The sequence below is a fragment of the Carettochelys insculpta genome, chromosome 9 (genome assembly GCF_033958435.1).
Source record: "Carettochelys insculpta isolate YL-2023 chromosome 9, ASM3395843v1, whole genome shotgun sequence".
Classification (NCBI taxonomy): domain Eukaryota; kingdom Metazoa; phylum Chordata; order Testudines; family Carettochelyidae; genus Carettochelys; species Carettochelys insculpta.
In genome coordinates, this window is record NC_134145.1 from 64,218,695 (window position 1) to 64,474,599 (window position 255,905).

General features: G+C 48.5%; 3 protein-coding genes across 16 annotated transcripts; 1 reads left to right on the plus strand and 2 right to left on the minus strand.

The window, feature by feature from the left end:
• Positions 1-7,334: 7,334 nt before the first annotated feature.
• NOTCH2 (notch receptor 2) lies at positions 7,335-105,164 on the minus strand. 7 transcript variants are annotated; one of them, XM_075002166.1, is made up of 33 exons: positions 105,024-105,164; positions 87,147-87,228; positions 76,225-76,361; positions 74,901-75,236; positions 70,807-70,929; positions 58,892-59,125; positions 57,865-58,020; positions 53,796-53,984; positions 51,734-51,847; positions 50,564-50,677; positions 47,022-47,255; positions 45,014-45,124; positions 42,971-43,163; positions 41,703-41,848; positions 38,535-38,654; positions 38,269-38,421; positions 34,209-34,437; positions 31,458-31,659; positions 28,279-28,432; positions 27,374-27,558; positions 25,896-26,028; positions 23,104-23,349; positions 20,515-20,627; positions 18,540-19,069; positions 17,414-17,761; positions 17,025-17,167; positions 15,890-16,100; positions 14,445-14,541; positions 13,879-14,047; positions 12,685-12,986; positions 12,166-12,313; positions 11,569-11,666; positions 7,335-10,971 (listed from the first exon to the last, which is right to left on the minus strand). In XM_075002166.1, the coding sequence occupies exons 1-33, from the start codon at positions 105,097-105,099 to the stop codon at positions 9,625-9,627; spliced, it is 7,173 nt and encodes a 2,390-aa protein (XP_074858267.1). In that variant the 5' UTR covers positions 105,100-105,164; the 3' UTR covers positions 7,335-9,624. The 7 variants fall into 7 exon arrangements, with proteins under 7 accessions (XP_074858267.1, XP_074858266.1, XP_074858268.1 ...); XM_075002165.1 differs by having other exon boundaries at positions 76,102-76,361; XM_075002167.1 differs by lacking the exons at positions 7,335-10,971; positions 11,569-11,666; positions 12,166-12,313; ... (23 more) ...; positions 57,865-58,020; positions 58,892-59,125 and adding exons at positions 63,856-64,644; positions 64,752-64,850 and having other exon boundaries at positions 76,102-76,361.
• Positions 105,165-122,350: 17,186 nt separating this feature from the next.
• SEC22B (SEC22 homolog B, vesicle trafficking protein) lies at positions 122,351-138,797 on the minus strand. 3 transcript variants are annotated; one of them, XM_075003081.1, is made up of 6 exons: positions 138,633-138,722; positions 134,908-135,017; positions 129,959-130,119; positions 124,673-124,819; positions 123,898-124,095; positions 122,351-122,624 (listed from the first exon to the last, which is right to left on the minus strand). In XM_075003081.1, exons 1-5 carry the CDS (start codon positions 138,705-138,707, stop codon positions 123,941-123,943), a joined length of 648 nt encoding a protein of 215 aa, XP_074859182.1. In that variant the 5' UTR covers positions 138,708-138,722; the 3' UTR covers positions 122,351-122,624; positions 123,898-123,940. The 3 variants fall into 3 exon arrangements, with proteins under 3 accessions (XP_074859182.1, XP_074859183.1, XP_074859181.1); XM_075003082.1 differs by lacking the exon at positions 129,959-130,119 and adding an exon at positions 129,833-129,900 and having other exon boundaries at positions 122,351-124,095; positions 138,633-138,797; XM_075003080.1 differs by having other exon boundaries at positions 122,351-124,095.
• A 1,336-nt stretch (positions 138,798-140,133) lies between these two features.
• On the plus strand, positions 140,134-237,709 carry PACS2 (phosphofurin acidic cluster sorting protein 2). 6 transcript variants are annotated; one of them, XM_075003566.1, is made up of 24 exons: positions 140,134-140,279; positions 172,313-172,400; positions 181,383-181,472; positions 186,724-186,849; positions 189,766-189,928; positions 192,247-192,320; positions 194,469-194,549; positions 197,965-198,024; positions 199,706-199,863; positions 200,685-200,775; positions 204,449-204,523; positions 204,800-204,918; positions 206,087-206,222; positions 207,257-207,361; positions 209,608-209,714; positions 210,968-211,122; positions 212,166-212,273; positions 216,290-216,398; positions 223,761-223,803; positions 224,565-224,607; positions 228,523-228,658; positions 231,323-231,549; positions 232,277-232,390; positions 233,165-237,709. In XM_075003566.1, exons 1-24 carry the CDS (start codon positions 140,158-140,160, stop codon positions 233,281-233,283), a joined length of 2,649 nt encoding a protein of 882 aa, XP_074859667.1. In that variant the 5' UTR covers positions 140,134-140,157; the 3' UTR covers positions 233,284-237,709. The 6 variants fall into 6 exon arrangements, with proteins under 6 accessions (XP_074859667.1, XP_074859668.1, XP_074859669.1 ...); XM_075003567.1 differs by having other exon boundaries at positions 206,090-206,222; XM_075003568.1 differs by having other exon boundaries at positions 194,469-194,525.
• The last annotated feature ends 18,196 nt before the right edge of the window (positions 237,710-255,905 follow it).

The following is a 255,905-nucleotide window of genomic DNA, read 5'->3' on the forward strand; positions in this document are numbered from 1 at the left end:
GGATTTTCCAGCCCCCTCTGCTTGTTACATGCAGCTGAAGACAGTTCTGTGTCTGTTACACAGGCACCAGGCCTGTGATTCACCAGCCAGGCAGGTGCGCTAACACAGAATCATAGAATTATAGAATCCCAGGGCGGGAAGGGACCTCAGGAGGTCGAGTCCAGCCCCCTGCCCAAAGTAGGATCAACCCCCAACTGAATCATCCCAGCCAGGGCTTTGTCAAGCTGGGATTTAGAAATCTCTAGGGATGGAGATTCCACCACCTGTCTCAGTAACACATCCCAGTGCTTCACCACCCTCCTGGGGAAACAGTTTTTCCTAATATCCAACCTACACCTCCCCCTCTGTAACTTCAGACCCTTGTTCCTTGTTCTGCCATCTGTCACCACTGAGAACTGCCTCTCTCCACCCTCTTTAGAGCCCCCCTTCAGGAAGTTGAAGGCTGCTATCAAATCGCCCCTCACTCTTTTCTTCTGCAAACTAAATAAGCCCAAATCGCTCAGCCTCTCCTCATAGGCCATGTGCTCCAGCCCCTTCGTCATTTTAGTTGCCCTCCGCTGGATCTGCTCCAAACTGGGCGCAATACTCTAGATGTGGCCTCACCAGTGCCGAGTAGAGGGGAATAGTAACAACATCCATCTGAGAGAGAAATATTTTGTCTTTGCTCCTGTTCTGAGCTTCCACATTCCAGCACGCTGACCTCAGCTGGCCAGATCTACAGTTCTCCAGTAATTAAAACTATGTACCCTGGAATTTTACCCCGATGGGGTGGACTTTCAGAGACACTTAAGACTCGGGGTAGAACACTGCTGGCTGCGTTACTGTAACTGATGTATGTAAAATGCCGCGTTCACCATTTTTCTCTCTGCCCAGCTCTTTCTCGCTTTGTAAATAAACCTTTTGCTTCAGAGCCGAAGGGCTGGCGTGTGTGGGGATGTGGCTAAGATCCAGGCGTATGTTTACCACACGCTGTGGGATGGATGTCTGGGCATCTGATTTCAGCCCCGGTCACCTGACTGGTGGGCTGCGGTCCACTGACGAGTCGCACATTTCTGAGCTGTGGATTTGAATGTCGGAGCCTTTGTTAAGCCAGTGACCCCGGCTGGGGCTCAGCTCACACCACCTATTGCGAATCTTGGCTTTGAATATTCCTAACACAACTACAGAACTACAATCTAGAGCTTTACCTACCAGCCTGCGGTGGGCATAGAAGCAGCACACACAGATTCAGGGCATCCTCCACTTCCATTAGGCACCTCACATAGCCCCCCCAGCACATTGTTTGGGGCCAATAAACCAGGTTCCATATCCAATATAAACAACCAGTCACAACAGCCCCCCCCAGCCACCTGAGCACCACACCCCACCCCAGACCCAAAGCAATGTGCCCCCAGGACAGCCTGATACTGACTGACCCACAGATCCTCCCAGGCCCTGATCCTCACCCACCAGAGGGGGTCTCCCCAGCTGCGCGCGTGCGCACACACACACACACACACGAGTCTCTTCTGCAGTATGTCCAGGCCTGCCCAGCCCCCAGCTAACCCCCAGATGCAGAAAGCGTCCCCGCCGTCCAGCCACAGCCCAGCACGCAGGGGACTCGGCTGGCTCTCACACACACCCTGCTGCCTCCCCAGCTCCTCAGGGCTCTCTCTGCGTGGAGCTCAGCCTCCTGCTAGCCTCAGCTGCCCAGCTCCTGCTGGGCCCAGGCACCTGCCCCGTGTGGAAGGGAGGCTGCTGCCACCTTGTGGGCACAGGCCAGGTCTCATGGGATGTTACTTCTGTCTAGGGACAGACAGGTCGAGGGACAGGGCCTCTAAGCAAGAGCCTGCAAAGAAGCCAGACCCACAGACTACGCCTTTCAGATTCCGGCCAGCCCTGCAAAGTGCAGTGTCTCCCCCGGTCTGCTCAGAGCATTCCCCCCGGGAGTGGCTTGCTCCCTGCTGGCCCCAGAACTGTCCATACAAGTTCAGCCAAAGGTGCAGGCCACAAGCTAGTCAAAAAACACAGGGGTTTATGGTGGGAAGTGCCAGGCCACCTCCGTAACAGGCCTTTCTACGAGCACAGCCCCTCCTTCAGCAGAATAATTCTCTCCCCAAGCGTATCCAAAGCCAGGGAAGCTTGTGCAAATTTAAGAGACATCCCCCCCACCTCCCCGCACCAAGTAGATAACCTCCACTTATTAACAATCACCCCCACAGACTACACGTGCTACACACGAGGCTCCCTGCTCCCAGTGAGACAGCTGAATTTCTCTACGTGGCCGGTCAGGTTCTGACCTGCCTGGGGGACGCCAGTCTCTCCACGGTGTTACTGGCACAGGGTTGAGGTCTGGCAGCTCTGATCTTGGGCTGTTTCTCAGAGTTGGTTTCCCAAAGAACTTCCTTTTGGACTCCTCTTTATATAGTGAAGCTAAACTCCAACTGATCCATGCACTAACATTTCCCTAACCGATCCTTACGTGCCCTAACGAAATCATCTAACCAGTCACACCCCTGCCAGCTAACATTTACACCTAACCAAGTTAGTTATGCAACAAACCAAATCATGGAACTGGACAGATGGAGGAGAGGGGACTATAAAGACATAACCATAAAGAAACAAGGATTTCACAACCCCAGCTACTGACGGCACTTTCCTGCCAGACAGAATGCTGCCATTCTTTGACCATCTCACCATCCGTTTCCTCATCTGGTGATGTTGGGTGCCCTTAGAACGAACCTCCTTCCGAACAACCTGTGATTTTGTTTTAACGTAATTTAGAGCACTCGTGAGCATGTGACTTTCTGCTTCTCAGCTAATGGCTGCTGCTCTTTTAATCTGGCTGCAGAAAAAGGCCTTCTCCCCACAGCCTGGGGATGGGAGAGGTGTCCGAACACGAGCTCCACACTGCCAGTCTGCTGTGGTTTCGGTGTCACATGTTGCTGTGACAGGCGCCGGATATGTGCAATGACCAATCTGATGGCCTGAACTCTCATTGCCTGTAACTATGAATGTTCTCCCCTGCACCCTGTTTGACGGAGGTACTCCATGAATTTTGCTTAACTTATTTTCCAGGAATTACAGAGCTGTGTGATAACTCCATCACTCATTAACTCTAAGCTTTGGAGCAGATCTCCAAATATTTTTATATTAACTCAGTGTCATGTTATTCTGCTTCCCCTCCAGAAGTACTGCCGTTTTCCCACACAGCACTGTTTGCTTTCACTCACGGTGCTCCGTAGGGTTCTCACCATTTGAGCAGCCACCCTTATGCTCAATGTGATCCATTCTGTAACCCACCCATGAGAGAGTTTGGAGAAGCTAGGGACCTTCTCCTGAGAGAATACACTGCAGGCCCACAAGGAGCCAGACCACACCTCACACATGCTCCCAGAAAAAGACCCCAGGCCAATTCCCCTGGGAGAAGACCTCCAGCCAGAGAAATAACACCAGCTGCAGCTGCTAGCAGAAGCCGGCCCTTCGGCGTCTGCCACGCTACCAGGTTGTACTCGCCTGGCACAGCATTAGGTAAGACACCACACTGGGGAAAAATGCCATGAAGAACCCCAGACCACACTGCGGAAGAGGTGCAGTGGTCCGCCAGGAACTGCAGACCATGTTGCAGTTGGGAGGGGGAGTAGTCAAGGAGCCCATCTGATGCAGGGGGAGCCCCACTGTGCTGCTACTGAAGGCAGACAGGTCAAAGCACTGATTTCCAGAGAGCGTACACTATCGCAGCACGATGCGACGCTCGAGGGCCCAGGCCTATGAGCTAAGAGACAGGTGCGTGTGGGGGAGGGGTCTCCAAGAGTACATCGAGCCTGGCGGAAGGGTGACTGGCAGATTCACCCCCCTGAAAAGTTGGAAGAAAAGTCTGTTTTCCCCACACCGTTTGGGGAGGCCAGCTTAAGGCCACGTTCTTTGGCGCACACGGGGCTATGGCCACCTTTCGGCAGCTGATAGGTGAGGCGTTCCACTTGTGGGGGCAGGACGCTGTGGCCGGCATTGATGATACTGTGTTCTACTACTGCGACTCGAGTGACCATGTAAAGCACAGAGCGGTGATACTGCAGGCTGGCCATGAGCTGACAGCACCGGGGCCACTGAGTTCGGGTGCCCATTGAAGGCAAAGTGTATGTCCCTAAAGCAACACCTTGTACGAGCCCCTAGAAAGCAGGCCCATCACCTCCTGCCCTCTCCAAGTACTGCAGGTCCTTTCCACCCCGTTCTGCCAGAATCACAACACTCAGCTCACCTAACGCAGGCAGAAGCTGCTCAGGTGGGCCACAGACTGCGAAAAGACATTCCAAGAGCTAAAAGCAGCTGGGCTGAGCGCCAGGGCTCATGCATCTCACCTTCACCAACAGGTTCACACCACAAATGGGGGCCGCTGAGGTAGGGCTGGGAGTGGTGCTCTCCCAGGACATTGCTGGAGAGGAGCGTCCCATGCGGCACCCAGCCCCCAGGAAACATCCGACGTGGTCACTGAGGCGGCGGCCCTGGCCTGTGGATGCCATAAGGTGTTATTTGTAGGGGCACCCCTTTCTCTTAGTGACAGGCGACGCAGGGCACAGGCTTAAAGAGGGTTTGCTTGCTCAGTCGACCCCGCGTTTGGCCTCGCGCTCTGGGAATTCCCATTCAGATGGCCCCTTCCCGCGGGAGGCTTTGGAGAGCTAGGACTGGAGCACTGGTCTCCCGAGACAGCAGCCCGCTAAGGACACGACCAACACCTGACTCTGCTGAACGTCCCTGTTCCAAACTGCGCCGGACAAACACTGCTGGCTGGCTGCGGCTCCACACTGGCCAGGGAGGGCTCTCGGCACAGCCCCTCTGACGCCCTCGTTTCCCAACACTTGTTTAGAAAGGGCTCTGGGAGACGTTGCAGCTCCGCAGCCCAGTGCTGGCTGTGCCTAGAGCGCCCGCACTCCTCTGCCCCCAAGGCAGCCACGGGGCACCTCTAGCGGAGTGCGGTGACCCCAGCCAGGCCATTCATGTCCAGCTCAGTGGGGTGAGTTACCAGCTGCACCTTGGAAGACTGCGGAGCGGAGAAAACTCGGCAGATGGAGCTGCCCTCTCCCGCGCCCGCAGCTGCTCTCCCGCTGCAAGGATTCGCTGCTCTGCCCCGAGAGCCTATCAGCCTATCCTCACAGGTCTTGTGCTCCAGACCCTTAACACCTGAAGGAACAAAGGAATCAAGCAGGGGAAAGGGAAGGGCTGAGGCCAGGTTGAGACAGGGGTCCAGTCTGCATAGAGAAGTTCCTGGAACTCTGAGGTACAGAAAACTCCATAAACATTTAGCCTGAGAAATTACATTTTGTAACATTTCTTGTTGTTTGTGTGTTTTGTTCTAGTTTCTCAGTAACCTGCTTTGTTCTCTTAACTATCCCTGAGGGTTACTTACAATTTACCTTTTGAAGTTAATAGACATTTCTAATTTATTACAAGCCCCAGTCTGTACATGTCTTATCTGAGTGGGTGGGGCTGGGCCGCTCCCTCCACACCCAGGGGGATTCTTATGGGCTTGCATTGTGCAGATCCCTCCGTACAGCACAAGACAATGTTAGTTTGGGTTCACGCCTTGGCAGGGGCTGTGCACAGATGTGCTGAGTCCTTGAGCTGAAAAACTCTCCTGGAGAGCTGACTGTAGCTGGTTACCGCCCCGCCCGGGAGCATGCTGGAAAGGTACTTAAGAGCCTGACTCAGCAATGCAAGGGTAATCCAGGCTGGCATGACTGGCTGGCTCCGGACAGGGTGGAGAGGGAGAAGAAAGGGTCCCTTTCACAGATCCATCACTGTCTGTGATTCTACTCAGGATAAGGCCTTACCCAGTAGGAGTAACGGCAGCAAAACCAGGCCTCAAATATCAATATATCCTTCAATATTCAGGTCTTCCCTTCAGCTTTCTTGAGCACAAGTGGCAAAGAACACACATTTTCTGAAGAGCACAAGGCGCACTGGGAAAAAACACAATCCCGGCGGTGGACAGGATGGCCCTGGGAAGGCAGATGGCAGCTGGTGACGGCACCGCCATGGGTAGCACAGCACTCCTGGTGCCCCTACGCCCTGAACTACCAACGGAACATCAAGTGACAGCCGCTATTGTGCGTAAATGGCAGCACAGTACCCTTCTCCTGCCCCATCCTGTCTGCTGGAGACCTCTGCTAGTTCCTTCTCCACTCGCCGCCTCCCTTGCAAGGGGGGGAAGGATAATTCTTGCTTCTCTGCTTTGATATTCTCAGACAGGAGCTCTCCAAAGTGCAAAGCCTTATTGGCCCAGACGTCCCTCCTCCATCCAGACGTCGTCACCACCCAGCCATTGTCACATCGGCACAACACTGAGCACAGGGCTGGGGCTGGCTGGTGGGTGCACATTGTCACTTCGCCACCCCCACTTTGTGTGTGGCGTCTGAGCGGTGCCAAGCACAGTGGGCTCTGGGCCCACAACTGGTAATGCAAAGCACTACTGTGACCACCTGACCGAAACGCCTTTGGACGCCCCGGCAGAGGGCGTGGGATGTGCAGATCCCCTGGCTTCACCAGAACACCATGTAAGGTCTCTCATGAATGCCTGTGGCACACCTGTCATTGAGAGCATGGCGAGATGCAGGGAGGGGAAATGTCAGGGATGGGTGTAGAGAAAGTTACGTTCTCTAGGCCCTGTTGTTAAGGGTGGGTCACTCAAAGGTCATATGCCTGATGACCAACTTCAGACACGAAGTGGCCCACGGTTATTCCCTGGTGGACCATTGTGTTTTATGGCCTGCTGAGTTTTATGCTCATGAAGAGCTGGCAGAAGAGACAGACAGCAGCAGAGGGCACCCTCTTTTCAGCTGAGGCTCAAAGGTGCAGAGAGATGCCCTGGCATCCTTCTGTCTGGGAACGGGGCCTTAGGAAAATGAGGCTGGATGAAAGTGCTGGGAAAAGGAGTTGGCGTAAATGGCCCGGCCGGAGATGGGGGATGTTGGGAGCATTAAAGCTCTAGAAAGCACATTATATTCTTGTTTTGTTTATAACCATTTCCAATATTCTGCTTGACTCCCGCTTGGCGCGCTGTCCTTTGATGATAAATGGATCCCTGTTTTCACTTGCACACTGCTGTTCCTTTAGGAGCCAGGAATCAGAGCTCAGCAAATGTCCAGCGAGGCCAGGTCTGGGTGCGGCAGAGATGTTCAGGGGCTGGCACATGCCTACTGCTGACCCGTACAGAGAGTGAGGCCTACCTGGTGAGAGTGGTTACACCACCAGAGAATGGCAGTTTCAGGGAGCTAGTCCACAAGATGCCCTCACACCAAGGACTGGTGGTGGTGAGGTGCCTCAGTGTGGCAGAGAGTGAGAACACGGGCACGCAGACATTGGTTGTGTGTTCTTTATTTTGGGGATAAAAACGCTGGTACATTTTGTAGCAACTATTTTCATGACAGACTTTCTTTAAAAAAAAAGAATGTAAAAATAAGCACATAGTGATTGTCCTGTTCTTGCCATCGGAAAATGCTGCTGTGTGAACGGTTCCACCGTGAGCAGCTCTCAGCCTTACCAGAAGTAGGAAAGAGGCACAAAGGGACATCGTTGCCACGCACAAAGAGCGTATTTGCCTTGCAGCAGCTGCCAAAGACTAAAAGGCACTTGGGATTATTTAGGACTAAAGGGCACAAGCCCTTGGTTTCTTTGGCATTTTTTGAAGCAACTCTTGATAATTTCAGTCCCAGGTCCCCAAAAGGCTGAGGCTCCTGCCTGGAGAGCTGAGTCAGCTGTATCTCTCGCACTGGACACACCTCAGTATGAGTGGGGAAGAGAGGCAGTGTGTGTCCAAAGCATTACACAAAAGAACTGGCAGCGTCAGCCCAGAAAGGTGGCCTATGGAATGATTCCTGCCAAGGTCCTGCCTTCACGTACCTTCGAGTCAAACATAAAAAGAAAATGCGTTTTGCTCCTAACTTGACAAGGATAAAAGCATCACTCGAAATACTGTACCTGGTACAATGTGCGGTAACTGCTGCTCAGAGAGGGGCAGACGCCCTGTCTCCTGGTGGCAGCAAAATAGTGCTCCAAAGTCTCCTTGGAATGTTCCTTTGCAGGGCTCTCTGGAAGAGGTAGAATTAACAACGTCTGGGAATGGACACTTCTACCCTTGGCTTGTCCTGAGCCCTTCAGGGAAGAGTTCTTAGGGGCAGTGCAGACACCTGGACAATGCGACAAGCAGCTCTGTTGTCCAGTGAAGGCTCAAATGAGGGATGGACTCTGTAAACCCAGTAACAATTTAGAGGAAGTTGCAGTGTATCTCCTACAGCTCTGGTAGGATCACATGGGCGACCGCCCCACAGTTGTGCAGGGTAGGTATGGGCTGAAGCAAAGAGCAGAACAACAGAATGCATCTGCTCAGACGTTTCAGGTTATCGTTCCTGAAATATTTGGTCTGCAACTTCATTTTAGGTGAGGTGCACCTACCTAAAGCCTATCCGGGGACTGGCATTTGCACCTTCAGTAGGAATGGCTAGCATTGCGTTAGGCTGTTCCCATCACTGCCACAGGGCATAAAAGGGGCAACAGACCCTAGCTGAAGACCGAGGGTCACAGTAATGCAGGTGGATGGTACACACGGACAAAAAGGTGGCATGCGCATGATTACAACCTAGCCGCCTCGCGCCAAGAGCGCAGGGAGACAGAACACTGAGGCTGCAGGACGAGAGAACACAGCAGTTAAACCCTTTTGGTTCCGAGCTGTGGCACGGCCCAGTGGGATCAGGGGTTTGCGGCATGAGGTCAGGGAAATGCCTCATGTGAAAGCCGAGGGTCTCCAGGGCTCCTCTTCTGTTCCCAGGCTGTCTCCTCTGGGAGGCAGGGTGCCTCTGTGGGCCAGCTCCATGCCTTGGCATTCACTGCAGAGTAGTGTGAAGGCGGGGTCGGCCTGGCCATGGAAGACAGGAGAGTGGGCGGGGGCTCACAACTGAGGTAGAAGTCTGACTGGGGAGTCCCAGGCGGACAATAACGTGGAGACTTGTCTGAGGATGACTTGGAGGCCGGCAGCTGGAAGACTGACGGCTGCGTGTGCACTCATGCAGGGACGGGGTCAGGTGGGTGTAGGCACTGCGAGAGGGAAGGTGGTGCGAGACACTCGTCCTCGTGTCAACACGGACGTTTCCATTACTGACGGGGGAACTCAGGACGTGGGTCCGGGGGAGGGCATCAGTGACCGCTCAGATCACAGCCAGGACCAGACACCTACACGGGCGGTGGTGGATTAAGGCCGCTGTGGAGAATAGAGAGTTTAGGATGGTAATGTGGGGGTGAGCAGCACACTGGGATGGAACAGTTGGTTCAGGCTGAACAGGAGGAAGCTCTAGCCAGAAGCAGCAGTAAGCTGAGCAAGAGTCCCCCTGAGGGAGAGGCAGCACATGGTTACAAGCCGACTGGGCTAAGCCCAGAGAATCGCACATGGAGCGTGATCATGTGCCAGTCCCCAGGGAACTGGCCCCACAGGGCTTCCCCAGCTTCTTGGATTCAGGAGGCGAACAAGGAGCAAAGCGCTTCCCCTGGAAGGAAGACAGTGAGCGGGCTGGACTGGGAAATGGTTCTTCAGCGCTCCCCCGAGCAACCGTCGTCAGAACTGCAGGCAGGTTGGCTTCTGCCGTCACTGGGCACTCTTCAGGCATAGACCTTCATGTTGCCCCGCTGCTGCTCCGACAGGTGAGCTGCAGGCCCTCGCTGGTTACTGCCCAGGCTGGGGCTGGTGGCCACATCGGACCAATCTGAGGCAGAGTGCGGGGAGGAGCTTGACCACTGATCAGGCGACTCAGGTGATGGCGTTAGATACGGGTGTTCCCCTTGCAAGTGCCTGGCCTGGCTGGGAGTCCTCTCTGTGGCGGAAGAAGCGTAGCTGTGCTGAGAGGGGGGAGTGGGGTACTTCCCCACTGAGCTCTGGAACTGGTGGTAGGCTGGAAGGGAGGTCTGAGCTACTGGTCCATCCTGCTGAGGGAGGACTGCCAGGGGGAGGGGGGCACTGGGCAGCTGAGCCAGGTCTGGGACCTGGTACATGGAACTCAGGGGCCCGGTGATGTTCGGAGCACAGTTTGCTTGCGCCGGCTGGGGCATGGCCGGCTGGTTTACACCGCCCTTGGGAACCAGCTGGAAAGTCATAATGGGTGGCAACGGCACTCGGGAGACTGGCCCATGCTTGACGTCGGGCTGACCCCCGCCACTCGGCTGAGGCATGCCGGGGTGAGAGGGCAGGACCTGGGGGACCACGCCAAACATCTCGTTGTACTGGGACTCATTCATCTCCATGCGGCTCAGCCACTCCGCAGAAACATTCACCGGCCGGAGCCGCTCCAGCCCACAGTTTGGAGGGGCGATTCTGTGCTGCGAGAGCAGCTGGCTGACAGAGGGGAGCACCGTGCTGGAGCCACAGCCCAGGGCCTGCAGCTCGTGAAGGTTGGGGAAGGACAAGGCATGTGCAGCCTGGACCGAGGTGGCAGGGAGCTGAGAGTGTGGGGAAGAAGGTAACGCCCCTGGGGACGGCATCACGGGGGACGAGGTCGGTTCGGACACAAAGGCATGGGGGGACTCCAGGGAATCGACGGGCGAGAGGGTCACAGAGCTCTCGGAAAATTGGCCCTTGCTGTCACTCATCGATTTCTTGCCCTTCCTCTTGGCATCCTTGGGGAGGTTTGTGGGCAGCGGGCCCTTGGCGCTCGGTTTCCGTGGTTTCTTGCTTAAGGAGGCGTGCTTCAGGCTGAGGAAGGCTCTGTTGGGGCCGCAGATGGCTGGAGAAAGGGCTGAGGTCAGCCTGGCGCCAGGGTGCCCAGCAGGGCTGTGGGTCAGGTTGTACTCATTCAGCAGGTGCACGATGTCGTGGTGCATCCTGTCCTGGGCCACATCTCGGGGCAGGCGATCCATGTGGTCTGTGATGTCGCGATTGGCGAAATGGTCCAGCAGGATCTTAGCTGCTTCAAAACTGCCTTCCCGCGCTGCCAGGAAGAGCGGGGTCTCCTCCTGAAAGCACACAGAGGGGACGTCACAACAACTTCGCAGCTACAGGGGCTCTAGCAGAAGCGACATCGGCTGAGCAAGGGGCAATCAGAGGAGCTGCAAGCTGCGAGTCTGGTACAGCTGGAATACAGCACAGCCCCAACTTTCACCCCAAGAGGCAGGAACAAGCCAGCGTGGCTGCAGGAGGGACTGCTCAGAGGGCTATGGGAGAAATGAGCTCTGGCACTGGAAAGAAAAGGGTGGGGAGGGAGCCGAACAAGGAGATGCCAGCAAAGGGGAAGGAACAGAGCCCCCAAACCAAAGAATGGCTGGTAGTCAAGACGCTGGGCTGGGGGAGATGGGGGTTCACCCGCGAACCAGTCTGAGCCCTGGCCGAGAGGGAGTGTGACTGGGACATGAGGTCAGTAGGAGAGGCTGAGTAAGACTCAGGTCACTTACTTCCTGAAATGCAGGCAGGGAAGCCTAGCTTCAGGCACCTAGCCGTGAAAATCTTGGCCAGCAACGTATGCCACTGCCCACTGGCACAGGCTGGAGCCAGCAGGAGAGAGAGAGGGCCGAGTGACTGGCAGGGCAGCCCTGCGGAGCATACGCAAACCTCACCTTGTTGTCCTGCATGTCTCTGTTGGCTCCGTTTTTCAGCAGCACCAGCGTTGCCTCCACATTGTTAACAGCAGCAGCCCAGTGAAGAGCAGATTTACCTGTGGGGAAACCCGGTCCTATCAGCACCAAACCAGCAAGCAGAGAGGGAGATATGTTACACAGCATCCTCGGGGGAATAGCTGAGCCTGGCGACCGATAACTCGGCCCTGCAGCTTCTGCGATGTGCTGTCCCTTGGAATTACCACCGGCTGCCTGTCCCTGTGAAGCTGAGAAAGCCCTGGCAGGCTCCTCCATGGCACCCAGAACCATGTTCTGTGCACTCATGAGATGCTGCAGAACGTCTCAGTACAACCCTCACCCCGACCGTGTCACCCCAACTCCAGCCCACACGCCAGGCACCGCCGAACAACCCACTTCACCATGGCCAGTCATGCCACAGTTCCTCACCACGGAACCCCTCCTCTCTAGGATTCCCTCTTCACTCGGTAGCTCCAGTGCTATTAACAGCTCATGTTACAGTCTAGATTTCAGCTCTTCCTTCCCTTCCCACTCTATGCATTGGGAACGATGCTGAATACAGCCCAGGCCCCACTGTACCATGATCATCCACTGCATTGACGTCAGCCTGACAGTTGATCAGCTCGGCCACCATTCCTTCCACTGCCAGCCGGGCAGCCAGGATCAGCGGGGTTGTGCCGTCATTCATCCGCGCGTCCAGGTCTGTCACTCTGTTACGGATCAGGATCTGGGGACGGGGGGATTTTTCAATTCCATTAAGAAACAAGCCGAGAGTTAACGAGAAACGTCAGAGAAATTTTATATTCGTGCAGCCATATCAGGGCTGAAATACGATGCTGAAGAGTAACAAAAAAGCTGCACGGTCTCACCCAGCACAGGATGTGTACAGACCCCATCAAGCCGCCAATACCAGGACAAACTAGACCTACAAAGACCCGTTGCCCATTACCCCTGGGGTGATGCATTGCTCGCAGTCTGATAGCAGGGTCTCACCTAGCGATGCCCTACTGAGCAGTCCAGCTGATGGGCTAGGTGGTACAGCTGCTTAACACTGCTGTTTCAGGGAGCGCCCTAACAGGGGTTCCCGAGAGCGCTCACCTGGAAGACGCCCTGTGCATCTGCTGCCACAGCTGCGTGGAGGGGAGACCGTCCCATGTTGTCTCGCGCATTGGCGTCCGCGCCCGCATCTAGCAAGCGCTTTGCTGCATCCGCTCTCGAGTAGCGAGCAGCCAAGTGCAGGGCCATCTCTCCAGTGCGGTCTGTCTGGGCCTGCAGGTTGGCCCCTTGATAAATCAAGTCTGTTATTATATTGGCTGAGGAATCATCCGTCTCTTCCTCTTCGTCACTGATCTCGGTGCTGCCCACCCGCAGAGATGCCAGCATCAGTGGGGTGCACCCGTCTGCAAGAGACGAGATGTCAGAATGGCAGCAAAGGAAAGCCAACAGGGCTCATTCCCAGCACCACATATCCTCTGCCTTTGTGCACCTGCACGGGGCCAGCCATAATCCCTTCTGCCCTGTCATGCACGCAGCTCTAGCACACCTGCTCACACTGCGTTACACTGGTCGCATTTGGAAGGCGCTCTTCCCAGCCCCAGAGACAGGAGCTCAGTTCACATGACGGCTCACAGCCCCCAGAAGCTGGCTGTTCAGGCTCCTGCTCCCCATGGGCACTTTCCTGCTGATTACCGTTTCCCACTTTGTGGTAATAATAGCGGTCAGAAAGCCAATAGCATGTGGTTACCAAGGTAACAAGGAGATCCAGTTATCACTAACACTGATGGAAAGACTCCCATACATTCTGATGGGAAAGGGACCAGGCCCAGAATAACAACATCCCAGAATATGCCCCAGTTATTACAGTAGGTGAATGAAAACCACCTTTGCTGCTGTGGTAGCCAGGATAAAAGTCACACCCTATTCTCATGCTCCCAGGAATCCCTTCGGCTCAGAAGAGATCACATAGGGCCATGCAATCCGATGAGCAACCTGCAACTAACTACTTCAAAGGCCAGCAAAAGACTCTCAATGCATTTAATTTACTAGACCACAGGACAAGTTCTTCCTAAACAGGAGGTGTTAAAAAAAAGTCACAGTACTCAAAGGGAGGATGTGAGTCTGTCTCCCCAGAGTCTTTCTTCTAGACTGCAGTAGGGCTCTCTCTCACAAACATGTAACATCGCTGCTGCCTCCGCACAAGGGCGACAAGCACACCCTGGTTTGGGTGCAGTTGTTCTAACCCTGGGAGCTGTACCTAGGCCAATGGCCCATCCTAGCTGCACGTGCACTGACCTGGCCCTCTCACATTGACATCCAGCCCATCTGTCTCCTGAGCCTCCTGCGGGGGGGTAAGGGCTAGAGATTGGGTCCCACAGATGTCAGCCGCTTCTAGGTGTTGCTGCGTCCACTGGCGCTGATCTACCTGCTCCTCGCCTGCTGACAGCAGAGCTTGATCTTCAGCCTGGGCAGGGAACATGACGGTTCACTTGCACAACGAGCCAACAGCAGCAGGCGCTTTCCCAGCTGGGTTTTGAACCAAGCAGCTCCAGCTACTCAGCGGGGCATTCTTGGAATTTCAGCTCCCACTGTGCAAGAGCTGAGCAGGACTTACAAACAGCTTAGCACTAGCCACTCTTCTCCTTCCCCCTCGGGGTCTGGAAGCTGCACAGTGAGGGGCTCCTGCATGGACCACAGGCATTGGCCTCAATTGAAGATGTGCAGTTTCAACATTGTTACTGTGTAGGAAGTGTTTTGAGGTGCAGGACCAAGGGAACACCGGGCCCGGGGGGCACATGACACGTAGAACCAGAAGAGCCTCAGACGTTAGAAGGCAGCATTCAGTGCCTAGCACCACTTACCTTTGCTCTCTTAGCTGCAGGGGCTGCATTCCTTGTCCAGCGCTCGGTAGGACTGCAATCTGCCAGATTACCCTCTGGAGCTTGAACAGACAGATTCCTAAATAAAGGGGAGGGGGCAAGTCATACTGCACCCGGACACAGTGAGGGCAGAATCACCGGCACTCTGCCTCTCACTCGCTGTGTGCCTGTATGCTCTGACTGTTATGTGTGAATCCCACGCCCTCACCGATCGCAGCCAATGAGAATAGGAGCCATGCCACGCTGGGGATGAGGCCAGAGAAGCACCAGAGAGATGATACCAGCAGAGAAGGATGACTTACTAGCTGTGATTCTCATTGGAAATGTGCTACCTTTCCAGACCCCTGCCGCAGGAGTCCTGCAGAGACTCACGTGGCCACAGAAACACCTGAGTACATGCGGGCCTAGGTGGCTCTGCTCCACTGGCTGAGGACAGTCCATGTGGAGACCGTATGCTCTGGAACAGTTACTGTGGGTAGGCACTCCCTTTCTCGCCCTTCACGGCTGCCACCGCAGAGCTTGCCCCCACACCCAGCCGGAAGCAGGCAAGCTAAGGAGCCCCACAAGTCAGCCAGTGAGCCAGGTTCTGTCCCTCAGACCAGCAGCACAGCGGGGACAGTGTTTGGTGAAGGAGTGAACTGACTGCCATGTAACTTTGTCCCAGAGCTCAGCAGCCACGTGAAAGGAGCAGAGTCCAGACCCAGCCGTACGTCATGCTGCTGGGACACGGAGAAAGCCAAGAGATGACCTTGGGGCATGGCCAGAAGTGCTGACAGGAAGGTCTGTCCTACTAAGGGGGGATACTGGCAAAAGGCAACCTTAGGGAGGCTGTGCAGAGAGGCAACCAGTCAGGGGCAGCTTAGACCCTGTATCTAGAAGCTGCAGTTGGCCGGGGGTGGGTGCAGATGGATTGCTGATGAGCCCCCTGCAAGAGGGGAGAACAGAGTGGTACGCGCTGCCCTCTGGCAATGGCCGGAATAGGACACCACAGTCCAGGAAGCAACACACACCCAGGTGATGGAGAAAGCAGAGTGCAGTGATGGCAGGTGAGATGCCCCTCACAGGACTGGAAGTGAGCTAATTCCCAGGGTGACAAGTCAGATACCAACTCTGGTAGGTCACATCCAGTCTGGCCCCTAGAGGGCAGTGCAAGGCTGTTACTCGGGCTTTATGCAACCTAGCTTTAAAGTTAGCATGGCCAGGCTTCCATCTTCAACATCAGAGGAGTTATCAGATGAAAGCCACCTTAAGTGACCACCTGGGCAGAGAAAATGGCATGAGACGTCCAGCCCAAAGCGTCCATTTCTCCTCACAAAGTGGCAAGGACCCCGAATTCGGGATTTGTGCCCTATTCGGTGGTTGGGGGGGCTCCCACAAACCTAGCATGTGTTAGCACAACGGCGATCGACGACCCAGCGCAGACTTACTTCAGCCCGACTGCGTCTTCCCCCACTGGCTCTCTGCGCTTGTGGTTGCTGGGCTCCCGGCGCAGAACAAAGCCCTCAGGGAGCCAGAGGGAGCCGTGCTTACGTTTTCGCTTGGCCACAAGCACACCCAGCAACAGGATGAAGAGGACGATCACGGCTGCCACAGCAAGTAGGTAAAGCAACTGGGTCTTCTTCGGTAGCCAGGGCTCACCTGGAAATCCCAATCAAAACACAGCAAAGTAAGTGCTCTCGGGGCAGCAGCCTCCAATCCTCCTCCGCTCTTTTTTGTACATAGGGCTTTTTTCTTCAGGAAGGCAGTGGGTTTTCTTTACTTTCAGGTGGTTTAGAACAAGGGACTCCAGGGCCTCAGGAAGTTTAGGCTTTGGACAGGCACAGTTAGCTCTGACAAGCCAGTGTAACTGTACGTGAACAAGCATGGTCACTCTACCATCTAGCCTTGTGTACACGATTTTCAGAGTGCGCAATTTAAAAGGCTGCAGGACTGCAGAAAGCAAACGTGGAAGAAATGCCCAGGTTGCTCGCATGACAACAGTAGTAAAGCTACCACTACATGGAGATCCTGAACAAGCTGCACCCAGCTTCACAAACATAGTTGTTAATGGTGTACTCAGCCGCACTGATGCAGATCCTGTTCTTTGCTCTTTTGGCTCAAGATACCCGTTCCCAAATCAGCTGTGAGAGCTCAGGCTTTTAAGTCACAGCACTACCAGATATCAAGCAGTTTCTGGTCCAGTGCCCAGTCTTGCAACTAGGGCTCAGGGCTGGGTGGAATCTAAAGAAATTTTGTATTGGAGAGGAGGAGACATCTGGCAGGTAGAATTTTTTTTTTTTTTTTAAATCCAGGTGCCTGTGTAAATCTGCCGAATGGGTCTGGAGTGTCTGAAGGAGTTCTACTGGAGAGATGAGATGGTGGGAGGTGTGTGATAAGTCTCTCTCATGGTTCTGCATCTTATCCCCACATAGGGTTTTGAGAACTCATTTTATACTCCACACTACAAAAGGTAAAAGACTGTCTGCTCAATAATTAAATCCTGCCGTTACATATGTTAAATCAAGCATTTACTTCATACATAGGCCAGGCATGTCCCAGCCCCTCCATGCCAACATTACTTACTTTGGACAGAGACGAAGGGGTAGGGCAGCATCTTCTTGATGGCTTGAGCAGCTAAGAGAGCTGCAGCAGTTTCTGTGCTCTTAAAGCACTGGTCTGAATCGTCTGCACACTGACGGTTGTCAATTTCCAGGAACACCTTTGTGCTGCAGGAAGAGAATTAGACCGTACAGGCGTAAGCAAAGGGGGAGAAGAATCTGTCCTCCTCTGTCCCTAAGGTAAAATGTAGTCTTCCAGGGCAATTCTTACCACCTAGCATTGGACTCTGCCATCTCCCATAGGAAACACTTTTCCTGGCAGAATATAAGACATATTTTGGGCACAAACACACCTCACACCCCCAGGACTTATCGATACAGCCTCGCTAGCGACATACCAAGAAATTCACTCACCCAATGACCTCTTGTTCAAGCTCTCTGGGCTGGCGAATGACTGAGAGCGAACGCCGACTGCGGGAGGCCTGCCCCTCCCCATAGTATGGGAACACCATGGGCTTTCCTTGGGAGTCCAGTTTAATTCTGAGGTTGGTATGAAGAAGGGATCCTAACGTCCGCAGGAAGCTGCGGGCATCACTCAGCAACTCCTCAGGCGGCATCAGGACCACAATAATGAGGGTCCCTTCAGCCAGTTTCTCTGCTTTGTCACTGGCACAGTCCAGGCCGTCCCAGCCGCACTCCGCACTGTTACAGCCCTGGTCACAGCGCCCATCTGCATAGTGATCTGCACAGTACTTGTTGTACCTAAGAGAGGGGCATGGAGTTACAAAGAACAGCTCCCTGGCACCTGGGGGCCGCAGAATATGGCACGCACTGCTCCCTGCTAGCTAACCGGCTCCCATCTACGGTCAGCTGGAGGAGGACACTGAAGGGGCTGTGGACTGTCAGGTGAGGTGTTTCGCCACCCGGTACTGCTTGCGAGTCTGGATCTAAGTAGGGTAGGAGACCTAATACCTACAGACCCCCTGGTCTTCTTAAAGGGAGAAAATGGCTCAGTTCAGTAAATGGTCCTGCCCCCAGCACTGGGATCAAGAGACTGGCTACCCTGGTGAAGCCAAAGCACTCCCAGCCAGCTAGCGATTGGAAAAGAGCACCCCAGGTGCGCTGCAGCAGGTCTCAGACATTACACCTGTGCCAGGGATGTGCCAGGGTTTGTGTGGGGTAGGATCTAGGACATGACGTTCATTTTCCCCAGGAATTCAAGGAAGGCTCTCTGCAGCTGGGTTCCTTTGGGAAGCAGGACAGACATGCAGACTTTGCATGTGTCCTGTCAGCAGCTCAGCATGCAGTGCTGCTGAACAGTCTACGCCCCTTTGCCCGAAGCACTCATCTTCCAAAAGCTATTTCCAAAACAGGTGCAAGAGTTCCTTCCTGCATGGGCCCAGCGAGAGAAGGCTGAGAGCACGCGCCTTGCCCATGGCTGTGGGGAGAACGACGCAAGCCAAGCATTTCAGCTGTTAGCAGCGCTGGCGAGAGCGGGGTGTTAGTGACAGCCGTCCCTGTAGCCGGGAGCAGGCCTTACTTGCACAGCTTGCCACTCAGCTGGCACTCGAAGTTGTCGAAGAGGCACTCGGGCGTGTTGCAGAGCTCATCACACTGGCCGTTGAAGAGCTGCCAGCAGCGGAGCGAGGACGAGCAGTTGGCCCAGGGATCCTCCATCGTCAGGGAGCAGTCGCCGCCATCCCAGTGGCAGGCGTGCGTGTTGCAGTCCTCATCGCAGTAGCCATCCTTTGCTCTCTCCGCGCAGTGCTGGCCCAGACACCCAAGCGGCTGTTGGGTGGGGTGCAGGGAGCGTTCACACTGGCTGCCTTCAGACTGGTCAGGACACCGGCAGTAGTAGTAGGGTGGCTGAGTCTGGGGATGGCAGCTGCCGCCATTCTGACACGGAGCACTGGCACAGCCGGGACTCAGCCGGCAGCCCTCGCCAGCGGGGAGCTGTGGGCAGTAACACCGGGGCCCAGAGGGAGCCTGGAGGCACTGCTCCCCCTTCTTGCATTTCACTTGCCCACAGGTTCTGCGGCTGCCAAACTCGCACTGAAACCCCGAGTAACCCTGCGAGGAAAGTGGGGAGGTCAGGGCCAGGAGTGCACGTGGGGCTGGAGAAGAGACTTCGGGGGTGGTATGCACAGAGTACAGGCACGAGTCTGTCTGTTTCACAGACCCAGCTGCCGGGGCAGCTGCTGTATCCCCACCCCTGGCGCCTGTGGGGCATTCCTAGACCAAAACCACAGACATGCTGGGTGCTGGAACCAACAGGACCTTGAGCTACGACAGGCAGAACCAGGCAGCAAGCCCACCAAAGAAGCTGGTCTGTCTGGCCTGGCCTGGCGAGCCCCTGGGGCGTGTGCTGCAGTTCGGGCAGCAAGGCAGTCTCCACCACAACCTCATTTTCTCATGAGACGGCAAGGGCGGAGCTCTCAGATGGTGGGGGCTGACCTCCCCCACGCCCAGCACTGCACCACGTGGGATGGGTGCCTGGCTCTGGCACCTCTCCTTCAGTCTGCACCCCTGCAAAGGGCTCTGGAGTTCTGTGCAAGCAAGCGCTCAGTGGAGTGGCAAAACCCCTAGCCCAAAGTAGCCTGCAGCTACACCCAGGCTGGGAGAGCAGGCCGTGCTCTCTCTCAAGTGCGCTGCTGGCGTAGGGACGGCAAAGCGTACTCCCGACGATGCTCAGAAGGAGCTGACTACGGATGGGGCTGCACTCGTGCCCTGCTGGGAGGCGCACGGGCACAAGCGCAGCTCCAGCGGACCTAGGTTTGCACGAGGTTCAGCAGCGCACACTTCCCCTCCAGCAGGGATCAGTGTGGGAGGCACGCAGGGAATACAGTAAACCCTCGAGAGACGCATAATCAAGTTGTGTATGTGGTGGGTTAATGCGACAGCCGCCCCCAACAGGAGCAGGGAAGCAGCTCCTAGTGCGGCAGCAGCCATGCGTCACACTGCCGTCCCTGACGGACGGCGGCTTGCAGCACTGAGTCTCCCAGCTGGGGAGCCCAGCAGGCAGACAGAAGCTTGCAGCATGGCTCTAAGAAACTGTGCTGCAAGCAGCCGTCTGGGTGCCGAGCTCCCCAGCTGGGAGAACCAGGGCCGTGAGCAGCCGTCTGGGTGCCGGGCTCCCCAGCTGGGAGAACCGGGGCCGTGAGCAGCCGTCTGGGTGCCGGGCTCCCCAGCTGGGAGAACCGGGGCCGCGAGCAGCCATCTGGGTGCCGGGCTCCCCAGCTGGGAGAAGCTGGGGGCTGCGTGGCTGCCCCCCTCACTTCCCCCAGCTGCTGGCTCCCCACACCCCCACCCAATTTACGCGAAATTCGATGCACGCGGGGGTTGCCCAGAATGCGACCCGGCGTACATCGAGGGATTGCTGTACACAGTTTGATGGAGGTTTTGAGGATCTTTGCTCTGCTCCCGAGCAGACGCTAACTGACGCGATGTGCTACCTGCTGCCACCAGAGCAGGGGGAAGCCTGGGCAACACGGGTGATGTAAGGGCATGGCACTTACTGGAGGACACTGGCAGAGGAACCCATTGGGCACATGGCTGGCAACAGCACAAGTACCTCCATTCTGACAAGGGTGCTGGGCACAGACATCTAGGACGGTCTCACAGTGACGACCTGAGAGGCAAACACACCGGGGAAGAGAAGGGGTGCACACAACATTAAAATCAAGCCTCATCTGCTTGAGCACTGAGTGTACTGAACCCTGGCAGGCAGGCAGGGAGCTGGGGAATGCCCTTCGGAAGGTCTCTCACGGTGGCAGGGCTCTGGTATCGCATGGAAAACAGCCAAAGTGAGGACTGCTGCATTACCCTCTGCAGCCAGAGCAGCCAGCGGGAGAGCCGAGTGCCGACTTCTGACACAGGGTCTGGAGGGTTAGCAGCCAGTGCCTGGACGGAACCAAGGCGTGAGACCACCCTAGGAGGCTGACTGGTCGGTGTGGGGGAGAGCATGCTGTACCCCAGCTCTGAGTCAGCGCCGGAGGCAGGACACAGCAGCCTGCTGTCTCTCGAGCTAGCAAACATCAACAGCACCTCGCCCTCTGGTTAACAGGAAGGGGAGCAGGACCCTGTGAGCCTGGCCCCAGGGGCACGAGTACCCTCACTACACAGTGCAAGGAGCATGGGGCGAGGGCTGCATGGCACAGGAGAGGAGAGGAGAGGAGAGGAGAAGGTGAGGGACAGATAGTGTTGCAAACCAGGAAAGGCTGGTTAAGCAGTGTTGACCCCTCTAAGCCTACTGGCAGCTGACGCCCCAGGGAGCCTGCTCCTCGCTGGGTGCGGGAGAGGACCTCCGAGTGTCACTGGAGAGTGCCGTCCCAACCCATACACAGCCGGGGCGGGGGGAGACGATCTGCTCCCTTTGGAACCCAGCCGACTGGGCAAGAGGAATGGGGCCTGGCTCGCTGCAGCGCCACAGGCGTGAGGCGAAGGGCTCACAGAGCAGCTGAAAGATCAAACCCTTTGGAAGGCCAACATGTTCACTGCTCTGCCCTGCAGTGCACATGGGCAGCACAGTCCAGGTATGCCCCTGCTACTCCACCAGCCAGGCACTGTGCGGACGCCAGCTTGGGTACCTACGGGGAGGGTTTGCCAGCTACCACAGCTGGGTGTGAGAAAACAAAACACAGTGACATGCAACCAGGGAGGCGCCCAAGGACTGGAGAGAAGCAGCCGCACTGCTGATCTTCAAAGTGGCACCAGTTACAAAATCCCGAGTCTACCCTGGACTATTAACACACATGCTCCTAAATACTGCAGGCCAAGAACAGGTGCACTGAAGAGGCAGGGGCAGGGAGTGGGAGTCATTGCTGCCGTCCCTTCACAGCTCCCTGAAAGTCACAGGCCACACTGACTGCGCTAGAGGCAATGTGACCACGGCTTCCCATAGCTGAGCCAATGCAAGGGACAGGAGCGGCAGCGCTGCTCTATTCTAAGTGATGGACGGCAGGCATCTCCCCATGGGCCGGGGATGTCCCCCGAGGCTTGGTGACTCCCAGAATGCCCCACGTTGCACTCTCCCTCTCACTGAGCTCTTAGATGGTAACTGAACCTCCAGCAACAGGCAGCAGCAGTGTCCAAAGGCAATGTCAGCAGCCCAGCTTTTAGCAGCAGAGCACTGAGGCCTACAGGAATTGCTACAGATAATCTGGCTGGATTTCAAGGAAGAATCTGGTTGCTGTGTGTCACCCTTCCCTGGACTGGTAACTGGCTATCTGAATACGACATGGCCCCGGGGTGAGTAGGGAATGGAGGTTGTTCAGAATTAAATAAAGCCAATCTCAGCACCCTGGGCTCTCCAGAAGAAGGGACGTAACACATGAGGGTTGCCGTGGTAACACATTGGGAAGAGTTGCCAACATCAATGAGGTAAGAGAAATAAAGGGAGATCAAAAAGAGGTGAACATGAAAGCGAGACGCAACCTGGAAAAGCGTAAGCCAGTACACCTGGGCAATACTACCCCAAACGTAAACCCAGCCGGCAGGGAAAAGCCGGGGAAGCAGGAATGTGGAAAGACAGACAAGTTCGGCGGTAAACCACATGTGGTTACACAGCGTGGTACTTCTGCCACCACGGGCAGCACAGCTGTGGGTTGTGTACAAGCCATCACACTGAAGCTATGAGGTTCAATGCCTATACCACATGGCTGTTGTGTTCCACATTCAGTTCTGGGCATATCACCGAAATGGTATCAAAGAAGTAGCAACAGGTAAGAAAACAACAAAAAATTTGATCCTGGATTTGGAAGGAGCGATCTATGGAGCACAATAAACACGTGTGGCAGTGTGCAGGGAAGTAGAAATGAGAAAGGATTCGAGGTGAAAAACTGGAAAAAACTATCAACATGCGACAGGGTAGACGAGTTGAAAAAAAATCAGCCGAGAACTCTCTGGCAGTGAAACATATCACGCTGTGGAATAGTCTCTGGGGGTACTTAGGGAAGTCCCATGGCACTAGGATTTGAAAACTAGACGTCCATGTGGGGAACCGCCCAGGCTGCCCAGGAAATGGGCTAGATAACCTAGCCGCCCCGGGGGAAGGGCAGTGTGATCTCAGTGCTGAGGGAACGGGGTGAGTGCTCCCAGGTACTCACCGGTGAAGGCACTGCGACAGATACAGGAGTAATCGTTGATCAGCTGAATGCAATCAAGGCTGCCCTGAGCGCTACAGGGGTTGGAAAGGCACTCGTTAATATCCCCCTCACAGCGCTCGCCGGCAAAGCCTGGGAGGCAGCGGCAGCTGTAGCCCCCAATTTGGTCAACGCACTGTCCGCCATTGAAGCAATGGGGTCCCCCCACATCTGAAGCACAGTCGTCAATGTTCTCATCGCAGTGAGGGCCTGTTAAAACAAGTGAGCAGAACCTGTGTCTCAGGCGGCACAGCCTTGTTTCTTATCACTCCTCAAGTTACCAGGGCGACCTTCTGTTTAATCCCAGGCCCACCTAAGTTTGATCCCAGTTCAGGCAGATCACTGCCAGACAAATTGAATTCATCTCAGACTGTCCCCAAGTGAGTGTGTTAGGGATGTAAAATCCTGGTTAATCAATTAAAGGGCAGGGAGCAGCCTGGGTCCCCAGCCATTGCCCCCAGTCCCACCTGTGGTGCGCTGGGGACCTGGGCTGCTCCAGCCCAGTTGGCACTTCCCTGCCCATGGAGCTGCCATGGGAGGGGGCACTCCACAGCAGCTGGAGCAGCCCTGGTTCCTGGTGCACTGTGGGTGGGGGTGCTCAGGCACACCACACCCACAAAACGAGGCTAGCAAGCTGCTGGCATCCACACACACGTTGTGCCAGTAACTCGGAGTGAAAGCTGAGCGCTGGGGAAGAAGGGTAGGTCTGTGCTACAGGATCACTTCAGGATAAGAAAGCTGGGAGATGCTCCTCCACTGACATAGCACTGTGGGCAGCAGCGCTTCTGTCACTCAAGGAGGGTGTTTTTTTCACACCTGAGTGACAAAAAGTTTTGCCGACATAATTGCTAGTGTAGACATGGGCTGAGTACCCTTCCCAGACCCGAAGAGGGTCTCAGTAATAGCTCGGTTATCCACCACTTGGACAACCAGCACTTTTGGTTACATGGCATGCTTGGCCAGGGCCGCCAGCTGTGGGGCCAGTGTCCTGGATGGGGTCAGCTGCCCATTACCTGGCTCAGAGGACAGAGCAGGGCCAGCTACCAGCCCCAACTTGTATAACTGGCAAATTTTATTATCTGGCATCCCCAGCTCCCTGGATAATAAAGCTTCTACTGTACATAGGTAGGCAGACAAAAGCCATGCCTACCCATAGAGAGCGGCAGGTATGAGAGCACCACACACATGACGAAGAAGCTCTGTCCCAATGGGAGAAAGCTCTCCCATCAGCATAATAAAACCACCTCCTCAAATAGCAAAAGCTCTTCTCATGACAGTGATGTGCACACCAGTGCTCATGCCTAGAGCCCTGCAAATTCAAGGATGTCCGCTGTATATCCACATCTGAGCGCATACGCACAGATCTGGATGCAGATACCAGGATATCATTTTTGCAGATGCAGATAAATTTTGTATCCCCACAGGGCTGGTATCGTCGGTGTCACTCAAGGTGGTGTTTTTTCATGCACCTGAGCAACATAAGTTATGCTAACATAGGCTGTATCTACACTACAGCCTAACACTTAGTTGTTTAGGACTCCAGAGCAAACCGTCTTTGAACTGGAGTAATTTGTTGTTTTCAGCCCATGAAATTCAATAAAAATACCAAGTGGTTCACCTAGGACTAAGTCTGGGTACCAAGGTCTGACCTACCCTCTTCTCCCATAGCCTGGAGTCCTTGCTGAGCACTCACAGGTGTGTGTGATCCAAGAGCTGGGTAGAGTTTAACACTACACAGCAAGTGGCTACTGCAGCTGTATAGCCTATTCCAGGTATAAGTTGCTTATTCAGCTCTACTTGGCATAGATATGGCCTGAGCTGGAGAATTCTGCTCCAGCAGAGGCGTTACATTTCAGAAAAGAAATGGAAGCTTATAACTGGTTAGGGAACAAAATCTTTACAGAAAAGCTGAATGAACTGGGCGTGTTTAGTCTGGAAAATGACAAAGGGGAGGTAAGTGTCAGCTGACGAGTGAAAATATTTGACCTCTGTGCAGTCTCTCTTGATCCGCAATGACAAAACCAACAGTAGCAGCTAAACAAAAAAGCAGTCAAGTGGCACTTTAAAGACTAACAAAATAATTTATTAAGTGATGAGCTTTCGTGGGATCTGAAGTGGGTCTGTCCCACGAAAGCTCATCACCTAATAAATTATTTTGTTAGTCTTTAAAGTGCTACTGGACTGCTTTTTTGTTTTGATAGAATACAGACTAACATAGCTACGTCTCTGTCACTGTTCAATAGTAGCTAAAGGTACAGCAGGGAAAATGGAGGTTAGATCCGAGCAAAGATTACATCAGACAAGCTGTCAGTGGAGGTTACAGAATCACCACCACTAAAACAGACAAGGCTGCCAACTGTTAGATGACTCTGGGGTAATGAAAGTCCTTCTGGGTGCAGTGCAACAGGTTAGACCAGATTCATTCAAACTTCCTTCCTGCACAAGGATTCTGTGACTGAGGTTAAGCGGAGGCTGAAATCTTAATATTCAAAGACTAAAGGACACTGGAGTTATGCAAGCACTAAAGGCACCTTTTACATAACTAAAACAATCACGCTGGCTAAAACAATTCTTGACATAATTTACCAGTTCCTTTTTAAAGGAAGATGTGGGTGTCCCATGCACTCAGAGAGCTTGACTCAACAGCCCTCTTCACATGGATGTATGACAAGGTGTGGGACTTTATGGAATAAAGACCAGTCCACCAGAATATAAAGTGTCTCTCGTAGCATTCATGTAATTACTGAATTTCTTACCCCGAGTTCCTGGCGGACAGGAGCACATGAATTGATTGACAAGATCAATGCAGGTTCCTCCATTCTGGCAGGGCTGTAACTGGCATTCATCCACTTTGTACTCACAGTTGACACCTTGGTACCCGGGCACACACTATTGGCATAAAACACAAACCAGGGTAAATAAGCTTCACTCTGCATGCCCTCATTCACACACCCTAGGTGAAAACAGGACAAAATACTTTGTGGACCCCATGCTGCCTTTGTTTAATGCTGTGCAACCACAGTAATTTCAATGGGACAGCACAGATTATGAAGCACAGGATTTGACTAAGTAACTAGGGAGCTCCCGACTGAATATCAGAAGGTGAACAGCCCTGTTCCTGCGGACAGCAGACAGAAGGTCATATGAAAGAGCCAAGCCTGGGCAGGAGATCTCTCTCATTGGACCTACTTTTGTTGGAGAGAGAGAGACAGACAAGCTTTTGAGCTTAACAGAGCTCTTCCGCAGGCCCAGTAAAAGATGTTACCTTCCCATCCTTGTCCCTCTAATGTCCTGTGTCTGGCAAAGTTACAAGTACCCGGCATACAAGAGTCTCGCTTGCCACCCTCGGAACTCTGGTCAGATTTAGCTGCTGAAGAAGTCGATTTGCATTTTAAGTGTTATGTGAATTCCGCTGACTCAGAAAACGTGCCTCCTACATTCCATCTTTTCCAAAGGCTTGGGAACGAAGGCTAGACACTAACTTCTGGAGTCACTCCACACAGCACTGTACTTCCACCAGGGGAGCCAGGGGACTAGGAGGCACTTCCCAGCCTGGGAGCTGAGCAGACCCCACTTCACCACCAAGATGAGTAAAGGGATTTTTTTTTTAACATGTTCTAATTTATCCTCATGTAACCACAGAAGTTAGGGGGATGATTTCTTCACCTCTCCCACACCTACCAGCTACCATATTTCCTTATAGTGAATGCTTTCCTCTATCAGCTGTAAGGTCCTTCAGGAATGCAGCTTCCCCCCCTGCAAGTATCTGCATTTCAACTCAACTCTCAGATGCATTAGCTGCATTTTTCACCCAGACTGAACCTCGTTTTACTGTTGGCCGACACCGCTAAGAGTTTTAGAGCTCTCTGTATTATGGCCAGCGGGTACACAGAGCTCTTCCTATTAGACAGAATCAGCAACTGTCATTAAAGTGGCATATATTCTCTTCTAGAAGGAGATAGGATCCACCCTAGCCAGGGATGCACACTGCACTTTACTCATCACTCTTGGCTTATGTTCAGGTAATTGTCTTGTGCAGACGCACAACAACGTGAGTAAGCCTCAGTTCTGTTTGGAAGACAATTAGATACACCTGCAAAGGACCTGGGAACCACTAAAGGACACAGATCACAAGAGAAAGGGTAGAACAGGAGTGAAGACTTGAACAATGCAAATGGAGGTCAGTGATGGCTAAGTGCTTTCCTTGTGTCCCTCGTGTACCATCCATCTTTACCTCACACCGATATCCCCCGAGATAATCACTGCAGGTGGCACCATTCTGGCAGGGGTTGGAGGCGCATTCGTCCAATTGCTCTTCACAGTAGCTACCAGTGTAGCCCGTGTGGCATTGGCAGAAGTGACTGTTCCCCACATCAAAGCAGGTGCCGGAGTGCTGACACAGCTGGTCCACAGTGACTCCTAGAAGAAGAATTAAGCAATGGCAGCAGCTCCGCCCCACCCTCATCACCTACAGGACAAGCCCTTCCCACCTCCTGGGCTGACCATGCGTCTTCCCGACATTCTTGGAGCCAGCCTTGGATTTGTTCCAAGAAGACTTCTTGGACGAGTCTGGGGCACGCTACCGTAGCACCAGTTTTTTTTCCCATCTGCCTCATTTGAATTAATTAACTGAGCCTGGGCCCAAAAGTTGTAGGCAGATGAAGCCTCCATTGACCTATTTCCCTTAACCACATACTTAAGGCATCAGACATGTAACAGACCCTCCTTCACCTACATGAACACAACGATTCTATCCTGGTTTTGGGCAAGCCATCAGAAGGGCACAAAAACCAAATAAGCCCAAAAGCATTCAGAAGGTCAGCCCTATGGAGCAGGTTACAGACTTTGGACAGCATGAGCTTTGAGTAATTTTCACGAAGAATTACTCCATAACTAGGGACAAGAAAAATGTTCAGTGAACAAATTGAAGGAATCAGAGGGAGTTTGGTCACAATGCCTCAGGGGGTGGAAGGCACAAAGGGTGTGTGGGGGACATTTCTCTTGGTACCCCCTCACCTACATCTTAATACCACTTCTGGCTGGTCCAAGAGGGGCCAAGATGCATCTCAGGGAAGTGGGGATCCACCATGACAACACTCTGGGAATGACCGTTTACTGCAAGGCCAGAACACTACTTACCCCTCCGTGCAGCAGCAACCTGACAGGAGACTTTGGGCACGTCACAGTAGGCGCCAGTCCAACCAGGTGGACAGGTGCATAGCGTCTGGGCACTCTTCTGGATGCATGTGCCTTTGTTCTTACAGGGAGACCTGCTGCACAGATCCATGAGTGTCTGAAAAAGCAGACCGAACAACTGAGATGAAGAAAGACTGTATTCAGAGCAACAGGTTGGAGAAGGTTCTGCACAGGAAATTCCCCAGCCACCTGGCCAGCTCCCTGATAGCACCTGCCTTTACTCCCCGAATCCGTATGACATGTGCAATGTCACCTGCCTTAGTCTTCCTGTCAATGAGCCCTGAGCAACACCCAGCCTCAGGAGGGCATTTGATCTCAGCTACTTGCTTCCTTTGTCCAGGCACAATTAGCAGACCTGAGGCTCCAGGACCTTAGAAGGTGGGCAGCATGCTTCAAGCTGTCAACCGTGTCTCTCCCTAACAGACCCAAGGTGATATGCCAGCCAAGTGAGCAGGAGGACAGAGAAGTATTGTTCCCAAAGGAAGCAGGAAGATTTCATTCCAATAATAATGTGTTTAAATCTCTCTTGTCTCTAATCCCTGCGAGGGACTTGCATCTCACTGATTCAGAGAGAATCATTTTTGCTTCTTTGCAGGCTCCCATCTTCACACCATCAGGAAGTCAACAATCCCAGAATCTACATTTTCCACTGAATGCTCCCACTTTCCTCCATTTCTGAGGGAGGGCACTGAGACCTCCAAGTCATTTATGCTCGTTACCTCCACAACATGCCCCATTAGCTAACCAGTCTGAATTCTCCTGCTTTCCTGCAGCTTTACTGAGATTCCCCAACACCTCTCACTCGTGGTAAAGGGTCTGGAGGACAGTGGGCATACTGAGTTATTAAACATCACCCAGGAAAGCATAGTGCATAGTAAATTTGCAATTCTGGAGTCTGGCTTATCCCTCCAAGCCAGCCCACCAAGCAGTGGAAGGGTTGGTAATGTGCTAGACAATATTGACCTCCCATTGTCCAGCAAATTCTCTCATCTGGCACCAGTCAGGTCCCAAGGGTGCCAGACTAGAGAAGTTCAACCTGTAGTGAAAGAGATGAGCTCTGGAGCTACACAGACCTCTGCTAGGACCAATCTGGCTACCGCACCATGGCACACGACATTCGCAGCCAGGTGCTAAGAAAGCAAGCAAGCTGGTAGAGGCATAGTGTCCTCTCAGATTCTCCAGTATTCTTCCACCCAAACACGTGGCTGCAGCAGAGGAACTACCAAACATCACAGTACTTTGGGACTATCTTTAATCAGAGGCTTCTTCGTTGGGTTTTCTGTGGCAGGTAGAGGATCCATACAGCAGGTGTTCAGACTGAAAGCTCTTGTCCTTTACATTGTATTTTCATTGTCTCTGTAAATGGCAAAGGCTTTACTGTCATGTTCTCCGCATTCCTGGGCACCACGCTGTATTCTCTTTTTCAGATGTACAAACAACGGAATTGAGTAGGAACAGATTTCCTGCAGGGGACTCCTAGCCATCACAGAGTTATTGCTCACATTTGACTAAATATTTTGCTTTAGTCAGTTGTTGTAGGGATTTCGTATTAGATTGGCAGCATTTAGCAGCCAAACTGTTGGTTAAAGTGGCAGGTAAAACACCTAAGATACAGTGCTCCATAACCTACTCATGGTGTCTCAAACCCTATGAGCGTACAGGAAAGTTGCAACCTTCTCATGACATTCCAGTGTTTGCCTGGCAGTTTTTATGACACTCTCAGATCGTCTTTAAATGGCAGAGCCCCCTCAGCTTACACTTGAATGAAGCCAATGCTGAAGCGCACTGTTGCAAGGCTGGAACCTCCTGCGTATGTATCAATCACAGTAGCATCACAAGTGTCTTACTGGAAGAACAAAACTCCATGCTCCATCTCCACATCAACAAGCCAGGTTTTGTTCCACGACACATTTGACTATGTGCACTTAAAAGAACCGAGCAGCAAGACGAGGGAGAGTATGAACCCCTTCTGAAGTACCATTCCAACACTGATCATCAGTTACCATATTTGATTAATTCAGTTCAGTTGCTTGCTTCCTACCACTTCCTTAAACTTCAGACACATTGAGTCAAATTCATGCAGAGATGTCGGATAATCACTGCTGAATTTTTTACAGACTGAGCAGCTGCTTTGACCTTTATTACAGCTTCTGTAGAATCAGAAACACCACATGCTGAATTCAAACCAATTACACTGTGCTGTTTTAGTTTCACTGGACAATCGTGGCAGTTCCTCTCGTACAAGAATTCCTCTCATTGTCTGTAGTCCAGACAAGGGTTTTTGTTTCAGTTACTTTGACTGGCTCTTCATGGAAAAATCTGGATTTTTGAGAACACAGAACTGTATCCATTATAGAGTTTGTCTCCACTTACAGTGCTGCCGCAGAGCAGCTGCCAGTGAAAATGATACTGATGGGGACTGGAGAGTATCTCTTGTGAGTACAGGTAATCCACCTTGCTGAAAGGCAGCAGCTGCATTAAAATGGGAAGCCTTTCGGTCGACACAGTGCTGTCTATACTAGAGATTAGGCTGGTGGATTGGAAAATCCACAACCCTGAGCAGCACAGTTCTACTAATATAAATTTACAGTGTAAACTGGGGAATAATTACCAGGAAAGGGCAGTAAATTGTGGGCCTCATTACCCAGATCTGTGTTTCCATATGAGTGTGACCCTCCCTCATTTAAACACAGGCTCTGACCTCAAGCCAGGCAAGTTTACACAAAGAATGAAGTCCAGCCACCACTATATTCAGAGTTAATACCCCTTCTGGTTTGTGCTGAGAACTAACCCAAAAAAGTCATGACGCGGTTCTTCCCTGCAGAGAATGTGCCCCCCAGCTGACAGATGTGTCTTGCTTCCTCTCAAACTTTGGCTGAACATGGTGTGCCTCCTGGAGGGGACAGACCCAAGCTATGTGGAACAGCCAGTGTTGGAGGCATAACAGGCCCTGTTAAAATAAGGGGTTTAGCAAGGCTGGAGCCTTTGTTACAGAAACTAGTGGCCACAAGAAGACAGGTCTACACCAACTGTAAGCTGTTTCTCCGTGCCCCAGTTCAGACGCCAATGCTGCGGGAGAACAAAAATGACCACTGTAGCAGCTGGAAGTCGGCACCACTTACTTGACAGTCTTTCCCCATGTAACCCAGGGGACAGGCACACTGGTAGGTCCCCAGGCTATCCACACAAGTCCCTTTGTTCAGACAAGGGTGGGAATCGCATTCATTGATCTCCATCTGGCAGAAGGCCCCGGTGAACCCTGCGGGGCACTGGCAGGAAAAGGAGTCGATGCCATCCACACAAGTAGCTCCATTGAAACAAGAACTGAAAAACAAATAAGCATGAAAACAAATGCAGCCCTGACAAAAGGCAAGTTACCGGACAGCTAAAGATTTGGTGTAGCACATAGAGCAAAGAGGCAGAAAGAGCTCTATTGAGTCACCTGCTCCATCCCTTGGTGGGCAGACAGCTTGGCTTTTACTATGGCTTTGTCAGTCCGCTCCACTGTTTGTTATCGTGTGAATTCTGTGCTGTGATAGAGCTGGGCTGGAAACCCTGGAGATGCTAACCCATTTCTCTGGGGAATAGAGGACAGCATGGGCAGAGGCATTCCATGTCACCAAGAAGTGGAAGAAATAGAGTTACTTGGGCAGAGGGAGCCCTCATGGGGGTGGGGTTAGCGATAGTGAAATTCTGTGGCCTGTCTTACACACCAGCTGACTAGATAATTATAATTTTCTCTTCTGCTCATGTTCTCTGCATCTCTGACCAAGTGATTACTGCATCAGGCCTGTAACTTCTGGTTGAGCGAGAGGCATTTCTCCAGAGGGACACCCAGGCTCAGTGGAAAGACAATATGGTGGAGAATGTGCCACACCCCCAAGTAAATTGCTCGTGGTTATTCATCCTCCTTTAAAAGGTGCATCTTTTTCAGATTGACTTTATCTGGGGTATGCTTCCAGCACCTGGCTCTTGTTTCCCTTAGTTCAAATTCTACTCTCCAGGAAGTTTACACTTTATAAGTGCCAAGTTACTCTGGACTGAAGCTCAATCTATTTGTCCAATTCGTTAGGCAGGTCTCTAAGACCAGAGAGGACCATCAGTGCTTTGGGGAACAGACACACACAACCACTTTTTACTCCCCGATTCCAAAACACCCCACAGGTCAGATGTGCAGAACAAAGCCGTGGCCTCTGATGCTGCAAATAACCCAAGCAATGAGGAGCCCATTGCTTATCTGGAGAAGCCATTCAAGAAGCTTAAATCCCTTATTAGTCTTAATTTTCCTTGTCTATTTTTCATTCTATTATTCCTCAGTAGTCTCTCTGCTTCCCTTGTTACACAGCTTTTGGCTGCGTTTTGTAGACGTTTCGTTGTCACTTAGCCAAGCCATGCATGTGTAATTTCTTTCCATTTTCCTCAAATCAATCCCTTTTGCCTGTCTATTCTATTATCAGTGTTGTTGCGTTTCTCTAAATTCCCTCAATCAGATGTGAATCAGAAGCACCAATTTCAGAAGAACGTTGGCTCCGCGCACGTCTGCCAAGAGGTTTGATGCTAGACAAAACTGAACAAACGGAGTGAGTACCAGAGCAACCACTGGGGGGTGGCAAAATTCCATGTGTGGGCATCGACAGACCTTGAACAGGGCCTGGAAAGTTGGGCAGTGGTTTGCCAAAAATTCAACTGGCACCTACTGCTCTGTTCCTTTGCTGCTGTATCCCTGGGGGAGGCCACACGCAAAAAACATCTGACAATCTGATAGCTGTTCTCTGGGGCTGACAGTCTCCACTGCCCTCCACTGGACCCCGTGAAAGCTGGGTGGGGTGGGGGTCAGTGACTCCTCACCCCCAGAAGGGGTGAAAGGTCAGGCAGAAGGGGTGAAGCTGAGGGCACCGCTGGAGTTGACCTTTCCCTTTAGTGTAGGCCTGGTCTCAATAGTGGTGATCTCGCGCGTCAAACACTCACAAATATGTTAAATAATATCCAGCCCACGCCCAATGAGCAGAGTATTCAATGTGTAATCTCCTCCAGCCCATCCACCCCCGCAGCTTGGTACATGATTAATCAATCCCATTTATTTAGTCGAAACTTTTCAGCCCAGGTAACCGTGTTCCTATCCACAACAGTTTGAATGAATTTTTCAGGTTACACTGACTCAGTGTCAAATGCATTATTTTACATCTATGACATTCCTTTTACCCACTCACTTAGTAATTCTACCCCATAAAGCAATCACATTTGACACTCTTATGGAGGAAGATCCATTATGAAAGTAAATTAATTTGTTTTTTAGACTCCTGGTCCCATCCCAACAGCCTATGTCATTTCAAAAATATGACTCAAGTTTTAGCCAATGCCCTTAATATACAAGGGAGCATAATGCCTTACTGAGTATGAGAGAGACAAGGTCAACTAAGTGCCAACAGCACTGGAAATGCGTCCCCCTGTGGAATGGAGTCAACAAGAGGCATTTCTTTGGGGAATCCAAGAGGCACTCCTTTGGGAAACATAGTCCAGGAGGAACTGATCACAAAATGGAAGACGACAATATTCACCCCCACATACACAAGGCACGCAACTTACTGGAAACAGTGAGCCAGAACTTCTGAACTAAGGGGGCTGCCACCTGGACTTGCACTCTGAATGCAGACCCAGATGTGTACTTCTATCTGAGCTGGTACCTTGGAGAGCACAGTTTTCCCCCAAGCCACAAGGTAGGCAAGTGTCTGGTCTCTGAGACTGAAGCATGTCCCATGTCACCAGACAGGAAAACAGGGAGCCCCTGGACTGCTCCAGAACAAGACTGCCTCCAAGCCTGTGGGCAGCACTCAGCCACTGTTCTCTCCTTCCATCTTTAAATGGATACTTACGTCTCAGTACATTCATCAATGTTGTTCTCGCAATGGGTCCCCTCAAACCCTGCTGGACACTTGCAGGTGTAGCTGTTGACGTAGTCTGTGCAGGTGCCTCCATTCTTGCATGGTTCACTCAGACACTCATTGATGTCTGTCTGACACTTCTCGCCTTGGAAGCCAGGCAGACAGGTGCACAAGAAAGAGTTCACCCCATCCGCACACAAAGCTCCATTCTGGCAGGGATCTACAACAGCAGCACAATACACATTATAATGGCTACACAGATGCCAGGGCAGGGCCAGGTTCTGTGCAGCAGTGCTTATGAAGAAGGGCTATATGATTTTGAAAATCAGGGCCTTTTTACACATTTTTAGGCCCAATTTGTATCAGGAGTATAATATGAATGCTACAGTATTATCTCAGAAAGGGAAAAAGCTTCACGTGAGCCTCTGATCAAGAAAATATTTCTGGGAACTGGTGTTTTTACTCATTTCTCATTCACCCAACCCAAAACCAACTTCTAAAGCATGGTCCCATTCCCTTCTTGAACCCTCATTCTCAGCCATTCCTCCACATTGCCCAACCCTCTCTAAAAGACAATGCAACTAAGGGTAGCACCTTTGTCCTGAGGACATCCTCTCCAGGCTCCTAGACAACAAAAGCCCTTCCCCAGAGGCTGTTTAAGGCACACAGTAAAGAGAAGCACATACACCTAGGCTGGTGAACTTTCCTGAAGCCAGCTGACACTTTGCGAGGAAAGCTCAGCTGCACATCACCAAAAACTCAAAAAGCAATACCAAAATGTTAAGTACATCAGTAACAAGAAACCTGCTAAACAACCGGTGGGGCCCCTACATGATCAAGATGCAAAAGGGGCACTCAGAAATGACAAAGTCATTGTGGAGAAACTCAATGAATTCTTTGCTTCAGTCTTCACAACCAAGGATGTTAGGGAGATTCCAAACCTGAGCCATCCTTTTAGGTGACAAATCTGAGGAAGCGTCCAAGACTGAGAAGTCATCAGGGGACGTTTTGGAACTGATTGATAAACTTAACAGTAACAAGCCACCAGGACTAGATGGCATCTGAAAGAACTGAGATGTGAAATTGCAGAACTGTAAACTGTGGTTTGTAACCTATCATTTAAATCAGCTTCTGTACCCACTGACTGGAAGATAGCTAACATAATGGCAATATTTAAAAAGGGCTGTAGAGATGATCCTGGCAATTACAGACCAGTAGGTCTAACATCGATACTGGGCAAATGAGTTGAAACCATAGTAAGGAATAAAATTGTCAGACACAGAGGAATATAGTTTGTTGGGTAAAAGTCAGCATGGCATCTGTAACAGGAAAGCATGTCTTACTAATCTAAGTTCTTTGAAGAGGGTCAACAAACATGTAGACAAGGGGAATCCAGTAGATACAGTGTACTTAGATTTCCAGAAAACCTTTGACAAGGTCCCTCACAATTAAGATGTCGCAGGATAAGAGTAGGGTGACCATCCATCCTGGATTTGGCAGGATGATCCCATAATTGGGACACCAAAAAGGTATCCCTAATTAGTTTTTTTAAAAGGATCTAATTGTTCTGTATTTGGGCCCCTCCACCCATTGACCTTTTCCGCTAGCGGCTGCTGGCCCGATAGCACTTAGTTGCCATGTCTGTGCCGCTTCCCTGGAGGTGAGGGGTGGTGGTGCGGCAGCTGTTTCTTCCCTGGGGCTGGGGAGCACTGTTAGCTGCCACCTCCTTCCCAGCTCCCTGTGGCTTGGCAGAGCCAGGAGGAGCTACCCCTTCCCCCTATATCACCCTGTCCTGTATTTGGGACAGGGTGATATGGTCACCCTAGATAAGAGGGAAGATCCTTTCGTGGATTGAGAACTGGTTAAAAGACTGGAAAAAAAGAGGGTAGGAATAAATGGTAAATTTTCATAATGGAGAGGGGTAACTAGTGGTGTTCCCCAAGGGTCAGTCCTAGGACCAATCCTATTCAACTTTATTCATAAATGATCTGGAGAAAGGGGTAACTGTGAGGTGGCAAAGTTTGCAGACAGTTAAGACCAAAGCAGACTGTGAAGAACTTCAACAGGAGCTCACAAAACTGAGTGATTGGGCAACAAAATGGCAAATGAAATGTAATGTGGATAAATGTAAAGTAATGTACATTGGAAAAAAATAACCCCAACTACACATACAGTGCGATGGGGGCTAATTTAGCTACAACTTGTCAGGAAAGGGATCTTGGAGTCCTCATGGATCGTTCTCTGAAAACATCCATGCAGTGGGTACCAAACAGGATGTTAGGAATCATTAAAAAAGGGATTGAGAATAAGAGGAAGAATGTCTTATTGCCCTCATATAAAACCACAGTATGCCCACATCTGGAATACCGCATATAGATGTGGTCACCTCATTTCAAAAAAGATATATTGGCATTAGGAAACATTCAGAAAGGGAAAACTAAAATGATGAGGGGTTTAGAACAGGTCCCATATGAAGAGAGATTGAAGAGATTGGGACTTTTCAGCTTGGAAAAGAGGAGACTAAGGGGGAATATGACAGAGGTGTATAACATCAAGAGTGCTGTGGAGAAAGCGAACAAGGAAAAATTCTTTACTTGTTCCCATAATGTCAGAACTAGAGGACACCAGAGGAAATTAATGGGCAGCTGGTTTAAAACAAATAAACGAAAGCTCTTCACACAGCGCACAGGCAGCCTGTGGAGCTGGTTGCCGGAGGAGAGATGAGGGCAAGGACTGGAACAGGATTTTAAAAAGAGCTAGGTAAATTCATGGAGATTAGATCCATTAATGGCTATTCGCCAGGGTGAGTAAGGAATTGTCTCCCTTGCCTCTGTTTTTCAGAAGCTGGAGGTGGATGGCAGGAGAGAGATGGCTTGATCATTACCTGTTCAGTTCACTCCCGCTGGGGCACCAGGTATCGGCCATTGTCAGAAGACAGGATACTGGGCTGGATGGACGTTTGGTCTGACCCAGTGTGGCCGTTCTTATGCTCTTCCCAGGTGTGATTTGGAATGTACCTCTGCTGGGATGTGACCCGGCATCACCCGTGCTGCTGTTGAGTTTGGTAGGGTTGCCCTCAGGGGCACCACTGAGGAAAGATGCTCCCCGCAGGGGCACTAGATCCACACATCTTTCCACCATCCTCTCTGTCACTCAGACCCACACACCTAGGTGTCACCTTCAACTCAATCCTTTCCTATCCAAATCAAAATGCCATTTGTTTATTAATAATCACTTGCTTCTCTACCTCTGTAATCAGAAGAGCACATTCAAGAAAAAAGGCTGAACCAGAGATGCCATATCTTTTCTTCGCAGCAGCGTTTGAGAGAGAAAGCTGGGCAATCACCAGTCTATGTTGGGTGGATATTACTACCACACATGCTTAGAACAATATCTGCAAATTTAATAAATTTAGGTTGTTTCCCCCAAAACTCAGATGAACTGTAAATTCATGCCAGCACTTTGGTATTTGTCTGAGCTACTCCTGCAAAAAGTTGAAACTTTCTTAAAAGGAAACTGTAATTTTTTTTTCAAATTCTCTAACTTACGAAAAATCAATTTATGATGCAAGGTTGTATGAGCTTAGCTTTTGAACGCAACCCCCCTAAAATACGTTGTTCTGTTCCTCTGACATTTATAAAGGATGGGTTCAATAAGGAAAAAAATCTGCTGGGATTGCTTTTTTCACTTCTGGCAATTTAAGATGTTACTTTCACTTCAGCAGGTCCAGCATCTTCAAGCAGGTGGAATTCTCAATTTGATGGTGTCCCTTGTGAATGCGTGTAAAACATTTTTACACTTCTAAACTCAAAGTTGGAGGATAACGGTTCCTTCTTTTACATACTACAGCCAGCTCCCATCAGAGTGCCAGCAAAGGCTATTTCAGCCCCGAAATTGGAAACACCACAAAGTTGAGCATGCTTGAAATAAAAGACTAGGAAAAAATCTGTTCCAGGCATCCAGCAATGGCAGTCATTAGCAGCACAGCAAAGTTGTTTCGAGGGCAAACATGAGATTGCCTGTTTCAAAGGCCTCCCCGTTCTACACTCACTTGAAATGCAGTCATCAATGTCGCTCTCACAGTCTCCCCCGGTGAAGCCTGGGCGGCATTCACACACGTAACTGCCTTGTGTGTTAAGGCACAGAGCATGGTTCTTGCACGGCTTTGAAACACACTCATCTATGTCCACGGTACATCTCTGGCCTGAAAGGAGAAAGATTGAGCAGGAGACCTCAGAGGGTAAGATTCCAGAGATGTAACTGCAGCCACGCTGCTGCTCAGCCTCGGAACGGAAGAGTGCCCTCCCATCCCATTACCTTCCCAGCCGGCAGCACACTGGCAGGTGTAGCCTTCCAAGTCCATGGACTCCTGGCAGATTCCAGAGTTCTCACAAGGATCAGGAGAGCAAGGAGACAGCACAAGTTGGCAGTTCACACCTACAAGAGGACTCAGAGAGGCAAATTGTTAAGGGCTTGGTGCACTTAGGAAGGGAGAATGAAAAGACTATAAACCAAAGGGGCTGCCTGTCCGCTCCTCTGCGATCTACGTCTGGGGAGAGGGAGGTCACTGCTCTTCTACATCCGTGCTGGAGAGAAAAGGTCATCAAGTCACTGTGGCCTAAACAGTCTGGGGGAGAGGGCAGGACACGAAGCTACAACAGTTAGTCTCACAATGGGGTGGGTCTGGAGCAGAGAGCAGATTGAAAGCGGAACCTCTGGGCTCCCCAGACAGGTCATGAACAGCTCAGGAGTGGAGAGATGGCAGTGTTCAGTAGGTTCGGTCAGGGAGAAAAACCTTAAACACGGAAGAGCCACACTTAGAGGAGTTACATTCCCCCCGCCCCATGGCCCTGCTTTCTACAGAAGCCCCCTTTGATCTGGTGCTGAAATACGACAGTGTAAACAAATGCATCCGATGAGTGGCCACTTCAGCTGGTGTGTGCACACAGCAGCCAGGGATGGAAAAATGACGTTCTGATGACAGGGCACTTCACAGCTCTGCTCAGGGCTTGCTTTATCTCAAAAACCCAACCTGAAAAAGCCTCCTTTCGAACTGCTGGCTCTCTCCTCTGCCCACCAGGATTCCCAGCCTGCAGCCAGCAGGGAGAGGAGAGGAGAGGACCCGCACCTTCCACCAAGACACCAGCTTCCGCTTTCCCTTTGTTCTTGTTGCTCTCAAAGATACAGACTAACACAGCTACCTCTCTGATACTCTTTTCTTTTACAACCCTGCCCAGATGGCAGGAACCCAAGACAGTAAACATCTTGACAGCCAAGCCAAGGAATTGTACTCCTGAACAGCTCCAAATCCCTCACAACTGGTTTCACCAGCTTTAACTAAACAAGCACCTTCCTTAGCGATTTGCCCCAGTGTGCCTTTGCCATTAGCAGGGTCCGGAGTTAACTGGCTTCCCAAGCAGTTTCTTGCATCTCCAGATTGTGTTAATTTGGCAGAGTGCTGGGAGGGAAATCTCAGCCTGAAGGGGGAGAATGACTAACGCCCAGCAGACACTTCTGAGCTGTTAGCATTGGTGATTTTACTCCCGCATCAGTCAAGCTAAGGGACTTCCTTTGTGCAAACAGGCCAAAGCGGGGGAACACTGCTTCGGCTGCTGTAAAAAGAGCTTCTCCCCACAAGTGAGGCGTAGGAACAGTTGAAGGGAACCAGCCTGAGACATACAGGGCTTCCTGGGGTCTGGAAATATTAGTGGGTTGGTGGGGGGCAGCCTTTGGGTTGGATGGCTAAAATAATCATCATTTTGGTTGTCAGAAGCCTCTCTGGTCACTGTGCACTGCTGGGCACAGACTCCTCCCAATGGGCTGAATCATAGGTGCTCAAAGTGCAGCAGAACAGCAGCTGATTCACAGGGTTATAGCCTGGGCCCAGTCGAAAAGAGAGCGGACTGCAAAATTCTGCCCCAGGTAGGTCAAAGCACAAACTCTGGCACCAGAGTGGGGGGCCACTCAGAGCGACCCTATACCCAGGACACTGGGGATTAGGCAAAATTTTAGTATTTTGCCTCCTGCTGTTTCCTCCATTACTCCTTGATTTCCTCCTCTGCCAGCCTTACCTTCCTCCCACACTGCTCAGTTTGGACATTTTACCTTCTCCTCTCTTCCCTCCTTTGGGTCACTTGGCCAGGTCTGTGTTCAGAAGAAGCTAAGCATGCCAGGTCACTTGTGGGCACTTAAAAACTGTTTATTTTTGTGTGCAACACACTGAACATTGAAATGAAAGTTTCACCTCCCCAGCAAGGAATGGGTTTCTGTGCATATGCCACCACTGCAGTATCGCAGACATGTCTAGCGCTGAGCAGAGAAGCTCCTGGGATTGATGACCTCTGCTCACCATAATCAGAGAAATGTAGGGTTGGAAAGGACGTCAAGAGGTCAGCCTGGCCAGCCCAGTGCACTGTGGCTGCTTGTGATTCTGAATGCACCTACAGCTGCTCGCTGACAGCACCAGTGGTCACAGGGTGACCTGACAACAAGTGGGAAGACCTTGCTACTTTTTTCCAGGGGCTGGATGATAAAGTTGTATCTACAAGACACATCCCCTAATATCAGTGTGGTCCTGATGATATCGGCGTGGCCAGTCACTCAAAATGGCCAGGAGCACTTTCATTTGCCATTCTGCAAGATCACCACCCCTGTTCCCGTGATGTTACCACCACCAAAAGTTTGTCACTTCAGGACTGTATTTCACAGCATACTCTGCCTTGGGCTGCCTCTGAAAACCACTATGAAACTTCAGAGGGTACAGAGTGAGACCATCTGCTCAGTGAGTGGACACTTAGGCCCAGGAGCTGAGAACATGCGCCGTGTAAACTGTGTCGTCTGCATTACACATCTGTGCATATCCAGCTTGAGTTTCAAGCATTTTTTGACATTGTCCTATGTTATCTGCCTTTGGTCACCTTTCAAAGTCATCTGTCTAACAGGCCATTTTTATGTGCCTGATTCAGCTGCCACATCCTCTGCTTCAAAACCTGGATCTTGTCCAGGCCTCTTCAATTAAGTTAATAAGCTGTTTTTATGATCACAGGTGTGGAAATAGTTAATAGGTGTTAGTGTGGTGAAAAATTCTTATGAGTCCCATTGATCAAGAGTTAACTGTGTAAACCTCCTTCACTGTGGGAGGAATGCCTGTCAGAGGCCATAGGTCAGACCCATAAAATCTGCAGTAGAAAGGACTTGTAATTTGGAGGGAGTGCCAGAATTGGTTTCTGAATAGAGAACAAGCCTGAACCATAATTAAGGAGAAACTCCCTGCTCTCTATAATAGACTTTACAAACACTATTCTACTCTAAGGAATTACATCACTAGGTCAGGCCTACATTATCTGGTTGCTTTCAATTCATATGTGGCTCAAATTTTCAATTTCGAGGACAGTGCTAAGATTATCCCTCATGGTCCATTTAGTCCACTACCATGCAATAAAATGGAAAACAAAAAAGCACAAAAAACTCGTCCTTCAAGTTCACCTTTGAATCCTCTCCTGCAGGTACATCTGTACCCATTCACCAGGCTGTCACAAACTCCTCCATTCTGGCACGGGTTTGACAGACAGGCATTCTCTTCCACTTCACAGGTGGTTCCAACCCACCCTGGGTCACAAAGACACGTGTATCTGAAAGAAAATAGCACCTTTCAGTACTGTTCTGAAGCAGCTGTCCTAGCCATTAGAGTAGGCAGGTAGACAACTTGAGAGTGGAGGAAAATAGGGATGATTTGCCCTCAGGGAGGTTCATGAATCATTTTTACCTCAGTCACACCAGTTATAAAGTCTCTAAAATTAAAACCATTATCTTTCCTCTCGACACACTGGTCCCCAAAGATGCCCCCTTACGTCACCCACACAGACCTCCTTAGTTTTCTGATATCCTGTGCCAAATGAAGAGGGGCAGGAATTCAAATGTCAATGGCAGAACATGAAGGTTCATGCAAAGACTTGCTCCAAGCCTAGGTGGAGGCAGCATGCCAAGCCAAGAGCATCTGCTTATCAGCTTCCACGGTAGCTGTCCTAAGGAGCTATTTAGAGAGGTAAACAGTTTAACCAATCCTGTGTGCCTACAGCCCACGCTAGAGCCCAGCACCCAGTGCTGCACAGATCCACCCTTCTGCTGTGCTGAAGTGATCACTCTCCTTTGGGAGGCTCCTCTAAGAATGGGGGCCTGCTCCACCAGCACCAACCACCAGCGCTCACCAGCATTTGGGGAGTTCAGAGTATTCGCCCCAAACAGAAGAGAACCCCAAGGGAGCTGGAGTCCACCCCAGGCCCTTCCTGGCCTCTGAAATGAGTCATGGTGCCACTCTTGACCAAAATACCACTGCCTCAGTCAGGGAAGGGATCTTTCCTCCCTCCTCTGAGTGCAGGTCAGTGTGACCAGCACTGACCAAACCTGCCATGGACACGTTGGTTCTAGCTGGGCTGTGTCAACCTCCCATTCCTGAGCAAGCACACAGAGCCACTCGCCACAGCCCCACCACCTGCCTGTCTGACTGACGCGAATATCATAGCCGTTTCAAGCCTTGAAAGGCTCCATGTGTATATCAGTGCCGTCCTGCTCTTACCACTCAATCGTGGCCCAGGCTGGACGCAGAGTGTTCCATGCAAAATGCTGGAGAAAAGTATGTAGATACTGATCTTAACAACAGAGAATTCCTAGTCAAAAAGCCCAGGCATATTCAGTACTTCATGCGTGTATGGCATTTTGTACGTGGAGATCTCAAAGCACTAACCAGAACTCACCCACTGACTTCATTCGTGCAGTTGCCATGGACACAAGGGTTACTAAGACATTGGTCAGCTTGCGAATGACAGCTGGGTTGATGGAAGCCTTCAGGACAAAGACACTGAAACCCATTCATTTCATTTACACACGTTCCACCATTACGACAGGGATTGGAGATGCATTCATCAATATCAACATTACACCTTGGACCTGCACAAAAAATGACTCGTTAACTAGTATTTCTCACACACAAGTTTGACCTGCATGCATGCAGGAACTATTTGTCAAGATTCAGTGACTCATCACCAAAACAAAGTCAATATAAAATGACTGATGCTGATTTAAGCCTATGTTTAAAGCATTCATCACTTTTGAAAGATGGGCTCCAACATTCCCAGAAGGGGTGTCAGGAGTGGGCACTCTGCTCCTGGGGCTAAAGAGCGACAAAGGAATTGCAATGTGAACAGAGTTACACACATTCTTTAGGAGGACTGAAAAGCAGGTAACTGTGTTGTGCCTGATGCAGCCCTCCTGGGCTATCAGGTTGGCACCTTTTCTTTCCACACTGAAATACCTTTAGAATACCCACTCCTGCCAGAATACCCACACTGCCTCTAGATCTTATGCATATTAAATAAAAGAGCATATTGCTTTTGTTTTCCCTGGCCTCTGCCTATCTGCCGTCTATGCTTAGACTGCAAGTTCCTCAAGGCTCTGTTTCTTCCTGTGAGTCGGCCGAGTGCCTGGCAAAGATCAGACACTACTAAAAGTTAAAAAAGCAAAGCATTCTGGGTCTTACAAAGTGACTCATCTATTTCACATTCCAGCTCCAGACCCTGAACTGAAGGAAGATGGAGGTCCTAAACACTAGAACATGCTGATTCACAGGCATGGCGAAGTGTTTTAACAGCATGACAGCAGGGAGAGCAACAGCAGAGTAACATAGCACCAGAGCTTGGAGAGGCCCAAAGGCAAGAGTGGTCAGGAATATACTTGGTTCCATTTTGCTGGGCTCAGTCGTATTTCCAGTTGTTGGAAAAAGTGTGTTTCCCTCCTTATGGCGGGAGTCTGAAATGATTTGTTAGTGGAAACGTCAGATCTCTTTGGGGCTGTTTCTGAGAAGAGATTTGGGATCATTTCTCATTGGAATCATTTGGTAACAATGGTAACGTGTTACCTGTTGTAACAGGCCATTCGACACGTTGCCTCACCTGCACTCATTGATGAATTTATTGTGCTGTCTGGCTCACAGCAGACAAAGCACTTTTTGACCTTTTAGACACAGGCCGTGAGACCTGAAGAAGAGCTCTGGGTATGCTCAAAAGCTTCTCTCTCTCACCATCAGAAACTGGTCCAATAAAAGGTGTTCTCTCCCCTATCTTTCTCTACTATCCTGAGACTAACCCAGCTGCAATCCAGCATAATACACCAGGACAATGGGTGCGGGTCTCTGTGATACTTAGGCCAGACTATCAGCAAAACAGGCCAGAAATATTCTTTCAAATAGAATATTCGCAGGATACAAACACCTGTGATGTTAATGCATTTAGAACAGTTTAAACCAGGGAATAAACTCCATCCAAGGAGCAGCGGATTGGCTGGTGGAGACTTTTTTTTTTTTTATCAGTACTAGTTCTATATCTGCAGAAGGAAAGGGAGACATTGGTATTGGTATTCATGTTGGACCAATTCCCCAAAGTTCTGTTCTAACAGAGACCTCTTGCTAGGATCTTCAGCTTTCTTGTCCAAATAAAAAAGCTCTGAGTAAACCTGTTGGAACTTTGAATCAGTATTTTTTATGAAGCTGAATCATATGAAATGATCTAAATAACTCTAAGAGAATTACACCTCATGACAGCAAGCTAGAACATTTCATTAGGAGACATGCAGAACACCCTTTAAGAGAAACTGAGACTTGTTAAGAATATGAATTATTCCTTGAGCTACTACACGGTGAACAAAGGAGCTTCCTTAGAAGGAAGAGACCATCCTGGGGAAGAGAGAATTATCTTCAAGGCAAAGCTGAGGACACGACTCGGTTAAATGAAAGTAGATTTTACCTGTAACTCCAGGTTTGCAGACACAATCGTAGTGATTAATACCATCGATACAGACTCCATAAATGCAGGGGTTACTTGCACAGTCATCCAAGTTATTCTCACAGTTCACTCCTGCAAAGAAATGTGATGAAATTCAAGAGAAATCTAGATACACACTAACAGACAAACAACAACGACTATAGGTTTCCCAAAACCAGCCAGATTCAAACCGCAGTACAGGCTGAGCCTCTCTATTCTGGCACTCGTGGGACCTGAAAAAGGCTGAATAAGAAAATTTGCCGAACCACGGGAGATTAATATTTTCTAGCATTACCAACCCCATCACTGCTTACGGGCTCTTAGAAGGCATTGGGGTTAGAATACAGCTAAACAGCAGCACAGAACACTGTGGCTGGAAGCAAACTTTATGGGACTGAGGGAAACTTGGCCACACCCATGATAAGTGGTCATCCGACTACCTAAAATCATGCTGGAATTTCAATGTTGCTGGAGAAGATTTAAACTGCTTCAGCTTGACAAAGGGATGTGTCTGAATAAATATTAACATATGGTGCTCCTAGTTCTCTTCTGTTAGAGTGGGGCAACTCCACTGAAGTCAGCTGAGTCAGTTAAGTAGCCGGAGAATTTGTTTCTTTTTGTCTAATTAGCATTCCAAGATAAGTGTCGGCCATTTTGAATAACCACAAGAAAAATAATTTTGTCATTTTCCCTGTATACAATCTGACAGTGACTATGAATTTTGAGACCGAAGAAGAAGTAAATTAATTATAAGAGAGAAAACTGCCCATGTTAAGCACACAGAGTACAATACACAATACTTGTACAGTTACAGCAAGAACAATAGCAAGAACAGCAGAGAGAAAAGTGCAGGCATAAACTAAATGCAAAAGTAAAGTTTTCGCCAACATCAAGTCTGATGCTATGTATTGTGGCTGTGTCATGGTGTACATTTCATGACAAACAGCAGCCTCCCAAGGGAAAAAAAAACAAAACTTTACTTTTGTAAAATAAAGGGTGTCAACGGAAACCAAAAAGACTTTGAAATGAATGCAAGTTGACCTGAATGTCCCAAGTCAAAACTATAGATCTGTGCTGCACGCATAGTAAGACCTGCAATCTTTGCCCATTGAGGCACGTCTCAATTTGGTTCATGAAGCACTAGATTCCCAGCTGGGCTGGCAAGCCCCATGGAGCTGGTGAGATGATAATGCCAGGGAAAGAGTCGCCTCCCAAGAGGCCAACAGGGCTGCTCCAGTTGTTTGCAGGATCACACAGGATGAGGCCAGACCTGGTTAGGCGGCCCAACTCAGATACTTCCCAAGAACAGCCAAACAAGGGTACAACAATGCTCAAAAGTGAGGCCTGGTTCCAATAGCCTAACCTGGGTGAAGCTGCCTGGGGCAACCCAGAGAAGCAGGCAGCCCATAACAATGGCCAGGGTTTCAATTCAGGCTGCTGCCAGAGCCAAGGGGAAGTTTCATACCCTAAAGTTAATGAACTTTTTTTGCATACTCATCACATTTTTTCAAAAACAGAGGAGATTTTAGTTAGGCTTAGACACCCAAATGCAGAGTTTTCAAAACTACTGCAGTCATTTAGGAGCACAAGTCCCATGGCCTTCAACTCCCCTAAGGAACACAAAGGTTGATGCCTCACAGCTCCCTTGACTCAGGAATGTTCAGGCCAAAAGGCGGCGGTGCTGACTGCAAGCATAGCATGGCCTCTTTGTTTGCAGTCGTATGACTCTGCTCTCCCTGCATGGAGGAACTTGCACACCACAGCACAGACAAGCATGTTAAGTGTGAAGTTTTGTAGAATGTCATACTTTACACTGATGTTAACAATTATCTAACGAAAGTACCAAAGGAGAACTTCAGAAATTCACCATTACACAAGGGAACCAAGCACATCACCAGCCACACGCAGACAAAAAAAAGACAAACTAGCACTTCTTACAAGACCTTTAAAGTTTGGGTTTTTGTCTGCCTGCCATCTTTTTCCACATTACCTGAAGTGCCTTGGAGACAGTTGCACTGGTAGCCATTCACCAAGTCAATGCAGCGTCCCTCATTGAGGCAGGGGTTACTGTGACATTCATCTATCTGCTCGCTGCATATAGCACCTGTGTAGCCAGAATTGCAGACACAGGTGTATGAATCAATTCCATCCAGGCATTCACCATGGTGACAAGGGTCAGGGTCACAATTGTTGATGTTCTCATCACACAAAGTGCCAGTAAAACCTAGGGGAAGAATGCACAGGGGTGATGAGCTATTTTATATGACGTACTCTATACTGAATACCAAACACTAATGTACAGTGCTCACCATAACAAATCAGCAAAAGCATATTCAGAATATACAGAACTGTTTGGGCACCGAACCCCTCCCAGCCCCAGAGAAGCCAGAAGTCCCTGCATGGCATTCAGAGCATAGTGTGTGGCACAAAGCTGCACAGGTAATTTCTGCAGCAAAGACTGATACATGGAATACATTCAAATCTGAGCAATTACAGAGAAACAGCCCTGGAGAACATAGTTGGGGATGATCTCTCATGGGGACCAGAACAGAGGAGTCCAGCAGCAAACCCTTCCCCCATCTGTAATGCATGATGCCATGCAACCCACTCACTGTCCCAACCCACAAAAACGGTAGAAAGGAGGAAGCCAGAGATGCAGCCGTTTTTTCAATGGACACCCCAGTATTTCAACTGCAAGTGCAGTCATGGGTGCTTTCAGGCCTATCTCCTCAAAGCTATCTATGCTCTGTGTCTTTTTTCCTTTTCTGGGAAACCCAAGGACAGGGCACAGCCCATGTGCCCAAAAGCAGCTCCTGCATCTTCGCAAGCCAGTCAGCACTCAGATTTGGTGCTACCTTTTCCTGGCAGGCCTAGAGCAGGCACCCTTCTCGTGCTACCGCTCCTCCTGCAGCCTGCCCAAAAGAGGTGAGTCAGTGACCCTGTTTCTATATGGTCCCAAAGCCCTCTCCTCTCTCCCGACACAATTAATAATTAAGGCTACCCTTCCCATGGAGTGAAATCAGTTGGCCCAAGCCCTGTCTTGAGTTAGACACACTTTCCACAGCTGCTTCCAAGTCCAAAGAGGGTTTGGGTTTCTCCATTTCCCAGGGACATTTATTCTGACACAATCAGTAATTCAAGGAGAATCCTGGTGGTTAACAATTTCTCCATTCTGGGCAAGAGCCCTTCCATTCCAATATTTCTGAAACTGTCTCTAGCAGCATTCCCTGGGGAATCAGTTGTTCAGCGGAATCATGCTGCTTTAACACCGCATGCCCTTGGAAAGACAGGCATATTACAAGTTGCTATTATATCCAAATCAGGAGGTCCTAACTACCGTCTTGGAGAGGGTTTCCTAATCTCTGGTGTTACACACAAAGTAAGTGCTACTCCCAGAATTTTCACAGAAACGCTTAATGCTGTCACAAGCTGGAATAAGCGAAATTTACAAAGGCACCAATACGGTCTCATCTTGGGAACCTGCAACATCATTCTTTTACTGGGATGAAGAGGTGGGTGGGTGTGCCTGGTTCATTTTAAAGGAATAGCATCTCAGAGACATCCTCCTGCATATACTTTCATATACTGCATTAGAGAGAGAAAAATGACTTTTTCTTTCTTTGCCAGGAATCAGGAGCTCTACAGCTGTCATTTCTAGCTGGTGTTCAATAGCAACTCTGTCTTCTTTTGAGAGACTCAGATCTGAGCAACATGTGGAGTACAACGATGACATAGTCCACAGGGAGATAGCTTGTCTCACCACAGCTGTGTCTACGCGTGCACGCTACTTCGAAGTAGCAGCACTAACTTTGAAATAGCACCCGTCGCGGCTACACGCGTCGGGCGCTATTTCAAAGTTACCTTCGACGTTAGGCGGCGAGATGTCGAAGTCGCTAACCTCATGAGGGGATCGGAATAGCGCCCTACTTCAACGTTCAACGTCGAAGTAGGGACCGTGTAGACGATCCGCGTCCTGCAACGTCGAAATTGTGGGGTCCTCCATGGCAGCCATCAGCTGGGGGGTTGAGAGACGCTGCCTCTCCAGCCCGTGCGGGGCTCTCTGGTCACCGTGTGCAGCAGCCCTTAGCCCAGGGCTTCTGGCTGCTGCTGCTGCAGTGGGGGATTCATGCTGCATGCAGAGGGTCTGCAACTCGTTGTCGGCTCTGTGTATCTTGTGCTGTTTAGTGCAAGTGTGTCTGGGAGGGGCCCTTTAAGGGAGCGGCTGGCTGTTGAGTCCGCCCTGTGACCCTGTCTGCAGCTGTGCCTGGCACCCTTATTTCTATATGTGCTACTGTGGCGTGTAGACGTTCCCTCGCTGCGCCTATTTTGATGTGGTGCTGCGCAACGTCGATGTTCAACATCGACGTTGCCAGCCCTGGAGGACATGTAGACGTTATTCATCGAAATAGGCTACTTCAATGTAGGCTTCACGTGTAGACGTAGCCCACAAGTCACATAACCCTTTCTCCTAGAGAATGAAGGTAGGTGCTTCCTAGTCAGTCTGGTTGGCCTGTTGGCTGGTGTTGGAGCCATAGCTCTTATTGCCAGTATGATCATTTGCCTTGAACTCCTGAATTTTAGCCTAACAGCTAATCTTGACTTAAGGACCTCACGTGATGGAAAATTTACCCTAATTCCTGATAATTCGTCACACTGTTTGAAGACTATTCTGATGTCTCTTGCACAATCTCCCTCTTCCAAACCTGTTGTGAACCTTTCCTGAGAAAGCCAAATTCCACTTTGGTACATTTTGTCATTTCTAGTGAAGCTAACAATATGTTAAAAAAACAAGTGAAAGGCAAGGCTCCTGCCCAAAGAGCTCAGTGTCTGCTCACTGCCTGGGTAGCATTATTAGGCTGTTCCTGGCATCCTCTGCCACTTCCCTTCCTTGGTGTAGAAGTCTTGTCCAATATAAATCAGGACCAAACAAAAAAGAGGGAACGTTTATCTAAGTCTGATCTACAGTTAGGAGTTCATTCTCTGGTATTTTTAGAGCTTCTTGAGGCAAGTCTGTCTCTGAACATGTTACTGCTGGTAAACAACTTATCTTGCCATAGCCACTTTTTAACTAGAATATAATTCTTTGAGTGGATTCAATCACAAGGCACCAGACCTCACATGGGGAGGGGCAGTGTGCAGAGCCCCCTGGCTGACTGCATGCATAGGAACCAGAATGGGAAAATGCCTCTGCTTCTGGCACACATGGAGCAGACAGGCCTCTGACTCTGCTCCCCAGCTGGAGTGCCAATGTGGGGCATGCCCCCCCACCCCACTCCCTGGCAGGAGTTTGAGGGTTGGATTAAGAGGACTGGCAAGCCGTCATTCCCCCACCCCACCGCCTTAACAAATAATGAATGCTGCCCTCTGCTGCAGAGAGGTAAGCAGCAGAGATTCCTGGAAAAAAGAGACAGACAGACAGAGAGCTAATGCTTTACTGCCTGCCTCTGCTCACTCCACAGGCTGCACACACGACTTTCTAGGCCAGGGGTTTCAGCCATTGCACTGCATGGGGAAAGATGTGACCAGGCTAACCTGTGGCACACTGGCATTCATAGCCATTTGGGTAGTCAATGCACTTGGCTCCATTTCGACAAGGTGTGCTGGAGCAGTCATCAATGTCGATCTGGCACACAGCTCCAGTGAAACCTGAAAGAAAAGAGGACAGTGAGAAGCCTGAAGCTATTCTCAGAGGAGGGACCATCCCTCTCCCTTCCTGCTTCTCCAACAGGCCCAGAGGTTGAACTGGCCAACTTGTGACTGCCATCACCTCTTCGTTTGCAGGGCAAATGTATCAGAACAGGGCTGGTGGGGGCCAGCAGGAAGGAAGCACTTGGAGGATCTCCCACAGCGGCGTGTTTGGAAAACTGAGGATGTCACCAACAGAACAATAAATGGAGGAGACGTGGGGCAGTCAAAGAGAGGAGCTTAACATAACGCAACAATTCATCTATTACTAGAGCATCTCCTCAGCCACAATTACAGCTAAGGCTGGCCAGCCGCATGAGATGGATAGCACAGCACAGCACGAGCTCCTGTCCCTTTCAAGACTTATCAAAGAAGCCTACCAACAAGGCAGTGGACTGTGTCAGAGAGAGTGATGGACTCAGGCATCCTGCTTCTGGGTGGGGGAAGGAAGAGAGGGAAAGTGGATACCCCCACCCCCTGGGCAAGCTCACACAAAAAAAAACAAAAAAAAAACATTTACTTCTACCCCTTGTAGCTAATAACACATCAGACCTTAACCTGGTGACCTTGAACCTGGGGCTGGCTCGCTGGATTAGCAGCAGCCCGTCTGCAGAAAAATGCTGCCTGCCTGCACTGTGCTGTGCTAGCCACTTAAACTAAGTTGCTGAGGAAAGGCTCCCACCTAAAATCTGAAGGAATCCAAAAAAATGTGGAGGATGAAAACTGGCTCAAATTAAAACAGATTTAAAATAGAATTGCCACGAACTTTGGTCTGTAATTGCTCATGACATTCTTAACAAGTGAAGTCATGCTTGCCAGCCCCTGGTGCCTTACGTGTTCAGTCTTAACTATGACAGCAAAGCCTCTCTGTTCCCCTGGAAAGGAATTCTAAGTGGGCACTAGCACGCTGCAGGGCAGGCAGCGAGCTCCTGGACAGGTTTGCATTGGCTCCATTACAACAATCTGTGGTGCCCTTTGCAGGCAGAAGCAGAGGTGGCTCAGCAGACGAACACTTACCAGGCAGGCAGACACACTGGAAGCGATTGACTTTATCCAGACATTCTCCATTGTTCACACAGGGATTACTCTGGCATTCGTTAATCTCCACTTCACAGTGCACACCTTTAAACCCTGGAAAGGATAACAAGGGAAGGCAGAAAAGCTTTAAGAAGTGCCCAGGGCATTGGCTGCACCTGGTGCTCGGATGGAAAAGCAAAGCTGGATATAACTGGAGTGGTGATTCCAGTTTGTATTGACAACTTATGATGTCAAGAGGCCACGTTTTAAAGGCATAAATACAAGTGTTACAGTGGAGTTTTCAACTTAACATTACATTTGCAGAGCTGCATGCATGATCTCCCAACATCACATTACAAACTCAGCTCTGAATCAAAAGGCATTCTTTTCTTTAACATGCGGAAAAGAGAAAGAGATAACAATGTTTTTGACTTGGGAGGTGCCCAAATACATTGCTAGTCACCAAGGTAAGAACATAAGGAGAGTCCCTGACATTAACAGCAGGGAATTTACAAACAAAAGAGAGCCCTAACTCAGCAAGCAATCACTCTGATTCACCAGGTGGATTTTGGAATGGGTGGAGCAACACCTGTGTTTGTTGCTAGACTTATCCAGACTGGCTTACTTTAGGCTTCAGAGTGTGAGTGCAATAGGACAGGAAGGAATTCTCCTGTATTTGCATAACACTTCGCAACTGGCCACCAGATCCCCCTCCCAAAGCACTGGGTGTTACTGATCACTGTTAGAGGGAAGTTAATAGACCCGACTAGGGGTGGGGAATATTTTTTGGATCACGCAGCCAACTGGCCCACAGAAAAATTCTCATGCAAGTGAGAAGAGAGAAAGCCCTTGTGGATGTGGCTCCCAACTGAGAAGCCAAAGTCAAAGACATTGACCTCACAACCCTCATGTTCCACTCCAGAGCCTGGGGTGCCTGGGGCTGGTAGATTTTGTGGGGCTCCCCACAGAGTCTGAGGCTGGGCCAAATATGAAGGGTTCAGTGCATGGGAGGGGGCTGCTGGGGAGCAGGCTGAGGTGGGGATGTGGGGTCCGGGCGAGAGGTAGGGTGCAGGAGCAGGCTGAGGTTGGCATTGTAGGTGGGAAGCAGGCTGCAGGAGTGGGAGGAAAGGCACAGGAAGAGGTTGGAAGTGGGCAGTCTGGAAGAGGGGATGGGTGCAGGGCAGGAAATGGAGGGATGGACACCTCCCCTGCACCACTGGGGGTCGGGGAGCAAGGCAGTGCACATGGCTTGGCGTGCTTCAGGGAACTGCTCCCCCACTGGTACCTCCCCAGCCTCTCTCTCTGGCTGCAATTCAGACTATGGGAGTAATGGGAGGTGGTGCCTTCATGGAACACTTCCCTGTAGCACAGGGGCTGCTTACCCGCTGCCAGGCCGAGCCCACAGGCTGGATCTGTAGCAGCGGAAGCTAGCTGGCACTGGCATTCCAGTCTCGGTGCCAGCGCCTGATTATACCCCTGCAGGGGGTGGGGAGGTGGAGGCCAAGGCCGAGGCCAGAGCTTGGGGACCAAATCAAAGCAAGCCACAGGCCAGATCTGGCCCGCAGGCCACAGGTTCCCCACCCATTGGCGTACCTTATGTGGTAAATGCTATAGGGAAAAGATTTCAAATGTGTCAGAAAATATTGTAATGGTGAGATCTATCAGTCTAGAGTATTGCTATAAGCTACAGGGAACTGCATCACTCACAAACCCTAGGCTTAACCACACACTTGGAGTGATCCAAACCCACATGGTTGAGATACAAAGAAGGGTAAAGCTGTAACAAGCTTGGGTGCTTGTGTTTAATTTACCAGGCGAGGCCTTGCTCACTAACCCCATATCGATCACCTTCTCTATCGCTCACTGCACCCCTACTGCCTGATTTCCCCTCCCCTCTCACACCTGCGAACCTTCAACACTGAGCTCCCCAAACCAAAATCCACCACAGCTCTTGGGCACCCCCAGCCCACTGGCACCCTGGACAATCCTTTCCTTCCTCCCATTTCTAAGCTTATCCAGCTTTGCTTGAAGCCCCATCCCCGCTCAGACAGCTTCCCCTTACCAGGCATGCAGAGACACGTAAACCCTCCAATTTTATCCAGGCAAGTGGCGTCATTCTGGCACGGTTCAGAAAGACATTCGTTAATGTCCAGCTCACAGCGAGGCCCTGTGTAGCCCCTCAGACATTCACAGTGGAAGGAGCCTTCTGTATTCACACATTTCCCAGCATGCTCACAGGGGTTGCTGTTTCCTGCAACACACAGACATTTACATATTAGACTCTTCTCTTCTGGGCAGGACAGCCTCAAGCCCTTCTGGTCCAGCCTTTCCCATGCCACACCCTCCTGACATGGAGCACAGGACTCTTCTTCCTGCTGGGAGGTGGTCACTGCTTTATCTGTGCCCAAGGAAAGATTCAACAGCTGCCTGTTTGCAGGCAGGAAGGGAAAATCCCCAGCCTTATCAATGGCTCAAGAAGAGCATTCTGGCCTGTACCACTGCTCCTCTCCTCACATCTGTGGTGCTGAAGATGCCATTGACAAAGGAACCCAACCAGGGATCAGCGTACTTAAGCCTTTTTGAAGGCTTTCTATCCAAATCACCTTTTCAGCTTGCTCACCCACTTCAGGGCTGAGGGCATCAGGATACTCCTGAGCCCAAGAGACAGACAGACCTTTGCTACCAATCTCAGTTAGGGTAGCCATTAGGCCTTTTCTGAGAAGAGCTTCCCCCAACATTCTTGTCCAAAGGGGAGTAGACAAATGAAACTCATTCAAGGAGAGGCCCTCTCCAGAACACGCCAGCATGACATGTGCTGGCTGGGGACTGACTTCAAGTGGTACAACGTGCAGTGGGCAGACACTTAAACTCAGTGCCAAGGTTGCAAATGTCTATGACAAGCCCTAACAATATTGGTTGCGCAAAAACCTGCGACTTCCTGCATGCAAGTGGGAAGAAGTCGGGACACTGAAGTTAAAGGATCTAGCTGCTTCCTTGCCATCTTCAAACCTACCACATGCAGGGCTGACCCTGCTGCCATACAAATGCTGAGGCATTCTCAAAATAATGTTGACAGAAGTGGCCTAATCGAACAGGGAAACACAAGATCTCATATAAACTGCAAGGTTGTATCCATTTGATAAGGAAACAGGTAAATGACACTTAAGTGCAACAGCCACGACCTGCACTGGACAGAGAATCAGATGTCAGAGATTAGAAAGAACCAGTAAGACTGGGAAAAAGGGGTTCTTGAGAGAGCACTATGTGGTGTAAGGACCCCAAGCATCAACATAACCATTGAGCCCAAGTGACTAAGTTGCCAGGAGTAAGTGGGCCTTTTCCAGGGTTGTTCCTCTGAACTGTGGGATCTGCAATGGAGCAGTTGCTTCCATGGTCTAGTCCATCCCTCCAGCACTTGGTGTGGAGAGTGATATGGAAATGATAACGTAGAAATCAATGGCAGGCCCCCAACTGGAATACTGTGCAGTACTACAGATTGCTCCTACTGCCAAAAGATTTAGAGCGGGTTCTCAGAGGGCTAAGAGTTATTAAGGACATGGAAAAACTTGAATGAAGAGAACAACGATTAGGGAAGAAGCAGGTAAGAGGGAACATGATGAAAGCATACATAATATGCGTGAAAAGCATACAAGCATACAAAATAAATATGTCTCTCTATACAGAAGCTAGAGTAAACCCTCAAAATACACAGCTTCAAGTTGCACATAACCAGCCTTAACACAAGTTAAGCACAACTCAAAGCTGCTCTGCAGCTGTCAACCTGCCTAGATGCCCACAGCTAACAGCCCCTTCTCTCTGCCTTCTATCAGTCTGACAGCGTCGCCACTGGGTGCAGCCAGGGAAAAGACTTTTAGCATGCCTAGTTGCCTGCAGCTGACAGCTGTGCAGCTGGGGGGAAGGCGGGGAGAAGCAGCCAGGAACTGACCAACCCTGGTGGGCTGTTCAGTTTACCATGTCCCACAAGCAGAGGATAGATGGGAACCCAAGCTGCAGCCTGCTGAGTTATGCAGGGGTTGCAGGAACACAGCCCCTGCGTAACTTGAGGGTTTACTGTATGCAGAAGATTCATTGGGATCTCGACTCTGTCTCATAACACAAAATCAAGGTCATTCACTGACACGTAAAGGAGGCATATACAAAATAGTTAAGAGGAAACATTTTTCAACTATCTTAATTAGCACACAAGATGTAATTGAGATCATTAGCTTACCAGGTTTAATTAGGATTAGTGATATGATGTAGCTGAAAGGAATAGCCAGAGCTACACCAGCAAGGAGAAGCATTTCAGAAGGAATGCAAGTTCTCCTCTACGTACAGCGGAAGCTCAGTGGTTACAGCATTGGCCTTGTAAAGCCAGGGTGGTGAGCTCAGTCCTTGGAGGGGGCCTTCTAAGTGTTCAGGGCAGGTTAGATTTTAGAAAAGGAGGAGGGGGCAAGAAATAGTGATAGGCCCTGCTGTGAGTGCAGGGAACTGGACTTGGTGACCTCTCAAGGTCCCTTCCAGCTCTATGAGGTGTGCATTAATTGGAGACTTCAGTGGGGGCGCATGTACCATAACTGACTGTGTTGGACTCCTGACACCTCTCTGTCTGAAGCAGCCAACATTACCCACTTTCAGAGAACAGTCTCTGCCTAGACAGATCTCTGGAACGCTGGTGGTTCCCATCATCACTGCCAGACTCCGGCAGCTGGGCAGTTCTTCAATCTCCGTTTCAGCTCCACACAGAGGAGTGGTCATTCTTGCCCACTTTTCAGAGCTGGGGCGACGTAACAGTGTCTGTAAAGTGCTCTGAGGACCAGAAGTGCAACATACATCAAACTGCTGATGGAAGTATGAACTGTACCCTGGCTTGGTAGCCTCGACCAGGCCAAGCACTTCCACCTGCTGTTCCTACGCCTCCCTCCATCAGTTTCTGAAGATCCACGTATCTACCTATTAGCCAATGCACAAATAGCACATGGTGTGATGTTACTGGATTAAACTATGACCATACAGATCATTACTGCAAACACTGTTATATATTTCCAACAAATCTGGCACTAAGTGTGCCGAGCGAAGTGTCTCTGTGAAGCGCGTGGTTCACTGGTTATGATCATGCTACTCGTAGGCATGTGGCACTTGCGTGTTTGACATTGTGTGTATTGGCTCTGTACATGGATTGCAAATGTTTGCTTTAGGGAGACACCAGCCGGAGGTGTGGCCAACGCACTGTGAAGAGACTACTCAAGCTGAAGGGAAGTACTGGTCTGACCATGGGCCAGGGGAGGTGCCAGTCCACCGCTGATGAGACTTCCTCTGAACGTTCAGACTAGAACAGGAGCAATGGCCTCCACCTGTAAACAGCTGAGTCACACACAGACTGGTGACTTGCCCATGTGACTCCAAATACCATCTCGTTGCTTTACTTCTCCACTGCAACAGCCAAGGGATTCTCTGCACGTGGCAGGAGGCAGCCCTGAAAACCACTCCCTTTTGTCTTTAATTCTGCTTCTTACCTCTGGAAGATCTTTGCTACTACCTGAAGCTCTAAACCAAAGACTGAACGACCCATCCAAGCTGCAAATGCACTCCAGAGGCTTGACTTAAGCCAGCAGCTTATTCCATCACTGCTACAACCCTGAGCCAAAAACTTGGCAATTGTGATAGGCATTTGATGCTTTCAACATTTTTAAAGCTTACCCTCTTTTTATTTCTTATTATGAATAAAACAAAAGAGCAGTCATATAGCACATTAAAGACTAACAAAATAATTTATTAGGTGATGAGCTTTTGTGGGGCAGACCCTCTTCTTGATATTGTGGGCATATGACTGGTCCTTTGGGACCAGAAGAACCTTTTTATTCGCTGGGACTGGTTTTCACAAGCTCCTATCTGTATAATGAGGCTATTGGAGGGGGTACTGGAGAACAGGACTGTTTGTGGGAATTGCTTATATGACATCTTGCGAGCCAGCATGGCGAACAGAAGCACTCTTGGTGACTGGCTTGGTGCCTTACAGCAGAGGAACCCAGTCCTGAGCAGTGGCAGCCCCGTCTCTAAGGAGTTTGCTCTGAATCGACACTTTCAGTGGTGCCCCCCAGAAGAACCCTCTCTTACAGATAGGAACTCACCCAGAGCACACTCGTCCACATCCTCTGTGCAGTCTGCTCCTTTGTAGCCCTGGGGACAGGTGCAGATGTAGTGTCCGTTCAGAGGGTTGGTATCACAGAGGGCTCCCATCAGGCAGGGGTTGCTCACACATGCATCATCCAAGTGGCACAGGAGACCTACAGATCCAAAGAAGGTCACACTAAGCCATTCATGCAGGAGAATGAAACCCATTCATCAGGGTGCATAGCACACGGAGCTTTCTCTGCTCTGATTTTTGAATCTAGGCCACCTTTCCCATGCCAAGAGATGGCTGGTACCAGGACGGAAGCTGTCTCCTGCAGACATTAGCCATTGCAATCCGACCATGTGCTGTACAGCACAATACAAACAACATGTCACACGGCTGTGGTTCCAAAGCATTTGTCAGCTCTCCTCCTGTTCCACCACACTGAAAGCATCTGCTGGGGAGCAGCTCATACTACCTAGAGGCTCTTGCCCCTTCACGGGCTGGCATAGTGGGCTTTCTGCCAAACACACAAATGTAGCCCCCCTCCTCAGCTCACAGCTTGGTCAGGAGCTATTTCACAGCCTCCATGATGCCCAGGAGGCGCCCCCCGGAGCAACACTGCTCTTCATTTCTCATTGACACCTGCAGGGATTTCCCATTGTGCCAGGTAAGGCAGCTTTAAAGCCACACTGCTCCTGTGTGCAGCCAGGTCTCAGCTCCTCACATTAGTTGTAGGGGTGTGTAATCCCTGAGGCACAGGAGGTGCAAAATCCAGGACCCTGTACTCCTTGGTTCCTGTTCTATGAGCACTTGCCCAGGGACTCACCCCCCGCCCCTCCAATGCCTAAAATGTCCCCAGGAGACAGCACTCTACCACACACTGCACTCTCTCACATGACAGAGGAGCTGAGCCAGAAAGGAGTAACTCTTTTCACAGAGGCAGATATCTGTTTACTTCAGAAATGGCATCCCACCCCTCTGGCTGTCTGACAGCAGCATAGAGCAGCAATCCCAGAGACGTACACATTTCTTGTCCTTACCCGTCTTTCCTTCCGGACAGACACACGTAAACGAGGCCACACGGTCAATGCAAGTAGACCCAGCAGCACAGGGGGTATTGGAACAGTCATCAATGTTCTTACTGCAGTCCTCCCCACTCCAGCCATTGACGCAGACGCAACTGTGGCCTCCATTGTGGTTGGTGCAGGTCCCACCATTCAGACAAGCATTGGGCTGGAGCTGACATTCATCCACATCCTCAGTGCAGAACTGACCTGGTGAGTCGAGGGGGACACGGTTAACTGAACAGCAGGGGAAGACTGGCCCAAGATACCACTCTGCTAACTGAGGGAGAGGCAGAGATCCCAAACACCTGGCAGGCCCACAGGATCCAGGTTATGAAGTTTGTGGAATAGAAAATGATTTGCATTGGGAGCACCTCTGAGAAAACCCTAATGAATTAAACAAGCCCAGGTAGCCATGGCTGTTGTCATCTCCAAGGAGAGACAACCCACCCATTGATGAGTGAAGAGAGACCTACTTGTAACAAATAAGCCCCTTGAGAATGACACAGCGCTAACAGACAACCTAGTCAGCTTACCAATGCCTTTCTGAACAGTCAGTGTCCCAGGTCAGCCCTTAGCAGCCACAGCTACTTCACAAAAGCCATGAACATGGCTGGTTTCCATGTTCATAGCCTCAGTAGGTAAATGCCCAGGAGCCTTTCTACTGTGAACCTGAACTCCACACCTTCCCAGCCCTGGAAGGGGGGAGACGCTGCCTTGAAAGAATATATGCAAGGGAATATGAGAAAGTTTTGCAGGCTCCTGTCCTTAGAACATTTGGATTATGTCTCTGGATGTACCCTGCATAAACCAGACATGGATAAAAGCCTGAACAAACTCAGCTTATGTCTACACAGGAAAAAGTGTGCATAAGCTTTTCCTGTGTAAACATTCCCTCAGTCTGAACTGGATGCTCTTGAAATTAACAACGCTATATTTTTTTGCCTTCTGAGTGGTATTTACAATCAAAGATCAGCTGATTATTTTCTCTTCCAAGTCCACTGAATTTACAAAGAAAAGGCTCAAGAAAATGGCACCAGTTTCAGACACACTTGGGAATTTTTCTGAACCTGCTAGGGGCTGCTGTGAAAGCACCAAAAGTGCAGATGGAATTTTTTTTTTCCAAATCTGATGAACGTAGGCGTATAATGCCTGCAGTGATGTCATGCAGTAACCGAAGGCATTTTATTGACTGTGATCCTGAAGCAGACTGAATTGAATTTTAAAGTTCTACATCTAGCAAGTATACATATTTTCTCCTCATGGGGATGCTACATACCAGAGTTAAGGTTGTTCAGGTGACTTAACTGTGCATTTCCAAATATGCTTGGACTCTCTTAACTTTCACTCTGAATTTCCTGGATCCACAATGCTCATTTGGAGGATAACTGCAGCCCAGTAATGTATGCTCTAAAAAGTGCCTTTTTTTTTTTTTTTTTTTTTTTTTTTAAAAAAAGGGAGGCGGGGGGAGTACTCAGGTGGCTCCCCACTCCCCAACCCCAATCAATACTGCGGCTGGGGCTGCTGAGGTGCCGGTACTCAGTACCAGCAGCAAGCCCCAGCACACAAAAACAGCGGTTCTAAATGTATTGATGTGTGCTCAACTGTAGGTCCAATTTAGTGGTGTTTGTCTCAGTATTTCCCTATGCAGATTATAAATCTGGGCCCTGAACAAGAGGTGCAGCAAACACGACTTTGTTTTAGGCTAAAACGCTACTGGTGCGAAGATCTTTAGGGTCCACCCTGCATTTTATTTTTGCAAATGATAACTCTCACTCCCAGATTCAGTTGGGTTCTGGACACTTCACACAGCTTTAGTGCAACACAAGGCAGCTGGAGTGCACTGCCCAGTCATGCTGGGTTTACAGACGCTTTGCATTACTAGAGCCATGCTCCACCCTAGAGCAGTGGTTCTCACACTGTGGGTCAGAACCCCAGAGTGGGGCACAACCCCATTTTAATGGGGTTGCCAAGACTGACTTAGATTTGCAGCACCCAGGGTTGATGCCCAACCCCCACTGCACAGGGCCAAAGCAGAAGCTTGTACCACTAATCTTCTATGATTAAGCCCAAGGGCTTCAGCCTGGGGTGATGGGGCTCAGGTTACACCTTGCCTGGGGTTAAAGCCCCTGGACTTTGGTCCCCCTGCCTGGGATGAAGGGACTCAGTTGTGCTCAGGCTTCGGTCCTCTGCCTGGGGGGCATGCAGCAATTTTTGTTCTCAGAAGGGGGTTGCGGTACAATAAAGTTGAGCATAAAGCCCCGTTTCTCTCACCTTCCTGTTCAACACATTTCCCTTCCTTCCCTCTGCCGTGCAAATTCTCTCTCCCCTGCAGAAGATGAGGGCTGGAAGAGACCTCAGGAAGGCATCTAGTCCAACCCCCTGCTCAAACCAGGACCAACTCCAAACTAAGTCATCCCAGCCCAGGGGCCTTAAAGACCTCTAAGGATAGAGATTCCCCCACCTCCCAAGGTGACCCATTCCAACACTTCACTACTGGGCTCCTAATGAAATAGATTTTTCTAATATCCAACCTAGACCTACACCACTGCAACTTGAAACAACTGCTCCTTGCTCAATCATCTGCCACCACTGAGAACAGCCTAACAAGCCTAACACCATCCTCTTTGGAACAACCCCTCAGGTTGTTAGAGTGCTACCAAACTCCACCACCTCCCGCCCCATTCTTCTCTTCTGTAGACTAAATAAGCCCATTTCCCTCAGCCTCTTCTCATAAGTCATGTCCTCCAGCCCCCTAATCATTTTCTCTGCCCTCTGTTGGCCTCTCTCCAATTTGTCCACCTCTCTTCTGTAGTGGAGGTCCAAAACTGGATGCAATAGTACAGATGTGGCCTCACCAGTGCCAAACAGAGGGAAATAATCACTTCCCTCAATTTGCTACCAATGCTTTTCCTAATGCAGTCCAATTGCTGGTAGCCTTCTGGGCAACAAGGGCACACTGACTCATATCCATCTCCTTGGCCACCATAATCCCCAGGTCCTTTTCAGCAGAACTGCTGCTTAGCCACTTGATCCCCAGCCTGCAGCGGTGCTTGTTGAACCTCATTAGATTTCTTTTGGCCCCATTCTCCAATTTGTCTAGGTCACCCAGGACAATATCCCTACCCGTCAGCCTCACTCTCCCCACATCTGAGTGTCATCCGCAAACTAGCTGTGGGTGCATTACGTCCCCTCCTCCGGGTCATTAATGAAGATGTTCAACAAAACCAGCCCTAGTGTAAGGCTGGTCCTAGTGTAAGGGGGAGAAAAAATAGAAACGCTCCCTGGGAACCTGGTATAAGTGATTCAATTTCTTTGATGCAAAACTAAGTGTCAGGGTGATTCCCACCTTCTTTAACTAGCTCCATCAAGTCCTCACTGATATCACCATACTTCTCAACCCAGAAATGCCAAAAATTTGTATGGCTTTGTTAGCAAGGCAGCTGTGGCAAGAGAACAGTGGCCATTAGGCACTCCAAGTTCTGAGAAAGCGTGTCACTGCTTGGAGATGAGGAAGTGTAACCCACGCACCTACCAGGTCCAGTTCACTGTCCCATAGTGGCACCTAGACCACTTGCACAGAGAAAGAAAGTCTTCTCTACATCTTTATCTGAGAGCCAGCTGGCTTTTAGCTCGAACTGTAGAGGCTCCAGAGGTCCCAGGTCAAGTCCACCAGCGGGTGGTTACAGAAGCAGCCAAGACTGTCACATCCAGAGAAACGGGGCAGATGTACCTCCAAAAAGCACAGCTTATTGGTGGTTCTCCCTCCAACAAGAATCCCACTCTACATCAGGCATATCCCATTTTCTTCAGACAAAACCCGAATTTTAGCATTAACTTTAATTCAGATGTTTCCCTTTGTAATCTGGTATTAAAGTCTCTTGGTTTGAAGACGCGTTCTCAGATCTTTAACAGTGTGGCCCACTCCTTTGAAATGCTCACTGTCATGTTTATGTGTACTCAGATTCCTAATGTCTGCTTTGTGTCCACTCATTCTTTGGTGAAGTGACTGTCCAGTCTGTCCAACGTACATAGCAGAGGGGCATTGCTGGCACATGATGTCATATATAATATTGGTTGAGGTACAGGAGTATGAGCCCATGAACCTGTAATTTACGTGGTTAGATACAGTGACGGTGTCTCCAGAATAAATACGTAAGACAGAGTTGGCAATGACATTTGTTGCAAGGAAAAATTCCAGGATTAGTATTATTGTGGTATGGCCTCTGATTGCTAGGGAGAATTTTCCTGAGGTTAGGTGGTTGTCTGTAGGAAATAACAGGCCTCTCACTCAGAGCCTCCTTAACAGCAGATTACAAAAGGAAAAATGTGAACTAGAGTTTATGCTCAAATTCAACACTTCGCAACTTGGTCTTAACAGAGATAGCAGATACCTTACACACTACAAAGACAAGTATCAGAGAGGAGCTGTGTTAGTCTGTAGCTTCGAGAACAACAAGAAGTCTTGGGGCACCTTATTGACTAACAGATATTTTGGAGCATAAGCTTTCGTGGGCAAAGACCCGTTTCATCAGGTGCATTACAAAGACAACTTCCTCATCTTTGATATTAATAATGATCTCAGGCAAGACACTTAATTTACACTTGCAGTAAGTAATTTTCTCTTCCCCTTCCACCCTGGCTTCATTCCCCCCTTGCTTCCGTCCTATGTATCTGATTTGCCAGTTGTCATTTACGTTTTTTTTGTCTGTACCTGCCTCTTATACAATCGTCATGTCAATTCACTTTCAGTGCCGTTACCAGTACAGCACTATCTCCAGATCTGAAGTGGGTCTGCCCCACAAAAGCTCATCACCTAATAAATCACTTTGTTAGTCTTTAAGGTGCTACATGCCTGTTTTGTTTTCTCCTAGAACTTGTTTCCATAATTCTCCACATGGCACTATGACCACACATACCCCTCTCAGTCTGGGGGGAGGCTTACTGGGCACACTATTCACCCCTGGGGAGCTTTTCAGGAAGAGGTCTCCTTGAACTCATGCACCACCAGAACCCGTCATTGGATTCATGTCTTTTCTGGTACCTTTCTGAGGAACCAGTAGGCATCACAGCTGCCAGCAGCAGAGTGGCTCTTCCCCCAAGGTATGAAGGGCACCTTTTAGGTCTATCTGAAACAATGAACTTACCCAAGTGATTGGAATGACTCAAACACAATGTTTATTGATGATCTGCCATCTCGAGCAATGCAGGAGTCACCCAATCTAGCAAACACTACAGTATGATTCTATCACCAAATATAAAGGCCTGAGTCTGAATTAAAAGTAGATTAGATGGAAGACAAGGAAAATTTCATGACCACTCCGGGAGCAGACAGAGGAACCAACGGACTGTTAGAGAGGATTTTAAGCCTTCTGACTTAAAACATTGGGCTTTAGTGAATTGTTAACAGCACTAAACACCAGCTAATGGCCAAAAACAGTTCCATGAGCCGCTCATTGCACATGCACATCCAAACGCGGGGCTCTGTGGAGGCACTGTTACAAAGGAGGACAATGAATGAGGTGGAGAGTTGCTTGTGGAATGGAATGAAGGAGTACTCTGACAGGATGGTGGCTGGTGAAGTGCTTTGGGGTGGGATGGCGATGGAGAAGTGGTGGAAAGGAGATACATCACCACATTAAACCACTCTTCATCTCGTCCATCCCCTCTCTCTTCACTTCCTCTAGAAAACACAGTAAATTTGGGAAAGACCTAGTAAGTGGGAAAATCTGTAAGACAAAATATAACAGTTACAGCTAAATGTCACACAAATGCTCCATATTCTCAAGCAAATATGGCAGTGTAATTTTATTAATTACCTAAAGATGTTAATCACCTCACTTGAAGACTGGGCTTCACTTGAAGGGGTATGTAGGTACCAGCAAACTGCCCCAGTGAAGAGACTGCTTATACAGTTCCCTGAACAGACTACTTTCTACAAACAAAACAGGACATCTACATTAGGGCTTCTGCATAGCTATGTTCAAGGTACAGGGGAGGGAGAATGAGGAATCACACCTTTGCCAGCCTAACTTGTAAGTGTAGACAAGGCCTTAGCAGGAGAGCGTGACCAAAGCCAATGTCAGTAGGAGTTAGAGCAATGGTCTTATCTGTTAGTCTCCTCTCAGAGTGCATAACCCGGGCTCAGTATCAGGCAGCCCAGTCCTCTTCATTTTGGAAACAAGTGTATGCACATCTTTCAGTGCCACTGAACAAGCTGCTCTGGAGACTGCTCAGCACATTCAGAGAGTGCTTCCAAAGCTGGGAGATCCCTCATGTACGTGGTGAACAAGACACGTGAGTGTCCTGGGTTGACAGATGCTCATTGACCAGAGAACATTTGACATGTTAAAGTTGCACGGCTTCCCTAGAGCAATGTTTCTCAACCAAGGCTACACAGAAACACTAGTAAAGTCAGTACAACCTAAAAGTTCAGTCAGACAATGACTTGCTTCTACTGCTTCATATGCCTTACGCTGAAATGTAAGTACATGATTTCTATTCCAATTCATTGCTTTGATAATAAGATGCTAGAAAGGCAGCAAGTTCTCAGTAATAGTAACCGGTGGGATTTTTGCATGGTTTTCTAAGTAAGCAGCTTTTAAGAGAGGTGTTACTTGGTGCTATGCAAAACAAAGCTGACTCCTGCAAAAAGTCCAGTGATCTGGAAAGGTTGACTGGCGCTTGTTCCAAGACCTCAGATTACCTTAGGACCATGTTTCTCAACAGGTGGTACACGTGATGTCTAAATGGATACTTTATTTAAAAAAAGGTTGAGAAAACACTGCCTTAGCGGTCCCTCTGCCATCCAGGCTCATAAGTGGAACCAGCAAGAACCGCAGAACAAAATTGAGATCTGGCTGATATTTCATAATTCATACTCAGTGCAGTCCTTGCTAAAGCAGGAGTTTAAATCCCTTTGAACATGAATCTGCCCTCACACTGCGGGTGAAGCTGAATGTGAATGGCACACTCCAGGATTACCTGCAGACGAGTATGTTGGAGCCCCTTCTGGGGTCACCTAGGATCTGCCATCCTGAGCTGCAGCTCTGCCACCTTTGCAGGGTGGGATGTACCTACCCCCTCTATTGGCTAGCTCTGCGCATTTGTGCAGGGGGCAGAAGAGAAAAGGGATCATAACCCAACCTTTCCCCTGTCCTCTGTGCTAATCACCCAAAGGGCTGCACTCTCCCATAGCTCCTGACCAGTCCCTACACATTAGCGCAAGGCTGTTCATTGCTCCTCACGTTCCCATGATGTGGCTCCCTGCCAGCATCAGATTAAAAGCCTACTTCTCAAACACTATACCACTCACTGACGGCTCTGGATTTAAAATGTCTCTCAAGTTAGAAGCAAATATATTCGGTATTTTAGGGATGAGGTAGGCTGAGATTTCAGGGCCAGTCCCACCTTTCTAACCTGGCTAATTTAAAGCCTTCATTTTGTCATTTGAAATGTTATGGAGACTTACTCTGAAGCTGAAAGTTATCCTGTGCATAGCACATTCCCCTCTCCTCCAATTAATATTCCTTGTCACTAGATCTATTTCTGCAACAGACGCTGAAAGTGGTTTCTGTCCACAGAGTACATTTAAAAATGAGAACACAAGATCCTAGAGCAGTTTTTTCACTCGAGGTTTTGATATTTGTCAGTCTTCTTGGCAGAGACAAGTGACGCCGTCTCAGGCTGACTTGACCAAATTCCTGATGGGGGCTGCCAGCCACAATGTGGCACTTTCATGCATCAGCACAGAGGACAGGCTCATGCGCACAGGGATTAAAATGTGCCCAGAACCCATGGTAATTCAGTGGGAGCTGGGCGCTCAACTCCTGTGGTTACCTTTGAACATTCCTGTCAAAAGCACTGCCCTTGGGGCAAAAGATGAGAAGCACAGGACCAGAGTCACAATCCCTGAAGTACAAAGCATCAACCCCCGGCCTGAAGAGAAGCTTACAGTAAGAGCAGTTCACTCGAGACAAGTCCACTTCTTGAGTACAATCCTGAGCTGAAGTGAACTGCTGGATTCAGCCACCCCAGCCCCATATACCTGTGCATACACTCTGAATGCAGAGGCCCCGTGGATTAACAGGTGCGCTCTCTACCTCACAGAGCACAGAGAACTGTTGTCCATGAACCAGGGTTACGGTCAAGTCCTTATGACATCTCTAGAGAGCTGCTGCTGGGGTTGTTGTCCTCCCAAGCATGTCAAGGAAAGGAAAGGGTGATCACCACTCCTACCGGTGTGTTGAAATAACGATACTTCCATCCCAATTTCCATAAATACCATGGCTAGTGACACACATCCCAGCCTCAGTCAGGGCCACATGGAGTTTGACAGGAGCTGGTTGGGGCGGGGGGCACACATTGCCTCTGGGGCCCTGGCAGGAACGGCTGACAAGCACAGACCTCCTGGCCTAAGGAAAAGTACTGCCACCTCAGAGGTGGGATGGCAGGGCAGACACAGACCCAACCTACTCCTCTGCGTCCCAGCCCTGGGCCCTATCAGTGGCAGAGCAGTCTGCCACTCGCTCTGCGTGGACCAGCCCACAACTGAAAGACTGCATTACCAGAAGCAGCAGAACCAGACAGTAACCAGGTTCCTGTGGGCTGCTTCCTACTCTTCCCCTTGGACAACTATGGCCAATGCACAATGAAAGCGGGATAGAGTCCTCAGAGAAGAGGAGTCAAGGAAAGGAAACCCCAAGAGCATTCCCCAGCAAACTGGGGGTCTCCAGACTGCTGGCTTTGCTGCAGGGGCAGGAGGACTAGGGTGAAAGCACCAAACAGCCTCTGAAAGGTTGAATTTGGGCACCAACAGAAAAGTTCATGTGCGCAATGTGAGTTGGGCCAGACCACAAAGAATCGAGACTGGCAGACAGCCTCTTCAACAAGGAGGTGCCACATTATGTTACTCTTCACAAGACACAGCGCAGATTTCATGCGGTATCCATAACAGTATTCCACACTGGATGGGACACACAGGTTAAGACTGATTTGCTATAAAGGAGACATTCAAATTGCAAATATATCTGCAAAGCACTTTCAACTGGACACAGTTTGACAACACTCTAAGAGGCAGCTGTAGATGAACACTACTAATGCTTAGTCCTTACGTCCTCCAAGCATTTTACAAAAACTTAACACCTGCACAAGCCAAGTGGAGTAACAAGGTTGGCTACACATATATAAATTGTGACTACATACTTTTCCCCAAAAAAGGGAGTAAGTTAAAAATGAAACTAAGGCCACACGAAAGTCAGATGGATTGAATGTATATTCCTGTAAATGAACTTTACAAGTTAAAGATTATCAATGCAGAATGTCAGAGTCATGGTGAACCTAAAATAAATCCAACAACCTGAAGGTGTGGACAGTCAATGTTAAAGCAACCCAGGCGCTGTAACTCTGCCTTAGGAGTCACCCTCCCTGCTTAACCATTTGTGCACTGTAAATTACTGGCAATGCATGCTGGAGAACATCAGTCTGGTGTGTCTTGTACACATGTGCCTCCAATACCAACTGGGCTTTTTTAGCCCCAGCCCAACCTTTGCTCTTTCAATGGAAATGCATTTACATGATCGCGGCACATTGTTGCCGTTGTCCGGTGATAATGATAGTGGATTGGCACGTGCCATTGGACATGCCGCTGGACCACTTTCAGTGAGGTGTTAAAACCTTGTGCAAGGCATTTAATGTCCTCAGCATTTCACGCATTTCAAGCCATCAGTTCAGCGATGTTGCTGCAAGTGAAAGTGCTTGTTATCCATAAAGCAGCCTTAGCTGGTTGCATTGGTAGACATTTGGCTTGAACTCTTCTAGCAGCTGAAGTCCACGGGGTCTGAAAACTCGGAGTGCTTGACAGGTAATGTTCACAAAGCTCCCCTGTGCTGGATCTTAACTGTGCCTTGAAGTGAAGGGAATTCCTGCACAAACGTGCTTTGTCGCTATTTAGTCTAGTTCTTGAGAGCAAAGGGACAAGGCCTGAGGCACTCCTTCCCTTTCCCTCGCTTCTGCAGACAGGGAGCACTGTAATGCACGTGGCAGGTCCTCCACGGAGCACCTGTCTCCTGTGGAGAAGGGGTTCTGCCTGGCCAACTGCTGCTGCCCCTTTGAGGGCCTTCAAAGGCTCATGACGAGCTTCCTGAGTCTAGCCACACACAACTCAGTGGGCTCCCTGGAGCTGGGAGGAATCCACCCTTTGCCTCTGAAAGTCTTGAGAATTAAACCACAGCAGCAAGGCCCCCACAAGCCTTAGCAGGCTCCAGGCCCTTTGCCAACCCCTCCCGCATGGGAGCCTAAGGATGGACTAGTCAGTGGCCCCTGCAAACCACCTGTACGTCTAACTAGGCTCATGATGCCTCAAAAGGCAAAGTGGCCTCCTCAGGAGACTATTACGAAGGGTCATGAGAGTGGTCAGAAGGGCACCACAATAAATCTAAGGCTCCAGAGGATCCCCATATTAACCTAAGTCTTCATGACCCTGCCGGTCACAGCCAATCTTTTAAAGTTCACAGCGTAGTGAGAGAGCTCTAAATATTCACTAGGGCCTTCCCACTCCCTACCTCCCTTGTGCCCTCAGAGCACCTGCCCTCTTCAGCCTTCCACCCTGCAAGTCTCCTAAGTGGCAAGGGAAGAGCTCTCCCTCTCTACAGACTTTTGGCTTATACGCACACAAGCTGAGGTTAGGGAAGGGATAAGCAGCCACTCTTCAGACAAATATTTCCCTCCATTCTTTCCCTTAGCTCAGACACAGAGAAAGTCTTACAAGTCAGGCTGTGGGAAGCCTTCCTTGCTGATGGAGCTTTCATTTATTTTCCAATGACAACCCTCCTTTACAACTTGTTTACAATGAGGTGATTATCTCTGGCAGGAAAAAAGCTAAAATAAATTTTATGAAACCTTCAGTCTCCAGCAGCAAAATCCCCTACCTCAAGCTTGCCTGAGCTGCTGACCATATTTTAAAAACACTTCAGTATGGCCCAATCTAGCGTACAGCACTGAAGATTATTAAATCTCATAGGAAAGTCCAGTTAAGCTTTGTCTGTTTTATAAGGAGCCAAGAGCATTAGAGGTCCACAAAAGTACAAGAAGCTTGTAATTAGAGTAAATAAGTCAAGAACAAGTTGTCCATTTCACTTTCCATTTGTAGGAAAAATTCTATGTTGGCTTCAGAGGCAGACTGCTTGTTTTGTGGCTATTTCTTTACTTGTGGATTTTGAAGTGGAATCAAATTTACAGTCAACTAAAGTCAGTTGCAAACCATGCTAACTATGCCATAATCACAGTGATGCATGTACTTGGTTTTGCTCTTTATGGGGGCCGGAATCATCTTAGAGTTCAATAGGACAGCGTGCCCGACAGGCTGCTCTGTTACATCACATACACTATTTTCCCAAACTCCACACCACTTTGGGCACAGTAGAGCTGCATTTTTATGCGAGCTGCAAAATGTGCGCTACGGCTGCAATTTAACAGCCTCCTGCAGCAGTCACAAGAGAAGATTGTCACTTTGGTTTTATATTTCTTTAATGCTGGTAAAAGCCTCCATGGCTGTTGATCCATAGAAAAGAAATGCCACAGCACAAGCACCGTACAATTCCCATGTCGTCTCTCTCCCCTCCCAATCATCAGTATGTCTAACCAGTTGGGACCATCAGACAGTAGTAAAATGGAAAAATCACCCTCCGTTACAGTGTCAGCTTCAGAGTGATCACCATCCGCTAAGAACGTCCCCGACACTCAGCATTCACAGGCTATTCAGCAGTTAGTGGGTGCAAATAGCTTTTCGCCACTCCCACCCTAAACTAGATTTAAATATTTGAGTAAAAGGTTTCACATCCCAGCCTTCTACGCCAGAGAGTCCCAGCAGAAATAGGGTACACAGAACCTACCTGTCCACTGTGGGAGGCAGTGGCAGTTGTAAGTGTTCACACCATCCACACATACCCCGCCATTCTGGCAATTATGATTTGGGCAGTCGTCGATATTCTGCTCACAGGTGCTTCCTTCAAAGCCTGGCAAAATTTGAAACACACAAGACTGAAATGATGTTCTGGGGTTCATCAAAGAGCATTACCTTTCTGCGGGAAGTGATGTTTAACACGCTTGCCCAGCTGCACACTGGAGCCATAAAGACTTGTCAGTAACAAGGTCTCTCTGTGGATCTGGACTCTCCCAGGTCTGGGGGGAAAGGGCCAGACCAAGCAACCAGAACATATCCCAGCAGATTGACTTGCCCCACCTTAGCCAATACGTAATAGCTGGTCCCCCATCTCTGTTGCCTCCAGAGACTTCCCCGTTGCCTCAGTGGACGAACATGTTGCGGCTACAGCTAGTGCCTCTTGCACAAACACAACTCCACTCACATAAATTTGGTCCACTGATCACTGGGCTTGCATGTTAACCCTTACCTCTACCTCTTGTCTGGTCTATGTAGATGGTAAGCGCTTCAGAGACTAGCATCAGAGGGAGCCATGTTAGTCTGTAGCGTCGAGAACAACAAGAAGTCTTGTGGCACCTTATACACTAACAGATACTTTGGAGCATAAGCTTTCGTGGGCAAAGACCCATGTCATGCATCTGATGAAGCAGGTCTTTGCCCACGAAAGCTTATGCTCCAAAGTATCTGTTAGTCTATAAGGTGCCTCAAGATTTCTTGTTGACTTCAGAGACAGTATGGTGCTCTTGACTGCACAGCACCCAGTACAATGGGTCTCTGGTCCTCGGCTGATTCCTAGGCACTACCACCACACTGATCCTAGTTCTGATAGTTGGCTTGCCAAAGGCAACGTTGCAAGTGACTTCCGCGCTGCAGTTCCACCCCGCAGCCCACAATACTGGTATCCATATCTGTCTGCCTTGCAGAAGGTTTGCAAAGTTTAGGTAAATAACTCATGCAGAACATCACTAAGAGCAGTTAGTGGAAGAGAAAAGAGAATACTTTACCAGTTACTAGTTCTTGTCTTGGCATTTATCTGTGGATGCCAGTCACAAAGGACTACAATCATTAGGGAAGCTGCATGTCAGTTAGACCAATACAATAAATCTGCAAAAGTACCATGTACACTTTACAAAGTTTGTGCCAACTTTAAATAGGCATTACAAACAGTGCATCGCATACTAGATATTTTGAAACCACACATCTTTTAGTCTACATTTCCTATAGCACGCACAAGTCAGATGCTGCCTTGAATAATGAAGTACTCAAAACACATATGGAAATGGCTTTGAACAGAAACTACCAGCAATCTTAGCCAAAAGCCCCATGCACCTTACCAAAGATGGATCTGAAGTATCTAAGTTTACACCATTTTGGAGTTAGAGCTTCAAAAAACACAAATGGTCACATTTTTGGTAATTTCTGATCTCGCAAATGCTCAATCCAATTTGCTTTATTTCCAATTTGCCTTATAAACACACTTGTAACTTTAGAGGTGTAAAATTTAGGCATATTGCATGCCATGTACACTCTACAATACCATGGCTGAATTTGCACAGGAATTCACCTTTTGCAGCAGAACTGTCCTAAAAAAGTTCAGCTTTCTTTGTTACAGGTTAGATTTGTAGCCCTTCTGGTCAAGATGCATGCCAGAGGTTCTCAATGTGCAAAGCAGTGCATTTATGGCTACATTAGCCTGTCACAAGCCTGAAATAATGCACACGGACAAACTGCCCCCACTCATGTCAGTCAGGGCCCCATGCACTGATTCTGCCACTATGACTCTTGACATTTTCCTAAGCTGCAACAGAATTCGTTATTTTGCTGCCTCCATACGCCGGATATTGATTTCTGTCTCCCTGTCCTCTTGGGCGCAGCCTGCAGGTAGGTATTCACTCAGGTAGTTAACCCAAGCCATCTCCCATGCGTCTGCAGCCCCATGCCAATTTCAGCAGAACTAGCATATGTTGGTCTTCTCTCACTGGGAGGCATGCTCCCAGTAGCTGTGTAGACAATACCTTTAGAGAGACTGGTGTCTCCCAAGACCACAGGAAAAGCCCTGCATTGCACCAGCCAGGACAGGCCATTCTATGCAATATGCCCTTTGTGTCACTTTCTAGGATGCTTGGCTTTAAAGAATGAGCAGTTTGAGGCCACAGTTCTATGACATGGTAATAAATGCTAGTGAATACATGATGTTATTTCCTCTTTCCACGAGGTATTCCAGTTCTCACACAGTCTGGTCTGAACTGACGGATTCTTTCCTGGACAAGCTCTTGGAATTCCCTAGGGTTCTTATCTTAGCAAGTGGGTAATTATTGAGATGGATAACAATGAATAATCACTTTCCCAGCCACCAACTTCCTCTATTGACTTGTTTAACATTCTGTTGCCAAAACAATTCCTTATTTGTCACAGAGTTAGAGCTATAAAACTCATTCTCACCACATTTAAAAGGGAGTTTAAAATGCTGTAAGTTAAACCTCTATCTCGTAAGTGTCATTTTTGACAACTGATTGACCTGAGAAACTTTCCATCTGTTTAGAATTCAGGAGGGTCTGCACAGGTTTTTCACCCATGTGACAAACTGGAGGAAAAGGGAATTACACCAGTACAAACTCTAGCATGGGTGGAATTATACCAGGAGGAGAACGGTTTGAACTAGCATAGCTTTTGGTAGGTTTGCCTCTACAATTCTGGAACTTCCCCTGATTTCAGCAATGTGACTTAAATTATTGCAACATCTGGATTATATAAAACACACACAAATGAGTTGAGAACCCAAAAGTTTTCCAAACCGCTGCTCTGTGTATTCAGAGTAGCTACATCACCAAAGAGAATGCTGTTGACAACCCTGTACTGCATGGCCATTGCTCCCTGCTTCCAACCCTTTCTATCATCTCTCTCAATCTCCAGTGGTCCTCACACTCCTCTGCTGACCCCTGTCCCTCTCACCAGAAGGGAGCAGGAGTCAGGCCACCAGGAACTATCTCCCAACACCTCGGCCATTTCTTGGCATGCCCTTCGTTGCACTGGGATGAGGACTCCCAGGACATCCTTGTCTTTACCTGGGCAGACAGTGGACGTACTCTGGCCTCACCAATCTTTTTTCCCTTTGTTCTTTTTAGATGGGAAGTTTTGTAAACCAAGTTACAGCAACACAACACTGCTGTGGCCATGAACATCAGTCAGGAAGTACCAAGGAGAGACACTCCAGAGAAACAAGAGCTCACCACAATGTGCGCATTGTGTAATCAGTCACATGAATGGGAACTATAAAAATGGCACAAGTGTGATACCAAAGTAACTTTGTCTTCATTTTCTTACTACTTTTAAGGTCCAAATTTTAGCCACCCCATACTGGTCTGCAGGGAAAGGTGCAAGGTGCTCCCATCTAATCCTGCACCCTGCAAGACAAGGTCACTTCACTCATGGGAGCAGTCTCACTGCCTTTGAGCTGGCTGCTCTCCTGTCTCCTCTACAATACTTCTAGCGCCAGGCACGGCACACCTTTTGGCCCCTCAGAGGCCAAACAGCTCCAGGTCAAGGAACTTGAGGTTCACTGACGAAGCCTGAGCCTGCCAGCTGCAAACCCAGGCTTTCTGTTTTCTGTAAAGATGGACACTAAAGGCAACAGGTTCACATGAAAGCAACATTAAGCTGAGAAATGAAGAGGTCTCAGAAGCCAGTGAATTTGAGCAATTTATTTCTTCAACAATATTAAACAGACAGACTCAGCCTTCTCTCCTGAACCCCCAAAACTATGTTTTCTTCCCACGAGCCTTCCATTCCTGCAACTCTTCACCCCTTTCTCCTTCCTTATCACTAGGAGGCTCCTCCTCTTTCACATTACGAAACAGTGAGCCCACCACAAGTAAGGTCTCAGCTCATCTCAGCTCTCTTCCTTGGCCAAATGTATGTTCCTTTTCTCCTGGCCCCAACCCCATTCCCTCATTGTAGGGGTACCACATATCAGAAACAACAAATCTGAACTGGTTGATTTCCCAACTTGACCGAGATGATAATGGGGAAGGTATAAATATTTACCTGGCAGACAGTTGCACTCATAGGTAAAGTCACTGGTTTGATGACACGTGCCTCCATTCATACATGGTGATGGTGAACATGGCATGTACGTGCTCTCACAGCGGTGACCTGTAAAGCCTGGCTTGCACTGGCACTGGTAAGAACCCGGCAAATTTTGACAGCTTCCACCGTGTTGGCATTGTCCTGGTGTGGCACATTCATTCACGTCAATTTTGCACGTTGGGCCAGTATAGCCTGTGGGGCAGGTGCAGGAGAACCCGCTTCCAGATGTTATGCACGTGCTTCCATTGGCACATGGCTGAGATGCACAAACATCAATCCACTGGCAGTCCTTTCCTGTGGAAGCAAGAAAAATGGGAGCTTGCATCAACCAGAAATTGTTTGGCTGGAAGATGCAGACTTCCCTGCATCCATCCCCATGACACCCCAATGCAGAGATGTCTTTCTGCATATACCCATTGTTGCAAACTGCAATGTTACAGCTGGATCTAAACCACAAACATTTCCAACTGAAACCACCAGTCTAATTTAGCTCTTCTCTGTTGAGGTGGGTACAGCAAGATAGAGAACCCTGTGATTTACGAGTAGCAATCCAGGAACTGGAATGATACTCCACTCTTCCACATGTAACTCTAAGGATAAAAGCGGGTTTCTGAACTTTTGATTGTCACAGAAATAAGCTGCTCTACTGGAAGTTGGTGCTGGCCAAAGTTGCTCCATTAGATGTTCTAGGGCTTGCCTACGAGGCAGTTACTCAGGATTGAGAGCATACATTTAAAGTGCAGTAGCTATTCTGCAATAACTCCCAAGGTAGACACTTTTTTCTAGAATAGCTACTGAGGTCAGCTTTCCCAACAGACAAGCCATAAGAGATTAAATACATTTGTATTTTAAAGTGTTGCTGTGAAGGATGAACGGCCAAAACTTTGGCTTTAAAAAAGGAAATTCCCATGCAATATCTCCTACCACTCATTTACCAGGAGATATAGTGTGAGAAATTACAAACAAACAACCACCCAAACAAACCAACAAAACCCTCAGGCTATTAGTTTGAGAGCAACTTGCAGACTCTCTCTTGTGGTCTCTTCCAAGGCTAATCATCAATGATAACATTAGAGCATTTTTAGGAGTGTACATCCAGCTAAAAGATACCGCAAATGGGGGGAGGGGAGAGACTAAGGGCACTGTTACAAAGTCCCACCTGTGTAACCTGGTGGACAGACACACTCATACATGTTGTGGGGAAGCAGTTGGCAAGTCCCTCCATTTAAGCAGGGGCGAGACACAAAGCAAATGTGAGAGTCAAAGTAGCTACAGTCCTCGCCTGTGAATCCTGGAGCACATTTACAAGTGGCTTTTCCTATCACAGATGTGGTTTCACAGGTCCCTCCATGCTGACAGGTATAGCCTTCACAAGGGTTTCGGTACTGACAGTAGTCACCAACAAAGCCCTCTGGACACCTGCAAGAGAATGGAAATCATGACTACTGGAGTGTTCACACAGCTCCTCACAATGCAAGCTGCTCCTGTCGGAGGTCCCAGTCCTGACACTACTGACATCAAGGCTTTTTCCCTACCTACAGGGCAGCATGACAGACTCAAATGCATACACCACATATAGGAAAGCCCTTCCGCTATTTATGACTGTCCTAAGTGAGCACACTGAAAGTATAAGGTCATAATATTAATTCATATATAATACTCAACGAATGCCCATTTATATTTACTGAATGGCAAAACCTTCATCCTATCCCTCCCTTCCCCCAAATGACAGACAGACAGACACTGACTTCCCACCCCTTCAACCTCTGCAAAATGTACATAGGACAAAATATCAAAGACAGAGAAAATTAGACTGTAGATCTGCAGGTTTTTCTACAGTTTAGATACTTTGATGAGAAATCAAAATATGTACATCTTGCCTAAGAGACAACTAGGCACATCAGACATGATACACATGACAAATATTTTAGGGATGAACTCCAGATGCTCTGTTTTCTCAAGTCCAGGATATGAGTAATTCCAAATTAAGTCAGTGATCGTTACGCAGATCTAGGGGAGGGAAATTATGACTCAAGAAAAATAGTTAGTTCTCTAGTGTGGTCCAAGGCAACTTATCTAGCAGCAACAGAACTGAAATCAACTGTTAAATGATTTGTTTAAAATGCACCCATCTGATGCATTAAAAATTGCAACTGTAACCAGGAAGTCCTCTTCAGGCAGGAGTTTCCTACACGGATCTCAGAGGCTGAATGTTGAAGCTAGGCAAACAGACTAGAAATAAAGGCAACTTTTTTTTTAGAAAATGAGAGTAATTAGTCACTGGAACAATTTACCAGGGGTTGTGGTGGATTCTCCTTCACCAAAAAATTAAAAATTACAATTTTTATAGAAACAGACATTAAGTAACTAAGGGTCGTCCTGTGGCCTGTGCTGTACAGGAAATCAGACTTCATCACCCCAATGGTCTCTTCTTGTCTTACCGCCTGTGAAAAAGCTTTGGATACATGTACAAAGAGTAACTATTCCATATACTATACATAGGCAACAATGCCCTAAATAGAACGTCCTCTCCATCCATCCCCGTCATGTCCCCAAACTAAAATTCTCCCATAACCCTCTCCAATCTACTCCTAGCCTTCCACCCCAGTAGTAGTTCAGGAGAACACAACAGAAATGGAGCGTGAGCCAAGGTTAACAAATCCGGGGAAGCAAAGTCTGAAAATACTCTGTCTCCTTAGGGGACGAGGGCTCAAGCTCTGCAACTAATCTCAACGGCTGTAAGGCACATTGACATTAAGGTCTGGAGGAACCACCCTAATCCTCTAGTCTGATCTGCAGACCACAGAATCTCCTCCCCTCCACCACTCCTGTAAAAGGACCAGATCCTCAGTCTAAATCACTGACATCCTCAAATTTGGACATAAAGACTTCAAGTTACAAAGAAGCCATGTTTCCTCTAATTTAGAGGAATGGGTGACCTGTGGCTCATGCTACACAGGAAGGTTAAAAAACCCAAAACACCTTAGGATCTATTCTCTGCCAGAGGCCAGGTGGGAAATTCATTCCCAGCCCTAAAGATGGTGACTGGTTAGCTCCTGAGCATGTGGCAGGACTCAACAGCCAGACATCTGGGAAAGAATTCTCTACAATCACTCAGAGCCCTCCCTCCATTTTGTGCCCCATCACCAGCTGTTGGAACTGTCTGTTAAGAACAGATGCAAATGGGCTATATGCCATCGTAGGCCACCTCATCAGAGTATCATAAACTCTGCTTTGAAGTAAGTTCACTTTTTTTGCCCCAAAAATGACGCTTGAAAGGCTGTTTCAGATTTTCTTTTCCTCATTCACAAGGCAGTCTTGGGTATCCAGAGCCCAACCACTGATGTACATTTTATAGGTTATATTTAATGTCCAAGATTACCCACAAAAGTGAACTGACAACTAGTGGGAGTGAGAAGGCACTCCCTGTGGGGTCACCTCTTAGCCTGCCTGGACATCATCCTCCCAGCGGTCTAACATTCCACAGACAGCAATGAGAGACTTACACCAGTGTACGGTCTAACTCTGCTCAGAGCACAGCTTAGCACAGGACTGCCACCAGACGTGGCATAAATGAGAATAAAAGTAAGGAAGGTACAGATAACACTGGTTTACTGCATAAGCCTAATAAGACAATATACAGAGAAGCAGAAGACGCTGCACACACATCCCCTCATGTCACCAGAAGCATGGATGAGGTTATGCATGGCAACTTGGAGGACAGAAGCAGAGCTGGATTTCAATGCTTCTAATCCACCAACCACTGCTATGAACTCGGATCGGTTTCCCTAGTAATGAGGCACAGAAAGTTTGGCTCTTTCAAGTTCTTTTCATAAAAAGCCACTTGTCTAGAGAGCAGCTTAAAATTGCAGCAGCTTGTGTCGACTCCAAAATGACAGGCTCAGAACATGAAATAATACCCTTTCCAAACAAAAGCCACTTTTTTCTCCTGTTTTCCCTATAACCCTCAGGAACTGTGATGAGAGCCTGAAGTTTGTCCTGGCACTTTCTAGAAGCATGTGAGATTTCTTTGCCTACTTCAGCAAGAACTTAATCATTTATTTAAGGACAAGTTTCATACATAGGCTATTTCCAGTTATGATTTTTGAAAGCTACAAAGAATTTGAAGTGGAAAAGTCTCTTATATGCCGCATCAGCCCAGCAGCTGTTTCTAATTAAAGCTTCTCCTTTACTCCTTCTGGGCTACTTTCCAGCACAAATACTTTAGTCAGAAATTAGCTCAACCCACATTTTTCCTTCACAGCTGCAGCCTACTATTTCAGCCTACCATGCCTTAGTGCAGGCTCTCAAAAGTTTCACAATAGAGGTTCATTCCCTCTGCCCCCCACTAAACACACTAAAGATAGTTACTTAAATTAAAACAAACAGCTGGAAATCCAAGGCACTGAATTCACACAACGCTCTCAAGTTCAATGCCTAAGAAAGAACAAGAACACATGAAAGCTGCTGCCCAAGTCATTGTTTCTCTTTGATTGTTGTGTTTACCCTCTTTTTGTGGGACCCTTCAAAAGAAATGTCCTCTCATTTGGAATGGCTGCTCTTCACCAGACAGTACTACATTCACTTTGGGAGCTTTCAGCCGTGCAATTTATCTGTCTGCAGATTACTGTAGCCAATCTCTCCAGATTTTTAATTTTCATGGGAGTTTCCCATTCAGAGTATAGGAGATCTCATCTGGGACAACACAGGAGGAAATGGATCGTTCTAATTTGGTATGCTAAGGGAGGAATTTCCTAGCGTGCTTACACCCACTGGACACCTCCTTTCTCTTTGATTAGAGGATCCGTGGTGGGAAAGCGTAGCTCCCATGGCAGAGCTGAGGCAGCTCATCAATATTCCGGGACAGGTTTTAATCAGCTTTTTCCTTCCCACTCCCAAAACTAGACCTCGAGGGCAAGAGCAGGATTCTCTGCTTAGCTGTTACATTTCTTTTTACTGTTTATCTTGTAAGCACTTCAGGGCAGAGGCAGTCTTTCTGTTCTGTATTTGTACAACACCAAGCATGGTGGGGGTCCTGGTCCAAGATACGAAAGTAATACCAATAAACAAGAGTTATCACGAACAACAACAGGGCTGGAAATCCGTGTGGTTGGTGAGACTCAGCTTTGTGTTTCCTGCCCATACAAGCCATGGCCAGCTTTCTGTCCACACAGCACAACTCCACCAGAGGAGTCTGGGACACTGGGGAACATAGCGCCACCTTCTGCCCCTGGATTCTAGATGGAGAAGAGAGCGAGCGCCCCTCCCTTTGAGGAGCTCCTCTCTTTCCAATTTCCTTCCAATAACTCCAGGGGAGAGGATGAAGCTGCATCAACAACTCTCATCCTTGGAGGGAAAGGCTGCCACCTGTGCAGAGTTCATGTTTCAAGCAGATGTTTTCCACTTCTTGATTTGGGATTGACCCAGCAGGTCTGCAAAGACATGTACCTCCCCTCCCGGAGCTCCTCTTTGTAGGCTGGGCCCTACAGGCAGTCTGGGGCACTCATCTCAACACAGGAAGTCTGTGAGGCTGGGGAAAAGCCTGTTGGGTCTATCGGGGGGGGGGGGGGGGGGGGGGGGGGAGGAGGAGGAGAGGAAGGATGGCCAAAATCCTGGAGAAAAGAGGACAGGCTAATGAATTCAGAGGGGCCTGGAAACCTCTTGCCATCATCCTGTTGCTCCATAGGACCAAGCTGGTTTTAAGCCATTCCATGGGGCTTCAAGAGAGGAGCCTGAGCAGCATCTATCCAAGTTTTTGATTTGCATATAACCACGGAATTCTGCATATGATCCACATCCTATCGTGCCCCAAGTGGAGGCAGAGATAGAACATGGCTATGCACAAAATTTGGCAACTGTGCAGGGGAGTACTTGGCATTTGTTCAGTGTCTTAGCTGCTGGGAGATTACTGGGGTGCATAGCATGATGTGAGCCTGGGGCTGTTACTGCATTTTTGATCTCTTGTGAATTCTGACTTTTGCCAAACCCAAGAGAGAGCGAGAGCAGCTAAAGGGTTTGGAAAGGTTTTTTTGGTTTATCCTCTGGTTTAGAGCAAGCACACCCAACCCCCTGACTATCCCTAATGCGTCAAAATTCTGCCCTGAGTGCATACAAAGTGAGCAAAAATGTACTCTATTGCACAAGACCCCGTACAAATTTAGCAAGGTACTTCACCACCACTGCCAACAGCTTCCTCATCTCACTGTATGTTCTGAACACTCTGGTCAATGACAAAGTGAAATATTTGGTAATTTAAGCCGTGGGCCTATTTAGTAGAGCTCTTTGCTGTCTTGGCAAGTGCACTGCTATTTTCTATAGCTTCTTTGATTTCCAATTGTATTAATAAAATCCATTTCAGAAGAGTGGTTTTGTATCTACTGTCTGATGAGACTTGCTGAGACACCTCATAAAGAAAACAAATTGTGACCTCAGGATAAACAGAAACAGGAGTGAGGAATTTGCCTACCTACAAAATCAAGGCTAAAGGAGGTCAGAAGCATCATGAAACAAGAAAACTCGCACAGCAGGAACAGAGCCACCCAATGCATATATAAACCAGTCACAACAGAAAGTATATAGGATCCAACACAGCTTCAGGATCAAGCTCAAAGGCTGCATCCCCAAGCTGGAAGAACTAACAGACAGAATTGTTGGCCACATTACAGGAGGCTTTTTCTAGCCTAGATCCAGGCCTCTTTTTAAGCAGGACATGATCAGTACAGAATTACTACTCTGATGACAGTGGTTTCAGGACTAAGCTGTTATTTTCTTGCTGCTTTGCCAAGCATTTAGACTAGCTATTTTGCTTATTAACATTCTTGTCTAACCCAATTCTTATGCAGTGTATCTCTGCCTATGATGTACTGGGTTTCTACTTCATCTGGCCGTTTGTTCCTTGTGAACAGTAATTTAAAGCTGTGGTTGTTTGCAACCCATTTAGCCATATATAAAGTATGATATAAGTCTGAACATAACTCTTGCTCCTGCTGTCATCCTTGCTGGGAAAGCTCTAAATCCCTAAATCTTCCCCTGCTCCCAGCCTTAACGAGTCAGTCTGATAGCACAGGGGAACAAACAGCTCTATGGGGAGAAGAAAGAGGAAGAGAGCTTGTCAATACCCCGTTGCCAAACAGAGGAAGTTCTGCAGCAAACTCATCAAGCAAGTGGGCGGGACAGAGATTTAGCTAACTAGAGAGTGATACTGGAGAGCTGCAAGAGGCAGCCCACTTGCCCTCCTCCGAAAGCTCAAATTCCTGAGCACAATGTTTCTACTCTTGCCGATATACAAATATTTCAGAAAATAATTTGGGTTGCCCCCCCAGATGGGAAGCTCCCCTATTAAAAGTCCCCCACAGTCTTTGCAAAGGAAAACAGGGTGCTAACCGGCAACATGGAAATTCCACCTTAAAGGACTGAGTTTGAGTTCCCTGCTACATTTCCTTCCTCTCTCCAAAACAGAAACCATTAAACCAGAACTGGAAATTCGGCGCAAGGTCATGCAGATGTCAGAGCTTGCACTGCATCTCTTCTGTCTTCACTGGTACCTGGAGAGGGATGGAGCTGAGAGACTTAAATAGGGAAAGATTAGAGCCTACTTTTACCCAAAGGAGGAAGGCAGCAGCTAGCATTACACACTCCTCTAAATCATACATTTGTATCAAGTCAATGGTTAAAGCTACCATGGGCCACGACAGTCAGTAATCATAGCTTTAAATTACTCTGCTGTCCACCTTGACAGATGTACTTGACAGCTTCTGAGAGCACGTCACAGCAAACAGTAAAACCACCACCAATGTCGAATGATCGGAGGGGGAGCCGTGTTAGTCTGGATCTGTAACAGCGACGAAGGGTCCTGTGGCACCTTACAGACTAACAGAAAAGTTCTGAGCATGAGCTTTCGTGAGCACAGACTCACTTCATCAGATGCTGGTCTTGGAAATCTGCAGGGCCAGGTATAAATAAGCCAGAGCAAGAGTGGGGATAACAAGGTTAGCTCAGTTATCCCCACCCTTGCTCTGGCTTATTTATACCTGGCCCTGCAGATTTCCAAGACCAGCATCTGATGAAGTGAGCCTGTGCTCACGAAAGCTCATGCTCAGAACTTTTCTGTTAGTCTGTAAGGTGCCACAGGACCCTTCGTTGCTGTTACAGTGTGAAATGAGAAATTCAGACTAGCTTAGTTACAAGGTGTACTGAAAACTCTGAGATTTGGCATATAGTCAAAAACACAATTAAAAAAGTATTGTATCAAAGGTGGAGAAGTTTGTGATCAGGGACAAGTATTGGAATTCATTTTATTTAATGTCTCATACTATGATTTGCACACCTAGATGGACATCAGTTAATAAGTTTGCAAGTTGTCCTGATTGCGATCAACTACAAACACTAGTCACAACACAGAAAGTTATTTAACAGAAAAGGCAAGAAAGCAAGCTACAACTTCAAAAAATGCCATGCAAACATGTGGAGGAAATAAACTAAAGCATGGAAAGGAGCAACCTGGGGACAAATGTGGATGAAAGGGGTGAGAAAGAACAGCAAGTGTTAGTTTTCTGGGCACCGTGGCTGCAAAGAATCATTCATTTGTCATGAAAAGAGAACCCAGTATAGAGAGATTACGATTGTCCTTCTACATGTCTCAGGTGCAATCTCACAAAGTACTGCTTTCAGTTTGGGACACCCAATTAGCAGAAAAATAATGACAAGTTGAAGGGACTTTAGAAAAATAAAACAAACATTCAGAGGGAGGCAAGACTGAAGAAAACATTGAAAAGAGCTAATTATGAATAGCTGTTACTTAGCCAGCCTAAGTAGGTGGGATGTAATCTAAAAATATTTAAAGAATGTAAGCTTTAAAGAGAGGATTTCAGTGTGCTGCAAAATGGGACTGCTAGCACTAATGAAGTAAACAAACACTGAAAAAATACATTCACCAAAGGCAAGTGGGAAGCTGACTGCAACCAGGGAGGATGAGCAAAGCCATCCAGCTTTGCAGAGTTGAAACTTGCTTTTAAAAAGGGCACGCCCTTTAAGTTGCTAAGTAAGCCTACCAAAAGCGAGTTGTGTTCAAACAGGTGCAATGTCATTTCCCAGTGCATCCATTGCAGAGATTTTCCATGCAGCAGCAAAAAGCGAAGTCATATTTATGACAAAGCTGGAACAATTTAACTCCACCATGAAGCCTCTAGGACAGTGGTTCCCAAACTTTTCAGCATCACACCCCCTTTTTGATTTTTGAGATACCTTCACACCCCCAACCTCTTATTTACCATCATTCAACCCCCACACTTAAAAAAATTCAATTTGTACCCCGACATGTCGAAAGGCAAAAAGAGATATTTTTCACATTTTGAGGTATGAAATTTTATTTATTTATTTATTTTTAAAACAGCAGTAGTCCCCAGTATTTTTACACACAAGATCACTTTTTAACTGTCAGAGCAAGCCCCCAAACCCCACCCCTTTCTTGAGGCCATGCCCTCTCTGTTCCCCTCCTCTCCACCATGTGCCACCCCCAGCCATTACTCACTCTTACTGGGTTGAGACAGGAGGCACAGGCTCTGGGGTGGGAAGATGGGAATGAGGGATTTGGATGTGCAAAGGGGTGAAAGGTGCAAGCTCTGGGAGGAAATTTGGGTGCAGGAAGCAGTGGAGAAGGGGCTGCTGGCTCAGGAACGGGGTCCAGGCTGGAGAATGTTGGGATGCTGAGCTAACCACAGGCTTGACAGTACACAATTGGAGTGCAAGAACTACAGAACAATTGCCCTAATGAGTCATCTAGGCAAGGTGCTGATGATGATACTGACAGAGAGACTAAGACTGCAGATAGAAGAATTTCTAGTGGTCAAGCAAGCAGGGTTCAGGAAAGATACAAGTACCATACAGCAGATGATATTAGCACTAAGATTGATAGTGGAGAAAAGCTCAATGAAAGAATAAGAACAGCGACACTTGATGCATCAATTTTCAGAAGGCATTTGACAGTATAGATCAGAAAGTGACTTGGGCAGTGTTGGACTCGTACAGAGTGGATAGCAGACTAATATGGTTGTTGAAGAATATCAACGACAATGTGGAGGTAGTGATAAGCACATACAGAGAGTTGGGAAGTTGTTTTAGAACAAGTAAAGGAACGAGAAAAGGAGATCCAATATCGCCGAGTATCTTTATTATGCATCTAGAGAGAGCTATGGACAAGATCAAAGAAGAGGTATAAGAGATATCTATGTGATGAATAAGAATTAACAACTTGAGGGTCACGGATGATATAGTTATCACTGAGGAAGATGAGGAGAAGCTAGCGCATGGTTTCCCAAACTGTGGGGGCATGAAGAAATTCTTGGGGGGGGGCACAAGGTGACCCAACCCTCCCCATCATCTTCTCCATCCCAGGAAAGAGCCAGACTTTGCTTCCAGCTCTCAGCCCTGCCATTTGATGTTGGCAACCCAGCACAGTTGCTATAAAAAGCAGGCAGATGGTGAAGACTCATGTGGCGCTAGCTGCCTCCTCAAAAGGTGAATGAGTGTGGGCTGCAGGGGGAGGAGAATGGGGTTAGATGGGGGGTTGGGGGTGGGATAGGAACAGGGGAGAGTGGTGCCTGGCTTTGGTGGAGGGAAGTGGCTCAGATGGGCTGCTTGCAGGGCTTGGGCGGCTGGCCCTGGCAGCTGGTGGGTGAGCAGCTAGGGCCAGCAGTGCGGGGCTCAGGCGGGCAGGTGGCTAGCGCAGGCAGCTCTGGAGGCTGGCAAAGGGCTCAGGGAGCAGGACAGTTGGGGCTGCACCATGTATCCGCAAGGGGCCAAGAAAAACTATTTGTGCTTATTTTTAATTTTAAATAACATTTTTATATCAAGTTTGTGTTTACTTTAAATTACAAAGTGAATTTTTTGTTAAAAGGGGGTTGGATGATGGTAAAGAGAAGGTAATGAGGCACGAGGGTTTCTCAAAAAGGGGGGCATGATGCTGAAAAGTTTGGGAACCTCTGAGTTAGCCAAAACAGTGCAGGTGCTAAACGAGAAAGGGAAGCAATACAAGCTGATTGTGAACATCGATAAAACAAAAACAATGGTATTTGGAGGTAGGAAGTAGGAAGGAAGATCAGTGTAGATGGATTTGAACTAGAGAACATAGAGAAGTTCACATATCTGGGGAACAACAAAGTATGATCTAGACTGCAAGAAGGAAATAGCAACTAGAACAGCAAAAGTAAGAGTGAGTTGGAAGGTGATGGATAAGATCTGGATAAGCAAATTGATTAGCTTAGGAATGAAGCGGAGTGTCTTGAAAACACGTGTATTCAGCAGCATGTTGTATAGATGTGAGACATGGGTGATAAGGAAACAGTCAGAGAAGAATATTGGCTTTCGAGAGGAATTATATCAAGATAGGATGGATGCAGAAGCTCACCAATGAGGAATTATACAGGAAGACACAGCTGAAAGAGAACTTATTGCCGAATGTTATACAATGCAAGTTACAGCTATTCAGGCATATTTGCAGAATTAACAATGAACGAGAAACCAAGATCCTGGTATTTGGCAAATGGACAGTTCGAATAGGAGAGGCAGACCCCACAGAGAATGGATAGATGATATAATAGATTGGTGTGGAGCTAGTCCACAGAAACTAAGCCACTCTGCAGTGGGCAGGGAAAGATGGAAGGAAACAGTGAGAGAGGCTTCAGACACCAACAGGCACTGAACCCATGGTTGCTGCTGCTGCTGCTGCTGCTGATGATGATGTAAGAATTTGCTGGGAAATCAACTCTCTGAGTTAGGAAATGCTGGATGGGTTCTTATGACTCAGTGAGGCTTGCTATCCTCCCACTGAAAAAGAGGGGACAGAACCTGCAGCAGGGATAGAGGAGTTCACAGGAACCCTACAATTAGCTAGGTCTGGACTGGATTTTGAGCACCATGGCTTCAGAGATATATATCACCCACGTATGAGGACAATGCTCAAAGGAGAACCAGAATAAGGTAGGTAACCGTTTTCAAGAGCTTGAAAATAGATCTTTCCATCTCTAATCTCTATTTTTCTGTTCTTCCACAGGTACACAGCTTACAATCTCAAGAAAGCCATGGCTTAAAGATTCTTAATGTCAATCAAAAATTCACACTTAGAGCCAACAGTCCAAAGGCTGTGGTCAGGTTCAGGCTATGTATCGGATCTGGATTGGAAAGCAAATTAAAGTAAAACTGACTTACTTGCAATATCCTGTGCCATTGTGATAGGAGACACATCTTCCCCCATTGATACAAGGCTTAAGAGCATCTAGGCACTGTAAGCCTGAAAGAAGAGCAATAGAGAGTTTAGCCAGTAACCATCATGCATCATAGCAGTATTAAAACACTGAAGTGCATAATATTTAAAGCTTCAAAGGGATTGCAAAAGGGATCATTAAAGCTACAATGTTGTATAGTGAAGCAACACACAGGAGACTAAAAACATCTCATTTCTCTCAACAGACTTGCAAAACAAAGCACAAAAAAAATAATTCCTGCTGAACTTCCTACTTAGAACACCCTGCTCTACACTCTTATACCCCATGTTTCCAATCTATAGAGATATATGTCTTAAGAGAGAGAACAACAAGAAGTCTTGTAGCACCTTTTAGACTAACAGATATTTTGGAGCATAAGCTTTCACGGGCAAAGACCTGCTTAATCCGATTAAGAGAGGTATTAAGAGAGAGGCTCTCTGTCCCTCAACAGCTCACACACAGTTGCTGCTTGTTCTCCGAATTAAATCAGAAATTACTATGACATCACAGTGTGATGGAGTGGCGGGGGGGTGCACGTGAGACTCAGGCTGGACGTGTGTGCGACAGGCAGAGCAGCTCCCAGCGGCTAAGGATGACCTCCTGGAGCTGTAACCTAAACTGGCAAGTAACACCTCTGACCTGAACAAACAGCAGGGAGGAGCTGAGCTGGGTTTGAATGGGAGGCAGCAGTTAGAAGCTGAGGGGAGAGGGAGTTGGAAGGCAGCCAGCCTGGCTAGGGTGGAAGCTGCACCCCAGAGGGGCACCCCTCGGGCTTCTTTCCCCAGGATGGGTTGGAATGACTGTCTCTGCTGGCTGTACTGACACCTCTGTGCTGAGCTGGGCCTCTGTCAACCAAACAAACTTCGTGTCCTACCTGCTGACTGAGTCAATCCAGCCTGCGGATGGGGTGCAGTGCTTGGGGACCCCTGCACCTGCATCACACAGAGTTAATTCAGCAATTACAGTCAGAAAATTATGGATAAACAGAAGCAGGATAGCTCCTAAGAAACAATGACTGGTATAACAGAATCTAAAACCTGAGTAGGAAAGAGATTTTGTAGGCCGAACAGAGACATTTTTTAGGAAAGCATCAAGCATGGTCTAGTCTAGTGGATAAGGCTGGAGTTGCCAAGTCTCTCCTCACACAAATCCAAACATCCTTAGCACTACAATGAAAACTCACTATTTGACTTTTTGTAACCTGCTCAAAAGCATAACTAGCATTTGACCCCCAATACAGGCTCAGGTTTCACTAGCATCTTGGCATGGCCACGAATAAGGAAATAAGAGGGTGACTGCATTCAGCTTTTTAACCCTAACAGCTTCAGTAACATGCTGCTACCTCTTGCACTGCTGTTCCAACCTACATACCATGTGTTCCACATGCTGCAACACAGACAGCCCCTTATTTCGGGCATGTTTTCACAGATTTGTGTATCAAATTCTGAACGTTTAACTTCAGCTTCTGTCGTTGGATTACTTGTATTTGAGTTAAGCAGACACCTAGATCCAGGTGCAATTTAGTAAAACAGGCAGAGGGTGGGCGAGGCTTTGTCAAACCAGAACACCAGCTCTAAATTCTGGACATAAACTTTCTCAACAAGGCTTGAAAGTTATTTCTCAACAACTCTTTAGCATGTAAATAACTCATGTAGGAGCACTGTATACTTGCACACCCAAGAGAATAAAATACAAGTTAAGTCCAATATCTACAGCTACAGCAAATCTGGTTTTCCCCAAAATGGAAATGCCTGTTTCCTATTAACTCGACTTCAGAAAATGGGGCACTTGCAGACAACATAGCCACTGCTCAGGAGTCAGGAAATTAACAAAATTCCTCTCTGACCTTCTTAGGATAACCTCTTAGGGTCAGGGTTACTAAGCAACAAGCGCTTGACCACAGATTTACAATAATTGTTTTCCTGCAACTCCCAAAAATGCACAGTCTGATTACACTTTGCACCCATGACCAACTCCTCCTCAACTTACCGGCAACATCCACACCACCTACATAGTAAATGTCCACATAATCCACCCCGCATAATGATATACATAATTGTATCCCTCACATTACTGGTGCGGCAGCCTGACTGTTCCCATCACACGTTACTTTTGGGCGGCCTTTAATTAGAACATCTCTGCCACAAGCCCAAACGGAAATGTTAAGATTTAGCACCTTAGCTTTCTATGGTCCTCCAAGTAGGACTGGAAATAAAGTGACTATTAGCAAACTGTAATGGACTGGATTAGGGAGACAGAGGCAAGTGTTCACAAATCACTACCTCAGAGTGCTTGAATTTTACTTTATTCACACTGATAAGGCCAACAGGACAACCACCTGAAGACTTGGTTTATTTCCTTTTCCCCAGCATTTGCAAACTGTTCTCTGTATTCGCTCCGAAGCCTTGGCACTACAATGAAAACTCACTATTTGACTTTTTGTAACCCGCTCAAAAGCATAACTAGCATTTGACCACCAATACAGGCTCAGGTTTCAATAGCATCTTGGCTTGGCCACAAATAAGGAAATAAGAGGGTGACTGCATTCAGCTTTTCAGTAAAGGTCCTGCAGATCAGTGAAGCAAAGAAGTGCAGCACAGGCAAAGTAGGGTAGATTCTTAAGTAGAGAGAAGTGTGCAGCTCCTATCCCAGTTTATCAATCCAAACTACTGATGAAGAGTAACAATTAATTCCCTGTTTTTCCAACAAATCAGGGTCACCTTGAACTGCCGCCTGATCATTGAACCACCCAGGGTTATGTTGTCAGTTTCAATTGCTGTACCAATTGGACAGTACAACTCAAGCATTTAACTGTATCCAGTGCAAAATAATCTAAAGCTGTCTAAACAGAAGTGAAACCAATTACTTGGTATACTTCACCTTGAACAATTAAAATAGACTAAACAAAAAGATTAAACAAAAACAATAAAATGCAAATAAGATTACAATGTTTCCAGTTACATTGCAAATATACAAAATTACTGAAAGAGGTTCTCAATTAACAAGCTAAAAGAATTTGCACAAGCAAATTAGAGCCTACAGCTCCCATAGCAAACTTAGCTGCTTCTCTGTACAAGAAGCATTGCTAAAATTTGTCATGAAATGCAGAAAGACAATTTAATAATGAATACAAAGTAGCAAGTAACTTCAGTTACTTTGTTTCCATCCAAAACCACATTTAGGCTACCTTACCAAGCTACACAGGAGTCAGACAATAAAAATAAAGATTGCAATATAATTAACTCACCCACAACAAACAATATATGAAGATTAAGCTTATCACCGAGTTAACTGAAAATTTACTGTATGCTCAACATGAAGGAAGAGCATCTTCTATAGATAGACAAAATAGACTAGCCAAGACCGTCCTTCTAAATTTGCAAGCAGACCAAGCGACTCAAACAAGGTTTTTGAGTCACGTTGTCACCGATTCTTATCCCTTGTCTTAGAAGATCCCTTCTGCCTTCGTTAATCATTTGCTTGGCACATAACTGATCTGCTTCTTCCTCCTGAAAGAGCTTGCAAATTCTCCAAGGAGGCTGCTAGGACCTCATCTCTTTTGTCAGAAAACCTGCTTAGAGTACATCTTCACTTCTCTCAGGTGTCTGGCAATTTGGCTAGCTGAAGCCAGGAATGAGTAGCCATAATGAAAAAGCTACACCTCAGTGTGTCCTCACTAGTGCTTTATTCAACCCATGTGTCACTAGGACAGGCACAGGCACATCCCATTTCTTTTGTGGCACTAAAATGAGCTACCACATGATTCCTTCCCTGTGAATTGTCAAAGAACTTGTCTGTCCTTTTAGGCACATGGGTAGAATTGTGGAAACACCCTGGCGGACTATCATCACTTGAGCAGTTTATCCTGTGTCTTCACTACTAAGCAGGTGGATTACCAAACAAAGAGAAACAATGCTCCAGCTCTAACCACTAACCCTAGCAGGGCTAACTAGGTCAGGCTGAATGCATCAAATTCACATGAGGCATGCATGTGGACAGCAGCGTTTTTTGTGGCAACGCCCAAGAAAAAGCCTACATTAATTCTGCAGTGAAGACACACACTGAGTTGATGCAAACCCGCTACCAGAAGGTCCACACCAGCTTGCACATCACACAGTATCTCCAAGGATATTAGAGTGAAAGAGCTGGCAGCCACAGACATGACAGCATCAAATGCCCTGAATGACTTTCTCAAGGAACTGGAGGAGATGCTCTGATTCTTACAAACACCTGAAGCATCTTACCATAAAGGTGTTCATGCAAATGTGATAATTCACCTCAGATCTAATTTTACTGGCAAAGGAACTGCTTAAGGAGTACACACATTTTGTACATAGATGTATAAAATAAGCTCAAGCTCTTTGATTCTTTGTGATATTAAAAGCAGCTTGAAAGCTGTGATTTGTTTATTCTCATGCTTTTTTTTTTTTTTTAAAAAAAAACCTTAGCCACACAAGCCTCGCCTAGGTTTGTGCCTAGAGGAAATGGAGAAGTTTATCGTAAGAATTAGGAGTTAAGAGTACAGCTGTAAGGAGACGGCTTCCAGCAGCTCCTAAATGCCACACCTGGAGACAAGTGAAAAGATGAAACAGAGTTATCGTAAGAGGGGAATATGGTTAACAGCCACACTGGGTCAGACCAATGGTCCCCCTAGCCCAGTATCCTGTCTTCTGACAGTGGCCAATGCTGGGTGCCCCAGAGGGAGTGAACAGAATACGGAATCATTGCGTGATCTCCCCCCACTGTCACCTAACCCCAGCTTCTCACAGAGGCCAGGGACACTTCCAGCATGGTTTTGCATCCCTGCCCATCCTGGCCAATAGCCACTGATGGACCTGTCCTCCCTGAACTTAACTGGTCCTGTTACAGTCTTGGCCTTCACATCATCCTCTGGCAGAGAGCTCCACAGGTTGACTACAGGTTAAAAGAGGATGAGTCAAATACATACATGAAATGTAAAACTGATGAAGATCGTTCAGGCAATCACAAATCTTTATACTGCCAAATTATACGGGACCTGAGGTGGGGAGATTATAGAATGTTTTGCAGTTATCATGCCAAGTTTAATTCAGGAATAGCTGACACACTTAGAGAGACCCATAAAGAAAGGCAGTCACAGAAGCTGTTAAAATGAAAGCCAACACAAAATTCCCAAGGCCCTGGTAGTTGTCAGTAGAGTTGTATGACAGGTATCACAAAACACTAGAGGTAAGCCAAACATGTTAATGATTTCTTAAAATAAGACAACTCCCACTATAATGAAAGCTGATATAACAAATAAAACCACAGACTACTATGCATGACTCATTAAACCAATTTTGCTTCTTAATGTAGACAATATTTCCAAAGACTATGAGCAGAAGACTAGAAACAGCCCTGCCTCAGTGAATACACACTGAGCAAACAGGTTTCATCCATAACATACAACTCAGTAATAACAGATAATCCATAAGAGTAATTCACAACAGGCAGAGTAGAACAAAGCCAAACATAGGTCTGCTGTTATCCTTAGATGCTGAGATGGCCTTTGGTAAAGCTGAATGGCCTTTCCTAGAAACACTGGCAACAGGAATGAGTTTTGGAGGCAATATGAAAACATGGATAAATAGAACTCCCTCTCTATTCAGACAAAAGTCATAGAGTACGTGCCCAACAACTACAAACAGGAGCCCAGCAAGGCTGTCTTCCTCATTTAATGAGCTCCTGGCATAAAATATATGCAAAATAGCAGCATAACGGAGGTAACAATCAATAAAACATAAAATTGTGCTGCATGCAAACAATGTGATACTAATGGTTTCCAATTTAGTGCAATTCATGGCTCACATTCTGAAAAACTAATGAATTCAGGGATAGATCAGACTATATAATTAATTATAAGATATTAATTACAGGGCTAGAGGAATCCATGATGAGCAAAATACAAGATATATGAGTTTGTGTCACCTAAACAAAATATTTAACAGTTCATCTCTCTCCTGTCCTCAAATCAGCAGATGAAATTTTCCTCCCATTATTTTAATCTGAAGAAAATACATTTGTCTTGGATCCACGCCAGTCATTACAATTAATTATTGCCAGAATGAAATTTCCCATTTCAAGCCCTAACCAATATGGATTCCAAATAGAACTTGAGCAACAATAATAATCTCTCTCTAGTGTTTTTCCTTAGCAGATCTTGAGGCTTTACAAAGGAGATTAGACTCATTCTTCCATTTTACAGAGGGATACTAAAGCACCCAGAGAAGAAGGGACCTGCTCAAGGCTCACCCAACAAGCAAAGCCAAAAACAGATCCTGTGTTTCTGAGTCCCAACCCAGTGCTTTACTGCTACTTTGTATGGTCCAATAACTTACTGTGTGGGGAGGGGGAGAAGAGAACTCTGTAAACCAAATCAAAGAGGGACTGGCAGTACCTAATCTACTACGATTTCACCGAATAGCTTACGTAAAAGTATCAGCCTTGTACCATGGTGACCCCAGTAAATATGTGGTAGAAATGAAGCAGAACTTTATATATAAATGTAGTGCACTAATTTTTTACCCGAGAAATAGAGACCATCACAAAAAGAAAAATATCCAGGACACATGGTAACAGATGAGATGGAATTTGACTAACAGGTTTAGCCCCATTTACATCTATCAAAAACTATCTAGTGTCCCATGTAATCCAATATATAATAAATAGGAGGAGAAAGGGTACACACAAACAGACAGCTATTCTAAAATAAAATTATTGATATTAATACAATCAAATAACTCACGGGGAGTATAATTACACCAGTGTGGACTTATTTGCTCTTAAGGCATGACATGAAATTCTATTTAGGAAGCCCAAGTTTCAGAAGACCATTAGCAATGATACATACACTGATTATGGGAAACATCTCAAAGGGTCTAGGATAACACACATGGTTTAACGGCAGTTATCACACAGTGTAACAAAAGATTACTGGTGGCTGGATCTAGAACAACGGTTTGCAACCTGTGGTCCACAGGCCCCTAGGAGTTGATAGATTATGACTAAGATTTTCATAGGGGTCCATGTCCATTTGAAATTTCATAGCGGTCTGCAAATGAAAAAAAAAGGTGGAAAAGCACTGATCTAGAAGATTAGACTATCTCTACAGAAAAATGGAAAGAGCATCTAAAAATAACTTATTTGGCAATAAAGGGAAAACATCCAGATAAAGGATTCACTACAGCAAACCCTCGATTTCACGGGCTAATGGCAGAAGGGGTGTCTGTTAATGCTGAAAGTCCATTATAGCTGAATGGTTCGGCTGCATGATGATGCACTGACCATCCCAGCCCATCACTCACTCCTGTCCTGCGCCCCACCCTTCCCTTCCCGCCTCCTACCCCATTCTTCCCCCCCCAACCTCCATCTCTCCCCCCGACTTACCGGGAGAGGAGCTGAATGTTGCCCTGACTCCTTCCACTTCCTGCAGCTCTTAGGGTTGTGGCTCCTCTAGCCCCTGGCTCCATGACACCCTCAGCCTGCCAGTGGGCAGCCTCCCTGTGTGCATGGAGCATGTCGGTGCTTGGCTGCCGCTGCCTGCGTGCTCCATGCACACAAGGCTGTGGGAGGAGAGCTCCTGTGCCCTGCCACAGCCCCTGTTTCGCCCGCCACTCCAGCTTCTCTGGCCCTGGTGGCCCCTCAAGTCACTGCAGCCCCAGCCACTCTGGCAGCTCCTCCAGCCCAGTGACAGCTCTGGTGAGTCTCTGGTGTTTATTGGGGGGGAGGCAGGGGGGCTGGCAGACAGCATCCATTATATTGGGGTCTGTTAAATTAAGGGTTTACTGCTGTATAGATGGTTTGAACAGAAGGGTAAGTTAAAGACCCCCAGCAAGGGACTAAGTCCTCATTTCTAGAGAAAGCTGCTCTGGTGAAATTCTGCAAACTGAAAGCCACTTGCAGTACAACACTCTGCCATGGTAGTAGCTTCCACAGCTCTGGAGAAAACTCCACAAAGCTAACTGCTGTCCAGTAGACTGAAACCACTGCCCATGGGCATCAGGAGCAAATCTCAGGGTGGAGCCTCCTTTACATTGTTCATCGTCTTGATCAGTATTAGGCTTTAGAGAATTCTCCTGGAGGTCCTTACAAAGGACAGTGCTGACTGAGACTGATCAGTAAAACAGGGGCGTGGCCACAGGTAGGATGGAATTAGCACTGCAGCCCACCCAACCCGAGCCTGAGATATGTCAGAGGCATGCTTATACTAGCTCAGTGAAAACCATAAACCAGAATACAGCCACAGAAGGGAGAGAAGGACTGGTCACCCTGAGCCTAAGACCACTGGAGACCCTGGATACGAACTTGGGGTGACTGGCCCCTCTTGCTCATGATGCCCTGGTAACACTTCTGTATTTAGGTACCAGCCCTAGAAAAGATAGAGCATAAAAAAACCCTTCTCCAATATAGCCAGATCCTGTGGGTAGCTCAACACCACCTTAGGAGGCATGCTTCCAACCATGACAGACTTGTGCCAGCTCTGCTCAAACTACTGTACTAAAAATACACAGCCCTGGGATGACCTGAGCAGTGGCTCGTGCTAGCCACCTAAGTAACCACCTGTGAGCCCTCAAGTGTTACTACTTGGCAGCTAGCAAGTGTTCATAGTTCATTTGGTAAGCAGAAGCATACTCCCAGCTGCAATACAGATTTTCCCCAGGGCTCCCTTCCCATCCCACTGCTGGACTCTCCCTTGGTAGACATGCCCGGCTGGAGAGGGGAACTCAGAGCAGCTTGCAGAGAAGATGCACAGCCAGGGCAGGGAGGAGCGTGTCTCACTGCAGGGACCCAGACAGCTGTGTGATTCCTGCCCACAGTCAGGAGGGTTGGAAGGGAAGCATGCAGCATCCACTTACCAGCAAAGTTCTTCCAATGCATAAAGCCAAAACATTTTTTAAAAACGTAACAACCAAGCCACAACACAATGTATTGGGTTAAAACAGAAAAGCTTTAGTGACGAATATTTTAGTTTAATACAATTCAAGATCTAAAGACAAACTGACATCTCTGTACTTCGAAAAACTTTTGATGTAGAAATAATTACGGTTATGTTTTTCAAGCTAAAGTTTTCTGTCATTCTTTAGTGCTAATGTTAAAATGGATTTATAAGAGTTTCTAGCCCTCCATAAAACATAATCCACTGCTTGTCATCAGCATTATTTCCACAGAAACTACCAATGATATTGCAGAAACAGGACTAAGACAACCCACAGGGAAGAAACAATATAATCCAATATACTATTGAGATACAAAGCTCCATTTTCATCCTTTTACTTTCAGAAGGCATATGCCCTAGAAATAGAGTAGAATGTTATTCTTTTCTGGAGTTCTTGGAGGAATGAACGTAAAATATGACACAGGCCTTGTTCCTTCCAGAGAGGCTATGACAAAATGCTGCCCTCATATTGAGTTGACTCGTTTTGTCAAGATGATCTTGGAATGAACTTATAGACACTAGGAATATGTAACTACAAGGGGCTTTTAAACACAGATGCTTGGAAAACTAGGTTCCAGTTTTCCAGCCAGAGTGATGTAAACTTAAAATGCCCTGAGGGGAAATGTGCAAAGCCTCAAAGTTAATGGTCATCATGCTGCACACGCCTTAATCCATGGATCCTAGCCAACCAGGCAAACTTGAAATACAAAGGATTGAAGTTACGTGCATCTAAAAGTGCTGTCCACTGAGCATTTTAGGTGAAATTTCCTGTTCCAAAAGAAACAAGTCTTCCAAACGCTAATGTTGTCCTTTCACTGCCTCATAACTTGATAAACAACATATACCCAAATTCCAGCTCTCAAGATCAATATAACCATGACAACATGGGTTACAGTGCAACACCTTTGAACAAGCATATTCAGTCAGATCATTCACCAAACTGCACTGCTCCTTTTCACATATGAACATTGTTTCTGAAAAGAGGATGTTCCAATCCTGTGCAACAGCTATAAAAGAAAAAGTTGATTTATAGTGTTAGTTGGATAAGGAAGTTTGCCAGTTTTAAGATTCTCAAAAAACAAAGATCATCATCTAACCCAGCGGTTCCTAACCTTTTCAAGACAGGGACCCATTTTGACATTTCAGGAAGACTTTGTTAAAAAAGCAATTCAAAACTGGTGGGTGAAGTCAGGGGGAGGTTCTCCCCTGGAAAAAATGCACACGCTCACCACCACCACCCCTTTTTACCCCTCTCAAACCCAAAATGCCCCCGCCCCGACTTAAACGCCTCTCGGCCTTGCTACGCTGCCCCCAAGCTTAAACCCTTCTCAGATAGGTTTGCTGGATTTTTGGAAAACTTATGAGAGACAGGCACCCCCACCCACGGGATCCCCAACCAGAGGCACCTGTCCTGCATAAGGTTTCCAAGACCCAGGGTGTGGGGCGGGAACCCTGGCAGCCCTGCCTCTGGAGCAGTCTGGGTTGCAAACCCCTGGCTGGCAGAACCAGCTGGGAGGGACGCTACGGCTGGGAGCTGGCTGGGGCATAGGGCCTGCAGTGTGGGCATCTCCCTGTCTTGCCACGCTGAAATGGAACTCAATTTAATTGATTTAAGGGCGGGATCCCTCATGCTGGCCATTAAGCCAATTAAATTGAGTATCATTTCAGCACTGCAAGGCAGGATGGGGACTGGGAGCTAGAGCAGTGAGCAGCCGCAGAACTGCAAATGGCTCCTTTAAGAGCTGCCCAGCCAGCAACCCTTATAAAATCTAATTGTGACCCATATGTTGGGAATTTCTGTCCTAAGCACAACCTACCTTTCTAGCCTTCCCTTATCTCTCCAAAGCTGCGTCTACACGTGCACGCTACTTCGAAGTAGCGGCACCAACTTCGAAATAGCGCCCGTCGCGTCTACACGCGTCGGGCGCTATTTCGAAGTTAACTTCGACGTTAGGCGGCGAGACGTCGAAGTTGCTAACCTCATGAGGAGATAGGAATAGCGCCCTACTTCGACGTTCAACGTCGAAGTAGGGACCGTGTAGACGATCCGCATCCTGCAACGTCGAAATTGCTGGGTCCTCCATGGCGGCCATCAGCTGGGGGGTTGAGAGATGCTCTCTCTCCAGCCCCTGCGGGACTCTATGGTCACCGTGGGCAGCAGCCCTTAGCCCAGGGCTTCTGGCTGCTTCTGCGGCAGCTGGGGATCTATGCTGCAGGCACAGGGTCTGCAACCAGTTGTCAGCTCTGTGTATCTTGTGTTGTTTAGTGCAACTGTGTCTGGGAGGGGCCCTTTAAGGGAGCGGCTTGCTGTTGAGTCTGCCCTGTGACCCTGTCTGCAGCTGTGCCTGGCATCCCTATTTCGATGTGTGCTACTTTGACGTGTAGACGTTCCCTCGCTGCGCCTATTTCGATGTTGGGCTGAGCAACGTCGAAGTTGAACATCGACGTTGCTGGCCCTGGAGGACATGTAGACGTTATTCATCGAAATAGACTATTTCGATGTCGCAACATCGAAATAAGCTATTTCGATGTTGGCTGCACGTGTAGACGTAGCCCAAAACATTAAGAGTTTAAGTCTTGGGATAGTAGCAAGAGCATCTCAGCTGACATTAGCTAATGAAGTCTATATAAGTGCAAGGATACTACAGTACTTAGGCACACCACTCCTAAGTAAGCAGGCCTCTACCTCCTGCAATAGGGCCAATTTCCAAGAGTATTCCAGAGAAGCCCCATGGCAACTGCACTGCAGCAGTTCAATAGCAGTAACAAAAGGTGTTGAGAACTGTGGCAGGGTCTCCATCCAAGAAATAAGGATGCACAGGAAAAATAAAAATGCCTACAGTTTACCTATTATTTGCTGCTGTTTGATCAAAGGGAGCCCCCAGACTGGGATCATCAGTAACAGTCATCAGATATACTCTCTCACTAGAAAGAGAAGATGCTTCTGAGATCACATCAGTTTCCCAGAAGCTACCATCACGGCAATCTCTTACACAGACTCCACTTCAGCTCAGCCACTCATTCAAGCAGGAATAGCAAGTCACTACATCACCTGCTTTGCATGAAACAGCAAAGATGAATAGTCTGGATCATAACCTCTGTTTCATTGTGTGTTAAGTAAGAGGTCTGACATCAGATAATTACCTTGAGGGTTGTTGCACAAGAAATCACAGGTAAGTACCCATCTAAAAATACTCTGCATACCTCCATTCTTTCCTCATGGTAATTCCAATTACAACTTCACTGCCAAGCACCACAATTGGGTTAATGTTACAGATGGTTGGAAATTTGACAAAAAAGCTGATCTGTCAAAATCTAAACATTCTGCAAGAAAGAGTCAGTTTGACAAGCTTTGACTCTGTTTTTAAATAAATGTTGAAATTTTCAAGACATTTTCAAAAAATTCATTTTTCAATTCAAAAATAGCTTTTTATTTTGAAGTTTAAACAAACAATTAAAAATAAACACAAAACAGTTGACAAAGTGACCTGAACTAAAATTTTTTTCCCCAAATATTCAGTTTGTGAACATTTTTGAAATTTTGACTTTGTAGTCTGACTCAGGAAAATTTTTACCAGAATTTTTTCATAGGCTGGTAAAACTGTTTCTTGTTCAACACTGGTTCATATCCCTTATGACCAATGGCATCAATGAAAGGTCAACATCAACAACTAACCTTATCCAACATCTGGAAGCACTTCCACCAATAATGCAAGCCCAGTTTCCATACTACATTGAGACCTAAGACTGACAGAGATCTAGAAAGACAGCCTTCTTTAGCCTTTTCCAGAGAGTGAGGTCTAGAGACAACAGTAGTTGGAGAAGCATACCATCAAGAGACAGTTTCTTAAGCAAAGGTGGAACAATCACTAGTTTCAGCAAAGCCAGCATCTTGCAATCCCACAGGAAGGTATAAGCTATTTCTGCAAGTAATGGTCCCAAAACGCACCACATTTATAATTAAGGACACTGGTCCTTTCAAGGCTGTACTCTAACCTCTCCAAACACTACTGCAAAAACTGGCCAAAACATACTTAGGAAACAGATTTGCCTCAGAAAATAGCTCTGTCGCCATAGAGGAAGATAACCTGGTCCGAAGTCAGACTAATCCTATCCACAAAATAAAGGGAACACTTCTCCCAGCAGGCATATGTTGACTCTTTCCAGGGGAAGGCAGGCTTTGAACACGCAAACCTTCATTTTATGATCACACCATGGCATAAAATTACTGAAGCTCTTGCTCCCCATGCCACAAATGGTCAAATCCTAAACACAAAGTCAATCAATCCCCAGTCCTTAATCTCTTCCACCCACTCCTTTTTTGTCCCACCATCTGTATAGTAAGGTCCTGCTTACAACACTCCTGATAATTCCTCCCAGAACAAGGTTTGCTTTGATTGCAACGGTGGTCACACTGTTGACTCACTTAGCTTGTAATCCACTATGTCCCCTAGATCCCCTTCTGTGGTACTCCTTCCTAGGCAGTCACATCCCATTTTGTATGTGTGCAACTGAGTGTTCCTTCACATGGGGAAAACAGTGGGTGCTCCCCGTCTACTGACAACCCTGTGCATCAGCTCTTCTCCTTTCCTTCCAGAGCTCCTCATTTGCTGCAATTAGCTATTTAGCAACACACAGGGGCTCTGAGGGGAAGGGAAGAAGTGTGGGTGGGAACAGGCACGGAGCTGAACAGGGTGCATGAGGGAAGAGTCAGCACAGGTGTGGGGAATTGGGGAAAGGTAGAGTGGGCAGGGGCCTCGAGCAGAGAACCCCAGGGGACATCACTTGGCAACAGCAAAAGGCTTAAGTTGCAGCAAGGGTGGTTTAAGTTGGCCATTAGGGAAAACAGGGAAAATGAGAAAAAAGATATTTTAATGTTCCCCTCAACTCCCTGATGCAAAGCACCCTTCTTTGCGCTTTCAAAGATTAAAAGCAACAGGTGAACTTTTCTTATTCACCAGCACACACAACAATCCCTTCAGACTGCCATTCCAAGCACAGAGCCCAGCTTCCCCAAGCTTCTCTCCTTGAGGTAGAACAGTACATCAAACCAACAGCGAGGCAATTAAAGGCATGCAATAGGTAACTCTGCTAAATTTAGTTTTCCTTGTACTGAAAACTGTAGAGTATTTGGTTATATTTATAATGATTTATTTAATATTGTGTGTGTGTCTCTGGGGGGGCGGGTAGTGCACAGGGTATAACTTAGTCACATGGGTTACAAATGTGGCTCCCAAGCCACATAACTGTGAATATCACAGGTTTAGATAATACTTAAAGCCTGCCATGAGTGCAGGGGACTGAACTAAGGCTCTCTACAGGTCCTTTCAGTTCTACAGTTCTAAGGTGACCAGGGAGGATCGCCTAAACAAATGAGAAATGTAGAAATCATTGTACAGACAGTAAAAGACAAACGATTGTTTACTGCAGGCCATTAACAAATTAATCTTCTCTGAGAGACACGAAATTCAACAGCATCTATTACTCTCAAGACAACTTGAACTACATTCTCCCTCTGGACCAGAATATAGGTACAAATTGAGCTCTCCCAACAATCTCAAGCAAGTAATGGTGCAATGATGAAAATCAGTTAAGAGCTTCAGCTCTGCACACCTATTCATATAATTAAATATTTAAGGATAAATATAAAAGAGTTAAAAAGATTCAAGGCCATTTTAAAAAGCACATGTAACAGTGTCTCCTTGATATAGCTAGAGCTACTGTCTCAATAGGGGTCTTCAATGTAACATAGCACTGTGCTCCTTGCAGCCAAGTTCTTTTCATTTCAGGTTTTTTTTCTTTTGGAAAGCAATGGAAAAATACAGATTCTCAGTAGTTTTGTTTTTATTTTGCTAATTTAAAATGCTTAGAATGTTTAGAAAACCTAACCCTTTTTCAACTGATTTTATGAGTTCAAATTAAAACTCAAACTTTCAATCATTTCTTTAATCGCTATATTGTCAGAAAGCAGAGGCTTGCAGATTATTCATTCATTATGTGTTTAAGGCATTTACTGGAGTGAAATTATTAGTCTTATTACACTAGAGGTTCCTTTAACCAGTTCAACATTCCCAGTTTAAACAACACTCTTAAATGTTTTGGTTTCACCTTACTGTGACAAACACGCACAGGCAGGTACTTAACACCTGTGCCTCACCATCTTCTCAATAATTCGTCATAGGGACTCATGCATGGTCTCTGCCAAAACCTAAAATCTAGCTGACTATTGCAGTTATTGTGACCTTTACGGAAAATATTTTAAGACAGCTTAAACCATAGCCTATTCTAGTAACAGAGAGGTAGCTGTGTTAGACTATAGACTATTATGTTCCAAAACTGTATGCAGTGAAGCATGTCACCTGAGGACGGGTGGGTCTCAGAACTAACTCAGTCAAGAGTGAAAGCAGTTGACATCTTTTAACCTGACCTAACCCAGCCCTACGTTTACAGTCTGAACCAAATGCAGGCTTGAGCATTTACAGAGACAAAAGAACCCCAAGAAGAGACTGAACAAGGGATCCTCAGTGACAAGCGGAAGTTAATGAAACACCCTGACTCTGAGAAAGAACAAAAGTCTGGAACGAGCTCACACAAGAAGAAAGGGCACAAGATGTCATCCATTACGGAGGTGTCACTTGCATCCATGTTTCATGAAAAGTTGAACCCACCTCTCTAGATTGGGCAAGTGCTGTAAGGAATAACCACTGGGTAAGAAATTCCTTATTAGACTGGAACAAAACTTGTTAAAAATTACAGGGCCTAGATTTACGTTTTATGTTTTCTTTTAATCTGTAACCTCATATCTCCAATCATTTTACTTGTACCTATTCTGGATTTTTATCTTAGCTGTGTTAAGTCAACTCCTGTTTGAATTTACTATTAACATGACTTGCCTTGTACTAAAGAAAGTGTTCAACTGAAAATAGTGGAGGTGGGAGGGGGACTGCTTCCACGGAGGTAGAGGAACAGTGTGGACACACAGAAGATAAGGGACTGGAAACTTGAGCATATCAAGGTGGGGCAGGCTAGTCACCAGCCTGTAAAGGAAAAGAATAGGTCTCATGGACCCTAAAGCAGAGCACTTGTCCTCCGCAGCCACTGGCATATTCGAGAGAATTTTCTCCTGCTGGGCATAGACAAGGTTGTTTCATGCTGCATGCAGATGCTAGTAATTCACCCTGGATACCTCTGCTGTGCAAATAGTATCACGATTACAATATGCTAAACACTCTAAAGTCAATGAAAACTGAGGGTGCTCTGTGCCTCCCAGAACAAACTCCAGAACTGTTATCTATGGCCCTGGAGTGGCATTCTGCTCTTTTACAAAGGGCACATTAAAGTCAAAGTGATTATTTTAATTCCCCTCTGTCGTTGCCATTAACACTTTACATTAACAATGAATTAAATATGCAGGTCTAAGGGAACTTTCATTATTTACTCTGTGCTTCCCTAAGCAAGAGACTTGTTTTTCCACTTTAGTTGCTAGCCAAACATCCTGCCTGGTTCCCATGCACTGCCCCAACTAATTTGTGTTTGGGTAGTAAACAGGGCAGAGAACCCAGCATCCCAAACCAAAGTAGCCCCTATTGTTTTTAGAGGTTCATTAACACATCCCTATTTGTATGGAGGCAGGCTAGCAGTGGTCCCCCTCCTGGCTCTCCCAGTCTGGGGGCCTGGCAGGGACAATGGATGCTCTCTGCTTTCCATCTCCACAGTCAGGATGTGGGGACCAGTCCAGGGAGTTTGCAGGGCTGGTGGTGAAGCCCCATCACATGTTTTCCAGGCCTGGCACCAAACTGGGGGCTTGTAGCTGCAGAGGTCAGATCCAGAGGGAGACAGAGCAGAGGAGCCGGGGGACGAGTGAGCTCTCCAGAGACCCCCACCCCACCCCAAAGAGACCTCAGGGCAATGAGTGAGCCCCCTAAAGACCACAAAACGCAGGGGCAGTGACAGACCCCTAGATACCTCTGCACCAAAGGGACCCAAAGGAAACGGGATAGAGCAGAGACCCCCCACACCCAGGGAATCCCCAGAGCAAGGCAGGGCAGGGAGCTCCTCACGGAGGGGACCCCAGGATGGGGGGGAGGCACAGGACAGAGCCCCAGGACCCGGAGGAGGAGAATGGAACAGGGACCCCCGAGGCGAGGGGACCGCAGGACCGGGGGGGGGGATGGAGCAGGGACCCCCGAGGCGAGGGGACCGCAGGACCGGGGTGGGGGGGGATGGAGCAGGGACCCCCGAGGAGAGGGGACCGCAGGACCGGGGTGGGGGGGGATGGAGCAGGGACCCCCGAGGAGAGGGGACCGCAGGACCGGGGTGGGGGGGGATGGAGCAGGGACCCCCGAGGAGAGGGGACCGCAGGACCGGGGTGGGGGGGGATGGAGCAGGGACCCCCGAGGCGAGGGGACCGCAGGACCGGGGGGGGGGGATGGAGCAGGGCCCCCGAGGCGAGGGGACCGCAGGACCGGGGTGGGGGGGGATGGAGCAGGGACCCCCGAGGCGAGGGGACCGCAGGACCGGGGTCGGGGGGGATGGAGCAGGGACCCCCGAGGCGAGGGGACCGCAGGACCGGGGGGGGGGATGGAGCAGGGACCCCCGAGGCGAGGGGACCGCAGGACCGGGGTGGGGGGGGATGGAGCAGGGACCCCCGAGGCGAGGGGACCGCAGGACCGGGGGGGGGGGATGGAGCAGGGACCCCCGAGGCGAGGGGACCGCAGGACCGGGGGGGGATGGAGCAGGGACCCCCGAGGCGAGGGGACCGCAGGACCGGGGGGGGGGGTGGAGCAGGGACCCCCGAGGCGAGGGAGTCCGGGGGGGCCCGGGGCGCAGCGCGCCCCCTAGCGGAGGGCAGCCCCGCGCCGCACTCACCCGCCGCCGGCTCCCCGCGGCTCAGCAGCAGCAGCAGCAGCAGCAGCGCCCCGAGCGCCCGGCCCGGCCGCCCCATGTCCCCAGCCCGCCCAGCGGCCAAGCGGCGCGGCTGGTCGGGTCGGGTCGGGTCGGGCTGGGCTGGCCCGGCCCGCGCGGAGGGATCTGGCGGCGGCGCCGCGCGGAGGGACTCGCTGTGCTGCGCCGCGCCGCGCCGGTCCCTCCCCCGCTTCCTGCGCGGCCCCGCCGCAGCGCGCCGCGAGCGGCCGTTAGGGGCGGGGGGAACGGGAGCGCGCCCCCCTCAGCCCACCCGCCCGCGAGGGGACAGACAGACAGACAGACAGACACAGCCCCCCTCAGCCCGCGAGCCCTGGGGGGGGGACACAGACAGACAGACAGACACAGCCCCCCTCAGCCCGCGAGCCCTGGGGGGGGGACACAGACAGACAGACAGACACAGCCCCCCTCAGCCCGCGAGCCCTGGGGGGGGACACAGACAGACAGACAGACACAGCCCCCCTCAGCCCACCCGCCCGCGAGGGGACAGACAGACAGACAGACAGACACAGCCCCCCTCAGCCCGCGAGCCCTGGGGGGGGGACACAGACAGACAGACAGACACAGCCCCCCTCAGCCCGCGAGCCCTGGGGGGGGACACAGACAGACAGACAGACACAGCCCCCCTCAGCCCACCCGCCCGCGAGGGGACAGACAGACAGACAGACACAGCCCCCCTCAGCCCGCGAGCCCTGGGGGGGGGACACAGACAGACAGACAGACACAGCCCCCCTCAGCCCACCCGCCCGCGAGGGGACAGACAGACAGACAGACACAGCCCCCCTCAGCCCGCGAGCCCTGGAGGGGGACACAGACAGACAGACAGACACAGCCCCCTTCACCCCACCCGCCCGCGAGGGGACAGACAGACAGACACAGCCCCCCTCAGCCCGCGAGCCCTGGAGGGGGACACAGACAGACAGACAGACACAGCCCCCCTCAGCCCGCGAGCCCTGGGGGGGGGACAGACAGACAGACAGACACAGCCCCCTTCACCCCACCCGCCCGCGAGGGGGCAGACAGACAGACACAGCCCCCCTCAGCCCGCGAGCCCTGGAGGGGGACACAGACAGACACACCCACCTCAGCCCGTGAGCCCTGGAGGGGGACACAGACAGACAGACAGACACACCCACCTCAGCCCGTGAGCCCTGGGGGGGGGACACAGACAGACAGACAGACACAGCCACCCTCAGCCCGCGAGCCCTGGGGGGGGACACAAACAGACAGACAGACACAGCCCCCCTCAGCCCGCGAGCCCTGGGGGGGGGACACAGACAGACAGACAGACACAGCCCCCCTCAGCCCGCGAGCCCTGGGGGGGGACACAGACAGACAGACAGACACAGCCCCCCTCAGCCCACCCGCCCGCGAGGGGACAGACAGACAGACAGACACAGCCCCCCTCAGCCCGCGAGCCCTGGGGGGGGGGGGACACAGACAGACAGACAGACACAGCCCCCCTCAGCCCGCGAGCCCTGGGGGGGGGACACAGACAGACAGACAGACACAGCCCCCCTCAGCCCGCGAGCCCTGGAGGGGGACACAGACAGACACAGCCCCCCTCAGCCCGCGAGCCCTGGGGGGGGGGACAGACAGACAGACAGACACAGCCCCCCTCAGCCCGCGAGCCCTGGAGGGGGACACAGACAGACAGACAGACACAGCCCCCCTCAGCCCGCGAGCCCTGGGGGGGGGGACAGACAGACAGACAGACACAGCCCCCTTCACCCCACCCGCCCGCGAGGGGGCAGACAGACAGACAGACACAGCCCCCCTCAGCCCGCGAGCCCTGGGGGGGGACACAGACAGACAGACACAGCCCCCCTCAGCCCGCGAGCCCTGGAGGGGGACACAGACAGACAGACAGACACACCCACCTCAGCCCGTGAGCCCTGGGGGGGGGACACAGACAGACAGACAGACACAGCCACCCTCAGCCCGCGAGCCCTGGGGGGGGACACAGACAGACAGACAGACACAGCCCCCCTCACCCCACCCGCCCGCGAGGGGACAGACAGACAGACAGACACAGCCCCCCTCAGCCCGCGAGCCCTGGAGGGGGACACAGACAGACAGACAGACAGACACTCAGCCCGCGAGCCCTGGGGGGGACAGACAGACAGACACACACCCCCCTCAGCCCGCGAGCCCTGGGGGGGACAGACAGACAGACAGACACAGCCCCCCTCAGCCCGCGAGCCCTGGGAGGGGGACAGACAGACAGACACAGCCCCCTTCAGCCAACGAGCCGGGGGGAAGGGGGGGCATGCAGACAAACAGAGACAGCCCCCCTCAGCCAGTGAGCCCCGGGGGAGGGGGGACAGACGGACAGACAGATACAGCCCCCCTCAAGCAGTGAGCCCCACGGGAGGGGGGACAGACAGACAGCCCGCCCCCGCTCAGCCCGCGAGCCCAGGTGGGACAGACAGATCTAGCCCCTACCAGCCAGCGAGGCAGGTGGGGGGGACAGACAGACACAGCTCCCCTCAGCTAGCAAGCCTAGGGAGGGGGAACAGACAGACACAACCCCTCTTAGCCGGCAAGACTCAGGCAGGGAGCCCAGGCAGAGATCACCCTCAGCCAGCAAGCTCAGGTGTGGGGGGCAGACAGACACAGCCCCCTGCCAGCGAGCCCAGGGGGAAGGGGGTAACTAGATACAGCCTGGGGATGGGGTAACTGGACACAGTACCCTCCCCATGAGCCCTGTGGGGGAAACAAGACAACCATCCCCTGGCCACAAGCCCTGGAGGAGGAAGTGGGAAGCAGCCAGCAAGCTGGGAAGAAGGAAGGAACCAGATACCACCACTGCCAGCCAGCAGGACCCTGGGGGAAACAGACACAGCTCTGCCTGTGGTAGGATTCGGGGGCTGCGGGGGGGGGATGCACTAGATCAGAAGGGGACCAGACAGCTATGAGAGAATGCCCCAGGGCAGGCTGGGGCATGCTGCCCAGGATCTGAGGCACCCCACTCTGCTATGGTTTAGCTCCAGCTGTCCTGGTAAAGAGCTTGTCCCCTCGGCCACCTCAGCACCCGTCTGTCGGCAGGTGAACAGGAGGCACAGCTCCAGCACCTGCCTCCTCCAAGTAGCTACCTGGTGCTTCTGGGCCCTGCTCCATCCCAGGATGCCCATTTGCCCTGTTCTCTTCAGAACTGTATTCTGCAGCTGGATTCACCTGAAGGCCAGTAGCACTATTGGAAACACATGGATACATATACAGTGACCTTCTAGAAGCCTTCATATTTTGGAGCAAAGCTCACCTGAAGTCCTGATCCTTTTCCCAAGCTGACAAGCCACAGTGACTGCTTTCCTCCTTTACATTCCCAGCCATTACCCAACATCCCATTGTCTTCACTCCAGAGCAGGACCCACTCCTGCTCCTTTATTTCTTCTTGTAAATTTCCTCTAGAAGATTTCACAATCTCTTCATTAGTGTTCTGTTTCTTAAGCACGCAAGAGACATCCATTGTGAGACAAACAACATCCAGGGCACCTGACTAGGCAGAGAGAAATGTTTGGTTTAAAGGGACCTGACTGATACAGGTCACCTGCTGGTTAAAAAAAAAACAAAACATTTTCTCAAGGCAGTTTAGACACTACTAAAGTTATATCTATCCACGCCTTTTGTGGTGATTATGATGTCCAATGGGCTCTTGGTACAGACCTCATATGCCACCTGTAAGTTAAATATGCATATATTTGACTGTGGAAGGGCACACTGACCCTTTCATCTAGCTGTAACGTCACCAAGATCCTCAGCACCAGCAGCATCTCTTACTGGCCATCTACTTGTGGCTCCAGGACTGTGGCTCAAATCTTCTGGCAATACAAAGTTCAAACTTCTTCTGAGGGTACTGAGAACAAAGCTGAATGAATCTGAATAATTCTTCAGCTGGGGCTACTGAAGTCTTTTCCTTCTACTTGCAAAACTCTAAATCTCAGGATTCCTTTTGCAGGATCCTACACTGCACCAGTAGCATGCTTTCCCCCACCACTTAATTATACAAGTATACTCAAATCCTGAGTTTGGGTCTGCTGCAGGTATGTCTACACCAGAGATGGAATAAAAACCCCAACATTACTTGAGTAAAAACACAGGTGCTTTCACTTCTGGGTACTTGAGTACAATCAAGAAGTGAAGTGTGCGTACTTTTACTTGAGTAATTTTAATTATACCTCCCCCAGCCCCAGCAGCTGTTCTTCTATTCAATTAACTTTTTGGGTACTTTTTCCACCTGTGGTCTACACAGCAATAAAAACACACACAGCAGGCTCATGTAAGCTGATTTGGGCTCACAGGGCTTGAGCTGCACTGCTGTAAAACTGTAGTCCACATACACATACCCAGGCCCAGGCCCAGGCCCTTCCTCACCTTCAGAGTCACAGAGCCCAAGCTCCAGCCTGAGCACGGATGTGTACACTGCAGTTTTGTAGCCCCACAGTTCAAGCACCACAAGCTCTAGCTCATGTAGGCCAGCTATGGGTGTCAGTATACCTACAGCAGTGTATCCCAAAGCACGGCACACATACTACCAGTGCTACCCAAAAGGATTTCAAAGGATATGCAGCAGAAAATAAATGACTAAAAATCAGGAGATGGCAGTGGGAGAGGGGGTAACACCAATAAGGTTAAAGTCCAGAAAGGGGGTAGGTGTATGTTTTAAGTTTGGGAAACACTGACCTAGGGAGTTGCTCCTCCAGTCAGTGGATTTATGGCTTAGCTCCACCCCCTCTGGCCAGCAGACAATTAGCCACTCCCCTGCGCAGGTTGGTACAGAGGATGATTAAGTGGGTGTAGTCCCTAGCCTTGAAGGTGAGGAGGTGAAAACCCATCCCATACCTAAACTTCTTCAAAAGTAGTCCCAGAGTCACGATCTGTTCTGTTATTATATGGGGCCCTCTAGCTCTTCCTGCCCAACCATGCAGCTGGGTGCACAAATGACTAACATCTTCATAACATTCTTTCCAGTATTCTCTGTTGTGGATATGATATGCACTTGAAGCACCTCTTCTGCAGCATTCTCTTGAAGCTTGCAGATCTGTGCGCTCCCACCAGCTGGTTCAGTCTTCTACAAGTCATATTTGCGGCAGCAGGCCAGGACAGTTTCTTTCATCTCCATATGGAGGATGTCTATTTCCCACAGACTTGCCCAATTAGTTCTCTTTTACAGGGTTTGTTTTTTCTAGGCACAATAGGAAGGGTTTCTGTTGAGCAGATCTTGTAATAGATGCAATAAAAAAGCATGAATTTACTCGTGTTGAGCTTCTAGCATGCAGTTTATGTCCTCCATCCATGGCTGGCTGTTCCTCAACAAAAAGGCAGGTGGCATCTTCTCTCTGCTTCCTCAGAGAAGAGTATGCAGAATCCTGGTTCTAACACCAGTATGTAGCAGGGTACAACAAAAATGTGGAGCATTCACTTGTGCCTAGGTGTAACATCACCAGGATTCTCATACTGGACACCTTTGCTTCTCTTGCTATCGGCAGCACCACCCTTATTGCAAACAACCCAAGTTTTTGTCATTGGTTTAGCCTTACATTCTGTTTTTCCTCTTGGGATGAAGTAAAATAGATGCACTTTGCTTTTTTTTGCTATGTTAGCACTTAGGAAACATAATTTTTACTGACCCTGCAAGTATCTTCTGTCCCTTTCAAAATCAAAGCTAGTTTATTGAAATAACATGTCAGGATTCAGAGGTCAGGAGGGTTTTGACCTAGTTTGCGGGGCAAATCTGGCATAACAGCTAGCACTGGCAGAGAACACAGCCTGAGAGCTCAGAACATGTGCACAATGGAGGTCACTCAGGTGTAAAACAAACTTGCAAGGAGTCAAAAACTCCTCCTGAAAGGCACGAGGCCAAGAAGCTTCCTGGGGAAGGAACAAAAGAACAAGTTTACTGCCAGCACTTCCCACATTCTTCTTCCCAATCCCTGAAGCCTGCTTCACAATAGGGCTCATCATCTCAGCAGGCAAAACTTGCACAGACTGGAACTGTGAATTGGATTTAAGGCAAAGAATACAGTTTGTGATGGAGAATCCTGTTCCCTGAGAGAGGTACAGTGACAAACATAGAGCATACTCTGAATCCTGCTCTGCCCCCCTTCCCCTCACAGCAGGTCCCCTGCTCAAGTGGGAGCAGCAACAGGCTGCACGAGCATGTGGTCCTGTTTGGAGGAGACATGCTGTCCTCGGACAGAGAATCACTCCTCGCTTAGCACTGACTGGGCAATGCCACTTCAGGGGCAGGATGGCTTTAGAGGAGAATGGATACTTGTCTCTGCTATGCCTGCAGGAAAAAGTCATCCTGCTGAAATGGGTTCTGACTCGACCTGCACAAATGGTGCCCAGGCCAGGTTTGGCCCTGAACCCCTGCCCCCCTTGCCCCAGATCTGACAGTGCCCCCTCAGATCCAGCTGCAGCAAGGACATGTACCAGCCAGTTGCAGCTGTGGGCTCTCTGTGCTGTGTTGCTTCCTCTTTGTAGAATATCACAGTCCCCCACTTGCTAGGACCACCTCAGCTTTCCTTTCTTTAACCCCGTGTTTAAGGGCAGAATGCAGAAATGAGTTTTCTTCATTTTCCAGCTGGGCCTGGAGTTTGAGAGCTCAACCACAGCCATAGAGTGAGTCCTTGGGTATCTCCAGCGCTGAGACCCTGGCAGGAAAGAGAACTCAGAACAACTATGTTGGAGTCAGAGGCCATATCTTCCAACTCCCTTGGCACATGTTGGTCTACTTTCTCCTGTCTTCTGTGAGATTTGTACCCTCCATTGCAATACTATTGCACAGGGAAGAGAGTACTCCTTTGTAACTAATCTAAAAGTGAAACTGTAGGACACAGACCCCATAGTTCTCCCTCCCCTTTGTTGGACGGGAACAGTTAGGGGCTGGCAGTAGCTGTCTGTATGGGGAAGTTCATTATGTGAAAAGAAATTTCATGTTGGCTTTTATTTTTCCTCAGTCTCTGTTCCCCACCAAGGAAGAGCCACATGGCACACAGAAGCTGTCAAAAACATTTGAGCAGCCATTTGGGATTCTTCATTCTCATCTTCCTCAAACACACATGGATTATGTTCTAATTTACCAAATCTCCCGGTGGGGTGCAACTAGTTGTAAATTCAGAATCCCAAAATAAGTGCTTTGTGACTATTCTGGCAGACGTCCCCAGTGAAGTGCACATTTCAGAGAGCAGAAATTCTACCAAGAGGAACCAATTGATGAAATGTGGACTCAGTTGCCTCAAAGACTGAGCTTGCCTAGGTCTAATACTGCCAGCCATGGACTACTGACCAGTAACCAAGAATCCTACTTTGGATGACATACTGTGGCCACTAATGGGAGTGAGTGCAAACAGGTACATGTGGTTACACCCAGCCTATTTCGTTGGTGACAACATGGATGTGACAACAGAGTTAGCACTACTTCTAGGAACACTGAGACCTCCACTGTTAACTCTTTCAGTGCTTGCCAACATAGTGATGCTGCTGCTAGCTCTTGAGGAGCCCTGCTATGGAGGTACAAGGATGCTAGAAGCTAAAGACAGCAGCAATTACTGCCTCGCCAACCACTAATGCAGAGCCACTGGAAACTACTAAGCTCCTCTGCTTCCAGTGATGCACTTCACATAACCGAACCTCATTCTGCATGCCTGAGAGGATAATTACTTATCCTGAGCCTTGGCTAGCACACCATAAAGGCTCTAGGCTGGTGAGGAAATGGGAAGGATAACCATGTGGAAGGAAGAGGTTGGCTCTTTAACTGGAGAGATGTCCTTACTGAGCTTAACTCTCTACAAATAAAACTAGGGCTCCTCTTATCTAAGGTCTGTTTCTATTTAGATCACTTCAGTCATGGAGTTTATGGCAATGGCAAGCAGAACAGCCAGTCTTCCTCCCCACAGCAGAGCAGGCCATGAAGGAAGAGGTGAGTGGAGCCTACTCTGCTCAGGATTCTCTGTCAGAGGGCACAGAGCGCAGAGTGTTACACCATGAGGCATAAGGCTGAGGTCTGAGAGAGGAACTGGAGGCTCCTCAGTCATGGTGATCAGAAGTGAGTTTAGGGGGCTTAGAGACAATGAGAGTAAAGCCTTCTTCCACTCTTGCAGCACTCCACACCAACACAGCACATATGGTGGCTCCCCATCCCTCAGTGCAGGACAGAAATTCTTCTGCCAGTTGCTCAGTGCAAGATTTCACTTTTGTTGCAACAGCCCCGTTGTGTCACTGCAAGAAAGACTGGATTGCAGCAGGGCTAACTCAGCAGTGACTTTTTGTTTCTCTGAAGTCAGCTGCCTATTGCCGGCTGCCAACTTCTAGCCACAGAAATTGAACGCCCTATCATTTGAAGAGTCTGTATTTCAGGCTGCAGAAAATAGACATCCTCATTTCCGAAAGGTCACGCCAGTGCTAGTACAAAAAAGTTCACAGTAAACAGTGCAAAGCCCTGCAGGAAAAAAAAAATACTTTCAACATCAAAACAAGTCCCTCCAAGCAAGCTCAAGTTTCAGCATTGCTCAGCTCCCCTGCCATCTGCAGTGGGACAGGGTAAAGGGCAAGTCAGCCCTACACCTCACCCCGCAAGCCAGATGCAGTTGCAATATGCACCATTTAACCAGCCAAATGGGGAAGTTGAGTTTTCAGAAATATGTTGTGGCTTTTGTAAAAAGCAGTAACTGACACAAGCTGCCCAGCAATTTCATTCCTGCTTCAACCAAGGAGTGTGCCCAACCGACCCCCTTATACCATCCTTGAGGCCACAGGCAAATGGGTCAATTTTTTCAAACAGCCACTGAATTACAGCGAACTATATCAATCATACTGCTCCATTCCTTCCCCATTCCTGACATCATCCAATCAAAACTACCATGAAGAAGGCTGCACTTATGCCATTGCTGACACTACAATGCTCCCAAAGGCTCATATTGCAAACTGAGAAATAAGTGATACTGTAGAATATGGAAACTGGGAAACAACTTCAATTTCTTGCATTTCAGAGTAGGCCATGAACCTCCCTCAGCACTGGACGGCACCTACTTCTTTCCCTTGCCAGAGCTGGACCCTTTGAACTCTTTGTAAAAGCAAGCCTCAGCAACTAAGCACTGCCACAGCTGCCAATGTCTGTGCAGCATCATGTCCAACCCCTGACGCTACTTGTGGCAGGATGTGCTCCGAGTGAGCTGAGGCTTCACATCAGCTGCAAACTCACTTTTTCATTTGCATAAAATGTCTCAATATGGAGCAGCACAAAACCGGGTGGCTCTGCTCAGGGAACCTACCTAGCCAACAAGGCTGGAGGGGCAGATACGCACTTCTCTGAAAGTGTACTTTTCGCTGGTGCTGGTTCCCCAATCTGGCAGAGACTCCCTCTCTTAACATTCAAGCCCAGTTTCCAGAGTGGCTGGTCATCTGCCCTGTTCACTAGTGGTCCCAGCCTAACTCACGCAAGCTGGGTGGGAGCAACACATAAGCTGCTGTTCTTCTTTACTTTCAAAGGTCTGCATGCTTCAGCCCTTGCATGCCTTTCCCTGTTCAGACCCCCTGCCCAACCTTCTCTTATGCCAGAATCACTCCCAGGGAGACCTTCTCCACAACAGGGAGCAACCTCAGAGCTCTGGAAGAGACTCACTGGAGTCTGGATCGAACTAATGTGCTAAAACTAAGAGCGTGGACATTGCAGCTCAGGCTTTTAAGCTCATCCAACCTGACGGGTGAGAGTCCAGGTGGCTTGTCCAAGTGGCTGCAAAAGCTAATTGGAGTCTTTCAACCCAGGATTGGAGGCACACTCTAAGCCACCAGGTAGGCATGCCTCGGGGACATATGCAGATCCAGGCAAACAGCTGATTCAGACTGCAAGTGGGGTGACAGCACAAGACCATGGCAGCAACAGGGGCTGGGAAGCCCTTGAAGCTAGGAGGGCAATGGAGGGTGAGTAGGGTGAAGTAGTATGGATGGGACAAGCTCACCTCCCTCCACCTGGAAAACTCCCATACCCCTGTGTGCTGCCCTGCTTATCTCAGCAGGGGCTGAGGGCCAGATAACAGTAAGACACTGCAATTGGTTAGCAAGTATTGCCTTACTCTCTGTACTGTCTGGAGTACTCTATCAGCGAAAAAAAAAAATGAACACCACTGCTCCTTCCTTGGAATGCCCCAACCACAATAGGTTTGGCAACCTCTGAGCCAGCCATGCCAGACACTGGGAAAGGGTACCTACCCTACCCTCCAGCCATGCTGCACCCAGCTGAAAAATACACAGCACACAGTTTTAGGAGAAACTTTTCCTAGCCCCCTACCCTCCAGCAAACCAGGGAGTTTAGAAATTAAACCCACTTTCCCCTCTACAAATGGCCACCGTCTCTATTCTCCCTGCTTCTGCCAACAGATTGGGGTCAGAACGGCATTTCCCTCCATGCCATATTCATGATTTTCTGCCTTCCCCTGCAGCATGGCTCACCTGGTAAGATCTGGGTACATTCCACTTCATCAATTCCCTGCTTTGCCAGGGGTCTCAGGCACTGGAGAGCCTGGGTGTCTCCTGGTCCATCTGTGGACTGAAATGCTTTGATTTAGCTGAAGTTGACGGCTCAGCATAGGGGTATTTGGTGGAATTCGCTGGCCCATGTTATGCGGGTCATTGTGAGGAGTAAAGGGACTTCAAAGTTGCCCCAGCACTTCAAAGTCCTGGTGGGTGAACCACGGCTAGACGTGAGCTGGTACTTCAAAGTTGAAAACTTCAAAGTTGCCGGGTGGGGGGGGGAAGGGGATTTGCTTAATGAAGTGCTGCATATGCACCGCAACACTTCATTAGTAAACTCCCAACACCCTACTTACCATCCTCCCTTCGAAGGAGGGAGGTAGTGTAGACACAGCCTTTGTGTCATAAAGTCTTGCTGAATCATCAAAATGGGTCCCCGTCTTGAAAAGGTTGGGAACCACAGGCTTAGACACAAGGCCCAGTGATTTCTTTTTGGAATCTAGATATAAATTCTGCAGCAGAATGGGGACTCCTTTGATTACATTATTCATATTTAATGTTGCTGGCCCAGCAGCCCCTGCCTGTTGAATATTCATCTGTCTTCTTTTGACACTTCTCCCCACTTCAGGCAGTCAGTGCACTTCAGGTTCTGTAATGAAAGAGCACAGAGTGAAGCCAAAGGATTTGGTAGGTGGGTTAGGGGCAGCTGCCACCCAGAAAAGAATGGGTGCTAACTTGTGGTTCCAGAGCAGCAGCTGGTCCAGAGGCCCGTTCTAACATCAGAAGATGATATACTTCTTCCTCTCAAACTGCTGGGCTGAGGGCATCTGTAAAAAGTCATCAATGCACTGCTTCTACAACTGCAGGGCAAGTTTCTGGGATGGCTGGGGAGCAACACCTTCCTCTGATGTGCAAAACACAGCTTGTCATCAACCCCCTTCTAAATGGGCCATGCAACCCCAGGAGACAAGGGTATGCAGTGACTTTTGTGGTTTGCATGAGTGTCTACTTCCTCTTTGCTTTCAGTTCAGTTCTTTCCTGTTTCAGTGTGAGCAGCTGTTTGAATTAAAAAAATCAGCCTGTATAGCTTTGAGGAGAAGGTGCATGAAAACAGACATAGGCCACCCTCTGCTTCTGTGTTGGAAGCCAAGTACTGGAAAGATGGCCACTTGGTGGAAGGATTGTGGTGGAAGAGCTGTGGCTAGTTTGACCTAAACTTACAAATGGTGAAGTGGAGAGGAAAAACACGGACAGTGGCTGACAGCTGGGAGAACGTACACCTGGATTAAGGAGTCCCAGAACTTCTGGAGCTGGAGGTGGTGGCATGAGTGGGCAGGGGCTATCACTAATGGGGTGCTTCTGCCATGGCTGTGGACACTAAGAGCAGAAGAAGCAGGCTTAACTGATTTGCAGTAGAATGTTGCTTCTGTTTTCATGGAGTGTTTTGTGGTAAGTGCTGTCACAGTGGACTCTTGGAAGGTCAACCCATCAAAGGGGGTCTGCCAGATGGATAGAACAGCACAGGCAGAAGTGTTTGGCCTGGCTTTGCTGATACACAAACTAATGCTGCTTGGATGGTGTTCAAAATCTCAAACAGTTAATGAACAAAGAAGAATGCAGTGGGAAGAAACAAAACACAAAACTGGAAAAATCATTAAAGGAGAAATTTAATCTCAAAGGCAGAGAAAGGAAATGCAAATGAAGGATGATGCAAGAAAAAAATGTCTACAGTATTGATATTACAACAGCACCTTTCCGGTCATGTGTTTCTCAAACCAGTGATGCTGAGATACCACAGGAAGAGGCTCACCAAAGGGACTATTTTTTCTGCCAAGATCTATTTTAAGGGTTTCCTGTAATCCAAAGGTATTGTGGGGAAACCCCTAAGAACACCTGCTCTGTACAGAAACATCATTAGCAATTGGCTAATTGATTGATCTGAAAACAAGTGTTTTTGTGTATCTGTCAGCCTTGATTCTTAGCTCAATATTTAATTTTTTTCAGTGATCTATAAGAAAACCAAGCCTTGCTGATAAAGTTAACGTATTATCAGGTTAGTGGGGAGCTAAATAAGGGGGAAAAGTGGCTAGTACACTGGTCACAATCCTCAAAGAACATGCATCTTAATACACTCAAATATGAGCTCCTATACTCAGGAATAAAGAGCAAAGCCCCTACTTACAAGATGAGGGACTGCATTCTGGAAAGCAGTAACTCTGAAAATGGTTTAGCGCTTACAGGGAAAAGCAAGTCATCATGAGTTCCCAGCATGATGCTGTGGCAAGAAGGGTTAACGCAGTCCTTGGATGTATAAACAGAGCAACATCAGGATATTGCTTCTGCGTACAGCGGCGGTAAGACTATTACTGGAAAACTAGGTTCAGGCCTGGAGTCAACACTCAGAAACAATGTTGAAAAAATTAGAAGATGTTTCAGAGAAGAGTTACAAGAATGACTCATGGTCTGGAAAATGTGTATTCAAGTCAAGACTACAGGAGATCTGCTTAGCTGATCAAAGATGAGATCATTTGATCAGGATCTAAGTACACATGGGGAGAAGACCACAGCTCAGGATGTCGATAAAGGAAACTTACATGTTGCACAGTACATGGAAGCTTCTTAGCTAGTGTAGGAGTCCTTCATTAAGTATGATCAGCTCTCTCAAACCTACACAGCGTGCCAGGAGTTACTTCCTTCTCAAGAGAGGGTAATCAGAAGCAACTTCTAATTCCAGAGACGCGAAAGCAAACGCAAAGGGACTGTCCTTTGCTGCGACAGCACCGCCCCCTGCTGGAAATAAGGCATACCTTCTTAAACAAGCAACGGTAACTCCACCACTGGCAATTTGAAAATCAAAATTGGAGGTCTGTCAAAAGATCTGCTCTAGTTCAAAAGATGTTGTTTTGGGGTGATCTTGTGGCCTGTATTATACAGAAGATGATAATCAAGGTCCCTTCTGGCTTTGGAGTCCAGAAAGGGCACCCCCCCCCTTATCTGTTACAGAGCATTGAACTTTGTGTATCATGCGAACTAATCAAATCCAGCATTCAATAAGCTATAATGCAGCACAGTCCCCAAACGAGGGATGAACAAAAGATTTCAGATGAGCTTATTCTGGCATCCTCTAGCTTGCAAAGTAGCTTCCATGCAACAGTTAAGAAATGTGCCTCATATGCTCTGGCTTTACTGCAGGAGGGCCTTGTGCAATCTCTGAGCTGGCCTCATCAGACATGCTGTTTAGAAAAGAAAACAACCTGACCCGAAAAATCCCCTTCCCCGCCCAGCCTCTGTGATTGCCAGAGGAAACTGGGGAGAGGCTGGGCAGGCTGGAGAATCACAGAATACTAGGACTGGAAGGGACCTCGAGAGGCCATCAAGTCCAGCCCCCTGCCCCAATGGCAGGACCAAGTACTATCTAAACCATCCCTGATAGACATCTATCTAACCTGTTCTTAAATATCTCCAGCGATGGAGATTCCACAACCTCCCTTGGCAATTTCTTCCACTGTTTGACCGCCCTGACAGTTAGGAACTTTTTCCTAATATCCAACCTAAACCTCCCTTGCTGCAGTTTAAGTCCATTGCCTCTTGTTCTATCCTCAGAGGCCAAGAAGAACAAGTTTTCCCCCACCTCATTATGACTCCCTTTTAGATACCTGAAAACCGCTATCATGTCTCCCCTCAATCTTCTCTTTTCCAAACTAAACAAGCCCAATTCTTTCAACCTTTTTTCATAGGTCACATTCTCTAGACTTTAATCATTCTTGTCGCTCTTCTCTGGACCCTCTCTAGTTTCTCCACATCTTTTTTGAACTGCGGTGCCCAGAACGGGACACGATACTCCAGCTGAGGGCTAACCAGCGCAGAGCAGAGTGGAAGAATGACTTCTCATGTCTTGTTCACAACACACCTGTTAATGCATCCCAGCATCATGTTTGCTTTTTTTGCAACAGCATCACACCGTTGACTCATATTTAGCTTGTGGTCCACTATAATCCCTAGACCTCTTTCTGCTGTAGTCGTTCCTAAACAGTCTCTCCCCATTCTGTATGTGTGAAACTGATTGTCCCTTCCTAAGTGGAGCACTTTGCATTTGTCCTTATTAAACTTCATCCTGTTTACCTCAGACCATTTCTCCAATTTATCCAGATCATTTTGAATTATGACCCTATCCTCCAAAGCTAGAATGAAGCCATTTGGTCTAGAATGACTGCACCTGGAACTTACCCAGTGTAGAGAGGCACAGTGACTTGCCAAACGTCAAAATGTTCAGTGTACCACGAAATGGGTCATTGATTCCCCTAAGAAATCGATTAATTTTAACTTGTTTTACCATCAGCAGGTGTTAATTAAATGGATAAGCCTCTTGCTGTTATTCCTCTGAATTAATCGTGCTTGGATCTTGGGAAGCAGGCAGCCCAGAACGTCTCAGTGAAACGCAGTGGCTGATGGACACGTCCTCTTTGGCAGTTAAGACTGACCAAGGAAAGTCTGGCCACAAGTTACTAAAACTGTTATTTCCTGGTGCATGGAGACATACTAAAGTAAGCTCCACAGCTACGTCTCCTCCTCCTCTGGCTGACTGAGGCATATGGGATGTGATGAAATGTGAGAGTTGGATTCTCTTATCAAACAAAACTGAGCCTGTACAGCAGTGAGGCCCTCCCTCCTTAAAACTGCAAAATATCCTCATGTCGTGTGGTAGGAGAGAGAAACATTCAGGCTATAACTGAAACAAAACTTATCAAGTCAATGTTTTAGAAGGAGCAAAGACCTTGGTGGGTCATCTTAAGTGCAATTAACCAGCCCCGTAATTCAAGCCTTACTGAAGAAAGTCAGTGGACACTGGTCAGCCTAGGTGTCTAATTGCAGTATAGACACACCCTGACACAGACACCCACAGAAAGACTGCAAATAATTAAGAGACGAAACTAATAGTCTCACCTATAGAAAGAGTGAATGGAATATATAAAATGAGGGTCTCCTACTCACCCCCTTAGTAGAGAGCACAGGGACCAAGGGAGTAAAAGGAACATCTTACCTGAGGAATATGGCCATTGTTTCTATTTTCTTCACTGATAAATTGGTTTAAGCCCTCAAACATTCTCTGGGTCTTCTCCCTTTTCTGGGGTGATAGTAGGGTCCTCTGATGGTTTCTTGAGACACAGAGGAACTCCCATCTTTGGCCCAAGCTAATGAAACAGGCACCTGATGTGGCCCTGAACTGCTCCTGCCTTTCTTTCCTCAGGCTACAACTTTTGCTGCTTCTGTGAATATGTCTAAGCTACCAGCATTACAGCTGCAAGTTGTGCTGTTGTAGTACGGACACTAAATTAACAGAATTCTGTTTTTCCCCGTTGCTGTAGCAACTCCACTCCCTTTGACAGGGGGTTGGCATGTCAGTGGAAGAATTCTCTCATCAACTTTGTTGTGTCTACAGTGGGGATTAGGTTGACTTAACTACAGCACAAAGGGCATGACAGTTTTCACAGCCCTGACCCAGGTAGCTAAACTCACCTTCATTTTAAGTGTAAACCAAGCCTGTGATGTCTTCATCTCTTGATCTCTACCCAGGATGAACACACCCTCTCCATCGAATATTTCAGGGAAACCAGGCTCCAGTTCTGGCTACTTGAACATTTTGTGAGGATGCTGACTGACCTCTCTGGTTGATGTTGAGGCCTCTTCCCATCCTTTGACTGGAGGGAGCCAAAGCTCTAGGTTTCCTCATCAGAAACACTAAGATTTTGCCCACTTCTTGCTGTCTCCTGCCTTGAGGTAAGGGAACAGATTCCATACTGCTCATCTGTCCCAGCACTCCTTGATGTGAGGCCTACAACTCCCAGAATGCCTGTTCTGCAGTGAAGATAGGGCAGTTTCAGACCTGGAGTCCATCTTACAGGACATATAATCAAGTTGGAAGGCAGCAAATTTACAGCAATGCACAATCAGAATTTGAAATGCATGGCAGTAGATAATAAAGTCTAAAAGCTTAGAATTAAAATTAGAATTAAAAAAATGGAGATGCTAATGAGGCCAGAGCTCAGTTAACCAAGACCACAAAATTGGACAGGATGTTAAGTATTTTGGCTATACAATATTAACTTACTGACACCTTCACAGGAAAGGTGAAACCCACCCTCCACCTCAATGTAGTTGTAAATTATTGCACAACCATCAACTTCAGGGTTTCCTGTAACTTCCTCTGCAGCATCTGGCACTGATCACTGGCACTGTCGCACTACAAAGGTACTCTGGTTGCATCCTGATTTTAAGATCCTTTGCCGTCTGTAAAGGGCTAGGAACAATATTTTTAGAATGAAAAATTCCAAGTACAGCAACAGATGGATTCTTCAGCAAATTCAAAACCATGGAATGAGTAGGGCCCTGACTAGCTTGTTGTGTTAATTAAGACAACTTTTCAGGGCGGAGACCTGGTGGAGCTGAAAATAGCTATATAAAATAGCTGCAGCTGCATATGTTCCTCTCCATGTGTGCTTATGATCACAAAGGCAAACCCTAGGCCCATCTGTAATAGGTAACATTAGAAACCTTCTTGCTAGGGGCTGGCAAAAACAATGGCATTTGCCAAATTATATCCCACCTATGGGCAAAACATTGAGTCTGGCCCCAGGTGATGGGCATGGTCTACCCTATGTATAAGCTTACTCCATTAATACAGCATTTGTCGAGATTCTTTTGCTCAGCTCTACCCCAGGACAAACTGGACTGTGAGAAGGAAAGAGGGGATCTTATGAAAACACTGTACATACAAACAGAAAACTTCACACTACAGGAAATTAACTTTTGCAACTGTTTATTTCACTGTGACACTGGGGCTGGTTTCCAAGTAGATCAGTGGACAAACTGTAGCTGCCTACTTGCCTTCCCACAGGAGGAGGAGAGGGGAGTCTTTCAGGCTGATTTTCACACCTATGTCCTACCTTACGGCAGAAGACAATCTGCAGTTACAGCTTACACTTTCAGAGTTGCATCATACTAAGTGTTTTCTCAAGATGCTGAGGAACTTTGAACCTTTTCTTCTGTTATGTCTGTACTGTGAAAGTTCACTTCCTAGATAATGACAGAAACAGACATCTTACTGCGGAAAAGGTGTGGAGGTTCTCATACAGAGCTTTGATTTAAAAACCTAAAGCCTAATAGGCAAGACAAAGTTTCTAACACTTGGACCAAAAAGTAATAAAAATAATCAAATCACAATGGAACTATTTATACTGACTGGTGAAAAATAAGAAATTAAATGCTAAGCCCCACAATATGAATCTCTCTTCAAGTATGATCTTGCCAGAAGATATGGTGAGAGGGTGACTAAAGGGAGAACACAACATTTTAAAAACTCAATACTATTTTATCACCAATTTCATGGAAACTTGAAAATGAAATGTTTCCTTAAAGAAATGTTCTACTTTTTCTTCACCATCACAGACACTAGACTGTTTTTGTGGGGTCGTTTGAAAGTGACAGACTGCTATTGATAGTAATATGCTTGTTTGAAGAACAAAGCAAATTTACAGAGGTGAAAGAAATAATTCAATAATTCTGGAGGTAAGACTGATGTCAAGAAAACAGATGAAATTGTTTGCATTGTGCCTGGGACAATGCCGTTTTAATTACACCAACATACTGTACTGAGTCATGTTAAAACAAGCTCTCACACGCAAGTGCCAGGAAAGCGAGATTTACAAATTAGTAGTTTAATTTTGTACGAGTCAGTGATAGTGACCTTTTATTGTCTCTCCTAAGTCTAAATATAAAGTAATTTTAAGGCATAATTTAATATCTATTTATTCCTAAAGCAACTGAAAGTATTTAACAAGCAAAGATGTTGGACAATGAAAACCTCAGAACAGCTAGTTTGACAAGAATGAAAGCCATTACAATATGTACAGTGCAGAATCAGCCTTCAAACAAGGGAGTTTTGTTTTAAAAAGCAAAAGCAGACCCAGAGTCGAGCAAAGCAAACACTGCTGACACAAGGAATGTTCATTAGAGTCCACTTCCCACTAGAGGGTACTCCTTAAAAGGGAGGAAGAAGAGACTGCTACAGTACCCTCTGGTTAGGATGAACTTCACTGATTAACTGTTCCAGCACTGTTAATGAATTTAGTCCACTGGGAGGTCACACTCCACAGAGTGCTTCAAGTGCAGTGCCTCATAGGAAGAGCTTCCAGCCCACCAACAAGACTTTATAAGTCTGGGTAAGATTCGCTAAGTGGCACAGAAGCCAGAAATCGTTTTCAGGACACTCCCTTACAAGTGACACGTCCCTGAGTGGATTCTAATGCACACCCCTGTGCTGTGAATGAAGTGCGCTGTGCTCATATACCTGCCATGCTACAGGCTCTCCCTCTCCAGCAACTGCCAGCACTTCACAGCCACCAGAACCTCACATAGACTATTAACATGATAAAAAAAACAGCTGCAGCTGCCAGTTTGGCATAGGTGGAACGCATGTTAAGATACTTTGCGTCTTGACGGTACTTCTTGGACAAACTGGACAAGCTGTTGGCCTTGGAATCCAAAGCTGTTAAAGAGAAAGTGAAAACAGATTAGTTGCATGAGTAACAATAACAAGACACACCCCCAGTGTTGTGTTCATAGATAAATGCAGTGGCCCAATTGGTGCCCTAGCTGATTTACTGTGCACTCTCCCCATACCCCCCCCCCAGGCTGTTTGAAGGATTCCTCTGGTAAGCTCATTGTTCAAGCCACAACATAACACAATCTAAACTACATTTGCGGAGGTAACCAGAAAGGACAATAGTAACTGCAGCAGTAGGAGCTTCACCAGCATCTTCTAAACACTGGCACACATCACGCCTGCCCTTGAGTCACACCACTACCATTCTAGTCCCATGAAAACGAACAGCCCCATGCCACTAGGGACTTTGGCTCCTCTCAAGGGAGGGCTACTAATTGCCAAGTGGTTTATGATGTAGATAAGACAAATGAAAATGCACATTTATATGGACACATACACTACAGAACAATTTGGACTCGAGACCCTCCTTGCCACCCAATCTCAGGGTTCCTCCCTCAGCCATCTCTCGCCTACCAGCCTCCAAGAGAAGACGGATCTTCAAAAACTGGACTCCCTGTACCTGAGAGCGCCTCTCCTCGCTGTAAGACTTCTTCAATGTTGGCCACCATGATTCTTTGTACATCCTGTAACTCTGTATTGATGGAACCTAGGTTCCGCCGTGCTCGGCTGTCAATGTAGAGCTTTTTGGTTTTCTGGATGTAAGTGTCTGGAACAAAAGGTGGTTGTTAACACACAGAACTTTTCATTCAAGCACTTCCTGCCTGCTATGTTGAGTACACCCCTTGAGCCGCCTTCATTCCACAACTGCACCCACCACCACCACACCTCTTACCCTGCTCTGCATAGATCACAACCACAAACCACAGGACAGCATACCCTGGAGGAATCTGACAATGCCTTTCTCCCCAGACAGAGAGAAGGAGCACTGATGACTTCTTCTAGAGCAAGGTGGTCCAAAATCTTCAACAACTTGGGCCACATAAAGATCTAAAGTTTGTGTGCCACACATGATAATTTTACTTTGTAAAGCCATGGAGGATTAGATGAAGGTAGTGGTGTGTAAATATTTTTACATTATGAAGCCTGGAAGCTTTCACACTAGTACCCTTTATGGATACAATAAGGTGGTAACAGGGCTGCTTTCTTATATAACAAAGAATTTTATTAATACTATTTTTGGCAGGGTAAGGGATGGGGTGTGGGAATATATAATTTTCTTCCTCCAAAGCTCCATGAAAAATGCATGAAAAAAGTCTGATAACTAAATAGAGTGGATACATACAGAAAAAGTTAAAGATGAAAGAGAGACAATTAAATTTCAACTGATCTAGTGCTAGGTTTATTCTTTCCTAGTAATGGGAGACCTGAGGGTGAGTTTTTTCTTTTACCAGAGTATCCATATCAATATTGGTGGAAGCGAGTCACAGACATACATCCAGTATTTCATTTCCCATTTTGTTTTGGGTTTCACTTATTTCATCACAGAAAATGTATTTTCACATACTTAATAGTACAGGTTGAACCTCTCATCTGGTACTCTTGTCCGGCAACATCCATACTCTGGCATGAGTTTAGTTAACTAGATGAACACTTATCATGGCTGTGGCCAAGTTTCCTGCAGTTCCGTAGTTGTTTACAGCCACCAGTGCTGGCTCTCAGAGTTCTGTGCTGTTACTTAGCTGTAATTTACCCCAAAATGTCTTCCAAAAGCCCAGTATGCAATGGAATACAATACTAAACTTCTATGGTTTGGCAAATTCTCTCATTTTGCACTGGTTATGTCCTGAGGGTGTTGAACTAGAGAGGTTCAATCTGTTCCAAACACTGAATATATTTTGAATCCAAAATCTCTTATCTTGGGGAAATACTCCTTGCCAACCAACTTGCAGGAACTGTTCTGACCATTTTTAGTTCGTTAGTTAGCTAGCTAGCAACAGTGGATCAGTTGAAGCTGAACATCTGGTAACTGTCTCTCCATTGTAGCTTGCATCAATTTTCAAACAAATGGAGACAAGGCTTCAGTTTGTTAAAGTCTGCAAATCTCTATAACTATATCTGTATCTCACAGAACTGGAAGGAGCCTTGAGAGAGGTCATTGAGTCTAGTCCCCTGCCCTCTCAGTCAGCAGGACCAATCACCATCCCTGACAGACTCTTTTTTTTTTTAAATCTATTTGCCCCAGATCCCTAAATAGCCTTCTCAAGGATTGAACTCACAACCCTGGGTTTACAAGGACAGTGCTTAAACCAAAATCTCTTGTCAAATTCACCAGATACAGTTTCACGTTTTTTCTGCGAAGCTTGAAACAGTGAAGTGTGTAAGATCATTTTCCCTTCAACACACACTGAATAGTTGCAACTTCTGGCATAAAGCTTCAGTGCCCCCAACTAGCTGGGAAACATTCTGTTGCCTAGCTTGTAAGCTCAGGTTCAGCACATGCAAGCGGGTTGTCATGTCTGCCAAGAATGCTAGGGAGTGAAGAAAAATCTTGATCTTGGAAGTTGACTTTGATATTCATGTGTGTTGCCAAGTTGCTTGCTCTGAAGAAAGGAAAGGATTTCTTTCTGAAGAGCAGAGAAATGCTGATGAGCCTTCCAAGCACTGAGCCACCTGATGTTTGAGTGCATTGGTAGGTCATTAAATTCTGACTTCAGTTCTTGGAGGAAAGATGAATTTCCTACATCTCTGGGATTTGTTGTCACCTCTAAGTAAGTTCACTACGCTGACAACACTGTGTGTGACATCGCTCATCTGTAATAGCTTGCCCCATAATGCATCATGGGGAATAACGAAGCTGAGTGTGATGCGGTCCACCCCTTTTCCTTCAGCAAACCACCTAACCCCACCACTTTATTGCCAGTCATGGCTCTTGCACTGTCAATTATAATACAGGGACAGTCGAGACCCTCCATATTCACTGACAGCAGAATCAAGAGCTACATAAAGGTCTGAAACTTTTGAATTAGCATCTAAGGGTTGCATCTTAATTCTTCATGAACCACTGAATTCTCACCTACAGTGCTCATACAGGGTGAATATGAGCAGTTAGCTTATGTCACTGATGTAAGTACTTTCATTCAAAGCCAGTGAAAAGTATTTACCCTGCTTCATTACATCTTCCAAACAAGCTCATCCAGTTCACTTACTCTTCTGGCAACTATCTGAGGAGACAATGACACTTTCAAATTTTCTGGCCAGTTTATCTTCCCCAAACACTTGTGTCATCTTCACTGCACACTTCTTCAATCCTACATCTCTAGATGACTTGTTCTTTTTCACAAGCACCACAGCGACTTCATACGATGCAGAAAGACTTGCAGTCTGAGGCCTCCCACACTTAAACAGCACATCCTTTTGTTCTGAAGGCTTTTCAGGTCCATCAACATACTAGTTTGTGATTGCACCATATACTGGCCATACGGTGTTCTGCCACCTAATAGTACATTTTTTCACCACAGCAATGATTTATAGGCACACAAATCATAGTGGCTTTCCATTATTCTCAAGGAACAGAAATTCCTCTTCCCACTGCATGTTAAACACTCCGTTCGCCTCAAGAATCTTTTTCTGTTGACATTAACTTGGAGGGTTGCAAATTTGACAACCATTGAGCTCACTTTTATTCAGTTAGTAGCCCAGGTGGCTCATCAGTAAGGCAAAGGAAGACTCTCCCTGCCTACAGAGAAGCCACAGAAGTACAGGGGAATGCAGGGGCCCTGCTGGCCCCTCCTTGCCTTTCCGGGGGTGTTGCTGTGGAGTGTGTTTAGCATTGCTCAGGTAGGGTCTGGGACAACTAGGAAGGCAAAGCAGCAGACAGCCTCCTCAGCTGCTTGCTCCTGATCCTGCAAGAAAGATAGTCAAGGCTCGAATTACTGTCCCATAGACACCACCCACTTGACAAACTGCAGTTTCAGTTTTGTTCAACACACCTTCTCTAAGATGTATGCCAGCCAGGCTCTCCAGAGACCACCCAACTCATCTCGCTGTACTACTGCTGCTCCCTTCCTGGTTTCTCCCCGTCCTCCCAGCTTGGCGCCTCACCTCATCTGGTCCCCCTCCTTGCACCTTAGCCCAGGGTGGGCAAAGTGGGCTTCCTACTTGCTGCCTTCTCCCCACTCAACTGGCCTGAGAGTTCTCTGCCCTACCTCTGCTCAGCCTTCTTCTCTGGTCCGTGTGAAGTTCCTTCAGCCCAGCCCAGATGCTGTTGAGTACCCCCCCGCCTTCCCTCTGCTCATCCTCTCCCTCCTCCCCCACTTGTCAGTGTGTGGCCAGGTGGTGGGTTTAGTTTCCTTTTCCCAGCTATGTTGCTGCTGAGCCCACTGCTCAGGGTCCTTTTCACCTCCCCATGTCCTCTCCCTAGACACTCTCCCTACAGTCCCCTTCTTGGACCATTCTATGAACTCTACTGTACCACAAACACAACTCTCCTACATGCATACCCCGTGCAGCAACCACAGAACAGTCCCTTTGAAGAGACTCATTTGTTTCACCAATGAGGGAAATGGAAAGGAAAAACTTAAGGGAAGAAGCATGGTGGTGTTGGAAATCAGCGCTCAGGGTTTATTAATGGCCCCTGTGCCAGACTTCTATGGAGTCAGCCAACTGTCATTTTTATGCCCCACTTCAGTGCTTTTAATTAGGCACCTTCTACATGTCCAGTCTTCACAAACACCATCTGGCATGCCATGGAAAACATACTCCATTTTCTCTAGAAACTGGTTTAAAGTGTAGATTTTCTTCTTCTTCTTCTCCCCACTCAAATATCCTTTCTTTGGGTTCAGAGATTTGGCTGGAAGGGGTTGCACACGGGCTGAGGTGGGGTGGGGTTGGAACAAGGAAGAGATGAGACAGAGGAGAGGGGTGGGGCATAGGTGTAGGACTGGCGATGGGCACAAGAGGCAGGCTGGGGAGCTACTGCCTCCCCAGACAGAAGCTTCACCCACCATCCATGGTTACCAGCAGATACGAAAGGCTATACCCACGCACTTGATACAGCTCAGAGATACCTCACACATACCCAATACATCCCTGGTTATGTAGGACACGGAGTGGGAGTTTTGCTTTACTAATCAAGGGTCATGCTGATGGTATTGTTTTTTATCTGACACTATTATGGAACAGACTTTCTGATGTTTGTGGGCCACAAAAAAAAAAAGTCAATGCGCAGGCTACATGTTCTGTAAGTGGACCACCCTGTTCTAGGGCATGTTGCATCCTGCATGCCTTCACCAGGAACACAGCAGCAATGGATTGGAACCCTTTAGACCCAAAAGAACTGGCCACCTATAAGAAGACCTGTACATCTGAAGACAGTTAAGTCCAGAGGTTTCCCTGATGCTTAGTAAGTGGTGGTTCCACTGTGCTTCACATCACATCCCACATCTTGCCAATGCTGCCATAACAGTATAGCTGGGGGAGGCTGTTCTGGAAGTCATAACGTTTCCCATGTGACCTCAATTGAGAGGAAGCTTGTTGGTTTACTTCCAACCCTCCGATGTGCTCAAGGGAGAGCTTCTGCCTACAGTAATAACATAATTGCCTACAGAGCATGAGCATCCAGCACTGTCTACCTCTTTGTGGGGCACCCCAGTGGTACAGCATTGCACAGAGAGTGAGCAGGGTGCACACGAACGCTAACAAGAAAAAAGCTGACACTTTAAAGCGGAAAGTTGGATTATAGGACATTTGCCATTTTCCTACCATTTCTACATTCACATACCTGGCTCCCAGAGAACACCAGATTTCTCCACTGTCAGTGGTAACTTCCATGGTCTGAGCTGGGAGAGGCTAATGTGGCCAAACAAACAGGATGTTTATTAATTAGTCTCAAGGGGAAGGACCTCACCGAACTCAATGAAGGAATAAGGCCTGGAGACCGTCGGCACTTTCTTTCCATGTTGTTCATCGAACTCGGAATGCAAATCCTCCAGATATGCAAAGGCCAGTTTCTTGGGGAAGGTGGCCTCACACAGCACCAGGTAACACACCCCTTTCTCAATAAGGTAGCTAGAAGAGATCAAACAGGACAAGTTTGAACCCTGACCCATAAGACACCACTCTTCCCCTCTCTATGGTGGATTGCTTCAGCCTTTGGATTTATTACTGTATTACACACAAAAGCACAGGACGTATCACACAGCACAGATTGTTTCATGTGTCTCCAATATAGGGATACCTTGTCACCATGCTAAGCTTTCCTCTTCCTGTGCAGGTCCCATGATGTCCATCTACCTGCCCACCTATTAGGGCTCTATATGCAACAACATATTGGATTACTGGCTGGAATACAGAATCCTAAGGCATGGCCCTGCAAGTTGATGACAGCAGACAATGTCTGTCAGGTTGGAGTCCTTAGTAAGGAACAGGGAATGACTCTTCAGCAAACTCATCTTTACCAGGACATTGTAAAGCATTTTTCTTTGGACATTGTGCCAACTCAACTTCTTTCATGAATACGACCCAGCATACTACAGTCTAGCTCTAGCATTCCTTGCTAAGATGAACTGCTTGAACTACTGTGGCTTTAATCCTCATCTCTGCAGTAAGACGAAGGACTAATTCCATACAGTACAAGCCTGGTTTGAGGCCTAAGGCCTAGCAACACGAGACACGACATCGCTAAAAGCAAAGCTAAGCTGTGAGCAATAGGCAAGTGCCTGATAACAGAACTTGGCACAAGCAGGGCTGAAAGTACCAAATACTAACTGGTAATCAGCCCAGGTGCAGAAGAATAATTGGTACAGGTCATAAGTTGAAATCACAAGGTACTACCAGCTCATTAAGGAAGACCTTGGTACCCACTCCTCACAGATACAGACCTAAAATGACAGCATGATGAATAAGAAATGATCTAATTAAACCATGAGGTACAGGGTGATGGGTGGTATCTAAGTAGCGCAAAGGGTGGTAACGATGTGTTAGCAATGAGGTATGATTGGTTGTTAGCTATATACAAAGTGGTGTCTTGTGGGGAACAGTCTTTGTCTGACCTAGGGGGCAGTGGAATTTCCAAGAGTCATTCCACTGTGGCAGGTACAACGGTTCAGTTATGGCACAGTGGCTTAGTAGAGTCTTCCTGATAACTGTTATTGTACTTTGCTCGGCCTTCAATTCTTATCTGGTCTGTGTTCTTTGGGGAACCTCGGAGCCTGCTGTGATCATTGAGCCCACATCACTGAACACACACACAAGCAGTCTGCTGGTTATCATCACTGAGAGAGCCAAACACCCATGAGAACAACATGGCAGTAAATCCGTTGAACTACAGTCTTCAGTTTTCTGGCCTTACTAGCAACCTAAAAAAATATACTGGCTCTCTCCCAACATAGCTCACAGTTACTGTGAATCATTATCAAGAACTTGAGCAATCCATCATCTTTCAGGATTGAAAGAGTAAAATTAGACAAACATTTTCAAAACAAAACTTAAGATGGGGATAATCTATGAGACATAACAGCAAGTTAAACTTAAGTACAAGAAGAGTACGATGTTGTTTTAGCATGATATGAACGGCGCTCCAGCACACTTCAGGCCAGCTGGGTTTGATCTGAGCTCTCTTGCCGTGGTCTCCATGTTTCCTGGAGCTGTTTTTACTCCCCTTCTGATATTAGCTGTTTCAGATTCCAAGTCTCTATACCAGAAGAGAAAGCACACTGACTTGCAATTTCGCACAGCACTGCCAACTCCAGATTAAATTTAACATGAATTTTCTGATCTAACTGCTTGCTTTCTCATCTTTAATACTGCATTAACACTTCATTGGAATGAAATGTAACAATGTAGAATCATGCAATTAATTAGGTCTTTTTGCAATGAGTGCATGTAAAAAGGGGCAGAGAAAGTTGGCCATCTTTAACTTTTTGCACTTTAGATTTCTGAAGGTTTATCTGTGCAAAATTAATTCATACACCTTTAGAACTTAATTCCTTATATTATTTTAAGAAAGAGAAATAAAACACTTTTGTAACAGGCTCCTGCTAGCAAAAGCACAGGGTTGGCTTTCAATGAAACTAGTAATCTGTACACATAAAGACGTAAGACGCTAATGAGCCAAAGATCAGCTCATGACTCATCTCACAGCAGACTGCATAGGCACTTATTTGTGTAGGTATCAGCTTGCGTATGCTTACAACCAACTCAGTTTGGCAGTGTTCTGTGTAAGCTGGGCACTTGCCACTCAGGAGAGTTGGAAATGCCAGCTGATTAGCAGAGCACCCAGAGGTAGGTTTTTGTTTATATTGGTGGCGCACATAAAAATGTATTCTGCACATGGGTGGAAAAAATCCACATGTGGATGGAAAAGATTAGAAGGAATACTGGTTGTAAGGCTTTTTTACTTTAATCTACAACATTAAAATGACTGAAGAAATGTCTTCAAACATGGGTTTTTGGATCTCAACAAGAGCTAAATTTTTTTTCAAATGTTTTCAAGTACTCACATAGAAGCTTTCATTTCAGGCCCTCTGAGTCGTTTTCAGGCTATTCATCTTAATCTCAGCCCATTTGGAGAAGTGAACATTTCACTAGTTATGCATATATCTTTGCTCTGCACCGAGAGCTGCCACGGCATTTTCTACTCTGCATTACGTTACACTTCAACCTCTTGAATCTGGCAGCCTTGGGAAGCAGGGTATGCCAGATTCAAGAACTTTCCAGGCCAGGAAGGGCTCTGCATGGTCTGGTCAGAAGGTGTTTGGGGTGAGGTGCTTCCTTTGCATCCTACTCCTGGGGCACACATGGCTGCATGCCCTCCTGCCACTATAGGAACAGCAGGAAAAAGTCCCCTGAGCAGTGCGTTGCTCCACTGACATTCCTCCAGGAGGGAAGGAGGAAGAGCAGCAGCACACAGAGCCGCTAACTCGTCCCCCAGCCAAGTCCATACTACGGGTGATTCTGCATTAGGAACACCCAGAATAGGGATGTTAATGGTTAATCAGTGAGCCTCATCCTAAACCAATGAGGATCACCGGTTCCTGGGAACTGGCAGGGGCTGGAGCAGCCCCCATCTGCAGCAGCCCAGAGGGAAAAGGTACACTGGCGACACTGCTTTAGCCCAACCAGGCTGAGCTGGGCTGGCCTGGCCTCCCTTCTGTCGACTGGGCTGCTCCAGCCAGTGCTGCCAGCAGGGAAGCACTAGCTGGGTCAGAGAAGCTCCAGTTCCCAACACGCAACAGATGAGGGTGCTCCAGCGGCCTCACCTGCAGACCCCGCCCCTGCTTTTACCTGGTTAATTTACCATCGTTTAACCTACTGGTTAACCAACTAACTGGGATTTTACATCAGTAAGATTTTCAGAGGATCGTAACTTAGAAGGGTTTATAACGAAAGCAGAGGGCAAACATTATAGAAGATTTTTGTGAGAGGCAGCAAACTCAGAGGGATGAGCGCAGACATTTGGGGATATTAATGCTAGATGACTATTACTCCCTAACCCTTGTACTCCATGTGGAGCATAAGTCATCTAAAAGTCTCCTCCACTTCACGCTGCAAAACACGGATGCTGCTTGCTAGAGAGCAGAAATGCTGAAAAGATTCCAGGAAATAATGGACACCAAATTAGATAAACTTGCAGTGCCAGGCTGATACGTGACTGAAAGGATATTCTATTGGCACGGAGAGAGAAGAGACTTGTGCGAGAACCACCAACTGTGGTAATGTTAACCGACGTATCGGTGGGACTCCATGCTATTAAAAAAAAGATATTGGTAAACCTCAGAGAAGCCAAAGGACAACAGATGTTAGAATGATTAACAGTTACACCCTATACAGAAAACTTAAGGGAGACCCAAAAGATGACGTCTATAGAAACGCTAGTGGGGAATAAAAGAATTCGTCAGGAATGCATAAAGTTTAATTGTGTTAGAGAAGAACAGAAATTTTAAAATAATTAAAGGCTAAAAAGGGGGATAACATTCTCTTCTTTGAGCACGGGCTTCCCACACGCTGGCAGATTGCTGACTCTTACTCTTCCCTGCTGGCCCAATTTCTACAAAACCTCTACTGTCTCCTGGAAGTACAGTAAACCCCCAATTGAATGGACACCAATATAACAGACTTCAGAAATATGGCACACTACCTGCCAGTCCCCCCTCCCCCAATCCTCCCCCCCCCAAATAAATGCTGGAGACTCACCAGAGCTACTGTCAGGGCTGGAGAAGCCACCAGAATTGCTGGGGCTGCAGTGACTTGAGGGGCCACTGCTGCAGCTGGAGCCACCAGGGCCAGAGAGGCTGGAGCCGGGGGGTGGAGTTGGGGGGAGGGCAGGGGCTGTGGTGGGGCACAGGAGCTCTCCTCCCACAGCCCGTGTGCATGGAGCACATTGGCACTTGGTCGCTGCTGCCTATAATGGCACTGAGCAGCAGCCATGGTATCAGAGGCTGCTGCCCACTGGCAGGCTGAGGGCAGCTATGCTCCACCTTTGCATGGGCCGCTGAGCGCTAGGGGCTGGAGGACCCACAGCGCTGAGAGCTGCAGGAAGTGGAAGGAGCCAGGCCGGCATTCACCTCCTCTCCTGGTAACTGGGAGAGGGAGACAGAGGTATGAGGGGAAGAATGGGGCAGAAGTGAGGGAAGGAAGATGTGGGGCAGAGGACAAGAGTGACCAATGGCCTGGGAAGGTCAGTGCATCAGCATGCAGTACAACCATCCAGTTATAATGGAATTTCAGCATTAACAAACACCCATTCCCCCCATTAGTCCATTAAATGGAGGGTTTACTGTACTTTTTCATTGTCTAAAACTGTAGTTTTGGATGCCTACCTTTTCAATCTTAATCTCTGCAGAATGTTATACTTACTGGAAAGCCACGGATCCTGCTTCTAAGGTGCATCTGGTAGGCGACTGTTCATTCAGCTTCCGGAAAAGCTGTTTAGCTTGGCTCTGGTACTGCTGCAGGTCCCGACCTGACTAAGAAGGAGGAAAAAAGTCTATCAAGCCAGGTTCTACCATAGGGCACAGTGAACCGCAAACACCACCACAACCTCTTAAGGCACAGGCAGGTGCTTTTCCCACAAAGAAACTAACATTCATAGCTAAACGCAAACAGATTTACCTGAACTGGATCTGAAGTCAATGGACACAGTCAAACTAAGAGGAAGACCGCAGGAATCTCTCTGTGATGAATATCACAATCCCCATTTAGTTGGTATCTATGGAGTTGTGGGTTTCGGGTTTTTATACATATAGCATTTCTTCCAGGGGGTCTTGTTCCAGGGAAAGTGCATCAGACTCCTCTCCCTCAAGGCAGAGGAGACGAGTACTTGATTCACAGGGTACGTCTATACTGCAGTGTAACACCCAGGTCTGAACTCAGGCTTAAGCTTCCCCCTCAAAATCTATCTACCCACAAACTGTGCTAACTCACGGTTTGGGACCATGGTTACCAGTACTCCACAGGGATGAAGACTGTAAGTCTGAGTCAAACCAGGACACAGAGTTCAAGACATATTACTTTACAGTGTAGACACAGTCCTGCTGCACTAACGCTTTGGGAGTCTGCCAAAATTTTCCACATTCCCAGAAGCCATCTTTCTTTGTCTTCTGGATAGCCAAGTCTTCTCACATGATACCAGGAACAAAGGGCTAGAGCAGACACAATTTGGGAGGGCACTAAGAAGTCTGCAGTATGGATGGTTGGACTCAGGGCAGCATATTGCATTGTGAGTGCTGAAGTCCCAGGGTAGGACTTAGGCTTCAACAGTTCCTGAGCAGGGTTACAAATGAGTTTGGATGGTCAAGCCTTTTAGTTAACAAATCCGAGGGTTGACAAATTGAGTTACACAAACCTGGGCTTACACTACAGAGACAACATACTGACAGGATCTCTCTCTCCACAAGTATTAGCTTGTTCTCTCAAAAGCATGCATATTTGTAGAAATCTCAGTGGCACTGATGGGTGGCTCTTGGCTTGTTACACTGTTCTGATCTACTGTGGGATCTTGGTGCTTAAAGAGTCAGTCTCTCTCTCTCTCTCAGCCCCCGACTCCCTCCTGGGGGCAGAGGAGTGCCTAGCTCTTCATACCAAATCTAGTCTCCATCTTTCTCGGGGGCTCTAAGGCTTCGGCTACACTTGCAAATTAGGTCAACGCAGCTATCTCAGGCAGGGGTGTGCAAAGACATCCCACCCCCTTCCCAACAGAGCTATGCAGAACGAATGCCCGGTGGAGATGCAAGTACAGTAAACTTCTTCATATCCCCAGCACCCCCAGGACCAGAGGGTTGCCAGATAGTCATATATTCTGAATAATAGAGAAGTATACATAGCAATGCATAACACTAACGAAAACCAAGATTAAGTATTAAGAAACAAAGATGTATGCAAAGTACTTTATTTTTTCAACTGTGGTATTGTAAACTTATACAGTAGTCCCTCAAGTTACGCAAGGGTTGCGTTCCCACGCACCGGCACATAACTCAAATTTCGTGTAAGTTGGGGTGGCATTTTTCCCCAGCAGAATGCACATTCTGCAGCCAGGAAAGCAGCAGGATCACCTGGATCTCCTTTTGAAAGGCAAGTCCTGGGGTGGGGGTGGGGAGGCTTCTTCTGGGGAGGGTTAAGCCTGACAGTGGGTTAGGAGCATGGGAGGGAGCGGGAGGAGGTTAAGCCTGGGGTGGGTTACAGCTGCAGAAGAGTGGTGTTGCAGGGAGATGAGCCGGAGCCATGCACAGGGAGAGGTTTGAACGGGGGCTGTGGGGTTTGAGCCACAGCCACGCAAAGGGGTAGTGAGCAGAAGCTGTGCTCAGGTGGTGAGCCAGGCCACAGGGAGTTTAACCAGAGCGGGAGTGAGCCAGAACCATGCAGAGCCAGGGGGAGCAGGATTTTGAACTGCGCTTAACTCACATTGATGCAAGTTAAGTGCAACTCAAAATTGCACATTTTGAGGGTTTACTGTACGTATTCATTTGTATTTACTTTACCTATACTGTACTTAAGGAAAACATAACTAAAATTTACTTATGTCTCAAATGACAGTTATTTGAGAGTTCCATAAGAGAGAACGCCAGATATGAATGAATTTACTGTATACTGACAGAAGCATTCTTTTAGTATGTAAAAAACATTATTTTGGGAGGTGACACTCCTACAGAACAGAAAAGGCCCTTCCATCAACACAAGCTCTATTTACTATGTTTTATAAAATGTTACATAAAAAATAGTTTTTGCTTTAATTTATCTAAAGCGTAGAGAAATTCTGAAAATTAAAGCTGCTAGTGTTAAAAAAGAACTAAAAATAGGAAAATAAACTTGAAGGTAGCAAAGGTACAACTCAAAATGATGTTGCTGATATAGACTGGTTATAACCAGTTTTAGCTCAGTTTTAATGAGCGTTTTTAAAATTTGAAAACGTATTAAAATGGATATACTAATAGTTTGAAAACACACTGGTGCAAATGTTAAATTAAACAATAGATAATATAACTAGCCAATAAAATGGTGGCAAAAGTGTAAATCTGGTTAGGAGTAGGTTTAATGTTAATAAGTACTGGAATGGATAACAGAAATAGCCTTGCTGAACCGTAAAAGAGTTCCAGCTAATATTACAACGGTACCGTTAAGTCCCAGAATAAGGCTGTACATCACTCCCTTCAGTGCACTAATCACCATTAGGACACGCTCTATCGTGTCTCTTGGTGCCAGGGGGCGTGTGAATTTTATCTTCCACAAGTCAGAGTGTGACAAGAACAATGCCAAAGGTAACCAACCTGCCATGATGCTCACGTTTACTAGCAGCGGCGCAACCTTCGGAGAAGGCTCCTAACCAGCCTACCTCGGGCTGCTTTGTAAAACCCTGCACAGCTTCTATGCTCCCGTGGGGTAGGGTCAGTCGGAGGGGGGCTCTGGGCCAAGGAAGGAGAAGGGGGGGCGTTCCGGGGCAGAAAAAAAGGGCCGTGGATGTCAGGGGATCGGAAACGGGCGAACGTGAGTCGGGGGGCCCTGGCGGCAGTGGAAAGGGCGCGCGTGGCCGCGGGGGGGGGAAGGGCGCGGCGGCGGCAGTGGAAGGGGTGCGTGTGGGGCGCAGTGGAAGGGGCGCGCGTGGCCGCGGGGGGGGGAAGGGCGCGGCGGCGGCAGTGGAAGGGGTGCGTGTGGGGCGCAGTGGAAGGGGCGCGCGTGGCCGCGGGGGGGGGAAGGGCGCGGCGGCGGCAGTGGAAGGGGTGCGTGTGGGGCGCAGTGGAAGGGGCGCGCGTGGCCGCGGGAGGGGGGGGGAGGGCGCGGCGGCGGCAGTGGAAGGGGTGCGTGTGGGGCGCAGTGGAAGGGGCGCGCGTGGTCGCGGGGGAGGGGGAGGGCGCGGCGGCGGCAGTGGAAGGGGCGCGCGTGGCCGCGGGGCGGCGGCAGTGGAAGGGGCGCGCGGGGCGGCGGCGGTGGAAGGGGCGCGCGGGGCGGCGGCGGTGGAAGGGGCGCGCGGGGCCGCAGGGGGGGCGGCGGCGGCGGCGGCAGTGGAAGGGGCGCGCGTGGCCGCGAGGAGCTGTGTCTGGCCCGGAGAAGGGACCTGGGCGCCGGGAAATCCGGGCTCAGACCCTCACCTGCTCATCCTCCTGCATGGAGGCGGCCAGGGGGAGCCCATCTGCCACCCGCGCGATCATCGTTAGCAGCACCATGTCTGCGCCGCTCCAACCCGGGCGCCGCCACTGCCCGGCCCCGCCACCCTCTGACTGGCCTCTACTACTGAGGTGGCCGGAAACAGCCAGCGCAGCATCCGGGCTACGAAACCGGAACTGACGAGTTACTTCCGGTCCCCTGCCAAACCCGACCCGGCCGGCGCTAACTGCTTCCGCTCAGAGCGGCCCGCGTGGGGCGTGCTGGGACCCGCGTCGTGCTCCGCTCGGGGCCCCCTAAGGCAGCTGGTCCCTGAGCCCGACGGGCCCGGTGACAGGCGCGGCCAGAGGAGTTCGTGGCCTACTCGTCTCCCGTCAGTGGGGTTTTAACTCCTAGGGAGATGGCGACAGATGAACACAACCCACTTTAAGGACAAACAGGATCAAAATGTCGTCCGGCCGCCTGTGACTTGGATCTTTGCTGTATCGAAGGTCTTCAGGTCACCTTGTCAGATTAGTGTGGATAGCACAGTTTTTGTTAGGAACTGTAACATTTACCGTGTCTGCTACTGGACTTACTACTGTTAGGTTCACATAGAGGTGACCCCGGGGCACTGAGAAAGGAAAGTGACGTTTCTTGTCTGAAGTTGCATAGGAAAACGTGGTCCTGAGCTCTGGAATTCAGTCTCGTACATTCCAGTCCTGCAAACTTGTTATGATTTTAGTTGCGGTAGTAGCTGAGGTTCCTACGACAGGGACTACGGCCGCAACGAACCACATGCACGATGCTGACAGAAGCCACCGGTTCAGAGAGCTTTCCAGATACTCCATGAGAAATGATTTGCAATTAAACAGAACAAGCCAGTGAGGGGAAGAGACAGGTGCATAACATGGGCAACTTACGTTGCAGAGGGCAGGGGCTACAGAGTGTTTGGGGAGTGGCCAATCAAAGGGCGGGGATGAGGTGCAGTACAGTAAAGACTGGCCCTCAAACTCCTGAATGCTGCTCGCCGGTTTTCTCCCCCGGTCCCTAAGGACACCTGCTTGGGTTCCTTCATGCATCTTCCGCTTGGGCGCATTCTTCTCCCCAGACTTCTCTCTTCAAGCTCCGGTTCTCCCTGCTTCCTTCGCTAGTGCCTAGATCCAGCCTCCCCGCCTTCCCCAGCCTTTTGTCCTGCCCTTGTCCAGGCTCCTCCCCTCTTCTCCCCTGGCTGGGGTGTGGGGGGCGCTTCTGCTTTCACTGGGTCTTGTTCTTGCTCAGCTCCTCGCCGGGGTGTGGGGGGGCTTCCCCCATCGGGACGTGCCCCGGTGCTGCGCAGCCGCGGCGCCCGGACCCCACTTCGCACCGATTTCCCCCAGCTCCCCCCCCTCCATTGTCTCACGCGCCTCTATCCCGAGCCCCGCCCCCCGGCCGCGGCCCCGCCCCCTCCATGTGACCCTGGCCGGCCGCGGTAGGCGCGGCGCAGTGACCGGCCGGGGGGCGCGCGCGCGGGCGGCGGCGGCGGCGGCGGCGATGGCGGCCGAGCGCGGCCGCCTCAGCTTCCCGGGCGGCGCCGGGGCGTTGAGCCGCCCGGTGCCCATGAACCTGTTCGCCACCTGGGAGATAGACGGCTCGAGCCCCAGCTGCGTCCCCCGGTGAGTCCCGGCCCCGTGGCTCGGTTGTGGGGGGCGAGCTCGCCGTCCCGGGCCCGTCCGCGAGCAGGCGGCGGCGGCGGCGGGGGGGCGCTCCTGAGGTGCCCGGCTCGTGCCCGCGCCGCCGAGGGGCCCCGCTGGCCGCCGCAGCTGCCCCCCGCGCCGCGCACGCTCCTCCCCGCCAGCGCCCCGCGCTGCCTCGCCCCGTCTCTTCCCTGTCGCTTGCCCTGCGGCGGTGGCCGGGCCGAGGCTGCCTGAAGCGGGGCGGGGGCCAGCCGCCCGGCGGGCAGCCCTCGCAGCTGACTCCGTGCGCTCCGTCCGGCCGAGCGGGTGGCCGTGTGTCTCGGGGCTTTGTGCTGAAAACTCTCTCCCATCCGGCCGGCCCGGACCGGCGGGCTGCCAAGCGCTGAAACACTCTGGGTAGTGGAGAGGTCCACCCAGCAATGCATAACGCTACAGACAAACGAGGTTAGATGTTCAGAGACGCACACAAATGCAGGCAGAGTGTTGTATTTACCAGTGAGAGGGGTGTTGTGTACTGCAAACTGCTGTATTTATTTGTGTTTGCTTCACTGCACTGTACCGGCGCAAAACATAACTAAAACATAATTGTGGTTGCAGTGCCAGTTATTTGAGCATTCAGGCTTACGGAATGCTAGATATGGAAGAGTACTCTAGTAGCAAGACAAAGCATAAAGCAAGCTTCCTGCAATAGTAAGTCTTGTGCTCTTGTTTCTAGATACGAAGCCTTTTCATGGCTTACGTGATAAAAATGGCACAAACTGGATGTACACAAGAGGTGGACAGATTGGTAGATGGAGTACTGTGAATTAGGCATTCAGGGAACTGGGCCAGATACAGGTACTGGGAGGTGAGTCAGTGGAGAAGCCTCATTGCCCAGCATTGCTCCCCAGACTCATGTCAGAGTCTGTGTCTCCCATGCTCCAGTATCCCTCAGATCTCTGAGTGCTCAAGATGAACTTTTCAGGGTCTGTGCGGCTGGAGGGTTAAGGACTTGAAGGGCATAGAATCTGGAGGATGAACTCTCCAGCCCTGCTGTACAGGACAGTTCCTCAATGCCATGGTCCTTCACTGTTGCCTGCTTTTTGGTTTTAGGGATGTGAGTTCAGTAAAAAGAGTTCTGGCTGCGTGTGCAGATAGTGTGTGTGTTCAGGAAGAGACAGGATGAGAAAGCAATAAAGTCAGGGGTAGAAGCCATAGGGCACTTTATGAACCTGAGTGGGTGTCTAAGGACTGGGGGCAGCTGGGGCTTTTTTGGCTGTTAATGCTGGGGATGGGAATCTGGTCCCCTCAGACCTGTCAGAGGAAAATGGGCTTGGTGTGTGGTCAGGTATATTCCTTGGGATTTTCCCTGCTTGTAGTTTTTTTCTGTGCACTTGTTGACTTTTAAGACTTCAACTCAGCAAAAAGTCAGAGAATGAGTGGACTATGCCGGAGACTTAAGGTCTGGGACAGAGCATTTGTTTCCCTTTTTAAAAGTTAGTGTGGCATGATAAATCTATAGATGCATTTGTATGCATTTTGGAGACATTCCTACCTGATGGTATACATTGACAGAGGGGAGCGGAAAGTGCTTGCTAATTGGAATACCAGATTGGGGCTGAATGCCAATGGTCATTTTCTTTGCATACACATGCATTGGAGATTGTGACACATTTTGGAATGCTCTTGTAAAAAAAAAAAAAAAAAAGAGCTTGCCAGTAAAGGAAATAGAAAGCAACAGTCTCATTCAGTGAATTGCTCTGTGTAGCTAGCGCGAAATTTGAGTTTTGTGAGTGGACTGGTCAACTGAGAGATGATTGACTGGTATACTTTGCTCATTATGTCTAGTTGATGGCTGATTAGCAGACTTTGTGGTAGATAATACATGAAATACATTACTTTACAAGAACAGTTTTGATTTAGTTTTGATTTACTACAAGTCCAGCCAGTTCACATGCACTTGGTGAAATTTGAAGGGCTAAGGATATAGATGCTTGATGGGGGAAAAATGGTGTCAGAGGACATGCTTGGTTTGTGAAAAGTAGGGGCAGAGAATGGTAGTTCTTAGTGCAGAGGTGCCTCAGTGAAATCTACATGTCCGCTGGGCTTGATTCTTCGTGCATTAGGTGGAAGGGAGTGTAATTTCTCTCCGAAATCGACAGAGATCATCTCATTTATGTAATTTGGCATGCTTATTCTTCTGTTGATGTCAGCTATTTTTTTTTTTTTTTAAGTACTTTGTGGACAGTTGTTGCTGTATGTATGTACTTCTTGGTATTAGAGACCATAATATCTCAGTCATGCAGGGCAGGCTGTTGATATCACTTCATCAAAACCATATGCTTCAGCTATGTTAAAACTATGTAGCCTTTCTGGATTTTAGCCCTCTGGCTTCCAACCCATCTGATAGCAACTGGCACAGCTTTCCTTTATGTATATAATAGTAGTTCTTGAGCCTGATTTTTAGAGGAACTGAGTATGTGTAGCAATCTTTGGTTTAAGTTGGAGTTGTTGGTAGTCGGCTTCTCAGAAAATCAAGTTCCTTACTTCAGTCACGGCAGTCACGCCACTGGTGTTACCTTATAAACAAGAATATTTCAGAAGGCAGAAGCTCTTTACTTGTTTCTTCACTATTAGTCTCGCTGTTCTGCTTAGGATATACTACTTAAAATGTCTCCTAAAACTTTTTAAAACTGGTTTTTGAGAAAAGAAACTAATTATTTGGTTCTGATTATGGTGCTGGTCCAAGAGTTTGCAAAGCACTTGGAAAGTGGAAAGTGCTGTGTGAGCTGGCTGTCCCACTATGGTGAAGGTGATGCCCTCGTTTTGAGGCTCTAACACTACCAGAATGAGTGGGGAAAGTTTGGGAAGTGGAGGAGATAGCAAGACATTCTCTGACTGGTAAAGCGGGCTCCCGAATTAAAAAAAAAAGTGGATGGATTAATACCTTCATCCATGGCAGGGTTTGCATTAGGCTATTGATTTGTTTCTAGGATGCTTCAGAAGTGTGTTTATTCATATTTCAGTGGGAGAAACAAAGCAAACTGAACAGAACTCAGAAGAAATCAGTGTTATGCATAAGTTGGGAATTTTCTGTTCATCGGTGTATTGTCTGAGCCACTTCGGTGCTAACTTTTCTTCCTCCCACAGGAGGTAGTGAAATATTACCTTCATTTTTGCAGCTAAATATTTGAGGTACAGATGGGGAAGTGATTTCGTCAAGGTTATCCAGGATGCTTTTGGTGAAGGTGGGTGTAGAACTGGTATAAGGTACTAAGCTAATTCAATGACCAGCCTTCAGCTGATTAGGGATGACTGAGGTCATCCATGGAAGGCGACAACCAGGAAGAAAATTCAAGGGGAAAAGTGGAGCCTCTTAACCTAATCACACCACATCTAGTCTGTGCTTGAGGAGAAACCGTAGACCAACAAATGAGCAAGAAACAAATTCTCAGGGACCCAGCAGAAAGACACAAGTGTTCATTCCTATTTGACATGAATAAAAACTTGGCAGTTAACAGGCTTGGTTTACAACAGGATTACAAATTGTCTTCAGAAAACTAGGGTGAATGCCTTCTGTCATGAGGGAAGAGTTTGGATTTGTTTCCAGTTGCAGAGAAAAGATAACCTACCCTGGGAACTTGTAGAGCTTGTGAAGTAAGCACTAAACCATGTTAAGTAAGAAGGTGTTGAGAGGGTTTTTACCCAGTGTCATTAATCCAGCAGGTTTAGTTCAAGGAAGCCACAAATCTTTTTTACAAGAGATGAGCAAGATGGAGGTGCCTACTAAAATAAAAACTGATGTAAATTAGGGATGATTCCAATCAGTAATTTAAACCAGCAAACAGAAAACCTTGACTTTAACGATTGATCTTTGTTTTGTTTTTCATTTGCGCTTTTCAGTTATTTCCCAAAAGAGGGGTTTATTCTCTCTGGCATTAACATTAAAACTCATCAATTGGGAACTGTGGCAGTGTTACTCTTCCCCAATCTTCTGGAGTTCAATTTAGTGTGCCTGGTAGGGATGCGCTAAACTGAACTCACAGGATGCCCCCGTTGGCGCTGATACTCTCTCCCTGTGCTAGGCTTAAGGGAAATCAAAAAGGGTATTTACACTCATTCACCTCCCACAGTGGAGACCCAGCAGAAGCTCGAATTAAGGTGCATTGACTCAAGCTATGTAATGTATCTGGCGATGCATATCTTAATTCAACCATCCCCTTTACCTGGGCTAAATGTACCCTTTAACCTACATTTTGTACTTATTTGCTAATCAGGATATCTATGTATGTTTAAGCAAAGATATTGATTAATCATAAAAAAAAATCCAGCATTTTAAAATTTTGTTAAATAAAACTACCTTGAATGTGCAGAATACTTAAGAAGCAAATTTGTCCAAACATGATTTATATTTAAAACTGATTTATTAAACCTAGAAGGTCTCTCTAGTTTGTAGATTGAGCTAATTGTTTCTGTACACCATGTCGTTCAAGTTTTCAGAACTAATAGATCTCATCTCCTCCAATCTAGTTTTTGTTCTTAGACTAAAAAGAGGAAAACAAACTTCCCTCATTTTTCAACTTCCAACTGTTTTTTTTCAATTTTGAACAAACTAGTCCAAAGGAGGAAGATATCACCCCCTCCCCCCCGCCCCCCCAAAAAAAGAGGTGGTTTAACATTTCAGCAGACTCTGATAGCAAGTCCTTGGTCGGCGACTTCCACAAGTGCAGTACAATACAGTGATTTTCTTTAAAAGATTATAAACAATCATGTTTTGCTTGGATGGTTTGAGTCAAGCCCTACAATGTTATTGTTAGCATTAATGGATTATTATTTGGTGTTCATGTCATGACAGTATCATCCTCTTCAGCTGTGAGGAGTCCATGTGGTACTTTGAGAATGTTGGCAGAAAATGAAACACAGTAAGTGCATGAACTGTCTGCTTCTTTATCCAGTAATGTTAAACTGCAATCAGTATTTTTCTCATGTTCTTCTCAAATGTCAAGAACATGAGCATAACAGTAGCTGGTTATTGTGATTTGTCCAAAGCAATGGCAATATGTTTTAGTATATTTAACATTATCTTCTGAGTTTTTCCTTAGTCTCAAGTTGAGACTCTGGCTGTGATAGTACCACCTATTTTCAGTTTTCTGCATAGATTATTTTAAAGGTAGTCATGTTTTAGACTTAGAATAGTTGTTAAATTCCATTGCTCTTCTTCGGATTAGCTTTGATCCACTTCTTGCCAGTGATGGTGAAGGGAAGTGATTGTTACAGAATTATCTAAAAGCTTCAGCAATATTTCCCTCTATTTCTGTAGTACCTGGGGCTTACTCAAAACGAAACATCAAATGAGCACCGTGCTGCTGCTGTTTAACTGATGAATGCCATTTCTCAAGTAGTGGCATGGGATTTGTAGTCCAAATGGATCTTAATGAAAGGGGATAAGTGGCTTACAACTAATTGAAAGTGATAACATGAAGCTCATCTTGTAGTGAAGTTTAACTGGATTACAGTCATGTACGGTAATTATGTGGAGACTCACAGGGCATGGAGCCATGAGAGACTGGAATCTCACCGTTGCTAGCTTGTTTGTTGAAAACTGGGTGCTCACCTAGAGAATTCGCTGATAGGTAAATAAACAAGTTCTGGTAAGACTTTGGAATCTATTGGAATCTATTTGATTCATCTTCGTGTGTTGCATAGATCCCCTTCTTGAGATGATTGCATCTGTCCACCTGGAAGCAGATAACCCTTGGGGAAGAATGGGTTCTAAGGCCTGCAAATGTGCCTTATGGGGTCCCAGTGTTTAGAAGTGAAGGTATGTGTCGTCGCTTCCTCTGCCTTTCATCAATGAGAAGCAGAGAGTCAGGAGCTCCAACTCTCTGAACTACATCAGCCTTTCTTTGGAAAACTGCCTGGCAAACCCCTAGCAGCTCATACCTCACATTTGAGTATCCTCTCTAGATCAGAATCATGCCAAAGTAGCTGTGCAGTGACCAGGTGGGCTGTCCATTCTTTCTCTTAACCAGTTGTTGCCAGTAAGGATTCCAGGCATTAAATGCTTTTTTGCTTGCAGAATAGATGTCTGTTTCAGCTCAGCAAATCCAGAGCTTAAGTCATTGTGCCATGTGTTTGGGAATGATACCACTTGTGCAGCCTTTCCTCCAGGGGTTTGTGGGGAGAAAGACATTACTCAGTCTATTCCTTCCTCAGGCATTTAAAGTCAGTGCATCTGTTGTGGGACAAACCAAGAATGGCAGCTCCTTTGATGCAAAAATTGCCTGGGTGGGAAGGAAGTGTGCGTTGTAGTGTGGTGCTGTACAGATGTAGGTAGCTATGTGTATTACCATAGTGCTTAGGAGCTGCAATCATGGGTCAGGGTTCCTCAATGTTAGGCACTGTACAGATATAGAACAAGAAGAGAGTTCCTGACCCAAAGAGCTTACTGTCAAAGTGTAAGCCAACAACTGTTACATACAAATCAACATGACAGATACCAGAAAACAATGAGATAATATGGTTGGCCCAGAAACTGACAGACCAGGTCCTCGTCACTAAAGCAAAAGTTGTGCTGTCAACCCCAACTGGCCATATCTGATTTATTCTCAACCTCTGCATCTGTTCTGCACAGATACCTGTGAGTGGCCAGATGTTACCACCCCTTGTCCGAAGGATCTCCTCTGGAGCATCGCTTGCATTTATCTCTTCACCAGCTTGCTGCCAATTTCTATGTCAAGAGTAATCTATTGTTCTTCTCTGCTTGCAGAGCAGACATCTCTCAGCACAGAAAGGATCTGTCTGGTCTCTCTCTGCGGATTTCACTGTGAGCTGTGGTGACCTGTTGAGAGTAATCCCTGTGCAGTCAGTGCATTGCCCTACTACAATGAAGGGCTGATAGAATGCAGGCAAAGGGAAGAATATGGGTCTCTGGGGGACAAAATGGAATGTACTTCATGTCTGCATATTACATGACAACACTGGATTAAACAGATTTAGTCTAGCTAAAGTGGTGCTCCCCAACTCCAGGGTGCAGATTGAAATTTGCAGGGTGAGCTGGCAAGTACTTTCTGTAATTTCTGGCCTTGGAAGATTTCAGTAAGGTGTATTTCATGTTCTGGAAGGGTTCATAGCCCTGCCAATCAACCTTAACTGAGCAATAACGAGCTTCTTGGGACAACATCTAAATTTCATTCTAGTCTGAGGCTTGTTGAGTTCCAGACACTCTCCTTACCTCCCCTTTGGCTGCAAGTCCAAGAAGTACCTAGGTAACGTTGGCACAGAAATAACAACAAGTCTTGGTTCTTGGAATCTGACGCAGTGCTGTGTGCATAGGAGCCGATGGAAACTGGTCCTGCCTCAGTTGGATCCAAGCTGTACACTGACTGAGAACATGCATTTGCCTGCTTTCATATTGCATGTGTTAGCCTACTCAAATAGCACAGAAAACTGATATTCTCGTGATGCTGTGTTCTTTTCATTGATATGCTTGTTTTTTGGTTTTGCTTTTGCGGAGGAGGAGGGTGTAAGTTCAATGGTTCTTAATATGGTAAAAAGTACAAGATTTGAGATATATAGTCCAGGTAGTCTTAAATTGCTCCTGAGGTCTGTAAATTCATTCATTCATTAAAGACTTCTGGTATCCTGTGGAAATTTTCTGTTTTCGTGGGTATAAATTCAGGCTAAACCCTGTCTTCTAAATTTTTATATCTTAATTTTTCAGAGATGTTTGTACCATATACAGTAAATTGTTTAGCTAGTGACTTAGAACACTGTTTCTAGGGTGAAGAAAAAGTTATAATACATAAATATTTGCATGAATTAAATCAGATACAGTCTGATTTTACAACTCAATTCAGAAGATTGATCTATATGATCTTCTTAGGTGAGGAACAAGAAAATGGCATTAGTAACCCTTAAGTGTTTGCTCATAGATTTAACATATTTTAATTTAACCAATTCTGTATAAAGTTGAAGGAAAATCATATACTAAAGCAAGGAATGAATCCCATGTTAAATGTGGGCCTTCTTGGGTGCTTACATCAGAAAAAATTGGGAAAATTCCAGCAAAAAACTTGCATGGCTTTTATGAGCATCACTCATCTCTGGCACTGTGGCCCTATTCTCTCTTGCCATTCCTCTCCCAAAACCAGCATTGATTTTTGTTTGTGGTGCAGAGAAGCTGCTCCAGGTTCCCTATGCCTGTCCCAGTAATCTACCTCTGTGGCCTCTGCGCCAAGTGGTAGCAATTTTCTGCGTGAAAGGGATCAACCAGAAAGAATTGCTTTTGTTTGCTGTTCTTCCTTTCCTGTGCACTGTATCCATGCTGTTGAGCTGCCCAGCCATTGTTTTGATGGGGAATTGAAATCTTAAATCTTTCTCTATGGCCAGGAAGGTTTGTATTTCTCTGCTCCTACTGGATTGCCTGTCTCTCATTGCACTTCTCTCTCTCTGATTGTCGTGCTGTCCTTCCTTATTCCATAAAGCACCATCTGCCTCTCTGCTTTGTTTCAAGACCTTGCAGCATTTCTAACTCCCTTGTGTGTCACTAGGAAATTAACCTATTGCTGAGTCCCACTAGGATCTAAAACTGGTGTATCTCAAATACTAAAATAGGTTAGAAGATTTGTCCTTCCTGACATGTTTAGCTGTGAAGCATGGTTAGTTTAGTCCTGAGGCAAAGCACAGCCAGTTTTCTGGATTAAGAATTGGTTCATGGAGCCCTTTTGAGGTGGTGAGCTCACAGTTGGTTGTATGGAGCCTGCCAGTTTTCTTCAGGAACTGGCTGGTTGCTCTGTGTGGCCAGGACTTTTTCCAGTGAGCTGGCAACTCTCTTGTTGGGGTGGATTTAACTAATAAATGTTTTCCCAAAGAGCTTATTTTTGGCTAGTAAATGAGTGATTCTTCTGCTTTCTTTCTAAAATCTGTGAGTTTAATCTGTATTTCCTCTCAGTGTGTTTCCTGGTTCCAGGGTAGTAATTAAGAAAATGCCTTCAGCGTGGTTGTACCAAGCTGCTGACTTCTTTGAGCTATGGGTGTAGTAAGTACATAAGATGCAAAGAGGAGACCCCCAAAAGTTAACCAGCAGGATTTGTCCATGTTAAAGGATCCAGGTCTTCCTCCTGACTTGTGCAGGGGCTACGTGTTTTACATTTTGAAAGTGCATCTGCTGTTCCTCGGCTTTCTTTACATTGTTATAATTTGGAAGGTGTAAAGGAACTACAGACAAGAACAAGACAACTGTCATTTGTGTAATGTGCTTGTTTGAGCTCTGTGGAAACTGGAGATGAATCTCAGCTTGCTGGATTTCCATTTTTCAGGACCAGTAACCCCACTATACATGGTCAGTTAAAGGATGCTGTGACCGCTGCTTCCCTGAAGGGAGTCACAAAGTAACAGTAGTTTGGCTTTAGCAGTAAAGTGTGGCATTGCTTGGGAGTTCCATTTCCTGTCAGTTCCAAGAGGAACAGTTTCAGCAACTTCTGGGCGAGGGTTGAGTGTGATACCTGGAAAGCAGAGAGCTTGCAGAGCAAACTCTAGATTCAGTGTAAACATAACTTTGTTCTCTCCCTCCCTCCGCCCCCCCAAGCCCTCTGTTGCTTCCACTAGGATGTCATATTTCAGTCTGGTGGTGGTCAAACTGCTGATGGTTCATATTTTAGCTGGAAAAAAATGCTCCTTGTTGGGATTCTGGTATGTCTGCATACAATGAAAAATGTTGAGTGGGCTGGGTTTAATTTCCAGCAAATTGGTATCAACTTCTGGGAACCCTTTTGTTTAATAGAAATTCTTCTCTGCTTTTCTCTCCCCCTACCCACCCTCCACTCAACCTTTTCGACAAGGCTTGCTGAGGTATAGTTTGATTTAATCTTATGACTGAAAAAAAATGTGTAGTTGCAAATATTTTGTACTTTGAAAGGGCTTCATTGTTAAAGCTTGCTTTCAATGGACTCTCTCTGTTTTATTAAAGAAGCAAGTAACTAGTGTCAGAGCCATACCCTACAAGTTAAAAGTGAATTACTTTATGAAGGACTCTTGCTTTTAAATTGCCAAGCCCTCCACATACTACTTTATATGTTAATTGGAAACCGAGGGTGGGTAGGCAAGTCTGGTAAAGAGGTAATTGCTGGTTAGAGTTAGTATGTGAGATGACCCAAAGAGGTGACAACAATTAGGTTTTTCTCTTCTTTGTGCATTGTAATACAGCAAACGACCTGAAGGATGGTGGTAAAATAAAAAGGGAATGAAACAGATTATTTTACTTTTAAAAGCAGTCTAAACTGGAGGTCTCCAGGAGACGCTCTGGAGGTGTAATTAGGAAGCTCTATGCCCTCGTTACAGGGTGAAGGTGTTGGCTCCAAGGGCTTATTTGCACACAAGCTGCACTGCTTTAACTATGCCAATGTTGTTAAAGTGGCATGATCCCCTAGCGTGGACACAGTTATACTAGTATGTATGAACTTATAGCAGTATGGCTATTCTGTACAAGAAGGGGAATAAGCTATACATATTACTTACGTACATTACAGTGGGGCCTAAGTACCAGCCAACAATGGAACCCTGTTGTTCTAGGCACTGCACGAAGCAGCAGACTGTCTGTCCCAAAGAGCTTAGTCTGAATAGGCCAGCTAACTGCGGGGGGGTGGGGGGAAGGGATGTAACACACACAATGTGAACAGTCTGAGGGCAGCAAATGTTAGTTTCACAGTGTGTGGCTGGTTTTTGGTGGGGTTGGTTAGAGTGGGATCAGCTAAATGGAGAGAAAAAGGAAGGGGATGGGGCAGTGTAGAACATGGAGAGAGACGGGGGTGGGAGGCTGGAGCAAACAGTCAGCCAAAATGGTGGGAGTTCTCAGAATGTCCAGAGAACCCTGCTCCACCACCTTCTACACCTGCTGCCTAGAGCCTCTTCTCAGGCATGTGATAGGGAGAGAGCTGCAGCTAAGCTAGGAGAGGTTTGGTTTGTGTTTTTTATAAAAACACCACCGCACCTGAACTGCTAGTTACGTTGGTACAAAAACCCGTGAGCAGCATTTATGTTGTTTATCGTACATTCTCTTATAATCACTTATTGCTTGGACAGTGGCAGCATAGAGCAGTGTTCCTTAAACTGTGTTCTGACAAACGCTGATGATCTGTGAATGACTTGCAGATGTGCCACCAGCATTTGGAAGAATACACTTATGCATATTTTCTGTTATTAAAACCAAGTACAATGTTAATACTTCATTGCTCTGATACCTGATGTAAATTACTTCATTTTGCTTTTGCTGTATATGTCACTGTTGGTTTTGTGGGAGGGGGCAAAGGTGGTGGGGTTTGAGGACAAATTTTTTTAAAGAAAATTTTCATAGGTGTTTAGCATTGAAGAATATTATTGTTTGGTGTTCTGTCATCTCAAAAGTTTAAGAAACGCTGGCATAGAGCTGCCAGTCCTCCAGGATTGTCCTGGAAGGTTATTCTTGAATGAAAAATTGCCATATGAAGCATCCAGGAATATGTCCAACCAAAATTGACAACCTTATGGTAGCATTGTGTAGCCCCATTGCTGGCCTAGGCTCCCCTCTGGTGCTGAACACTTTACAGACACAGAACAGGGATGGTTCCTGCCCCAAAGAGCAGACAACCTAACTACAAGACCAGAGGAAATGCATGAGGGCTGGACTAGATGACTTCCTATAGTCCCTTCCAGCCCTAGAATTCTATGGAGACAGACAGGAAGTACAAGGAAACAGATATCTAAATAGACAAGGCAGATGCAGGGAGAGGATGGTTACAGGTTACATGAGAAATAGTTTATATATCCATCTGAAAGAACAACTCTTCTCATTACAACTGTGCTTGTGGTTTTGTAGAATGTGCTTCCATGGCAATTTTAATGGAAAAGACTGTCTCTCTGGGCCTGCAGTGAACCATATGGTTATATTCTCTAGTTTGGGGTAATGGGATAGGTAATAGAATATCTGCAAAAGTAAGTGACCAAGCACACAGTCATTCCCCTCCCTGGTACCTGAAATCTTAAACATTTTTAAACTGTAGTATTGTACAAGAACCTAACTAGAGAATAATGTGATCATGCTAACTCTCCACTCCCCCGTCCCACCCATTTGCCCTTCTTTCCCCATATGGGTAGCTGTCATTCCTAAAATCAAACCTTTCTTTCTTGACCCAATTCCAAATGATCACCAGGTTATCCAAGTATAGTTGCTTAAATAATAGCAGATTATAGGCTTCACTCAGTGATGCTTGATCCCTGGTCCTGCAAAATGCTTGCCTTGAAGTGTGGCTGTGTGAAGAAGCTGCTCGGTGGCTGCGCAGATACCAGCATCTGCAAACTCAGAGGACATTGCTGAATATAAATCACTGGAAACCATTCTCTGTGTCAGCACTGAATTCTGTTCTTGCTGACTCAGAGGTGGAAGTGGATAAAATGACCTGATAATTTGTTTAACTTTTGTGGCCTTGCATACAAAAATCTGGTCTTAACTCTTTTGCATCCTATGCTTTCCAGTGATGTGTTTCGTATGCTCTGTCATGCCAAAGTCTCATGGTTCTTGGCATATGTGAACTTTTTGAAAGAGCCTGTGACTGTTGGGTGATGAAAGCGTTGGCTTGCCTAAGTTGTCACTTGTGGAACTGGGTGGAACCAGGAGTCCTGACTCCCTATCCAGTTGTCTGACCATTTACGAAGCATTTCCAGTACTTCATAATGAAGCACTAATTACAAATACATTCAAAGGCAGTAAAACCTAGCTGTTGGAGGGGCAGATGAAGCCACAACAGGTCTTGACTGTCTCGCAATATTGTTGAGTAGTAACAGAGAAGCCATGTTAGTCTGTATCCTAACAAAAGAAAAAAGGAGTCATGTACCACTTTAAAGACCTAACAAAACAATTTATTGGGTGATGATCTGTACCTTGGTTTAGGCTCCTAAGGAGGAGGAAGCAATGTTTGCATCAACCCTCCACGGTGGCTCTCCCCCACCATTCCCAGGCTCTACCCCCCCCAAAAGCCCCCAAACCCGTCTCCAGGCTTTACCCACCTCAGCCCCCAAATCCTCTGCCCATCCCTAAGCTTAACACCACTCCCCATCCCCAGGCTTAACCCCTCTCAGCCCCAAACCCTCTTTTCCCTGCATCCGTAGGGTTAACCATGGCTGGGGAGCTTATGCTGGATGGGTACATGGGTGTAGAGGAAGGAAGGCTGGTGTGGAGGTGTTCCACTGGCAGGGATTAGCCAGGCCATGCCCACTGGAGGGGTGTGGCTGTTTTGGGTAGCGGGGCAAGTGAGGGGCTCTCTGTGGCCCCCTGGCCTGCTGCCAGTGAAATAATGGAACTAAACTCAGTTGGTTTAACGACCAGATCCCTCCCACCGCCCTGCCTCCTGTTAAACCAATTGAACTTAGTTCCGCTCTTTCACAGAGGAGTCAGTGGTAGCAACGTCCGGAGCCACAGGTAGCCGACCCTGTTCTAGATGATTTCCCTGCAGGTAATAGCTTCATTTGTGTGTCTGTGAGAACGTTAACTGAGGGTTTCCTTTTGTATGTAATGTTAAATGAGTTCAGTCTCTTTAGTTGCCGTAACCTGCCGTCCTTTGTAATGGAATTACATTTCAATTGAAGAGTCTGCCTTCTCAGCTAGCTAGCTGTTGCCTTATCAAAATTGGCACTGTGCAAACCTAAATAAAATGCCTTTGGAAAAACAGATCTTCCTTTTAAAATTACTTTAATGTATTTGACTTGGCAGTAATCACTTGAATTATGGCCAAACAGTGAATTGGCTGGGTCAGAGTTCTAATTGCTTATTCAGAGAAGATTTACATAATACCTGCATGTTGTGGGCCAGACTGGTGCATTTCTGAGGCTGAAGGACATTCCTGAGTGTTTTTTATAATTCTGTCCGCCATTGTAGCGCTGTAAGGATTATTATGTAGGATTTTTTTCTGGTCATTTGCGTACTTGAGGGTATTTAAAACAGCAGTGGAATCCGCTCACCATCCAGTGGTAGTTTTTAAATAGTTGCAGTACTGTCAATGAGCTGGTCAAAAACAATGGAACTCTAAGCATTATCACTAATTTTGACTGTTTTTCTTTTCCTTGGTTCAGGAATTATATGTATATTCTGAAATTTCCTTATAGTGGGAAGGACTGATACTTTGCACCTGTGAGAGCTCATTCCCCTCTTGCAATGATTTCAAGTATCTGGAAATGAGACACTGACTTGAGTTAGGAATTCAGATGTGTTGCCTTACCCTCCACTGCTGCTATCTCTGGGGTGAAACATAGCTGCTAGCTGAAGAGCAGTTCAGAACAAGAAGTAAAGAGCTAGGTGGACAGTTGGAACTGCAGTGAACCGTCTTGGCTGTGGTGGGTGCCCCCTCTGGGTAGTACAGGCCCCTGCACCTTGCTCCAGTCTGCGTACGGCTGACCTTGGGGCCTTGTCCCATTTAAGGGGGCTGCTGCCCAGCAGCGTACGAATCCAGGCCCTGGTTCAGGGTGGGGCAGCAGGCAAACAAATAGCCACTAAAGCTGTGTGGCTCAGGAGAGGTGAGGGGATGCATCTCCGGGGCTTGGGTAGGGGGATGCAGGCCCTCCCACTTCACTGGGTCCCAGCCTGGGACCCTAGCGAGAGCTCTCACAGTGAGCTGGCTAGTGGGGATCCAGGCCGCAGTATACTACCATGGGCTCAGGTGGACCATTCCCCAGGCCACTTCCTTCCTCCACCTCCAGGGGTGTTTGGTCCCTCTCGGAGTGCGCAGGAAGCCTAGGAAGGTGGGTCTCCTCCAGGTAAATAGCAGCTGGCAGGTCTGGCCAGTCGAGCATTTCCATGTCATTTGGTTAGTGTCCCAGGGAAGGACTGTGGGCTCCAGCAGGTCTGAGGCGTCGGTATTATGGGCAGCAGGCAGGATTTCAGGCCTACGCCCATCAGGGTCCCCAGGGCAGCTGGCCACAGGCAGGCTCTCCTGCTCCAGCAGGGCCTCTGTGGGGGTGGGGTTCTCTGCAAGCCCAAGGGCCCCCATAGATCAGGGAACTCGAGGTACCTGGCTAATGGCAGGCTTGGCTGCGGCCCCCTGGGTTGGTCAAGACAGCTGGCCAGTGGCTGTCACTGGTCTGGCCCGGATTCCCCAGCTCTGTCTCCCAGGAGCCCAGTCAGAGGCCTCTGCCCTGCTCAGAGGCCAGTCTTTGAATGAGCCTTGAGCAGTGCCCCTGTATTCTGGACCCAGGCGCCCCTCTCTGAGGGGCGGGGCGCAGGTGTTCTGGGCCCGCCCACCAAGGTCTCGGAGAGGCCTCCTCTGCCTCCGCGTCGGGGGAGGCCACTGCACCTTGTGACGTGTAGGAAGAAATGAGGGTCACCAGATATGTGAAACCAAGTGGAACATGACAAGTTATAGCAGTGCTTAACACACTCGCTCCTTTCAGAAGAGGTGTGGGATCCCATAAAAAGAACATGTGAATTCTGTTTTTTCAATGAGGCTGGTGTCAGATATGTTTCATAAAGTAACAAAAAATATCAGCTCTGTACCTCTGCCCTTGCTCTGAGGGGCAAGTGGGGTTCTTAGTAGCATTTATAAAGGACATGCAACCATATTAGGTCCTAAATTACATTTGGACACCTCTGTTGTTTTTTAGTATGACCTATGCAGATTGTCCTGGTTATCTTGCACAGGTATAACCAACTTAAATTTAAGAACTATTACACTTCATGGCATATTTGGAATAAAAGGCAGTTCATTCAGTTTCTGCTAGGTTAACACTGTAGGGCTCAACTAGAATAAAAAGCAGTAAAGGCTCTTGTTTGGCCAAGTTAGCAGACATCGTGGGTACCTAAGGGCACCACAGTTGTGGAATAAATGCAGTGCTTTTTCTATATGGCTGTTTTTCAGGACATGTGATCAGTCTCTTAATGTCAAATATAATCTTAGGGCAGTATGTAACTGTGTGCTGCCCCCAAACTCTGTCTGGTCACTGGGTCCAGCAGTGGTTCTGAGTGTAGTTTCACCTCCTGAGTCGTTTATACCTTCTGCAAAACCAGCCTGAGCATTTTTGCAGTAGGTGGGGAAAACGGTTTTCTTTGGGTGTTAACAAATTGTCACAGCAGCATCCTTGGTCATGTGAAGTGTGACCTGCACGTTCATGGTTGTGGAATTAAGGCAGAAAAGGTGTGATTTGGGCAAGGTCATAGAGGGAATCTTTCAGTACTTGCAGAAGAGCTCTGGTTAAGCTCAGAAGCTTGTCTCTCACCAACAAAAGTTGATGTTGCTGGTGTCCTGAAACTGACATGGCTGCAACACTGCATACAACAAGGTCCCTTGCTCTGTCTGCTAGCCTGTGTAGCCTTCTGCAGCTGGGGGCTTTCACTTTGTGAGGACAGCAGGCCAGTTGCTGCTCAGCAGTGGAACTGGCTTCCCTGCAGACAGACTGCTGTCGGGCAGCTTGTGGGCACATCGACAACCCGAGTGTCACTTGCTGTCACAACCATTAGCGTCTCTGGGGTTCTTCTAAATTCTAGGGACCTGTTGAGGTGGCGTTTTATTCCATAAGGTCAGCCCTGGCTGCTCCACACATCTCAGAAAATCTGATCAACTTTCAGTCCTACTAAATAGTTTACGTTAACTTGCAGACCCACAGGCCAGCTGTGTGCGGGTGCGCTCTGTCTCCCTCAGCTCTGAAGCAGTTCAACTCTGCTTATCTTCAACAAGATCACAGCCCAGCTGTCCTTCAGGACAGCCTTCAGGCTGTCATGCTATATCCTTTAGTAATCGTAACGCAAACTGAATTACTGCAATGGGACTGCTTTGGCTGGTAAATTTAGCATTAGGCAATGTGCACCATATTGTTGAATAAATGCTGGAGAGTGCAAAAACAGCCTGATCAGGACAAATCACCTAGCTGAGTCTGACTGCTCAAGCAGATGAGTGCTTAGCTTCTCTGCCTTGAGACCTGCGGAAGAGGGTTTTCCTGGGAGCAGCAATGGCTGTTTAGAGACTTGAAACTTGACTCGGCTCTCTGGGGAGCTTGGTGTGTGGCATACCTCTGAGTGACTAGTGGGAACGGAACAAACATGCCAGTGGCTGAGTGCAATCTCCTTGGTTTCATGAGAGCAGAGGCTGAGATTCCCACAGCAGCTGAGGAGCTGGCCTGTAATGTTTGTTAAAACCACTGTAATGTTTGTTAAAACTGTTGGATTGGGGGGAGGGGAGAGGATGCAGAAGGGGAGAAAATATGTGGTAAAAATGAAAATCTGGTTTGTTTTTCTTTAACCCCCCACTTTTTTTGTTTGACGCACAGGTGCGAAAGGGAAGGGGCTGTCCAGCTCTGGGAAGTCCCATCGGTGTTCCAAGAACACTCTTTGTATTTTTGTGGCTCTGAACTATTGTCAGAGGGAAATCTCAGTGTGGGTTATTGTTCTGTCATTTGCAGCTAGCTCTTGGAAGCTCAGGGAGGTGTCAGAGCTTGATGGTCCCTATGGATTGCACAGGCCAGCCCGGCAGCTCCAATTCAGAATGCGGAGGGGAGTTGAACACTTCTAACCAGGTGACTCAGTCACCGATAGCAGGGGGTGTCTTGATGCATTTTAGCAGAATGTTTTTGAGGAGAGATTCCTCTCCGATATTGGCTACACTCCACTCCAGATGGGGGTGACGAAGGACTAGCAACCTGGAAGCAGGCTGAGTGATGAAGGCACAAGGGAGAGGGTGGTGGGGAGCTGGCTCTTGCTGCCTGGTTCCTGTCTTTCCTCCATGCTTATTCCCCGCCCCCCCTGCCAACTTGTGTGAATTTTGAGTCACCCGAGGTTGCCCAGGAATGCAGCCCTTGTGTAACTTGCGGGGGGTCTACTGTACTGGGGGGAGTTATTCTTAAGGTCTGTTCCACCTTGGCCTTCTAGTTCGGTTGTATCCTCCTGTCTCCTACCTATGATCTCAAAAAGCACACCTTAACTAGCCAGACACATGCCGTGGTGCACCTACATGGTCTGCCAGCTTCCACTTTATAATCTTTTGACTGTTATCATTAAGGTTCCATGTTAAAAATCCGTTTCCCTTGCTGTGGGGCTTAGGGGGCAAGCAGTATGTCCTCGTGACTGTACTGCTCAACTGGAATTGTCAAAATCTGTTTTCTGTTGCTGGCTCCACTGGCATTGCTCTCTGTCCGACCTTGAGCAAGTCTCTTCACCTGCTGTTTCCCCATCTGTGGAATGGGCCTACTTGTAGTGATAACCTTTGCAAGGTGCTTTGAGAGAGACTATTTGAATGCTAAGTGTACTTCAGAGTGCTCTCCGGCCTCTACTTCAGATTGTCACGTGGTGTAGACAGGGCGCACGCATCTTTCTCATGTCTACTCCTCGGCTATGGTTTTGGAACTCAGTGGTTGCCATGTCTAGAACTTACTACATACTGTTAATGTTGCTTAACTTCTTTGTACCTTGTTTCTATCATAAAATGGGTCTAATATCTACCTAGGGATTTGAAAAATTAAATGGAAAGTAATACCCAACATACCTTTTTGTGCATATGGTGGAGATGGGGACAAGCCAAGACTCACGAAAATGGCTTTAGCTCCTTTAAACTTTGCAAGTTTAAAATCAGGAAGCAGCAAGTTTTCAGTTCATTTCTGGACTTCACACCTGTCTGTAAAGTTGGGCCATGAAGTTTCAAAGAACTGATATTCTTGGAACCTGAATTTGTTTAAAATCTCAGAATTATCAAACTCTGAAAGGTGTGTGTGTGAGAGAGAGAGAGAGAGCAATTACAGTTCATTATATGTTTGTATTCACTGCAAAGTGTGCAAGGAGAAGAGCTGATTTACAGCTGAGAGCTCAACCTTTCCTGACCCTTGTGGGTTTCTTCAGTCTAATAGCACATTACTAATGCTATTTTTGTCCATTGCATTTCCTTATTAAACATTAAAAGCTCCACTGGCCCTTCTCTCCAGCTGTAAATTGTGTGATCTGGAACTGCTTGGGTTGGTGCCTTCTGAATGAGTTACCTTCCTTGGCTACTACTACTGGAGCTCTGCCACCAGGGACTAAGGCGCTGATGGGCAAGCAAGACCAGTGCGTGGACTGTATGAGCTGTCCTCCTTCATCTTAGTGGACCACGTGATTGGTAGTGGTGGGCAACCGATGGCCTACTGGGATTCCACCTGTGTCCTGCTCACCCCCCTCTCTGCCCCTTTTCTCCCCGGCCTCTTGTGCTCTGGGGCACTGAAGCTGTGCACTTCCTGTTCCAAAAGCACTGCAGCAGGGGAGTAGGAAGTATAGTGCCCCAGTTCATGAGAGGTGCATGGAGGAGGGGGACAGATGGGTGGATGTGAGGGCTGTAGGTGGAACCCCTGTGAGCTGCAGGTTGCCCAGCACTGGCCTAAGGTCTGCTGAGCAGCTGGGATATGTGTTGGATCGAAGCTTACCAGATTATATTTTCACACTTGGTCACCATTTACCTCTCACTCTTCAGGTTATAAAAATGTGTGTACCCCAGGCGTTGGAGACATGAGCAGTCATTTTGAAAAGTATGGATGCAAATTTATTGACCCAAAGAACTTTAATTGAGCATCCCAGCCAAGCTAATGCTTTCCTCTCAGCCCTCTTGCACTTATTTGATCCATCCATGCAGATCTGGGAACAAACAGACTTGTACTGTTCTCTACAGATTCAGGCTTCACTAGCCGAGCAGGAACGGAGGCCCAGGACTTGGCCCCCATTACAACAGTGACCTGTTGCCATTTGCTTTTACAGCATCTTATATCTACTGTTATAAAATCTTCAGAGCTTTAAGTGTCCCCATCATTATAATGGGAGCTGTTTCCAGACTTCCCCAGTTATTTGAGCGTCAAGATAATGAAGCTTTTTTTTGGGACATGAGGAAAGTGGACAGGAGGAATCTCACCAGGATTTCTTGAATGAGGCTGTGATCAAAATGGCAGAGGATTGAAAACTGCAACCAGGCATTGAAATAGTCTTGGTTGAGAAGAACAAAAAAGCAGTCCAGGAGCACTTTAAAGACTAACAAAATAATTTATTAGCTGATGAGCTGTCATGGGACAGAGTCACTTCTTCAGATCATAGCCATACCAGAAATGGGTTGTCTTGTCTTGGAGGAGGTGGGCTCTTATCTATGAGCATTTGAATTTCTGCAATTTTTTTTCATTTGTAGATCTCAAAGTTCCTTGCTAAAGTGAGCCATTAACTCTATTGTTTACTTCTAAGTGCAGACTTGTAACTTGCTGAGTAGTCTAAGACTTGGGTGCGTATCTGGTGCATTGTAACTTTAACCTGTCTGGCTCAATGATCCTATATGTAAATAGGGTTGACACTTGGCTCCCCAAGGATTCGTGCACTAGTGCATAGGACGTGTTTGCAAAGATCTAGCATGGCCAGTCAGTGGGACAGCTGGGAATAACTCAATTCCCAGTCTGAGCCTTAGGCCATGGAATGTTTTTGTGAGATTAGGATGATGATTTTCCTTCTCCCTGTTTGCTGCTATCTGGATTTTCTGAAACACTGGGGAGGTCCAGCCCAATTAGGAGTCTTTACAGAAATAGTGAATTAAATTCTACTTAACTACAGACACATAGGTGCTGCAGTTAGTTGCTTGGGCACACAGTTAACAAAGTTGAACTCTGCTCTATATGCTGTCTGAAAAATCAGGCACTTATGACCTGGTCAATCCAGACAGTATTAAAAGAACAGCAGCAGAAAAATCCTGCTGCTTCAGACTTCTGTGTAAATATCACTTCAGCTCTTGGGTTGCTTGTCTGCAAACTTTTTTGTTATTTTGTTTAAAACTGTTATCCCTGGCCGCCTTCTCCTTTGAGTGGCTCAAATGATTTTTCTCAACATTTCACCTTGGGACACAGACAATGTGAGCCCAACTATGAAGTGTTCCATAAGCTGAGTGTAAATAGTGTTATAATGGAAAATTGCTTTGTATAGTTGCATGTAGCAATTGCTACTAGTGCCGAATAAAATTATCTGAAATGACCAGAAACAAAGCAGAGGTAGAGCTACAGAGTTATGCAAATTGCTGTAAAAGCACAAAGGTCTCATGGTTTCAAAGGAATACTTTGTATGCAGAATGTGCTTTGTTTTGGGTGGTGATTTAAAATCTCAGTAGGATACATTCACCTCTCATTTGACTGTGTACAATAGCCTTGCTAAAAGACAGATTCCCTGAAAGCAGCCTGGCCCCTGGTTGAAGTGTGTAACTTCTTGAGAGGATCTGATAGGTGTAACTTTTGTTATAAGGTACTATACAGGCAAAGAAAGCCTGTCTCTGTAGATAGGAGAGCTTCTTGGCCTTTAAATCAGTGGCCTGGGTATCTGCACAAGGTGTCCTGTTTTGTTGCGCAGGGAGAACCTGCAAGTTCCAGGCTAGGGCTGGGCTCACTTGGTAGAGCAGCTGGTTCTTCCATACGTGCTCTTGAGTTTCATGGGGTTTAATTAAAACACAGGTCTTCAATTTTTAATTTTGTTTCCTTCCTGTTGGTCAGAGATCTCTGTGTGAGGGAAGTCTTGGTGCAATTACTGTGCTCCCTGTGGAGAACAGACATTTAATTCAGTGAGCCAATTTCATTCTAAGAGGTATATTTTCCTGTTTTTTATAGCTCTAGAAACACAAACAGGATTATCAAATTAATAAAAAAAAATGCTGCCTTTTTTGGTTACACTGGTGGTTAATTGTTTCACACCTTGGCTGCCAAAATATTACCTTCCCAGCAGGTAATTGCTGTCCTAAAGGCAGGCAGCATGTGTAGCAAGGGTGTTGGTACAGCATTTAATTAGGAACAGAGAAGGAGCCGTGCTAGTCTATATACTATCAAAACAAAAAAGCAGTCAAGTAGCACTTTAAAGACTAACAAATTTTGTTAGTCTTTAAAGTGCTACTTGGCTGCTTTTTTGTTTTCATTTGATTAGGATGTGACTACTTACTGGCCTAGATTGAAGGTGGAAAAAAGTAACTGGGCAGCAGCCATTTTATGAACTGGGAGGAATTAGTTGTGATTCTGAAGGTGAAAGGCAGTGAGGGAGTATGGAATGGTAAACTTCCTTTCTCTCCTTGGAATCATGAGGGACCACAGAAACAAAATGACATAAAAAAGCAGTGTTTAACAAACTCTGACCTAGGAGATGAGGTTCTGGCAAGGAAATCTGAGGGGGAAAAAGGAGTTCCAGGGAACTGGTAGGTTTTTTCCAGACAGTATTGAAAGAACAACAGCAAACTGTCCCAACTCTAAGGAAAAATAGCAATAATGGTATGAGGACGATATGGCTCAATAAGGAGCTTTTTAATGACCTAAAGATCAAATGGGAATCCAACAAAAAGTGAGAATGTGGGTGAATTGTTGAGGATAGGTTCCAAAGAAGAAAGAGGAAGAAAGCATGTAGAGACAAAATCAGGCTCAGGCACAAACCTGGCAGGAACATATACATAATAAGAGTTTCTGTAAGTACATCAAGAACACACGAGAGAGGCAAAGAAAAGTGTAGGCACTTCCTGTAATGGGGAAGGAGAAAGAATAGGTGATACTCTAGGCTGAGATGTTCAATGACTCGTTTACTTGAATCATCGATAAAAATGTTAATTTTGTTTGGATGTTTGAAGCAGTTGTTAGCAATGAGGGGGAAGGAACGCAAGCCAGAGTAGAGGAAACGTGTAAGAGAATATTGTAATGAAGTCCACAGGGCATGGCAAACTTGACCGTAGGCAAAGGAACCTCAGAACTGTTAGCTGTCTTTGAGAACTCATGGAGGACAGGTGACGTCCCAGAGACTTGGAGAAGAGCAAACATAGGACCTGTCTTTCCTTTAAAAGAGAGAACACAGAATACCTGAGGAATTATATACCAGTCATCTTAACTTTGGCTCATGGGAAGATAGAGACCAAATGACTGAATAAGCAGTTGGAGAGTACCCGCAGTCTAATATTGATAAGTACTAAGGTAGCCTGGATTTGTCAAGGAGTAATAATGCCAAACCAACTTATCTTCATTCTTTGGCAGGGTTATTGTCCCAGTGTATGAGTGAGGAGGAGAGAGCAGTTGATGAGACTTACCTTGATTTTAGTGAAGTGCTTGAGACAGTCCAACAAGACAGTCTCATAAGCAAAACTTGGGAAATGAGGCCTGCAGGAAACCACTCAAAGATGGGTGCACGCCTCATTGAAAAAACATTTGGGAATAAAAACAAAAAAGCAGTCATGTTGCACTTTAAAGACTAGCAAAATAATTTATTAGGTGATGAGCTTTCGTGGACAGACCCACTTCTTCAGATCATACGTAGCCTTACCAGAACAAACTCAATAGATAAAGCACAGAGGTCCACAAATTGTTATCTAGGTTGACAAATCAGAAGAGCAGAGTGACGGCAGGGGGTGGAGTGGGGTGTAGTGTATGTGTGGAGGGGAGTTAAGAGTTAGATAAAACAAAGTATGTGAAAGAGTCCTTGTAATGGGCCAGGTAATTGCTGTCCCTGTTCAAACCATGTGTTAATGTGTCACATTTGAACGTGAACGTTAGATTAACATGACATTAACACGTGGTTTGAACAGGGACAGCAATTACCTGGCCCATTATATGGACTCTTTTACATACTTCCATGTTTTATCTAACTCTTAACTCCCCCCGCCATACCCTCCTCCCCCTCCGCACTGTCTCTCTGCTCTTCTGATTTGCCAACCTTGACAACAATTTTTCTGATTTGTCAACCTTGGTAACAATTTTTGGACCTCTGTGCTTTATATATTGAGTCTGTTCTGGTAGGGCTATGACCTGAAGACGTGGGTCTGTCCCACGAGAGCTCATCACCTTATACGTTTTGTTAGTCTTCAAAGTGCTACATGACTGCTTTTTTGTTTTGATAGAATACAGACTGACATGGCTACCTTGCTGCCACTGTTCATATTGGGAATAGTGGGAGGCTTATAAGAACAGCTTGGACAGTGCCTGTCAGGGTGGTTTAGGTAGACTAGATCCTTCCTGAGCATGGGTGGGAGATGGACTAGAAGACCTCTCAACCTCCCTTCCACTTGTACAGTTCTAGGATTGATTGTGTGCCTTCAGTGAAGGGCTGAAGGAACTGGGTGAAGACAAGGCTTTTGTTAAAAGCTATTGTCTGTTCAGCCTCTTAAATCTGTGCAGTAGAAAGGCAGCCTTTTACTTTCACTTGTTCTGTAGTAGTTTGTAGCGCTAATTGATACCGAATCTAGGTAAGAGTCTCTGACTCTCATGGATACCTAGAGTATGATTAAGGGAAGGTCCAGGGTTCTAGTTCAAATTCTGGAAACTGAATGGTGCCCACCTGTGCTCCTAATGAATGATATGTTAGTGTCTTGAGGAAAAGCAAAAAACCACAAAACAGTCTCTGCCCTTAAAAGCAGGGTGGGAGGCCAGTCCCACTTCCAACTCTGGCATAAATGAAATGAACAAGGAAAATCAAAATGATGCATCTATTAACTGCAAAAACAGCCTGACTGCACATTTGAAATGATAAACAAGGAATACAGAAGTGAAGGTTTTAAGCATTTGTGTGTTTAACTGTACACCTTGCTCCATCTTTGTCCGGAGCTAGCTATCCCTTTGCATACCCCATTATAGATGGATGCTGAAACAAGTGCATTTAAATGTTCTGCTGCATGTGCACAGTATGCAGTTTTGAAGTATTTACAAGTTGTGCAGTCTACTACTGTTATCGTCTTGGGGGTGTCTCGCACTATTGATTCCAAGTTTCTTCCTTCCTATTGGATAGCCATGTAATTATTTTTCCCTGTGTAAACTGAGTGCATCTTTCCAAGGCAAAGATCATATTCTGTTTCAAATCTCTTTAGGTCACTCTGTATTTCTGTCCTTCCTGGTATTAATAACACGTCTCAATTTAGTGTTGCTCTCGAAATGTAACATGCTCATTGTGACATTTTCTAGATCATTACTAAAGGTGTTAAGAGCAGGCAGTTGTGATGCATACATCACTAAAATTCCAAGCTGGTGGACAGGAACAAAAAGGAGTAATACCTTTATGCCACCTTTAAGATAATCTTGGTGTTTTTCTTTGTATGTATCTGAATATGGACACCCTTCCCTCCCACCCCATCTGGTTTTAAGAGTTTAAGTGCTTGCTCCTGTCCATTCCAATAAGTGACCTGTTGGGTTGGCTGTGGAGCCCCTTGGAGTGGTGCCTTTGTTAGTGTATTTAGGTCCCTGGCAACCTGCCACCTGCTCAGTTCCTTCTTACTGCCAGTGACGATTGTTGGAGTGACTGGTCTCTTGCTTAGCAAGTGCTTTCCTGGTGGTTTTCTTTCCATGTACATATCTGTATTCTTTTATAATAGTCAGTCAGTCAGTCACTTAGTGAGTTAACAAATTTGTTGGGTGGACCCCCTGCCCCCAATATTTTCCTGTTGCCAAGGCATGTCCTGGCTCTTGAGGTTCAAGATGTTTCCCTTGTGCTAGACTATCTCTTTAACTGAAGCAGCCCAGGTGTGGGAGGCAGGTCATCCTTGGGTAATCCCATGGTGGGCTGGTTTCTTAGGCCCTTGGATAGGCTTTACCCCCACCCCCCCAAGTTATGGCAGTCTGTCCCCGAGTGAGACCTAAACTTTGTTCTTTTTGGGCTCACTGGTCCTCCTTTTGAGCCCCTCGCAACCTGCTCTTTATCCTACTTTACCTGGAAGGTGGCCTTTCCGGTGGCTGTGATCTCAGCCAGAAGGGTCGCCAAGCTCCAGCCACTTTGCTCAGGAAACCTCTCCCCCACCCTCATGCTGTAGTATAAAAACAGGGTGCAGCTATGCCTGTACCCAGCATTCCTATCCCAGGTAGTCTCACAGTTTCATGTGAACTTGACCATATTTCTATTGATATCCTTTCCCAATCTCACGCCTCCATCAAAGAGTGAGCACTCATGCCTTGGATGGCAGGAATGGCCTAGCCTTCTACATCGAATGCACAAAGCAGTTTTGTAAGTTGCCACAGCTTTGTATTGAAATCATTGAGAGTATGAAAGGGCTTCCCATTTCCTCCCAGTGCATTTTGTTATGGATCGTGTCCTGCATCGGTATGTGCTGAGCCCCAGCAGAGAGTCCAGCCTTGCAATTGGTGGCGCACTCTACAAGAGTAGAGGCCTGTTATATGATGGTTCACGCACCACTCCCTGTTCAGGGCGTAATGCCAGGCAGCAGTGTGGTCTCCTATCCAGGCCTTCCTGTCACACTCATTTCTCAACCGGCGAGGGACAGTGTGGTCTGGGCAGGGCAGTACTGCCAGCAGCAGCTCAATGAATTCTGACCCTTCTCTGTCAAACCTGCTTGTGGGGGGGAGTCTAATGGAAGAAGAGGTGGTTACTTACCTTTTTCTAACTGTTGAAGATGTTTTGCTCATGTGCAATCCAAATCCCACCCACCTTCCCTCAGCTGGAGTATCCTGGGAAGAGGGAACTGCACAGGCAGTGAGTTGGCAGGAACAGAGGTACATTGCCATAAAGGGTCCCCCAGATGACCTGGCAAGCAATGCATCTAGACGAACAGCTGTTACGAAAAGCAGGTAACCGTCTTTTTTTGAATCCACTGTGGGTGCTCTGCTCCCAAAGGGCCTGTGGCTGCAATTAATACATGCCTGAAAAAACTTTTTTTCACTTTTTTCCTTAGCAACCATTAGTGTCCTCCCATCTCTTGTTTCTAAGGATGTTTTGATTTGTAAAATAACCAATGGAAGCTAGACACATTAGACTTGCAATAATAAACATGCTGACTGCACAAATGATTTTTACACTATGGCTTTTTCTGAATCTCCTCCTCTGCTAGAGGGTATAAACGCTTCATTATTCTTGGTGTAAAGAGCCCTTTAGTACCAGTTGTCCAGCAATCAAGGATAAAGAAAGCAGATGTATCTCGTGGTTTTTTTTAAACTGTTGTTTCCCTGATGGCTGTAAAAGAGGCTTTCTCCGGCAGTGCTGCATGGGTTTGATCAAAGCTTGTAAATGACAAATTGAAAGAATGTCCGTGGAGAACAGAATGCCCCTTGTATATTTTTGTGTGCTAAGAGCACAATTGTTTCTTTACATACCTTTTTCTGTCTGATGCTTTGGGTATGGCGGACAAGAAAAGTTTATTGTTTTGGGCTGTCAACAGAGACAATGCCTGCTCTGTTGTATCTCTGCTCACATCACCTGACTAGCCACAGCTCTGTGGGTTTTGGCAAGCTGGAGTGTGAGTGTTCTCCAGCTACAGTATTTCAAAGAGAACAAACAGCATCACAGCTCCCTGACTCTGCTGCAGCTGGCATGTGCTTGACACTTGCCATTTCTTTTGGGATGGGGTGTGGAGTGGAGGTCTCTTCCCATTTCTGTCTAGAGTAGGAGACAGATTTCTCTTTTCTGGTTCTTACTGTGTGCCAGGACTAATTAGATGTGCAGTCAAACATACTGGGTTGCACTCTCCTCTTCCACTATTTCTGCCTTTCTGTGCTGTTCCCTTCCTCACTTCTCCTCAGATGGGGTTCCCTCTTTCTACGTGAGAGCCTCCATGCTCTACTTTGCCTTCTCTTACTCTGGCCAAGGGGCTGTGTTGTTTGGAGTTCTACACTGCTGCCCATTCCTGCTGTATCTGAGCTGCCTGTATTGTATTCATCTGCACAACACCCCGCCGGCAGGGCAGTCATCCCTGTTGTACACATGGGGAAAAAGCAGCCCAGAGGTACTAGGATTTGTCCAGTGTTGCACACCTTTCTGTGTAAAACAGCTGTAATGCAGTCGCTTGGGAACTTTGTGGTTCCCTGGATCTGTTCCCTTTTGGGAGGGGCTAGTTCTACATGGACTAGAGCTTTTAATTTTTTTTAGATTGTTTAGGTTCTTTTTTCCCGGCTTTTGTCTGTTGCTGGGGGTAATGGGTGGAAGAGGGTGTCGATGTTGTGAGCCACTTGTGTGGTGGAGCATGCATAGACCTCCCCATGGAGCCTGCCAGAGAGAGAGGTTACTAGAATGGTGTCTGCGCTCTCATCGTAAAGGGCTGAGTGCGCTGCCTTGCCAGTCTCCAGTTTGGCTGATAGGAGGCATTTCGCTGTCTTTGGCAGGGAGTGTGTGCTGCTGGTCCTGCTGCCAGTGATAAACACCAAGTAGTTAGAGGAACTCTGGAAACTCAAGACAATATTGGCACCAGAGCATATAGAATAGTTAAGAGTAAGTTAAGGTTAGAAATTGTTTCTGACTATTGGAGGAAGGAGGTGGTTGTGGCAAGTGACCTAGCTAGTTTGAAGATGGAGCTTGATGGGTTTGTGACCAAGACTGTATGATGGGGTCACCTGCAGTTGCCACCCAATGACCTTCCAGCCCCGTGGTCTTAAGTTCATGCGCTGCTTGCAGGAGCGGCATCCAATATGATATGGATCAGTTCTGCTTTCTTCTCTTGCATTTCCTGCTCCAGCAATGTATAGCTGTACCAAAGACTGGCTTCTCTGCTCTTCAGAATGGGAAGGAGGCAATGGATCTAAAAACTGTTTGCCCCTTACTCCCAGCTGTTGCTAGTAGCACAGGAATGTGCTTCGTATGTAGCAGCATCTATTTTCCCAATGTCCAAGCAATTCTCAATGGCTGTGCTATACCTTGACTTTAGCAAAGCTTTCGATACAGTCTGCCACAACATTCTTGCCCATAAATTAAGGAAGTATGGATGGGATACATGGACTGTAAGCTGGCTAGATCGTCAGGCCCAGTGAGTAGTGGTCAATGGCTCAGTGCCTGGTTAGTGGTCGTTTTCAAGTGGAATGCCCCCAAGGATTGGTTCTAGGGCCAGTATTGTTCAATATCTTTATTAATGACCTGGATGAGGGGATGGACTGCACCCTCAGCAGATTTGCAGAATACGCTAAGCTAGGGAGAGAGCTAGATACATTGGAGGGTAGGGGCAGAGTCTAGAGTGACCTAGATAAATTAACGGTTTGGACCCAAAGAAATCTGATGCAGTTCAACAAGCAGAAGTGCAGAGTCCTGCACTTGGAATGGAACAATCCCAAGCACTGTTACAGGATGGGTGCTGACTGGGTAAGTAGCAGTGCATCAGAAAAGGACCTGGGGATTACAGTGGATGAGAGGCTGGATATGAGTCAGCAGTGTGCCCTTGTAGCCAGAAGGCTAATGGCATATTGGGGTGCCTGAGGAGAAGCATGTCCAGAAGATCTAGAGAAGTTATTATTCCCCTCTACTTCACACTCATGAGGCCTCATCGGGAGTATTGCATCCGGTTCTGGTCCCCCCACTCCCACCCACCGTATAGCAAGGATGTGGATGCATGGATGCATTGGAGAGGGTTCAGCAGAGGGAGTGAAGATGATTAGGGGGCTGGAGCATATGACCTATGAAGAGAGGCTGGGGAACTTGGGGGCTTATTAGTTTGCAGAAGAGAAGTGTGAGGGGTGATTTGATAACAGCCTTCAGCTTCCTGAAGGGGGCTCTAAAGAGGATGAAGAGAGGCTGATCTCTGTAGTGACAGACAGCAGAACAAGGAGCAGTGGTCTGAAGTTACAGAGGTGTAAGTTGGATGTTAGGAAAAGCTATTTCACCAGGAGAGTGGTGAAGCACTGGAATGAGTTACCTAGAGAGGTGGTGGAATCTCCATCCCTGGAGATTTCTAAGTCCCACCTTGACAAAGTCCTGGCTGGGATGACTTAGTGGGGTTGATCCTGCTTTGGGCAGGGAGCTGGACTCCATGACTCCTGAGATCCCTTCCTGCCTGGGATTCTATGATTCTGTGATAAGCAACAGAGGAGTGAAATGGATCAAGCTTGTCAGTTTCACACTTGCTGCTTCTGCCTGCATTGCAGGGGGGCAGTCCCTTATGCAGTTTTGTGCCAGGGAGTGGAGTGGGATATGTGAATTGCTCACCAGATTGTCTTGTCCTCCTTTGTGTCAAAATATTTTTCCATTAATCAGCAAGTCTGTTGAAGCAGACTGACAAGTCTGCCATAGGTGAAAGGAGTGGCCCCCAATTTTTTTTTTTTTTTTTTTAATGTCATGCCCATCTTTTCTGTAATGTCATCTGTCTTTGCCCCCCTGGGAGCCAGGAGCCAGACTGCAGTGGTGGGGAGGGGACGGGACTGAGGGCAGGATCTATAGCCTTGGTTGGGGCAAAGGTGGCATTTGGAGCCAGATCAGAACTCGGTGGTGCTTCCTCCCTCCTTTCATGGGGGCTGACCTGGACCCTGCTATGTGCCTCAAGGGACTATGCTCCACTGTTAGGGAACTCTAACCTATGGGCAACATCGAATTGGAGCAAAGCAATAAGGGTGGTTTAAGCGGGGCCCACTAGGGCAAGGTGACCTGGTGGCTAGTTCCCCATAGTACCTAGGGGCCTGAGTTGTCCACTCACTAAAGGCTGTAGCTTCAGTTTGGGCATGGTTCAGAGAGTCGGAGAATTTTTGTCCTTTTTGGGCAGGAGGGTATCCTCGGGATTCTCCCCCTTTGTACCTGAGGGAGGGGTTAGAGGCTGTGTCCTCCGGTGGCCGACCCAGGAGCAGCTCTAGCTTACACCCTGAGGGTGTCAGAGCCAGCAATTACTTCTTTGCTGGTCATCCCTGAACTGGGCTAGCTTCTCTCCTTCTATCCTGCCTCCAGACCTGACACTGGCAGCAGGTGAAACAGGGTGGGGCTGATTGGGCAAACAGGCTATGTTTAGCCCCTGTCCTGCCATACCTTCCTCTCACACTCTTACAGCTGGGTACTGAATCCTTTTCACTTGTGGCTTTTCAGATCTGGTCCTTTTGTGAGACCAGAGGCTGGTGTAACTCATGCTGAGCAACGACAGTATCTGTGGCATCAAGGACCATCAAAAGAAATCAAGGACCAACAGCCCAAGTCTGGAGAGTAACAAGGATAGTTCCACAGAGTCTGTCATTCTCATAGCGAGTAGCGAGATAGTATTTAATGGTACCATGCAAACCAAGCCAAATGGTAGAGTTGTATGGATTATATGTTTGCTTCTAGGAGAAATATACCTGGGAGCTGTGGTATGAACTGATATCTGACAAAAGGGCTCAGGAAATCAGGATCTTCCCTGAGCATGCAGAGAGGATGGGCTTCTTTCTGGCCCGCTCCAGTATTGACGCCTAGACACTAACACTTGTGTCTTTTTATTAACACTTGTGTTGAAATAATTCAATCTGTGCTCAGACAAGGAATTATTTCAGTGCACAGTTTTATCAGATCACTAATGACATCACACAGCATGAAGAGGGGACACCTGATTAAATTAGTAAGCAGCAGATTTAAAACAAACTGGGAAGTACTTCAGACAATACATAACCTGTGGAACTTGTTGCCAGGCATTATTGTGAAGGCCAAAAGTGTAACACCATTTAAAAAAGAATTAGCAAAGTTCATGGAGGATCAGTTCATCAGTGGCTCATAGCCAAGAACATCAGAGACCTAATTGTGTCTGGATATCCTTAAACCTCTAACTGCTAGAAGATGGGGCTAGTAACAAGGATGAATGGCTCCATGCATTGTCTTGTCCTGTTAATTTCCTCTGAAAACATCTGGCAAAGGACAGTGTCAGACAAGATAGTGGGTTAAATGATCCATTGGTCGGACCCAACATGGCCATTCTTAGGTTCTCAACAGCTTTGACCAGAGCAATGTAACTGTGTGGATTGTGACACTGCTTTCATCTGCTTGGCATGCCACCAATTCTGGACGGAGAGAAGAGCTTAAATCCCTCTCAGGTTTTTCCACTGGAGTGGCCAGAACTGATGATTAACTTTTAGAAGAAAACGAAAACGAGTTGTCACAGAGGTAGAAGTAGATCTTTGTGGGCCAGGAGTTGCAAACTGAAACCAAGCCAGCAAACATGAAAGCTTACAGCCCTAAACACTGGATGTCTGGCCTAAAGAACTGGTAGCTTTTTAACTGGGGTAATGGGTCAGTTGTCAATTCTGTTCTCCGGTACATGAAAGGAGGAAATTCATCCCAAGAGCGTTGCTGTGTTTCCAGGGTGCACTGACTTTGCTTTTCCTTTTCCAGACATGACTCACATCTGCTTCTCTGGTGGTGTTGCTTGCAGGTTGTGCACCTTGACTTTGAAGAAACTGGTTGTCTTAAAGGAATTGGATAAGGAGCTCATTTCTGTGGTCATTGCAGTCAAAATGCAGGTAACTTACATTTAATACTTAGTCTTAAATGGTAAGTGCAACCCAACAGTTGGAGCATTAAGTGCTGAACTGTCAAGGAATATGAAAATTAAGGTTGCGTTTTGTAATGCGCGGGTACAAGGAGATACTTCCTCTTCCACAAATACAGCAGGCTGTCTAGCCATTACACAATCTTAGGAACACAAGTAAGACCTTGACGTTTTTTCCTTCCTTGTGTTGTTTTTCTGTCGTAATATTTAAGTGTATCTTTACAGGGTGAATTTGACCTTCCGTTGCTAAGACCAAAAGTAACTAGTATGAAACTCTGTTTATGTTGTGAACCCTCATTCTGTTAACTTCACCACAACTCAACCTCATGACCTGTTTCACATATTGCATCTCCTCACGGCAGAGCAAAATTTCCTCCTCTTCCCCGCAGATACATTAGGGCAGGGGTCGGCAACTGAAAGAGCAAGAAGAGACTTATTTTTTTTAATTCAGTAAAAAACTCCGTAATTCAAGAGCTGCAGTGCATGTGAATATGAGATGGTCCTTAACAAATAACATCAAACCATACACTTATAACTTGTACTTTAAAAACAGCACACACACAGTGATCTATAATGTGATACATGTTTACTGCAGGACGTCCACCATTTATCGAAAATAATCAGGAGTTGATAACTTTGCAATTAGAATGTCAGGAGCCATAAATAAGTCCTTAAAGAGCCACATGTGGCTCCAGAGCCGCAGGTTGCAGACCCCTGCCTTAGAGCCAGTCGCAGGTAGCTTCAGAGGGATAGGAGTTTTAAGATGCTTCCTCTTGCACTTTGAAAGGATTTCTCTTACAGTTTTGGCTTTGTGATAATTACAGGCTCACTTACCGACTGCTGTCAGACCAACTGTAATACATTTCAAAGGGGTAGATGGTGATTATAAATTTTCCCCGCAATGCAAGGGAGTTAATGTTGCGTGATTTTAAAAATGTGTATTTTAACGTATATGAATTTGCACTGTAATGGTTATGTGGACCTGTAAATGTGTAAATTAGTCCATTGTTTTATATGTAAAGTAGTCCTGAGGGAATGCTGCAGTTATTGCATATGGAGCCGTAGTAAAACTGCAGCATTCCAGCAGGGCTGATACATTCTGTATATACATATCAGTGTGCATGTCGTCAGGAGCCAAGCTGGGAAGGAATGGAGTCCATTCCTGATCTACTTGTAAGCGCAGCCCAGTCTACAGGGACTCCAGTTACTGAACATCTTGAACATTGTTTAAAAGCTGAGGCGATTCCAAGGCATAAAACCTCGTTAATCTTGATCTGAAGTTAATGAAATCTGCTCCTGCAGCCAAAAATCATGCAGAGGACATACTTGTATCAAACCCACAGGTGGTCACTTGAAGTTTAAACTTAGTATTCACCTTACAAGAAGATCCAGAACATTGAATGCAAAGCTGCAGATTCAACCAGCTGTCACTGCCACTCTGAGAGCCGCGAGAAACTTTGCTACGAGCTCATCTCTGCATGGGGAGGCTGTCAGTTCGTCCTCTCCAGCAGGCCCTTTCAGCTCTGTTACTCTTTGGACTACCAGTTCTGTTCCTTCCTCTTTAAATCAGAAAATGTTTCCATCACACATTTCTCCATTCCCTAATGAACAGGCATCCAAACAACTTTGTTTGCTCTGTGTCCCTCAGGCCCTTCCAGAATGAAGGAGTTCATTCCCAGAACCCCTGTGCCAGGGTACCGGAGTACAGAATTCAGTGCTCCCTGTGAGAAGGTTGGCAGAAGGAAAAACAGTGCACAGCTGCCAGCATAGCAGGAAACAGTTTGTGAAGCCAGTCACACTGCTCACCATTTCTGTGCAACACCGTTCACAGTATATGGCCAAGAGGAGCTGGGAATATCAAATACATTAGCCTTTCCTATCAAAACTTGAGCTTATTGGTGTTTGTGTGCACGGCGTGTGCATGTTTCCTGGAGCGTGTCTCAGTCCCACAGCTAAGCTACCAGCTCTCCTATGTGAGCCTAAAGGGGGATGAAGGAAGCTGGTAGTTGGGTGGCTTTTGGAGATTTCGGGCACCAGATGGAGAGAACATCATTGGCGGGAGGTACGTGGGGAGCCATGTAGTACCTATTCCATAGGAGTATCACAGGTCTGATTTATGGAGCCCAACAAGGACAAATGTAAAGTACTCCAGTTAGGAAGAACTATCACTTGCACATGCATAAAATAGGAAATGACTGTCTAGGAAGGAACATTGCAGAAAAGGATCTAGCTAAATATAAGTATATAAATATAAGTCAGCAGTGTGACACTGTTGCAAAAAAAAGCCAATGTTTTGTATTAACAGGAGTGCTGTGAGCAAGACATGAGAAGTCATTCTTCTGCTCTACCTTCCACTGATAAGGCCTCAACTGAAGTATTGTGTTTAGTTCTGGGAGCCACATTTCAGGAAAGATGTGAACAAACTGGAGACAGTCCAGAGAAGAGCAGCAGAAATCATTAACGATCTAGGAAACATGACCTATGAGGGAAGATTAAATAAACACAATTTTTTCATTCTGGAAGAGAGAAGAATTTAGAGGGGGTGTAACTTTTAGATACCTAAAAGGGTGTTAGAAGGAGGAGGGCGAAAAATTGTTCTCCTTGGCCTTTGAGGGTAGGACAACGAGCAGTGGTCTCAAATTTCAGGAAGAGAGGTTTAGGTTGGATATTTAGGAAAAAATTCATAACGGTTAGCCTGTGTCTGCACTACAACATGCTTTCGAAAATACACGTTGAAAGACGGCCTTTCGAAAAGGAGTGTCCACACAGGCAAACAGGGACCGAAAGTCCGACATGCTGCTTTAGAAGGCCCCTCCGCTCTTTCAAAAGACAACATCCACACAGCCCAGGGTGCTCTTTCGAAAGTGCAGGGTCGCATGGCGGCCAAGCCCTTCCAGGGCTGTCACCAGCCACTCCTTTAAAGGGCCTGCCCCAGGAGCCTCAGCCTGCGCGTGCTGAGGGCTGGGTAACTGTCCCCAGGCAGGCAGAGGGGGAGCAAGCAGAGGAGTCACCCTGGGCCAGCCCATGGACCCCGAGTAGCACCTCACCCTGACGCATTGAGGCTGGCCACGGTGCTGGCCATGGTGTTGCAGCAGCTTCAGGTGGCCACCCTCTTGGAAGCCATCCTCAGGGCACGATGCCCTCTCCCAGTCACCTGGGCCATCTGCCGCTTGTGGCGCTTCCCCACAAGCAGCGAATTGTGGGACCAGCTGGTGCTGGAAGACTGGGGCGATGACCGGTGACTGTGGAACTTCAGGATGACCCAGGGGATGTTCCTGGAGCTGTGCCATGGCTCGCCCCAGCCCTCCTTCACCGCTACACCCGCATGAGGCCAGCGTTCCCACTACAGAAGAGGGTGGCAATTGCTTCAGGAAACTGGCCACCCCAGACAGTCAATGATCCATGAGCCACCAGTTTGGGGTGGGCGGGGCCATTGCTGGGGCTGTCTTGAACAAGTTAAGCCATGTCCAGGTCACACCCCATCCCAGGGAGAAGGGTTCTCCCTTACAAGGGGCGCTGTTGGGAACCGGGGATGGGGGGCCCTTGCCAAGGATGGGGGAGGAAACAGGGATAGGCGGGCACGTGGGGGAAGGTGTCCCAGGGAGGCATGCCCTGTAGGAGATAGGGATGGGTGGACACACTGTTCCCTAATCCACATTCTCACAAGTGTGCTCTCCCCGATGCCTTGCAGGTCGTCATGGACATCTGTGTGGGTTGGGCTGGTCTGGCCTGGCTGTGCCTACGATTCCCAGTGTTCTGGATCTTGGGGCTGGGCTGCCAGATGGCCGAGGGGACCCACATCCCCTGGCGGGAGCTCTCCATCAGGGACACCATGATGTCGCCCTGCAGCTTTGCCATCGCAGCCTACCCCCTGCAGGCCTGGCTCATGAGGCTGTTCGCAGGTCACACCCAGCCAACACAGGATGTTTTTAACGAGAGGCTCAGCCAGGCCCAGAATACAGTGGATTGGGCATTTGGCCACCTGAAGGCGTGCTTCCGATGCCTCCTAACCAGGAGGAGCTGGGCCTCCCCAATGTCCTGGTGGTGGTCAGGGCATGCTGCAGTCTGTACAACCTGGTGGAGGCTGAGCAAGAACCCTTTGTGCAGGGGTGGGCTGCTGAGGCCAGGCATGGATATGAGCTGCTGCACACTGCCCCATGCCACCAGGCCCAGCGGGACGGGATGTGGGTGAGGGAGGTCCTTCATGAAACATTCATCTGGGAACCACATTGAAACCCCCCTTGCATGTGCAGACACCACCACCTCACACATATATGCGGGGGACACAGGGGTAACCACAAATAAACCACTTACTGCACACTTAACAATGTGTTCATGTTCATGACAGTAGAAACTATTTACGGGGGGTTCGGGGAAGCTATTTACAGGGGGTTGGAGGAACTATGACCTGGGCATTGGGGGGAGCTATTTGGTGGGGGTTGAGGAACTACGAACTGGGGGGTGGGGGTAACTGTTTACAGGGGTGGTGTGGGTCAGGGTGGGTAGACACCAATGCCGCAGAAGGGCTGGGGGTTGGGGTGGGGGGCATTGGGCTGGGAGCATGGGGAGGTAAGGGCATGCGTGGGCCGCACAGGGGGAGAGTGGGGTAGCAGGGGATCTGCCTCCACATGGCCAGCCCTGGCCGGGAGCATGTGGGCCAGCTGGAGGAGGCCAGCTGGGGGGAGGTGGGTGGCACCAGGGCAGCAAGGTTGGGCTGGTGGGGGGGGGGGCAGTGCAGGGGGAAGGGTGACTGACAGGGGGCTGGAGAAGTGGGGGAAGTTTAAGAGGGACTGGTGATGGAGGGGTGGGAGTGGGAATGGTGGGTGGGGGAGCGGCTTGTGAAGGGGTGGCGGGTGGGGCCAGGTGGTTCATGGCCTGGGACAGGGAGTCCAGGCTTGCTGCCACCCTGTTCCAGGCTTGCTGCTCCATTGTGAGCCACTCCCACAGCATGCCCGTGAGGTCCAGCAGGGCTGCGGTGTGGGAGGGGTCCCCTGCCGCCGCCGCCTCCCTGCCTTGGTGGTGGCAGCAGCCCTGTGCTGTCACTGGTTGGGGTCTGGGTCACTCACCCTCCATGGATGGGGCTCATCTGGCCCATGGATGGGGCTCATCTGGCTGCCAGCTGCTGGAGCTGTGGAGACAGAATGGGATGGAAGAATGGGCCATTAGTCACATGCAATGGCCTCTGTGTCCCATCCCCATCCCAGGGGCCCTGCGATGTTCTGATTCCCAGGGTTCCTTTCTTGAGTGACAGGGGCGTGGTCCCCCCGCATCCCTCCACAGCTGTGCAGCTTATGGCTGTGCTGCATGCCGGCCCCCTGTTGCCACCCTAGGTAGGACTACACGCCCCTTCCCTGGTTCCCAGCGCAACCGTCATGCACAACACCTACCTCAGGGTCCCTCCAGGAACTTGGGTGAGGCACAGGTAGAGGGGGCCTGGCTGGACGGCCCGGAAGCAATGACAAGGGCCCCCTCGCTTGTGCACTTGTCATAGCTGATGGTGTAGAGTCTCCGGCCTGTCTGCAAGTGCCTGGTCCTGGATGATCCTCGCTCTCTCTCCTTGTCTCCAGCTCAGTCTCAGGCTCCTCTGTGTCCAGGTCAATGGCCGGAGGTCCCCTCCTTGGGCCCAAGGAGGCGGTCCAGTTCTTTGTAGCAGGGGTAGCTGGTGGGCGCTGCCCCCGACTGTCCAGCTGCATCCCAGGCCTTACAGTTGCCCTGGTGGAGCTCCTTAACTTTGGACCTCACCTAGTCTGGGATGCAAGTGGGGTGGCCCTGTCAGGTGACGCCCTTGGAGAGCTGCTCAATTGCTGCAGCATTGCTGCATTGGATCCCTGTTTGGTGCAGGACCTCCTCATACTTGCATAGGGAGATGAGGTCCTGGAGCTCGGCCTCCGTCCAGGAAGGAGCCCGGTGATTAGAAGCCTGGCTCACCTCCTGGGAGGATTTCCCTGGGGTGGGCTGGGGTCTGGCTGGCCAGGGAGCGTGGCAGGCTGGCTCTGCTATTGTGGCATTCAGCAGGCTGGAGAGCAGCATGGGTTCCCTGCTGCCTGCACATGCTCAGCCTACTGCCTAGGTCTTTGTGGGAGCCTGCATCTTTGAACACAGGCAGACGCAGGAGCCATAGAGCTCCACTTGTGCTGTGAGTGGCGCCGCCGCCTGCCAGCTGATCAGCACCACGGAGGACTCCTTTGTTTAAAAGAGTCATCCGCAGAGCATCTGCTCTTGCTCCCTTTTGAAAGGGAGCACTCTTACCACTGCGGGAATGGAGGACCGACTTTGACGGAACGGCGCCATTCTTTCACGGTTCATTTTGAAAGATTGTGGTTTGTGTGTAGATGCTCCATGGGGAATGTTGGAAGACTGGCTTCTTTCAACATTACTTTCGAATGTACTTGCTTGTGTTGTCACTCCTTTACAGTGGTTGAGCTCTGGAATAAATTGCCTAGGGAGGTTGTGGAAGTTCCATCACTGGAGGTAATTAAGAGCAGGTTAGGCAGACATCTGTTGGGGCAGTCTAGATCCAGAGTGAGCAAAGGTCCTGAGCTTTCATCAGATATTTGCGTGTCTATCTGCTTTGAAAGCAGAGGTGCATGCAGGAGGCAGCTGTGTTGGGTCCTTTATTACATAGCCTTTGCATGGCATACCCACTAATGTTGTGCTGTCACAACTGGGAGGAGCTCTCCACTGACAGAACATCAGTGTTGCTAATTGTCATGGTTGCAGGTCTGGGAATCTCCTCTTTCCGCTTCCCTATTTGCATGCACGCCCTCTTGCCTTTGCTTCTGCCTGGGTGGGGTTTTCCAGGTCTCCCATTCTCAGAGCAAGCCCCGGGCTACAGTGTCGCCTGCATCCACCAATAACTCACAAGCAGGTTTGGCTGAATTCCGGCACTGGATCAGTTGTATACAGAGACCAGACAGCTTCTTAAAAGTCCAGGTAGTGTCTGTTACTGGTAGAAACAAAACATGGCTGCAGGCACGTCCCCTGCCTCCAGGGTTGCAGTCCACAGGTTGCATGGTAAGCAAGCCTACCTTCTTGGGACAGCCCTTACTGATTTTAACAATACAATTTATTAGGTGATGAGCTTTCATGGGATAGACCCATCTCTTCAGATCTGAAGAGCCAGACTGCAGGAGCAGGGAGAGACCTGAGTATGTTAGTTGATAAGGTGCTACAGGACACAGACTAACATGGCTGCTCTCTGACACTGAGTGTAGCACTTTAAAGACTAACAAAATGATTTATTTGGCGATGGGCTTTTCGTGGGACAGACTAAAGGATCTGAAGAAGTGGGTCTGTCCCATGAAAGCTCATCACCGAATAAATCATTGTTAGTCTTTAAAGAGCTACATTTCTGCTGCTTTGTTTTGTTGGAGTACAGACTAACACAGCCACCTCTCTTAATTACTGAGGGTGTTTGGTTCCCTTGAACAATTGGCCCCTCTCCAGAGGGGCTCTTCTCATCCTAGCTGTGTAATGGCCTTTTGCCCTCCTGTGGGCTCAGCAGGAAGCCAGGCTGGAGTCTTCAGAGGTAATAGCTCTGTCACTGCCCCTCAGCAGCCCTCAAAGGTTTGCTGAAGGGTAGCTTATCCTGAGCTGTTTGGCCTTCCTGATTGTTTATCCTGACAGCTGCCTGTAGAGTTGCAACAATATAGTCCTACAGCCAGCATGCAGAGTTCATAAATCATTAGTGCTGCTCCCAATCAGTCACGTCAACTCTCCCAGTCTTACTGCAAGTCTCAGTGTTTGCTGTTTGTTTTCTCTCAAGACGCCTACGCTGTCTGCTTAGGTGAGAATCTCTGCTGTCATTTAGAGCATTAATTTTGATTTTATTCATGGTTGCAGAGAAGCTGGTTCAAGGACTCAAAACCCAATACGCAGATAAAAAGAAGCCTCTGTAGGGTTAATCATAAGATTTTTTTTTTAGAAATAATCTTATGCTTTTCGAACATTGGGGGTATATTGCTGTCTGCTACTATTATATTGGTGGTCATAAATACATCTGAATTCCCCAGTGCTCAGATGCTTTGCTTTCTTTAGAGTAGGTCTTTGTTGGAATAGGGCTTACCATTACCATTATGGTGATGGCATAAACAAAGACAAATTATATTCTTGTTGGAAGGCTACACCCTAACAATGCTTGTCTTAGAATTCAGAACAGTAACAAATAAGAACCACAAAACTGGCACACCTCACCTCCACTTTATCTCTGTTTCTTTCAGATGAGGCCTCTTCTCCGTATTGGCACCCAGGATGGCTCTTTGAATTGGCCTCCACCCCTGAACAGGAAGCCCATTTCACTCTGGCAGCCTGTCTGCTGTTCAGCACAGGGCCTTTCTGTGTCCCTGCTCTGCTGGGAGGTGTTGCTGCCTGGCATATACATGTTGTTTCTCCCTGTTGCCAAACCTCAAGGGGAAGGGCGACTATGGGACAGGGTGTAGGTGGTATCAGGGAGCAAGGCAGGACCAATTTTCACCCAGCCGCACAGTAGAGTCGAGTCTCGGGTTACACAGTGACCGGTCAGCCCACACCCCTCATGAGGGACCAGGAGCACACAGTCAGGCAGCAGCATAGACACACAATAATGAAAGCCAATACAGCACAATACCGCATTAAATGGAAACTACTAAAAATAAAGGGAAAACCATATTTTTTTTCTGCATAGTAAAATTTCAGCGCTGCATTAAGTCATTGTTCAGTTGCAGAGTTTTGAAAGAACCATAGTATTTTGTTCAGGCATACGGATGTTTGAGTTACAAGCAGCCTCCATTGTGGAGGTGTTTAACACCGAGGTGCCGTCTTTTCACCACTAATCCTGCTGATTGCAGCAGTGCCCCCTCGTGATTGGCCCCAAACCCTGGCCATGAGTCAGGTTCCTTTAGGCATTACCAGAGGTGAATGGACTAAGCCTTTGCCGATGCTGAGACCTTTACCTGACCAGGTTTTTTTTGTGTAGGGCTCGAAGCGAATACTACGGTCTCATGAAATTGTGCTGCCACCAAGCGGACACGTGGAAACCGAACTTGCACTAACGTTTTCACTACAGGTAACAGTAACAAAGTCCAAAGTGAATATGCTCATCTGACTTCTGTAGTAAACCAAGTGTTCATGTACTTGTGTTAACACGACTTAATGTGACCGTTCCTTTCAAAGAATTATGGTCAGTTCTGGCAAAGACACCTGTGGTTGACACTTTTCCATTATAGCCCCGTTTTAGCCACTTAGGTTGATGTGCTCCTTTGGCTGGAGTCTCTGCCTCAGGCTGAATATTTCAACAAAAGTGGTCCATCTGCTTCCAAGAGCAGGACTGGAGGGAAGTAAGGTGTTGGGCAGTGTTAAATCCTTACAGCTGTTTCAAGGAGCTCCGCCACCTCCAGGCTCTGGAGCATGGGTTTGAAACTGGATAGGACTAGCATTCAAATGGGAGGGATGTTTTGCTGCCCCTCTGGAAACCAGTTGGGTGTGGGCACATTACAAGCTGCCAGAACAGCAGTTGCATATGCTTAGTGGAGTTTGAGGCTGTCAACTAAAATCTGTGAAAATTGTCTGCTGGGCATAAGAGTGGCCACACGCTGGGTCAGACCAAAGGTTCATCTAGCCCAGGATCCTGTCTGCCAATAGTGGCTAATGCCAGGTACTTCAGAGGGAGTGAACAAAACCGGGAGTCACTGAGTGATCCCTCTTCCGTCATCTAGCTCTAGCCTCTGGCAAACGGAGGACAGGGACACCGTTCCTACCTATCCTGTCTGAGAGCCATTGATGAAGCTAACCTCCATGAATTTGTCTAGCTCTTTTCTGAACCCTGTTAAAGTCCTGGTCTTCACAATATCAAAAGCATCCAGGGCACTATAGTCCCAGCTCATGCACCAGCCCCCAGAAAGCACAGAGAGCGTCCTGCTCTGTAGAAGCTGGGTTCCCCCCATCAGACGTTCACAGTATCCTGGGCTGAGGTCCATGGCTTTATTCCACCCCTGCAGGCAGTCTGTCTCCTAGTTGGGATGTCTCATTCCTTGGGTGTCATGTGGGGCTGGAAAACTTTCCCTTCAATTGCTGCTCCGGTTTGATGGGACTGTTGGGGACCCAGGGGCTAGGCAGAAAAAGAAAGGCTTTTTCCTGTGTTGTCTCTGACCTCCGTGCTGGCATCCACGCCTCGTATAGGGAGGAGGAGGAAGTGGCCCAATGTGGATGCAGGTGTTGGGAGTGTGGGCAGACAGGGCAGGCCTGGGGGTGGGCGGGTAGGTGGGTACAGGCAGCATGGTTAGTGGTCCAGCAGTCTAGGAGGACGAATACCATAAAGCTGTATAGTGGGAGCAGCTGCGTCAGGCTGCCCTTTCCTCTTCTCCATCTGCAAATTCCTTCCGCGTTCCTCTTTACAAGATGCTCCTGTGTGACCTTGAGTTTCCCAGAAGCTTTTCCAGGTTCCCTCATTGCCGCCTTTGGCTAGGGGTGACGGACAGACTCTTTTCTGTGTTCACCACCGGCCTGTGGCTCTGGGATACCCTCGTGGGGGAATACGTGATTGCTCTTCAACGGCAAGGAATGTCACACAGGGAGCAGCCGCCGCCTGGCTGGGAGTTGGCAGGAGGCCAGGGGGTCTAGTCCACCTCTTTCACTGACTCCTGTTAATTATAAGCACTCAGTAGCCCTTACTCCAAGCCAGGTCTCCGGCCTTCTCCTAGTATCCCTCCCCATGTTTTACAGAAGTGGGTAACCAAGAGGCTGCATAAAATCCTTTGGGCTAGAGTCGGGAGTGAACCCCTGTCAAATTGCTTTGAAATAAGAGGAAAGCACACGGTTGTGGGATTCAGTCTTGTGGCAACTTCGTATTCTGTCAATTCTGTGTTTGATTTTTAAAAACAAAGCTCCTGTGCTGGGAAACATTAGCTTGGTCACCTTTTTAGGGTTGGCACGGTGCTAGTTTTGCCTGCGGAGTGCTACACAATCAGGCCCTCGCCTAGTTCTGTCAATGCATGTGATGCTATAAATTAACAGGTCAATATTAAGTTGTGACTTTTTGCCAAGATTAGACAAATCTGGCTTCCCAGGGGCATAGGAACAGGATACAGATTTCCTGCTCTAACTCTAGGGCTTGCTACATCAGATCTCCCACATGGGGAAGAGGAGGAGGATGGAGGCTGTCTTGCTGTGGGGAGCTGGACTCAAGACCTGTGTGTGGTCCTTGGGGTGAAGACATCTACGCGTACCAGAGTACAGGCTGTTGCAACTCAGAAATGTTGCTGGTCTGGAAGAGTCCCACTTGGGGAGTGCTTAAAAGCTTTTTGTTTTATTCAGAATTCCTGAACTTAAGAAGAATAGGGTTTTAATAACTGGCACTAATTGCCTTTTAATAAGATGACAGCTTGAAGGTACTTTTGAGCTAATAACCCAACTCAGGGCTCGATAAAGGCTGAAACTTAAGGCCTAGATGTTGGAGAGACCTCCTAGGCTGAGGCTTGTCAGCCCGGATGGTGTTGCTGGTTCTGGGAGCACCTTGAATTGTTAGAGAATGTCATGTCTCCTGACCTGTGCACCTTGCTCAGCGCCTCTGCTGTGAACTGTTCTGATTGGACCCTGCCCTGAAACTCCCCAGAGCCTAGAATTCAACCCAGGGTTCCCTTAGTCTCACCATTCCCTTGCTGTCAGTGAACATCTGAGCAACCTGTGGCAAAATGTTCCTTCCTCTTCTAACCCTGATCCAGAAGATGTCAATTTTATTACTGAGAGTGTCTTAATTCAAGTTGGCAGAGGTCTGTGTGATGGATCTAAGGTTCCAACCCTGCTGATGACCTATGCTCATACCAATAGGCCACATGATGGATATTCTTTTTTTCTGGCTTTGTTTTTTTAAAAACCTAAAAAATGACACTCCATTTCTGCCCCGGCCCACCGCCGCCCCCAAACACAAACCCCACACCCCATTCAAAGCACATTCCCGTTGCAAACTTAAGTTCTCAAAATTTAGGTGTTGTACAGACCCATCTGTGAGTATATTTTTGAATCTCCACTGATTGAATCTCCACTAACTATTTTTCTGCAGCACCCCTGCCTCATTCACTACACAGTATGGGCAGTGCACTCAGGATGAATCAGCGCCCTCTAACAAAAGAGGCTGTCGTCTACAAGAGTTCTGCCTGAGTTGTTGCAGAAGTTTGAAGGTGTGTGGTAAATGAGGCAGGAGGACGAAAGCTTGGCTACTGCCTTTGAATGCTACATTGGTCAGTTGGATTCTGTCCTTGCCTCTGCCAGAGCTGCTGGAGACATGATCTCTAATTATGTTCCTCATTTTTTGTTGCCTGACGAGCTCTGTGGTCTGACTTGCAGAAGTACCTTTTGCTGTCAGCTGTGACTAAAATCAGTGGGAGCTTTGCTTTGAACGTATGAAGTGTAGTACTAAGTACTCTGAAAATTTGGGGCCCAGGTGTCTCAAATCAGGCACCTAAAATTTGTGGATATTCTTGACCTTGATTTCCGATCTGTAAAATGGAGAGGAGCGTGCCTCCTTTCATGTGTTTGTTGTGAAAGTAAATTCATTATAGAGTCTGTTTCACATGCATTAGTGCTGAATGCCAGTGAAAAGCTTACAAGAAAATTAGTAATTTTATTTTCATAGTAGAATTTAAATGGGCTGGCCCAGGGCTGCACTGAACAACAAGGAAAAACATTGCTAATGGAATGAGCAGCCATATAAAGTCCATCCTGTGCACTAAATGTGGCACAGTAGAAAAATTGTATGTGCTCATGTATTTAAAAGACCATATCATAATGCATATGCTGCCCAGGCAGGCCAGTGCTGGACTTTGCGACCTGGCTGCTTTTGTAGCACAGTTCTTTTGTGCACATTGTGTTTGTACATGAAGATGCTGCTTTTTCACATGCACAGAGTGCCATTTAAATAAGCTATTCATAATAAAATTGGATCTTCAGGGAAGTGATTGAAATTCCTAGGGCCCAGCCTCTCCAGGACACGTAAACTACAAGGACATTTGCTGGCTGTTGGGCCTCTGCTGGGTCACAGCATCAGACACTTCAGAAGGGAAATTCCCATTGATGATACTTGGCCTTGAAGTAAGTGCCAAAAGCTGGCGGCACGAATGTCCGTGTGGTTGTTAAAAACAAAACCCAAACCTTGGCAACATGGGGTATTAATTCTGACAACCCCTTAGTCACACTTGCTGGCCTTGCTCATGACAACAGGACACAACCCTACCACCCCGATGGGCACGCCAGACACTGCCAGGCTTGTCAGCGCCTGTGTGGTGCGGCTTGGTTCCTGAGAGAGAACCATTGGGTCGCCAGTAGGCTGTGAAGCGGTTAAAAATAGACATGCTGTTAAGCCATAAGAAAATACTGTTTAAGTAATTTGGATGTTTTCTACATTTTCAAGTAGATTGATTGGAAGTACAATGCAGAATACTAAGTGTACAGTGCTCACGTTATTTTTATTATGAATATTTGCACTTCAAAAGACAAAAGAAATAAATTTTTTTCAGTTCACCTAACACAAGTACTATAGTGCAGGGACAGAGCACAGGGATTCAGGTTGTTTGAGAAATAACCATGGGGACATGTAGAGCAACGAAGGGTCCTGTGGCACCTTATAGACTAACAGAAAAGTTTAGAGCATGAGCTTTCGTGAGTAAACTCACTTCTTCAGATGCTGGTCAAGAAGTGAGTTTACTCACGAAAGCTCATGCTCTAAACTTTTCTGTTAGTCTATAAGGTGCCACAGGACCCTTCGTTGCTCTACAGATCCAGACTAACACGGCTACCCCTCTGATACTTGACAACATGGGGACATGGTGCACATAACACGTCTGCCATGCAGGAAATTACTTAGATGAGAAATAAACATACAGTTGAGGATCAGTCATCCTTGTGACTGGGCCAGTCACTTTCCTGTTTGATGTACATAGGTAATTGAGATTGATGCAGACCGATTTCCCTTACCAGCTGCCCTGTTGGTCTGTCTGTTCTGGTAGAGACCCTGTGGGACGCTTCAGCGGAACTGTGTGTGTGAGATTTTTGCATTCTTCAGTATTGTGCTGGCAGAATGAGCAGGGTGGTGAAAAGAGGATGTTTGACTGTAAAAACTGGCCAAGATTTTCCAGTCTGAAATACTTAAAGCTTGGCCTTACTTGAAACCAGTGCAGAGCTGTCAGCTGCTGCTCATCCTAGAACAAAAGATGAGTTGAATTGAAAACATCGTTAAAAGCACTGGGAGAGGTTTCTTAGTGTCTCAGCTGGAAAAAAGTGGGAAGAAGTGTAACTTTTTTTTTCACATTGTATTCTAACTTCAGTATCCTCACTTCTTGAAAAGAGAAGGCAACAAGCTTCAGATCATGCTGCAGAGGAGGAAGCGATACAAAAACCGAACGATTCTGGGCTACAAGACTTTGGCCGTGGGCTCCATCAACATGGCAGAGGTAGATTCTCATCAACACAACTCAAGTCATTCAGATGGTGTTAGTGTATGCCCTTTACCCTCAATTTCAGTGCAAAGCTACCGTTCTTGTGTGAGGAAGGCATCTAGATGGCTTTCAAGTGTGCCAAGGTTTAGAGGGCAGAAGTGTTCGTGGAAATAATATAAAGCAATAAACACTTTATTTTCTATAAAACATAAGCAGGAGAGCTAAAGACTGGCTTATTTCTCTTATGGCTTTTAAGATTTGGGATTAGTTCCTAATACTTTACCCAAATATGCTATAGTTGCCACTGTCTTTAAATCACACGTTTGGCACATGAGTTTAAGCATATTTTGTGCATTTTCTGAAAATATAATGAAAGAAAACAGTCAACCAAATGTGCAGTAAATTTGGTTCACTTGAGCTAACATCTTTCTTGGATTCTTGAACCTAAATAGCACATTTTATCTTACTCCATCCAAATATATTTAGCAAAGTCAGACATTCCTAAAACTAGGAAATGCTGAAATCAAAGTAAAAGTAATGAAACTTTAATTCTGCCCCTTTGTGGATATGTGTGGTGATAATTTATCAGGATTTTATAATTTCCGCTATTTTCAGTTGGTCTTTTCAGACATTAAAATTGAGAAGCTTACTTTTCATAGTAATTCTTGTTAATGCAGCTTCATTGCTTGAATATTCATGGTGAGCAGATGGCCAGAGCAAGCTGGTTCTCAAATTTGCATCATGCTGATGGTGTCCATTGAACTTTAGTTAGGCCCACACTAATTCTTTTATTTCCTAATTAATCTATACTACCACATACTTCTAAATATTCAAAATACAGTGTTAGAAGCACTGTGTAGCAGAAACCTGACATTATACAATTAGCCCAGAAATCTTCCAAACAACTTCATTCCATAAGTTTTGTTCCATCAGTGGAAAACCTACTTAAAAATAAAGGTTTAACACTGCATTCATGCTAGGTTGTTGTGATAGTAGTTATCACATGAATAAATCTACAAAAGGTTTATTTTGTGTGAACCAAGCTTTTAAATAGAAATATTTTTTCACTTCTTAATTTGAGTTTCATCCTAACTTCTGACGTTTTTATTTAAATCAGTCTTGTATCATGTTCGGTTCATTGTTAACTAACTGGAAATTAAATCCTAAAAAATATGAGCAGCTCCCAAGTAAGCTTATCAGCAAATCTTTTTAAATGGTAAGCAGTCACTGGTGAAATATGATACTTTGTTCCGTCATTTCTGCCAGCAGAAGATAGGCTATGAAAATATTAAATATCTGAAATATTTGCCATGTATTTCAACCTAAAAGAGGACGTCAGCTGGAATTATTTTTTAAATTCACCAACTTAAAAAAAAATCCAGTTTCTGATAAAGCACTCTATAAATAGTACGCCCTGGAATTTTTACTTCCTTAATTCTTGCGAGAATTTTTCTTCTCCCCTTTGGTGTCAGGTGCAGAACTGAGTAGATAGGTTAAGGTTAGGAGGGGTGGATAGGTACTGCACCAGCACAAAGATGGCCAGCTGAAGCATTAGGTGCGTAAGGTCAACAGAGGAAAGGTGGAGAATAGGAGGGGGTCAGATGTAGGTTTGAGGAATGCTGATAAAGACTGGGAGGGGAGATATGGTTAAAAGGGCTTTTGGATGGGTAGGAAGTAGGGATGTAAAATCCTGTTTAGCTAACCATTTAAATGTTAAGGTTAACCAAGTAACCAATTAAAAGGGGGTGGAGAGCCCTTGCCTGCTTCAGGGACAAATGCTGCTGTGTCTGGAGTGGCCCCCCTCCCAGGCCCACCTTGGATGAGGGCTACTCTGGCCACACTGGAGTGACCTCTGCTCATGGTGGGCCCAGCTGGGCTGGAGCAGCTCCCTCCAGTTAACCATAACTGGTAATCCTCATCCATTTAGGCCAAGACTTACCAGTTTACCATTAACATTCCTGGTAGGAAGAGCAGAAGAGGGCCAGGGCTTGAGGCCGAGAAGAAGAATTGGGAGGATGATGTGACCATGATCATCTTGAAGGTGGCAAAAGATGGAGAAACACATTCCTTTTCTGGAGAGCCACAAAGATGTGCCTTTGCCTGTGCTTTGACCGGGTCTCATTGTCACACTGAAATGGCCAGCTGTTTGGGTCAGGAGCTTGCTGGGTTCACTTGGTTCTGTAGAGCACCTAAGGAAAGGGCTTGCAAGTGACCTCAGCTGGCTTTGGGAATTCATAAAAAGTGGTTAACTTAATGATCATTAAAGTTTGCACCCTGCCCAGGAAGTGAACATTGCAATAATGAGGGTGATCCGGGAATATGTTTGTGTCATCTGATCGCATGCCGAACAGAAATCTGCTGTCCCTGCCACTTCCTTGAGTTGAAAGCCAGGTGAACTCCAAAATAGTTTTAAGTAGTGTCTGTAGCTGGTGGTTCTCCTAGACCAGGGGTCTGCAACCTGCAGCTCTGGAGCCCCATGCAACTCTTTAAGGACTTCTTTGGGGCTCCCCATCCTATAATTGCAAAGGAAAAACACCCTCCCAATTACTTTCAATAAATGGTGAATGTCTAAAAGCCCAACAACGAACAACTCATGTTCAAATAGCAAACAATATCTGATCTTGAGATGTTGGATAACTCCCCCTGTAATATGTGCAATGCATTGTGGGATATGATACTGAAGGAGTGTTTTGATTGTGTTGCTAATAAAATCTTACTCACATGCATTGCGGCTCTTGATTTTTTTTTTTTTTTACTGAATTCGAAAAAAATGACTCTTCCTGCTGTTTTGGTTGCTGTCCCCTGTCCTAGACCTAGGTGTTTGAGCCTTCCAGCATACCCAATATAGTCTATTAAATAACTTTTCTGCTGTTTGGGTAGAAATCGAGCCCACAGTACTTAACGATAAGACTGTTACTTCGCCAAGTGCAGGTGATGCAGCAGCCGACAGAAGGAGGCCAGGTTCTGAGCCTTTTCAGTAACCTAAAGGAAGCCACAGCCAAAGTGGCAGAGATCTGGATTTTCTCACTGTCTAGTCAGCCCACGGACCACGATGATGGCACTGTGCAGCCGAGCCAGAAGATCAAATCCACAGGTAAAGATATGTCCGCTGTTGAGATGCAGACCATCTCTTTCTGCTCTTGTCTCTTTCCCTGACTATCCCTTCCCTTCCCCTCCCCTCCCCTCCCCTCCCCTGAAAGCCCTGCCCGGTTGCAAACTATCTCTGCCCATGCTGGTGGGGAAGGCTAAGCAAGCTGCCTCCTCTTCTTCACATGCCTCTGGAAATGGCATGTGTTTTCAGGTTCAAAGTGTCATATGTTTGTCAAGCTCCTCTCCCAGTGGCACCTTGGACCTCTGGGGGGGCCCTCAGACAGCAGAAATTAGGTTCCGTTCCTTGCATGATGCCATTCACCAAATGGTTTCAGGGAGGGCAGGCCTTGGAAGGAGAAGAGCTAAATTAAACGTTTTTTTAAACTACAGGGTGGTCTAGGAAATTCCTGACCCAGCAAGTGGGGAAGTGAAACCAAAGTAGAGTACCACACATAACCGTGGCAATGAGCTTTGTTCCCCTCCTCCTCTTCCACATCTCTCCAAGCTAGAGATTGGCTACCGTCAATCAGGCTAAACCACAGAAAGACACTGTCAGTGAAGAGAAGGGAGCTAGCCTGAAATAGCTACTGTAGACTGGTCACCGTGTGTCAAACTCCTAGGCTGGTGGGACCCTCTGTCCCCTTGGTTCTTGGTAAATTCTCATCAGGCACTAGTTCAGATGTTCCTAACTTGTTTACAGTGTGTTGCAAGGTTGCTGGTCTCTGCAGATAGACTAAGCCCAGCTGCCCTGGATGGAGCAGGTGAGTCTAACCCAGCCAATTAAAGGTGGCTGGGCTACACCTGGGCTTAGAAAGAGCTGCTGGTATACAGATGGGGAGGAAGAACTGAGACAGGCTGAGCTGTGGTCAGTGGAGGCCATATGGGAGTGGAGCTAACTCCTGTGGTCGGCCCTTAGCAAGGGGATCAGGGGGCTCCAGGAAGCCACCCTATGGCTGTGGCTCAGCCAGGTGAGCAGACCTGGATGAGGCAAGGAACCTGCCAGGAGTTGCAGAGTCAGGGACTCCTGGGAGGGATGGCCCCAAAGCCTGAGGCTGTGTGTGGACTGGAGGATGCCTTCTGTGTAACCTTGGTTAGAAAAGAATGAAGCTCACTGCAGACGGGGTGTGGTAGCGGGTGTGTAGAGGTGGGGAGAAGTGTCAGCTCCTGGAGTACCATGACAGTAGCCTATAGTTATCTGGCATTTGGGAGTGGACTGTGGATGGGGGCATGAGGGTCTCAAGTTGATGGTATGTGGTCCTGCACTGCGAAGACTAGTGTTGAGTGGCAGAATCCCAGCCAAAGGGAATTAATGTCCAGGACAAATTGGTTCTCATCAATGCTGTAACTGTGCTGTCAATCAGACAACCCAGGAGTTCCTAAGGAGCAACAGACATGGTCTGTTTCCGGTCTCTGTTGCACCACCCACAGGCGTTGCCATTGGGGAGCCACAGCAAACCCATTTTGCAGTTGGTTTTCCAGGGTTCTGTTCCTGCACACGCTTGGCCTTAAGCTAAGCGCTCATGATGACATCTAAATGGAATATCGAATGGTTCCACTTCCTGCTCTCTCTCAACGTCGCTGTTTGGAACATACGTTGTCGCAGGCACGTGGCCCATTTGCTGTACATATATTGCACCGTAAACTGAAACACACAAAGTAAAAATTTGGAAAGCCAAGCATGTGTGCCTGTGGCACTAGGTCACAACCTGACTCCTTGCTGATGAGGGGGAGGGGATATGTGTGAACGATGGCTGCTCCACAGAAGCAGAGGTCTGTTTGGAGCTGGCGATACTTTCAGCTGTGGTTTTGCTCTTAGATGCTTAGGAAATACGGGGAAGTGTACGTTGAAAGTCCCATTAGTAAGTTAGATAGAAATGTGTATCTCATGGTTCTGGTTTGATTGGTGACTACTGTATCAACGGCCTGTTACAAAAACTAGGCTGAGGAGTTGTTGTTTATGTAGAGAGGGCTTCAACTTGCGTGATCTCTGGAGGCTGGATGCCCTCCTTACTGTAGTTTATCTTGCTTACTAAATCTTGTACCCTTCTGCAGAGTAAGTTTGTAGTTGTTGTTTTATTTCTTGTGTGTGTTGTTTAAGCCATGATATTCCTGAGAAGTGATAGCTTTGTAGTGAGTGACTTTGTTCTTAATCAACTACATCTTGCTTTGGAGTCACCAGTTTCTAGGGCTTAGCTTGCCCTGTGGGTACAACCTGCCCAGACCACCTTACCCCTTTCAAGAGTCTGATCTGCCTGAAACCCACGTTGCAGGTCACGTCTTTCCACAGAGGGTTTGACAAGACTTTGTGTTCTTCCCTTACAGATAACTATTCGGAAGAAGAGTATGAGAGCTTCTCCTCAGAGCAGGAAGCCAGCGATGATGCGGTCCAAGGACAGGTACTGGGAGAGAAGCTGCTGTGAGGTGTGGGGGAAGGGTTCCCTCCCCAAAAGGGTGTGAACTGATAGTAGTTGCTCTTTGCTTAACTTCTAACACAATGGATGTTTTGCTAAATAGTCCAGTCACTAAGCAGAGCCTCCCACTTCCCATTTGAGGTGGTGGGGAGAACCAGCACTGCCCACTGCTCTGCACCCTGACCTGGGGAGCCCAGAAATACAAGTCGTGTGCTGCTTCCTTTCAGGAGTCGCTGCTGCCTTCCCTGGGCTGCTTCCAGCTCAGTCTCATCACCTGTCTGCGTTCTCTGCTCGAGCAGGGTCTCCTGCAGGCCTCCTCACCTGGAGAGCTCTTATCTTACAGCCCTTTCTCACCCCGCAGGTCCCAGCCAGGACCTGAGCAGCTCAGCGCCAGCAGCTCCTTTTTATTGAGCCTCAAGTGCTCTGACTGGCTGCCTCCTGGCAGCCTTTCTAGGCAGGCCTGGGGGGGACCTGCCTTGGCTGCTTCTTATCGGGCATCATCTGAAAGCCCTGCAAGGCCTCCAGCAGAGGGCTTCCAGGGGCTGATACACCTTGTCACAGGGCTCTACAGCCTAGAATCAAACCTGCATGTGCCTATAACTGTTAAGTGTGTACTGCAGCGGGTAGTTGTATGTATGTATGTACCTAAGGTGGTTTTTCTACTCAGTGTTTTCCCTTTTCTTTGAGCCCTTTGCAATTTGGACATCCTTGACTAGAGAAATAGTCACAACAGAGAGGTATCCAGGCCACTGCTAAGGCAGCTCAGCCTCTGACGTGTCAGGTTGTAGCAAGAGTGCTGGTAGAGTTCTGCCGGGCTCCACCTACGTGATTGGCCAGGATGAGACATTGCTCACAATAGGCCATTGAGATGTTCCAAATGGGCCTGTGCAGCTCTGAGCTGAGCTGCCTGAGTTCTGGCGCCAGCCTTGGTGGGGCTCACTTATGCCCATGAGCTCTGCATGGTCAGTGTGCAGAAGGTGAAGCGATAGCGTCTCCCAAACACCCAACTGTGGCATCAGAACTGAGGGGTCACTCTGTAAATTGTCCACCTCTGGGACTTCCCCCTCTTCTGCCCTGACACGAGGGCTGAACTCATGAGGGGCTGGCGTGTTAAAGCTGATTTACCTATAGCTTCCGAGTTGTCTCACTGGCACCGTGAGGCAGTTCCCTTCTCTGCAGGCTGCTGCTCTAGGCTGCCTGCAGACTCATCTCGGTACTGGGTATTGTGCTCACACGTGGGGGGCTTTCTTTGCACCGCTGCTGCTTGGGGCTGAGCTAAGCTGGCAGCTGAGGTTCCAGAGACCTGGCGAGTGACCTCCGAGAGGTGTTGCACTTGCATGTTGGAGAAGCAGCATGCTGCCCTTCTAGGGTTTAGTTGTCTTTGCCTTCTCAGCGCACCTTTCTCTGTGCTGGATCAGTGTGGCTGCTGCAGTATTTACTCAGGGCTACATCTCTGCCTCCCCAGCCCTTCAAACACTGCTGAAGGGAGCAACAGGTGAAGACTGAGGCCACATCTTCACTACAGATGTAACTTGACATCAGTGGTTCCTGTTGTTTTTGCTGTCTTTTTTCTGTATGTGTAGGTCTTCCTCAGCAGAGGTTCCCTCAACTTAAGAGGGGCAGTGTGGGGGCTGGGAACCCAAAGGCCGTATTGGAATGGGGACCCTGGGCAGCGGCCAAACTGCAGCTGGCACCCCCTTATCTGCCCTGCAGTGACAGCTCCATCTGTGAGCCATGCATGACTTGAGAGCATGGAGCCTTCTGCCTTTCTTGTCAATGTTATGACTTCAGTGCAGAGCTGTAAAACTGACGAGAAATGATAGCTATCAGTGCACCAAAGTTAAGCAATGGAGATGGGAGTCATTATGTTGGTATTCTAGGGCTCTTACATTGGCAGGGGCAAGGCTGCAGTGTACACACTGACATAAGGGGGTCTACTTCAGCTAACTTAAGGTTGACTTAACTATGTAGGGTAGACCAGGCCTAAGTCACTCTCCTTTGTGCTCATATAATAATCAATCACTGACACATGTTTAGTTGCAGAAATGATACATTATGCATCATCATAATAAAAAAAAAAATCCTTGTTTGATTTTGAGACCAGCGTAAAATCTGACATCTCTTTCTGTGTAGGATTTGGACGATGACGAATATGAGCTGGGGAAGCCAAAGAAGCAGCGGAGATCGATAGTAAGAACGACGTCCATAACCAGGGTCGGTGGAAATTAGTTTTACTAACACTGAAGGGGTTTGGTCAGGATGGGCATGCAGATCCCGAGATTCACAGAGTTAGGCATAGAGCGATCCTATTGGTGCAATCGGAGATAATTGCTGGAGGGGGGATAGTCCAGAACTAAAAACTAGCAAAGCAATCAAAGTGCCGCTCAGACCACAGTGGAAGCTGACGGCCTTACCTGCATGTGTACTTTCTTGCATAGCTTATGCTCCGTGTAAGATGAGAACCTCACCCCAGAAAACCATTCTGAGAGTGAAACTGACGCTGTGCCAAGGCTGACACAAAATCCATATGTGTAAGTCTCCGAGTAGGCCTGGCATGGGTCATAGGGCTTTTGCTGGCCCTCTGCATGAGGGTGACATCTGCTCATTCCAAAACAAAATGAAGGAGATGAGGTGTGAGATATTAAAGGCTGTGTCTACACTATGAGATAAAATCAAACTTGCTAATATCAATTTTGGAACTCTGGAATTTACAAGTTCGATTTTTCACTATCCTCACTTCCCCACGTGCTTCTCACAAAGTCGACTTATGGCTGCCACACTCACTTGGCAAACGTCAACTGTTGCAGTAGTGCATTGTGGGAACCTATCCCACAGTTCCCTCATCCCCATAGCATTCTGCGTATGCTCGCTGGTCTTTGACATCACCTTCCCACATTGCATTTTTCTCATTCCCCTCCCGTGCTAAGCAAATGTCCATTTTACCCATCGGAAGGAAGGAAAAATAGTGCAGCCACAGAGGTGGCAAAAAGGGTTTACAGAAATCTCTTCCGTAACTGAATTCTCAGCTGGCCAGCCACTGACTGTTCCCCCTGCTACGATTGCATCTGATCACTGGCAAATAAGAGACCCTGAAAAGCTTGGAGAAAGAGATGATAGTAAAGTTTTTGAAAAAGGAGAGTTGCTGAGGGGGAGGGTATTTGGCTTCCCTGTTCACTCTGACTTCTGTGCACAGGCTGTCTCCTCAACTGGCCATCCAGTGACTGCTCCCCTCCTGTGATTGTGTCCAATCCCAGAAAATAACATAGGGACAGACTGTATTCTCCACTGGCTCTCCCTGCACTCTTCCCTGCGTGAAAGGGTGCAAAGTTAGAAGAAAGAGGATAGAAAAGTCTGGGGGGTGGAAAAAAGGTCTGTCTTCCCTCTTTACTACACAGACATTGTCAACATGGGGGATGGCAGTGAAATCTCAAACACCAAACTTGCAATGGAAACAGGAATCTCAACTGACCCTCCACCTGTGTTTTTGGGCAGTCAAAAACACATGAAGAAAGATAGGAAATGTTAGGAAAAAGATTTGATAACAGAAATATCAAGCAGCAGGTGTCTGCAAGGGGTAGCAAGCCCCCAAAAATATTTTTGGTGGGCGAGGGCCGTGGTCTGCGGCTGCAGAGCTGTTGAAATGTTGAAGTAGTTCCCCTGAATATCTTATCTGTCGGGGGAGACTTCCCCGCCAGTGGCAGCAAGGCCCCGAATATCTTATCTGCCCAGGGGCACGTCCCCCCTGGAGGCAGCAAGCCCCACGGGTCCATCGCTAGGTGCGTGGGGGGCGTTTAGTGGGGGGCCAGCTGAAGTAGTCCCCCTGAATAGCTTAGCCACTGGGGGAGACTTCCCTCTGGTGGCAGCAAGCACTCAGGTATCTTTCCTGCCCTTGGAGCCCTAACCATGCTGAAGCCAGGACATGGTGCTGCCTGGTAGCATGGTCGGCACCGAACAGCAGGCACGTCCATTATTGGGTATGGGGCTACCGATGTGATGTGGCTGAGTGCGGGAACAACGCCAACTGCGTGATGTCTGTGGGGGACAGAGCAGGGTTTGCATACAAATGTAAACCGCTGAGAAGAAGTTTCTCAGCCTCTTTGCAAACACAACCCCTGCAACAGCTTTGCTGCCACGTGCTGTGTCAGAGCAGCGGCTGGTGCAGGGCAGCGGCTGGCGCTGGGTAGCGCAGAAACAGATAAGTGTAGGAACAGAGCCATGAACTCCATGCTGGGGCTGTCTGTAATGGGTAGATGCGCTCACAGCACTAATAGCAAAGACAGACGTTTCTCAGGCTCTCATACAAACATGAGCCCACAGCCACAGGCTTCCTGGTCACAATTTGAAATTCATGGTTTTCCTGTTACCAAATTCCCACAGACATGGAGAACAACAGCTAGAGTGGAGCAGTGAGGGGCATTGTGGGTTACATATGGGACACCTCTGGAGGCTAATAAATTCGATTTTAGGATGTGGTGCTTCCACAATGGCATTTACTCAAACTTTTGCATTCGTGCTTTACACTATGCCCAGAAGGTACCAACAATATTGTGATATCGATAGTAGTGCTCCCTAACAGGGAAGACAGTCACCTGGTAATATCCAGCTAGCTGCCTCACGTTCGGATTTCTCTTGTAGTGTAGACGCAGCCCAAGTGGGTTAGTGCAAAATGACGTGTGTAGTTCAGGCTGTAGAACTCATCCTATGGTACTGAATTGCTGTGTGACCCAAGCATGTTTTCACTAGAGGTCTGCAAAACTTGTTTGCTAAACCAAACATCCCGCATTTGTGACACTGAGTGGCAAAGTGGCAGCGCTTCCACCCTGCTGCAGGTAGGGACTTAGGGGCTTGGGAGAAATTCAGCAAAATTCTGTGCCTTGGATTGTGGTGGTGTGAGCGAAGCTCTGCACTTGAGCTCAGACTTGAGAAGCCCAAGTGCTGGTCAAACACTAGGACCCAGCCTCTGCCGCATGTGTTACAGCTTTACTGTTGGGGGCGAGCACCCTGCCAAGGTGAAAGGCAGAACCTTGCTGTAGAACCCCCTTTCTAGCCCCCCAATTTGAGGGAGACTGGGACACTGCCATCACTACTCCCTAGTGCAGAAGGTTCAGTTGTGTGTCTGAGGGTAGATGGAACTTTGCGTTATGAAGGCAGAAGAACAGCCCTGGTGACTAGGTGGCAGAGTAAGACCTGCTGTCTTTCCGCCCAGTCCATGCACTCAGCTAGCCACGTGTTTCGTGTGTCATGGATGTTGGCGCCCAGAGCAGTAAGACTAATCCTGTCTGGGCTGGAGCTGAGCCTATGTAAACATGCGCGGAATAGTGTGTGGAATGGGGGATTCTGCTCTTTTGGGGAATGGTACATAGGTAGGAGGGAGGGTGGCACCGCCCGTTGGGCTGGGAGTCAGCTCAGTGCGTTGCTCTACTTGGGAGCATCAGTGTGTCCATGTTTGCCTGCGATGGCACTGCTGGTGCACTCCCTCTTGGGAGCATCAGTGTGTCCATGTTTGCCTGCGATGGCACTGCTGGTGCACTCCCTCTTGGGAGCATCAGTGTGTCCATGTTTGCCTGCGATGGCGCTGCTGGTGCACTCCCTCTTGCTGTACTCACGTCAGAGTGTTCTTCGCTTGCAGCAACAAAACTTCAAGCAGAAAGTGGTGGCGCTGCTGAGAAGGTTTAAAGTGTCTGATGAGGTAAGTTTGTATCACTCGCTTGGCCCTCAGACCTTCACCTGCAGCTGCTTGATGGGTATTTCTCCTCCTTTCTTTCACTTTCCCTTTGCCTCAGATCTGCACTGGCTCCCCACTGGTTTGCCCAGCAGTCAGAAGCTCTGTTTGGACCTCAGCTGGGGAGGGCAGGTTGAGAGCTAACTTCAAAAACACCATTGTGATTTTCCAGATGCAGTTTTTTGAGACATTTAAGACATTTGTGCACCCACTTGACTGGTGTTTGCAACCATGTGGGCCCTGTAAAAGATGACTAGTCTGTTGCCTGTTAAGTTAGGTCACACCTTATTTTCTTCCTGCCTTTATAATAAAGTTTAACAGACTGCTCAGTTTGTAAGGAAACAAAAAAATCCCCAAGACCATGAGCCATGCAGTACAAACTGAAAAAAGGCCAATCAGAATAAGAAGAAAAGGCATCAGAGGCAAACGCAGCCTGCCACTTCACACAGTTTGGACTGGACTGGGCCGTCCTGTCCGTATGAAACATACCAAATGTGGAAGCAGAGAAATGGGTCCAACAGGTAACTAGTCAGATGAATCACCTGAAAGCAGCTCAGTCCACTGTGGTCCCTTATTCTTCCAGACAGAACTGCAAAGGGAAAAGGGACGTAATGACCAGCAGGCCCCGAGCTGTTGGGTGCCCCAGCTCTCGCGGCGCTGTGTCAATGTCCTTGTTGAAATTACCATGCTTTCTTGATACCCTGTTCTCATGCCATCCCTCCATCTGTTCCATAGACTGTCTCTCCAGCCATACAGATCTCCTGTGGGAGGCAGCCTGTTTGTAGAAGGTACAAAGCCTGCAAAATACCACTCTTCCCTGGGTGGAAAGCCCTGAATTAACACCCCCCCCACCCCCTTTCCAGTTCCATTCCTGCTAAGGGAAAGGAATGCCACAGGAATAGTGTGCAGCTGCGGCTGGGCCAGCTGTGCTGCTGCTAAGCAGGAGACAGTGCCGTCTAGCGCTGGCTCTAGGATTAGCACCAGGCTTCGCCAGTCTCAAGACCTGTAAGGGCAGAGGTTTTGCTCCTGTTGGAGTTTCACGTGTGAGGAGGCTGATGGAAGTTTTGCTTTAAGGACCTTAGATTCTTGTTGCCCTTCAGTTTACTAATGAGGGAAATCTCATCTGCATGCAATCCTTCATTCCTTTAATTGCTTGCAGATAAAATAAGTCAGAAGGAGCTGCAGCAGTCTGTTCAAGGTTAGGTCACTCTAGGAAGAGTACAAGATGGATAATTATGTGTTGTTTGTTCTCTAGGTAGAATGTCTTGAGTGATAACCAGTTAAGGTTCCATTTATAAAGAGCTGTTAAATGATTAGCACACGTTTTAGTAGTTTTGTTAACGATTCTTAATTGGGCAGGTGAATAGGTTGTTTTTAACACCTGTAACACTGATGTTTATAAATCATCTGCAGTTCACACAGCCCATTTCTGTAATATGCTTAAACTCTCTGTGCATAAATTATAAGTGGAACCCTCAGACTGAGTGACTCCACAGTGAAGTGTCCTGAAACTGGCCTGACCTTTGGGAGCTACCAGAAATACTGTCCTATCATACAGCGCTACTGTGTGTGCTGAGATGGCTTGGGATGACTCAGTGCCCCAAAGACTTCCCAGCTGTCCGGTTGCAGTCACATGTTCTGTGCCTAGGTTCTGGATTCAGAGCAGGACCCAGCGGAGCATGTGCCAGAGGTGGAGGAAGACTTGGACCTTCTGTATGACACACTGGATATAGAGAACCCCAGCGACAGTGGCCCTGAAATGGAGGATGACGACAGTGTCCTCAGCACTCCTAAGCCAAAGCTCAAGTAAGAGAAGTGGGTTCCGATGTGTGCTGATGTGAATTGCGTGATGAAAAGTAGCACCTTAAATCTGGCTATGGTGGTCCGTTCTGGCCTTAACAACTTTGAATCATCAGGTTGAAGGGCATCTACATTTCTGCAGGGCTTTCTCCAGAGGTTTTCAGAAACAGGAGTATGATTGGGGAAGCAGATGTTGGGTTGCCCAAGTTGCAGGGCAGAAGAGAGGGACCGTGGAAGTGGAAGGAACTGGGAGTGGATCAGCAGGGGAAAGGAGTGCAGAAGCCATGGACGTGGGTGGGCTAGAAGTCATGAAGGGCCAGCAGCCAGGGGATATGGCGGAAATTGAAAGAATGAGGATGAAGAACAAGGAGGAAAGAGAGCAGAGCAGATATTTTTTCATTTCACATCCTTGACAAACCTGAATCACTCCTCAGACCAGCCCTGTGATATGGACGCAGAGGAGCTCTGCTTTTACAGGGGGACATTAGAGGTGAGGGTCTGGCCCAGAGCTGTATGGTCAATCTTTAGCAGAGCTGGGCCATGCTAGGTCTCCTGGCTCCCATTCCCATGCTCGAGCAATCCAACCCTCCTGGCTGTTCTCCCGCAGGGGCAAAAGCCATATTGATGATGGCTGGCCCAAGGAGTTAGAGATCTTGTCCCCTACCTCTGTATTTAAAAAAGCAGCCTTTAACTTGTTAAAGGCAAACAAATCCCCAGTGAGCCATTGAGTGCAATTAGGCCCTCTTACAGATGTCCAGAAGTGTGGGATCAGTGTCTGCAGGAAGTTTTCCTGGCAGGTAAACACTTCTTCTGTTTGTCTTATCTAGACCGTATTTTGAAGGCCTGTCACACTCCAGCTCTCAGACAGAAATTGGGAGCATCCACAGTATCAGGAGCCAAAGAGAGCCATCGAGCCCTGTAAGTCTCATTTACAAAGGATGATTTATCAGCCAAATAGCAACATTTCACCTGAAACAAATTTACACCAGCCAGGAAGTATTAACCTGCCATGTGTTCAGCCTTGGTGCTTGTGCTGGGCTGTAATTCAGGCCTATACCAGCCACCTTCTCTGCATCTAATTCTACCCATCTGGTGAGTGAGACATGAGTGCAATGTGAAGAGGGCCTGGGAAGTTACAAAAAGCAGAGAAGCAGCAATTTGTTTCCTTTGGCTGCCCCTCAGTCTGCATGTTTTGCCTGTTGTTTGCGCTGTTAATTCTGCATTCAGTTCCCCAGAAGAACCCGAGCAGCAAATGTAGGATGTCTGGCTGCCTGAGCGTTGCATGCATGCATGCGTGTGTTAAAACGTCCAGGCAGCGGTGCCTTCTGGGACAGCCGCACCCCATCTGTGCCCTCTTGAGTGGGGTGGTGAGTGTTCTGTGGAAGGGCTGGGTACCATCTCAAATGCACTGCAGTTCCACATGACTGCTGTAGTCAGGGCAGGACTCAGGTGCTCTCTGTGAAGTAGGGCTTTGTTCACAGGCAGCACTAGCTGTGCAGCTGTTTGGTTCTAGGCACCCGAATCCCTTCAGGCTGAACTAGGAGGTGGACGTGTGTCTGCCTTGGCATGGCTCTCAGGTGGGCAGAGAGTGGGGTGGCGCTTAAAGAACATTGTTTCGTTGGTAAGGTGCTGTTGTCCAAATGGCATCTTGGGTTTCAGTGTGGGCAGTCAGCCTTGGGCTGTGCTCCCAGCACTTGTCCTGTCTCCCACGCTGCAGCATCTCTGTGCACCAGGCACAGAATCATAGAGCACTAGAACTGGAAGGGATCTCAAGAGGTCATCGAGTCCAGTTTCCTATCCTCTTGGCAGGACCGAACACCATCTCGATAATCCCTGACAGGTGTCTGTCTAACCTGCTCTTATGTATCTCCAGCGATGGAGATTCCACGACCTCCCTAGGTAACTTATTCCAGAGTTTAATCACCCTGACAGTTAGGAAGTTTTTCCTAATGTCTAAGCTAAACCTCCCTTGCTGTAGTTTAAGCTCATTGCTCCTTGTCCTATTCTCAGAGGCCAAAGAGAACGATTTTTCTCCCTCCTCTTTGTGACCCTCTTTTAGGTACTTGAAAACCGCTATCATATCCTCTCTAACTCTTCTCTGTTCTAAACTAAACAAGCCCAGTTCTTTCAGTCTTCCCTCACATCTCCTGCTCTCTAGTCCTTTTAATCATTCTTGTTGCTTTTCTCTGGACCCTCTCCAATTTTTCCAAATCTTTCTTAAAATGTGATGCCCACAACTGGGCACAGTACTCCAATTGAGGCCTAATGAGTGCTGAGTAGAGCAGAAGAGTGACTTCTTGTGTCTTTCTCTCAACACTCCTGTTAATGCATCCCAGGATCATGTTGGCTTTTTTTGCAATAACATCACACTGTTGACTTATATTTAGCTTGTGGTCCACTATGACCCACAAATCCCTTTCCACAGTACACCATCCTAGCGAGTCTCTTTCCATTCGATGTGTATGAAGCCAATTGTTTCTTCCTAAGTGGAGTACTTTGCATTCGTCCTTACTAAACTTCGTCCTATTTATCTCAGACCATTAATCCAGTTTGTCCAGATCATTCTGATTTATGACCCTATCCTCCAAAGCAGTTGCAGTCCCTCCCAGCTTGGTATCATCTGCAACCATAATAAGCATACTCTCTCTGCCAGTATCTAAATTGTTGATGAAGATATTGAACAGAACTGATCCCAAAACACCACCTGCGCTCCCAACTCTTTCACTCGTACTCCCAGAGCCCTGTAGTCACGCTTGGTCTGCTCAGGGCTACACCTTGCCGTATCATTCATGCCCACTTGGATGAGTGGCATGGGATAGTAGTCAGTGGGCTGGCTAATCCTCGACAACGCCTGCGTAACGTCCGGGATACAGGCTCCTGTCAGGCAGCAAACATCCCGGGGTGACATGTCAGGGCGACAGATGGGTGCCTTCATCCCCCTCAGAAGAGAGTCTCCTGCCACCGCTACGCTATGGTTTTTTTCCTCATGGTGGTGGCAGCAGCCCTCCCAGCCTTGGGGGTACAAGGCTTCTCTGCTTCTGCTGTAGGGGGTGATTCCTTATCTCCTGTATCTCCCATCTCCAGAGCGGCACAACAGTTTCCCAGTACCACAGTGGGAGATCGGGAGCAGGAGCAGCGCACTGCCTGCTGCCGGAAGTGACCAGCTGCCGGTGTCCCCCCGAGCCCTCTCCACCTCCCCTGTTGGTGTGTCAGCACTCTTTTGGGGTGGGACAGCTGCCTTAACTTCAGCTATCTGCGCGCGAATACTGTCCAGGAATTGCTCATGGAGTCAAACGCTCCTAAGCCTAGCCGCCTCCTCCTGCAGACAGAAGACACCTTCCACATTAGATGGTCTTCCCAGTCTGGACTTCAGTAGGTGGGAATTGCAAGTTACAGTCCCTGCAAAACCACCCCAGGGTCTGGGTGGAGGCGTCCCTGGTCGGGAGGTCTGTCTGACGAGAGGTGCAGGTGGAGGGGACAGAAGCAGGGCTGGCACATGTGCTGTGGGTCTTCCTAACCATAGTGGAACTGCTCTGTCACACTCCTTCTAGAAAGTCCCCTGTCTGCAGCCCCCACCCCCCCGACTTCGCTCCCCTGATTGCTCCGACTCTGGCTTTATAAAGCCTGCAAACCTCAGTCAGGCCTCCCCGTCCTTAGTCACACAGGGGAAGGCTGATCCTGAGGCTGATCAAAGGCAATCAAGGAAACAAGGGATCAAAAAGATTCCAACCCTCCCAGGCCCACGATCCCAACTGCCACAGTAACTGAAACTGACATCACCTGCACTCAGAATTCGAAGTGTAAACAGTCAGGCCAACTCGCTCACCAGGCAGCCTCTTCGCTGACAGGATCTCTTTCTCTCCCTCTTCAGAGTCCCCTCCCTGCAGCTCCCTGTCCACTTCACTCATCTGGTTTTGTCTCATTGTAACTCTGGCTGGCAGAATCAGGCCCCTGTCCGTAAGTCAGAGAGCAAGGCCTGTGATTCAATCCAAAAGCCAGTGGAGCCAGGAGCGCCCTGGGGGTGGGCGTTCCCACAAGCTGGGGAGGCTGCTGGGTGCTGCTGCACCTTCAGTGTCAGTTAATGTTTTCTCCAGGTGGTAGTATCAAGATGTCAGAACCTCTGCCTTGTGTGGGTCTGGATCTCAGTGAAGAGGGGCTTTCCTGACAGGAGCTTGCTAGACCATCCCCTCCTGTGACCTCCCACTTAACAGCCATTTCTTGGGAAATGTTCTGGTGTTTAAACTGAAGACATGAGACTGGCTCAGTTTCTGCATACATTATTCTGAGTCTCCTATAAATACTGCCAGCAGCCCCCGTGGTCACCTCCAGCTTGCAAACGGTCAGGTACAGGTGATGCTGTGTGCCTGGGGGGGGGGGGGGTCTCAGCTTTTTTTCTTTGAGGCTTCCAGCAAAATCCCAGATGAATGAATAGGGGCAGAGCCTCTGTAAGAGCTACTTTTCTGCATAGAACAGCCAGCGTGGCTTTAGGGGGTGGGAACCAAGGCAGCTGCTTGGGATTCAGCAGTGATTTGGAAACCTGCCTGTGGCCTGCCAGCATGCCATGCTTTGACTGCCTTCTCTTACCAAACAGGTAGAAGTGCCTGAAAAGCCGAAGAGCCTTGGCAGCAAACCTCCGGGAGACAGTATCTCTGACACTGTGTCTTACGTAAGTCTAAACACTCACGTGGTAACATTCACTCAGTAGATACAGTATTTCCTGGGTGGGCTTTGTCTGTCTGATAATGTCCTTGTGCCTCAGACTCGATTTAGCTCCTTAATTTGAGCTGGGTGGGGGCACAGTGCGTATCTTGCAGGCAATCTGTTCATGCCACAGATGCTCCTGTTGTGAGTAGCTGATGCAGACAGCGTGGCGGTTGCATTGCTAGAGCCATGGAGGGCAGAGGGTGTCTCTGACTTTTTGTGTCACTGTTTGTGTTCGTAGGAGCCTAGCCAGTCAGACTCCCAGCAAGCAGAACTCTCCACATTGGATGTGTTCATTGAGACGCTCCCACCCAGTGGAAAAATCACCAAGACAGAGTCTCTCATTATTCCGTCCACCAGGTAATGCCCTTAGGGGCAGTAACCGCAGACGTCAGCTGTGCTACCAGTTCTGGCTAGGACAGTATGAAATGCTTTGTCTTGCATAAAGTGAGTTGCTTCAGTTTGTGCAGCAAGGGGAGCTATGTGTCTTTGCCACTTGTCTGCCCCCTGAAGTATGTGAGCACCTCAACACTTGTACAAGCTAGGGCAGCGTTTAGCCCCTGGGAAGGGGACCTATTTCCCCAGCAGAGACTATGTCGGCCGGGTTGGGAGGTGTTGGTCTCCCTGCCACACTTCCTCAGCTAGGATGGCAGCTGGCTCCGACTTGGCACCTTGAGGGTTTGAGTTGGGTGCAAAAGGGGTATGAGCTGGGGGTGGTGTTTCCAGGGACCTGATTCCAACCTGCAGGATGCCTTGCACAGAGCGAGAGGAACGGGGCTGCACACTGCATGGAATATTGAACTGAATCATGTTCTGAAAATCTGCTCCCCTGGGGAGGTGTCAAGTTGGACAGCCAAAATGGCTAATCTCTTCCAAAGAACATGGCTGTCAGAGCCAAAAGCTCCTGAGTTCCTTATGAGTTGCTCTGGGAGGTAGACACAATCCCTTACCAGTCCCATTTGGGTTGTAGTGGTGGCAGCCATTTGGTCTGTGGGCAGTTAGGTGCTGGGTCTCACTCTGTTTTGTGGTGAACAGCTGTAATTTGCTTCATGGGATGGTTTCTTGAGTAGGGCACAGTCCTTCGATTGGTGGTAGTTCATGATGGAATGTTCTTGAGTTTTGGAGCTTAGTTGGAAGTCTCCTTGTGATAAATTTAAACATAAACTAATGGGCACTAACTGGCTCCCTTGCCAGTGTTCTTGGGAGGAGGCCAAAAGCCGTGGAGAATCTATTCTCTCCTCACCAGCCATGATGTGTGGTGACAGGGTCATGGGAGGTGAGGGTGGGGGTTCTCCCTTGCTAGGATGTCAGGGCTGTGCTCTGTCAGTGTTTGATTAGTCTTTCTGAGGCAAAGTGCTAGACGTTCCTCTGGGTGACAGGCTCACAGGAGTGAGCTGTGGAGAGGTAGGCGGCTGCTTGAGGGGGTCGGTGTGTCTTTGACCTGACCACAACCTGCAGAATCCCTTGGCTCCAGCTCCAGCCAATCCTGTGTCTCTACAGCCTTGACCGTGTAACTGTTATGATTTAGCAGGCCAGAAGGGAAGCAAACTGGTCGCCGGGGAAGAAGCACTTCGCTGAAGGAAAGGCAGCCAGCGAGGCCACAGAATGAGAGGGCAAACAGCCTGGACAACGAGCGCTCTCCAGACACCAGGCACCACCTCCAGGTGAGATGAGCACCGTGCCCTTCACATCCTTCCACCCTCTGTCCTTCCCCCACACTACCTGCTGTGGCTCCTGTTCCTCCCACCCAGCCAAAGGCAAGGGATGTGGCTTTCCTTATGCCAGCGTCGCTGCTGCAAGACAGGCTGTTTTTTCCTGTCTATTCTTGCTGCTTTGGGTTAGTTTGTTGCTTGATATCAACTAGAATGAGGCTGAAAAGATTTTTTGGGGCAAATTGCAGCAAAAAGAAATGGTGATCTCATTAGAGTCCTTCCAGGAAAAGCTGCATCTGAAGCAGAGGGGCTCCCTAGGGTGGTCCAATGTGAGAGAACCCAGAAGACGTCCACATGGCCTGAGGGCCACGCACAATGCTGCAGCAGGTCCTCAGAGTCTGGGTCAGCTGACCCAGCATCTATGTCAGGGCTCGGAAGAGCAGTGTGAGCTGGAGCTCAGGCTGTAGAACCCAGCGAGTGTGGAGAGATCTCAGCCAGGCTCCAACCTAAGCATAGACGGCCAGCCCTGTAAGCCAGAGCCAGCTGGCCCACGCTGTGCCATTCACTGCTGCAGGCTTCGCAGAGGAGTCGTGCCCAAAGTAGTGTGTTGACAGCAAAGTCCCTGCTCCAGATCCTGGGACTGTTATTAGACCCAGGATGTGGTAATATTGGCCCAGTGGCAGTGGGGAGTAATTTTGCCCATTCTTTTGATAATTTGATCCCTTCCCCTAGTTAATATTGGCTGATATAAAGTAACTTTATTGCTGGCTGGGGTGTCCCGTTGTCATGGACTCACTGACGAATTCCATATGGGATAGAATTCATGCTTTGTCAATGTTGCTGGATCTCTGCCTCATCACACAGTAGAGGTCCCAGCATCTGTAAAGCACAGGGCTCTTGGGAGTGGTGAAATCGAACATAGGCTTATTAGTATCTCTCATACTCAATTCCTCAGAGAGCCTCATAAAACCTGCTCCGCTGGTTCAGATCTGGCGCCAGCTTTCCTCACTCTTCAGTTATCTGTCTGCGGCTGTTTATATTCCCAGATCCCGAGGAAAACTGTGTACGATCAGTTGAATCACATCCTGATTTCTGATGACCAGCTACCAGAAAATATTATTCTTGTCAATACGTCGGACTGGCAGGGCCAGGTAAGTGCAGGGGAAGGGTTACTGAGCCCTAGCGTTCGTTGTAGGCAATCCCTGTGGGTGCCTGGACAGGGCGGAAAGGATAGGGTTGTTAGCTCACATAGAAGGAAAAGGGAAGCAACCACTAAGGTTCAAATTTTCCTGATATCAGGCTTGGATCCAAGAGTATTTGGGAGCTGTGGCCACAGGAGACTCATGGGCCTGCAGGTGCGAACTCATTTTACTGAGAGTTGTTTCTCATCAAGGCAGTTGTTAACACGAGCCTTCCCCTAAGAGGTGGTTCTCTTTGGTTAATCCCTGCTCCTTGGAAGTGCCTGCAGGTTTCTCTCCATGGCACTTGAGGCTCTCAGAAGATGCACTGAGGCGGGCTGCTTGGAGGGAGGAAAGGGCTGCCCAGCAGTGCTGATGCACAGGAACTTGCTTGGCCTGTAAAGGAGCGGAAGAGCCTTGGACCAGATCTTGGACTGCTGCAGAGCTGGTGCAGCAGGGCAGTGCTGAGGGAGACTGGGAGTGTGCCCGGTGCAGGGCAGGAGGGGGAGTAAGGAGAGAGTGAGGGGGCATCCGCATACTTCATGCCACTTCTGAAGTGAAGGCGTGCAGGGCGGGGCTCCAGAACTCAGTGCTAGAACCGAGCATTTTGGGCACAGGTAACAGGTGTAAAGAGGAGCATTCCTGTAGGAACTTTAAAGTGTCATCCCCTCCTTGCATGCACGTTCTCGTACCTCATTATCCTCAGTGCGCAGTGCCCAGACACGGCTGAGATCTCCTGTGGTCTGCAGTGCTCTGGTGCTCGGGCTTTAGGGTGTATCGGGGAGATACGGCTTACCTGCCTCTTTCATACTAAGTTACACTCCTTTCTCAAGTATCAGAGGGGCAGCCGAGTTAGTCTGTATGTGCAAAAACGAGCAGTTCTGTGGCACTTGATAGACTAACAAATTTTTTGGAGCATAAGCTTTTGTGGCCAAAGACCTACTTCCTCAGGTGCATGTCCTTTCCCACCGCCTGGGCTTGTCTGAGGCTATGGTTATAACTCATAGACCTTCCCTGTAATGCTTAGAAGGCTGGAACGGGAGTCAGGGTCTTGCTAACCTTATTGCTGGTGGAATTTGTTGACCTGTGTGATTTTTAGACCCTGAGTCTGCAGGAGGCAGGTGAGTTTAAGGGAATCAGCAGCTTGGCAGCAGGTGGGTGGAGCAGTGTTTTGGCACAGGATTGCCCCAGTGGGGCTTTGCACTTTGTCTGGATCAGACTAGGGGGAGTAGATGCAGTGAGTGAGTTACGAGCACTGGGGGCAGGCAGAATAGCAGGAAGCTGGAGTGAAGGAGAAAAGGGGAGCAAGCGTGTCTCAGCATTAGTTTGGGCACACCTCAGCTCCACTGGCTAGGTGAATGTGCTGTGCAGGTGTCAGGGTGTGGTTCTGAAGAGTCTGTAGCTAGTTCCCTCGGGCTCTAGGGTGTGAGAAGAGGGGGGTGTCACACTGGCCCAGTCCTTGTCCCTTTGAGATTGGTTCTGGAATTGCAGTTGCAACAAAGCGGGGGAGAGCAGAGCGTGCTCTGGTGATGCCTTGGTAGTAAGCAAAACAAACCAGCTCAAGTTCCCTTCAGGAAACCCTGGAGTCAGCTGTTTTAAGGGGGAGAAAAAGGAAAAAAGGGCAGGAGGGAGTGTTCTGTTTTCTTGTATCCCGCTGTGAGCGTACTCTGCAGAAGCTGCGATGAAACATCTGGTGCCAACCTATTGAAACAGAAGCGGTACATCCTAGGGGGGCTGTCGCCATGCCAGCCAAGAAGACAGGCACTGAACTCTTAAGCTATGCCTGTGCTGCATTTGAAGGCGTGATTGCAGCTTTGGCAGGTGGAACTTTGCTGCCTTTAATCTAGTTACATGGCCAAAAATAGCAGGGAGGACCTAGTGGCACAGACTCTGGCCTTGCGTCCTGGCTTGGAACCCTGGGTGCCACTTGTGCTTCATCTCTGTTTTAACTATGCTAGCCAGGTAGCCCCACGGGCCACGATCGTGCTTCTGAGGACAATGCTGGTGTTCCTTAGAAGGGCTCCTGTTTGAAGCATTTGCTGCTAGAAGAGGGGCTGTAGAAAAGTGCAGCATGGAGCACAGATGGTAATTCCAGGGCCTGGGAACACCCATCTCTGACAATACCCCAGCAGGACAAAGCGTGTCGTTGTTTTTCGGGTTAAAACTGTGGTAAAATCTTTTGGCAGCGCTACTTTATGGGTTTGGTTTTGTCTCTCCAGTTTCTCTCAGATGTTCTGCAAAAACATACCCTCCCTGTGGTCTGTACGTGCTCTTCTGCGGATGTGCAGGCGGCGTTCAGCACTATTGTCTCTCGGATACAGAGATAGTAAGTTCACATTTGATTTCGTGTGAAAATATTTCAGTAGAAGTACAAGAAGATGTCTGTTCCCCAGCTCCAGATAATCCCATGGCTTACAATAGCCCTAGGTTCACAGGCTACTGCACCACAAAGCTGAAATGAGTTTACCGACTGGTAATTGATCTAGTAAAGAAATGCCTCCCCGCCCCCCCCCCCCCAACCCCCACCACCACTTCATGAGTGTGTCTGGGATCCTGGCTGTTGAGGCAGCAGAAGCAAGAAACTATTCCTTTATCTCCTGCACAGCCACTGCATAACCCACGAATACTCCCCCCACAGTCAGTCAGCTTCAGTCGCCAGTACTCTGGCTGCAAGTCACCTCTCTGGGGGTGAGATGCCACCTATGGAGGATGTGATTGGGATAAAGTCCCACCAGGCCCTTGGGAGGAGCCCTCTCTGAGGAACAATATCTTCCCAGCACCCATGGGCTCCATTAGCCTCTGAGGGCTGTCCCTTAAAATAGGTCTCTTGCCTGAGTGCTTTGCAAACCAACCCTCGCCACTGCGGGCAATGGTCAGTCCTTGTAGCTCAGATCTCGGTGCCACTGTTGCATGAGCTACCCAACATCAAGGCATCCTGGATTCCTACCCAGAAAGAGCCTGATTTTAGAGGAGGTACGCCTGGGAAAAAACTAATATTTGTTACTGAGAGGGAGGGGAAGTTACTGCTGTTTGGCACCATGAGCACACGGATGGGGCCGAATATTTGTGGGTAATTCTTTGTCTACTGTCAACTGTACTCTGTTCCCAGTGATATTTGTTGCATATAGCAAGTGTCTGGCTCCAGGCTTAATGGCCAGGGTAGAAATCTTTAGAGGTCTTAGGGAAGATTTTTTTTTTTTAAATGGTTTGTAAAAGCTTGTGAGTAAAGGTGTATCTGTGCCTGTGTCAGCTGTCTCTGTCTATGGGGCTGTAAAATTGCAGCTTGGATTTGGGCGCAGGATGGAGAATGGGGTTCCACAGCCTTGTCATTTTTTCCCAAGGCAGTCAGTGATGATAATTCAATCCCACCCAGAGAACCCAAGTATGGGTTTTTATAGCTTGGAAAGATTGGTGGGTGGGGAGTGGCAGTGCATTTTAATGTGCTGCTCCGTGTAACATTGTCCTGCACACCAGAAGAGCCGTTAACTGTATTGTCTATATCCACCAGTCTTTCCCACTTACTTTAAAACGGCTATTGAGAAGACACGTTATAAATATGTTCCCTCTTTTTTTGTCTAGCTGTAACTGCAATTCTCAGCCTCCAAACCCCATTAAAATTGCAGTGGCTGGAGCGCAGAATTACCTCAGTGCTGTGTTGCGCCTCTTTGTAGAACAGCTGTCTCACAAAACCCCAGACTGGCTCAGCTACATGAGATTTTTGATCATCCCACTAGGTAAATGTCGTTATTTTCTTCACAGAAAGACGAATGGCTGAAATCAAATGCACGCGCTCAGCAATGGCCTGCAGGGAAATCTTGCTTAGGGTGCATTCCAAAGGCCACATTCTCACTGGCCATTACGTGAGACCAATATCGCACTGCTGTAGCATTTAATGTTGTGTTTGTGTCACATTCATCTTTACATTACTGATGCTGAATCCTAAATATTGTTGAGAAGCAGCTGTCAACAGTTCCTATCAAACGCAGAGGACTGAAATGAGCTCTCCCAAGACAGAGCCTATGTTATAATATTAATCCTCTTGCAGTACACTTTTAACATAAGTGTGTGATGAGCTTTTGTCCGTATTCCGCTAGTAACCCTGTGCAGGACTGCTATGATGTACTGTGCTGCTAGCGGTGTTTGAAGGGCTGACTGTATTCTGGACTCTTGTTTCTGAGACTGCAGCTCTCAAGGTACTCATAGATAGCAACTGACGGTTGGTTGACTCAGGGTGGTTAATACTCTGTTAATAGGAAGCATCCTTAAATCATTGTTATGCATTTTAAATGAAAGAGAAGGAAACTACAAAAGCCTAAATGGTGTCGGGTACACAGAAGGGGGAAAGTTTTGGCCATTTCTTCTACAGGTTGAAACTCTCTCTTGTCCAGCAATGTCCCTCATCTAGCAGGGCAATGGATGTTGCTCGACCAGAGAGCAGCCGGGAAAAGCCCAACAGCCCTGCAGCTGGGAGGCAGCTGGGCCAGGGAACCCCGTCGGCGGCCCCAGTTGTTGGGACTCCTGCCTGGCTGGGGGACCTGAGGGGAGAGGGTCTCCCAAAATGCAGGTGGGTAGCTAGGTCAGTGGTAGAGTTCTTCCACTGGCATAGTGCTGCTTAGGTGGGGTTTAGATAGTCTTAGCAGCTTTGCTTAGAGCTGTGGATTTTTCTGACCCCTGCACGACAGAGCTGGGTCAGTCTAACTCTTCAGTGTAGACCAAACCCAACTCCATCAGCGTGTTCAGCATTTGGAGCAACTGGCTTCTTTTTCTCTCCTCTCAGGTTCTCATCCAGTGGCAAAGTATCTAGGCTCCGTAGATTACAGGTACAACAACTTCTTCCAAGACTTAGCCTGGAGGGATCTGTTTAAACTTGAAGCACAGACCACGGGTAAGAGCCTGTTTCAATTTTTGGAATGCATGGCACAAACATGAATGAATTAGTAATTTTAGAAAACTGCAAGTAAATGCAAGAGATAAAGCCAAAGTTTAGAGAATACCAATGGCTTGTTCGTTTCTTCTTCCCTTCTTGATGCGCACGCCCTGACCTGCAGTTCTGAGTTGCTTTTTTCAGGTGCAGACTCTTTGGCAGTCTTAAATGTCATTCTTGGTGGCTCTCAAGTGCCTTTTTCAGGATTTGCATGCATCTCCCCACATTTCTAGGTTGTGTTTTTTGCCAATGGAGCTTCCCCATCACTTCAGCCCAACTACTCACAGTAGATCATAGGGCTTTCCAAATCCTCTGTAGTCTTGACTAATCTAAATTGTTTGTAGACAAGGGGTTGGTGAGAGAGATGAGCTTTTCCACTTACACAGAGCTTTTCTTTTTTGTCATTGTCTCAAAGGAGATGCTGTCCTTTGCAAGTGAAAATAATCCTGTTTCCAAAACCACCTGGAAGCATCCGTTCCAGTGAAGGGCACCTTTTCTCACTGCCCCCACCTGACTGTGAGAGCCAGGCAATGTGAGATGAGCAGCTAGTTTCCATCCTGTTCTCAAGCAGTTCGATGTTAGAATGGGTCACTGTTCTAGGGGACCTTCCCAACATCATCACGTGGGACCAGGTGTATTATGCAGAGTCTCTTTTTTTTTTTTCTGTTGCTCTACTTAGGTGGTTCTTCCTTCCAAAGCAGAGTAGACTGAGTATGGTGTTTTATTCTGCCATTCTCACTCAGGATATAGAAGTTTGTTCAGACAAAAAGAAGGCACATATTGTGTACATCAGCAGCTTGAATTCTGCCCTGCTACCTGTGGGCATTGCGAGAGCCTTTCATTACACAGACTATTCCTAAAATACCATGTTGGGTTTGTTTTTTTTTTGTTTACAACTAGGCACTCACTGTTAGGGTCTCATCGTTTTTATTCTTGTACACAATGTTAATTGGCCAGATAGTTCTGTAAGTCACCAATAGAGAAATTTATCATTCCAGCCCAAAGGTTCCCTGCAGTTAGTTCTTCAAGTTATATCTCTGACAAACTGCTCAAGAACAATTAGGCTGATAAAAGATGAAGATGACTGGTGAAGGTAAATTGTTTTATTTTCAAGCGATGGTTCCTATTTGTATTCCAAGCACACATTCATAGGTGCACCATGCGCCAGAGCTGGAAGATTTCAGTAGCAGTGTCTGCTGGCCAACATGTGGTTCAGACAAGGTTATATAAGCCTGTGTGGGATGATGTTCCCTTAGTTTCTCCTTAGTACCCCTTGGTTGAAGTCAAAATCCTATGTAGTTCTTGCTGTTATTTTCTGGGGGATGCACTCTCCTTTCTCTGACCTGTCCCTGCTGCTTTGGTGATACACAGGGCGAATGAATGCTCAAGACAGCTTGGCTGTGCTCCTCCAGACAGGGCAGCCAAATGCCTGGATCTCCTGGGCCAGAAGGTCTTCTCTTCCAGGTGTTTTAGTTTTGCATTGTTAACTGTTAAGCCCTACTGGAAAACTGACTTTTACCAACAGTGCCAAGCTAGTAAAAGTTCCTGGATGACTTTCTGCTGGACCAATGGCAGCTCTTCCAGCTCCTGGTTTGTGAAGGTCATCTGACAGCCAAGGTGACTCTCTAGGTGCAGTCAATATAGTGGACATGTACTCCTGCTCCCTCGCCATCTCAGTGGAAGTCATGGTTGCAGTCTTCCAATTTCCCATGGGAGGTTCAGGCCGTCCCCTCGGATAAGGACAAGCTGTGCTAGTAAATGACTGATGGGCTCGAGGGCTGGCACTTGAGTACCTTAGGACATATGCCACAGCAGAGCAGCAGTGACAGCCCTTCCAGCCCCAGTCCTATGATCTGTGCCAGACCCCACCTTTCCTCCCTCCTCCCCAGAAGCAGCACCAGTCCCAGCACCCTTGATCACAACCTTATTCTCCTTGCCTCAGTAACTGCCTCTGGTGCTGCTTAGACGCAATGAGAGCTGCAAGGCCCCCACATTGCCACGTACTTGGTGCCATCTGGCCCTTTCTGCCCACAGCTGGGGTAAGATCACCACAAGCCATTGGGTGCTGAAGATCGTGAGACACAGTACCACCATCAAAATGTTTCACATTCCCACTGCACCACCTCCTCCGGCGGGAGAGTCCCTTCCATCAGGAGGTCCTCCAGCGAGAGGCACACACCAAGGGTGTGGTAGAACCAGCCATCCAACCCCTTGGTCAGTGACGATTTCTACTTTCTGCATCGTCTCCTCCCGAAGAAGGTCCGAGGGCTGTGCCCCATCCTCAGTCTGCACCTTGTCTCTCAAAAGGGGGCACTCGCTGCCTGGATCAGTCCCTCCCTTCTCCAGGAAGTCTGGTTCCCAGCTCTTAGTGTGATGTGTTGTCATCCAAGGCTCTCCAGTTTTTTGTATCTCTGCCTGAGCCCCCACCACCAGCCATTCAGCATTCTCCTTCAGCGTCGTCACAGCCCCCCATCTTCACCGTGGTATTTGCAGCCATGGCGGAGCTTCTCCTGGGTGTGCGGTGCTCCACGTTCCCACCTGTGGACAACTAGTTCCTTGTTGTGTCTTCCCACGCGACCTTGGCTGCCATTCACGCCCTCTGTTCTCTCCTCGCCTCTCTGGGCTCTCGTGTGCATGAGAAGAAATGGGCGGTTGTCCTGATGCGGCTGATTCGCTTCACCCGTGCCTGCCTCGTTTCTGTGGTGGCTCACACCTTTCTCTTGGTGGTCACCTTGCTGCACTGGCAGGCCTATCGCTCCACCCCTGCCCCAGGTTCTGCGGCCACTGCCTCTGTGTAACGCTGCATGCCCTTGCACACGCACTGCCCCAACTGGGGCTCCTGTCACTTGTCCAGCCTAGTTCAAGGTTCTCAATCCCACTGAGAACTTACGGAGGTGACAGCTGTTTTCAGAGAGGGCAGCTCTTTGTGAGCTCCTCCCAAGAAAGCTTATGAATGACAAAAAAACGAACGTGTATCAGAGAGGAGCCGCGTTAGTCTGTATCTTTTGAGAAGAACAAGAAGTCCTGTGGCACCTTTGTAGACTAACGGATATTTTGGAGCATCAGCTTTCGTGGACAAAGACCCGCTTCATCAGGACTTCTTGTTCTCGAAAAAACAACATGAATCATTGACTTCTTCAAGTGTAACCAAGGCACACAATGTCAATGAGTTTTAACATACAGGAAGTCTGAATTTGCATTATTTCCATGGATAACATTCAGGACAAAACATGATCTGACAAAATTTACTATTCTGTAAGAACCACCTTAAACTATTGTTAACTCCTAAATTAATGTGAGTGCTCAGAAAATTCAGTCTGTGCTGCAGGAGTGGTGCCATAAGCTGGAGGAGGATGTCTGTCTGGCTCTCCAGATACATGAGGCTGAATTCTTATTTTAAATGCAAAACTCAATTCAGCCTTCACCTTGGAATCATGACCCCCTTCTGCCAAAACACCGGGTTTGCTTCCGTGCTTGTGTGTGAGGGGAATCAGAGTCTTGGTCTTCCAAGAGGCACCTACTACACCCCCGGGGGCAGAGCCTTACATGACATTGCAGGTGACCCCTCGTTCTCCGTCTCCTGAGGTTGTCGCCTTAGCAGAAGTCATGTACTCAGCCCTGCAGTGGGGCAGGAGAGTGTCTCACGTTGCCGTGCGGCAGTGCCTCTCTTCTCATCTCCCAGCAAGGGGCACTGTTGAGCCACACATTGAGCTCTTGGGGAGGAGCACATGGCATTGATCGCATCAGCTTTCCCTGCTCTCTCCTCTGGTTGGCACCTTGTTTTGAAATGTGTCGTTCTAAATTTGAGTCTCGTTTCATTACCCTTTTCTTGACCCAAAGGACTGACAATGGTCCCTACTTTTCTTTTGTGCTCTGGTTGATCTTGCATGGTGTAAATTGCTGGTGACGTTTTGCAGTTTCCATTAGTGAAGAATACTCCTTATCTGCTCCTGTCTCTTCTTTTCATTCTATTGCAGTTCAGGAAACACCAGATATTGTCTCCAGAATAACCCAGTATATAGCGGGGGCAAACTGTGCACACCAGTTGCCTATTGCAGAAGCAATGCTGACGTACAAACAGAAAAGGTACGTTATTTCAGTAAAGGTTTCCAAAATGTCAGGAAGTCCATGAAGGATGGGGGAAGCATCTCCTCATTCTCTTGTTTCACACAAATAATAGTGGCCACCTTGAAACAACCTGTAAGAGCTGCTCAGTCAGAGGAGAGAGAGAGAGCGAGAGAGAACTCTTGCAAGCCATAGTACCTGGCACCATGAGTATCAACTAGATAGCAGATGACAAATCTGGAACAACCGGACATCTGCCTCACTTTCTTCAATGCAGTTGATGCACCTGAAGAGTAGAGAACCTGGGAGGAACCTGTACACTTCCTTGGCCATCAGAGGCCAAGGGATTCAGCAGTCTGGATTTGCTTACAGTGCCAGTGTTTTGAGAGGGTGAGACATGAGAGCATGAGCTCTCTAAGCCTCCTCTGGTCTCTCCTGAGGTCCTGGCCTCTGGCTCCCTCAGAATTGGCCATGGCCGTTGGCTGGGCAAAGAGTACTGCCTGAGCTCCCTTGTGACAGGCAGGAGGGGGCTGCTCTTCTCCTTAGCAGCTACACCCTCTCAGAGGCTGCGCTCAGGATGGCTGGAGACCAGCACTGATACAGGGTTGTGAGGAGAGCCTGGGAGCCAGCGAACAGGGTAAGGGCCAGGCTGGAGGGGAGGTGGGCCAGAAGCACTGTGCCCAGGTGTGGCAGTGAAGCATGAGGTGGTGGCATTCGAGTTTTCTAATCTGTTTAACACAAAGTAATCCAACATTAGCAGTACTGAGCTCTTGTATTTCCTGATTCCTTCAGTTCCCAGAGTAGCTTTAACTCACCTGCCCATTACATCTCTGTCCTCTTTGAAAGCTGACATTCTGTTGGTTTGCAGCCCTCTTGCAGCTCCCCATGTCTTTCTGGAAGTGAGTGAAGGGTTAGTGAAGTCCTTAGTTTCCTTCTCATATCCCCCTCGACTAGATAGCTCTACACCTGTTGGTCAGTAAATATTGGAATACTCTAACCTGCTTTTCTCGTTAGCTATTGTTTGTCTCCCTACTCCCTCCCCAAACTCTCTTCCATAATATTAACTCCCTGATGACACTTCAGCCCTTTGGTTGCTTAACCATTGTAGCATCACGGTTGGTTGTCTTACTCCTGATGTATGATTGAAACTGCATCCACAGAAGCAGGAAGAAATATGGTTCTTTGTACTATAGAATTAATTTGTTTTCCTGTTGCTGTCTTTGTCCTTCCTGCATGCTTTAACTGTTGTATCCTTGTTTGGTTCCCTCTGGACCTCTCTCCATTCCTCCTAATGGTTCCTGTTTTCAATGAGCATGCCCATTTAACCAGCTTACCCACTTTGACTTTGTGCCATGACCAGGTTGGTTGATCAACTCAACTCAAGTTTGTAAGTGGTCCTTTGTTGAAAACCTTCTGACATCTAGCTAGACATCATGTGTTTCACTGGACAGCAGCCTGTCTGACCTGAACAGGAGGACAATTTTGTCTTAGATATGCTGTGCAGGTTTCTTTAAAGAGTGCTGGTTTCTGTTTACACTCATCTGTCGGCTCCATTTCATCAAGCTAGCTTCTGTGATGGATTGTAACAGGTCATTGGAGTTTATAACAGACAATAGTTATCCTTTCACCTTTTTAAAGATAAGTTTGGCATCACGCCCTTCAGGCCCTCTTGGTGCACTGTGTCTGTAGCCATGCAGAGATTGCTTGGTCTTGCTGGAGCTACCCTGAAAAAAAATAATGGCAAATTTTATTTGGCTCCTTAGCCATTGCCACAGGTTCTCGCCACCTGGTATTTTTATTTCCTGGCTAAAATATGAGGTCATTAGTTTTCAGAAACTCTGTGTATGGGTCTGTTCAAACAACTTCTCCTTCCAGCCAGGTACCACATGAGGATTCAGAAAGGCTGTATTGGAGTGATGGGAAATTATCTTCCAGCTCTAGTTTCCTTCAGAAACAGTGCTCATGGATTGCAGTGATTTGGGGAATTATTTCTGAAAGTGACATGCAAGTAGGACTCTGTTAGCATTACCTAATAGGTTGCTTTCTGTCATAAGTATAATAATGTGTTCATTTTTCCCTTTGGTGCTTTCTGAAAAGGAAAAAGAGCTTTCATTTTGATTTTACCATAAGGTATCTGCTCATAGGTGCCCTTCCCTATCCCATAACTTCTTTTCCTTTTCCTGAGCTGGTCTTTTATGCCTTGTTTAACATTCCTGCAGGTCTGGGATGCGTAAATTTTTCTTCAGATTAAATTGTTTGTTCCTGTTGACACTCCTAGCTCTGGTGGCAGAATGCACGGTTCCAAGGACCACATAGCTGATTGTTTGGGAACTGTAATGCAGGTGTTATAGGAAATCAGTTCCTGAACCGAAATGTTATACAGAAAACAAAGAAGTTTGGCCAGTCTCACTTGAAAGCATGAGAATGTGAAACTAGCCAGTCTGATTCCTAGTGTCAAATCTGAGGGTAAGCAAGTAGTATTAATAGGCAACATGTATGCAAAAGTGATCAGAATTACGAAGTATTTTCGTTTTAATATAGCCATACTAGGGTTACTATAGAGATGGCTTATGTGTTGTTCATGTGCCTTTTCTCTTCTGTTGGGGGGTAGTATAGATGAAGGATCCAAGCACCAAGATTTTAATTGTCAGTGTGACTTTTAAAAACTGTGCTTTGTGCCCAACAGTGGCTCCAAGCGTACCTTTGTGTCTGTTTAAAGTAGAGTAAAAGCCCCATGAGAGAGCAGTGGCTACCCCAGAGGAGCTGACCTGGCCTATGGAGATAAACACTGTTTGATAGATGTTTGGGCTCCAGGACTGCAGGTTGTGGAACCTCTTCAGCTGGGGTAGAACCATATGGGTCTTCCAAGCCAGCTGTTCCACTCCTGGTAACCAGCTGAAACCAGAAGTGCAGCTCCTGGAAGGGCACAGACTCCAGTGGTTCAGGCTAGCTTCTGCGTATTCTCATAGCTAAGGGAAGGTGTGGGGAGGGCTCACGAGAATGTAGCAAGAGTAGTAGGAGGCATTAGGTTCTCCGAGCATGGTTGGTGTTTGTGGTTTGACAGATGCTGCATTCTGCCCCAGCTCTGAATTGTCTGGCTTTTGGGGGTAGTGTTCCCTTATGAAGGCCTTGTGGAGCTCTCCAGCTTCTTCAAAGCTACTCGACCTTTGAGAGGGCTTGTGTTGGAGGCAACAGCTATGTTGTCCAAGCTCATAGAACATTGCTTTTTAGCAACCCTTTGAAACCATCCCAGCATCCTGGCACTTGCCCTGTTAAACAAGCTCTAGTGATTTAGGGACCCAGAATCCAAGACACCAGTCTTCAGGACCTAGCCCTGTGTCATGAGCTGCTTGATGACTTGTTTTCTGCCGGTTGTTCCTCACTGACCCGACTTCTGCTGCCTTCCCTCCCCCCATGTGTTCTGTTTGCCATGGCGAGGCTGAAGCATGTACTGCCCGTGATAGGCTGCGTATTGTCTAAAAGCTTTGCCCCATGTCGTTGGACCGTCCGCTGACCACCCCGAAGTGCAGGGACTGGGTGAGGGGCAGGGGGCTGGGCTGGGCTGGGCTGGGCAGGGCAGCACGTGGTTTGCTGTGTTTCCTCTCCTCAGGGTGACATGCTCACTGGTGTGTGCCGCGATGGGGGAAGGAGAAATGCTGTGGTTACAGAAGTGCGGAAGGCCGCTGCAGGCCACAGGAAATTTGATGGGATCGATGGGCAGGGCCATGTACTTAACCTATCCTGTAGTTGCTCATCTTTGACCTAACGCTTAGAGACCTGGGTTGCACCGAAAGGTGGACTGAACAAGCAACGCTGCTGTGAAAAATTTCACTGCGTCATGTCGTTGGGTCACCCAAAGCCCACTGTAGATGCAGGTAGGGTGGCAGAAGAACTGTTCCTTCAGCCTGGCTCCCGCCTCGGGAGGGGTGCAGTTACATCAGTGACGGAGAAACGATCCCCTGCCTGCTATGTCCGTAGTGCCAGCCCTGCCTGGGTGGAGCAGTGCTGCGGTGGAAATGAGAGCTCTGCTCACTTGTGCTGGGAAGTGGTCATGTGTTGCCTCTTTAGCATGTGCAGTAAATTTGTGATCTGCTGCTGCTGCGCACTGGCCAGCCTCTGTGATCACCCCAAGGGTCCAGGAAGGCACTCTGGGTGGAAGGGTGAGCCAAAAACACACCCTGACCCCTCCCCTCCCGTTCTTGTGCCATGCTCTTTGGGACACGTTGGTCGTTGCTGGGGGTGTGGGAGCAGCCCTGCCCCTTGTCTGACAAAGCAGAAAAGGAAGAGTTTGAGATACCATGAATCAGCTCCCTGGACAGCAAGCGGCACTAGTACAGGCCTGCTGCTTTTGATGAGGTCCCCCTGCGTGGTCACCAGTCAGCTAATTGGTTACAGGCCAGTGGGTCAATGCAGGAGTATTGCTGACACTGGTCAGAGAAGGTTGGTGGAGGCTTGGTCTGCGGTGGCTCCTGTTCAGTAGGTGTTAGCAACCCCAGCAGCAGTGTACCACTGCCAGGCAAGACCCCCATGTCCTTGCTGCATTATGGAAGCTAACGTGGCTGGAGCCCCTCGTGTTCCAGTGAGCACTGGGCAGGGCAGGATGTCCTTGCTACAGGGCACACTGTCCCTGGGCCTGGTGCTCAGCACGGTCTTTTCCAAAGCACATTCTCTGAACCTGCCAAGTTGTACGTTGGAATCTAGTAGGAGACTTGCTTCCCCACCTCTTATTGCTCTCTGTAGCAATTACTCATCTCCCTTACAGCTGTACAACACCCATTACTTATTTATTCACCCTTAATCTTATGCTTTCACTGATAAAGACCAGAGCACCTGTATCTTTTTTTCCCCCTTCTTATTTAAGATCCCTGTAGTTCTTTTCCCTTCTGACTTCTGTACTCTGTATCCTTCTGACTTAACGGTGTCCTCAAACCTTCTCTAGTGCAGAGTAGGCCTGTCTTGGGTTTGTTTAGCCAGGTGAAGCAGCCCTGGGGCCCTGTTCCTTTCTTCTGTTTTATATGGGAGCTGGCTTGTAAGGCTTCTTCTCCACTAGTTGGGAAAGGGAGGGGAAGCAGCCCCCAGTTCTTGCCAGGATGATCCATCCTCAAGATCCAAAAGTTAACTACAAGAGAAGTGTCAGATGAAGGAGCCTGAGACTGATTTTTCAAAGCCATTTAAATTAAAAAAAATCACACCACAGAATTGCTGGTTCAGATCTCTCCTCCAGTATGCTTTGTAAAGCTGAAACATTTCCAAGCATGCCTGATGAGTGGTACATGCATGGCTGTGCGTTCAGTCATCTCATATGATGGAATAAATCTTATTGAAGGACTTCCTGAAGGGAATTTTTCCTTTATCTGCTTTTGCTCTAATCCATTTTCATACTCGCCTTGTCTTCCAGTGCAACAGCTGAAGCATAACAAGATCAGCACTTTCTTCCAAGCCAAGAGAGTTTGGGTTAATGCTTCTAACTGAAAGCTGTTCAGCTGTCATTTTAAGGCCCATTAATCAACTGTCAAGGGCAGTAGTTAAGAACCTTGACCTGCTGTTTAGAATGGACAAATCACTTGTAGAATCACCAAGGTCCCGGCTGTCCCTGCAAGGAGTCTGCTCTGGTACTCCGCAGAGCTGAGCAAGTTTTGTTGCAGCTGCATTTGGCTTGGGCATGTCAGTGCTTACAGAAAAGCACTACAAAGAGATTATGTGGCTTGCAGCACTCCGCTGACTGGCCAGGGAGAGGGAGGCTGTCACATGAAGACAGCTCTTATCCACTGTGGATGAGGAAGCAGAGACTGAGAGTCCATTGCTGTATTGCCCCAATATCTCTGCAACTTCCACTCTGTATTTGAGGTCCCTCAGAGGCCTGGCTCCATACCAGTTTCTTCGCTGTGCACTCTAGCAGGATATTTTCTGCGCAGTTTCTAGAGGTTACCCAGCAGGGCTGGCATTAACAGCGTGTGATATAAAGCCTAGACGAGGACAGGTGCCTCTAGTTTTCGCTCCGCATGGCTGAGGCGTGAAGAAGAGGTTGTGTTGGGAGCGAGTGGAGCCTGAGCTCCATCTAGCCAGGCCAGAGCAAAGGAAAGTGGCACCCTCGGAAGGGAAATGAGATCCTGCCCCCTCCCTCTTCACCCTGAAGCAGGTGAAGAGTTGTGCTGATTCACACCTCCCTGGGCTGCATGCTGCCCCATGCTCCAAGGCGGGAGGAAGCTGCCTAGCCAGTCCAACATGTGAGCACCGTTCACTTGCCTGTGCCTTTTCCAGGCTCCCATTGCAGAGAGAATGCCACAAGGCTGCTTGTTCCTTTCAGTGGACTCCACCTCTCGAGTACTTGACCCTGTGCTCTGCACTGGTCCAGGCCACAGTCAAGGACCACAGCGAAACACCAGGCATTCAGCAGTGGAAGGATTTAAAACCTTTGTTGTTTCCTCCACCTACCTCGACGTCAGCCATGGTCTCGGAGGTGCATGCGCACACTTCAGGCCTCACCCTTGCCTGCTTGGAGGATGACTTTGCCTGTGCCCCTTCAGAGTGCCCTAGTGCCGCTTGTTTCCACCCTACTTCGCTTCCCCTCCCCTCTTGATTCCCTGCATCCCAGGGGTGCCTCCTGCTCCCCCATAGTGGCCTCCACGGCTCCCAGGGGATCTCTTCTCTCCCCTCCTCCATGTTCCGGAATGCTGGGTAGGGCTGATGGGGCGCTGACTTCACATGCCATTGCCTCATTGACATGGGACATCTCCGCTTGTTCCATGATGCTGCCTGGGTTAGCTGTCTGCCTCACCTCCCAGCCCCACTGCCACTGTATCCAGTTAGCTTCCCAAACTTTTGTGACCTCCCTAGAGTACTCAGTTGCCATGTTTGCATTGCAACGGTCTCACTCAGTGTTAGCTCCTAGTGGCAGGGGTTGCCTCTTCTTGTTCATGCATCTGTCTGGTGCTGCAGCTTGTTGATCCGTGGCAGGCGAACTAGAGTCATGAGTCTGGGATCAGCAAGGTTTCCCATTCGGCTGCCACATGGGGCTCATGCCAGGAGTAAGTTCAGAGGGCCTCAGTTATTAGTAACTGCCAGGTCTCTTTATTGCTGGTGATGTGTGGTGTCGCTCCTTTGCAACAGGTGGTTGTGTATATGGACGCAGCCAATACCGTGTCATTAAAGCAGGTTGCTCAAAACAAGAGGAGGGAGGAACTTGGGCTTTAATTTTGAGAGAATTCCTGAGGAGTGCCAGTGCAGGCTCCCGGAGTACAGTCAGTGGGACGCTGAGAGGAGAAATAGAATTGGCGCTTACGCATTTTCAGTTCTTGCTGCATGCTTGATTGAAATGGTAACATGACTTTTGTCTCGGTGTGGAAAAGGCCGTATTAATGATGCTTTCCTTGTTACTTCTAGCCCTGATGAAGAATCGTCCCAGAAGTTCATTCCCTTTGTTGGGGTGAGTATTCACTTGGGTCTGCAGGGTAAATGTGTTGGAGATTCACCAGTCACAGTTGATTATAACAGTCACAGGGATTCGTAGGTTCAAAAGCCCAAAAGGGATGTTTGGTCATCCCAGTCTGATATTCTGTGGTGTAACCCAGGCTGTAGAATGCCCTGCACTGACCCTGTATGAATCCCTGGGCTTCAGAACTCCTCTTCCAGGAAGGCATCCACTGTGGATCTGAAAACATCAGAAAACGAAAAATCCCAGCTGCAAACATTTGGTCTCTGGAGAGAGTTTTCCTCTATTTAAAAAAAAAAAAAAAAAAAAAAAAAAACAACTTACCCATGTAGCCCTTCCTGGAGCTGAGTTGAGGGTTTACCTGGAAACTATTGAAACTGGGGGGAAAAAAGCTCGCTCTTTTCTCTCCGCAGCCCACTCTTGGTAGTCCCCATGGCATATTTGTGTGCCACTTGACCTGTGGCTGCACAGATTTGTTTGGTATCTAGTGCACATTAAATAGAATTGTAGGACTGGTGGAGATCTTGCAGTCATTTGGCCCAGTCCCCTGAACTCATGCTAGGACTAAAAATTACCTAGCGTTTAGACCATTCCTGACAGGTGAATAAGTTTGCCAAAATGAGAAGTGTTTTGGAAAGCAAATGTAATGCTCAGAAAAGCAAGGTGGGAAAGGGATTTCAGACTGAGCCTCTGGCTCATAGTTTAAGGATGGACCCGACCAATACATATAAACTTAACTGTGTTTCCCTTTCCAGGTGGTCAAGGTTGGAATAGTGGAACAGTCCTCAGCAACATCAGGTAACATCCTTTGCCTGCTTTGTATTGCTGTTTGTAGCACGTCCCATTGGAGCTGTGATAGCTACATGATAAATGCCTGAATGCATGGGTTTAGTGTTGCAAGGCCAGCGTTCGCAGTCATGGCACATTAGCACTTATTGTTAGAGAGAAAGTTATGCCCAATATAAGGAAGGGTATGAACTTACAGCACTAAACTCCCCATGTGGATGCATTATTCTGGCATAAGGGGCTTTTTCTGGCTTAGTTTAAATTCAGTAGAAAAAATCCAGTGATAACCCAGCGTAAGTGCATTCACACAGTGTATTTATGCTGGTACAACTGAGAACGTTTCTGTGTAGACAAGCACTTTTTTTTGAAGGGCAATGTCAGTGTAAACTCGAATTCAGTGCAGGGGCTTCATATGCCATGTGTAGTAATACAGGTCACAGCTTGTTCCCTGGTAAATCTGCAAGTCACTTTTGCTGTGGCAGAGCTGCAGCTCAGATTCCAGCAGCCTGTTTGCTGTCACTGTCTCTGCAGTCCTCTAGCAGAAATGGGAGCAGAGAGTACTGGTTGAAGCTGTCAGGCTGAAGGTACCGTATCTACTCTACAGACACAAGAACCGTGTGAAAAGAACAAAAGCAAACGCACAGAGCGAATTCGACAGCTTCTGTGGGTAAAGCAAATGAATGACTCCTCCCTGACACCCAAGCCATCCCCTGCAAATGTTTAAGTCCCAGTTTCAAAGCATGGGGATGCTAGAGATCTTCACAGTTGGCAGAACTTCCTTACATGGGGGAAGAACATTTATCTCTAACCTTATTCTCTGACACAATTGAAGCATTTTGGCTGAAACTCCCCCCTCCCCCCACCCCAAAGAAAGCAGCCCCATCGCGTGGAGAGCTTCTGCCCAAGAAACCCTGAGGGCACAGTTCCACGCAACTGAAAACAGGGTCTGACCATGGTAAGTATCTGCTGATATAGGTGCTGTTGCCAGCTTCCTAGGTAAATCGTGACATGTTGGGCTTTTTTGTATAATGGTCACATTACAAAGGATTACCAATACTCTCTGCGTTGCTGCCTGCCGCACGCTGCTGCCTGGGGATGCTTTAGACTGCTAAATTACCCCGTGGCCCAAGATCTGTCCGTGGAGAGAACCCTACATATGTAGCTGTTCTCCCTACTCCCCAGGACTCAGCCGCTTGGCCAGCCCCATCCCACCCAGCCCCTCTGGAAGCCCTGCTAAGCCCTAGTGCTTGAGTTCAGGAGGGTGAGGGCCAGTGGCGTAAGGGAGACAGGTGGGGAGAAGACATGAATGTTAGTGGAAAAAACAATACCATACCTGGCTGTACCTGTGCTCTGCAGCTCCCTGTGCCCACTGCAGAGGTTAAGGGGTCTTCGTGGCCTGAGTTCCACAGAGGTCCACGGTTTTAAGCTGGATAGCTTTGTCCCGCTGTGGATTCCCTGAGACATGCCAGTTTGGGACACTCTGAGAAGGGGCTTGTGCTTGGGCACTGGTGCAGCCTTAGTAATTGACCACAGAGCACATGGAACAATTTTTTCATTCCAATTTGTAAGTTCAAACTCTGCAAATCAATGACAGTTTTCATACCCTACTCAGCTGCACTATTAATAACCCGATTCCAGAAAGGCAGGTTAGGGTCTGTTGCACTGGGAGGGACCGTCTGACCCTTCACAGCCTGAAGACTTGTACTCAAACCGTACGCCCGTGGGAGAGTGGGCCTTGTGAAAGGGCTGGTTTTACACAAGCACTGTTGGGGATATCTAACGCTGATTGTTAGCCAGGCTTGCCCTGGCACGTACAAAGTGAGACCCCATTTCCAATGAAGGCCCTGTCTGCATTACCACTGACAGCACCAGAAGTGATGTCGCTGGCGGATATGATCCCGCCCCCAGAGTGACATAGCAGTAGTGTGCATGTCAGTGTGTCACCGGCAGAGCCGCTCACGCTGCTCCCTGCGGTCCTCAGTGTGCCGCTAGGAGAGCTCTCGGCCGTCAGCACGGAGTGGGTAAACGCCAGAGCCGCCATCGCAGCAGTGCTGCCGCATCACTCCTGCTGGCTAGCACGCGCACAGCCTGAGACATGTCCAGCCAGGGGTTTGCACCAGCCTAACTAAATCTGCTGCAGCTTGGGTGTAGGCCAGGCCTGAGCTTGACCGATTTTACGCCATGACGTGGGCACCTGCAATGCTGCTCGTTAACAGGACAACTGTCCTGCAGCCTTACCTTGAGTGCTACGGGCTTTGTGGGTGTGTTGGCCAGGCTCATTGCTCACCCCACGGCTCCTGTGTCCTGCCATTCCCACCCCCACAACCTCCCTAGGTTCCCCTGTCAGTCTCCTCTGTTTCAGTACCTCCATGCAGCCCTCCTACTCCTTCCCTTATGCCAGGAGATCAGTGCCTCCAGTTCCCACACCACACGTGCTAGCAATTGACAACCCCCATGCTCTATGCCAGGGTTCCCCACTGCCCCCACACCGGGGTTCTCTCTCCCTCTTTCCCTCATGCCTGAGGCCATGTCTGCTCCTGCCCCCATTCTTTCCCCCTTTCTTTTTCCAGGATCACTATTTTTAAATAGGGAGGATGGGCCGGGCAGAAATGGAGACAGTTGTGCTGAGCTGAAATGAGAGTGGCTGCCGTCAGCCAGCACTTCTTGAGGCCCCTGCAGCTGCGAGCTGCTACCCAGATACCAGGGGCACCAGGTGCCATTTCTCCTGCGTTGGCTTTCTGGTTTTCCCCAGTCATGAGGCTTCTGCCCATAGGGGCCTAGAATGTGCCCTCATGTTTTGGAGCAGATTGGACTTGGTGTTCAAAGTTATCATCTTACATCCACAGACCTGCCATTAGTGTTGTCATTTTCCATTGGACCACTTTTTGGTGGTAAGAGCAAGCTTTGGAGTCACACGGAGCAATTCCTTGGGTCTGGGAAAGGTGTCCTCATTCAGTGCAGGGGGGAACAAGCTGCTGAGCATGGGTAGTTAGCACAGCTTGTAAGGGCCCATGCAGGAGGGAGTGGCCCGTTCACTTGCCTGCAGTCACAGGACAAGAAAAGGAGGGGGGATGTACCTCATCTCGCCACTGAATGCCACCATAAGCAAGTGGGTGATACCAGACTGTCACCATGTGCTCCAGTGGAGTCAGGGAAATGATAAAAGACAAAGACACCAATGTCCCCTCCGAGTTTCCCTATCCGTTTGTGTGTGTGTACCAATAGGTGGGTGATGTGTGATGGGGTGGGGCTATGACCCCCTGCAAGCATTTTCAGTGCATCCCACCCCCTTTTCAAAGGGGTTCCCAGCAGAGAGGGGCTCCCTAGCAAGCTGAAGAGTTTGTGTGGGTTCTCTGCTGGGGTGGAGGGAATGAAGCATGTTCTCCAACCTTTCCCTCCTGTCCGTGGCCTAAGCCCCATGCACCACAAGGATCCCAGCTCTGCTGAGAGCCCTGCGAGGGCCAAGGAGAAGGCAGGCAGGGCTGCGAGGTGGCTAGCCATTTCCATTCTCTGGTGCAGCTGAGATCTGGGTGCAGTGCATTTCCTGTTACGAGCTGGGGGATCCATCTGACCCTAAATCATAAGCACCTGGGCTAGAGTACCCTGGCAGAAAACTAGCAGGTGCTCACAACTCAGAAACAGCCAAGCTCCCCATCTGCCCCCAGGGCCACTGCCCTGCTGCAGCCCTATTGCCCAGCTCCTTCCCTCAACCACCCAGTGCCTCCTGCTTATGTGACATGAACTTGAACGCTCCAAGGACGGGGAGGAGTGGGGGAGCAGCAAGCTCAGGGGAAGAGGCAAAGCAGGGGAGCTGTAGAAGAGACAATGGCCTGCGCTCTGCCCTAGAGACACTGCACGGCCCAGTGTCACCGGCAGGAGAACTCAGGCGATGTGCACAGACAAACGCTTTGACTCCTTCTCTTTAAGGTGATTCTGATGATGCAGCTCCCTCTAGTTCCAGTGTTCTTTCCTCTACCCCGCCTTCTGTGTCTCCTGCTGTGAAGGAAGCTTCCCCCACCCCACCTTCCTCACCGTCTGTCACAGGCAGCTTCTCTTCCTCCAGGTAAAGCACCTTCCACCTTTTTCCTCTGCCTCTGTTACGCGAAACACAGTAGAAATGAAATCTCTTGAGGTACTTGGCTGCTCGCCTTCCCGGTCTGAACCCCCTCCCCTCCCCTCCCCTCAGTCATCCACTGAAATTCTTTCAGCCTGTGCGAGGGAGAGGAGCCCCGCTTCACGTGCGAGGAATTAACCTGAGGACACTGGGAGAGGTCAGGAGCTTGTGGGAGGGTTGGGCTGGGTTTGGCGGGGGGAAGGTCAGGCCTTTGGGCAGAGTGCTTGAGGGCAAACATTCATCTCCAGTTTTACCTCTGGTCCTGTGACTGTGGCCCTCAGGTGGGAGTCCTGTCTTGCAGTCTCCAGTTGGTTTGGAGCCCTACTGCTTCCTGCCTGGGGGAATTCATGTAAAAAGCAGGTTTTTCTCTGGGTCTTCTGCCTTTGGATTTTAGTATCTCATTTGGTACTATCCATCTTCAGTCAGGAATCAGCCACGTGGAAGTGACTACTGCAGGAATGGCCTTCACAAAGCCTAACTGGACACCCCGGGGATCCATGGTAGGGTCTGGCCTTAGGAATGTCTTGAACGGAAACGCTGGGTCTATTCTTCTAAAATCTAGCACAACAGAGCCTCCTTCTGATAGGAGCCTTGAGATACTGCGGCAATACAAAACAGTAAGAGTGGGCTAGAACGGGGGGTAAGGAGCATGTTAATGAAATTTGCAGATGACACTAAGTCTAGGAGGAGCTGTGAAGACCAGCCCAATAAATAAGAGGGACCAAGTGAGATTAGGAATATGGGGAGAGGAAACTCTGTTTGAAAAATTGCTAATAAAATTGAGCAACAAATAATCCTGTGTACTCAGTGGGAAGGGGAAATCAGCAGGCAGTAAATGCAGAAGGGCCTGGGGTTTGTTAGTGGAGACTAATTAAATGAGCTTTGTAGCCAGTATTGGCTTTTTGCTGCCCTATAATTTTGTGCTGGATACATGGTTCTCATCTGAGCTCAGTGCAGGCAGGGCATCAGTTAGTTCTGGCTACTTCAGTACTTTAAAGACAGGGAAGAAGTTCAGAGAACAGCAACACAAATTGGAGATCTATGACACAAAACCATAGGATGTTGGGATGCCAGGGAAATTCCATAAGTCCTAAAGGTGTGCTAATGTTGTATCAATGTTCAAAATGGGCCAGTGGACTGACCTGGGTTGCTTACCTTGATGTCATTCCCAGGCAACACCATGCAATTCAGTTATTGAAGAATGTGAGGATTGGAATATAGTTAATGCTAATGAATACAATTTTATGGAAAACGGGCCTTGTCAGTCAAGCCTGATTTCATTCTTTGAGATGACGGCGTTGGTTGACATAAATAATTGTACTTGAGCTTTGGTAAGACATTTGAGTTAGTGCTGTGTGACATTCTGATTAACAAAATAGAACTCTTCAGTACCAACAGAGGGAGATTAAGAACTGGCTGACCGTCTCCAAGTAGTGGTCAGAGTTCTTCATCAAATGGAGCTTTTACTAGTGAGGCTCCTGGGGACTGGTGCCAGGCCCAACACTATAGTCAGTATTTTAATCGCTGATCTGGATGTAATCGTAAAGTAACAACTGATCAGATTTGCAGCTTAGTGCACAGATTGATGGATAACAGATGGCAATGAGGACAGGGCAGTCAGGGCAGTTGCGATTGCTCAGTTGACTGGCCCCTGAAAGAAAATGTTTTGTGTTTGTTTTTTTTTAATACTTCCAAATGCAGTCCTACATCTAGGAACAAGGAAGACAGGCCATAACTATGGGGATGGGGGTGGGCTGGGCTGCAACCTGGAAAGCAGTGACCCTGAAAAAGATCAAGGGGAATCATGGTGCACAGACAACTTACTATGAGCTAGTGTGATGCTGTCGTAAAAATGGCTCCTACGCTCCTTGGCTGTATAAACAGGCATTGTGTGTAGCAGCAGTGGGGTGACTTCTGCACCTTCATACAACTCTAGTGAGACCAGGGCTGCATGTCCGTGTTTTCCAAATAATTGACAAATTGATTCACAAAAATAGTTTGTCAGCCAGTGAAAATGCCAGAGGCAGATGGTGGTACTTCTACTGATTATGGGAAGTCTCAAGGACTTTGGGCAGAATTTAGACTTGTAGGTTTATTTTTGTGTGCAGTCTGCAGTTTATGCACAGTGGTATTAAGTGCTTTGAAAGTTACCAACTTAATGCCTTCAAAAGTGCCAAAATGACTGAGGAAGGCAAATCTTGCAAGTCCCTTTACCTCCCTTCACGGGATTTTGAAACCACTGGTTTTTAGTTTGGGATTTTTTGCATTTTGACCCACCATGGAGGTGGCCTTACCAATTAACTTAATGATCTTTGGATTGAAGATGATGTAGAATGGAGGATTATTATGGGCAAGGCTTGGGTGTGGGGGGAGAAGCCAGCAGTAGGACACGATCAAATCCTCCTCTAGGCTGTTTGACTTCTCGAGAACAGCTAGAAGCTTTGTTCTTACCACCTGGTCCGAAAGATGCCTAAGGGCTCTGACTGGCCAAAGAAGCTGAACACTCACCCCATGAAAATCTGTCCAACTTAATCACTTGGGAAAACATTGGGCTCTTGATTGTCTTTTTGATGGAAATCCTGTCAGTCAGCATTCTTTGCTCCTGTCTTTTAGCCAGAGCCTTGGTGCTGAGCTGATGGGACTGCAGGTGGATTACTGGATTGCAGCTCAGCCCATGGAGAAGAAGAGAGACCCAGAGAAGAAGGACCCTTCCACTGCCAAAAATACGCTCAAATGCACTTTCCGGTCTCTCCAGGTCAGCCGGTTACCCATGAGTGGGGAGACCACAAGCACTCCAACCATGTCAATGACAGTCGTGACAAAGGAAAAGAACAAAAAGGGTAAGAGGGCCAAGGATCTTCAGCTTACTGCTCTGTTGGGTGTTGTGGAGGACTGCAAGATGGGCTGTGCACCTGACCTAGCTGCTTGGGTTCTCTATGTGGTGTCTTAATCATGAGACTTGCTCCCTGGCTCTGAAACACCCTCATTGGGCTGTCTTATGGCACTAGTGGTGAATTTAATTTTGTGTGATGCCAGCAGATCACACCATGTTGGTCTGGTCTCCTGATCTGCCTTGCCCCTGAGCAATAAAGGCTGGTTGCTAAACTGTGAGTTAAACTACATCTGCTGAGTAACTGAACACAACAACCTGGGGCTTTCTGCACTAGAATCTTCTTGCCATAAGCCATCTCCACAATGCTGGCATTGTTTGGGCTAGCTGCCAAGTCGTGCAGTGCATAAGGGTGGGGATTTGTGTTTGTGGGTTGGATCATTTCCCAGCAGGAGAATTGCCCCAGGAGGATGAAGGAGGCAGCTTAGAGCAATGAAGACTTGCAGAGGTCCTATAACTTGCTTAGAGCTTTAAGGCAGCCCAGTTAATATGGCCCCCTTTGTAAGGTGGTGATGCTTGGGTGGTAAACCTGTGAACGAGAAATGTTAAGAAGTGTGAGTGAGGAGAGTAGCCTGGCATAGAGGAAAGTTCAGGCTTCAGTGTATTTGCAGGTAATTTTCAGTATAACTGCTTTTGGCTGCTAGATATTAACCATGTTTGGTTTGGTTTGCTTCTAGTGATGTTTTTGCCCAAGAAAACAAAAGACAAGGAGATCGAGTCTAAGAGTCAATGCATTGAAGGAATCAGCAGATTGATTTGCACAGCAAAACATCAGCAGAACATGCTACGGGGTAAGTGCAAAGGAATTCCATCCTCCCCAAGAGTAAAGGGGACCTTGTATTGCGAATTCTGGTGCAGGTGCCTGTCCACCAGCCATCTCAGGGCTCAGCCAGGATGTGACACACAGCAGACCTGAACCTGGTACAGCTGGCTGGAGGAGGATTCTCCCATCATGGGGAAAACCACAGATGGCATAGTGCCAGCCAGCCACTCAGGGGTGGAGAAGATTGCTGGTGAAAAGGGGTGTGGTCAGAGCACTTTGCACTTCATTGGTTCCTGTGTCCTAGAATAGCCTTGAAATACCTGGCACCTGGTATAGCTTAGAAGCCTAAGAACCTTAGGTTCTCGATCTGGGAGATACACACAGGTCTTGGGGGCATGACAAATCTCTTTCTTCCTTTGTAGCTTGGGGGGAGAGGAGTCCCTGAAGTTTTGTGTTGTGGTATGGGTTCACAGGCATGACTTCTGGACTAAATCAGTGGTCCATCTGGTTTGCGCCAGTTGTGGCCTCTACCTGATGCTTGAGAGGAAGAGGGGAGTTTCTCCACAATGCCTGCAGCTGCCCAACCCAGCTGCTGAGCCATTTTCACTTAATCTTTAGGCCCACATAAGAACTCACAGGGCCTTCTCCCTCATTCTTTTGCTCTCCGATAGTGCAGTGTCTGTTTCTGGTACTGACTGAGGAAGGATGATGTGATGGTGTAAAATTTTGACCTAGGAATTCTGTGTGACTGTTCGGGTGGTTGGTTTTTGACTTGCCTCCTTGTTATATTCTTCCCCTGCAGTCCTGATTGATGGCGTGGAGTGGAATGATGTGAAGTTCTTTCAGCTAGCAGCACAGTGGTCCTCCCATGTCAAGCACTTTCCCATCTGCATATTCGGACACTCCAAACCCAACTTTTAACGGCTTTCCGTGGGGAGGCTTTCTGCCTGTCTGGAGACTGCACACCCGAAGCCAGGAATCCGAGTGCCAACTCTGACTCAAGTCTGCTCACTCTCTCCTGCAGATCACTGTCAGATGCGACTGGATTACTTCTGAATTATTTTTTTCTATTAATTCTTAAGTTTACTACAAGGGAAGGAAACCTCTTGAACACAGCAAAGAACAGTCTTAATGATAGGTGTGCCGATAACATGGAAATTTAACAGGACACGCTCCTGAAGTGGGGTGACCTGCCTTAGAACTTAAGAGCAGATAGCTGGATAACTGCACTGCTTATTAATCTGAAATCTCCTGGGTGTGTAGGGAGCTGGGTTGGGCGTGAGTGGTTTTTGAATTGAGGGGGAGACTGGGAGGTGCCGGGAGGACTAAGTGTTTTAAGATGTTTAACTCCTCTCCTCCCCTGCAAACTCTCCGCCACCACTTCACACAAAGAAAATAGAGCCTGGCTCATCACCAGATAGTTCAGATACCAGAAATGTGAAATACATTGTGCTGTCTGCCAAAAACGAAGCTAGTAACTTAGGAAAATGCCAGGGATTCTCCACAAGGGAGGAAACGCCAGAGGGTCATTGTTTTAAGGCCAGCTACTGAAGTGGACAAGCATGTTCCATCTTGTGCCAGACTCGGTTTGAACAGAGACCGAACTACCATGTATGAAATGTCTGTCTGAGGAACCCCATTGCTCCAAGTCCATCCAATAACCAAATCTAGCTGGGAGCTGCAGCGGAAGGATGCCAGTTCAGTAGGGTTGTTGCTGCTTAGATTTTCACACAATTATGTACATGAATAAGCTTTGCCCAGCCTCTCCAAGAGACACACACTCTTTTAATGCTTTTTAAAAGGATTAAGTTATGGGGAAAAAAAACACAGGAAAGATGAGCTGCTCTTTGATGGGTCAAGCATTAGTGCCCTGTCTAGTTCCTCTTCCCCTGGCGTCCTTATGTATGACAGTTGTATTTTACACCAGGTGTGGTGATGCCCTCACAGCAAAAGCACATGTGAAAATGACACCACGTACGAGACTGGCTCACAGCAAACTTGCCACCTGCATCCCTCCTCCTGAACGTGCCATCTCTTAGGCTGTGCACAAGGTTTCTGGTTTCATGTGAGCTGCTGGTGCCCTTTCCAAGGCAGGAGGCCATGTCTAAAAGCCAGCTGTGTTAGCAGAGAATGTTGACTTGTCTGGACTGTGTTGGAGTGCCCCATGCATGGATTATGTCACATGCAGGTTCTCTGACTCCACAAGTGCATCTGTGTGGCACAGTGCAGCGTTAGCATCTGGGCTGTGTGCTGACTGAGGGCCCATCCTGCCACAGACATGGGGGCAGAGGAGTCACTCAGTGCCCTGTACTTCCTGTGGGCTTCTCTCCATGGGAAGAGAGCAGACCAGCAGGAGACAAGCTTGCGGCTAGCAGAATCCACCAGGCCAGGATTAAGGCTTTAGTGGGTGAAACCAGTCAGTGGCTGTGCAGTGCACTGGCCCCTCCAGCCCAGACCCCGAGCAGTGCTGCAGCTCAGAAGTGGGAAGTGTACGATATGTATGTTCTCCTTCCTGTTTCTATAACATATCACAATGCCAGCACATCCTCAGGGTAGGCTAAAGCAGCTGGATGGTTTCTCTGATTTACAATGGCAGTAGCTGCACAGGGCTGCATCAGCAGTAGGGAGTTTCTGGACCCAAAGGGGGCCTTGTGGGAAGTTGCTGCAGCAACTTCCCTGCCCCGCTTTAGGGCAGAACTTTGCTCTGCTGAAGGGGCATCAGGGTGCTCTAACCACCTGGAGGAATGAGGCTCTCATTCTTCTCGCTATAGGCATCACCTGGCTCAGCTCTCTGGATGTGAGTGAAGCCCTCCTGCCCTGGGCATGCTGCACACTGAGCTACTGGCAGCTGCCACACACACTGAAATTGCCAGGCACAGAGCGTTTCGCCCAGGATTTCTCCCACATCAATCCTGCAAGGAATCCCACTTTAGCGAAGTCTGACCCCTGTAACCCTGCTGTGCCTTTCCTGGGATCCCAGAACCGGCATGGCTCCGGGGAAGAGCCCCCATGCAGAGGGTGCTGGCCTTTGCCGTAGTTACCAAACCCAGGGGCTAGAGGATGTTTGCTTTGCAAAGGAGCCAGGACTACACCCATGCAATGGGCAGGGAGCTGCTGCATGAGGGGTGGCACTGCCTAGGTCTGTGTTCAGAGCTCACTTTCTCCAGCCCACCAATTCCACGGCTCACAGGAAGTCACTCTGCAGAGCTGGTCTCTGTGATTCTCCCGTTGTATGCTCTGGGGCAGAGGTGACTGGTCAGGGGGTAGTACCTCCAGGAGATTGGAGGGCTGCTTAATTGTCTCTGCAGCAATGAGCGCAGAAGCCTGACCCTTGGGAAGCAATAACTGGGCACAGCCTCAACTTTAAAACTCCCTATGGAATAATGGAGACTTCTGGAGGCCTCCACCCAAATGCAGCTCAAAAGGAGGAAACATTTGCTTTATCTCATTCGCTGGAATCACTCCTAGCCTGCTTTAACTGGAACTCTACAGGTCCGTCGCTTGTTTTTTGGCCCTTGGATTTCTGGCAGTGAAGAGGCAGAAGAGAAGGGACAAAGCTGACTGTGTAGCTTTCTTTGGGTTGTATGCCACCTATCAACTGTCCCTTCCCCATCCTCTTCTCCCACCTCCATTGGGATTGCTTCATCTCCTTGCCTTTCGCAGAAATGTGCTGTTTGATTCCCACTACACATGGACCTAGGTCCCGAGCTGAATGCTCCGAGTCCCAAGCAGCTTCCAATTGGCAGAGCTGCTGTTCCCCTCCCTACTGTTCTCTTAGGAAAATGGCTCCAGCCCTTCCTTGGAGGTGGGATTTAAGGAGACACCCCTGGTATGTTGGCCAAGAACTGGAGCTCTGCTTCTACATGTCCCTGGCTAAATGCAATTCAGAATTCCACCAGGGCAAACCGGGAAATAACTGTACTAGTACAGAGTGCTTGCTGGGCTTGCATCTGTTTTTCTTTACTCTCAAGAAAGCAGCTGCTGGAGCCGCAGTATTCACTTAACTTCCGACTTGCCATTAATTTCACCTGCATTTATCAATTGCGTAGAATCCAGTTGTGTGTTCCCCTCCAACACAGCTACAGCCCCATTGGACTGTTGATATCTCAAATTTTAATTAGAATATTTGTCTTGATTACTTTAGTTTGAGGATATTCATCAACTTCTTGGCTTCATTTTGCTGGTTTAATTAGCAAGCTTTGTCATATCCTAGAAAGGAGATCTGAGGGCAGAGTAGCAGAATGGGAAGGTGTTGTATGGAATCACCATATCTGCCTGTAGGCCATTGACTCAGCTAAAAACCAAACTGACCAGAATTGCTCCATTAATGTCACTAAACTGCTCTTGTTGACGTGTGTCCTGTTAGTCTTTGGCTAGCTGTCGATGCCTTCTTGGATCTGTCTGGCCAGGTGTTTTGTACCAAGAAAACATTTTCAGAATTGTTACTCTCGAGGGTTTAAGAAATAGTACCAGGTGCCTTGAAACCTTGTAAGCAGAACATCATGGTGAGAATTGTCTGTATTCTTTCTCTGGAGTCTGAAGTACTGAAAAGGCTGGGGCTTCTCTGACATTTCACTGTCAAATAGGAGCTTTGTTTCAGCCCAGATCCCAGGAGTGTGAGGTCTGAAAGGTCTGGGTGTTTGGTTTTGTCCATATTTGTTTGTTGAGAGATGCTGAGATAATTACAAACTTGCCATTCGGTGCACCTCTGTGTCCCAGGGGCTAGAACTGTGTGAACTCACTAAAACTCTCGCATGACTTCCGGTGGGATGCCCAGCATGTGCCCTGGCGAGTGCAGCATCTCCCACACACCTGCATGAGGTTCCTTGGGCAGCAAGTTCTTTGCAAAGCGGGAATATTGAAAGTGGAGCTCTCCTGGTTTCTGTGGTGGCTTTAGTATGTGATGGTCGAGAGGAGGAGCCAGAGATTTTTTTTCGAGTAGCAGGACATGAATTCCTTTAACAGGAAGCACACTTTGATATTCAACTCCCTGTCAGGTCAGCTTCCCCCTCCACACAGCCTGCTTGAAGGAGTCCCAGAACTCAGCGTGTTTGACTCGCATGCAGCGTGTCTTTACTCAGAGCACTCTTTTGGAAGCACCTTGCTAAGTGTGGGGCACTAGAGTGTGAGTGTCATGTGCAGCAAGCGTTGGCGTCAAATGAAGGGATGTTACCACTCTGTAGATTTCTAAGTTGTCCATCCGTTTCATTGTTGTATTGTTTGGGTTTTAGGTTTTATATGAAGACAAATTAAATGTAAATAGCCTTTTTTGGAATGAACTGCAATGTGCGCAACCTCATCAACTATTTTATGGTACTAATGCAACACTAATAAACCTGGACATGAAAGCACACTCACGTCCCAGGCGTCTGCTTTGGGTGGGAGCGGCTGTCCACTTCTGTGCTAGGGACCTGTCCCACATTAAAGGGGCTGCTACTTGTAGCTCTGTATGCCTGAAATCTGTCTAAAGTAGGAAGCTCACCTGCCTTGGAAGTCTGTTAATAGCCAGCAGTCATTTGAAGGGATCTACTCTAGTCATCTGCTAGAGTAGATGGGGAACTTCTGCAGTGGTACAGCAAGTGAGAGTGAGACATGGTGGAAGCAATCTCAGGGGTATGGTGACACAGCTGGAGCCTTTTTAGGGCTGCCTGTGTTAGCAGTCAAAGCTTTCTCGGCATCAGCTCAAGGAAACCACTGCTTCTGCCAGTTGTGTTAACAAGACCAGTGCCTTTGTCTTGGTGGTCAAACCACCCTTTAGCTGGATTCTGGACTACTGTGGGTTTTTTTGTGCCCATGTGATGCTATTTGGTAATATTTCCCACCCTGGGGGAGAGAAGGGTTACCACAGTCCTGCCTCCTTTGCCCTATGTTGAGACAGTTGTGATCCTGCAGCTCTTCTCTTCCAAGGAATGTGGAGAGCAATCTGTATGACTGTCTTTTGACAACACAGCTACTACCACCACCCTTGCCATCAGAAAGCAATCTTCCCTGGCGATCATCCTGCCTAATTTGTTAGCTGTATGTCACCCCTTCAACAGCCACATTCAGCCCTGTCAGCCTAGGGCATCCCCAGAACTCCATGATGGACCTGAGTCAACCATCTTGTAAAAGCCATAACCCTCCAGGATGTTTCTGAGCTGCAAACAATCAGGGGACAAAGCATCTCCAAGCATGCTCCCAAGATGCCAGATTGGCCAGGGGGTGAGTTGTCCAATGTGTGTGTGTTCCTAGGGTGGAAAGTGGGAAGGAAGGCAAGCCTCACTCTGATTAAAAGATCACATAGACGTATAGGGCTGGAAGGGCCCACAAGGGGTTATCCAGTCCAGCCCTCTGCACTAAGGCAGTCTCTTATGGGTGCTCAACAATGAGGCTGAGGCCACACTGGGTCAGACCAAAGGTCCATCTAGCTCAGGATCCTGTCTTCTGGCAGAGGCCAATGTCTGATGCCCCAGAGGGAGGGAACAGAACAAGGAATCATGAAAGCAATCCCTCTCCTCTCATCCATCTCCCTGGCCTCTGTGTGTCAGAGGCGGGACATGATTCCTACCTAACCTGGCTAATCGCCATTGATGGACCTAACCTCCATGAACTTAGGTAATTCATTTTTGAACCCTGTTAAAGTCTGGTCTTCACAACCTCCTCTAACAAGGAGTTGTACAGGCCAGCTGTGCTCTGCGTGAAGAATATCTTCCTTCGGTTAAATTTAAACCTGCTGCTCCTTAATTTCCTTTGGTGTGACCCCTTGGTCTTATGTTCACTTTTCTTCACCTTTCCATCCAACAGTCAATACAGGCTCTCTGAGCTGCTGTAGTCCAGACATTCACCATGAAATGTGTGCCCTAGAAATAATGCATGGGCAACGGTCCTTGGGGTTGCAAGAAGGCAGGGTGGGGTCACAAGAGGGCCTGGATGATAGAGCACAAGCTTGGTTTTGCCTGAGAGGTGGGATGCAGTGAGCCAGAGGGAGGTCAATGGAGAACAAAGGTGCTGCCATTAATTAGCAAGAAACAATTTACCTGAGTTTTCTCCACATGAACTACTTGGTAGGCATGTGTGGCTTTCCGTGTGGAAAGGTTTCAGGTCTAGAGTTTGCTCAGGAAAGGGCTCTGGGAGAGATGTGTTTTGTCCTGCCCTTATCCACAAAGTACGCCTTTCCCAGGAATGGGCACCTTTTGTCTTCTCTGTGAATGCTGCCAAACACAAGGGATTTTCCTGTCCACAGAGTCACACATCAAAGCACGCATGTAAAGGCTCAGCAGTATGTTTTCTGTGGACAGTTCTAGTGCGCATACTGAAGCAGGCCCTGTGTTCTGTCCCACAGCCCAGCAGGAGATTCCCCTCCTATTAAGAAGTGCAGGGACGAACTCCTCTCATTTTTTGCCATGCCAGAACATCCCTGTGGTTACTGCACTCATGGTTCTACATGGGAAAGCATTTCATGCTTGTTGGGGCCTTTAAAGCAATGGAAATGAGCTGCCAGCACCACGTTCTGCTGCTGCTTGCAAGTGACCAGTGCCCACTGTTCGGAGAATCTTTGGGAGGCTTTTTGTGTGTCCTGTTGAAGCAACGAGTGTGCAGCAAGCACCCTGAGAGAAGCAACCTCACTGCTTGATGCATGTTCCCATACCGTGTGTTCTGTGATGTCATTAAAAAAAACAAGGCTATGTCAGCAAAAACAACCTGCAGATGCCCACTGAGCATGCTCAGAAGTGATTTGTCCCCCGTCCCCCCCCAGTCACATACAACTTCTTATCTCTCCAATTATTTTCTCTGTGTTTTTGACAGGTCTAATTTAAAATGCCAGTGCTCACTCATTTCTAAATCATCTACATGGAACAAAAGAGGGTCAGACTGTAAGACAGCCTGGTCTCCCCCCTCCACCCACAATAACCACATTTGCACACGTGTCAAGTATGAACGTGAGCAGCAAAGCTAATTTTATCAGAAACCTATGCAAACAGATATTGACTGCATACTGTTGTGCAGCCTTATCTATTGGTATTGCAAGCATAATCATGTGTTTGCTAAATAATAACCACGTGGTGTCAGGGCAGCTAGGAGTTTTACTACAGAATTTTAGCAAACGTGTGACATATAAAACACCTCAACATAAATGCCACTGCTCCTGCTTACAGGAACTGTGCAAGGAATGTAGCACTAGCAGTAGGTTAAGTAGATGTTAGCAATAATATTATCATTTCTCCAGCTGTAAATGTCAAAATAGGGGGAGAAAATCTCAAACAAAAATTAAAGCAAATGACTTTATCTTGCGGTTTACTCACGGAGAAGCAAGTTCATCACGGGGAACTTCAGGTGACAACATCCCTGCTGATTTTAACTGCCATGGTGGAGTACAGTGTGAGGGAGTATCTCTCTGACATCACAAGAGCCCCTCCCCTGACTGAGCTGCAGCTGGAAGCATGAAAGCCAGGGGCCAAGACTTGAGCACGTTTCGTATCCATGTTGCCTGTGACTCAGGAGATGGACATTTTCTCTTGGAAGGACTCTTCAGTGGACTTTAGTAATCACAAATAGAGCACATTACAGCTCTTTTCTTGGGGGGAACAGGTGGGAGGGGGCAGAGCCTGCCCCTAGACTAAGCCCCAGATGGTCAGAAAGGCCCCGTTCAAATTTGCAGAAGAAAGCCACTGTTTCTCAAAATGACCCATAGGAGAGAATAGCGTAATCATGCATGACTGAACCAAGGGAGTGAAAAGACTGGGACACACCTTTATTTGCACAGAAGTGGTTAAATAAACCAATGTTTGTGTGGAGGAGCCATATTCTTCCATTTGATGCTGGCGTGGGGATGCTAGGAGGGGGTCTGTGGGGAGAGATGGCTTAACTTTTCATCATCTTGGCAGCCTCTTTAGTGTAGACTGGGTTCAGGATCACTTTAACTCCTAATGCAAAATTCAGCAGTCTAAATTGGTGTCAATGATGCGCTGCTGCTCATGATCCCAAGAAGTTGTTCCAACAGCTAGGGATGCCCTGAACACCCTGACAGCAGAAACTTGGAGGGATTGTGATTGCAGGAAGCAGTCATTGTCCCAGCATTGCACCACATGAGATTCCCAGGTAGATGGTTAAGCCTGCTTTCTGGCTGTGTTGGGCCACCAGGGCAACACAAAATAGCTGTGCTGGGGCTGGGGGGAGAGAATTACTGGCTTCCTCTCTGAGCAAGCAGATGCAATAGCACAGCAAGAGGAGTCTGGCAAGTACAGCTCTATCCTAGCAGTGACAAGCTGACAACTGTGTCGCTACTTGGCAGAGAGAGCTTTCCTTACCTCCTAGTCAGCATTTCAAATGTCTCAGAAATCCTCCAGAGAAACGAAATTCAACGTAGCCCACAGGAAAGAAGAGTTCTGTGGGTGACAATACAGGTAAAGGAAGTCTGGGGGACAACTTAACCTAAGTTGAGTTCTGAAGGCTCCAGAGAATGCAGGACTCAAAAGAGTATAAGTATATGCTTCCACCTACCACCTATGGTTCGTAGGACATAGAATTTATAAGGATAAGGAAGTGGTGAGGATAGAAACAGAAACAAAGCCATAGCTTAAAAGGTTACGTCAAAATTGGGGCTGTTCCTCCCTATGGCTGGACTTTGGAGACTATTCATTCTTAATCATTCTCAATAGGCTGAGTTCTTTATGAATCGCTTAAAACTGTGTGTGAATGTGGATTAAGCACAGGGTACAGTTGTGGGGATTTAACATACCTAATGCCCACATTCCTAAAATTGGTGATTTTATCATCTACAGTTTTCTGCAGATGCTGATGTCTATGGTATTGATGGGTTGTTACTCTAGTTACAGAGATAAGGGGAAATTGTGCAATTGGAATATGATTTAGAAAAATAGTGGTTTGAGATTTTCACAGACAACTAAAAACTTACTCCCAGAGCATTTGTAGGGTTAAATACACTAATAGTTTTGGAAATCTTGATGTATTATACATTCAGATCCAAAGAGAAGGCATATGCAAAGAGAGAATATCTACTTGATAACGTCCTATTGGTGAGAGACTCCAAAGTGTTTGTATTTTTCATAAACAGTGTAGACCTAAACAAGATGCTTATTAAATACCAGAGCTGGTTCATGCATTTGAGATATATAAATAGGCACCCAGGTGACTGTCCACCTTGTTAGAAAGATCCTAGAGGTGACTGACACTGCACTGAGGAGCCCTATTGATCACCCAGCTGCTTCAGAGTCATCTAGATGCCCACATTAGTGCCACGTATCCACTCACTCACTATAGGACTGATTCAAATAGTGGCTTGTGCTGATACGCTGCTAGAAATCCAGGTTATGGCTGGCTCAATTACTTAGCAGCACTAGATGAAGATGGTCATATTATGTATAACATTGGCACTGTGTTCTTCTAGTCCTTGTGAAGGATATATGAGGAATATTAGGCCCTTTAGAAATGCTGGAAGGAACCCCACTATCTGTATAATGTCCCCGTGGCATCGCTCTCGGATTTGTTGGAAACACAAGCCCACTCACCATGACAAGGTGACAGTCTGGAGGGTGCTCCCAGGAGGGTCACCCCTCTGACAAGATCAAGTGGGAGGATCCAGACAAAGAATCATCCTAAAAGTCTCCAATGGCAGAACAGACGGAGGATAGCAATGGTAAGGCTACAACAGTTATGAAGGCTGCAGCGGACAGGAGACTCCCAGTTGTCATGAATTCCATGCCATTGCACCTGAGTTTTCTGTCTGTCAAGAACAGTGTGGTTCATCAGTCCCCCCACATGAAAAGAAGTCACGCACAGGCATCTTCCTCTGTGTACTATTCCCCGAACTTAAGCCCTACAGCAACTGGCAAATGGTGACAGTAGCAGGATTGTGAAATTTGGAAGCTTTTAGTCATGAGCCAGCATGTAGGCAGTGGATGCATGTATCCATCGTTCTATTTTGAGGACTGAGGTGGTAGAACGGTCCGACTGCAGTATCCATGACTGAGCAACCCTATTTAGGATCCACTCTGCTCGCTCCACACCGGGAGGGGGCTAGAAAAAGTGCCCTAAACACAGCCTACCACAATCCCCCTGACTGGGTAACCACTTCTAGTGGGTTCACCGCCACGTGGTCAAAATCAAACAGTAAACTTTGGACCATAGAATATTCTGACTCTAATGGACAGCCCAGACAGTGAGTGACCTGAAAGATGCACGACAATTATTGACTGTGAGCTGCGATGATTCAGCATCAATATTGCTGCCCTGGCAGAAGCACATAGAACAGACAAAGGACAGCTAAGAGAAGAAGGCCGTGTGTACATGTTTTTCTGGAAAGGAACCCCAAAGGAAGAAAAATGAATTAATGGAGTAGGATTTGCTATAATAAACAAACTGATAAAGATCCGATGCGAAGTCCTGGTCACCATCAATGAGCGTCTCATGACTCTCTCTGCTTGAAGCCTGCCAAAAACCAACAGGCAACTGTCAACAGTGCTTATGCACCAACTTTAGACTCTAAAGATGATTTGAAGGAGAGGTTCTACACCCAACTGGACACAATCCTAAAAGACATCCCCAAAGACAAGATTATTTTCTTGGGGGGGTGGCAGGGGAGTTTCAATACTAGGATCGGAAGAGACGTGGATCTCTGGCAGACTACCATTGGGAAAGAAGGAGTCGGCAACAGCAACTCCAAAGGAGTGCTGCTCCTTACAGAATATGCAGAACATGAGCTAGTCATCGTGAACACTCTGTTCTGCCAGAAAAACAAATTTAAGACCTCATGGCAACATCTTCAATTGAAGCACTGCCACCTCATAGGCTATGTCATCATCCGTGCTTGGGATTGGCATGATGTCCATCTCACACATATAATGACTAATGCTGATGACTGCTGGACCAATCACTGCCTTATTCAATTCATAATGGCAATTAGGATTGTCACCAAACTGAGAAGTCAGAGGAAACAGATTCAATGAAAGATCGATGTGCGAGGCTTGAAGGACCCCATCAGATGAAGTGACTTCCAGATGCCACTCCAAAGGAAGCTGCCAACAGTACACTCTGAACATATGCAAGAACACTGGCATCACTTGAAAAATGCCATCATTAGAGCTTGTGGAGAAACCATTGGCTACCAGATCAGGGAGCATCAGGATTTGTTTGATGAGAAAGATGTGGAAATTGAACACTTTACTGAGCAAAATGGAAATCCTTTAGGGCCTGGCAAAGCAACACTCACTGCACGACGGAGAAAGGAGCGCGTGCCAAGGCAGAAGTGCAGTGTAAAACAAGGACTCTGAAACACCAATGGTGGACTGAGATGATGTATAAACTCCAGCCACTGGTAATGATACAAGAGGTTTCTTTGATGCTTCCAAAGCTGTTTATGGACCAAGAAACCATGGAATCAATCCCCTGAGATCAAAGGATGGTACCAAACTCATGAAAGACAATGAAGCCCTTGTTTCTTGCTGGAGAGAGCATTATCATGAGCTCTTGAACTGCCCCTCCGTTGTGGTCCCAGAATCCTTTGACCAAATCCCTCAGCAACTGCTTAATCCAAATCCCAATCTTGCAGCACTGAGTGAGGTCCAAGCTGCCATCAAAGGGGTGAAGTGCAACAAGGCAACTGGACTAGATGGAGTCCCCACCAAAGTGTTCAAAGAAGTTGGGCCAGAGCTGCATAAACAGCTCTACCTCCTGATTCTCAAGATAGGGAGCAGATGCCATGAGATTTCAGAGACAAGGGAGGAGGGATAGCTCAGTGGTTTGAGGACTGGCCTGCTAAATCCAAAGTTGTGAGCTCAATCCTTGAGGAGGCCATTAAGGGACTGAGGAAAATAGATACCAGGGATGGTGCATGGTCCTGCCAAGAGGGCAGGGGACTGGACTAGATGACCTCCTGAGGTCCCTTCCATTTCTAGGAGATGTGTATCTCCAATTATTTATTTATTGATCATCTGTTTTTTCAAGAAGGGAGACAAGTCAGTCTGTGGAAACTATCATGGCATCTCCCTCCTGGCAATGGCAGGGAAAATCTTAGCTTGAATCCTTGCAAACTGTCTCTTGTCACTCTTAGAAGAAATTCTTCCAGAATCCCAGTGTGGCTTCTGACCGTTCTGAGGAATAGTGGACACGATCTTCATCGCTGGGCAACTGCAAGAAAAATGTTGTGAGTGCAACGAAGCCTTATACAGGAGTTTGAGTCAAATGCTTTGGTCAGGTCGATGAGTGAATCATAGTGCCCTGTGGACCATCTTCTCAAAGATCGGCTGCCCCAAAAAGTTCATTAGCATTTTAAGGCATCTTCACAACAACATGACTGCCACAGCATTGAGCAAACTGACCTCTTTGAGGTCAAAATGGGAGTTAAGCAAGGCTGCATCATTGTTGCCATGACCCTTCACCTCATTGATGGCAAGCTTCCAGATGGTGTGAAGATTGTCTGTAGACTGAATGGGAAGCTTTTCAACTTCAGGAGACTGAAGGTTTAAAGCAAGACCTCCACAACCTCGATCATGGAGCTCAAGTACATGGATGACAATACAGTTGTTGCTCTTAATCCCACAGTCCTTCAGACCATCTTAAGTGCCTTTGTTGAAGCATATGAGAATCTTGGCTTCGCACTGAACATCAAATAGACCAAGGTGCTCCACCAGCCTTCACTGATGGGACAATCTCATGCACCTTCTGTTCAAGTCAATGGAGAATTGCTGGAAAATGTGGAGCACTTCCCATATTTCTAAGTCATCTCTCCGCTGAAGTCAACATTGATGGGGAAATCCAGCATTGTCTGAGTCGTGCAAGGTCTGCTTTTGTCCACCAGAGACAAAGGGTCTTGGAGAACTGGGATATCTATCCCAAGACAAGACTCCTTGCATACCATGCTGTGGTTGTTCCAATGCTACTATATGCATGTGAAATCTGGGCAAACATACAAGTGTCATCTGAAGGCACTTGAACAATGTCATCAACACTGCTTCAGGAGAATCCTTAATATCTGCGAGGATAAGCGCACAAACACTAGTGTCCTGGAAGACTCAACCATGACCAGCATTGAAGCCATTATCATTCATCAACAACTTTTTTTGGACTGGTCACGTGGTTTGGGTGTTTGATCAGCGCTTCCAAAACAGATTCTGTTTTCTGAATTGGAGGAGGGACAGAGAAGCATTGGGAACCAGTGGAAGTGATATAAGGACATGGAAAAAGTGCATCATCAGTGTCTGCACTTGGGAGAACCTTGCCCAAGATCATCCCCAGTGGAAAATGGTAATCCATGAGGAGGTAGTGCAGTTTGAGAGGTCCCCTTGCAGTGCAGATGAAGACAGATAGAGAAGAAAAGAGAATCAAAAACTTCCTCATGCCCTTCCAACAGCTATTAACACCTGCCTTTTTTGTGATAAGATCAGTGACTCCAGAATTGGGCTGATCAGCCATCAATGGTTTCAGAAATAGGAGGGTGACATGAAGGCGTCCTACTCGTTATCAAGTGACTGCTGAGAGAGAGAATGGCCCACCCAATGTTGCAAAAAAAACAAAAACAAAAACAAAAAAAACCCATAATCCTGAACTGCATTAACCAGAATGTTGTGGGCAAGGCATGAGAAGTAATTTTTCCACTTTCCTCTGTGCTGATTAGATCTCAACTGGAATGCTGTGTCCAGTTCTGGGCATCACATTTTAAGAAAGCTGTGGACAAATTGGAGATGGTCCAGAGAAGAGCAGCTAAAATGATTAAAGGTCTAGAGAATATGACCTATGAGAAAAGATTAAAAGAATTGGCTTTGTTTAATGTGGAAAAGAGATGGCTGAGAGGGAACATGATAGTAGCTTTCAAGTAGCTAAAAGGGTGTTACAAGGAGGAGGGAGAGAAATTTTCTCCTTTGCCTCTGATAATAGGATGAGGAGCAATGGGCTTAAATTGCAGCAAGGGAGGTTTAGGTTGGACATGTGGAAAAATTTCCTGGTAGGGTGGCTAAGTACTGGAATAAATTGCCTAGGGCAGTTGTAGAATCTCCATAATTGGAGATCTTTAAGAACCGGTTGGATAAATGTCTAACAGGGATGTAGATATAGATAGTGCTTCCTCCTGCTGTGAAGGCAGGGGACTGGAGTTGGTGACCTTTTGAGGTCCCATCCAGTTCAAAAGACTGTCTGTGAATTCTACAACAAAAAGACGCCATGCAAGCTCTTCTAAACTATAGGGCAAACCTCCAGATTACTCACCAGAGTTAATTCAGGGCAGCTGTTTGTAAGTTGACAGCTAACAACAACATTGCTAAATTTCAAGTTTGAGTGGCCCTGGTCAAAAGGAGTGAAGCTGAAAGATATATCTAAAAGGTGCTTTGGCTTTCCTCAACAACTTTCAGAATGCTGCCTGGAGCTTCCTCAAAGGAAAAGTAGGAAACTCAGTCCTTAAAAAAAAAAAACAAAAAAAAAAAACTGGATGATAAGCCTCATGCAGAGATCCTATATGGTCAGAACTAATTAAGGAACTCAGTACAGAAGGAAGAGGAACTATCTTCAGCTGGTTCCAAGCCCAGCAGCACTGATGTGACTAACTACAATGGTACTACCACCACTGCCATAGTGAAGGGAGGTAATCTCGTTGAAGCCTATTGAACAGCAGTTTGCCCACTATGATTTCTGAAAATTCAAGTGACTTTCAACTGGAACAAACTTTCTTGGAGGTCAGAAGACAAGACCTAATGACAGGCAGAGCTGTTATCTTGTGGGGATCTTTAATTTTTATGCATTTATTACATTTTTACCTTGTTTACACAGGGAGAAAATGTAAGGATGTTTCTTCACTCTGTAGCAGAAAAACAGGTAATGGGAGGCTGACGATGATTGAAAGAGAAGCTCTGGAGGGAAACAGAAAGAAAACAACTTTAGGTGTAATTCTATTTTCTTGAGTGTAATACAATATCTTAATTGCTCCTTGTTGGGAATTTTACTCTATTTCAAGGATCTCGTCTTCAAACCCATTAAAGGCAAAATATAATCTAATAATAGACTAGGATCAGCTGAGGATCTCACAGACTACCCAAACAGCAATATATTTTGGCAAAGGTCAGGAACACTCTTTAAGGTCAGTGTTCCCTCTAATTTTTTCCATCCACGAGAGGAATAAATGTCACATGCACCAAGGCACTTGTAGGTGTGCACCCTGAGTAGACACGTGCTGCCAGCTCTGGGCACTCTGCTCATCAGTAGGGCAGCATCTGAATCTTCCCTGAATAGCCCCCCTAGTGATTGTCTTACAGGGAATATTGTTCAAAGTGACCAGACATCTTATTTTAAAAGGGATAGTCCAGTATTTAAGGTGTCCTGACTTCTTAAAAACAGGCAACTTGTCCCATATATTCTGTTTCCTTCCCCACATCAGTACAAGCTGGTCAAATCCCTGCTCACTGGCTCCTCCCCACAATTGATGAGTTGTGGGGTTAAGTAGCTGATAATGGGACATAGTGTACAAGGCTGGTAGTGGGGTCAGGCTACATTGCACAGGACTGGCTGCTCCCTCTGCCAGTCTGTCAGCACAGCTCAGGCCCTGTGCCAGGTCTCGGCCAGTAGGGCCCCACCCCATTGTACGAGCCATGGCTGCATGTTGTGGTTGTTTGTAACATGCCACCTCTGCTGCCCACCTATTGACTTTTCACTTGCTTCCCTGCCCTGCTATGCCCATTCACCCTGTTCCTCCATATCGCCTTGCCTCCAGCCTTGGTGGCGTTGCATCCTGCTCCCAGTGCTGAGAGGAAAAGCAGCCCCTAGGTGGATCATTCAGCTCCCCCACAGCCTGCTGGCAGGCTCCTTCCTTCTCCTGCTGCCTCGGGCTGGGTTGGCACCCAGAGAAAGCTCAGTGCCCTATGGCCCAGAGTGCTGGTCAGGAGGAGCCATACCCTGCATATGTGAAAGTCCTGCACAAAGGAAGCCCTTCTGCCCCTCAGCTAAGCTCTGCAGTGGGAGTGGAGGAAAGCTCCAAATCACCCCTCCCCTGCCAGCCCCGCAGAAAGGGACAAGCTGCTGCCGGTCGTGGGGGTGTGAAAGAGAGAAGAAACGAGTGTTGCAAAGACCGGGGCCCATGGGCCAGGTCATCCCTTCCCCACCCTGCGCCTGTGGCTGGAAACAGCTCTCATAGCCTCCCTCCCCCACAGCGCTGAAAAGTTGCTGCTGGCCAGGTTCTGAGGTGAATCCTGACAGAATCTGGAGAGGGGAGTGTGACCCTGCCTGTCCTCTCTACCTGCTGCCTGGAGAGGTTGCTGTGACAGGTACCTTCCCAGGGCCCAGCCAGGCATGGAGGTGGAGAGGTGGCTCAGTCAGTGAGAGGGGTGTATGGGAGTGGGTGCTTGTCACCTTTGTGAACACTAAAGCTTTAAACATAAAAGGTAAATAAAAAGTGTTTTTTTAAATGGGACTCAGTCAAGTTGATGTTAATTTGAATGTTTGTACTGAAGAGTTTTGATTGATTGCCCTTAAATTTGCCTGAATGAGTAATTGTACCAGGTGTGCTGTATTCAGCATGGAAAAATATGCTCTCTTCCGAGCAATGCTGCAGTCCAAGCCTCCCAGCGCACACGTTAAGGCTTTTCCTTCTCTTTAATCTCAGCTGGATTGTGACACAGAGAGTTCTATCGGGCAGGCCTTGGGAAAAGAACAATGCAGGGTGGTGCAAGCGCCCGGACAGAAACCCTTAGTGCTCAGCATTATCACCAACCTTTGCCCCCTTCCAGGGTCTGCTGGGTCGGGCACCTGTCCTCGCTGCCAGCTCTGTGCTCCCTCAAAGGGCCCCTGTCCCTAGCTGACCAGACAAAAGTCCCCACAGAGCACGGCAGAAACCCGGTCTCGCTCTGTCTGACCATATTCGCTGCCTGCTCTGCTGAAGAGTGGGGAGCAGAGGGGACTTGGCCCAGGGCAGAGGATGGCAGCTGATGCCCTGCAGATGGATGAGTAGGCTGCAGGCTGCCATGATAGCTGCCTCTTTTGCCTGTCTCCTGCTGCCCTTCTCTCTCCCATCCTCCGCTCCCTCCTTTCCCTCCCCTACTGCTCCCCACGCCCACCCCCCAACCCCCATTGCCTCTGCCCACCCGTCATCTCACAGCCAGGCTGCTGCTCCTTCCCCTCAACTCCCTCTCCTCCAAGAGCCTCCAGGTACGTCCACTGCCCTGTTCTGCTCCTACCCTTGCCACATGCTCCCCCTTGCTCACGTCTGCCCACTGCCGCCTGCAGCTCTCCTCTGCCCCCTTGTTCCTCCTATGCTCTAATGAGCCCCAGCACTCTCTGGGCTAGACCCTTCCCCTCCCACCTCTCATCTACCCCCCGCTCCTTACGCCGCCCCCCCACCTCTCATCTACCCCCCGCTCCTCACGCCGCCCCTCCCACCTCTCATCTACCCCCTGCTCCTCACGCCGCCCCCCCACCTCTCATCTACCCCCCCGCTCCTCACGCCGCCCCTCCCACCTCTCATCTACCCCCCGCTCCTCACGCCGCCCCTCCCACCTCTCATCTACCCCCTGCTCCTCACGCCGCCCCCCCACCTCTCATCTACCCCCCCGCTCCTCACGCCGCCCCTCCCACCTCTCATCTACCCCCCGCTCCTCACGCCGCCCCTCCCACCTCTCATCTACCCCCCGCTCCTCACGCCGCCCCTCCCACCTCTCATCTACCCCCTGCTCCTTACGCCGCCCCCCCACCTCTCATCTACCCCCCGCTCCTCACGCCGCCCCTCCCACCTCTCATCTACCCCCTGCTCCTCACGCCGCCCCCCCACCTCTCATCTACCCCCTGCTCCTCACGCCGCCCCCCCACCTCTCATCTACCCCCCGCTCCTCACGCCGCCCCTCCCACCTCTCATCTACCCCCCGCTCCTCACGCCGCCCCCCCACCTCTCATCTACCCCCCCGCTCCTCACGCCGCCCCTCCCACCTCTCATCTACCCCCCGCTCCTCACGCCGCCCCTCCACCTCTCATCTACCCCCCCGCTCCTCACGCCGCCCCTCCCACCTCTCATCTACCCCCCGCTCCTCACGCCGCCCCTCCCACCTCTCATCTACCCCCTGCTCCTCACGCCGCCCCCCCACCTCTCATCTACCCCCCCGCTCCTCACGCCGCCCCTCCCACCTCTCATCTACCCCCCGCTCCTCACGCCGCCCCTCCCACCTCTCATCTACCCCCCGCTCCTCCCGCCGCCCCTCCCACCTCTCATCTAACCCCCGCTCCTCACGCCGCCCCCCCCACCTCTCATCTACCCCCCGCTCCTCACGCCGCCCCTCCCACCTCTCATCTACCCCCCGCTCCTCACGCCGCCCCCCCCACCTCTCATCTACCCCCCGCTCCTCACGCCGCCCTCCCACCTCTCATCTACCCCCCGCTCCTTACGCCGCCCCCCCACCTCTCATCTACCCCCCGCTCCTCACGCCGCCCCTCCCACCTCTCATCTACCCCCCGCTCCTTACGCCGCCCCCCCACCTCTCATCTACCCCCCCGCTCCTCACGCCGCCCCCTCCCACCTCTCATCTACCCCCCTGCTCCTCACGCCGCCCCTCCCACCTCTCATCTACCCCCCGCTCCTCACGTCGCCCCCTCCCACCTCTCATCTACCCCCCGCTCCTTACGCCGCCCCCCCACCTCTCATCTACCCCCCGCTCCTCACGCCGCCCCCCCACCTCTCATCTACCCCCCGCTCCTCACGCCGCCCCCCCACCTCTCATCTACCCCCCGCTCCTCACGCCGCCCCTCCCACCTCTCATCTACCCCCCCGCTCCTTACGCCGCCCCCCCACCTCTCATCTACCCCCCGCTCCTCACGCCGCCCCTCCCACCTCTCATCTACCCCCCTGCTCCTCACGCCGCCCCTCCCACCTCTCATCTACCCCCCCGCTCCTTACGCCGCCCCCCCCACCTCTCATCTACCCCCCGCTCCTCACGCCGCCCCTCCCACCTCTCATCTACCCCCCTGCTCCTCACGCGGCCCCTCCCACCTCTCATCTACCCCCCGCTCCTCACGCCGCCCCCCCACCTCTCATCTACCCCCTGCTCCTCCCGCCGCCCCCCCACCTCTCATCTACCCCCCCGCTCCTCACGCCGCCCCTCCCACCTCTCATCTACCCCCCGCTCCTCACGCCGCCCCCCCACCTCTCATCTACCCCCTGCTCCTCCCGCCGCCCCCCCACCTCTCATCTACCCCCCGCTCCTCACGCCGCCCCTCCCACCTCTCATCTACCCCCCCGCTCCTTACGCCACCCCCCCACCTCTCATCTACCCCCTGCTCCTCACGCGGCCCCTCCCACCTCTCATCTACCCCCCTGCTCCTCACGCCGCCCCTCCCACCTCTCATCTACCCCCCTGCTCCTCACGCCGCCCCTCCCACCTCTCATCTACCCCCGCTCCTTACGCCGCCCCTCGCACCTCTCATCTACCCCCCCTGCTCCTCACGCGGCCCCTCCCACCTCTCATCTACCCCCCCGCTCCTTACGCCGCCCCCCCACCTCTCATCTACCCCCCGCTCCTCACGCCGCCCCTCCCACCTCTCATCTACCCCCCGCTCCTCACGCCGCCCCTCCCACCTCTCATCTACCCCCCGCTCCTCACGCCGCCCCTCCCACCTCTCATCTACCCCCCCGCTCCTCCCGCCGCCCCCCCACCTCTCATCTACCCCCCGCTCCTCACGCCGCCCCTCCCACCTCTCATCTACCCCCCGCTCCTCACGCCGCCCCCCCCCACCTCTCATCTACCCCCTGCTCCTCACGCTGCCCCCCCACCTCTCATCTACCCCCCCGCTCCTCACGCCGCCCCTCCTACCTCTAATCTACCCCCCTGCTCCTCACGCTGCCCCTCCCACCTCTCATCTACCCCCCCGCTCCTCACGCCGCCCCTCCCACCTCTCATCTACCCCCCCGCTCCTCCCGCCGCCCCCCCACCTCTCATCTACCCCCCGCTCCTCACGCCGCCCCTCCCACCTCTCATCTACCCCCCGCTCCTCACGCCGCCCCCCCCCACCTCTCATCTACCCCCTGCTCCTCACGCTGCCCCCCCACCTCTCATCTACCCCCCCGCTCCTCACGCCGCCCCTCCCACCTCTCATCTACCCCCCGCTCCTCACGCCGCCCCTCCCACCTCTCATCTACCCCCCCGCTCCTCCCGCCGCCCCTCCCACCTCTCATCTACCCCCCCGCTCCTCACGCCGCCCCTCCCACCTCTCATCTACCCCCTGCTCCTCACGCCGCCCCTCCCACCTCTCATCTACCCCCTGCTCCTCACGCCGCCCCTCCCACCTCTCATCTACCCCCCTGCTCCTCACGCCGCCCCTCCCACCTCTCATCTACCCCCCGCTCCTCACGCCGCCCCTCCCACCTCTCATCTACCCCCCGCTCCTTACGCCGCCCCCCCACCTCTCATCTACCCCCTGCTCCTCACGTCGCCCCCCCACCTCTCATCTACCCCCTGCTCCTCACGCCGCCCCCCCACCTCTCATCTACCCCCCGCTCCTCACGCCGCCCCTCCCACCTCTCATCTACCCCCCGCTCCTCACGCCGCCCCTCCCACCTCTCATCTACCCCCCCTGCTCCTCACTCGGCCCCTCCCACCTCTCATCTACCCCCCGCTCCTCACGCCGCCCCTCCCACCTCTCATCTACCCCCCCTGCTCCTCACGCGGCCCCTCCCACCTCTCATCTACCCCCCGCTCCTCACGCCGCCCCTCCCACCTCTCATCTACCCCCCTGCTCCTCACGCCGCCCCTCCCACCTCTCATCTACCCCCCGCTCCTCACGCCGCCCCTCCCACCTCTCATCTACCCCCCGCTCCTCACGCCGCCCCTCCCACCTCTCATCTACCCCCCCGCTCCTTACGCCGCCCCCCCACCTCTCATCTACCCCCCGCTCCTCACGCCGCCCCTCCCACCTCTCATCTACCCCCCGCTCCTCACGCCGCCCCTCCCACCTCTCATCTACCCCCCGCTCCTCACGCCGCCCCCCCCACCTCTCATCTACCCCCCTGCTCCTCACGCCACCCCTCCCACCTCTCATCTACCCCCCCGCTCCTTACGCCGCCCCCCCCACCTCTCATCTACCCCCCGCTCCTCACGCCGCCCCTCCCACCTCTCATCTACCCCCCCGCTCCTCACGCCGCCCCTCCACCTCTCATCTACCCCCCCGCTCCTCACGCCGCCCCTCCCACCTCTCATCTACCCCCCGCTCCTCACGCCGCCCCCCCCACCTCTCATCTACCCCCCTGCTCCTCACGCCGCCCCTCCCACCTCTCATCTACCCCCCCGCTCCTCACGCCGCCCCCCCCACCTCTCATCTACCCCCCGCTCCTCACGCCGCCCCTCCCACCTCTCATCTACCCCCCCGCTCCTCACGCCGCCCCTCCCACCTCTCATCTATCCCCCGCTCCTCACGCCGCCCCCCCACCTCTCATCTACCCCCCGCTCCTCACGCCGCCCCTCCCACCTCTCATCTACCCCCCCGCTCCTTACGCCGCCCCTCCCACCTCTCATCTACCCCCCGCTCCTCACGCCGCCCCCCCCACCTCTCATCTACCCCCCTGCTCCTCACGCCGCCCCTCCCACCTCTCATCTACCCCCCCGCTCCTCACGCCGCCCCCCCCCACCTCTCATCTACCCCCCGCTCCTCACGCCGCCCCTCCCACCTCTCATCTACCCCCCCGCTCCTCACGCCGCCCCTCCACCTCTCATCTACCCCCCTGCTCCTCACGCCGCCCCTCCCACCTCTCATCTACCCCCCGCTCCTCACGCCGCCCCCCCCACCTCTCATCTACCCCCCTGCTCCTCACGCCGCCCCTCCCACCTCTCATCTACCCCCCCGCTCCTCACGCCGCCCCCCCCACCTCTCATCTACCCCCCGCTCCTCACGCCGCCCCTCCCACCTCTCATCTACCCCCCCGCTCCTCACGCCGCCCCTCCCACCTCTCATCTACCCCCCGCTCCTCACGCCGCCCCTCCCACCTCTCATCTATCCCCCGCTCCTCACGCCGCCCCCCCACCTCTCATCTACCCCCCGCTCCTCACGCCGCCCCTCCCACCTCTCATCTACCCCCCCGCTCCTTACGCCGCCCCTCCCACCTCTCATCTACCCCCCGCTCCTCACGCCGCCCCCCCCACCTCTCATCTACCCCCCTGCTCCTCACGCCGCCCCTCCCACCTCTCATCTACCCCCCCGCTCCTCACGCCGCCCCCCCCACCTCTCATCTACCCCCCGCTCCTCACGCCGCCCCTCCCACCTCTCATCTACCCCCCCGCTCCTCACGCCGCCCCTCCACCTCTCATCTACCCCCCTGCTCCTCACGCCGCCCCTCCCACCTCTCATCTACCCCCCGCTCCTCACGCCGCCCCCCCCACCTCTCATCTACCCCCCTGCTCCTCACGCCGCCCCTCCCACCTCTCATCTACCCCCCCGCTCCTCACGCCGCCCCCCCCACCTCTCATCTACCCCCCGCTCCTCACGCCGCCCCTCCCACCTCTCATCTACCCCCCCGCTCCTCACGCCGCCCCTCCCACCTCTCATCTACCCGCCGCTCCTCACGCCGCCCCCCCCACCTCTCATCTACCCCC

What these genes read in the sequence shown, in the direction of transcription:
- NOTCH2 (XM_075002165.1), bottom strand. Translation starts at nt 105,099, where the DNA reads ATGGGGCGGCCGGGCCGGGCGCTCGGGGCGCTGCTGCTGCTGCTGCTG. An exon ending in ATTGATGAATGTACTGAGAC is followed by an intron (nt 31,660 to 34,208) that starts GTAAGTATCCAT and finishes TTTGTTTTTCAG; the next exon opens with TTCTTGTTTCAATGGAGCTA. An exon ending in ATGCACAGGGCGTCTTCCAG is followed by an intron (nt 12,314 to 12,684) that starts GTGAGCGCTCTC and finishes CCCCGTCCCCAG; the next exon opens with ATCCTGATCCGTAACAGAGT.
- SEC22B (XM_075003081.1), bottom strand. Translation starts at nt 138,707, where the DNA reads ATGGTGCTGCTAACGATGATCGCGCGGGTGGCAGATGGGCTCCCCCTG. An exon ending in CCATGCAGGAGGATGAGCAG is followed by an intron (nt 135,018 to 138,632) that starts GTGAGGGTCTGA and finishes CCTCCTTCTTAG; the next exon opens with TCAGGTCGGGACCTGCAGCA. An exon ending in TTATTCCTTCATTGAGTTCG is followed by an intron (nt 124,820 to 129,958) that starts GTGAGGTCCTTC and finishes CTTTTGTTCCAG; the next exon opens with ACACTTACATCCAGAAAACC.
- PACS2 (XM_075003566.1), top strand. Translation starts at nt 140,158, where the DNA reads ATGGCGGCCGAGCGCGGCCGCCTCAGCTTCCCGGGCGGCGCCGGGGCG. An exon ending in GAACGACGTCCATAACCAGG is followed by an intron (nt 194,550 to 197,964) that starts GTCGGTGGAAAT and finishes CTTCGCTTGCAG; the next exon opens with CAACAAAACTTCAAGCAGAA. An exon ending in GGCAGCTTCTCTTCCTCCAG is followed by an intron (nt 228,659 to 231,322) that starts GTAAAGCACCTT and finishes CCTGTCTTTTAG; the next exon opens with CCAGAGCCTTGGTGCTGAGC.